The sequence below is a fragment of the Trematomus bernacchii genome, unplaced genomic scaffold (assembly GCF_902827165.1).
Source record: "Trematomus bernacchii unplaced genomic scaffold, fTreBer1.1, whole genome shotgun sequence".
Taxonomy (NCBI): domain Eukaryota; kingdom Metazoa; phylum Chordata; class Actinopteri; order Perciformes; family Nototheniidae; genus Trematomus; species Trematomus bernacchii.
Window position 1 is genome coordinate 11,353,777 of NW_022988043.1, and position 270,790 is coordinate 11,624,566.

The following is a 270,790-nucleotide window of genomic DNA, read 5'->3' on the forward strand; positions in this document are numbered from 1 at the left end:
TAGTTTGATTTGTCTAAAAGACAAGTTTTTACCCTTTTCAGTTTCTCAAGGCAAGTCTTGTCACCAAAAATACAACAAAATAAGTTCAGCCTTTTCCAGGAACCGCGCTGCGTCACCAGAGCTTGAAGTGGCTCATTAGGAATTGTAAAGGTGCTCTGGCCTACCATGACTTGCACACGAATCATGGCTGCACAAACAGAGGAGAGGGCGTATGATTCAGCTGCTGAATACGGATGATATCCAGGACAACCAAACCTATTGAATCAACTTAACTGAACACATAGCAGAGGGTCTGTGGCAAACTGCCTACAATGTATCTGAACACTATAGTGGGATACTGATTACAATTACCTCATCAGTCCTTGCAGTGCTTGTGTGAAAAATGTTCATACTGAATTTGAAGACAGTGTAGAGAGCCTTTAATAAGTGTTTGTGGTTGATGTTATGAAAGCCTCAAGTTTGACATTTTACGGGATACGCCTTAGTTCATTAGTGTGATTTAAGATTTGACGTGATGCATTTGAAAGAGTGGAGATACTGTAGCTATGATGTTCAACTCATCTTTATAAGTCACATTGGGCAAAGCATGGAAAGCAACACTGAAACACCATGACAGTGTTACACTGTAACTGTCTAAAGGAAAGGGAGAGGGTAAAGTGTGATCTTACTGTATGGTATAATCTGACCAAAAAACATAAATAAAGTTTGGGTGTACTAGTCTTGAAAGTATGACACAAAATCCAACAAATATAACAGCCTAACTGTGTTCAATAAGTGAACGGCTTAATTACACCCATCAGTGTTATTGGTTAAATTATTGCATGATGGTGAAAGTGGTTAAATAGGTGATTTTAAGAGGCTTAGTCCCAGCTGCTCCAGTAGAGCTGTGTGAGTGTGATAGCATTCCTGCCAAATACAGCATGACTTAGTGAATTGGTCAAAATCGTAGCAACTGAGGCACAAATATCCAGATTTTGTCTCCCTTTCCAGGCTCTCAAAATGCTGCATCCTATATTTCTCATAATGCAAGCGAAATCCAGTGTAATGCCCACATCCTTTAAATTCCACTACCCTGTTCACAATGCAGGCTTTCTGTTTCAAATCTGTTGCCAAGATGATGTCACAGAGGTCATTTTCTCTGACTTCCTCCAGAGCCACAGTAGACATCACACAACCGGCTGAGTCATACCTTCAATGAATACTCAACCTTGATTGGAATCAGTGGGGTTTCCCTTTACAGTATCTTGAGTAACTTACTCACTAAACAAATCAGCATAAGAGGGTATCATACTCTGTCTGAGTATTAAGAAACAACCACCAGCTAAGATTCTTTCCAAAATTGCATTTTGGAATGCAACCACTCATTGAAAATTAAATGTCTTTCAACTCTTTCCCCATCCTGCCCATTTCATTTAAAGGCTTCAACACATATGTTCCAATTAAAGGTCTTACATGATTGTTTTCCAGTGGAGGAACATGGTTTTGGTCATTCTTCCAGCTCGTAAAATACTTTTTATTGTCTGTATATAATTTCTCCATATTCTAAATACATATAAGTCCTTATTCAGCATTGAATGGTCAATAACTCTGCTCCATGTTGGGTTGTACATACAGAACTCATAGTGTTTAGAAGGATCAGAGATGAGACTCAAATGATGAACTGTAAATTGATGATGTTTATTTTTTCATTTGACATGTTAATTTAAATGTTGTTTGTCCTCTCGTGATGTGGCTTTGGACTGACGATTAAATGAGATTTCAATTAAAACTATTGGGCGTGGACTTATTTTGAATACTGGTTTTTTTCTGTTAATCTTGAGCAGTGAATGACTTAACTTTAAACCAGAGGACTTTCATTCGGTCTCCTTCCTGAACACAGCTGGATTTCTAGCCACAGGACGTGACCAAAGTGCCTTTCCCCAGACAGACTGTATTGCAGAGTTCACTTCACACCCTTTGACAATACTTGGGTCAAAGTTTGATCCGGCAGGTGAGAGGCAAAGCTCAGTCCTTATTTAGGAAGCGTGTCCGGCGCGTCACGGCTGGTCTGCGCAGCCACAACTCTGACAAGTGCAGCGGCTTCATTTAACCACCATACACATGGAATAAAGTCGACGATGGAGTTCATCTGGGGGAATTTCTTCTTCACTTTAGTAATCATTAGTAAGTATTGAACTTATTTGTGGACGTTGGTGGTGTTATTTGCTTTATTCTCTCACCTAAAGAGTAAATGAGCAACAATTCTTTCCACGAATAGCGAGCGTTTCAAATCGTTTTCATAAATTGAAGTCGTCAATGTTTAATAGTTGTTGGTCATAACTTTTAGTTTGATTGTTCATTTATTTGTTTCTTCTCATAAAACACATCTGAAGAACAGCAGGGAGTAGTTTCAGTGTGCAGTCCATTTGAGTGAATTATTCTGCCTGGAGGTGCTTTTGTTTTGAAATCATGCCACCCTGCTGCGTTTCTTCCTCTGCTACCAAATAAACTACACGATCCACAGTTAACCCACATGGATTAAATACAACCAGATTGCTGGTTATACTGTGCATCACGTGGCTTTTTGTGTAGAAACGAGGTCACAGTGTTGTTATATCTGCTCTGTAGTCTGTCGAACCTTTCAGACAGCAGCCACACATACTTTATTGTACTCTCCTATATCCACATTTTCCCTGTTTCTGAAATGAATTGAAATGTAGATATGTTCTGGGGTTTGCAGGACGCCGAAAGGAGGCACTTTGTTCTGCAGGTAAACAGGCGTGGTTGTGCAGTGAAGGTCTCTTGAGTCCAGAGCCCATGCACATTCCTCTGCCTGCTGACAGAGGGGCAGGCTGCAGGCAGATAGCTGAGCTCTGCCTGTATGGGCTTGTGGGTCTGATTCTGCAGGAAGACTCACTCGTACACAGGCAGTTTCCATGTCCCGGGGGGTTTAGAGGGCTGTGATTAAAGGTGGATTGTGTCGCAACACAGTGTTCCGGGACTTGCAATATCCATTAACGCAGTTATCCACACTTCATGTATAGTATGACCTTCATGTATTTAAACTTTTTTTAGTCGGTTGCCTTGCCTTCATGAGTCAAGCTGATGTGTTTTTTCAAACGTACATGATTCAACTAAAAACCACCCAAAGGAGGAAGTCAGATGCCCTCCCTCCCATAAACAACCTCATAACAATTTTGTTATCAAACATTATGCATGCATACAAAAATAAAATAATGATGGTATACTTGATAGGTATACAAGCAACAACTGCCTTGACAAGGTCCTTATTATCAGTAAAGACACCTTGCATGATGTTGATGTCATGCATCTTTCTCCCCCTCCAGCTGACAGAATATGGCGCTCACAGTCCTTCAACGTCGGCACTGCAGGTGCCAAGATTTTCAGTGGGCCAGCTGCGGAGGAGTTTGGCTACACGGTTCAACAAGCAACAAACTATGAAGGCAAATGGTATGGATCTGTGTTTTATCTTCGAGGTCCTACACTGCATCGCTTTTGTCCATGCTTACATCACACACTGTGACCTGTCTATGTGCTGTAGCTTTGGTGTGTGGTGTCCGGTTAATCATTCATTTGAAGTTATATCTTTGCAAAATCTTTGAAATAGCTATAAAGGTAAGGAAGATAATGATTTAAAGCAGAGAGGAGTTTTACTGTAGAGCAAACAAGGTGCTGATACTCACTCAGTGGGCCACTTTTGGAGATACACCTTGTCAGAACAAGCCTTTACACCAAACATGGCTGAATTCCCAGGTTCAACATGCTCCAAAGATTCTCAGGAGAAGTATCCATTTGGCGATGAAGGCCTGTTGCTGTAAAGTGTTGCATCTGATTATCAGCTGTCTTGGTGATCTGCATGTACACAACTGTCCACACTCTTGCATTACCATTCATTGTGTATACATACTGTTACCTAATCATTGGTTTGTTAGAACAGATGATTCAAATGAAATCTCAGTTGATTGTCTGCTCAACTGCATCTTGTTTTTAAATGAAGGGAATGTGCAAGGCTTTAGAGGTTGTGTTTTTGCAGCTCCTCTGCTTAACCCTGATAACCACAATTGGTTTTTAGACATGCTAGAGGAAATGACTTCTGTTGGTTGGCTGCTCATCATACTACCCTTGTCCAGACTGAAGCAGCTACTCGATGGATAATTGTACAGTTGTGTATTCCTAGATGAATGGGCGTAACAATCACCTGCCTAGTGCTAATGTCTCGTGTGAAACCAAAAGTCCTCTTTGATGTTTTTAACTTCAATAATGTAAGAAACATACGTATTTTAAGGCAATCCTTGATGTGTACTTAACCCTTAACCAAGTAGTTATGTTGGGTTTTTGTTGAGTTTCAATTAAAAAAGTTAAAAACGTGTTTAAATCCTGGAGACGATATCTTTCCTTTAACACGTAGTTACAACAAAGTTGAAAATGCAGTTTAGATGCGTGGGAAAGAGGAGGAGACAGGGTTCCAGCGCAATATCAGCATTTACTGTACCAAAAGCACCAATGTGCCAGACTACAGCCTCACAGTGGCGCTAGCATGGCGGCAGACTCTTAGTCATGTTCTTGAACACATTCTTTTGTACTAATAAATACATGTTGAATCTCCTAACACTACCCTGGGCATATCACTGCAAAATTGTAGAAACTGTAGTCTTAAATAATAATATGGTACTACATTTTGTCTGAGCTGCTACAAGGTGCATGTGTCACACAAAGAATCCTGCCATGTCTAAAGCTTCTTACATGTTGCGCCACTCAAATTGTAACATTTAGTTAAACAGTAACTGAGCTCCTCAGTGATGTCTGGAAGTTGTTCACTCTGAGTCACAGTCAGAGTCACTCCATGTCTGGAGGAGTGTCCTGGTTGCATAATCAGGGGGTGTCCAGTATCTGATAGTGGTCTCTGCTCCCTAACATAAAGAACCATTAAAGGCAATAGTGTCACATCCTGTGTGCTGTGCTCTTACTAACACATTAGGAGGATTTGTCCATCTTCCTGTGCCTTGTTTGACGCTTTGGAGAGTTTACTTGAAGTTGGTTATAAATTAAGGGTCAACCTAAGAGCAGTATTGGGACTTACATATTTCTAAAATAAGTGGTTCTGGATTTTGAGAAATATCTTATTTTTATATCTTAGCTTCTTGTATCAGAATCAGCATCTGGATGTTGTGATGTGGGGGTAACATTTTTGTAGTCTTGTAGAATCTTGTTTGCTGTTTCTTCAAACGTTAGAAGATCCACATCACTGACTTGTTGGCACTTTCCCAGAATACAAACACACAAAGTTACTCTCTTAGTGTACGACTGTTTTTGGATGTTTTGTACTGGTTCTCTCTTTAAATTGTCCGGCTGAGGGTCTGACCCCTGTTTGATTTGTAACTAATGAAATCAAATCACTTTTTTTTGCCACAACAATTTAACTTTAAGCTTAAAGATTGAAATTCTGTAACCATTTTACAGAATTAAATCATTTGGAGTCCTATTCAGCTCCTGTATGTGCAGCAGGTCATGCACTGTACACAAAAACATTTACTGTAATTTCATGTTTATGAGTTAGGAAGAGATGGATATTGTTGTTTTCTGCAGGCTCCTGGTTGGTGCCCCATGGAGTGGTTTGACTAACAGGAAGGGGGATGTTTACAAGTGTCCAGTCTCAGGGTCCAGAAACAGCTGTGACAAGCTCAATCTTCAAGGTAAGGTTTGGTGTTTTATTGTTTAACCTCTGACTTCTACACCAAACATTGTCCATGTACTTCAAATGCCGAAACAGAACTGAAGACATGTGCTGTCTTTAAAACATATCCCAAATATCTCCAGACATTAGGCTTCTGATGTTCTGAAAATTAATAAAAAATATAAGAATAATAGCAGTTTACAGCAAAGCAAGTATTCCATTAATACTTTGAGCTAAGGAAAATTGTAAGAATTCAAGTTTTATAAACATAATATTTTATTTACTGATTATTTGCCTTTGCCTCTCTGTCCACAGATTCTGTTAGTATTCCAGATGTTACAAGCGTCAACGACAACATGAGCCTGGGTTTGACTCTTACCCGGATGCCTGCTTCTGATGATTTGATGGTGTGTGTGTGTGTGTGTGGTGTGTGTGTGTGTGTGTGTGTGTGTGTGTGTGTGTGTGTGTGTGTGTGTGTGTGTGTGTGTGTGTGTGTGTGTGTGTGTGTTTTCATACTAAGGATACAAAAAGGAAGTTGTGCTATTTAGAGATTGGCAGGTCATTTTCTATCTTTGTGTTTAGTGATACAGTATATTTTTAGGTGGAAGCAAGTGTGTTGCGGATAGCAGCAGGAAGTAGTCTTACTAAATTAAGACAACAGACATTGCACATAAATCTTTATTTAACACCAACATAGTTTAATATAACATATAATTTGATGTTCAACTCAAACTCATTACGTCTCCTCTCATGTGATGCAGATGTGCGGTCCTCTTTGGGGACAGCAGTGTGGCAATCAGGTCTTCTACCCAGGAATATGTGCAAGAATGAACCCCCTGTTTCAACCTCAACCTGCCTTCTCTCCTGCCATCCAGAGTAAGATCTGTATTTTTTTTAATATGATGGCAGATATGTTGAGCTACTGTATGTATTGTATCTTTGTATCTTTGAGTTGGCTCACAAACAGCAACATGTTTAACAAAAGACATGGCCTGTTTTAAATGTATCAATACTATGTATCTGCTAGGTTCACATTTTTTACAACATAGCTTGGCAATACTCTGCCTTTTATCAGCTTCTCGAATCCTCAATGGACATTTTTTGAACAAACCTTCAAAACTGTTTTTTTTGCTTGCAGCTGTTAAACCACATAATAATGTAATTTTAACAAATGTAGAAAAAATGCAACTAAGAGGTAGCTGCGATATTATGCATGAAATGTAAACATACAGTGATCAGCAGTAAAGTGAAGGGCATGAACTTACAATTATTGACTTCTGCCTAAATGTATCATCATATTTCTCCTCGCACATTACTAGCATGTGGAGGGCCTATGGACATCGTGATTGTGTTGGATGGTTCCAACAGTATTTATCCTTGGGCTCCAATGACCGCGTTCCTCCAGAAATTAATACCTGCACTCGACATCGGGCCCAAAAAAACACAGGTAATGTCATGTTTTACTAGCCACAAGAGGAAATCTATGCAGAGAATAAGGCGGGGGTTCATGCTGTACATTATCACACTGTTGTTTCATTATGCCAGGTCAGTGTCATTCAGTATGGTGTCAATCCGAAGTTTGAACTCAAACTGAACCAGTATAAAACCAAAGATGAGGTGCTAGCTGCAACGTCCAAAATCACACAAATGTACGGCTCTTCCACCAACACCTTTCATGCGATCCAATATGCCAGGTTAGTGTTGCAGTGGAACCACCTTTTATGCATTTCTGTTTTTTTGATTTACTTAATTTATATGGTTGGTATATTTGCTTCAGTTTTTCTTATGATTTGTCTGTTGTTCTTTTTGTCTTGTCTGTTTATTTGTTGTATTATAACCTGATTAGGAACTAATGATTATTTGATTTACTGAAAAGTGTCCACTGTATCTGCTCTCTTCAGTCAGTGGGGTTTCAATAGTAAATACGGAGGGCGACCAGACGCTGCCAAGGTGATGGTAGTGGTCACTGACGGGGAGTCTCACGACTCGGCCTTCAGTGATACAGTCATCTCCGAATGTGAGGCACAAGGTATCACCCGCTTCGGTATTGCTGTAAGTGATGATCTGCAATTTAATACCAATGACATCCAACTACCTCCAATTCTATAGTTTATATTTTAGTTTAAAGTCTATATTATTATAGATGTGAACAATGCCTGCTGACTGCACATCATTGGATGACTTTGCAACAAATATTATGCCTTTTATCTGCATGTCTGATTAATTAGTAGTTATGATGTGCCAGTGTTAGTACCTGAATTTGTGGTGTTCCATTTGTTTCCATAGGTCCTGGGTTATTACATCCGAAACGACATCAACACAGACAACCTTATAAAAGAAATCAAATCCATTGCCAGTGTACCCACAGAGAAGTACTTCTTCAATGTGTCTGAAGAGGCGGCCCTCTCCACCATCGCTGGAGCATTGGGGAGCCGCATCTTCAACATAGAAGGTACATACAGTAATATACTTTATCTATGGTTGTTGTTTCACAGGCTGTATGTGTACTTGACAAATCATGCATCATCCGGGCATGTCACAACATACCTGTCACAGCTGAAGATCAAAAGTGAGATCAAAGGAAATGTCTTTTTTTTGCCTTTTTTTCCAATTTTTTATATGCATCTCGGTTTTAATTGTGTTGTTTGTCCGTACTTCTCATTCTGTCATTTTTCTGTCATTGTCATTTCTGTTTAATTTGGCACTATCATCCACTTTAGAGGATGACCTAAATAGAATTTGGTGGTCGTAAAGTAATAAAACGTTTTTGGCCATAATCTTACGCCCTATTATGACCGTTTTGCACACATTTCTAAAAGGATAAAAAATGAGGCTATGACATTTTGGAAATACATGGGTTTTAAACTGCAATGTGACTTTAGCTGAGGCAGTAACTGTGAGGCGGTAATAGCTGTCAATGCTGGTGTTTAAACAATGCTCTGTTCCAAAAAGGCACTGGAAAAGGGGGCGACAACTTTAAGATGGAAATGTCCCAGGTCGGATTCAGCGCTCACTATTCAAGTCGACAGGTAAAGAACACTGTATTGTACACCTCTAAACCTTTCTAATCAATTGTGACATGGCAAGTTCACACATCCACCACTATGTTGAACAATGTCATGGTTTTGTGGTTGTGGCAGTGTAAAACATGTTAAAGGAAGTCTAGTTTTAAAGTCAATAGGATATATGCTACATGGTAGTACCTGCTACGTACAATCACAGGTTTTTGGCGAAAGCAGTGTATTGATGGACACAAAGATAAATAAAACACATACGTTGTTTCCAGACTATGCTTTATTTTTTGTCTCTTGCCCTATAATTTGTCACACATCACATGCAGTGAGGCTGACACTACAGGGTAGACAACGGAAAACCACTGATGCATTGACAGAATATTTTTAGGTGTGGGTTCTGCTGTCAAAGCAATGAAAATATGTGACAATTACTAAATACAATAAAGTAAACCCTTTGTGTAACACCTATCAAAATAACATTGATAATGTCACCATGATTTGAAGTGACAATACAACTGGTCACAGAATCTGGCTGACCACAAAATACATTGTGAAAAACACATTGCTTTGCTTCACAGCAGCCCTCCTGCAGTACTGCGGGTTTCTCGCTAAAAGGAATGAGGAAGCTGCTTTTTTTCTCTTCAGCATTCTGTCAAGAATAAGCACATAATATTATAAGATGTCCTGATCTCACACTGTTCTGAATGCTATTGGTGGTTTTCACTGGGGTAACTCAGTAGAGTAACTCCCTTTGATATAGTTTAAAAGCTTTGATACTGAAAAAAATATGAATTTAAGCTGCTCAGTCTGTTATCCAGAAAAAATATATATAAATGCTTTGAACTCTAGTAGTATTTGTTTGGTAGCTGCTGACTGATCTTTGACCCGTGCTGTTTCAGGATGTGATGATGCTGGGAGCAGTGGGAGCCTACGCTTGGAGCGGCACTGTTGTCCATCAAAAAGGGTCAAAAGCTGACATTTTCCCTTTCTCAGCCTTTGAGGGAATACTTCAAGACAGAAACCACAGCTCACTACTGGGTAGGCATGAACCTTTTCCTCTGCATTCATCATATTTGATTCTGTAACTTAAAAACTTTGCATGAAGCAACACAGAAACCAGACTGGAGGATGGCTGTTTTCAAATGTGTTTGTTACATTACAGCACGGTGTAAAGCAAAACGATTTCTCAAGCTCAAAATGTCAGCTAGTAAAATGTGCTTTTTTGGGTTCCCAGGTTATTCTGTCACCACACTCAGCGATGTGTCTACAGAATACTTTGTGGCTGGTGCACCTCGCTCCAACCACTCTGGACAAGTTATCGTCTATACCGTCAATGCCCAGAAACTATCTGCTATAATAGATTCTGAAAGAGGGAAACAGGTACTGACATTTGAGGATGTGGTATTCACAATTTCCCCTAATACAAACATTTATACTTGTAGGAAATATTTATAGTCAGTTAACCGCTTGAACTCATCTCCTAGATTGGGTCATACTTTGGGAGTGTCCTGTGCCCCCTGGACGTGGACAGAGACGGGGTGACGGACCTCCTGCTGGTCGGAGCACCCATGTTCATGAGCGACCTGAAGAGAGAGGAAGGCAAGGTCTACATCTTCCAGGTCACCAAGGTACAAATACTCCACATGTCACTCAGTGGGTGTAAAAAGTCAAGAAGATATCTTCAAAGCTTGACTTCAACGATAGAATTGAAAAGACCTGCACCAAGAGGTCTCGCTCCACAGGCCTCATAGTTCCTGTGTTTGTGATCTGAAGGGTATACTGAAAGAGCAGGGATTCCTCAGTGGTCCCCCCCCAACAGAGAACGCTCGTTTTGGAATGGCCATCTCTGCCGTTCCTGATCTGGACCTCGACGGATACAATGATATTGTAGTCGGAGCTCCACTGGAAGACAAAGGAAAAGGTGTCATCTACATCTACAACGGGGAGAAGAAGACATTAAACAAACAGTACTCACAGGTACGGAGGACAATTGATATCTGACTGACAGAGGGACTTGTTTTGGAAGCTTTTTGTTTTAATTGGGGCTAAAAAGAAAGGTCTCCTATGATTAATGACAGTTAATTTATTAAACTTTGAAATAATTAGCAGGTATTGTTGATAATGTGTTTCAGAGAATCTTTGGCTCAAAACTGGATCCTCAGCTGCAGTATTTCGGACGGTCCCTCGATAGCTACAAAGATCTGAATGATGACACAATCCCTGACATCTCCATTGGAGCATATGGCAATGTGGTGCAGCTCTGGTATGTCTGGCAACCTGTAATAACATCTGTCTGTATGAAATAATTTACCACATTGTATTATAATCATCAAAGTCAGTAAATGAGTCCATTGTTTATAAAAATTGCTAATTTTAATGTACTCTTGGTTTTCAGGTCCAGAGGTGTGGCATCTGTCACGGCGGGAGCTTCTTTCAAACCTGATAAAATCAACATTTTCAACAAACCCTGTAACATTAATGGACGCAAGCTTACATGTTTCAACACCAACCTCTGTTTCAGTGCTGCATTCAGGCCTAAGAAACCTGTTGGACCCATTGGTAAATCTGATTACCTCTTGTGCTGCTCGGGAATAAGTAGATTCCTGTAATTTAAAGTAATACTTTTGGAGAATACACTTTGCTTTGTTTGCTTTCTTACCAAGAGTTGATGAGAAGATCACCACACTCATGTCTGTGTTGTAAATATGAAGCTACAGCTACAAGCCACTTAGCTTATTTTAGCTTAGCTTAGCTTAACTTAAAGCGGACCTATTATGCTATATTGGAAAAATATATTGTAGGGCCATACCTATACAAAACATGTCTGTGAAGTTTCTTGCTTAAAATACCAAACAGTTCACCCATTGTAGCCATCCCTCATACTGCTCAAACCCCTCTTTTGCAGCCCTGTTAGAGAAACGCGGATTTTGGGTCCTTAGCTTGAAAAAAAAAAAAAGAGGAGGCGGAGCTAATGCCTGATCAGAATTCTACCGGAGATAAAGTTAAATTCTGCTGTGATAAAACGCCATCCTGTTCTAAACCACATCAAGGATTATTTCTGAAACAGTATGGAGCTCAAATGCTTTTTCTCTTGCGGGTTTATCACAAGGTGAGTTCCTTTTTTTATTTCCCGACGCACCGGGGACACATATTTATGTATAAAAGACATCACAAAGTGCATTTTGCATGATCGGTCCCCTTTAACAAAAATACTAAAAACAGGTAAATCAGACATTCTGGCCCATTGAAGGTAACAAAATCCACAAGCAGAGATGTGGGACGGTATTGATTTTCTTAAGGCAAGAAAGCAAAAAAGCATTTTTGCCAAAATAACGCGATTTCCTGAAAGATTTTCAAATAATTAGGTTTGAGAATAAACACCTTCTACTCTTCTTTTTACAGATATATCCTACACTTTGACTCTGGACGCTGACTTGCAGGCTTCACGGGTGACGTCAAGAGGACTGTTCAGTAAAAACAATGAACGCTACCTCACAGAGAAGGCAAAAATATCATCTGTGCCCCTGTGTCTGGATTACCAGGTCTATGTTCAGGTAATGCCAAAATAAATTGGTTTTGCAGTCATCAAATAGCATCAATGAATGTGAGCACATTGTAGAGATATTACTTCATATCTCCTGACCTGTCCACACGTTGTTTCTCTAACAGGAGGCACCAGACTTTGTCAATTCCCTCAGTCTGAAAGTAGAAATCGAGCAGCAGAATGCAGATGTGAACCCTGTCCTCGATAGGTTTTCTTCAAGTGCATGGGAGTTCTTTGTAAGTGATACAGTGCATGAAATGTCTGAATGTGTGTTCATTTGTTTGCCTTTGGTCTTAAGGGGTTAACAGGAAACAATCAGGACTTTAAATAGAGTGTTATTTTGTACAGTCATTTAAAATTACATGGTGTGAAATGATTACATACTTTTCAAACGTAAGTGATTCACTAAGTCACGCAAGCTCTACGATTTACACAACTGGTGTTTTCCCAAACAAAAGGTTAAAGTTCATTCAATGCAGTACAAATATAATACAGTTTCATTCGTTTTGAAGATGCCTTAAGAGAATAATGAAGCAGCATCCTGGGCTGAATTTGCCGCTCTGTTATTGTTTCAGATCCCCTTCACAAAAGACTGCGGCTCTGATGACGTGTGTGTCAGCGATCTGGTGCTCAGTGTGAAAACAGACACAAAGGCGTCCAGGTAAGAATCATCAATGTTTGTGTGAAGATGTAACATGTCTAACTTGCTCAATGTGGGATTGTATCTTCAGGTTAAAGAATGAGTTTTTAATTTAAGGGTTTTTAGAGTTGTAATAATGATGTGTGTAACAGAACAAGCTCAGGCACGGAGATGTCTTTCTTCACTATGAGTCATTTGTAAAATAAGGGTAAGCGATCACCTCAAGGCTCTTAAGAATAATTATTTCTACCAGCTTCTTACTTTAATGCGACGGCCCTCTCAGTAAATAATGACAACTTTAATATTTCCGTTGAAGTTTAGATTTTTGTTTTAGTTAAAGTCTGTGATTATAATAATAGATTCTTAGGGTTTACATTTGTAAACAGCAGCCCTCTCATGCTGTACTGAAATGACCATCTGTTATTGTACCAACCCTAGAGCCCTGTTTTTTAATTGATCTGGTAGTATACACATTTATGTAACAAAGAAGAAAGACTTGCGTGTCTAAATCTATATTTAATGTTATGCCTTGGTAACGTCTAACAAACATTACACAATTTTCTATTACTCTCTTTTATGAGTCTGTCTCATTTTTAAATAGCTGCGTTAGTTCGAGTTTTCCAGTTTACAGAGCAACTGCATAGCCCATTAAATAACTGGGTCAGACTTGTGAGTTTGGGAAAAACTAACAACTTTTTGGTGATATGTGCTGAGTGATATGCAAAAGAACTAAAGTAAAACATTAAACCTATTCACAAACATTTGATTTGTGATTTTGAAGCTGTCATTTATTTTCATGTTTGTAAACTTGTGCTGTCTCCACTGTATTTATAGATGTCAATGAAAAAAGAAGAGAAAGACCAACACTCTTTGACACAAAATGAATAAATCACCTTAGGCTCACATATTTACACAACTCCCATCTTTTAATCAAGTTTAACTATCCTTACTTATTACTATTCCTATGGTCAAATACAATGCTCATTCTTTGAGTATGGTCCTTGTATCATGTAAATGCAGAGTACAGAAATCTGAGCACTTGTCTTGCAGCTCAGCTCCCGTTATGGTCAGCGCTAATAACCGAGAACTGTCATTTGAAGTGGTTGTGAAGAACAAAAAGGAGAACGCGTATAACACTCAGGTCTTGGCCACTTTCTCTGGGAACCTCTACTACTCCTCTGTCTTCCCTCCTGTGAGTAAAAGATGTCTTATTCACGTGCTTGAATAGACTTTTGTGGCAGATTTGTCAACATGATAATCACCAAATGGCACATGTACTAAGTAAGGCATCATCATCTAATTGTTTTTCCACTTAATCTAGCCTTTCATAATTGTTTTCAGCATTTAATGCATACTTAATTAAGAGAAAATGTGGATGAATTGTTTCTCTACTTTTCTGTATGTGCTGGTGAAGTTTTTGGAATAAAGTTAAGAGATTTTGAGTTGTGTATTGTAAGTTAAACAAAGCCTAACTGCAGTCATGTGCAATTCTGAACTGCACATTTACAGACGGATGGAGTCAAATGCGCTTCAACTCAAACCCAAACTGTCACCTGCCAAGTGGGATACCCAGCATTAAAAAAAGACGAAGAAGTAAGTTACAAGCAAAAAGACTTAAACATATGAAATATCTTCATCTGTTTTGACTATATACAAATGTCTTTCTTTGGCTAATTATGGTAAATAATGCAAAACATCACAATATTTCATTACAGATGAAATTTCAGCTGAATTTTGAATACAATCTTGACATGTTGCAAAACCAAGCCGAGGTGAAATTTGAGGCCAAGAGGTACACTTAATGAATTAGTAATCTAATGAAGAACTCTGACTCGTTACCTGATTTAAAGGTAATAATGTTCTATACCTATTTTTCCTTTACAGTGATGGTCAAGAGGAAAGACCAGCAGACAACAAGGTGGACATTTCACTTCCTGTTCGATATGATGCAGGGATTGGTTTATCAAGGTGATTTGAATTAAAATGGCAATTATTAACATATATTAACAGTTGATGATGGCAGATCTTTAAAGAGAATGTTTATATTTTGTCACAGGCAGTCAAATATCAATTTCTACGTGGCAGACACTGCAGTTCCCGTGGTAACAACGGTGACAAGTCTTTATGATATCGGCCCAGTGTTTAACTTCACAGTAAAGGTGCAATAAACTAATATGCCTCTTGATATATCTTTATCTAATTTTCTCATTTTATATTTTTCAACTATATTAATTAAAACAAATTATATTTAAAGGTTTCAACAAGTAGCTTCCCTGTCAGCCTCATGTATGTGACCATCGCTCTGCCAGTGTCCACTAAAGGTGGAAACCAGCTGCTCTACGTGACCAGCGTGGACACACAAACAGTGAGTACTCATACACCAAATACCAGCAACTTCCTAAATAGTTTGTAAAAAAAAATGTTTAACTTAACAATCTATAGTTTTCCATAGTGTATTGTATCTTAAAGGTCACCTATTATGCAAAATCCACTTTTTCCTGTCTTTTATACATAAACATGTGTCCCCTCTGTGTAAAGAGATTCTGAAAGTTTCAGGAGAAAAGATTCTCTCTCTTTTTGTCCTGATCCATTTATATAAAAACCTGTCTGAAAATCGGATTTTGGCCACTTTATGATGTCATAACGATTTTTTTGGGTTGTGTAACCATTAGCCAATAACCAACCAAGGTAACACCCCCCCACCTTATCACCTGAATCTCCTCCTAGAGCACCATTGTGTTTTTTTTAACCAAATATCTCTCAGAGGGGCGTGGGGAGTGGCTCCTTATTTTCATCTAAAGTAACAGACAGAGAATCAGCACTTTTGAAACAGGGCTGAAACAGAGGGGATTATGGGATGCTACAATGCACGATCTGTTTGGTATTTCAAGCCAAACACTTCAGAGACATGTTTTGTATATATCTGAGACCTATAATAAAGTAATGAAAAACTGCATAATAGGGGACCTTTAAATTAAAACATGACTTGTAAATGCTCTTGAATTGTACTGTATGATTTGGACTGTGTCATGCTTTGGGAGAATAAATGACCTAAGGCCTGTCCTCCTGCAGGGGGGGGCCGTCAGCTGCGACTCCAGCGGCCTGGTCGATCCTCTGAAGATCGGACTGAAGAACCACAAAGTGTCTTTCTCGGAAGAGAACCTCAGAGGCATGGAGAAACTGGTCAGTCTCTTATTTCTTTGAGCATTTGTATCTTTATGTACGTTTCATCTTTCTTAGAGAGACACAGGAGACATCCTCTACTGCAGTGTTTTCATTTGTATCATAGGGGAAAATAGTGATTCTTAAATCTAATTAGGAATGAGAAGTACCTTATGTGAACATGTTTCATGATACAATATTTTGTACATGTATGTGATTTTATCCTATTCTTGTTTAGTTGTTATTGAATGCATGGTTTCTATTTTTTTCACAAAAAGCCTAGATGCAGAAGAAACTTAAGTAATTTGAAATGTTGTGGTTGCACCACAATTTAGTGTTGTGTACTGATTTATATTTGTTGACATTGTTTCTTTTAATCAAAAGGACTGCAAGACTGCAAAATGCGAGTATATAAAGTGCATCCTCAAGGACACCGAAATAAATAGCGACTACTTTGTGAAAGTTAAAACAAGGATCTGGAGTGGCACATTTATTTCGGTAAATATGTTCAAAAATTAATTTCATACTACCGTTGGTTTTTCCTTCTTTTTTTTTTACCATGAATTCTCTAGTGTTATTATTAAATGAATACATTTTCAGTGCTCTTATTTGTATACATTTGTCCTGATAGGCCACCTATCAGGCGATTGAGTTGACCTCCAACTTTGATGTGGAGACCTCCAACCCTGACCTGCTCATCATCGGCCTCAAACAGCTACCAGTAAGATTTTGATTGATGCCTCATAAAAAGAAATAAGAAAAAGGAAAATATATATACTGTTTTGTTTCTTCGTTCGGCATGGTCTGTCGTGTTGTGCTTGCTGTTTTTTGTTAATAATGCCATATCTGAGTGAGACAGACGATGAGTTCTCCTCTCCTGCTGCAGGTGGTGCTGATGGTCAGTAAACCTGGAGAGAAAGGGGATGTTCCAGTGGGAGTGATAGCAGGAAGCGTCATTGGTGGACTGCTGCTGTTGGCTCTGGCCGTCGGACTGCTGTGGAAAGTAAGTGTCTGTGTCTAGTGTCTACCATTTGAAAAGAAACAATTACAATATAGGGAGCAACATCAGTAGAATATTGTAGCTTAGGCTTTTTTGATGATGATCTGTATACATGAGCATTTTACCCCTGTCAAGAACAAGAAGAATCTACCTGATCTGTGTTTCATGTGAATGAGCAGCTTTATTTAAAGATTGAAAATAAAACATGTGTTCATCACTCGTCTCCTGCAACAGATTTCAATATAACTGGATATATTCTTACCAAAAACATACGCTAGAATCTCTTTTTTATTGATTCCGTTATCTTTTTCGTATAAAATAAACTGTGCCTGAACTGAATCTGTTTACTTTCCAGTTTGGGTTTTTCAAAAGAAAGTACAAGCAGCTTCAGATGGAGGATGACGACACGCAGAGCCGCGCAAATGTGGATGAAGTGCTGTAACGTAAGACCTGCAGCGTCTCTCTGCTCACTGGAGCATTGTTCTCATACTGGTACTCGTCACTGGTGCTCATAAAGTGCTAATGGACTGAAGAGCAATCACTGTAAATTGTACATTTGAATTAAGTCGATAAAAGTGGGTGGATAAATGGGATTTGGACCATTTTACAGAGGATCGTTTTTTTTGTCTTTATTTTGTTGAGCTTTGTGGGCTATACATTAATCAGTTGCTGTCATGCACTGACTTGAATTCAATGTAAAAACTGTCTTTTTCCCCCAATATGACAGGATGCAATACTTTTTCTTCTTTAGATGACATTATGGATTTAGAGTTTAACACTGTAAAGGCATTTAAGATAGGCATTGCATTTTTATAACAACATGGTAACATGATAGAAATATTGCATTCTCAATTAGAAAAACCTTATCTTTAATAATGCTCATTTGCATTAATCTTTTTATTACACATGTGGTCTGTAGCTTATACTGCTTTGCGATCCAGCGTCACCTCAGCCACTCAGGGCTTTTATTGCATTTATTGACATTAGTATTTTCTATGTAAACAAGAAATGATACCTTTCGTGGACAGAGTAAAAGCTGTTACTCTGTGTGTATGTCACTGTATATACTGTAAGATAGAATTATGATCTTTCATATTGGGTTTTGTAAATGCAAAGTTTTTACTTGTGTTGTTTTTATCTTTATTGATGATATTTGTAATATTGATGATATTTTGTTGTTTTTTACCATTTGTTGCACATCTTGTCAGGTCTTTTTTTTAGTAGCATATTGTGTTATTGTAATCTGTTAAATGTTTATTGATTATTTAATGGTTAATGGAGTATGACCAGCAAATGTTTTTGTTAAACCATTAAATCCATTATCAAAATTGATGCAAGTACGTGTTTTCTGTTAACCAACAGATTGATAACTTTGGAGCGTAAAAAAAACCACAATGCCATAAATCAATGAAACACACTTTGTTTCTCGCTCAAATACTGTTCACTACCGAGAAATACTTCATGACTCTGAGATGGCGAATGGTACTAATCAAATATGTTCTGTGGTAAAGCCTGCACTTGACCTTGGTTTCTCACTGGGGATTGTGAGAGTTTAGGCTCAGTTAAAGCTGTATTAGCACAATGTTGCCACTAGATGGCAGTATGATATAGATGACGTGTTGGCACTGTTCAGTATTTTCTCTCTGTTCTGTTGATGAACACAATTCAATTAATACATCACATTTATGACCTATTTGGTATTGTGTTTCTCTTTTCTTGCATCTCTTCTCCTCTCCCCTCTCACCGGACCACCTTTAGAGGACTTGGCCCTGAAAGGACCTTACTTGGACCACTTCCCTTTAAGTTTTTCGCTCAATTTCAATTAGTTTCCTCTCAGAGTTTTGACTGTCGTGTGTTCCCACAGTCAGGTTTCTGTCCCTTGTCTGTGTAGGAATGTGTTTCTGAATGTTTCCCCTTTGAGCAAGCCAACTCCGGCACCCAGCAGAGTCTTAAGCATTTCTTCTGGCGAGGTGGAATATGCTATTTGTCTCTAATAACTAGCATCTTTTTTATGAAGACTGGACTTTAGCTTCCCTTGTTGGAGGGAATACATAGAATTTAGATGATTGAATTACTCTGTTTCACAATTACTCTTGCACTACGGGGTTGAGCAATAGCATTGGGAGTCCATGAGTACAGGGAGCTATGTGGAAATAATACTTTGTGCATCTCCTGAGGGTTTCCTGCAAGTTGATTGACAGTTGCAGCCAAACATCTGACCGCCATGCACAATGGGACGATTGCTCACAAATGACTGCAATATTGTAAACCTAAAGTGATGTCAAAGCAAATTATTGAATACCCCTTGGCTTTTTTTTTGCATTTTCTGAGAGATTTTTTCATCTATTTCATTCGATACCTAAAACTTGAAAGATTTTGTCAAGTCTGTCCGAAAGATATTGGAGTAGCTAACAGTATTACAGCCTGAACGTAGACTTTATTTTTTAAATGATGGGTTGGAGTACAACAACAAAGTAAATCCCCATGGCTTGTAGATATTCTGCTGTACTGATTTTAGTTTCAATCAGCACTAACAGTTTGCTGCGTTGGTCTGTTTGAACCACACTTAGCTGAGAGCCTGGGACAGGGAGCACTGTGTCCCTCTGCTGATGCCATTAATGGCTTCAGGAGGACAGCCAGCACTTTAAAGTTGATACAGCAGTGCAGAAATGTACTCGCATGTCAGGAAGTGTTTTGGAAGCTTCCACTCTTCAAAGGCTCTGATCTGGAGAATCACACACACCAGACGCTGAGTGATGTGCCACACATAACTCAACAAACATAAACATTTTCATACTTGTTAAAGGAAGCAATTGTCACAGATACTGACTTCTGGCTTTTGCATCAATTTTGATGTTTTCACAATTTCTAAATAACAAGTAGCATGACAACTACTACCTCATTAATGGTCCATTGATTTGACAGACACTAGTCAGATTTATTTCATTTAAACATGGCTTATTCTAGTTGATAAGGTAAAATAGCTTAATAATAGACCTCATTTAATGTGACATTAAGTGATAAACAATAGTGAAGATGTGCCCCTCAGTCTTAAAAACAGATCATTCTGAAATGTATGAATTTCTGAAATGTCGTGATGTTTTATTCACTCATATAATAATCATCAAAAGCTAAAGTAGAGAGATCACATAACTCCAGATACTTTGAAAGTAGCTTATTGTGACTGCATGTTATCACATATTCACACAAAAGAACTGGAAAGAACATGTGCTAATGGGGGGTACAATCGACCTTTTTCTTTTTCTTTTTAATGATTGCATCCTTGTTTTTGAGTCTTGAGACAGACTGCTGTTTCTGATTATGATTTAAAGCAGATTATGATGACGTCCCTTAAACTGAGGATTAACACATCTTCTCTTTATTTTTTATTTTTTTAGCACAGCATATGTATGTGTGGCAATACAACTAAATAAAACTGCAAAAACAGAGAATTAATCCTTCACTACAAATCAAACAACCTCTCTTTCTGTTGGATAAGAGAAGTTTGGTGGTCTTAATAAATAATGTGTAACCGGGGAAAAAGATTGCAACATGTATTAGACTCTATGTTTCTCTGTTGTTCTGTTGAAATACGAGTTTTGTTGTAACAAAACACATCGTTTCCTGTGTCTGTTACAGCTTCTAATCCTCTGTTTGTGTTAATAAAAGTGTGTAATATATTCAATAATAACACTAAATGTAGCCCAGTGCTGCCTGTAATGACATTGCACTGACAATAATGTGAATATTCAGATGGATACAACACAAACTTTAAACAACTATAATATGTGTTGATCTTATCACGTTTCAGTAGCCACACTTAAAGTTCTGGATTTATTTGGTTATTGTAAAGTTTTGATATTTTGAAGATTGAATAGTATTCGTTTTAATGAAAAAGAAAGGGATCACAGTGTCCTTTATCTGGCCAACAGATAATGAACTCCCTGGTGTCTGATTCACACAGCAGACACTTTGCTCTCTGCTGAGAGCTGTAACCAGAGTTCCGCTGAAGAGGTCGCGCAAGGACTTCTGACGGAGATCAGCCTGTGCGTCAGTGTGTGTGTGTTTGTGTGTGTGCGTGTGTGTGCGCGCGCGTGTGCGTGTGTGTGTGTGTGTGTGTGTGTGTGTGTGTGTGTGTGTGTGTGTGTGTGTGTTTCATTCAATGAAATGCAACACCCCGCTCCTCTGTCTGAAGCCTCTTCGGAAACAGGTTTGATTATATTTAAAAGCTTGACCCAGGAGAGAAACCCAAACAACTGTCTGTTCTAATATTAGCAGTGCGGCTGCGGACTACTATGAATGCTATTATTGTCTGGTCTCGGATATATTCCAAAAGGCAACTCTCATCAAAAGATTTACACTTTTGTCTGCAGTTGGTGGAAAAAATATCAGTTACCAACAAGTAGTAATCTTAATTTGAAGCACTGATGCCCAGAGAGGCATGTTGGCTGTGGGCATGTTTGATCATACAGTAATAAAGGCCTTTGATATATGAGTAACATTGACCTTCATTATTATTACTATTATTATGAATATGCTTATTATGAATATTATTATTATAAAATACGCATAAGGACACAAGCAATGCTTAAAAACGAGCTGTATACCTCAATGTGATATAATGTGATAAAAAAGAATACAACGATGAAACATTAATTACATTATTCTGCATCAAAACACGAGAAATATAAACTTACACATCAAATCTGATCTGCAGTTTTTGCTCTTGTTTGTCTGCAAAGCAGCAAAATTCAGAAGGGCGGTGTTTAATCACACATTCAGACATATCTTCATATTATTAGATTATTGTGGTAAGAGAAAGTTGCTTGTAACGATGTCACCTGACTGGGATTGAAGGAACTTTGGTAAGAAGAAAAAAAAATCTCCCCACCCCCACAGAAGAGGAGACCGCCCACCAGAGACAGTCAACCCGAGACCCCTTATAGATTTAAAAAGAGAGGCTGCATTCTCAGACTGACAGTTATTCAACACTGCCACCTTAAGCAGATTACTTTTGCGCTGCCTGTGTCAAATACGTAGTTCACTTTGCCTCTCCATCATGTTTAGGATGCTGAAACACCACTTTCACCCGGGCTTTTTTCTCTTGTTCATATGGCTTTGTCATCTCATGGAACATCAAAAAGTTCAAGGTAAGATCTCTTCATAAATTGTCCTTAATTATTTCCGTTTTATTAAAACTTGCTGTCAGGCACACTATGCGTCCGAGTGTCGGATACTTGCTGCAACTGAGAAACTTTTCAAAGTGAGTTTTCTTTTTCCACGCTGATAAAACTCTCTCTGCATCAGCGTCCATAAAACAGGTGCCATATGGGACACTTCAAAGTGACAATATGGCAAGTTTTGCAGCCCAGGCGCACGCACCACGCCGAGCTGGTGCAGCACCAGCTTTCTACAATACCTGAGCATATTGTAATACTTTTGTATGAGCGTTTAGTTTCTAACGATGGTGCAACAAACTTCAGACGATCCACTTTATGGACGTGCTAGTTCTGTTTCTTGCCAACATCCACGAATTGTGTGCAAAAATAGCTTTTTGCTGCATTTTCTATTATTTAGTTTAACAAAATAATAAAACTGCAGACTTTTGAATGTATCATTTCTTTTTATATCTTATAGTTCGAACAGATATAATAGAAATCTGTCTTCAATTTAAGGAAACACACCAGCCTATGAGCACTTCATGTCATGTGTGTCTGTTTCGGTTTAGACATCCTGCTGTTGTCTGGATCAAATTATATTTTTATACCAAGGAAATAGGGAAACAGTTCTGCTTTTTTATTTTTACATGTTTAAAATAAACCTTACAAAGGTGTGATAAAAAGCACACTTCTCTAATCATTTTATCATTATCTGGTGTGTGCATGTCTGGGATATTGTTCTGAAGCGTTGTAGACGGTGGTGTGTTAAGCTAAAGACCGTGCTTTCTGAAGGAGATTGGCTGCTATTTAACGCCGTCTAGACACTCCACTTTCTGTGTGATAAGGAGGCTGTAGGAATAAAGGACAACCCCCCCTCTAAAGATTATTCTTACTTTTTTGGTTTGTGGCTGCATTGTAAGGGCTGTCAGTCACAGATGGGATAGGCAAGTGTTAACAGTCTAGCAAAAAAAAAAAAAAAATCAGACAAAAATACTGCCGGGAGGGCGAAAGGGAGGGAGGGCGCGTCTCGGATAATACGGCTGCGTGTGTGTCTGGTGCGTCTGGGTCAGCGGTTTCAGACGTTCAGCATGCGACATTTCGAGCTTTTTTTGTGTCTCTGTTTGCAGCTGGGAACTGCTGGTTGCAGCAGGGGAAGAACGGGAGGTGCCAGGTGCTGTACATGCCCGGGATGAGCAGGGAGGAGTGCTGTCGGAGTGGAAGACTGGGGACGTCCTGGACCGAGGAGGATGTCCCCAACAGCACGCTCTTTAGGTGGATGATCTTCAATGGCGGAGCTCCCAATTGCATACCTTGCAAAGGTGGAGGTGCACCCATTTCCCTTCGTTTCCCATAATACACATCCCCAGTCATTTTGTTTAATAAATCCTTGACTGATTTCAGAATACCAAAGTGCGTAAACTATAAATGTAATCTTTACTCTATGCGAGTAGGATTACGCACAGGTCCAAAATCCCCACAACAAGCATCACCTAACAAATACTTTTTATTTTAGAAACCTGCGAGAATGTTGACTGTGGGCCAGGAAAGAGGTGCAAGATGAACAGAAGAAGCAAGCCGCGCTGCGTGTGTGCGCCAGACTGCTCCAACATCACATGGAAAGGACCCGTCTGCGGCTCCGACGGAAAGACCTACAAAGACGAATGCGCACTGCTGAAGGCAAAATGCAAAGGCCACCCCGATCTGGACGTGCAGTACCAGGGAAGGTGCAAGAGTAAGTAGGCCTAAATATTTAAATAAATAAATCATGTCCACTTCGATTCCACATTTGTTCAAGCTGCATGTGCCAAGAACCAGCGGTTTGTTCTTATTTTTCTTGTATGTCGTTTCATGTTTCACGAAATCTTCCAATTTCTTTGTCTCGACAGAAACGTGCCGTGACGTCTTGTGCCCCGGCAGTTCCACATGCGTCGTGGACCAGACAAATAACGCGTATTGTGTGACGTGTAATCGGATTTGCCCCGAGGTGACGTCGCCGGAGCAGTACCTGTGTGGAAACGACGGGATCGTCTATGCCAGCGCGTGTCACCTGAGACGAGCTACCTGTCTCCTCGGCAGGTCCATCGGAGTGGCTTATGAGGGAAAATGCATCAGTAAGTCTGCAACTAGAGCCGTGAGAGTGTGAAACTCTCCGAGAGTGCCGCACTGACTCTGAATATTGTTTAAGAGCATTTCTTCCTGGCCAGCTCTGCAGTTATTCACTGTTCAATTTTGCCAACATTCCACTGATGAGGGGGTCTCACAGAGAGAGAGAGAGTGTGTTTGGTAGTTGCTTGTGTTTGCTCAAGAAATGATATACATGTTATTATTTCCTGATGTTGGCAGCATTATCCCACATGGGAGAGGGGGAGGGAGAAGGAGAGCAAAGCAGGGGAGTGCTGGGGGCCATTGAGTCAGATCTCATCCAGAGAGCAGCCTATCATTTTTTAATGCAATCCAAAACGTGACCCTCCCCAAGACACCCACCCTATAACAGAATTAAGTTTTTATACATAGCATATCCAACAGGCAATCTGATCCTACTTGAAAGCATATTTGATAATCCATCTAATCAAACACTTCCCATGTGCTCACTTCTTCCTCTCTCCTTCTAGAGGCCAAGTCTTGTGAGGACATCCAGTGCAGCTCGGGGAAAAAGTGTCTGTGGGATGCTCGGATGAGCCGGGGACGCTGCTCGCTGTGTGATGAGACCTGTCCGGAGAGCAGGACGGAGGAGGCCGTGTGTGCCAGCGACAACACCACCTATCCCAGTGAATGTGCCATGAAGCAAGCTGCTTGTTCAATGGGGGGGCTGCTGGAAGTCAAGCACTCGGGATCTTGCAACTGTAAGTAAATAACAAGCAAAGTTTGAAAAAAAGAAAAGAAACAAAACACCCTCCCCCCTCTCCAAGCAAAAGACAATATTCCATGTTGCTTCACCAACAAAAAACTTCCCCTGAAAGTGCCCCCCATTCAAACTTTTCCCAAACTCTCACCCAGCCACACCACCAAGTACAGCTTAAGCAAGCAGAAAGGACTTGGGAATAGAAGAACTTGCATGACGTTGTCTTTGTCGCTGGCTTTTGTTCTTGTGTTCTTGTTTTTTTCTTTCAATTTTACCTTTTTCTCAAATATGCTGCGAAACTAAAAAACAGAGAGTTGAATGAAAAAGCATAACTATATATCAGCACTCTGTGTATGAGTCTTGAACAAGCTAACTCCATTAAACTAACAAGCAAATTATAAAGGAGACTAATTTTGTTTGCAGTGGAACAATCCTGATATTTAAAGTCTAGTTAACTTAATGGTCATGCTAGTGACCTGCAGGAGCAGGTTCACAGAAACCTCATGCAGTTTATTTTTTTAATCAGTTATGATTTTTTAATGCAAGTGGTCGTTTCTTTACAGCTTGTAAATTCCATGGTCACATTGCTAATTTGATGGTTTTTGTGTTTTGTATTATTATTTTTTCTTTTTGTTGCTTTTGGCTGTAATCAATCAATTCAAAATGCACTGCCTCTTGTGACATACACCACACTGCCAACATGTCAATAGGAACAGAGTACTAGTAAATCATATGATGTGCATAAGGTGATAGTAACATTGGTGCCATGTTAGTAATAATGACAATGGATATTTAACGTTGATATTCATGTAACTACTTATCTGTAGACCAGTGAGCCATTCATTCGCTCCCAAATCTGGAGGTAAACCACCAAATTGAACAATGGCATCAAGGGAGTATCACATTTACATTCCAAGTTGCTCCTTGTTAGTTTTATTTCTCCTGATAGAGTACCTTACTGTGATTTGCCTAAGGTATGCAATGGAATCCAAGGGACCAACTTTATGATCACCTCATGAGCTAAATGTGATACTTTACAGTGTGCAGGATAAGCATTGGTAGCTTGTAGAACCACACTCTCTTATTTCTCATCTCATCATAAGAAAAAAGTTAACATTTAACAGCTAACTTTTATTGTCCGTGCTGTTTCCAGTGAATGTGTTGTCTACCAGAATATGTATCAGAAATGACAAATCTATTTGGATTGATGAGGGACTGCCTGTTTGTTTGTTTTTTGTCACTCTTGCGCTCGCTTTTCTTTTTTTAAATCTACGTGTCCGATGTAAATCTCTTCTGTAAAAAGAAAAGAAAATACCTCAGAACTGTGTTGATGATCTCTGACCTGCTTGCTAAGGCCAGGCTGCGACACAGAGTCCTCCCTCCCTGTACGTTTGAGCCACAAAGTAATAATCTGTGCAAAGAAAACTAGCAAATCTGAGAACACAAGAGCACTTTTCTGTGTTATGTGTCTGCCTTTAGGAATCTGCCCAAAAGAGACCTGAGCCACTGCAACAAACAGGCCCAGTGCCCCCATCCCTGCAACCAGCCCCCCTTGTAACCCCCACCCCCCCATCTCCCATGCACACTTCTCTCCATCATCCCGTTTTATTCCCATGTTGCAGCCCTGACTTGCTATATTTTGTAAATGGAGTTGCATATTTGAGGATGCTAGAGTAATTGTTGAAGTCTTACAGACCCTTCCACAGAGATACACACACACAAACATTAACACTTACACACACAAACATCAACAAAAGGGAGGCTGTGTGCCAGGGGCTTTGCTGTGAGCTTTTTTTTAAGAACATACAGTGATATTCTGCACTGTTGTGGTCCATATTCATACAACAGCTACCATATATTCTCCCATATAGCCATTACAGAAGACCAGGAGGAAGATGAGGAAGATGAGGACTCAGACTACATGGCCTATGTCCATATATCTTCTATACTGGATGGATAGGCCCCCATCACTAGGGGAACAGTCCTAGGGCAATGAATCATGTCCATACTGTACATTATGTGTATGCTTATTTATTTTTTAAAGAAAAAGGAAGTATACATATAGTGCAGTCTGCTAGATGTTTATTTATACTTTTATGTGTTTTATAATTTATACATTTACAATGTCAGGCTTACTATCTACCATGATATATTGTGTTACCACTCATTTCCCCCTTTTGGTTGTTGTCCCTTTTACTTTTTTTTTATCATGAAGAAATATATTTGTCCAAAGAGAAGCAGTGTTATTTATTTGTCATGTTACCGTGTAAGTATAAGTCCTCTACAAGCTGTAAATTGCATTCCCTGAGCTGTAAAAATCTGCTTGTTTCTGTCAAATCTCTATCACAGATGTTTATGTCACACATACGTAAATGCATGTTTAGGCTGTGTGTTTATTTATTGGGAATATATCAATCATTTTATGTACAGAAGTGTTTCTGGTTTGTTTACAACTCATAATAACTGACCAAAGGGATTATCTCAATGGTTTTGCAAAAGAACATTGTAAGAGTTGCAACACAGTAGTGGAAATGGAAAGAAAAAAAGAGCCATTTGTTTTTATTTTTCCTATTTTTTTTGTCAATCTTCAGTTTTTGCCCTTTAGATTAGTTTCCACATGGAGAAGACAACTTTAGACATTATTCAGTAGCTTTTATTTTGTCTCACTACATTAGAGCAGAGGTAAGTTTTGGAAGATACTTGATAATTTTAGAAACAATGTGCCAATAACATTTATGTGCTGTCTTCTTGCCAATGTGCTCCATATTGCTCTTGCAGAGCTAAAATAGGACTAACATACTGCAGTACTCAACACTATATTATATCAGACTTCATCACTTGGTTTCTTTTTGTTGTTTTTTTCTGTTTTTGTTTTTTTTTCGTTCTCAGAATGCATTGTTATTTTCAAACATCACAAGAGAAATACAAAATTCTGTTATGAATATATAGTTTTGTATTTTTTATGTAAATGTCATATGTACATAAAAAGTTTGATGGTATTTGTACAGATATGAAGAGTGAAACAATAAAAGTTTTTTTTCCTTATACTTCTCCTGACTCTGCTGTATTATTGATTTGTGTAGCCTGTAGTTTAACATGTCAAAATGTCAATGCATGTTTTAGTTCCTAGAAGAAGTTCGACCTAAAAGACATTTTAAGACCTAAATACAGTAAAGGGTTTGGCAATGTGATTATATACTGTATACTATAACTGTAAACAATTATCTACCATAATGTATTTTACAAATCTTTTTTGTGATAAAATGGGCTACTCTGTGATTTGATTCATAAACAGTTCCTTAAATGATTTGCCAGAAACTTCACTGTACTATAATGACATGAATATATTCACATATAAAATAAAAATACCTAAGCCCTGATAAAAGATTTTATCCATAATGCTTCAATACAAACTACAATACAGTATGTTCAAATGATACAGTGTTTAAATGAACAAATAACTTTATATTTTGCACTGTAGAACGTTTACTGTAAATAATAGCCATACAAGATCTCCATAAACTGTATGCTTTTCAAAACTCCAAGTTACAACAGCAAATGGACGAGCTCTTTAAGCCAATTAAACGTTTTAAATCCACGGTTTGATCCAATGTTCATCCTGTCAAGCAATAAACGCAAGTAAATAACATACAGAGGGAAGTTATAGGTTTCTAGGAGTATGAAACAAGGGTTAATGTGATGAGTTTCTTTCCATTCACACCATCCTAATCGTTTTTTGCGGTATGAAACACACATCCGCAGCGTAAATAGACGCTGGATATGTCTGGACATGTCTCGCTGTATGTAACGTATCCATGAAAAGCAATTTTAGCCGCTGGCATCAGCTCTCCATCTCTTTTCCAGCAGCTGTCTCGGCCACGCGCTCCTCGCACAGTATGTCCCTCTGCCGTTTCCGTAAGTCATTGTTGACAACAATCATGGCGTCCTCAATGTCACGTCTCTGCTTGGGACGTGTATCTGTGCTAAATGCAGCTTATAAACTGGCCCTGAATCCCATCAGGTAATTTAATATTGTTTGTTTATAATGATTAAATTCGCGCGGGTTACTATGAGTAATTTAATCTGAAACATTTAACTCAAAATCGACTAAAGACAACGAAAGGAAGTCGTGTGTCTGGCAGGTCACAGGCATTCTAAGCTAGCAAACGTTAAAGCATAAATCCTTTCCATTAAGTATGTAACAGGTTATCGCCCTGCATTGGACACATTATATGAGTTTTTAACTACGTGCTTGCTCGCATATGTAGTATTTAAAGTAACTACTCTGTTAGCAATAGTCAATGATATCCTGTGTCCTTACAACACTCGGCTAGCCAGCTAATTAGCTGATGCTAAGTCTAGCTAGAAATCAGTTTAAGAGCTAACGTGATTAAAAGTCGCCCGCGGCTCCACACAACATGAGCTGCATTCCATGACTAATAATCGACCAGACAGAAACTTTATTTAATAACAAACCTCACTGGAGATGTCAGTATCACTGTCTGAATCACGACAGCTAACTTCAACTGAGTAGCTAACCTCTCCGTGCAGGGAGCTCACATGCTAACACAACTCGCATTAAAACAACACGACAGTCAGTCAACGCTTTTATAGACAGATATAAACAAATAGTAACAATGAGATTTTAATAAGGTTGAATACAACTGGAAATGTTTGTTTTTTCTTTTAAAGTATTGCTTGCTTTCGGTGTGCACTTTAAATATTTTGACAACTGCACAAATACCAATCCTGCAGCAAGTTGCGTTTAATGGTTTCATTTGTTATTTTACTTTATGCTTTATCCTGGACGTGTTTTTCCTTTCTGATAACAACTCATATTTTATAATTCTCTTATCCCACATACATTGCATAATAGTCAATATATTCAACCATCAATACCCAGAAACCAGATGCAGTAAATGAGTTGGTGACGACCTATACTCACTTAAGTAACTGCAGTAGTAGTAACTTGTTTTCAGTACAATTTGACTAATTTTACAAGCTGAATGAGTTAATCAGTTATTCAATGTGTTCGGGACTATCATATCCACATTGATTGTATTGCAGTCCACACATCACTCGTTACTCCAAAATAAGTATCCCAACTCTAAGCATGTGGCCTGGCAGACATCAGGTGGTATCATCTCAGATCTACCTCCATTTGAGAAAGTCTGTCACTCCCAAATGGTCATTTTTTTAAAAGTTCTTTTAAAAACGATTAATTTTTTCATTTTTTTAAGCTCCAAGTGGCTCTTTGTCAGGGACAGAGGTTCCACAAATAAACAAGATAATGCAGAGACATTTGCATACTCTGTTTACTAAAGCGTCATGCAGTGCATGTTGCAAGAAGACAATAATTGCTTTAAAGTTTTGTTTTCAGCTAAATTAAATAAAGTGAGACTTTCTAATCACACAATACACATAATGGCCCCATCAGCTGTTTTAATTGATCATTGACTTCATCTTGTACAAGATCCTTCAAACATCATTGAATAGTAAACGGCACGTTAAATTGAATTTCTTAACCATAAATACCAAGTAGTCTCCAGGTGAAAATTCAATTGTCAAATTCTAAATGAATGTCTTTGCCTCAATGTGAGTTCACAGATAACGGTGACTAGAAACAAATGCCTTTATTTAACAAGACAGTTTGTTGGCTATGAAAGATAGCCTTCCTAACTAAACAACTTTAGAAAAAGGCAGATGAATAGTTGAACAAATACTTGAACAAACAGATGCAAATGGTGACCATTTTGAGTTGAGTCGAGTATAAACTAATTCAACTTGAAGTATTTTCATACTTAATTGATCAGTCCAATCTTCTTTGACCCATGTTTAAAAGTTGATTTGTCAAATACTAGTAGTGACCAGCATTTCATTTATCATGCCATGAATCTGAAGCCAACACATTTTTGGCATGTTTGCACTCATATTCATATGTTTAAAAAAACTAAGTTTAACCTATTTTCTTTTTAAATTCACCCTTTTGATAAACCACTGTATAACATTTATATTTGATACATTATACATGTTTCTATTTTTGACACTAAATCAAGCCATGACTTAGGGAACAGAGTATATATTTAAAGAAAACGATATGTAGGACAGTAACTCCCTCAGAAACCATAGTGTAATTAGACACAATGCAGTCCATGCTTTTAGTTTTTTATATTTTAATTTGAACATGAGATAATGAACTTGGAATTCTAAGTGTAAGTGATTTACATTTTTTTTTAAAGGGAAAAAGAGGAGATTATCAGGGCATAATGTGGAATATGTGCGTTCCCTGGTGGAGCCTGATGGCACATTGCTGTTTTGCGACGGTACGCGGCCGCACATTGACAAAGAGCTACACAGTCCTCGCCTGACACTCGACACAGCCAGCATTAAGCACGTCCTGTCATTAGGACGAGAACAGGAGGCTGCCAGAGATTCACCAGACAGAACTAATAGGTGGCGGGGGGATTCCCTCCTTGTCGCTTCCTTTTCACTGTCCTCTCCCCACTGCTTCCTCCAAGATAGTCAGTGATTGCCCAGTGCAACTTGTTTGTGTAATTTCATTCTTTGTTACTTGTCTTCCTTTGGCAGTTTGTGCTTTGCGTGTAATGTTCATCTAATGGTTTTCAGGTCTACAAGCACATCAACATCCAGGCTGGCAGAGAAACCAGGACAAGACACGCAGCTTATTACCGTTGATGAGAAATTGGTAAGGATCCCTTCGTGGCCAGCGTGACACACAAATTGATGTTTGTCTGGTCTACTGTCGTCCAATTACCTTCCTGGAATATTGTTTAAAAAACTCTCCTCATCTGCTGCCAAAATGAGTTTGTATTGGACAGTAGGGCTTTGTAACGCTGTGATGGTAATGGCAAAATGATATCATTGGTAGTCCTGTGTGCGCTCGCAGCATTTTTCCTCTCTTCACTGTTTATTGAACAAGAGACTCCACTGAATAGTTTACTTAATCTGTTTTAGTTAATGTGACAATCTTTGATGCCAATGAAATTCAGATCAGCTTTCCAAAAAACAACATCATTTGGCGCATGGGATTTGTTTATTTGGTTGCCAAGACCACCAGTTAATATACAGTACATTTATTTACAGTCAGGTCCCAATGTAGAGGTCTTATAGAGGTTATTGTTTTCTAATAATATGAACACCCCATCTATATTATTAGGAATAAACTAGCCATTTAAATCACATCTCAGTTTATGTATTTTAACTTAAACTATGTGCAAATGTAAACTATGTACTCAAGAGACAGTGGTCAATGAAGAATAGAGGAACATATGAATGAGGCTGGGAATCTATGGTACCTACCAAAACAGTTCAAACAAATTGAAAATAATAAACACAAAATAACATGAGATAAAAACAGAGGCTTTATCCTACATTGAAAATACGTTACCCTCCCAATTATCAATACATTTAATTAGGCTGTCTGAAAAGAAAGGGTACCACACATTAAACAGACAGACTACAGAAAGCCAAAGAGAAGCTTTCTGTGTCCTTTGATTGGATGGAAGTTTACCATCTAATTCATAGTTTCAGTTCTTTTATCGAGCAACAATTCCAAGACTCACTGGTTTGCTTATATTCTACATTATCCTTGATTATAAACTGAATATTTTTGGTTTTGGACTGTTGATCAGACAAAACAAGCAACTTGAAGACATAATGTTGGGCTCTTTTTTTAATTATTATTGTTAAATGAATGACAAAATGAATGTCAGTTGCTGCAGCGAATACATGGCCAAGAAATCATATTTTTCCAAAACACTTAGAGGAGAAAATCACCCCCATGAACATGATGTTTATAAAAGTAACTGGAGAAGCAGACTGCTGCATGTTCTGTCCATTTACCCAGCAGTTGGAGAATACATCAGTGGCTTTGTTTCATGGTTTCCTGAGCCCTTTGTATTGTCAACTGGAATTACCTGGGCACACCGGGGTGCTCCAAAAGCACTCTGAGATTAGGTTTGAATTAAAAATGTGTAATTAAAGCTAGTTTACTGGTCACCAGGAGACTAAGTCAGTATTACTTTTTATATGAATTATGTGCGACGGCTCCTTTGAAGCTTCATATTTAATCAGACAATGAGCATGCATTGGAACTGGCCAAGGTGAGCAATGTGCAAAAATAAGGATCTTTTGAAGTGAATGCTTTCTCAATTAAAGAGATAGGAGATAACGGTGAAAGACGGAGTTTGGGGAGAATGTGGGAGTCTGTTGTGGACCTGTTTTTTTTGGGGGGGGGAGGTTGCTGTGTGTGGGCAGCGTCAGTGTGCTTTTGTTCCAGACCAAAGCTGACCATACTGGCAGACAAACCTTTGGCTGGGCGGAGTGTCTGTCTCTGTCCTCTCAGTAGGGGCCACTGAGAGGAACAGCAGAGGAGAGGAAAAAAAGGGCCTCTAAAAATGGGGAGGGGGTGAAAGAAAAGAAGCTTGCATGGAAAAAAAGTTTGTGAGACACCCTGAGACTCACGAAAAAGACAGTGGCCACTTCAGTGTTGTGGGCCACAGAGGTTCCTTTGTGGCGTGCTGTTGCTGGCGGGAAGTTCTCTAATGCTCACCCAGACAGGCCGAGCAGAGAGGCCCTCAGCTGTTTTACAGTACAGTGGTCTCCATCTCACATGGGAGAGGGCAATGAGAGCACTCTCCCTTTTGGGCATTCAGCATATGTCAGCACGCTAGTCATTCATCATGCGGTCAATAAGTGTGAATTGCGTTCTGGTTAGACCAATCAAACAAAGGTCTCGATCCACAGCGAGGTTATGCTGGGTTCGCACGCTGTCTCTCTCGAGCGGCCCGAGGAGAATGTGGTGTGCCGCTTGTTATATAGTGAACATTTCTGAATAACCTCATGTAGATGATGAGGTTGCATTTTGGCCTGGGTAAACGATATTTTGAATTCACTCCAAAAACTCTGTCTGAATGTTTGCGTGACACCCATTATCTTGTCCTTTAGTTCTCGTCTGTCCCAAAAAATGCAAACCTTGCAGGAACTTGCATCCCTACAGTTTTTGTTGGCCCTCTCTATTACAGGTACATTTAGGCTAGACTCTCCTGCAGGTCAAACATGTGAACTAATCCAGAAAACATGAGAACACTTGTACTGGAAGCTGCAGGAAAATAATAAGGACAACTGTTCAAATAACCTAATAAAGTGGCTTTAAACTGGACACCATGACTTCACTTTCTCAGCTCTAATCAGGGCTGTTTTCAGTAGTGGCCGGCAGCTGTTGAGCAATAACGCTCTAACCCTCTGTACCTGTCTGAGAGACAGACAAGAGAAACAAGCTAGTGAACATTGTGGAAAAATGTAAAAGCGAATGAGATATTGGCAGGATGACAAACAAGTTCATTAACACTCTGGATCAAATGAATAGTTCAAACAAAAGCTTGTCTTCAGAGTGTGGGGATTTGCTGCTATTGTTCTTTATAATAATAATAATAAAGTATATTTTAGTTCTGTGTGAAATTGATGTCACCATAGACTTTATTAAAATGTGATGGCTCTTTCATATCATTTTATTGACGAAACAAATCATTAATTATTAGGACCGTAAACAGCAGATTAAATGATGAAACAATGATTTCTTGCAGCCGTACTGCGGATCTCGGCTCGATTTTAAAACGGACTAAAGTTTGAGATCTTTTAAGAGCAAAACTTTGAATTCATTGTCGGCACTTCAGAAAGGAATATGAAAATGAAAATGAAAAGACCTGCGTGATGGCGCTGCAGTGCCCAGAACTGTTCCCTACGGAGCCCATACGGACCTGCTTTTGTGTGTAATCACTGTTTGATTAAGCATGCTGGGCAGCTCCGAGGGTCCGGCTGGCGGGCCACTGATACACGGCTTAACACGGAATGTCTGTGACCTGCTTCAATTAGAGACAGGCCTCGCTCCACTCTCTGGCCTTTTGCAGAAACAACTGCGGTTCTAACCTCAGCAGCTGCTTCGATATGTGATAATACAATATCTCCCACTCATGGCGGAGTGTCTGAGCGTCTACTCCTGCCTCAGCCAAGTGCACTCCCTCACTCCACATAAAGACAACACCATCATCTTAAAGCGCTTGTGAAGCCTTGTTATAGAGTTCTCTAAAGGCACTAGGGTTTTACGAGACAGAGGAGGACAGTTATTAGAGAGCGGGGATTCGAGGGGGAAGGGGGGAGGTGGTGGGGGAGAGGAAGAGAGTATTAAACTGGTAGGACCATTTGATGCTCGGCATGTTGACTTTGATAATCTGAAATCTTTGCTTTCTTGCGTATTTAGAGCCCAGTGCCTGATTTGGCAAGTAACATCACATCTGGACAAAAGATGTTTGATTGCGTTCACGTTGTTAGTTGTTTTTGAAAGACTTCAATTGGAACCTGATTGAAGGAGCCTGAGTCTGTCAGTCAAGATTTATCAAACAAATCCCTGATACTGAAGTCAGTTAAATGAGTCTGGTTAACACATCATCCTCTGTTAGAGCTATTCAATCGGATACGCCAGTTTGCTATGGGACACGTGAGAACCCAATTTCCTACAGAATTGAACGTGTTTTCAGAGTGTCAGCCTCAACCAAAACGACCTCAGACAGGTATTTGCTTTCACATTTGGCAATGGCAGGAGAATAAGCGTGTTGAACAAGGACGACGGATCCACAATAAAAATCCAGCTATCCCAACTATGAGGATATATTTAGCACAAGCAGTTTAAATCTGCAGTACAGGGGTGCATATTCTCTAAGCCTGTCTAGCCTCAGACACAGTGGAGCAGACCACATTCACCACCCCACCCCCCTCCCTCTCATCCTCCTCTCCCACCCTCCCTCCCTCCCTCCTTCGCACATAGACAACTTAAGTGTCTGTTTTGTCTGGTTGCCCTCTCATACGGCGCGCTTCGGCGAAAAATCTCTCGGCTCAAGTTTGGAGTAGTGGGTCAGAGGATGTTGGTCCTTGAAGAGTGCCAGACAAGAGGCTTTATTATGTATCATCCACTAAATAGTATTTCCTTCATTTACACTCTCTTCCATAGAGACTAAGCCTCTTAAGAGGACTCCGTCCTGTCAGCGCTGGGTAGTTTTAGGAAGTGCCGAGCTGCTAAGTGTTGTGTTTGCAGAGCGGATAAAAAAGCTTTGCTACTTCTGTTTGCCTACACTTCCATTTGTTCATGCTCTTTGTAAGCTAGCAGCTCTTTTTCTAAATGTACCAACTAGGTTTATGGTCTTACACTATCCTTACATTTCTATGGTAGTAAATGCAAAAATCTGACATTCATTTTTTATTTCACAGTATCTGTGCTAGAGTTTAAACAATAAGTCTATTATTTGATTTGTAATCATTTTATTGTCAGAAAACATGCTGTCGACTTTGATAATGGGTTAACGGTTTAAGTTGCTTTTTAAGATATTTTTAGTACAGCCTTGTATATTCTATCATTTTTAGTTTTGGACTATTGGTCAGATAAAACAAGACGTCACTTCGTCCTTTTATGTTATTTGCTGACATTTTAAAGACCGAACGATGAATCACCTTATTTGAAATAAATGAATGGATGGTGTCAAATGCCTGTCGGAGTTCCCAGCGCCTAAGGGGAAGGCTTCATTTTGCTTTCTTTGTGCGATTAACAGTCCAAAACCCAAATATTAAGTTCACAATGCTATACAATTTGATAAGCTGAACCCTGAGAATGTTTGGCATTGTGGCTTGATAATATATATATATATATATATATATATATATATATAATAAAGCATTTTACACATACAAAGACATTTGAACTGATGTATTTTAAGATGCCGTACAACCCACAAACCTTTGTGTCTGCATCCTTTATATTCCTAAATGCCCCCCCCCCCTCTCCGCTCCTCACCGGTATGTGTAATGTGAGATTTGAGATGACCCTCATGCCAGCTGCTTCTCGTTCTCCAGTGATGATCCACTTGTGAGGAAGCAACATAATATTTGTTGCTAATAGAGACGCCCCCTATGTCCAATCCGTAATTGGCACGCTTTCTCCACTTCAAAGACGTCTGAAGGTGGGAACCGGTGCAGGCTGATGAGTGAGGCTCTCGGTCTGGGTGTGGGCTGGACAGTGGGGGGTTAAGGGTGATGTGTTTGGGCTTTCACCACATGCTGACTCAACATGATTCAGCTCAGCTGACCTTGTGACCCCTACTGGCTGCAGAGAGGCAGTTTTGGCACACGGGTGTTCGTGCTAAGATAGGCGGCACACTGTACTTGTGTCAATAAGTCCGCCGTGACCCAAAACAAAGTGGCAATGACGCTACAAATGTTTTGTCTGAGCTGGCCATGCATAGACTTCCTCTATTTGTTTACGTGTTTGTCTGTTTGGTGACTGTACTAACAGGAACATACTAACCGTACCTCCGTTTGGATTTGTAAACCCTAACAGGTCTTAAAAATAGGACCACCAGTACCAATGTGTTTAGAAAATGTATACCCTGTACCTGGGCTGATCTTCTAGGATTAAAGGACTTATTAGGACTATTTATATCGATCAATCTGTAGATTATATTTCAACTAATTGATTATTTGGTTTGTCAATGAAAGTTCAGAAAACTGTGAAAGACATAGAATCCTCTATAGTGACATTTGTTTAATGTCTGTCCGACCAAGAGTCAAACGCCCAGAGATATTCAGTTTCCAGCGATATTAAAGAAACAAATCCTCACACTTGAGAAGCTGGACCCAGAGAATGTTTGGTGTTTTTTCTAACTCAATGTCCGCCTCACACAATCTGGCTTCTCCATTTTATTGGAGAATTAATCATAATTAAGCTAGGATCATTGCAAGAACAGATGTGAATTTCCTTTTTGTGGTTTATTTCAGATTTGAAATGATCCTTTTTTTCTAAATAGTCACCAAGGAAGTATCGGGTGATTGAGAGAGAAAGAGACGGGACTGTTCACTCCTCTAAGTGAATGTACTTGTGTGTGTTCAGAAGACAAGGTCCTTCCACTCACCTCATCTAAGGTTTGTCAAACCCCAAGACACCCCCCAGTATCCCAGTATGAACCGCTTTCCATCCTCCACATGCAATCGATATTTTCATTAAAATTGACTGGTTAAAAAACATCATGTGAATTCTTTAACCTTTTTTCTCAAACATAAATCCAAAAGTGATGTCTGGTTTTCATTTTTGAGGGATATCTTCTGACCACCTTTCACCTGCAGAACATATGGACACTCGCCTGCAGATCCTCTGAATCAGCCAAGATGTCAATCGTTTAGTTGGGACAGTGGAGGCTGGAAGACAGTTTGGCGAAGTGTAAAACGTAAACAGTTTTACCGGAAGCTTGCCGCCAGTGTTTTTGCTCATTGACAGTTTTTCCTGGTCTGAGAAAGAGCCAATCAGAGTTTATAGGGTTTAGAATTGAGACAGTTGTATGCATGTTATGAGGCGTGTCATAATACTCTTATCAGTCTACTGTAGAAGATTTTGGACATGACATTTATCATTTCTGCTCACCTCGATATCGCCCATTGTGCCTTAATGCAGGTTTCTTTGTATATGAACGTCGCCAACATTTCAGCAGAACAAATGGCGGCGTTTTCCCTGACGTTATAAGACCAGTGCAGTGCCGAAGACTTTCTTTCTTTAAGCCTTTAGGCTTAATAAACAAAAAAGAAAACAGGAATATGCCGAGACACAATGCTCTATATTACCAATTAAAAAAATGTGGACAGGACGCAGTGATGTAACTGCTAGCTTTGAATATCCGCAAAGTTACTTCACAGTATAGATGTGCTCCCGTGGGATTGGCAATTGGCAATTTCATATATAGGGAATATTGTGTAATTAGGAAAAGCTTCCTAACCATTGCAAACTAGCTCAGCATTATATTGACTGTTACAGACAGGATCCTATACGCCTGTGCCAATTACATTTATTTTTAAACTAAGGTACAAATCTTTGTTCACTGAGATTGTTTTTGTAAAACAATAAATAAAATGGACTCCTTTAAATGAAGGGAGTAATAACAAGATGGTCATGATGTTTCATTCACATTTATCTTAATAAACTTTGTAAAATAGTTTTTACTTTGTAAGCAACTCTTTGCCTACAAAGCTTTCTTTAAACTATGTTTAAACGTTTTACTTTTTGATATCTCGTTATTTCTTCAGTTGTCTCCACTCATCGAGGACTTTGAATGTTGTTTACAGGGAAGTCCTCCGTCCCAGGTCTCTGTTGGAGCATTAGGGGGACCAGCTCTCAGCATTCTGGTGGGCCAGCGGCCCCACAGCGACAAGCCCCTATGCTCTTTATTTGGCACGTAGCCTGGAGGTGTCAGAAATATCGACACGCTTTCACGTGACGGAGACTTTGCCAGCCTTTTTCCCCCCTTTCTTAAGCCCGGCATTCTGCCTGCCCAGCCAGGTATTGTAGGGCCCCGTGAAGGCCCTGTGAATAGTGTCAAACTTGATAGTTCTCATTTTGCTTCCTGTACATGGCAGAAGAAAAAGTGCCCACCGTGTGGGTTTTCCTTTTGTGATGGCCGTCTCTAGTCTTCCTGGGAACACACCACATTCCAGCCACAATCATTCCCTTTGTGAATCCGGGTATTGTGGGTGAGTCTGTTATGCCGATAACCCTGCTAGCTTTCAGTGTAATGCATGCAAATATCATAGAAGTCTAGACTCGTATTTTTGCAAACAATGCCAGATAATGAGCAGAGTGTTTTCAGTGATATGGCCGAGCTTTTGTTTTGACACATCCTCAGTCATTCATGAAAGACCTTTTGTGCTCATCCACGCCTAAGATGTGATTTAAGGTCTGCTACATCTGGACAAATTATTGCGCCAGTTTACCATACATGGGCCTCATGTGTCAGTTATGGTTTATGTAACGTATATACGCGTAACCATAGTCTGGCCTGCTAATCCCAAGGGCATCATTTCTAATGCGTCTCGGAGAGGGATTTTCATGCATCTATCCCCCAGAACACCCCAGACCACAGAGCTGCTAAATGTTTCTGCAAATTTGATTTACCTCGACTCAAAAGGTACTTTTTGTACATGAATTCTTTCCCCCTCAATTCACAACTCCAAGTGTGTTATGCTTCACTGTGTACAAAGTATTTGAATGGTTCTTGTCTTCACTCCAAAACTCTCAGGAAGTTCTTCTTACCTTACGAGTGCAGATCTTTTGAACATTGTAAATTAAAAGTAACGACTTATATCCTGCCGAATGCAATGTGTTAAAAACATTTTTGATCACCTGCTGCAGCCTGGAGAAAACCCTCTCCCACTGTCCTGTGTGTTATTGTGTCATGAACCCTCCACCGTTACCCCCTTTGGGTGAAGGGAACATGTTTTCCTCCTCTCTGTGACAAGAAGGAATTGTTAAGGTTAAGTAGATAGGGCAGCCGGAAATAATTACCTACCACTTGTGAAGTTTTTTCCCCCCTCCTCTTTGTTCATCTTTTCCCTTTCATTTTGAACAATCTTTTCAATGTGCAGATCTTGTTTATGATTAGGTTCAGCCTGGTCTTGCCTCTGAGCATGGCAAAAGATGTTTGGCTGAGACGAGCAGTAGTGTAGCCGTCGGATCTGTAATTTACTAGGCTTAAATACCTTTGGAAGCTCCTTTGCCAAAGGAAAGGAGGGCTTTTGTGTGAAGTTCATGCAAAACGACCTCCTTTCTACAAATCAACTGGCAGATGACAGACAATGATGAAAATTTGATTCTTTGAAGTTGTAATGGCCATTGAAATGTGCAAAATTCTTGTATTGAAAGGAGAGCGCCCTGGAAAGCCCTCAGTCTTGGGTGGCTGGCGCTGCGTGCTGGGAGGTTCGTCTGTGTTTTGTCGCTGACTTCCCATTGCTTGTTTGCTAATTCCCTGAAGAATTGGACCAGATCCTTGATAGGAGCTTGAAGGGGCTCCAGTTGCTCAGGAATATGCATTTAGTACGCCCAGAGGCCCCTCCTCCTGCTCTTGTTGCGCTGGCCTACTTTCTGATGGTCTGGAATAAATCACCTCAAGTATTAGGCATTCATTTCCGCCACTTCGGTGCCAAACAGCGTAAAGATGGCTGTTATTATATTTTTCTTTTGAATCCAGTATTTACCTTTTCACATATGTAAGCTATAGTATATACTCGTTTTTTATTTCAGTTATACGGACATTTACACACAATTAAAGTCTCACAAACACTATTGTGAATCACTGAACTGTTCCCTTAGCCCATTGAACACTCTTAGACATCTCTACAAGTAACATATAACACATTTTAAAACCAGAGCAAAAGGTTAAAGCACAGGAGAGATTTATATAGCAAAAGTTACCTATAAATAGCGTTCATTCCTTGGATCTTTCCTGTTTTATTATTTTTCTGACACGCGGGAGATGTTTTCAAGCTTCTTTTGACCCTGATTTTTAAAAAGGGTAAAATGAATCCCTACAGATTGATGAGAAGTACACAAATAGAAAACATAGGAGTACTTTTTATATAACAACTGAAATTGTTCCTAACACCATAATTCTGATGGTAAACACACATTGTCAGAACTTAGTTTTATTTAATAACACCTGCAAGCTTGCCTTCAGGTGACCTTTCTCAACCATCAGTTGCACATATATCCTTGCATGAACACCTGTTCCTAAAATAAATAAACATCATTCACAGAGTGTTTTTGTAGAAACGGTCACATGGAAGCTTTGTCTTCCTTTGGATGTTGTTTCGACTGCTTGTTTTGCATCTTAAAAAGGCTTGTACAGATTAATAAATCATGTACTCAAACTTATTTGTATTAGTAATAACTATTCATTATTTGTTCTTGACTGGCTAATAGATCACATAGTTTTCATTCAGTTGTTTGCCTGCATGTCAGCTGGTTGGTAACATGGGATTGCGATCAAATGACGTCACACTTATTTTTGTAGGAACTGATCTACGTATGGGGGTTAGGGTATCTACAGTGTTTATAGAAGGTTATAATTCTAATTCCTGGTGTTCTCCATTGTGACATCCGCTCTGACTCACAGCTGGATGTGCTTTTGTTTCTGTCCCTCAGGACATCACCACCCTGACAGGGGTCCCGGAGGAGCACATCAAAACACGGAAGGTTCACATCTTTGTTCCCGCCAAAACAGCCATGCAGTCGGGAAGCCACAACAAAACGTGGAAGCTGGACTTTGACACCAGGGAGCGCTGGGAGAACCCTATGATGGGCTGGTCCTCAAGGTAAGGATCTCAGAAAAATAAAGGGGTTTTACAATCTGCAGGACATAAGAAACCCCCTCACATCAATAATGTCCTATATGTGCCTCTGATCAGGTGACCTCTTGTGTCTGACATCTCGTTTTGCCTTTCAGTGCGGATCCCTTATCCAACATGATGCTCAGCTTCTCCTCCAAGGAACATGCCATCGCTTTCGCTGAGAAAAATGGTAAAACATTTAAGATGTGTCAAGATTAAATGTAACATTTAAACCTTTACATTTAAATCACACCTTTTGTATAAAACAACATTAATACAATGTCACGGCTAATCATGGAAAATCAGTTCAGTTTATAAATTGCATTACAGAGTTATGATACACACAAATATGCATAGATATCCCTTGGAGCTTTGCCAAAACGTAATCAGTGAAAGTCAAATAAACACGAGATAATATATCTTATTAGTCATATTAGTAGTACTATTAGGAGTGGTATTAAGTTACTGTTGTGAGTAGAGGGATTGTAAAGCTGTTAAAAGTGTTGTGCGTTGACTTCATCAGAGAGTGCAGGAGTAACTCGATTTAATGTGGATCAATGTGCACTTTGATTCAATCTGAAACTGTCCGTTACAGCATCTTGCATAAAGCAAAGCATCACTGCACTTATCAGGGGCCGTCATACCTTAAGGATAATGGCAATATAATTTGTTAAATAAAAAATGTCACAGCTTATTAAACCTTACAAACCTGGACTGTAATCAGGTGATAATTATAGCAGTAAAACAGCACCTTAAAATACCTCTGATGTCAACCTCTGGGCCTCAAAAGAAAAAAGTAATAAAACATAAAGTAGAAACTTTAGACGGACAAACAAGATGATCCTGAGTTAGTTTAGGTTAACCCACATGATGAGGTTTCCTGTCCGGTAACACAGGAAAGAAAGTTCACTTTGACTCAGAACCGAACCATCTGGGAGAGTTTGTTGAAACTGAGCAAAGGGAACTGGCGTACTCTGTTTATTGCACCATGAAAGTGATTAGTGCACTTCTGACTACACACAGCCTGTTGATGTCTACAAAACACCTCATTGTGTTTGGAATTCATCCAAAGGGAACATACGTGACGCTCGCGCCCCCATCACTTACTCTGATGTTGTTGCTTCAGGTTGGAGCTACGAAGTAACGGAGAAGAGGAGTGCAAAGCCCCGAGTGAAGTCCTACGGAGCCAACTTCTCCTGGGACAAGAGGACCCGGAGGTCCGGCAAGTAAACTGAAGACGCCCATCTGTTGTCGGCGTGACCCCCGAGTGTCCCGCAGCAGACCTGTATCATTCTTGTCAATAAAAGCCTAATTATATGTGTGTGAACCAAACATTGTGGTCTTTATCGCTTTATTCTTCAAACATTCACCTCATTACCGACTACCTAACGCAGTCTCCCCGATTAATGAAGTGTTTGTTCTGAGTCGAGTTGTGCAACAGCAGAACAAAGGGGAACATATTATTACAATTAGAACCTGTTTAAACACAGGGATAAATATAACTGGGGGCCAAAAGCAATGACATTTTTCCTGCGTGAGTGATTGTTTCCATCCCGATACCTGAATTGTTTCAGTGTTCGGAGAGATGCATAACTGGAATTTAAAGAGGGACTTGGAACAGTTTACTCTGGAAAAGAAAGCAAAAACTGTTTCTTTGCACATTAACATCTGGGCTTTGAAGTTAGCATCTTATATAACCATTACTAGCACTTTGATGAGACCAGTGACATCATGTGATTTAGATTTATCTGGTATCATTTGAGTGGAACAACAAATACTTCAATTATATTGCTTGTTATTTTTTTTGTAACTATCTGTTCATGGTTGGCCTAGAACATGTCATAAAATAGTAAAACAAAAAAAGGTTAATAAAATAACTCAAAATGTGTTGTTTACCAACAGAGCAAGCCATAAAAATAAAGTATACATAAAACATTCAAAAAACAAATCGTCACAAGTTAGGAGTAGGTTTGGTATTCAGCTTGGTAAATACGTTTTAAAATTATTTTTGAGATATTTCCCAATTAATTTTGAACTTGTATTGACCTCCACATTATACCATCAATTACTTTAAGCTGTATTGGTGTGATAGGATAGAAAGGTTAACCATTTTCCAATCAGAAACGCCAGATAATATATCTTCTAAATAAACATTACCGATTCACATTATTTGAAAAGCCTTTTTAAAATACTTGTATTAAACCTGCATTCAGTAAAAAATTTGATTTAGTTGAGTCTTGTTGAATATTTGCCTCAAACATGTTTCAATAATCAAATAAAAATATTAAACTAAGATTATCTCCCTATTGAGATAAAATTTAAATCTTTGACATTTAAAAATCCATATTGTGTGCTGCTCAGCTAGCCTCGCTCGGCAGTGCCAGCGCTTGTTGACGCTCTTTGTGTTCCGTAAACAGTGGCGTTACTCTGCGCCCAGTCCCAAACTGCGTGACTGCACTGATATTCACACAGCAATCATGGGCGCCTAATTGGTTTAGCCCTGCGTTAATTAACGCACTGCAATGCACATCTTTCACAGACTTGCGCTCGCTATTTATTTTTGTTCTGTCACTCGGCACATCAGACGCACCGATCTGATATGAGTGTAATGGTCCATCTGAAAGGCAGGGCATGAATGACAGCATGTGTTGCCATTCCCTTTGAAATCCCCTCGGAGAGAAGCAGCGGGGAAAAAACGCTCTTGGCACAACTTTGTATCATAAAAGTTGAAAGCATTCCGCCCGTCTTGGGCCATAAGCACCGTAATGTAGGCTATGTGAGATGAGAGCGGCGCGGTGGCATTGTTCAAACCATCAGGACTCGCAACCGTCAGCGAAACAAACATCGGCCTGAAGTAAACCCAATAGGCTACTACATTAATGGTTTGATAGCCATACAAACAAGTTGAGTTTAATCATGAGTTCAGTATCATCACACGTTAAGGGGTTTATGTGAATCACCCAACAATTGCATTATACAGATAGTTTTGATCTATTTTACCCGGAGGTTTAGATATCACTATGGGTGTGACGCTCACATTGAACAATCTTAAACTGTGACATCTTATTCCAAAATCAAAGTTATATTGGATCATCCACAGTGAAGTCCTTGCTATGAGAAGTTTTAGATACAAATAATAATATTTCAATTGAAAACTTCCACTAGTAGTAGTAGTTTCACGTGCGCAACGTCAAACAGAAAGGGCTACATGAATCCAGACGCTCAGGAGGATGACTGACATGAGACTCATTTGAGAGTATAATCAAATCCCAATACAATCAGATTACAGATTAAGGTTTCAACCGTGATACACCAAATCAGTCGTGTAAAGTACCTTGGTATCTTTACTCAAGTAGCCTACCTACTGTACTTAAAGGTAGGGTAGGTAATTCACTTCAGAAACACTTTTTGTTATATTCCATGGAATGCTCTGAGAGGTGGGGTAGGTAATGTTGGAGAAACCAGCTCAAGTGCGCTAGAATTTGAAAATACACAGCCGGAAAAAATCTGCCACTTCCTTACAGAGCCCCTCCTCCAACCCACACGAACGTGCACATGACCAATGAGGGCACAAGATAAATGTGTGCACAGATAGAAGGCTGACAGGCAGGTAGGCCATCCAGTTATTTTAGCTGGGCCGGCTAAAATGATTGGTCGTGCTTTTTACAGTATTACGGCTTCCACAGATGACATTTTTTTATGGATTTTTTGTCAAAGCACTTAAGATATTCATTGCTATCGGGATGTTAAGAGCATTCCATGGAATACAACAAAAAGTGTATCTCGAGCCGGTTTCTCAAACTTACCTACCCCACCTTTAACATCCCGATAGCAATGAATACATTAGCCGCGTTCACACCAAGTACTTTGCCGTATTTAGTGCCGGCACTCAGAGCCCCGGCACTTATACCCCAGGGCATTTAGTACAGATCGCGTTCATACCGGAGTACTTTTCCCTGAGGGAAGATTACGCAAATGAGCCGCTGACGTCACTTCGTCTTCTTCTGCTTTGGGTTTACTGGCAGGCAGCAAACAACTTCACGGCGTATACTGCCACCCGGAGTCCCCGGAGTTGGGGACTGGCTTTATTTTTACTCGGAAGGCTTCAGTAGAAGCTGCTGGGAGTCCCAGCAGCTTCTACTGAAGCCTTCCGAGTAAATCGCCAGAACGCCGACACCTCCTCATCTCCACCGCTCCCATGTTTTCTTTTGTGTTGCCATAAGTTAGTCTCTCTGCATTTGTGCGCTGGGCGAATGCTAATAATGCTAATGCGAGGATAATAAAATGGCGGCTCTACAAAACATTTCAGAGTTGTACGAGGCGTGGTTTGCAATTCGCCCAGCCAACCAGAACTGGGGCACTTTTTTCCCCCAGGATAGTACCACCTCTCAGCAGGCACTAAAAATGGGGGTAAAAGTTCCCGAGATTAAGTGCTCTTTTTGATGTGAACGCGACATAAAGGGTACTAACGGAACTAAACGAGAAAAGTACGGTGAAAAGTACTCCGGTGTGAACGCGGCTAATACATGCTTTGACAATAAATACATTAAAAAAAAAATCATCTGTGGAAGCCGTGGCGCTGTAAAAAGCACGACCAATTATTAATAATTGGATGGCCTACCTGCCTGTCAGCCTTCCATCTCATGCACAAACTTATCTCGTGCCCTGATTGGTCATGTGCACGTTCGTGTGTGTTGGAGGAGGGGCCCTGTAAGGAAGTCTGAAGGAAGGGGCAGATTTATTTCGGCTGCGTACTTTCAAATTCTAGCGCACTCGAGCTGGTTTCTCCATTCTTATCTACCCTACCTTTAAGTACAATATTGTAATAGGCCTACTTGTACTTTACTTGAGTATTTGCAATTTCTTTTAGTACTTCTACTCCATTACAAATATTTTGTACCTTTAGTTAATTTGCAGATTTGGATTAAAGATGTTAAATATAATCAATACTTAAAGGTGGGGTATGTCATTTTGGAGAAACCAGCTTGAGTGCGCTAGAATTTGAAACTACGCAGCCGAAAAAAATCTGCCTCTTCCTTCAGACTTCCTTACAGAGCCCCTCCTCCAACACACACGAACGCGCACATGACCAATGAGGCCACGAGATAAGTTTGTGCACGAGATGGAAGGCTGACAGGCAGGTAGGCCATCCAGTTATTTTAGCCGGGCCGGCTAAAATGATTGGTCGTGCTTTTTACAGCGCTACCTTCCACAAATGAAATTTTTTAATGTATTTATTGTCAAAGCATTTAATATATTCATTGCTATCGGGATGTTAAGAGCATTCCATGGAATATAACAAAAAGTGTTTCTGAAATAAATTACATACCCCACCTTTAAATAAGACATTAGTTACTACCCTGCAGTATACAAAGTCATTAAAACTAGCTGCACCTTTACCAGCTTTGATAACACTTTAATGCATCAATTATTAAACATATATTATATATTATTCTGAAATGGACCAATCTGAATAATTAGAACCTTTAATTTTGGTACTTTAAGTATATTTTGATGCTAATACTTTTGTACTTTTACTTGAGTGAAAGAAACAAACAATGACATGACTTCAACTTTTAATCAAGTACAATATCTGAGTACTTCTCCCACCTCTGCACAACATGTACTTTCCCTCCTCCAGCTAAATTGTCAACGCCATAACTAAAACCTATATTGTCAATTTCAGAGTCCCATTGGTGTTTGTGGGGTCAAAGTTCAACTTTTTGCCACACTTGTTAGAATCAATGCCACTTTGGCTTTTAAATTGGAAAAAATTGATTCAGCTCTGGGTGTGAAAGCACTGTAACCTGAACAGTGACTTGGAATAGAGATTTAAAAATATAAAAATACAAGATTAAACTAAATCCCATTAACTTTCACTGAATGCAGGTGGAAATTGTAAGTATCCTGCAAGATAATCAACGTGTTGAACAGGACAGAAGAGGACAGCATGTTAGATATATTTACACAAGGCCCATAGATTGTCTATTTGCTGAGTGAAAACTACACTGTAGTGACACTGTAATGACACATAGAATAGAATAGGGAGGGATGAAACCCTCTTTAACGGGCCGTCTCCACGGCAGCGTTAAAAAATCTTGAAACGCTTCTGCCCATTCACTTTGAATGGGGTGACGTCACTTTTTTTCGCTTTCGCCGAAATGCATTGTGGGCAGGCGAGCGGAGATTCTCAGGATTTTCAAGATCCAAAGTTGAACAATGTTCAACTTTTGAAGCTGAGGAGGAAGCGTCAGCCAATCAAATCCCGTGTACGCAAATCTGACAGTTCAAGCTCTAGCCAATCAAACGGCGTGTATGCTGGGAGCAGTGGCGGCCGGTGGTCTTTTTTTTTGGTGGGGCTCTTGACGTACCGTAAGTGACCTACCCGGGGGGTCCGGGGGGTTTCCCCCCGGAAATTGTTTTCGAGAAATGACCCCTTAAATGATGACTTCTGGTGATGTTAGAGGGGGGGGGAAAGGAGAAATCGAGGCTTAAAAATATGAGAAGACTGATCAATACCTCCATAATCTTCAGTGTGGAAAATATTATTTATCAACCTCAACATCTACTACTTTACCAGGAATTTGTGTTCTCAGAACTGGTCTGTTTTTTTCTTTCTTAAAACTGTTCATGTTTTATGAACCAACACCTTCACCAAGTAGCTTTACAGTGAACTGCATGTGAGATATAAAATTAATAGCATCTTTTCAGTAGCATTAATTATAAATATTTAAGTGGTTCAATACAAGTCACTACAGCATTTCAAACTGAACTGTGAATAAATGCAATTTAAAAAAAATAACCACAGCACAAAATGTCATAAATTGTGTTTTTTTCTTTGTTTCTCTGAGGATTATTTACAAACAGGCTTATTTACATATAGCAATAACTCAGAAATGAAAAAGCTACATCGTCTAACACGAACAACCAGTTAGCATAATGATAATATATGTGTTATGTACAATGTAACTGGCAAGGCTAGAGCAAGAAAGAACATAAAGTTTGCAAAAGGTTTAAATAACTTCAAGTATCTGTCTTCAGATTACGTGGAGGTTTTAGTCCGATGGGAAGCAGATTTTAAGCGACACCGAAGATAAACCAAAAATGTGGTGGAGCTGCAAACCGTGTAGTGTTGCTGGGACAGAACAGGAGCTATAACCGTTGGAAAATACATCACAGACAATGCAACAAACGTGGAGACAGAACAATCACTTCTGTGATAAATGCCCACTTATTAATAAACTTCTAACAACCATGGGAAACCTCCTCTCTACATATAAAGTGATATCCAAGCATGGGAAACAAAAGACAGCATTTACCTGTTTGCATCCAGCTAGCCAAGCCTTTCTTGTGTACCAGCTACTTGTGAAGCCTCGTGTATAAATGTTGTCTTTTTCACGAGATTGCTGCGATATATTCAAATCGGGTTGGTCCGGTGCAAGGTCTTTAAGCAACAATTTATCTGCCAAACTTCTCCTTTCGAAAGGATTGGAGATTAGCTCTTGAACAGAATTAGCCGGGGACCGAGGTCCGGAGACTCCACCTGCACACGAAGCCATCCTCATCAACTACTGCGTCAACCGGATACGAGTCACTGTCCAAACTACTCACAGACTGCACTGGGCGCTGACATTGGCGCCTGGTGACCGTCATCTTTGACGACGCTGATTGGCTGAAATTATATTTTCGCGGCATAGTTTACACGTTACAGATAGCAACAGTCAGCTGCTAGTGGCTGATGCTGCACTGGTTGAAGGCTCCTCTCTTAGCGCCCAGACGAGAGAAGGTGCATGGGCAAGGCCAGGCAGGAAACATGTGACTTATCAGTAACTTTAGACATCGTAACACAATTTTAAACGAGATTTTATTGTAGATTATACATTTTACTGATACCAATTATATAATATTTACCTTGTTCATTAAAAATAAAAATAAAAACATATATTTTTTTTTAAACATATTTTTTTTTTTTAATTTTAATTTTAATTATTATTATTTTTATTTTTTTTCAATATGGGAAGAGGTGGGGCGGCGCCCCTAGCGCCCCTATGGACCGGCCGCCACTGGCTGGGAGAGACATACCGCAGATCATTTCCTCATATTCCAAAACATGGAGGAGAAATTAGCGGTAGCGAATCAATCACCCGGTGCTTTATGACCAGACCTACCGGGATATAAACCGGAGGAGCCAGGCATGGAGGGAGGTGGCAGAGACAGTGGTATGTTTTCGCCTGTTTTGGGGAGTTTATATCCAGTTTACTTCGGGCTTTTTGGCTTCGTATGTCGCGGGCGGGAGATTCATGTGATTGGTTGATCGCAAAAAAATCCCCAAGCTTCAGATACGCCCACCTCCAAGATTTTTTTAACGCTGCCGTGGAGACGGCCCGTAATGGTCACACATGCAGAGCACACAGCACACACAGTGAAATTTGGCCTCTGCTTTTAACCCATCCTAGTACAAGGAGTCTAGTACTAGGAGCAGTGGGCAGCTATTGTACAGCGCCCGGGGAGCAATGGGAGTGGGGGGGAAGGGGGGTGTCCGGTGCCTTGCTCAAGGGCACCACGGCAGGGCAGGAGGTGAACTGGGACCTCTCCAAGTAGAAGTCCACACTCCATATTTAGGTCTGGTCGGGGACTTGAACCAGCGACCCTACGGCTCCCAGTCCAAGCCCCTACCGACTGAGCCACTGCCACATGCTCCTCATACTAATGTTTAATGGTGTTTTGAGTCACTAACAGTGTCATAGTTTATTTATGTTTTGTTAAGTAATAATTGGCCCCGCCAGTTGATATAATAAAAGCAGTGTGTATGCTGGAGCAAACCACAATCTGTGTTACACTTCATTCATCATCATACATCATGCAGTTACATGTTATAGTGCTGACAGGAAAATGTGGCTCACAGACGCTAAAGGTTTAAAAAGTATTCTCTTAAATGAAAAGAGTAAAAAACAGACATTGAGCAAAGGAATTCCAGTAAGACCTCTGTGTTTACAAATGGTTTTTTCAATTGGGGAAGAAGTTTTAATCTGCCATGAGTTGTTGTTTCAGTGCTAAAGAGAGTTCAGCCTCCAGTCATTAAATAAAATACTCTGTTGGAAAGCGCACAGAACATCATCGAGCCGTGCGTCCTGCTTTGACTCAGCAGCTGGACACAAGACCTGATGTGAACGTTTTAGTCTGAACGTATGGCTCTCAACAACACACACACCTTCACACACGCACACCGTGGCCCACCATGACCTGACCACTGCTGTCTGAGGCCACTCACACTGAACTCTCCAACCCAGCCATGAGGCACGCAACCCTGCTCGTCTGCAGCCAAATACTTGCTCCCTGTGTGTGTGTGTGTGTGTGTGTGTGTGTGTGTGTTTTCAGCACACAGTGGGACCCGCTTGTTTTGAAGGGCACAGTCTCAGATTGATGATGACTTCTAGTTATCCAAACAAAAGCTCATAGCAAGCAATGCTGAAAATAACCTGTTTACCTAAAGTGTACTGTTTATTATTCTTGCATCATTTATTACCCTCCGTACAGTGAGACAACAACAACAGTTAAGCAATGATATGTTATCAGATTTCATGTAAGGGTTTTATTATAAACCCTTACATTTTTTATATTCGTGTACTGAAGTTTCCTAAAAGTAATATCTCAGAAGGTTCTCTGAATTCATTCAATATGATGAGTTAAAGTACACATTTTCTTACTATCACGTGTTTTGCCACACTGTTAGCATCATGGTACCCTCTTACCTGAATATCTGTGTACCAGGCCTTCACCAGCAACACATCAAAGGACCAATTTATGGCTTTTTGGATGATTTTCAATGTGATGATGATGCTAATTTATATAGATAAGCCAAAGACAGACACTACTGTCTGATTATTTTAGGCCTAAGCAGTTTCTAAATAGATTTGACCAGAAACAAGACATTTCATATCGAAAAGTGCCAAACATTAAAGGGATTATCCTCAATAATAGGGACATCGTTTTTTAAAGAGATACGTTTTTTCTTTTCAAATAGTCTTTTGATGAAACAGCAAACATAATGTATGAACCTCTGCTGTGTTGGAGTGATGGTAGAAATATTAGAGGCATATTTCTCAAGTCCTTGGTAAAAATAACAAAATAATCTTCAAAGCTAAAAGTGAAATTAACATTTTATTAATATTAATATTTTTCTTGTGGCTCAAAAACCAATAAAAGACTAAAACCAACCATGTGTCAGTCCGTCTTTAGCGATTCCTGGTGTTGCTGTTTGTTTCTCATCATCAGTTATTCCTACTCAATACATACATCTTTAAGAAGTGGGTCACTGATGTACATTTCAGTTTTAAGAAAAATATCAGGAAACAGCACTGTAGTGTTTTTTTTTTATCAAATCAAATCAAGTTTTATTTATAAAGCACATTTATAAATGATTTTTGGTCGAGCCAAAGTGCTGTACAAACAATAAAAATACCCTACAGTAAAGACATTTTACAGCTAATACAACAGCACAGTTTGTTCAGAATATCAGTAAGAGAAAAATATTTATAAAATATTACTTAAAGGTGGGGTAGGTAAGTTTGAGAAACCGGCTCGAGATACACTTTTTGTTATATTCCATGGAATGCTCTTAACATCCCGATAGCAATGAATATCTGAAGTGCTTTGACAAAGAATCCATAAAAAAATGTCATCTATGGAAGCCGTAGTACTGTAAAAAGCACGACCAATCATTTTAGCCGGCCCGGCTAAAATAACTGGATGGCCTACCTGCCTGTCAGCCTTCCATCTGTGCACAAACTTATCTCGTGCCCTCATTGGTCATGTGCGCGTTTGTGTGTGTTGGAGGAGGGGCTCTGTAAGGAAGTGGCAGATTTTCTCCGGTTGTGTATTTTCAAATTCTAGCGCACTCGAGCTGGTTGCTCCAAAATTACCTACCCCACCTTTAACAGGAGTAAAAAGTGCATTTGTTTGGGATTATTTTCAGCTGCGGATGAATACACATTTGGTGCTCTAGTGAGTATGTACTGCAGCAGGAAAGTGAATGTGGATTTAAAATAAACAACAGTGTTTGCTTTGGTCATTGTAATGAAGGAACATGCACCAGTGTTGCTCATCTGAAATCTTTTTGGGACAACATCGTCTACAGCATTGAGGTTTATGATGTATTCAGCGTTGGCAACTTGAAACGAAACTTGTTGGTTGCATCAGGTCTTCTCATGAACTTTATCGACCGAGAGAGAAATATGAATTACCACCAGACTTATCCTTAAAAGCAGATGTAGTCCTACAGATTTAAGGTTCCAGCCATGTCTCACTAAACTCTGGCAGAAAGTATTTGAGGCATGCTGCTGGATTTCAGCGTGGCTCTCTTCAAAGGAACACTGTTAGAAGGCGCAACGTCCCCCTCTGCTTCTCAGGTCTCAGGCAGAAGAAAGGTTGGGGTTAGGAAGGCCCTCTCCTGGGACTGAAGGCATCCACAGCAAAACACACCCATGTTCCGCTAGTTATCAATCGCTGGATTCATCTTTTTTGTTTTCCCATTCACACTGCTATCAGGTTGGACGTGACACCCCATCCACCCATAGGTCAGGATAACCCCCACCACACACACACACACACACACACACACACACACACACACACACACACACACACACACACACACACACACACACACACACACACACACACACACACACACACACACACACACACACACACACACACACACACACACACACACACACACACACACACACACACACACACACACACACACACACACACACACACCATAGAGATGTCCTCCTGAAAGAGATCAAAGATGCTATTGGTCAGCAGAGAAGACAAAAGGGTTAGCCGTGGTGGAGCGCTCAGTTAGCGTGCTGATCCCTGGATGTCTATTTTAGCAGCCCTCTGACGTTTGAGATGAATTCCACTGCTGAATGTTAACATCTTGTTAATGGCTGGAACAGACCAGGGGAAATGTCTCCTCCACAGCCCTCGACAGACAGGTTAAATGTAGTTTTCTCTGGCATAAATCACTTTAAAGCAGAATTCTTAGTGTGATTTCTGCCTCACATGTCTTTGTGGAGGCCTTTGGGTCGATTAGGAATTGAACTTATGTCCACACTAATCTCCTTGTTGCCAAATTATAGGCAAGTTTTCCAAAGATGCCTGGAAAAGTAATTCATTTTGCCAGTGTTTGAAGTTGTCTGGCACATGGCGGGTGACGATGAATTGTCCCCCAAAGAGTTAATTGATGGAGAGGAGAAAACCTTCAGGGAGGGAAAAGTTCAGTTTTTTACCTCCCTGTCCTGTTTGAAGGAGATGTGAGTTGGCAGTGCAGGAGAGGCTTGAAGATTAATGTTGCAAAAGGGGGCTCTGACAGCCTCTCCGCTGGTTGCGGTTCTCTTGGGTGGCCCGATTGGTCTTGGATGTCACATTTGCTACTTAATCTTGTGTATGTGAACCACGCAGATTCAGAGGGGTGAGGGGGGATGGGGATGGGGGGGCTGTCCGCAGAGCAGCAACACGAGAGACAGAACTTTCTGAAACGAGAAAAAACAACAAAAGTATTACATTCATTTTGGAATTTTGAATGTTTGTTGTGTACGTTTTTTTCACATTCTTAACACATTTGAGTTTGTTATTGACTGTTTCAAGTATGAATCCATTATATGAGTTATCAAAATAACCTGCGAATATTTATGTAACTAAATTATTCCAAGAAAACGTTTGAATCTACTAAAACAAATCATCGAATCAACACATATTCAGATGCATAAAAGAAAAATACTCCTCAGGTAAATGTATGTTAGCATAATTAGCAACATGTACTTAAACTACTCATAATGTATTATAATGCCCCCTTGGGTTCATAAGAATTATTATGTATGATATTAGTGTATAAATATTACTGATACATTGCAATATTCTACTGTAGTTAGTGTAGGTGGAGCTAATTTACAGTTATTTTATTTATTTTAGTTACAGTACATTCAATAGTATTTTTATCCAATTGTATTGCAATATTAGGGTATTGTTGAGTAAATAGGTAAAAACAAATGCGCAAGACATCCAGAATATCTTTTGATGTGCAACAGTTGGGATAAGGTCATTAAGTATCAGTGTATAAAATATACTTTCTATAACTTCTGTATCTGGAGACATAATCTAAATGCGTTGGTGTCAGACAGCGTGGGATGAGATGATTTCTCTCAACCTTAAGGGGAAATTAAAGGCCCTTAACTCTTGTTTTCTCACTCAACAAGTGGGCAGGATTAAGATGGTAACCGGTAACATAAATGCCAGAAATTTAGATTTAGCAATAAATGTAATTCTGATGACATTTGGTGGCCAATGTTTATCAGATCTGATGAAACCCCACACAGTACTGATGATGCAGATTATTGAGGCTGATAAACACTTAATAAAAGGTACCTGAATATATTTTATTAACTTTGATTGGTGCATATGTACAGATTAATAGTTGTAATTTAAGATGATATTTAAGAATTAAATAAATATTCGGAATTTTAGGACATCAAAATGTATTCTGAACATATTTCTATGGGATTGGATTGAAGATTTTGGTAAAATAACACATTGAAAACCAACAAAGTGTATTTTTAGGCTTACATTAAACATTTACACAACATATTGCATTCTTCCAAGTTTCTCCTATTGGCTAATCACATACAGTAAGAGGATGTTTTGGCTCAGAAGGAGCACCATGTGAGACCAGAACACGGGACTGGAGACCATTCATATCTCTGAAATTGACCAAAAAACATTTAATAACCAAACGTGGAGAGTGTTCATTTTTATAAATGTGCTTTTTAGTGTGGGGTTTATTCTGCTCTTTGCATTGAGTTAAAATAAATGTTTCAGATTCATGAAATGTCTTATATCCTCAACCCTAACAAAAAGCAGCTATTCGAGATTTTTTGCACATTTACTCATTAAGAGTAGGCAGGGCCAGGTTTGCCAACATTAAATGTTGAGCACACTGCGTTACACGGTGACTGTAAACGTATAGAAAGACTCTAGCTGCCAATTGCAGCTGACCCCTCTAAGCCAATCTAAACTGGTCTCTGACTTGACCTTTCTGACATTTAACCCTAATCCTCAACACCTTAAACACTATTTCTGGCTTCAGCTCTAAGCTTATTCCCACTATCTAACCTGAGTGTGTGCTTTCAGCCTGCAGCGCTGAATCATCTCAGCCCCACGCTGAGCAGCTTCTCCTCTTTCTGCTGTTCACTCGGATGTTATTGGTGACCGACTTCCTGCCTGAGTCAGAGGGCGTTTCGTCATCGCTGTTAGGGCCACAATACATTTGGACTCAACCAAATATGGCACCCGGCAGTGATCATTTGCTCTCTGCCAAAACTTTGGTAAAACACAGGTGTTCTCTCTCTACGCAGCCACCGTGTTTACTAGATTGTTCCTGTGAAAGACTCACTTTTTCTCCTTTTTTTCTCTTTCACACGGAACGTTTGTATTTTGAGAGCTGCAAGCTGCCCACATAGTGTCGTCACTGGAGCTGCTCTCTCTGTTTGGATTCAATGAGCTAATCCACCTACGGTGTTTGGCTCCACGCCACGCAGCACACCAAAACACCTAACCATCTATAAAACGGCCACATTTATAGACAACAATTAAATATTAACTACATAATAGCGACTCAATAATTACCTGTGGCTTCTTACAAAGGATTGGTACGGGAGTTAACAGAAGGCGTAGGATAACTTTGATTAAAGAAGGTGAATCAGTCAATTTATCCACTTTTGTGAGAATACTTGGGGCACAACTCTGGTTTAATTTGAGCTCATGTCTGAAACAAGTTATTTGTGTTGATATTTGAAGCACTTCAGGAAAGCCTGGGCACCTTCTCGGGAGCAGCCAAACCACAGCTGTACTCTGCACATGTGGATCTGACTCTCCCGTAGAGAGGCAGTGCCTGACAGAGCCCTCCAATTTGTTTTTCCCTGTTTTTCTGAGCCGTGACAGTCAAATTCTACCAAGTCCACAAACAGGATGGTCAGAGCGTCACGCCTGTCCGTCTTCAAAGAGTTATGACAAGAGAGCATCACCAGTAAAAAAGTGAAAAGTCTGATAGCCATCAGTGGGATGGGGATTCTAGTAAACGGAGCGCTGAGTCTAGACCACTCGAGACGGGCATGTTAAGGTCACGCTCATAAAAGTCCCCTAGACACGGTGCTCACGAGGGCCTGGAGGGGACGGGGCAGGAATCACCTGCACAGATGGGGCAGGGGCCGCTGCACCGCGAGCTGCTACTGGAAGCCCCTCACCAGCCTGAGAGAGCAACAGGTTTATATGTGGCACGTCGTGAATCAGGCTCAGCGTCATATAACTCAGTAGACTACACTGGGCCGAGTGTGGTAGGTATGCAGGGCAGTTATCTTCAAAACATGGACTGCAACGTGACGATGGTGTCATCATACAAGGGGATTTAAAACAGAGTAGGAGGGAAATAAATCTGTAACTGGATTTGAACATCTTAAAAAGAAGATTTTTAAATAGCCTTCTTCTTAAAAATACAACAGATCCTTTAGTGGCCACCACTAATTGACCTCTTGGAGGAATGCAACGCCTTCTCCTTGACTGACATTTGCTTTTAGCGGCTCCTGTGGGATGGGGCGGTGGGCCGGTGGAAGGCGATAGCGGGGGAGATCCTCTGGAGATAAACCGCCGTGCCCCCTGTCCCTCAGACAACAAAGAAAGTGAGTGATGTTTGTCTGAAAACCAAGAGCCGCGATCCCCCTTGTTTTGATGTGAGGGCCACCTGGGATGCGGGTCTCCATCAGCACTCAGGCCGAGGAGAGAGGAAGAGAAACAGGACTCACACAGATCTCGTCCCCAGGACAAACAATGTGAGTGACAAGCCTGCTGGAATCCCACGGAAGTCACCCAACAGACGTGGCATTCAAACACACAGAAAAAACAAGAGGCGTTTTAGGTGGCCACAAAGGAGCGGAGGAGAATTGCACAGCATGGTTTCCTACATTTTTCCAGGGCAAAAGTTTAAGTCCTTCAAAATCCAAACCTTTAAGGATACCTACGAGGATCTTATAAATGTTATCTCATTTTCAATTCACAAAAAGTTACTTACGTTTTTCGATTTAATGCCAGTTTATACCACCACAATTCAAAGGACTAATATGAACTCTGGCTATGTAGTACACAGATATAGTAACTAGATGCCATTTGATGTAATAAACTACCAAACAGCAAATTAAGTAGTTTTTTACTTAAACGCTACAACATAAAATGCAGTGGTATAAAGTAACTCAGTACATTTACTCAAGTACTGTACTTTTTGAGGAACTTGCACTTTACTTGAGTATTTCTATTATTTGCTACATATATACTTTATGTACTTTGTAAATCATGTAATTTTAACCCACTACATGTATTCAATACCTTTAGTTACTTCACAGACTTAAATTAATATTGTAAAATATAATCAAATCAGACTTTAGTTCCACCTGGAGTAAATCCACAAGCTACCCTGTAGTATACAAAGTCATTCAAACTAGCTGCACCTTTTCCAGCTTTGATACAAACTTAAACTTAAATGCAGCAATAATTATACTCAAAACATATCATATATATTATTCTGCATAATGAGCACTTTTACTTTTGGTGCTTTTAGTATATTTTGATGCTAATACTTTTGTAATTTTGCGCGAGTAACATTTTGAATGCAGGACTTTTGTAACAGAGTATTCCTACACTATAGCACTTTTACTTTTAATCAAGTACAAGATCTGAGTACTTTTTCCACCTCTGATCAAATGTCACAGATAGAGTAATGCACCATTTAATGTAATCCAATAATATAACACTTATGTACTTTCAGTTGAGTAACATTTAAATGCAAGACTTTGACTTGTAATGGGGAATTTTATGTTGAGGTTTCCTACTTTTTCTTCAACCACTGCTTGGAGGTAGAAACATTCACTCGGTTTAGAACGTTTTTTGTAGAAGTCAGAGTGCAGCATTTTTATTTTTTACACCGGTGATCACCTGCGTTAAAGTTGAATAAATAGTGTTACAAGTTTTTATTGCTCAGATGTACAGTAGTACCAGAAAAAGAAATTGGCCTCAGTGAAACTTCCCATTGATTAAGATTTACCTGCTGGGGTTCAGTTATAGGGAGTTTTTCTTAAATCCACTGAGACCTGGTTAATAAATCTGAGGCGGTGAATAAAGTTTGGGAAGGCAGAGATCACAAGTTTCTGCAGCCCAAATCTGATCCAGAAATAGAAACATTTGGGAGGGTTTTAACATTCTTATGTCAAGACAAATCTAACGTTAAGTGATGATGAGAGCGTCTGAGCTACCATCCCAGACATGAGTGAATAAAGCTTTCCTTGTCCAAATAGGATTGATTGGAAAGAAATGACTGTGGCAGATGTCCAATATCCTCCATTCCCACTTCTGATTAAATTACAGACTAATTTAATTTACTAGTGATCTTTACATGAGATATAATGACCTGAAAAAGTATGCAGGGCAAGTGTCAGACAATGTGTGGATCCTATAGTATAATGAATGTGGCATGTTGCCTCAAAGTGCACTCACTCACTGCTTGGCATGGTGTAACTCGTTAAGATTCTATCAGGTTGAGCCGCTCATTAGTTTTACAACTCAACCAAAACCTGCCGGATCACATGCCCGACAGGAGGGATCCTCTGCAGGGACGTCAGAGCTGAAGAATCTCCTGCTGCACATCTGAAAACACAGAGCCGGTGAAAACAAAAAAACACCTGTGAGTGGTTGGCAAATCAAAGAATATCTTTACTAACAACACTGTTAACAACGCAATATTTAAAATGAATGTAAAGCAAAGAGTGAGACAGTTTTGCTTGCTTTAAGTGAGGAAAACAAGTGAATATCAGGCAAAGGTTTGAATATCATTTACATGTATTTCATTAGAGTTGATTGAGTTTTATGAGTGTTTTAAAAACGAATATTTCTACCCCTTAACAGTGGTGAAAGAAAAAGTAGGAATACCTCAACGTAAAATGTGTAAAGTAAAAGTCTTGCCTTTCAATGTTACTCAAGTTAAAATAAAAACGTTTTATATTATTGGATGAAATGTATGTATGCAACAATGTATGTGTTTTAAAAAATATTCAAATTTGAAACATCTGAATGTTGGCTTGAGCTGAAAGTCCATAACTGTTTTGCATCAACATAGTTTGGCCATTGAAATAACAGCTGTTCTTCCATCAATTAAAAATAAAATGACCACATGAGGTGAACACAAACCTCACATCTTGGGCTCAGACCTTCCGCACAAACAGAACTAGCAATTTGCAGATCAATTGGAGAAAATTAAAAGTATGTTGAGTGAGGCCAGTCAAATTGTCAAAAATGCTGCACATCTTGAGACTCTTATAAAATCATCATCTCAGATATCTGGAAATGATTATTTGGTCCAGGGAACATTTCCTCGCCAGCTTACATCATGTCGATGCATTTCCGTCATTTGTGTTTGTTTTTCAAAGGGGTGTGTGAGAGAGAGTCATGAGGACAGGAGTGTTGAAACGAAGAGGAAACACCTCTAATGAACCCAGGGGTCTCGGCTGATAACTGACGTACACACATGTAACCTAAATGAAAGCAGATCTTAGTGCTGTGTCACCGCTGGAGGAGGGGAGCCTTTTTTTTGTGTGTGTGTGGGAGAAGCCCCCTCGCTGTGAGGGTCCGGGAATGCGGGGTGTCCTGAGTGGAGCATCGGCTGTGGGAGGCAGAGCAGGGGTACGAGGCCCAGATGGATGTCAGGGCAACATCTGTTCCACCTCCTGGCAGCCCTTATCAGCAGAGACGCTGCCACACACACGGGACAGGAGAGGGGAGAAGACAGAAGACAGAGAGAAAGGGGCATTCTTCGCTGGGTTTAAGAAAACACGCATTCTGTTTATCTTGTAAACGAAAGTGAGGTTCCCCGTCGGGTCGCGCATTTGCATTTCACAAAGCTCACAGGGTTCATTTTGTTGTGTGTGACCACTATTGTTTATACTTCTGGTAGGTTGTGGTATTGTATGTGGCTCACTATTGCCCCTATAATGTATCTATCTATATATATATATATATCTATCTATCTATCTATACATATATCTATATCTATCAATAATCAACACCTTTACATGAATGACTCCCAACCAAAGGAGCCAATACAACATGAAAGTCGTTCCTATGACTCTTGTTTTCTGAATAATCTTCTTGTCAGTTTAAAAAGAATGCTATGACATCGACTGATTTGTATTCTGCACATTCAAACCCGCAGCGATGATTATTTAATACTAACACATCTGTACATCTATATTCAATTTGATCCTGTTGATGTTTTATTTCTGTTAAAGACATGTTTTGTTTTAAGCATGACACATGTTCTTTACCGTTTCAGGAGTCATGCTGAGGTGGTGCTGAAAAATATAAAAATATGAGGGTAATATTTTTTTAAAGCCCACATGGTTTCATTCAGTCTATTCCCCACACTGTAAGATCATGAATGTTGATATTCAGCCCATTTTCAGATGTAAACCCCTCCCGATAGAATATTTCCTGCGGTCTCACTGACTGTTCTCGGTGTAACCAGGTGCTTCATGCAAAGACATGATGTGAATGCATGGCTTTTTATGTCAGATAATCAAAACACAAATGCTCATTGTGGTAAGTTACATTTGATTTTGGGAGGCATTCGGGTTCATTCATTCTCATTCTTTACATCCAGAATCTTAAAGCAGCCCTCTGGCATTTCTGCATGTTTCACCTTTTTTGTTACAAATCACACCTTCACTTTATAGGACTGCCAACAATTAGGCTTGCCATAGTTTGTCAGATTTCTCAAAGTGTTTTTCCTCCCCTCCAGGCACCCGTTAATTACCATTCATGTTACTGAATTATGTAAATGTGCTTGCAGAGACTTGAAGGTTTCTTGAGTAACTGTATCCATCACAGTAAACATGTGCCTGCGTTATCGTTGCTTGGTAAAGTACAGATTGATTAATGAAGTCTTTACTGTGTTACAACCCGACAATGATAATATAACTTTGCAGCTTATTTTCTGTAAGCCACACTGAGGGTCTGCTGCCAACAAAGGTTAGAAAACGAACAGCCAGACAGGAGAAATTCAACAGGAAGCACAGGTAAAGGTTCAGTGTGGGAGGAGAGGACCAGCTGCATCTTTTTCAGGGGAATAAAACTGAGCGTAGAGATTGAGGAGGAGTGGACAAGAGAGAAATACCCTGTCTCTCTTTCTCTCTCCCAGGAGGGCTGCTTCGCTGAGGTCCTGGCCTCTATCCTTCCCCTGGGCATCCTGCATGCCCATGCTGAGGGATGGCGGCTGTGGCGTGACCAAAGGGAAGCAGAGCGAGTGAGAGAGAGATGGAGAGAACCTGAGAGAGATAAAGAGGACTCAAAAAACAGAGAGAAAGTGAGAGCGACAGGAAGAGAGAGGGGGGAGCGAGCGCAGCAGCCCATGGTGGGTCTCAGGGCTGCAGCAGCCTCCAGAGCCGGTGTGCAGCAGACTGAAGAGAAGCACGTCTGCCCCAGAGGCAGAGACTGGAAAACAGGATCAAAGAGTCGCCAGGGCAACCTGCATGACACACATTGTATTAAAGCCACACGGTTAATTTGAAAGAGAGGGAAGGACGGCAAAAGGAGAAGAAAAGGGGAGGCAGAGGTAGCACAGAGTAGAGTATATTTATTAGGAACTCCTGTCTCACTCGGTTAACTTTCCACTCAAAACTTTCTTCAGCTGCTCCACTTTGACTGCTTTTTTTTTTTTTCAACTTTGGCTCGACCTTAGCTGGCTCTTCTGCATTTCCCCGATTATCTCCCAGTGTCTCACATTTCCACAGGTCACCTTAAATCATGAATCAGAGACATTGTAAAGAAAATGTTTCCAGAAACACAGGCGAATATTCAGCTCATCATACATACTGATGCATCAAGTACAAATGTTATATTGTACCAATATTTACTTAATACAGACATAAGGTTAAAAAACAACTTTCACCAACAGATACACTGCTAGAAACATGGGCTACACAGCGGAGTAATAACACAACATACTAAATAACATTTTAATACTGTTTAACAAACCCTGAACCTGCCAACCATACCCCTGTTGTGGGGTTACACATTACAAATAAATACACTAGGGCCTTAAATATGACACAGATGAGAAATATCTAACATATATATACTACTACAACATTTAAACAATCAAACATGGTCAATAAAAAACTAAGACAATATTGGAATTTTTAAAACTTTAATTGCCATTTGAGACAAAAAGCATGATTGAAAAAAAAATAAAACAGACTGCAGTGAATATTTTAAAAACCTAAGTGTGAAGAGATGATAAGCAAGGTCCGACGACAGATTCATTTTGCATTCAAGCGATCAAATGCACCGAACCATCCAGATTGTAGAAATCTACCGAGCAGATCTCACGTCAGGTACAAAAAGTGATTCAACCTCTAAAAACCTGGCAAAATACTGAACAAAACAACAACAGAAGCACAAAGCACATGTAGAGTAGGTGTGGACGTTACCGCAGCACATGTTGGGTACAGACACACACCTATGGCACAATGAATACGACTCATATTAAGGTGTGGAGTCCACACGAGGGCAGGGGGCTGAACATGGCATGTGGGGATAGAAACCCCACCGAGGCAAGCAGTAATGGGGACAGGGTGCGGAGCAGGGGTGGGGGGTGGTGTTGGTTGATATGGTTTGGGATGAGGCGGGGCGGGGGTCCGCGATAAACAGCAGACAGGGAGGGGTCTTCACAGACAGTTGGAAGGCATTAGGGTGTCGGACAGGGACTTGTCAGAGGCAGCTGTTGCTGTGGCTGATTGATAGAGTTTGTATTCCACCCTGATGGGGACTGGAGTCGCTACACAGTGTTGAGAGGCATGTCAAATCAAAAAGGAAAAAAAATACAGTTGAAGTGTAGAAAAATTAAAACAAATATGATATTTTCTGAACACTGAAATGACACTAAATCCATCACATTCTCTACCGTGTGGCTACGTCCAGCCAGGTTAATCATCGTGGTTGTTTTTTATTATTTGGTCTTTGATTCGGCATAATTTATAAGCGTGGTATGATGTATAAAAAATCTGAACGTAGCTCTACAAGGTTAACATACAGAGCAATAAAATATATCCTAAGTTGCACAATTATAAAAAGCATTCAGACTTGTTTCCGCTTTCTTATAATAGTCTCCATAAAGTAACCTATAGCACTTACTGAGTCACATGATTAGTAGTACTTGTGTATGGCTGCACAGCAATATGCTCGTTTGCATGTACATATTACTCCATGAGATACACAGACTACACTATTCAGATTAGATATTCAGAGACGGTGCAGCACACCAATATGTAACTACCGTACATAACACAAGGCTCCGGACTCACAATCACACGACGACAGTCGTTGTCACCGAGTCTAACAGAGAAGCACACTTGACAGCCATACAGCACTTCTCAGTGGAAAGAACATCAACAAGCCCACCTAAACATCCTGTAAAGTAATTACGGATGTTAAACATATCTACAGACAACCTGGGCTCCACTCTGTGAGTGACAGTGTGTGTGTGTGTGTGTGTGTGTGTGTGTGTAAGTGTGTCCTATGATGACTGAAGGAATGCCATGTGTCCCACATGCCATTGGTTAAATCACAATGGCACAGACAGTAGTAAACAAGATTTCCATTGCTGGCAAAGTCCAATGATTTTTCTTGACAAACCGCTTTACATTGCGTGGGTTTAATGGCAGCTCTCCTCTGTCAGGCTGTGGTGGCTGACTTGTGCGTACACACTCTTCCGATTTGAAAAGTGAGAGCACAGTGAAGGGAGGATAACATACGTAACACATTTCAAAGAGAGAGGCCAACATCTGCTGTATTTGACTGTGTGTGCATGTTATCTGTGCATGAGTGTGTGTACATGGGCACCAGCAGGATGTTTTGTTACTTTGTTGTTAGCCGCTAATGTCCATAGCATTAGCAACTTTAGCATCATATCCTTGCCGGCTCTATGTCTTTGTCCTCCAACAGGCTAATGAACTGACCGAAGCTTTCCTTCACTGCTTCCAGGTTGTCGGTGGAGCTTCCCTCCAGGACCCAGCGCTTCCCTCTGGCCAGCGGCTCCAGCTCAAAGTACTTCTTCACCTGTCGGCAGAAACACAGTGTGGTCAGTCAAAACATTCAGTAGGAACTAGAGATCCTGTTTGATCACAAGGGCATCATCTTTTCAATATAAAACATTCTTAATTCAAGTTTGAATACATTTTATTTAGATTTTTACATGAACAGATAAAACACTAGTCTCAAACCATGTATCATTAAAGACCTACAGTTTGCAGGTCTTGTAATGCAAACAGCACCGGGTCATTTCAATAATTAGAACCCCTCCACACATGTAGGAGAAAGTCCTGCTGATTTTTTTCACTCCATGGTAAAGCATTGTGATGATTTTAGACTATGCTCAGGTTACGATCAAGCTAAGCAAGAGAGAAGACCAGAATGATCATTTAGTCATTTTATTTGGACCACAGTGTAAGGAAAGCTCCGGTTCAAATGTTGCATTACAGTATTCAGAGGCCACACTCCTTGTCCTCTGAGGCCCAGAACATAAGAAAAGAAAAATGAAAGCGCCCTGTGTATCCTCACATCAATAGGCTTTCCCTGCACAGTGGTTTCTGCGTATGAAACACATTAGGACACAGCCACGAAACTGCCCAAACACAGCTTTGCATCCAGGGTGCAACCAAAGTTGACAAACAAATACAGTAACATTAATAACAAAAAAAATCGTATTCTCTGGGAAAAATGTGGCTTGGCTGTGCTTTTGGTAACAGTTGATTATAAAGTTCCTATGTTGGCTTTGGCTGCTCATAACAGTGGGGGTGTGGTGAGTTTGGGAGGGAGAACCAGAACCAGCTGCTACGTAAAAACAAATATCAACTGAGGGAAACAATGTCTTAGACCTCCACTCGAGGTACAGCAGGTTGTTAGGGTTTCTGACATTTCCAAGCGGAGAGTAATGGAAGCAATTTAGTTTGCCCGATGAGGACGAAGTTCAGCCATCTCCTCCTGTTTGTCTGATAGCCACGGACACATGTGTACTGTCGGCAGCGCTAGGAAAGAAATGAAAAGCTACGAATGTCACTGATGCAGTAAAACCACATTTCCCCACCATGTATACTCATGCAGTCAGATTCATGTTCAGATTGGCAGATTTGGTCAAAAGAAATGTGTCTCTCATAATGATAAAGTAACAGAAATAATCTATGTTTGGCCATCACAGTTTATGGATATACTTTGTATTCAAAACTCTTTCAAAATGTGACAGAAGTGGAAGGGCATTTTCTTTGCTTGTCAAAATATGAAAGCCTTGAAAATAATCAGTACATATACTATAAAGTATGATTTTTTTCTTTGTTTTTATATTTGTAATAATCTGGTTTTCAATAATTAAAGCTGACAGGCTAGAAAGGGAACATTCACCAGTAATACCAATATCATAAATACATCCAAATCCAGTATGACTTTTCTCACAATCTGTTTAGGTTTCAAATAGCAGTTCTGCAAATTTCAAACAAAGATTGATTCATTAACAATTGTTTAAATCAACAGTGTTGTAGTAATCAGTATTCTGAATTGATATTCTTCCAATTCAAATACACGTGCCCCCCCCCGGAAACTGCAGCAATCACACACAGGTGCCCGTCACACAGGGAAATGACTTTTCAACTTCAAGTGAAATTGCTTTTGTCTAGACCGTGCTGTGCTGTCTAGCTGTGCCATGGTGTGTGGCATGAAGAGGATAGAGAGGAGGAGGAGGAGGAGGAGGAGGAGGAGGAGGAGGAGGAGGAGGAGGAGGAGGAGGGGGGGGAGGAGGAGGGGGGGGGGGTATTCTTTGTGTCTGCTCAAATCCAGCCAGCCATGCCAGTGATAGGGAGAGCGAGCACTGTCTCTGCCCCTGAGCCGAGTCTCTGTCCGGGTGTAATGTGAGTTTAATGACAGATTAAGTCACCTCAGTCGCGTTTGGCTCAGAGGCCTGGCTAGAAAGCCGAGCGGACCCAAACAGTGTTAACAAATCTGTCTGGGTAACTCGAGCTGCCCTGGTCCATGCTCTAGCCCCAGACCTAGACTGCAGACGATGCGGCTGGCTGCCTGTCTGGCTGGCTGGCTCACTTGTCCGCCTGTAGCCAAGGCCCTCTTCTGGATGACTCTGGCCCCTGCACAGGCAGACAGTCAAACGGCCAGCAGTGACCTCTGAGCAAGTGCAGACAGGCTCAAGCTTCTCTCACTTCCTCGCCTGGTGGGCCCAACAGAACACGCCCAGGGGCATCTCCAGTTGGGCAAATGTCTTCCACCCGTCGTAAGATTAGACAACTGCCACAAACCAGATGGCTTATTACGTTTCAGTGTAGTATAACAATTGTGCACGAGGAGTCCGAGACACCCAAGAATCACCCCTGTAATAATACTTAATTGGTATAAACACCTTCATACAGGCTGCATTTCATTGAAAGGGCAAATACAATCCAGAGATTTTACTCACACAACAGTCGGGCGGGGTAAGTCGCCAAAAAACGCTGCCTAAGTGTTACATGACTGAAGGAACCCCATGACCTGAGAGCCGGTGAACCTACCCTGGCAGTCCACGGTGAGGGCCCAAACCAGTTTCTCTGAGATTAAGTCCTCTAAGCACACTTATGCTTGCTTAAGGAATTGCGTGAGGCAGTGGGAAGGGTAAGCCACACAAGACATGGGTTGCCAGATGGCTCCGAGGATGACCACTGGGTCACCCAGTCTAGCTTCTTCTAGGTCGCCTTGTGCATGGGAGAAAGCTGCTTATACATGCATAAGAGTGTCGAAAAATCTTTAATCACCTGTGTCTGTATCAAATGCATTCCTGCTGCTGGAATCCAGTCACGATAGCCACCAGTGGGCTCTGTGCTGGAGAGCCATAACACTCAGGAGTTCTTTGGTTACAGGCAGCATGAGTTACAGCGCACAGAGGACAGAGCAATGACTGAAAACATGAATGGACTGGATTTTATATGTAATACTTATGACATTATAACTGTATAATTCTATTTTGAGAAATGCTAATTAACATGAAAAAAAAAAAAGTAAGTTTGTAAATGTTCTCTTATCTTCTTCCTAGCACACTGTACCATACCAAACTGGTAATATGCATATACCCATAGTGACACTAGATCACACCTTCCTTTCCAATAAGCCACAACTCTTCTTAAAAAAAGTCATATTACGGTAATATATATATTTATATACTTTTAACTGGCCGTCCGGATCGCCATCTATCTGATACAAACGTTTTAGTAGATTTAAGACAAATATATTACAGTTATTTTTCCAGAAATATGTATTATGATTGGATTTTCAACTGATTGATGATGGGAAAGAAATTGCTTTAACTGCTTTTGGAAATCAGTATCGAGGCTATTTGTGGAACAGGACCCAAAATAAAACACAGACTAAAACTTCCTCTTGACTGGATACAGTTTTTCCATCTTTTGACATATTGATGAAAAGAGACAATTCCTCCATTACTTTTTGGAAAATGAGTTTGGAGGAAATGTCACTTCATTAAAGATAAATCATTTTGAGCCTACAGGGAGTGGCTAATCTTAAACTCCAGCCCTGGCCAGCCTGCTTCATGCAGCTTAAGACAGAGGATGGGCATGCATGGCACGTGCATCCAGTCGCCCCCTGACCCATGAACGATTACTACAAGTGATGGTCACTGTTGGCATCATGTCAGGTCAAGAGGATATCCTGGCAGAATAAAAAGAGCTTTGGCCGCCGTCTGCTGCCAGCCGAGCCCTGCTCTGCTCTGGGCCCCGGATCAACTAAACACACCAGGGAGGCAGGGGCATAAGGAAAAGAAAAAAACAGTAACTACAGTGTAGATCTGGCAATGAACAACTTAAGTCACAGGCTCCTCCAACAGTGAAACATGAATATCTAGGACATAAAACTAATACAAAATTGTGCAAGAGAATGTTTTGAGATGTACAAAAATGTAAATAATAATATAATAGAAATAGTGCAAGAAGAGTCTATATACAAGTACAGTATATACAAATACCTGTCTTGTTAAACAACACATTTGCAAAAAGCTGTTTTAAAATAAGTACAATCATTTAACTGAAGTTACAGAGGAATTACTTTGTATTTCTTAACCCGCTTATATTACTTATATTCAAGCTTATAGTTGGAGCTGCTGCCATCCCAGCATGCACTGCGCAACAGGTTTGGTATCCAAACAGGGAAAGTAAAAAGACAAATCGAACTCAATTTCACATCTCTAGTATAGACTAGGGCTGCACGATATATCGCGTCGTGACGATAATCGCGATATGCGCATGCACGATATTCACATCGCAGGACGTGCAATTATTTTCTTTTTTTTTAGGACTTGCGATATTAAGTAGGCAAATTAACTCAAACACGTCATGTTACAATTATTTTGCTGCTTGCTACAAAAGGAAAACTTGCGCAGCTCTCATGTCAGGGGTACTTGAGTGAGTGACATGCAGGCTCTGCATGCACAGCAAACCACCAATCACAATCAAATGGACCCGGTGATTAAAGGCAGTTCGGCGCTGCTAACCGAGCTAGCTCAGCTTGTTGCTCTGATAACTTAAGATCCAGACGTCCGTGACTAAAATCCTTCATCCGGTTAAATATAGTTTAAAAAATACCAATTGTATAGCATTAAAGTTCAAGAAAGGATGGTTTGCGGGGAAAAAACTGTCTTTTCTTCAATTCCTGTATGTTTTCATATCGCAATATATATCGCAGGGGGGAAGAAATCGCAATGTCAGTTTTTTCCAATATCGTGCAGCCCTAGTATAGACAGTTCAATCCAGATTGGCTCTGCTTATCTATCAATGTGCCGAGCAGTCCAGCTTTTAGATGTACACAGTGCAGGATTGTATTTTATAGTGACCCTTAAGTATAACCTACAATGTCACGGACACTTACAGTACGCAGCATGCTGACATGTACCAGTAACTGGCAGGGATTTATCTTCCATGGAGCATTCTCATCATTGAATCCCTACCCTTTATGTTTCCTATAGTCATTTTTGCAATTGTGTTAGTGCCGAGACATTCAGGTTAAGTGCCCTTCTCAAGGGTGCTATAGCAGAGGTCCAAGGCAACAGTGTGCACGCAGTTAACATGCCATATTCAAGATCTTTGTGATAAAAAGTCCTGCTGTGGCTCAATGGTCCTGAAGTATGTACGTGATTCGGGAAATCTAAGTCAGTTCTACCATTCTTGCAGAGGTTAACAGCAATGCCAGATGTAACAGATGCAGGTTTGTTGGATACACTCCGACAGCAGATCAGTATCGTAAAAGAAAGTTAAATGACCTGCGCTGTCAACTCTCAATGTCTCATCTAGAGCTGAGGTTTTTTTTTTGTAAAGTCTGGCTCTTGCAGCTGCCTCAGGATCCAAAAGTCTGAGAAAATTTAATTATTATTAACTAAATTCAATAATATCAAATAATACTAATAATCTCTTCCTGTTTAAGAACAGGAAATGTTTACTTGAGACGATTTTGCCTTTCAGCCATGTTTGAAAAAGCCAAAACAGAAATAGAAGCTGATAAAGGGACTTACTCAAACCGATAGGTTATCCTTCAAAGACTGCTTTCCTGCAGGCAACTATCACAAGTCCTCTGTGGAGCAAGGGAAGCTTTACTCAATAAACTCATTGGAGAACCAATGATTTGAGCCTAGAGGTTTTCATTTGGATAAACTTTAGCAGGGGCCCTTTTTCAACAAAAATAACATCCTTTGTTCAAAGGCTTCTTCTGAGCATGTGTGCATAAAGTGACCTATGGGGAAGGCAGCTAAGACGAGCCAAACACATCTTTATATGTACTTAAAAATTAAGTATTTCAGAAGGGCTTATTTATGTTGTATAAGCTTTAAAATAAGTGTACCTCATAAAATAGAAGATATGGCCTCCAATGCCCTTGTTCTAAAATGTACCATGACCACATGTCTATCCTGCCTCACTGTCATGTGTCAAAACCTCACCACATGAGTAAGCCATATAACTGGAGAAGGAAGCATTAGGGGGTCTCTGAACGAGGGAAAGTGGCATACTCAAATATCCAAGACAATCAATTACACAATCCCTTGACATGTTGGCCCCTGTGAAAATATCAGTCACTTGGAAAGTGGCCCACACTGGCGACTGCATTGAAATGGGAGAGTAATGTGAGATCCACAAACCATATAATAGATATGCTTTTGTTTGCTTTTCCGGCTTACCTAAAGAGCCTTAAAGACAAGCGAATGCCCGGAGGTCCCCAAGAGAGAATCACTTGGGAAGCCTGTGAAAAAACAAACATTGCAGAGCAAACTGTTGGAGGTGTCAAATGAAGCAGCCCACTGGCCAGAAACTTAAAGCAGATTTAAGCGCCGTTTACACGAGGAGAAAACTGCTTGTATCTGCATAGTTTCGCGTGCGTATAGCCCTATTATTTACACGAGGCCGATAGAAACTGACCCCACAAACGATAACGGGTCCCAAGGTGGATAGATTTGCAAACGAAACGCTCTGGGGGGTCAACCGAGTCCGTGTAATCACCTCTATACGAATATTTCCTGAAAAAATAGCAAAAAAAAAAAAAAATAGCACCTCTCCTGCTCACTGCTGTAGCAACCATCAAAAATAGCTGTGTTAATTAAACGCACAAGGGGTTCTTGAATGAAATAATATTATAAAAGGCAAACCAGAATTGTTAACGCCCAATATACTCCTTAAACAAAATAAACAGAGTCAGATTTCATGCATTGATCCATTATATTGACAAAGGTGCATCTCACCCGGTGTTTGTAGAGAATATCTCTCTTTCTGAGCCGTCCTCTCGATGCAATATCCACAGAGACGTGCTTCTTGGTTTCTTTCAGTTAACTTCCCCGTTGCATTTATCCATATGCTGAGGAAATGACTATATCCCGCTGAATACCAGCAATCGCCACACACACTTCCTCCTGTCAGTAGCTACTGCTAGTGCTACTGCTACTGACCATGCTACAGATATTAGTGCAAAAATATACAGCTCCTCTACCACAACCATCAGCAACAACAGATTCGGTTTCTTTCAGTTTCAGTTTCAGTTTCAGGGCTTAAACAGAAGGGTAGCCATGGCAACATTGCTGCGGGGCTGCTCCAGGCTGCTCTTCTTCGCGGCTTTTGGTGTATTTTGGCGGAAGTTACAGCGCCACTTACAGTCCCAGCATATGTACTACAGCGTTTCCAGCGGCCTCGTTTAAACAGACACGTTAAATGAAACAAATGCATGTGAACGGAAGACTTTTTTGAATACGCATACTGTGCATAAACGCAAACGGTCCCGTGTGAGCGGGGCCTTAAGCAAAGGCTGCACTTTGGGCAATGGATTTGAATCAGAGGGGATTTCTGTCCCGCAACCAAGGTGGATAATGACCTGATCATCTATTAAGAGAAAGTCACACAGGTAAGGTATTTGACAATAGAACCTTTCTGTCCACTTTACATGTAGTGAGGACCTCCCTCTGAATTTGGTTGGGACAGCTAACAGGTGACCCAACACAGACGGAGAAGTATAAAGCCTCGTACTCCAAGTGTTCCTCCTCTGCAGACTGCTGCTGTCACACAGATACAACAATCACCATTGTCCCTATAACGAACCATCCCATCTCCGCAACAACTCATGGACATACCATGTATAGAACAAATCTACAGCAAGTCCACAGAAAAGGTTGCTCTCAAAGTCAATGCAAGATGTCTTGCATGTTACGTATGCTTGTTTGTGTTGTTGTTTTCTACTTGCTTTCTTCTTTTTTACTATCTCGTGGTTTCCATATTTTTGGAGGAGGCAGAAAGTGAAACAATCTGCTTAGACCAACAAGCCAATCATCAATAAGAAGTGGTGCACAGTTGGCACAGACCGAGACCTCCATGTTTATAATTGTGTAATTGCGGCCCTAGCCATATTAACATAATTGCGGTGGATATCTGGGTGTCCATGCAGAACCATGTAGCAGGGCTTGGAAAGCAAATGCTAGAAAATGGCATAAACAAGTAACACAACTTAAAGAACAGAGTGGGAGAGGCAGAAAGATATGGACTTTCACTTTAGTCCTTTCATTTGCTGTTGAAACCATCCAGGCCTAGCCAGCACGTAAAAGCGTTGAGGCGACCTTGGAACCGGGCCACAGTTGTAGAACTGTTGGACCAGGGGATTCTGCAGGCAACAAATTAAGACCTAAGTCCCCATGTCACAGTGTAAAAACTGAGCTGCGTTTAGATTTACTGTCCTGCTCCACTCAGGTGGGAGCGGGGGTCTCCCTGAGGCTCAGCTCAGTCCAGGTTCAAAGTGATTCACTTGCTGTGCACTTCCCTTCAAAGCCAACTGACCACTGCCAGATCAGAGCCATCCTCAGAGGCGCTGTAAATCTAAGCAGGACTGCGCAGAGGACATTCTTCCTGAATCTTTCAGGAGCACAGAGGCATTTTTTTCCCTTTTTCTTGCAGCAGATCAGATGACTTCCACAAACACTGGCCGCTGTTACCTGGGTAAATGACCCATGCCTCAAGTCTGCTAGTGGCAACAACAGATGCTGTGTGTGTTTGCAGAACCAACATTCAAACACACTTAAACACTGGGGATTAGAGCTGGGTGGTTTTTCAATAAAGTGTATCCCCTTCCAGCAGGACCATGTTCATGATTATCTCATTCATTACTAAATTCTGTTTTTGTATAAAGAATGCTGTGGAGGACATTATCAAAAATATTGTAAATGTTTTACACGTGTTAAGTTTTTATTGCTATTACCATTTACTCTGATTATTTCACTTGATAAATATATTGATATTGGCAAGCATCCTTATTAGAATTGTGATCTGGATCCTCAGAATGTATTACATAAAACAGGCTACCCTGATGCACATTTGCAAAAACAGGATAATTCGACTTAATAGCACTGTTAAGTTTCTGTTAAAACACAACATCTTAAAATACATTTATCTTGGGTTTAGGTCCCTGAAAGAGATCAAGGGCTGGAGTTCAGAATCCTGTTGATTTTACAGTCTAAGTATGAATGACATTTTCGTTTGTAGGAGTGCAGGTTAGGGGGAAAAAGGAAGGAAAACATCCGTCCTCTTGTGTATATTGGAAAGATAATCGGCAGGTTCAGTAGCTGGGACACTAGGGGTTGACCTGCAGGACACTAAGAAAACAATGTGAGCTTGGGATATACAGGGGGAGGTGGGGTAACCGTGTTTGCCTTGCGTTATTACAGATTTACAGTAACTCAATTTATTAAAGGCCAAGAGCTTGCTGACAAGTAACATCTGGTATGTGGGACTTCAACGGGTGAGCTGGCGTCCTGCCCATGCTCTCTGCTGCAGGGGCCACTGCACCAGCACCTTCCCTTGAGCCTCTCTGCTTCTTGTGAAGAGGGCCGCCTTGCTGTAGCAGCCCACACAGAGGGCCCTCAAAGCCCAGGAGGTCCGTTACAAGCCACCCCTCCTCCGGCAGGACCCCCCTAGTGGGTCCCTCCACCCTTTTCACTCTGGGGCCCCCCTTTTCACGCTCCAGTCCTGACAGTTGACCAGCTTTAAAGCTGCAGCAGGCCCCCGCTTTAGCACACGGCATTACTATCAAAGTCCTGCAAAAGATTTAAACCGTGCGTCAAGTTGGAGTCTGCACACTCACACCAAGTCGAGCTCTCCAATATAGACAAACACAGAAACACAGTCACATATGCCATGGGACCAAGCTATTCAAGGTTCGCTGGGTTTTTCTTACCTTTCTGGCCTTGCATACCTTTGATTATTCAGAATTATGACCACATCTTCACATTGTTTGAGTGTCTGTGCATCTGCGGGCCTCTGTGTTATGTTAATAAAGATAGGTTTCTTACCTTGGATCACAAAAAAGCAGAACATTGGAAAATAATAATAAAAAAAGAAATAAATTAATCAGAAACAACAAAATAAACCAAGGCTTACTTTTGCTCAATATCCTATACATCACTTTATCAAACTACACTTTGTTCAGTCCCGTATTCAGTGGGGTCTTAGTGTGTATGTTCAAAGTTACATTGACACCGGGCTGAGCATCGAAAGTGAGAGTTGATGTTCTTTAGTGTGTTCAATGTGTTCATTTGTATGCACTATTATTTCCTTCTGTCACAGAACTGCTTCAGGCTACTTTTAACTCCTACCAGGAAATCAGGATCATACAGCCAAAGATTTGACCCAGCCCAACAGTTGAGGATGAAAGCTGTCCCATGTGCTCCTTCTGTTCCAGTTAATTATCCTTAAACTCAATAACGACTATCAGGAGTAAAGTATTACAAAAGTAAGGCCTGCATGAAACTATTCCAGGAATCCCACATTTGTTTAGCATTGCTATGCAATCAAAGAAACCTTTAGGGAAAAATCATTAGTCATTTGGAGTTTTGTCAAAAGGGTTAGTTTCAATGGATGAAAACCTCCATGGAGGAGAACCCCCAGAGATTCCCAGCGTTTGATCCCTGTGAGTCAGCAATGGAACCTGGGGGTCACGTCACATGCTGAATAGGCTTTTCGGAAGTCTTGTCCTGGCTAGTGGCGGCCGGCCGTCCGACCCTGCTTGACCACCAGACAAAGGGAGGGCACTGACTACAATTGGGATGGGGGGGGATTCTTTTCTCCACCAATGGAAAGTCCGGTCCTGAATAGGGTCTGGCTGGCTGAATTGCGTTCCACACCGATTTTGAGAGTGAGGACCCACTGGGGTCAGGGTTCAGCAGCATTTGACGCGGGCTGTGGGAAAAAGCTAGCACGGTGCCCGCACAACCTGCCGACTGCCCTCTCACCCACGGTGCCCCTTAACCTCCCAGAGGGACGGACCACCAGCCCAGGGATGACAGGATGAGAAAGGCTTTATGGGTGGGAAATGGAAAGAAAGCTGAGATGAAGTTGGGCGGGAGGGCTGCACTAGTGGGATAGACAAAGATGTAAGAGAGATAAACCATCAAAGAAACGAGAAGTTTCTAAGTAGCTTCACATATTGCGCTCCGAAGGTCTAGCACACATTCTCTAGAGGGTAATCAATATGTGCTGCTTGACTGGTTTTCCAACCCTTGCCTCCCAAGGTGGGACGGATGAAGCGTTGGGTACCCGTCTGTGAGATCTCTCCTGACACTGAGGGGCTGCAGTCCTTCGTTGTGTAATCACTCACACAGCACACATGCAAAGAGAGGTTAATAGGCGCTATGGAAACGTTTGCTACAGTACCTCTAAGAGTGGATCACCATTTACAAACAGACAGATATATTTACTAGCTTAAACATCTGGACTCACAACTCTCACAACTTCATTTCTTCCACAAAATGTAAGAAGATAACCAGACATACGTTGAGCACTTTGTTCCACATGTTAGGAGTACACCGTGGAGAACATGTTCTGTTGTACTGCTTGTTAAGAAATATTTTTTTACAGAGATCTACAAAATGTGTTGATGCAGTGTTTCCCACAGAATTTGATTCTATTTGTGGGGGCACCGCATGGGAGATCATTTACGTGAGCTTATCCGCTTCACATTGGCAGGAAATTCTGTACTGAGGATACCAGTGGCGTCACACGTATTACCCCCAGGTTATAGAAATGATGAAAAACTGCAAACCTGACAGGATTTGTCGGGATGAGACAGCTTTCAAACATCTCTGCATTAAGTTACATTATTAAATCCTTGACTCCCACAATGAGAAGCAATAACAAGGTTAAGTGTAAGACAAGATTGAAAGGCACACTGGCATTTAAAGACAGCTTAATTCCAAGCGTTTAATGTTGTGTTGGAAAATGAAGCTGTCAATGATGTGTTTCACCAGGGAGCATGGAGTCATCTTACTGCACATGGCAGGGCCACTGGCTGGCTGGAGACACCTCTTTAAAAAGAGTCACGCGCTGCTTCACATGGAATGTCACACTTTGGGGTGCAACACAGTACACCTCATCAACTGACAGGAGGGAACAGAAAAACACCACAATGCATCTTCTGCATTTTGTGTAAATACCTTTTTTTTTTAAACGTTATAGTTCGATGTGGTAAGAAGAGAGTATCATCTTTACTAATAACGGTTGAGAAAAATGTATATAATGGCAAAAACAAAGTGATGTTTTACTCAGTGCTAATATACCATGAGAGCTTCCTCTGTAGCAATCCTACTAACTGTATCTTTGCACAAATACATCGTTTTGTTTGTGCACTGTGGAATAACACAAAGCACAATTATGACAGGCATGTGTAAATCAAAATCAGTAAGTAGCTACCGGCGTCCAAAACAGGAAGTTAAAAATGACTCCTAAAGCCAGACATCAAAAGAGTAGCAGCAGAGAGGTACGTTCACTCCGGCACTCGTACTAGTATTTTATCTGTGGAGTGTGCCCTCGTTTAAAAAGGCTCACACCTTGTAAAGAAAAAGAGGCACTGGACTGATTTGTCTTAGTTATATGTAAACAATAAAACACTGTGCTGAAAATAATTTACATACAGAAGAGGATACAAACACAAATAGAAATGGTTTTGCATATCAGCAATGAACCGTCGTTATACGAGTGAACGTTTCCTGGAATAGTAAAGTGAAAGAGCCCCTCTTTCACACCGATCACATGCCCAGGGTCATTTAGAGCTCGCCTTTCAGTACATTGCTACGTTGTTGTCAATGTTCTTTATGCAATGTGGCCATAGAGTCATTTTGCACTTGTCTAAAAATGAGGGACAGAGCTCAGCAAGGTCACCTGCGCCCTCATCCATGTTTCCACTGTAGCCAGCCACTCACAAGTCGGGGGCTGGGGAGGGGAGGTGGGGGGGGGTTGGTTGCTGACCGGCTTCAGTCTAGACGGCTCAATACGCAGTTGACTTTTTAAACCCGCTTGTCTGGAAAAAGAGCAGACGTGAGGTAAGAGGGGGGTGAGCTGCAGCAGAGAGGTGGTGCATTTTGGGTGCAACAGCCAGACTCTCTATGAGCAAGCAGAGAGACAGAGGAAGAGAGGAAGAGAGGAAGAGAGGAAGAGAGGAAGAGAGGAAGAGAGGAAGAGAGGAAGAGAAGAAGAGAGGAAGAGAGGAAGAGAGGATGAGAGGAAGAGAGGAAGAGAGGAAGAAATGAAGTGAGAAAGAGAGAAAGAGAGGAAGAGAGACAGTGAGAGAAAGGAACAGACAGAGAGAGAGACGCTATCAGAGTCGCTGGCTGTGGCTCCATTGTCAAGGTCAGTGAGCCACGGAGTAAAAAGTCACGCCACCTGACCCCCCCTCCCTCTCCGCCTGTCTGCTTTCCTGCTGTTCATCCGCTGTCCTCCCCCGCAGTACCACATCAGTCTCGTATGCACCATCAGCATACACAGAGAATATGAACTATAGTTACACCATCATCATACGAGAGGTGTTTTACAATCTCTTTTCTGATAATGAGATTACAGCAAAAGCAAACGTAGTCAAACGATCCACCCAGCTGCACATTATGTTGTTGAATGCTTCGTATTCTCTCATAAAAAAAATCTCTCTGCAGATGCTGTGTCTAAAACTATGCACCAGTAATATTTATGCGGCGGCAAGACCTTTAAGGTTTAGAGCACATTCATCTTCATTTGGCACGCTGAATAAAGGTTTGATGGGATATTAGCAGAATTCAAAAAGAATGTCGGTTTGAAAAGCTGACTGCACTCATTTTGCTGTTTTCATTAGACCCAATCTTTGGCAGTCTAGCTGATTAAAAAAAATATTTGACATTGCACAATGATCTCATCTTTACAAGACTGGCAATGAGCCCGTGTGGAGGTTTTCTTAATTATTATTCTGCAGAGAGAAGAAGAAAGATTGTCTCACTGCTACTCTTTGCAACATTACTTAACTCTCTTAAGGCAAAAGCAACCCAGTGCAGGAATCAGACATCTGCTGAATCACTTGACGAGGCTGCAGCAAACCGTTACCAATTGTCTGGTGGGTCTGAATACTACTGATGATTAAATCTGTAGAGGTTATAGCTCACACACTGCCCTCGAGATGATTAAGCACTGGCCGGAGCTTGTGAAAAAACAAAGGGCAAGCCAACACAACAGTGCCTTGCTGTGCAGCGTTAAGCATAGCATCACTTTTGACGTGAGTACCATTGTTTATAGAGTAGCCATCGTGCCCCCCTCCAGACTTTTTCATATCACCAGCCCTTCCTTTTGCTTAAAAAAAAGAAGAGCAGGCTGCAAAGCGAAGGGAGGGCAGAACACAGCCATCACGACGTTTGGTGATACAGGGGGTCAACAACAGCCATCTGACATTACATCATACACACTAGCACCACACACTCGTGACTAGATCACAAATGTACTGTTTAAAGGGTCCTGCTGATGTCATAGCATAGGTAGCCGTCACAGTCGTGTGAAAACAACAAATCTGATGATTTATATTTTTTTTTACGAGATGCTGTTTTGCTCATTGTTCACACCAAGTCATTCTGTTTCATTATTTCATTTGTTTGACCTGTAAGAAATGACTAATGAGGAACCTCCACTTTAAATAGAAAAAACATTTAAAGTGATCGTGACTGCAATCTACTAAGTTATCGATTCTAGACATCCTCCGACTGCATGACTGGTCTAATGCAGTAACAAACTTACATTTTCCACCATTTTAGAAATGCCTGTTATTGCTTTGGAGGTGTTTTGTTGTGTGTCTTATTTATTATTATTTGTTCTTCTGTACCCTTGCAAAAATAAATCATGATCTCAATTAAACTGATACAATGAAAGCTATGTTGAAATGATATACTAAAAGGTCAAACTGACTTGTATACTTGTTTATAGGAGTATTTGCAAAATATTTCATAAACTAAACCAGTATCTTTTTTCCCAATGGACTATTGATGTACAACTTTTCCATCCTGTAGCTTATTCGAAACGCGCTGGCAATCATCCGACATTTCTACTCAGTAATGACGCAAATGCAAGGTATTGTAAGGGGGATCTTAACAAGTTAGTTTGAGACATTTGGTAACAGAGTTGCTCACACTGTGTTGTTTCCTTCTGAAGGTTTACTGATTGGCCCTTACCTGTGCCTCATCTTCAACACAACCAATCAGAAGCCACTGGGGAGTTTGGAGGCACCCGCGTCACCGGCTACAATGACACACACACACCATGTGCCAGACGTTTGACGAAGGTTTCAGACACTGGGCGCCACATGAGTCATTGAGCACAGCCACCACCCAATGTGTGCCAAGACCTGCAAGTTCACCATGTGCAAACTGTGACAGAGGACAGTGGTTGACTAGCCACTTCCGTCTTGGCCTATTCCCAACAAACTTTGATGAAAAGTTATCTTCCTGCAATGTCAAGTGACTGCAGTGGACACTGAAAATAGACAAACTGTGCCAGCTAACAACATAGATGGAAAACCTTTAGGATGTCTTTGGGAGGAACAGCTAACACGGCAACATCAGCACATCGTGAATACTTACTGGATTCAACAACAGCCACCTCTTCTCACTCACCTTTTTACTTTTTTAAAGAGTTGGTAATTTTGTGTAAATTAACTTGTCTGGGCCTTCAGGCTGTGACATTTTTCAACTGTGCGTTTTCTAGTGTTTATACCTATTGAGGATAACAATCAAGACTCTTGGCTGATATAAGTACCATCCTGGTGGTTTTGAATTCACTTCTAATGATATTCATATGAGTCCGAACAAAGACTATAAAATCCAACAATTCCATGGAAGCCTAAATCATCTTGAAGGCTTTCATTTGAACAAATTACCTTTTTACATCATAATTGCTTTTGTGCCAATGATTGTTATGAACCCTTCACACATTATAATGACATTAATGCACTATATATTAAAAGATCAAAGACGGCAGGCAAGATTCAGCATGTGCAGATCTCCATAAGTTGAGCAGGGTAGGACACGCAGCGACGCATTTCTTACTTGGCAGTGTAACTACCTACGCGCTACAGAACTTATGAACTAATTAATGGCTTAGAGCAAGTGGTCTTCACATTCAAGTAGCCATCTGGATGTCTACCACCTGTCAAGAGTGAGTAAGAACAACATTATGTGGCTAGGGAAGACATGCGTCATATTTCATAAAGTCACAGCTGATTTAATTTAACTTTGTTTGTTACTACAATAGAAATCAACACTCTGATGCATCTCGATCGTTTTTTTTAGGCAGACAATGTTAATGTTCACATTTGTGACATCCTGCTGTTTATGACAATTATGGACAAAAGTTGAAATGGCTATGCTGAGAAACATTTTAAGGACTAAGGGGACAATTTGGGAACTCATTGCATTTGTAGGACTTTAATAAAAAATGTAAATGAATAAGCAAAAGTTGCCTACCACTCCACATTATTATATCTACTTACTCCTTTTCAGTTGGTGCAGTCTTTTCTGTATCTTTAGGTAAAATAGCTGATCATTGTGTTCAACAAAGCACAGTGTAAAGAGTATTCTTTTCAGAGCCCAAACTCTTTTAGCCCTCACACAAGCAGCGTGTTCGCAGAGCCAAGTCTGTGTTTTCTTTGAGCGAGGGGCAGAGGGGGGGACATGTGACAGGTCTGAGCTGTCCCACTGGCAGAGAGAAGCAGACTGCGTCCACTGAGGGAGTTCATTTTGAACAAAACACGAAAATGACGACGGAAACAGGAACAACAGAGATTATTATTAGATGTTTCTTGGTAATAGCACAGCATCTCACTACAAGCTGTTGGACCTGATGCACCCAGTTTGTTTCTTCAGATTCATGAATCATCACACCACTTATTAACTTTCAGTATAAACAGCTCTGTTTATCTCAGTCTTAAGTTCCCTAGTACTGTGGGGGTTCCCTGACCTACAGCAAGTCATCATCAACATAAAACTAAATAAATAAAGTATAATATCATCAAGACACAGATTTTAATTGTGTCCAGCAGTGCAATGACGACGATTGTAAAACTTATTATTAAAATGCTTGGTTTAGTTTGGTTTCTTACAGACACGGAAACAAATTGACTGGAAATAAAGAGGGATTTCTGTGCAGCTATCTGAGGTTGGGCATTTGTATATTACTAAAGCACTGAACTTTCATGCATGTCATTGCATACGTGAAGAGCATGGGTGGCTCTACCTAAATATTTAACTATATAATATAAATGTGGAAATTCCGGCATGATGGTGATCATAATTAGAACAAATTAATAACCATCTTTTTTTGTAACGTTCTTTTGGAGAACATATTCTAATCCTTTACTAAGGGAAAAGCACTCATACTAAACTGTATATACTCCACTACAAGGAAGATTCCTGCAACGAAAATGCATAGAAACCTATTGCAGAATGTATTGTTTTTAATAGTATTCAAAATAAAAATAAAATGATTAACAGGAAAAGCAACAAACCTTCACATTTGAGTTGCTGGAGCTATGAAATGTTTTTAGACAATAAAAGTATTTAGCAATATTGCTACTTGTACGTGTAATTAAATAAAAGATTGAATGGTTACATAACTAATATGTCAATATTTCATTGTGTGTAAAAATCTGAATTAGTAAAGCTACTATATGTTTGATAGTTGTAGTGTAATAAAATGTACAACATTTAACTTTGAGATGTAGTGGAGTAATGGCGCAGAAAAGAAATACTCAAGTAAAAGAAAAGTACCTCAGATTTGTATTTAAGTGCAGCCCTTGACTAAATGAACTTAAATATAGTCCATCACTGGAAATTGGATGATTACATAACATGCATGAGTGTTATAAAGTGCTACAAAAGCAAACAATGGCACAGCATCGTTGAGCGTCTCTGAGGAAAACCTTATTAATGTTTGAAAGTCAAGCGAGCCTCTACATGATGACAGAAATGTCTCCGGTTAATGGTGTTTGAATTCTTCTCTGTTAATGAACGAGTGAGTCAAACAAGTGTCTAAAGTAAAAGAGATTATTATACTATCACTTCATTGAGATTTCTGTTAGAATCACAAACTGTCACTGACTGTCTGAGCTTTGTTGGGAAGCTAAAAATCATTATCACCAATTCCTGGGCTATCGGAAACGAGTTTCAACAAACGTCCTGAATGTGTATTAAACACAGGAAAACAGGGAAGCTGACTGATATGTAGAAAAAAAGACTACATCATTACTTTGTTGCGAGTATTCGGCCATTGCTGTGGATACAAATCTTAGGGTATTTCTTTGTTATTGCTGTTCACCTCTATGAGTCAATTGATTAAATACACAACGCCTCTATTAAATGTCTCCTATCAGATTTATCATACATTCGTGAAGGAAATAAAAAGCCTCTGGGAGCATGGGTTATCAGTTTAATGTAACTGTATATAGTGTTTTGCAACATTTACAGTACGTAAAACCTACTCGGTAGCAGAGGTGAGAGCCTTGAGAAAGAGGTTGTCAAATTACCTCAGAGTGATTAAAGCTGTCACCGCAGGGGGTAAATTGGTACATTTTGGATGAAAGTCAAGAGAACATGAATTACTAAATCAAAGCGGATAAAGCATAGTTTGCTCAGCGAGCATTGTTGTAGTTGGGTCTGTTCCAGAAATTGGTAGTGGCTTGTTTAGTTGCACAAAGACCTTTTCATTTTCATTGTTTGGCTGCCTTTCCAATTCCTTTTTTCAATAAGACCCTGTGGGTCTGTCTGTTCAGACCGGTGGGACTGCGGCTGTACCACAGGGGAACCACCTGCATCTTGTGACTGACACAAACACTGAGGAACATAAAAGGGCTCAATGGGATGAGCTGCAGTGGTGAGAAGTTATTAATTACATGTATTCAAGAACTGTAATTAAAACTTTATTGAGGTACTTGTACTATACTTGAGTAGTTACATGTTGTACTAATTTATAATTATAATCAACATATAAAACATAAATGCAATGCAGTTAATGGAGCCACTCAACTGGATTTAGTTAAATGTGCTAAATTAGCTCCTATTGTCAAAATACTACTCACATTTTATTGCGTAAATAAACATTATTAGCACAATATATAATAATGTAACAATGACAAAACCCATATTGGCTGAATAGTGAATACTTTTAGTTCACTTTACATGCATTTCTTGATTATATAGAACTATTTTCGTAAGCAGGAGTTTTAAATGTAGATGCGTATTTTTAAATAGGTATTGCTACCTTTACTGAAGTCATAACCACAAAGCATCAATAGAAGTATTACGTGCCTCCACTGTATGTGTGAGCACACACTGTTTGGTGTGCATGTCAAGGAAACAATAATGGCCCTCAACACACACACATTACTTCAAAAGGCCTCGATTACAAGAGGTTATTACACATAAACGTTTCCGTTAAACATGCCATTGTGCGGATGTATACAGATTTCAGCTGTAATTGTGAGGGTTGGAAAGCCATCCTCTCCATTGTCAATGACTGGCAGTTTATCTCCACGGGTGAAAAACAGATTCTATCTTTCCACAGGCTAGGATTACCAAAGAAAAGAGAAAAACAATATCATAAATGTTGGATAGTGGAAAGCCCCTTCCAGACAACAGACACTAAAGGAGTAACTTAAATCAACACCAGCTTTTAACGCCTTGTATTTGAAAATAAAAGATTTCTGGCCATGTATTACGTCCGTAGAAAGCAGAGCTACCGCAGCTTTCTTCTGGAGGCTATGACACAGCTGCGTCTCAAACACACCAAATCAGTTGATTCACTTCCAGACGGTAAGTGCCCAATCTAATCAGCAGAGACACAGTGTTCTGAGAGGATGTCAGTGCGGAGGACGGGTCCTGCCGCAGGGCGCAGACATCAGGCAGACTCCCTGCCAGCTGACCCCACGTAGGGTCATTCTGGTCACATCACATCAGAGACCTTTAACATTTTACCATTAGCCTCCATTAGGTCTTAGCGGGCTTAGTCACATCCCTAGACATTTTGTTCATTCCCTCGCAGTCAACCTGAGGGGCAGTGACTAGACCTCAAAACTGACATAACACGCAACATGCCAGGAGAAGGCATGCAGGGATACAGATTCACTGACTCAAGTAATCTGCTTTTGAAGTGAAAATGAACCTATTTTGATTCTAATGTAAAAAAGTTACCACTTTTATGTGCCTTTTAAAATGACTCCACTCTGCCAACCAACACCAAAAAGAAGCCAGACTAGCAGCCCACAGTCCCTTCATGGTATAATGCAACATGGCACACCGGGGGAAATGCTTCAAATCGGTGCTCACGTATCCACACCGATACAAAACGATGAATAGGTGTTTTTGCAAATCTGGTACATGTCGGTGGTACAAACAATTATGTGCTATGGCCACAGTTTAAGAGTCAAAATTGACAACGATTACCACCACCCACTTAGGGACTGGAAAGAAATGTTCTGTGTGGGAAACGAGACGGATTTTCTTCTATATTTGCACTTAGCAACAGGACAAATTGCACACCAAACACATCATGAGGATTTTGGCTCTGATGTGGATTACAGTGGCTCAGCAATACTTTGATCATATTTTGGATGAGGGGGTGATTACTTAAAAAAATAAAGAAAAAGAGTTCACCTCAAAATGATCAATTTAAACACCAATGCAACTGCAACATTGTGGGAATGTGCACATCCTCAGCAAGTTGACTGTAGTTCCATGTGAGATATAAGCAGTATCTAAAAATCACCAAAAGGTTACTTTTAACGGGTTCAAAAGAAATTCTCATATTCAAAATGAGCCCTCGTGGGTCTTTGGGACTATTGATCCATTTGGCTTCAAATCTCTTACATTCAATTGACAAACTTATTATACTTACAATGTGTTACTCAGTTATCAGTCATGTTCAAAAGTATGTACCAGTTTCATCGTTTTTCATGATAAACCGACAAGATTTTGACTTTTGGAATAATTTGGTTTTTAAGTCCTAAATCTGCTCTTACAATTGAAAAAGAAAAGTCTGACATAGCTGGGTTATCTGAGGCTTATTTGTTTGAGTTACACGAAGATAATTGCACAGAAGAGTTGGAAAGTGGTTCAGGTGTAGACCCCCAGGCTCGACTAATCCTACTTGAAGTGCCCGTCCTATTAGACCGTGTAATCAGGAATGTGCAAAGCAGGTGTGTTAATCATGCGTATTAAACAAAAGCTGGTTTACTGCCGTCTGCTTTGGATACCTGATGTTAGTGATGTCATGACAGACATGAGATGGGAGGGAGGCAGGAGGAGGTAAGGCTACTGACGAGTACTTTCACAGACTGGCGAGTCCAGACAGAGAGGCAGAGCGAAAATAGCTCAAGGGGCAAACAAGGTAACCTTTTTCAAAAGACGCTTCAGGGGTTGTCTGCCAAGTCCCACACAATACTGTCTGCAGCAATGTCTGTGTTGCAGTTGTACTGCGTTGCAGTTGTACTGCATTGCAGAATAAAATATCTTTAAACGTCTGAGTGCATAATCAGATCCGATCTCCTGGAGCAGTCCAAAGCTGCTCGTCTGAATGCCAAAAATGCATCCCCACCTGATGTGTAACCTAATATGTTCCTTACAAAAATATACATTTTGCCCAGAGATTGTGACACTACTAGGACCCTTACAACCAGGATGACCAGTGAATCTATATTAACCTGACAATGTAACATTTAATATATCTCATCTTCCCAAACCCTCACTCTGACTCACTGTTTTATTAGAAATAGTTAAAATACAGAATATATTAATCTAATACTCACGCAACAATCGGTGGACTGTCCATAAGAAAAACGAATTGAATGTAATGCATGATAATAATTACAAATAGAAGTCCATATAAAGTGTGAAGCATTGCTTTGCAGCCTTAATACTGACCTATTACAGTAATTACACTTGTGTTACCCACTAATGTGTAAAGGTCTATCTCTTTAGGCAATGAAATACTACTATCAATCATTAGTTGAATGGTAGCATCACATGCGCTTATCAGTCATGTCTGAAGGAAACATCAAAGTAGTTCATGACTTTTTTTCATTATAGCAATCATTTCTTCCTTGTCTGCTACTTAAATTTGAATCATTACTACTGTCTATTTTATCTCATGCACAGTAGTTTTACGCCATTTATATCACCTGTAATGATATACATCACAGAGAGATCAAGGAAACGTGAAGCGTCATATCGTCCCACATGTCTGAGATCATAATGCACATATAGAGGAATGCAGACCCTACAGTCCCTGCTGGTGCCCTACATTAAGCCAAGCACATAAACATGTTGCACTGAGGTCATGGACATGTCTTGTGTTTGTGACATCATGCCACAGGAAAATCCATGACCACCAAGTATGGGGCTATAATCAGATTTCCGACATGGAAACTGTTGTTAAGAATAAGACCGAGAGGATACATTTACTTGAAAGCTGAGCATATCCATTCTAAGTCATCTCCATGAATCACAGGGAAGGCCCCTGTTGTTGAGAGGGGGTAAGGCAAGTCTGGACACACCCATGCCAGCCGGGACATCCCCATTAAGGGGCCACTTGGTTCTAAAAGTGGAGAGAGATGGGACACAGGGATCAAATGGCCAGTTGTTTACAAGGTGTTTGCCCACTAACACAGATACAAACTCATGGGACATGAAAGCAGATGATGCTTGGTCTCGGGAAAAACAGAGATGACATATAGTAATTAACTTAAGTGTTGATGGTGTTTTAGGTTTTCTAAGTTGTCTGAGACGTAATGTTAAACAAATTAAGTGGTTGCTGAATTCCCAGGAAGCTTTTAAAGAAATAACTCATAGACCTGTCTTTGATTGTTTAACCACGAAAGTACTAGCATTGAAATTGCCAAGGGTCATGCATTGGTTGAGGATGTGACGCGGGTCCAAAACACAAAATGAAAAAAAGCCCAGAAATGACTGAAGTGAATGATGTGTGGAAGCATGAGCGGTGGATTTAAGTGCTACAAAGTGACTGGCCATGGCCTTTCTTTGTGTGCTAAGGCCAGAGTGCATCCTCTATGAGTCCCCTGACGTGCTCAGGACTCATTCATGGGTAATGTACCAGACAGAGCAGATTACTCCCCTTTCTTCATTCTGTCCGCTCAGCCGAGGAAGCCCTCCCTGGTCATACCTCTTTGCCAACTTTCTCTGTTTCCCTGATTGTCAAGTTGGCAGATGCCACTACCTTGCCTAAAAAGTTGAAATCTGACAGTGAAAATCTAAAATCTAGCAAAAATGACATGAGCAACTTCTCATTCCCGAAAGGTCTGTATCATTATCAGACCCTACACTTTCAGGGGGACTATTTAATTTTGACCCGTGAGGTCCAGGTCTAGGTCACCTACTAAACAAAGATTGGTCCATCAATTCAACCCTTTGAATCATATCATAATGCTTAGAAATAACAGCATAGAAATCATTTTTGGTGAGTTTTCCCTTAACTTCTGCTCTACGTGAACAATCCGACGCCAAGGATTGTTTGAAGTGACAGTTAGAACCGGGTGTCTGAGACTGAGTGATTACGATCAGCGACTTGTGTTTCCTTCAAGTCCTTCAAGATCAGTCTATAGAATAGAATGGGAGGGATGAAACCCTCTTTTAATGGTCACACATGCAGAGCACACAGCACACAGTGACATTTGGCCTCTGCATTTAACCCATCCTAGTACCAGGAGTCTAGTACTAGGAGAAGTGGGCAGCTAAGGATTTCCACATTGGTTCTCCGCTGTGACCAGTGCTTAGACCCTATGCAGTGTTTACATACACTCACTCAACCATCTCACACGCATCGGTGATGGAAGAGTGTTGGGCAATGAGGCATTCAAGTCTAGTCCACGGCCGGTTTGTCTCTAATGAGCAGTGTCCAAACGCAAATAGCTGAACAAATATATTGACTACCCTCTTCTTGGCTTGTCTCAAGAAGAAAAGCTACCACCATAAGAATAGGAACAATTCAATTGATGTGGGTTAGGGTTACAATAACTTGTTGAATACAATTCTAGTGATTCAATCTGATTGAAAATATACAGTCAAAGTACGATGAAGGAATCTAATAATAAAAAGTGTCATGTCATTATTCCACATAAGGACGACTAATGCTAAACTTAAAACACATTTTATAAAAAAGTAACATAAGTAAAGTTATGAAATGCTCCTTTACTAGTTATTACCAAAACAAATGTTATTTTAGAAAATAAATATATTAAATCAAAAACATGTATTGGCCTAAATTAAGCTAAATTGATGGGCATTGCCGTTTTGTAGATTTAAGATATAGGTTTTTTTGTATTTGGTATTAATATTGGGACATACAGTATATATATGGATCACATATCAGAAAATATATTTAAAACTACGACTACATTTAGCCAGAATAAGTCTCCCTTTCTGTAACTTGCTGTGAAAAGAAGTTCTAGTAACAAGTCATAAAAGTGCCAACTTCTGCATTGCAAACAAACTAAAAACTTTTAAAGCAAAATGGTGCAATTACAGAGTTGAAAATGTGTGCTTCCAGGGTTAAACCATTGCTCTGAACTTCAATACTTGATAACATAATCTTGCAGAAGAATGCAAAATATTATATTGAGACTATACAAGCAAAATGAGCAAGAAAAACACTTTTTTTTAGCAATAAAGAAGCGTGAGAAACTTACAACCAGACAGCAACAAAGTCAAACTGACGGTGAAGCAAATGGTAACATTCTCTTGTCCGAGGTTAAAAATGTGTGGTTTTGCACTTTCATGAACATTTCAATCCTTGGTACATCTAATCATGTATCAACCTTGTATTTATAAAGCAAATAATATCACTGAAGCACTTTTTCTGTTAGTTAATGGAATCAGTAGACTCATCACATTTTTGATAGTGGCGTACACATAGGTCCACTATCACACAGGCGGCCCCTTCTCAGGACCCTTAACTGCGGTCTTAAACATTGGCACTGTTGTAAACTCCTGTAGACAGAGTGAAAGAAAGCAAAAGAAAGGGAAGAGCTGGCGATTGAGTGAGGTCCACAGGTTTGGCATCCAGTGGGGCTGGCAGAAACACAGCTAAAGATGGCTGAGTGCATTCCCAGCCTTGGCAAAACAAATGAAACTGTTGTTTGGGTTCAGAGGAACGGTCCCTCAGAAAGGACACCATGGGAGGGGGGTGTAGGGGGGGGGGGGGCGGGGGGCGGGGGGCAGGCCAGACAGGGACAGACGAGGACACTGGAGCAGGGTGGCAGGGTTGCATGGCTCACACCACCCACATTAGCTCCAACAAACAGCATCGAACTGTTCCCAGAGCGGAAAGTTTGTGGAGGAAAAAAAAGAAGGTCAAACGCAGCGGAAAGTCACATTTTGAATACAAAATATATTGTACTGTAAATGAGGCATACAACTTAAGTTGCATAGCAGAATGAAAGAAGTACAAATATGTTGATGAGGCACGCCATGGCAGGTTGCTTTCTCTGTGCATTTAATCAGCTTTCAGTCATCAAAGGTTTTTTCTGTTGATATTTTCTGAATGAAAGTGACTGTGTAACTTTGTTTTGCGTATCGGTTAATTAACGATGTGGTGAAGTTAAGACATTATTCAACCTTAAATTATCTGTTGGGGTATTAATGAAATCATAATTTTTCTTCTTTTGATTTAGCTTTCAAGCACCGTGTGAGAGTAATGCAGATCACAGGAAGCTGAGGAGGAGCGTCTCATGTGGCTCAGACAGCCCACGGGACACGTCTGTCATCTGGTACGATCAAGACACAAATTGAGCTAGAAACAGTGAAACTGCCCAATGCAGCACGCAATGTGCAGTGATGGTTAGGCTGCTAGATGTGTGTTGGAGGGAGCTAGGAAAAATATCATAATGCCGACTGACTTGACTGCATATAATAAGATAGTTGAGGAGGGAGAAAGACTGTTTAGGTTAGACTCACCTTCCCTTGTCAGCAGCTCTCCTCTCTGTTTTGATCTTTTGCTCCAAATTAGTAAGTGAAATAAACTCAGTAATAAAGTAGGAACTAAAAGTTCCTATAGGTTTTTCACATTAATTATTAAAAAGATTGAAAAAGGTAAAATCACGAAAGCTGCCGTTTTTGTTCTTTCCTTCTTTTTTAAATGTTTTTTCTCTGCTGCTAAATGTCTTGGCTAATGCAGTCTCCTGCACTTTGACACCTTCCTTCCTGTTCTAACTACTCTAAGCAGGGCAGGGTATCGTTTTAGAAACTGCGATACCCTGCCCAATACCAGTACCAGTACCCCTAAAGTGACTTTATATTCTACCCTTTTTACCCACTTTGTTCAATAGCCATTCTCTGCACTAAAGCTGAAATTTAAAACCCATCCCTGCTCATGTCTTTTCTTTGATATGAATGGTCACTAAGAAACGATCAGAATGTGGAAAGCCCACAGACAACACAACACATAAATAATGTGTGTAAACACACATGGTGTGGTTGGATTAATGATCATACAATAGCATATCCAGTCCCAAGGATGTGTGGCGTCCATGTGTACTGGCCAGATGAAAACAAAAAACACATGCAGGTAGACCACACTGAAAGTCTTTCTATATATAGAAACATTACTAATTTTTGCAATACAAAAACAAATGACACAGACCTACCCAGCTTATCCCTTTTGGAAATGAGGTGAGAACTGGTTAATGGCCTACAAACTCGGTAAGTAGCGATCTGTAGACAGTACTGTTCAGTAAACCCTTTAGCATGATACGGTATTTGCTTGAAGAATGTTTGAGATAATGCTGCGGCTTTAGCCATACCCAGGAACGATTGTGATGCTCGAGCCACCTGGGTAGACATCTTTCAGAGCCAGTACATGTGCCTTGTAGTGTGCCTGCTACAGGGTGGCCATGGCTGTTTACCAGCTGGGGCTGGCATCACAATGAAAGAAAGCTTCTTTTATTGAGAAAATTAAATTCATCAGAACTCCAAGTGATACAAGATAGGCCTGCATTTGACTAGTCAGGGTTAGAAAATATTACCAGACTACTTTAAAGAGGAGAACACGAAGAACAGATTTAGTGTTTATTATTAGCAACCCTCAATCCAACAATTGTTTAACAGCCTATTTTAAATGCAGGCTTTTAAAAGTAGGCTGGAGTCAATGTAACGCTCTGCATTTCACAATCTTCTCCTATGTATCTCCTGACACGCGATGCAGTGTACTGAAGAGCATGTCTTGTTCTTTTTGTATCACTTCAGTATGTTTTGAATAAAATGTATTGGGATTGTTTTGAAATCGGGTTGAATGCTATAATAGTTTCAAGAAACTGTTTTAAAAAAATGTATGATCTACATAAATATGAAATAATTTTGCAAATAGCTTTGAATACAGTTTAGGGGCCTTTTGAATGTCTTCAGAATATACTAATTCCTACAATAACAATAATTATGCTTTTGCAGACAGCTTCTTCTTTGACTGACAAGTACAAAGATACAAATCAAATCTCACTGACATACTTGTTGTGTGGCACGATAACAAGCTGACAGATGTGCACACTACTTTATGAATCCCACAAATGCTAAAGGGTGCAAAACCTGACACAAAAACACACTAGCCTTCATAGCTACAACAGGTAGTCATACACTGTTTGCATGGACAATGCTTGCCGATGCAGATGGGCACGTCCCACGCAAAACAACCTCGATCCCCACCTCGCTCTTGGCAGAGCATCCAGTACCAATTTCCACCTGGATGGTCTTCAACTATGTGCCAAGAGGATATCACAGCAGCTCCATATCCTCTGTGTGACAGTGTAATTCCCTCTGCCCTGCAGCCATGTCTGTAAAACTCAGACAGTTTACATGTTCATGTAGCTACATTGCACTGGGGAAGAGTGACTTGCCAAGTATTCTGTGCATTCATTTGATTTCTGGCACACACAGTTTAACCCCAATAATATGAGCTGTCACAGGTGCACCTAGAAAAGTGCACTCCGTAGGGTGCAGATCCCCACCAGGTGTGTCTGCAACACCCACTGCTCTAATGTTCAATGAATACAAGAATTGTGAACCAGAATTGCCCCCTGTCTAGACCCCAAGCCTGTCAGATGCATTCATCACTCATATGTCTAAATCAACACACTTTCTTTTGGATCTGTGCAGCTTTCCGCACATCTCACGAGCTAGACATGAAGACTTTAACTATGCTTCAAGTGTCTTTAGGTAAATGCGAGGTTGATGTCTAACAAGGGCGAAAGAGAAGATGTATATATATATAAAAATTGTGCATCTTAGGCTGAATGTGTGTATGGAATCTAGACTGGTCCTTTCTCTTTTGCTCAGTCCCTAGGTTTACGCCAGGTAGAGATGAAAAAGTCATAGGGGGATGAGTGTGTGTGATCTTTCTTTCAATTTAGCGTATGGAAACTAAAAAAACAACAATACTGACTGATTGCTAGGTCTTCTGCTATTTTAGATTGTAATATAGTGTATACTCTTTGCCATTCCAGTTGAGCTGAAACTACATCTTAGTGCAGAGCAGCAATAATGACTGCTGCATGTGGATAAATGGATATGGGGTACAGCGATGCATCAAGTACCAAACATTATTCAACTTATATGGAGAAAATTGTATTGTATTTCACACTTGATTACAGTACAAAGGAAAGTAGTAAAATATATTTCAATGTCTTAGATGCAACATTTAATTAAATCTTCTGAAACTAAAGCCAAAAACTTCAGATAACTGACAGTTGAGGTTTATTTAATCTGTGATGAAATGTAGTATGTTTTCAATCAAGTACAATGAGCCACACCAAAACCCTCTGGCTAAGGGCCAGTGTATTACAGTATACACCTACAGTATACCACCTACATTGCATTGCAGGAGTTGTTACATGAACAGACACAATTAACTACATACACTTTCAAGGGTAGACTGCTAAATTGTTCATTGACTGGGAAGAGCTCAGACATTAAAGAGTTAATTTACAGGTTCACAACATAAGCAACACCCAGACTTCATGAAGTAACTTAATGTTCGGGTTCTGGGCTGCCCCCTGTCGGGAAAGTCACAACTAATCTGTCCCAAGATATCTGTGTGGCTGGAGAAAACAGAAAGGTAATAAAGGTTTGAAAGGTAAGTTGTGTGTGTTCATGCGTGTGTTAAAGGTCCCCTATTATACTCTTTTTCATCAATATAGTATAGATCTCAGATATATACAAAACATGTCTCTGAAGTGTTTGGCTTGAAATACCAAACAGATCATGCATTGTAGCATCCCATAAACCCCTCTGTTTCAGCCCTGTTTCTAAAGCGCTGATTCTCTGTCTGTTACTTTAGATGAAAATAAGGAGCCACTCCCCACGCCCCTCTGAGAGATATTTGGTTAAAAACAACACAATGGTGCTCTAGGAGGAGATTCAGGTGATAAGGTGGGGGGGGGGGGGGGTTACCCTGGTTGGTGATTGGCTAATGGTTACACAAGCCAAAAAATCGTTATGACATCATAAAGTGGCCAAAATCTGATCTGCTCATTTTCAGACAGGTTTTTATATAAATGGATCGGGACAAAAAGAGAGACTCTTTTTTCCTTTTCTCTTGACACAGAGGAGACGCATATGTATGTATAAAGTAGGGCTGTCAAGTTAACGCGTTAATAACGCGTTAACGCAAAAAAAAATTAACGCCACTAATTATTTTAACGCGATTAACGCATGTGTATTTTTTGTCCTCGGCCGCCGTAGTTTCAGAGCGCATCGAGTTTAAAATACCATCGACAAGCTGATGCTGACAGCCCCGCTCCTACCGCCCGCTTGTGGCAGACCACACTTCCACGCTCACTGGCAGGCCCGGACTGGCCATCGGGAGGACCGGGAGGGAGTGTGTATGTGTGGCGCGACTCGCGCGAGCGAGGCACACCTTACGTGTTGTTGTTAGCATCTGGTGCTAGCTAGCTGCGCTAACGGATATAAGGAGCTGTTTCAATGACATTTCGCCGACAACTGCGCCGAGCACTTGACTTTATGCAGGTAGCCAGACAGTGGGACATTGTACGAAAAGTCAGCACACGCAACATGATTGCAGCGTCCAGGCAGCTCCCATTGGAGCATATATGCCTTGAGCTGCACACACACACACACACACACACACACACACACACACACACACACACACACACACACACACACACACACACACACACACACACACACACACACACACACACACACACACACACACACACACACACACACACACACACACACACACACACACACACACACACACCACACACACACACACACACACACACACACACACACACACACACACACACACACACACACACACACACACACACACACACACACACACACACACACACACACACACACACACACACACACACACACACACACACACACACACACACACACACACACAGTATGAGAGAGGTTCCAGGTTGAATTGAAGCGAATATTTGTAATGTTCAGGTTGTTGTGTTTAATATTCATGAGAATATTTGTCATTGTTCAAATGATAATAAACAAACATATAAAGCATATTTGTCCACTCATATGTTGATAAGAGTATTAAAAACTTGAAAGATATCCCTCTAAGGTACATTTAGAACAGATAAAAAATGTGCGATTAATTTGCGATTAATCGCGATTAACTATGGACAATCATGCGATTAATCGCGATTAAATATTTTAATCGACTGACAGCCCTAGTATAAAGACATGGAAAAGTGGATTTTGCATAATAGGTGACCTTTAAGCACTGTATCCAGTGGAGCCAGCATGCAATCAGTCAGAGTCAAAAACATCCCAGCTCACCTGATGTCAAGTGGGACCATATAGTTAGCAACTGAACAGTGTTCGTCATTAAGCATTAATTTGAGGCGTACTTTGTTAAGATGTTTCACAGGGAGTAGTGTGTGAATGCTTGCCGTTGATTTGGTAAATCTACTCTACCGTTGTTATGAAATCATTTAATATGCACCAATGTGATTGCATATGTCCATAATCAATCACAGTGACTTGACATGATTTACACTTTGTTTTTATGCAGTTTGTAACAATATAAAAGGTGTATGTCCTAAAATGTGCTTAAAACTCCACCATTTATTTTTATTTAACAGCCTCGAACTTAAACGTAGTGTTTTGAAAATGTACATGGGAGATATCCATATTGGCTTTTCTCTCCGAGTGTCTGTCGGACAGCATTTCCCAACCTGTCTACATTTATAAAAGTCACATGAGAATCTTTGTTCGGGCTTGTCTTATTCTTAAAAACAGACAATCATTAACAGTATGAAAAGGACTTCAGGAAGAAGGATAGTACATCCGTTAGAATGAGCGTCAGACAAACTAACAAACAGCTCAAGTAAACAAACAGAGGCATATGTTCATCTGTGTTTTAAACCGATTCTCCATCGTAGACAGCCAACACCAGACCCCCCCCCCCCCCCCCCCCCCCCCACACACACACACTTCACCCCAAGCTAAGGCTATCTGACAACTAAAGCTGCAAAAGTAAAATGACCTGGTGACTGTTAAAGCCCTTGAGAGAGTTTCTGTCTGGTTTCTGGGCTCATCTATCAACCCTGAGACTGGATTAGATACTGTATACTCCTCTGTGTTCCACAGACCAAAGCATAGGATTGGCTTCAAATGCAGACAACTCAGGGATTGACATGTTTTGATTTAGAAGAAGTGGTCTATGGCCTGGCCATGTTTACAGATGTTTGTGCACATATATATATTCCTGAGTAAATGTTAACGAATAAGAAGAACAACAAAGAAATGGAGAAGTAAGAGCATGTTAAGGGTTTTAAATATCACTATGAGTTTAAGATATAAACTGTAAGAATGTCATCTTTAATCTCCAGGGACTGATAAGACCCAGTTGGTGAATCTGTCAGTTTATGTTCCTTGTCCCCTTCCCTTTCTCTGTGTACAGGCTAGCCACACCGCTGTGGTCCTGCCCTCCTGGCCGGCAGGTCAACGGACGGACCGATTACCCGCAAGTCCTTGACACAAGACAAATCTGAGCGCTTTCATCTGTGCCGGTGGGTCGCCCCTCAAAGCCTTGTTACAGGATTGGCGCTCACCAATTAGCACAATTAGCTTTTGCCAAGCCGCCGGCAGCGTCACATGGCACAGGCTTTGCACTGATGGTACCTGACAAGCTGGCAGATCAGTCATGTCTGCCATCATAGGGTGTATGCTGGTTGCAGGATGGACAGCAAACCAAGGATGCATCTCTTGAAAAAAACAAAACCCCTACATACACATACATAAAAACAGGCTGTTGACAAAAGGAAAGCATATCAAAGTATGTATCACTCAGGAATAATACAAAATAAAACCAGCACTATGCTTGTCCTAATTTGAGTTTTATTTATTGACAAAGGTTGATCCAAAACTAAGATTCAAGTGTGTGGTCTAATATGATCGGAAAACATTCCAGTGATCGCAGTCACTTAATGGGGACTCTGTATTCTTTGTAGAGAACATTCCTTTGGCAAAGTACGATAAAAGAAAACCTTGAAGACTTGTCGGTCTTGTGATGGACTTGTTAAGTTCTTGTCTTGGTTTTTATAAAGCTACAAAGTCATATATCCCAAGCTGTCATTTGTCTTTTTAGGACATGGAAAGGGTTTGTTTGTGGGGCCCGATTCCCTTAATGTTTTATCCAGAATGCTCTGTTAAGGGGCTCCCATGTCAAAGTCTTTCTAGGAGATAAAAAACATTGGCAAATAAAGTGGCTTTATGGGGGGGATATCCAGCTCAGGCAAGGGTCCCCTGCCTTTTCTAAAACAAAGTGTGTACATGGGTACAGTATAGGAGGATAACATCTGGAGGTGGTTGTGCTATGAAGGAATGCAGACGCTAAAACACAAAGGCTTGGACAGAGTGCAGAGCATCATTATAGTAATGTGAATGTGTCTACTGTATGTGTGTACACTATGCATGGGAAACAATACACCAATGGCCAACACTTGCTGTATAAACTGACAGACCATTTCATATTAATAAGATTTTCTTTTTCTTTTTTAAAGACAAACTTGGTGACCTAACAAAATATTTGTATTACATATTATTATATGTGAGAACAACTAACAGGAAATTATTAGGGTCAACAAAAGAGCCATCATCCACAATGATGCCACACCTAACATGTGTAGAATATATGAAAAATGCTGGAACTGTCCATCAATTCCTCATCACTGATGTGACAGCTTGATAAGATTGTGTTCACAAGCACACCTACCAACCAGATTATAAAAAAACACAAGCTAGAGCCCGTGGCCTGGATACAATTGTTGTGCTGATAAGAGAGGCCCAGACGATGAGCAGGGAGATAAGCAGAAGGGGAGGTCTGGGGCGCTGACGTTCTGCTACAATACTGTTCTCATTTGCGGTTTTGTGTTTCCTCGGCCCGCTCGCTTTTCCTCAGCCTTGTCATTGAAATCTCTGAGCCTGGCTACACTAAGCATCTTAGGTAATACTGCTTGAGATCAGTATCTCCCCTCAAAACAAGAAGCCAGGAAGTGTTCCGTCTGTCATTATCACAATTCACCCAGTGCTGTGGTTTTCCTCTTCACATCAAATCCATTCTTTATAGTTTCCTTCCCAGGGATCTTGTGTAAGTTAGTTTTTTAAACCCTTCCAGCTGAGGACAGTAAAGGAGAGGGAGACCACAGAATCTGTGTATGTGTGTATCTACGTGTGGTACACTCGGAGTGCAGCTGAATTCCTGAGGGTGAGCAATGAATTGACCACATAACATTATGGCGTGTGTCGGGTGTGACAAAAGGAGGAAGTGAGATTATGGCAGAAAGGTTCGACTGTTTGATTTCATGCATGCATAAATGAGCACATCCGCACAGCTGTTCATGGATGGGCGTGTTAAAGCCACACTCCTTGGGCGCATCTGGAGGTCTTGAAGAGGAGACAAGTTAAAAGAGTGAGCTAATTATCTGGCCTGAGTACCAAAGACTCTCAAATGAAAACATTCCCATCTCGTTTTGTCTTCGCTCTTCCTGTCATGGTGTTTCTTTGCCTAACAAAACATGTAGCTGTTTGCAATCCACATGAAAGAATCAAAATGCAATCTGCACTAAGACACCTTATCATCAGTTGATAATCGCACTGGGAAGGAGCAGTTACAAAGAAAGAAAAACATAGTGAACTCAAACTGTTATTTATGTCAGCAAAACAAAAATCCAATGACAAAGGCTGAGCATTCACACATAAAGTATTATGCACAGAACTGGTTTCGAAACAACTCGGTGTATGTTATTCCCTGTAACCAAATCAAATGGACCACCTGTATCAGTCAGTTGCTCCAACCTTGGGTGTTTTGGGTAATGCTTTTTTAGAGTGATCTTAAGCAAAGTAGACTGCTTTGGATATAAGTCACAACAATGAAGTCATCCGATGTCTGGTAGAGAAAAGGGTGCGTTTTACATAAACTGTTCCAATAGCTTTTAATTCTCGAACCACATCCTTAGTTCTGATAGCTTTTTCTCTTAAAGAAAATATATATTAACATAGCACTGTTGTTCTTTGCATGGTGGACGGAGAAGGCATTATGGACTTCATTTACACTTCATGCATACAACCAAATACAAGACGCACCACACCACTGTAGCATTCATCTGATCCATGACAAGTTCAACCACTGAATACATGCACACTGTTCTAAACTAGTGGAGGACTAACCCCGATTTGCATGTGGCCCAGGAAAACAAACAAGCAGTGCAATCAGAGATAAGATCTGGACATCAGAGGCGCATACATAAGGACGTTAAAGTATAAATGAAAGTGTCTTTAACTGTTTTATCCAGATAAGAGAACATGTTAAAGACAAGTAAGGGTATATGAGACGATTGCTGCAAAAGCAATATTGCCAAAAAGTAAAATGCTTGACCAATTAAGTACAACTTTCAACAACAACAACAAAACGTATGGATCTATTAATCTATCTGTGATTTACGAACTTTTAGATCATTGAAAATAAGAGAGGCAATGGAACATCTTAACGTTTAAGGGCAAAAATGATTATGGTAATTTCCCATACAGACCATTGTCCATTATCACCATGAGGATATGGACAATGTTAATGGTTTAGTGAATGAAGCGGCTCAATTGCGGTGCAGATCTATGTTAAAGGGGCAGACTGGTTTTCTTGTCACAACATTCAGTTTGAGCCCTGAAGACAGAGAAAGCGTTATCCTCTTATTGTCATGGAGAGTAGTGCTTTGGAGACTTGAGGCCCAAAGGCTAGAGGAACGTTAGCCTTAAATCTGCTTTGGGGATAGATAGAAATTTGCATGATGGAAGGACATCCTCAGAGGAAGGATTTGTGCTCAGTCAATGGAGTTAGGATAGAAAATCACCTTTATACCAGCTTGATTATCAGGGACTTCACATATGAAATATATGGTTGTGCATTTAGGTATCAGGTTTATTTATTTATAAAGCACATTTAAAAGCGATTTTTGGTCGAGCCAAAGTGCTGTACATGTATTTTAGTACATTGTACATATTTAGGTTTGAACAGGAGTCCTACTTATACTACTACAGTTCCAAGTGGTTGTAATGAAGGGAAAGGGGGAAAAAAAGGAATGGAGGGATATTCGTCCTAACAATGTGATGCAGATCACTTTATAACAGGAACTGCTCAACCAAAACTCTGTAAAGAAAAGGCATGCTTGTGCGAGACAGCTAAACTTTGAGCGTGGGTGAGCTAGGCCTATTTAAACTTTGATGGTGGAATTTACAGATGTACAAGTATCTGTGGTTAAGCAGTCAAAAAAAATTAAAACCGCTTGTACAGAGTTTGCAAAGACTTGTGCATGTGCACACAGTCACGTAGTATATCGACACAGCTTCCAGCCTCATTACACCCCTGTATCTCCACTCAAGTGGAAAAACACCCCCGTCACTTTCCCCACAGCAGTTCCCAGTCATCATCCACCCCTTTCACCCTTCCTCAAAAAAAATCCTTGGAGAGGTCAACCGAAAGATTAAGACCCTTCAAATGGGGTCATGGAGATCAATGATCAAACAGAGAGCCAGGCCCAGCCCCCATACCCCCTCTCCTCCCACTTTATTTCAGGAAGCCTGATAATAGAGACAAAAAGACTGGCTAACTACTTCCCTTCACCATGACCCAACCAGCCACTTAATCTCTGGCGGTTGCCTCACCTGTCACTGACAGTTCCATCAATCATTGATTAAAACATCTGCATTGAATGGGTGTGAATCTGTACATCTGTAAGAGTAAATATATGTGTGAACTAAATTACAAAATGACTTTAGTCTAAGGATAGGGGACAACAATAAAATAACTGAACCTATTTAATGATATTTTAATCACAACTTAAATTCACTAGAGAAGCTCAGATACAAAAGCTAAATAAAAAATGAGACATCCAAAAGCACAACCAATCACACAATAGGTCTATTCATTATATTATCTGCACTATTCCACATGCTCACTTTTTTTTATAACTATTTTTCTTTTTGTATTGCTCTTGCTATCTGTATTGTTATTATGTTGCATTGTTGGAGAAGCCTGTGACATAAGATTTTCAACAACATAATTACTCTGTAGCTATGTCAGTTTGACAATAAAGAACCTTGAACCTACATTATAGGACTTGTCAAAAACGTGCAATCACACAAGTCACAGTGATCTGTTTTATTTCTCATGTTGTACTCTGTATTGCTCTCTGCATCCAGAAGAGGCAACATGCATAGGTCGAGTTAGACCTCTTGCATGGGAAAAACACTTTGTTGGTTGTGGGTTTTCCATCATTGTGTGAGCCACATTCCTGCGGACCACAGGAGAACAGAAACTGGCTGTGGAGAAACCCACTCAGCTGTGGGGCTGGTGAGGTTGTTCCCTCCAGAAAAAACACGCCTTCCAATGAATTATACGTTTCCACATTCTGGAGGAGTTTCGGGATTTTTAGATGTAAAAGCTAGAATACTTATAGGGAGTTCAAACATGTGGAAAGAGAGAAAGGAGGACTTGAAAAGAGATCAATGTATGACACAAGGTTTGAACGCATTGACTGCATCCATTACATACAGTTGTGAAGTAGAGGAGCTGTACCAACAAAGACAAAGATATATTTGATAGTTCTTCTCAGAGTCAAGTTACTGTTATAATATAGTCAGTATTTCCCCACAATGTTCTGAAAGGATATGCGTGTAAATGAAAGCATGGTTAGGGAAATTAATGAATAAAAAGGAACAGAGAGTGAGCATAAGAGAGGCCATGGACTCCAGTTTCTAGTACTTAATCATTGGAACATATTGATCGTTTTCTCCTTTAATAGCTAGAATCCCTGTACAGACTTTAAAGGATTGATTGATTGAAAAAAATATAAAAATGTTAATAAGAATGTCAGTGCAGAGTAGAGACAAACCGAGGAAGGGATGTGCACCACGATCCAGAATGAGTACAAATGACATTAAAGGTGGGGTAGGTAAGTTTGAGAAACCGGCTGGAGATCGCTAGAATCTGAAAATACACAACCGGAGAAAATCTGCCACTTCCTTATAGAGCCCCTCCTCCAACACACACGAACGCGCACATGACCAATGAGGGCACGAGATAAGTTTGTGCACAGATGGAAGGCTGACAGGCAGGTAGGCCATCCAGTTATTTTAGCCGGGCCGGCTCAAATGATTGGTCGTGCTTTTTACAGTATTACGGCTTCCACAGATGACATTTTTTTATGGATTTTTTGTCAAAGCACTTAAGATATTCATTGCTATCGGGATGTTAAGAGCATTCCATGGAATATAACACAAAGTGTATCTCGAGCCGGTTTCTCAAACTTACCTACCCCACCTTTAAGAAACAAACATGTAAATGAAGGGTTAAATCCAAGGTGACTGGCCAACAGTGACTTCTTCTATGCACTGCAGATGCAAAGTCTCACTTCACCACTCATCAGATGGCATTTCAGGATGTGTGTAATGCTTTCTTTCACTGTCTATCACCCCCTCCTCAGTGTGTGCCAGTGTGTCCCTCTGACACATTCAGACATACACACTATGTAAGTGTTACAACGTAGAATATAGATGCAGACACTTTTTGTGAATGTAATGGCCACAACACCTGGTGACCGTAGATTTAAACTCTATTAACCGTTATCAAAGTGTCATTTTATAAAGAAATTGATTGCATTATAATTATTACTGTTTAACACACATGTAATGAAACCTGACTAGTTACAGTAAAAGTCAACCTCAGAGACTTTCCCACGACTTACGTTTGTTTATGTTGGTATTGAGATGTTGTCGGCTTGACCTGGGAATGTGACAGCAGCGGTCAACAGCAGCAGAGAGAAAATATTCCATTTATAAGGAAAAATATTCTTTCTAGGATAAGCTGAAGGCAAAAAACATGACAAATATGAGACAAACAATGCGTCAATGTGCCCGCGTATGAGTGTGTTTGCCTGTCTGCCTCTATCAAAACATGGCAAATTGATGATTAATGATCTTTTGCATTCTGGTTGGTGAGGAGGTGAAAATCTATCCTGGTTTCCATTCTGTGTCTTGATTTAATGGACATTTTAGATGAGAGATGGGACAATGTTTAAAAATACAACTTAACAATGAACAAGTAATTCACTTTATCATTTGTGCTGGTGTGGGGCAGAAAACTTCCCAGTAGTGTGAGACGCATTGAGTGGCTGCTTGTTCTGTGCGGTGTAACTTTGTCACAATGCATAAGCAACATCAGATTTAGCTTTGGTACAGTGGAAACAGATGTGCTTCAATTCTTTCCAGGCTCTGTTGTCCTCACAATGGACTCAAGCATAACACGACTGTTCGGGATCGGATTGACTTGGGTTTTAGAGTGTGTGTGTGTGTGTGTGTGTGTGTGTGTGTGTGTGTGTGTGTGTGTGTGTGTGTGTGTGTGTGTGTGTGTGTGTGATTGATAGTGTGAAAGAGAAAGAAGAAAGAGACAGTATCCGGGGATGCTTTTCATGTTCAGTCTTAAGGCCCCTACACACCAGGCCGATATCGGCCGTCTTGCGTTGTTTGGCGACAACGGGTTCCTTGTCGCCCAAAGTCCCAATTTGGTGTGTCCCGAACCCTCGGCCGTGACACGCCTTATTTGGCCTTTCACGGTCGACACCCGGCCGATTCAACATGTTGAATCGGCCGGGTGTCGGACACAAGCTATCGGGCCAAGAAACCACTCTGATCAGCTGTTCAGCTAGCAAATGAGAAGCGAAACGGAAGTGAGGGACGTAAACAAACGATTTAAGGCACAGGACAGCAGCTAAACACCAGCAGGTGATACTTAAAGACATCAAACATAGCCCTTAAATGTCCTCTCTTACCTCCCACACATAGCAGGGACATCTCTGATATCGGCGGGCGCGTCCCCGGCTGTCCTCTGCTGAGAGCTCCGTGATTTGTTTGGTCAAGTCCGGTTTTTCATCTCATCGTAAATTTAGCAACAAGTGGCCATTATTACATTGCTGACTCAATAAACGACACACCCGCCAGAACACTGTGATCATCAGATGCAGGTCTATTAACTGTGATTTTATAGTATGTCTGCACTTTATGTGCTCATTTCATCATTCATGTATTTTTATATTCTAAAACATGTTTTCGATGGACGAGAGTGAAAATGGAACGCACACGCTATTTGTTTGTTTATATCAGTCTGTTCTTCTTCTCTGTCTTCCGGTTGTTGCCTATTTTGAATGACGAATACACACTACCGCCGCCTGCTGGTAAGGAGAGTTATTGCCACTCACGCATGCGCAGTTCGTACGTGCTCGGCTGAAGTCTTTGCGGTGATTTCCAGTGCGACACACGGCCAAGACGCAGGAGAACTCGTCGATGGAACTGTCGGAGGGGAGTCGTCATCACGCTTCTCAAGGTTAGATATAACAGCCCCCCCCCCCAACTTATTTTTGCTCTGCTTTTTTTCATTGTCTCCATATTTTCTGTACTGTTGCCCTGTTTTCACTAAAGTGAGTTCAACCCCTGCTCTCCCCCTTTTATTTCTCACCCTCTCCGTCAGTGACTCCAGGGCTCCATTGTTTTTTTGCACCCTTCATCAGTTTCATTCTGTCTTCTACCTCTTCCTCAGATAACACAAATGCCAATAGAGTCAAAAAGACCCCATGCGTCCACCTTCTAACATTGACAGCATTTTCTAAAACAAGAGCCCCTCGTGGACGCAGTCCATTAGGCCCATCCATCCAAACAGACCTGCTTTGTTGAGGTGTTATATCAACAGGGTGACCTCCCCTCCACTCCTCCCCAGCTTCCTTGGGCCCCCCAACGGCAGGAGATTGATGTCAACAAGGAATTTTGTCCCACATTTCCTCCTACCTCCTCCAGACCCACCCTGCTCCTGAAAAACACTTGGCCCAGCACAGAGGGCCCCAGTGAGGCCTTAACAGGCCCGCTGAGCTGTAAGACTCCACCGCCACCTCCTCTCACCCCTCGCTCTAGCAGTGCCAGAAACACCCTAAGTCACTAACATGACACCGTAAACAAGGAGTGCCCCAGAAAACTGCACAAGCTAATGCAAGTATGTGTGTGTGTTTAGGAAATGGGCCACCTTGTTCTGTCAACAGACTGGTTGCTGTGAGAAGGAGGTCAACACGGAGACGTCATCTGTGTACAGTGTCATCGCCAGCAGAGCTGCCAATAGAGTTCAGACCAACTCAATTTGGGCTTTTTCATGGGTGGTGCTTGTCAAACTTTCTCAAGAGACAAGAACCTGCAAAGCAGCTGCCGTCCTTTGAGGTTTGCCAAGTTCAGAAAGGCTGGGGGTCTGATATAAGACTTTGGAAAATGCAATACATGTTCCAATAAAACAGCAAGAGTTCATAATTGTATTCATCTGTGGGCTTAAACTAGTTTTGCTATCTAGATCACATACAGACACACTGGCACTGACTTCTATCCATGTAACATTATACACTATAATAACTGTCCAAGGGAATCTCCACTGTTATATACTGTTATAACAGCATCCTTTTAAATAGCATATTAGACGTTTAACAACATTTGCTGAAGAAAGCTTCAAAGCATGTCACTGGCAGCTGCACTTGAGGATTCAGAGAAGACTGAAATATCAAAACCATCTTTGTAAAAAAGAGTACAAATGAATATATTTTGCCACAGAACAATCCTGTTTAATTTATATATTTTTAAGAATGATCTTTATAACTCAATTATCCACTTTGTTAATTAGATTAAGCCCTTAACAACAACATTTAAATACACTTTGCTTTCAATGCCATACATATATTAAATATTACAGCGCCTGAGAGCTATGTTTGATTTTTATTTTTTTGGTAGAGGTTTTCTTTGTCGTTTTTTGCTGGTATCATTATTATAAATATATATTTCAGCATGTGGTCACATTTAAGGGCAGGTCAAATTCAATCTCAGGACACCTGTTTGAATTGAACTGTGTTCACATATACTGCAACAAAACAAAAACAGTTCTGGATGTGAGAGGGACCCAGTGAAACCAGTTCCATGCATCCCATATCCTATATACAAAATCTTAGATACGACTTCTTGTTTTAATTTAAAGTGACCCGTCTAATAATCATAGCTTGACATTCTAAAATCGTTTAACATTTCAAAGGGATTACTTGCGATGTAACCAGACTGATGTTTCCGGAGCAAATTGTTACAGCGGATTAAAGGCTACGACTAGCTAAAAAATTATTTATTTCGTTACCGATTACAGTAATCTTAAACAGGATTACAACCTTAATTCAGGAAAGAAAATGTGCTTTTTTAAATTACCTGCTTTTCCCGTATGTTGATATATTTTGTAACAATTTACCTTCAGATTTCTTACTTATACATGCAGAATATGAAAGGCCAAGATTATAAAGAGAGGATTGTTTCAACTTCTAAATGTAACATTGTTAAAATTATTTTATATTACTTCAATTTACCATTCTTCTCTGTTCAAACTTTGCTTTAAAAATACATACCTTTTCCCAAATGTACAAAATGTGTGCTGTTCCTGTCCTAACCTTGTGATGACCTAATGAGTGTAAAGCTTCTCTGAGGCAAAAGTTTCTGCAAAGTAGCTCCACTGGCCCAGAGCAATGTGCACTGACCCTTGCTGGAACTTTTTTTTACTAATGGAAATTCTAATAAATAATGAAAAGATAACGTACTGGAAATATATGGTGTTGTACATGAGACCTTTAAAGGAAACATGTGCATTTGAGGTTTGTCGGTCCTGCAAAAGAAATACATGCCTAAGGCCTGAGCCACTTTTCTGCTATTTTCATGCAAGCTAGGACAAGCTGAAACTGAAGGGTTCATGGTGATGCTTCATTCTCATTTTTAAGTTTTTTTAATTTAATATGCATCATGTCATTTATGCTCATTCAAAATACACTATTCCTGACCCCTAAGGAAAATCAGCTAAAGCAGCTATGCCAAAAAATCAGAGGTAATTCACAGTTCAAGCGCACATAGCCTAAATAAATGAGTGTTACTGTGCGAGATTACTGTGTTCGGAAGTGCAGCTGGACACCGTGTTCATAATCTGACACTTTTTCGAGTTCACTCTGAGGTCTGATGCCATGCTTCTAACAACCCAGAGGATGATACACTCTTGGAAATGGGAAGTGGCATTTCTTTAATTGTGCTTTTATCCTCAGCTGAGAAGACACACTGCACTTACACTGGATCACAAAGGCCAGGGCTATTGGTACTTTTAGTGTCACTTTCATTTAATATTAAGCAACTCTGCTCTACAGTGGAGCATTTTGACAAGCGTCATCAATAAGTTATATGAAGACATAAATATTCCCTAACTTCCTAAAACAAACCTTACAACAGTTAGGGGCCTTAAGAACAATGTACCTTACAAGTTGGTAGATCTGGCTTGATAACTATCATTAACAGCACATCCTTATATTTACAATTAAGAAGCTGGTTCAGTTATGATGTAAGTGAAGGCTACTATCAGCAGTTTGTGGCAACATAGTCATAAATGTACAACAAACTAATTAAACATAATTAAAAGCATAATAATGAAATAGATTGAAGGTAGTATTGCCATTTGGGAGATCATGCTGGAGAAATGATGGAAAACAAAAGCTTTGACCTGCTTTTTTACTATCTGCTATTAAACAAAAAAAACCTTAAAGAATTCACAGGGTGCTATATTGGGAAACTGGCACAGAAATGTAAATGTACAATCGCCACTCCATGGAAACATACAAAACCACTTTAGGCTAAACAGAGTCATTCTATGTTTCAGCAGCACTTTGCATTAATAAGTACCTAGAGGGGACTGAGTGATCTTTAATGTTAAGCTTATTTTATTTTTATAATACTATATCTTTCCAAGATGTAAAGTCCCATAAAAGAGATGAAAGCTGCTCTAAAGTGAAGTTGAAGTGAACACTTGGGAACCTTGGGAGAACTGAAAATAAACTCCAGGAAGAGACCCCTGTGGATGCTGAGCAAATGTTTGGTTAACATATAGAGGGTTTGCCCTCTTGCACTCTCCAGTGGTTGAGTGGTCTTACTATTTCGTACATTTTTACATTTTATTTCTTAAAATTGTGACACATGATATTACCTGAAGCCAGACTGTTTTTAATGACAACAAGCACAGGTTATTACTACGTTCATGAGCTTGACATACAGTATTGTATAGAGGAAACAATGTTGTTTAATCTCAGCAGAGATTACTTATGAGTCAGTGAACACTAAACTCCTTCAGTGACACAGCCATGACTCAAAAGGCACTCATTATGACCATGTCAATTAAAACACACAAATTACAAAGAATTTACACCAACTTAGTAAACCACTCCACATAAGAGTATCTCTTTTGTACCAACAACTGAGTTCAGTGCAACCAGTTCTGTGGTCTAGACTCCTGTAAAAGTATACTATTGACTGTCAATCAAATTATCAAAATAAACAAAATAATTAAATATTTCTGACACTAATGACAGTTGATTATAAGCAACAGCTTTTCAATCAACTTTATTAATCCCGCAAGGGGCAATTGGTTATGAGCAGCTTAGGTCATATACACAGGCAGGAACATACAGGAAGAAAGCACACAGATACACCCGGCAGCAGAGATGTGGATCATTCCAATTTACACGATAAATAGTTCATAGCGTCACAATAATAAATAAATAAATAAATAAATGAATAATCAAGTTAAAAGCCTTTCAAGAATTTAAAAGTTTGAGTGCAGAGGGGATGAATGATTTTGAAAAGCGATTTGTCTTAAGAGCAGGTAGAGCATATCTACGCCCTGATGGCAACAGATGACATTCATCTGCAAGAACATGACCTGTTAGCTTGTCTCTAAACAGGATGTATGAATAATAATAATAGAAGTAGACAGTATTAAACAATTGCCTCAGTACTGACATCACTAAACTCTGCCAACTTCATCAACTCACATTATGTAAGTCATTCATTACGAACAGAAATGACCCTCCCAATCGGCTGACAAAAGGCCTTTAGGCGACATGAGCCAATCTCATGTGTCACCATTGTTTGCAAACAGTTCAGAAATTCAATACTTGGAGAGACTGATGCAATGATGGGTCAAACATGGCAGAGGACACATCACGCTAAGGCCGCAGGGCGAGTGTGGGCCGCTCACAGACTGGATTAATTGGCTACGTCACACTTTAAGCGTGACTATAGCCGCTACTGCTTGAGTGCAACCAATCCATACTGATAGGTAAAACAGACTAGAGGGGAGGTTTCCCTCAATTGCATTTAGTTTGGGTCACAACAGAATCTGGTACAGAACGTCTAGAACAGCAACACTGGAGGTCTAGACCAAGAAACGAAGATGACCCTCTCTACAGGAACTCACCTTTGCAGATGGTCACTTGAACAAAAGGAAATACTACATCTGATTCCTGGGTACTGCATTGAAAACATATCAACTTTATTTTGGATTAGAGAGAGGATTAGAATGTCACAGTCAAAAAAGACGGCTAAAACTGGAGTGGAAATTTAAATAAGATGAATTTACTGAAATTAGAGCTATGCTGGATCCCGAAAGATCATTTTGAATGTTTACATTTATTTTATTGTTCTTGACTGTGGTCAAAGACACCCTAGAAGGTAAATGCATTTCTGCCACTTGTATCTATAACCTTATCCTTTCAGTCACTACATACAGAACTACATTTCAGCCATTCAAAAGGGGCGTTCACACCAAGTTCTTTTCCCACAATAGTTCATGAGAACTCTTTTAGTTCTGATGAACTAAAGCAGATCGCGTTCACACCGCAATGAGTTCCTGGGGGTGGATTAGGCAAATGAAGCCGCTGACGTCACTTCTTCTTCTTCTGCTTTGGGTTTACTGGCAGGCCACAAACAACTTCACGGCGGATACTGCCACCCGAAGTCCCCGGCCGGAAGTCCCCGGAGTTGGGGACTGGCTTGAGTAGAAGCTGCTGGGACTCCCAGCAGCTTCTACTGAAGCCTTTCGAGTAAATCGCCAGAACGTCGACACCTCCGCATCTCCACCGCTCCCATGTTTTCTTTTGTGTTGCCATAAGTTAGTCTCTCTGCATTTCTGCGCTGGGCGAATGCTAATGCTAATAATGCTAATGCGAGGATAATAAAATGGCGGCTTCACAAAATGTTTTGGGAGTTTTACGGGGCGTGGTTTGCATTCCTTCCAGCCAATCAGACATAGGAACCTTTTTCTCCCACGAAAGTCCCTGCTCTCTAGCAGGGACTGAAAAGGGGGTAAAAATGGTTCTGATGAACTAATTTAGTTCCTGGGGCTTTTTGGTGTGAACGCAAATATATCTGAGTTCTGATTAACTATTGTCGGAAAAGTACTCCGGTGTGAACGCGCCTAATGTCTCCTTTGTAGTACAGGAAGATGACCAGTGTACAGGAAGATGACCAGGGTACATCTCAGAAAAGCTCTTTTCTACTCCTGGTTCCTTTCCCTTGGGAGCTTTCTGGTTATGTGTAACCTCTGTGAAAAACATAAAGGTTATTAGTCCTACAATTTTGCCCTTTCCAGAAAGAGGCATGTGTGTCGTGTTCGGAAGTTGCTCAAGTGTTCCTTCCACACTGTCCAGTAATATCCCCAATCAAGGAAAACCAACAGGCCATCTTTGTGAACTTCCCAAACTGCTTCCAAGTTTGCTCGTGCGACAACAGAAGCTTCTAGACTCCAAATTCTAGTCTGCTGCTTCATAAATCTGTTGGGCAAACCAAGCCTCAAAGCTTCCCTCTTTAGCATGACAACCTACTTCAACAGTGGTAGCAGGTACTGACAAGATAAGCACCTGGCCCTTCGCCAGGGACACATTTGCGAAATTAAATGGAATAAGGTTACCTGGTTGGTCGTCCTCGCTGCAGGCTTGTCCTGGTGGTTGGCGAGGATGAGGAAGGGCAGTGTGCAGAGCTGCGGGTGCTGCAGGGCCGAGTGGAGCTCGTTCCGTGCTGCCTCGAGCTCCTCATCCGATGAAGCACTGTCCAATACGAAGACTACGCCCTGTGATCCTTGGTAGTAACGACTCCAATATTTCTTGATGTTGTCAGCTCCTGTAGACGGATATGACGCCATAAAATTATCATGGTACATACAATTTGTTAAGTTAAACATCCACAGTACTTGTTACACTTTATAAATAAAAAACACTTAGCTTTGAATTATTAAGTTCAAACTACATATTTTCCTGACAAATCAGGAAGCTCAGCAGCTCCTAAATTCCTTAAAGGGGACCCATCATGCAAAATGCACTTTTGTACGTCTTTTATACATGAATATGTGTCCCCGGTGTTCCAGGGAACTCACCAAGTGTCAGAAAACACAACCCTCTCTATTTTCCTCCATACCCAAATCTCTAAAAAAGGGGCTGCAACGGATCTGATAAAAACTGATCCAGATTTGAACACTGTCCTGACGTCAGGACAGTGGCGCTACGGCTATTGGGCCAACTCCACCAATCAGGAGGAGACAGCCACGGCCATTGCCGTTCGAAAGCGCTGGAGACGCTGTAGTACATATGCCAGGCCTGTAGATGGTGCTGTTATCACTGAATCTACCCTTGCAAAAACAGAGCAAAAAAATGTCAAATTGAGCAAAATGAGGCATGGCTAAAATGCATGATCTGTTTGGTATTTTGAAAAAAAATAAATATGCCTTATATAGGTATGGTCCTACACTATATAATTAAAATATAGCATGATAGGTCCACTTTAAGACACAGGAGTGGATAGTCGAGCTAAAGTCAATTCATAAACTCACTGGATTATTCAAAGGTCACAATGACATTAACTTGAAAATGAACACATGTGGCTCCTTCTTTGTGTGCTAACTTGTAGCAAGTGTGTTAATCAAAATGGTTTATTCACAGCAACTTTATTTGTTATGTAATGTAAGATATTAGAGGAGGCATCTATATCCTAACAAAATGTGTGAGTAGAGTCCCCAACACCTCCTCTGCTTCCACTACCGGCCCCTCCTCTCTCCTTACTGACAGTGTAGCCAATGCTTTTGTGAAGGAAATACATTTTCTTAGACATTATTTTGATCTTGAAGACAAAATAATGCACATTTTCCTCAATGTAATGATACCTGGTCAGGATCTGGCCAAATCCCATGTGCTTCATAGGATATGTAGACACTAACCCTAACCCCACAACAATTCCTCAACTAAAGCAACACATTTCCACGGGATAAGCAGACCTTGTTGGGGTCAGTTCCCTACTTAGGACCTTTCCTTAAACTATAGCAATTTTCTACCTGAGCTGCAACACTAAATATGGCTTAATGTCATCTTAAAAGTGTTCATCCTTTTACAATCACATCTCCAATCTTTTTCACTTAACCAACAGTGAGAGAGGTTAGTTTGTGCTTCTATAGAACATTTTTATCCTATTACTATTCAACCCGGGAAGATAAATTGTTCTTTGTAAGATTGGGAATGAATGCCAGATGACAGCTTCTTCTGTTGCCCTCTCTTCATTAATGCCGACAAAATCACTCACCACCACAAACCACGATGTGCTACTCACTTCCTCCGTGTTACTCATGCTGCTTTACCAGTGCATTTTGGAATCTATTGTAAATGAACACACGTTTACCACAGCTGCTGATCTTCTTTCATAAGGGAAATACACATTTTAAACCACAAACAGGAGGTGTCACTAGAGGTAGTATCGCAGATTATCATTAAACATGGGAAATAAAAAGGTTAATCATTTTAAAAAAGTGGGTTAAATGTGCTCTTTAAAAAAAAGTGAAGAATTATAAACAGTGTACTCTGTAGGTATAAGCATAGAGAACATTTAGAGTTAACTCATGAACCAGACGTGTGAATCAACACGTTTCTTTTTCATCTCAAATACACCTCGTATTATAGTAAATACGGCATTGTACTTTCAGATTTTAATCTTCTAAAATAAAAACAACAAACAATTATCTTGTCATCTGCTCGTACACTTCGATTACACTTCGATTACACTTCATTAAAGAGTGGAATGCTGTACTTTTTACAAGATGTTTTCCATTAAACCGTTGAAAAGTGTTTGTTCTACACACGCACCAAACTTCTCTGCACCACATACACACAACTACAGAGGCTCCTAAGCTCATTGCAAACACAAGTAAATGCAATTGCTTTTACAAGGTTTTTACTTTCTGTCGTTAAAACAATCCGTTTCCGTCCGGTGAGGTTACTTCCTTTGCAATCTTGTGAAATGTTGTTTTGTTATTGTTGCTCATAGTAATGTCGCGGCCAAGATGTGACGAACTGTGAGGCTGGCAAATGTTTAAACATCATCATCTCTCAGTGACATTTTACCTCCCTTCCCTCATGCTCTCCCTACCTCTTTCTTTCTCACCTCACACTGGAGTGGAAAGCTATCAGACAAAGTGGCACTTGGGCGATTGCCTAGGAAGTTTCCCTCATCTTTGCCTGGAAATGATGGGATATCCATCAAGTGTCATTGGATCTCATTGGCATCTTCTGCCACCTATTGGCCTGACAGGAGGATTTCCAAACATGACGTAATGATTCTCGGGGGATGCTGCTGGCAGCCCTACTACATAGCATTAAACAAATAAGTGCACCATGAGTAAGACTTCTTTTGCTTTGTTTTATCACTTCCTCACTACTTTTACAACCCTTAAACCCCAATGTATGTCATCTATATATAGTTTGTAATTGTTTAAAAGCTTACGTTTTACACTTTTGAATTTTCCCAAGACATAATTAGCCAAAGGTCAACTGCACAAGAGGTAAAAATAGCATGTCAGTGAAAGTCTTGTCTCTAAAGTCGTCTGGATGATTGATCGACCCATTCATTCAATATATGGGTTTAGACTGTGGGAGCAAGCAAAAACAATTGCCTATGTTTTAAAATGGACTTGAACAAATAATTGGAATGAACTTCTTGTACACAGTACGGTCCAATCGTCTGGCATGTTTGGTTGGGTGCACCTGATGGAAGAATCCACAATACTTTGAAGATTTACAATTATTAAATATTTTTCTTGCGTTCCCTAAACTTCTCGTGTCTTCGAACAAGTTACGACTTCCATTTCCCAGAATAGACATCAACATCCTTTCCATTGCCTGGACTGTTCAATGTGCAGAGAGCAACAAAGCAAGCTATCATGTGAGTAATGGCAAAAGAGCAACAATTTCCAGTCAGAACAAAATATCATAAAACATACAGTATATTGTGGCTACATTACATAATTGTCTTCTGAGGCGCCTTGGCCCAATAAATCTCTTTTTCTTTGCTTTTCCATTATGGATTTAATCCCCATTTGAGTGGTTAAATGTTGATGCAAAATGATGAGTCAGCAATGGGGTATTTGCTCTTCAGTTTTGAGGGAATAAGTCAAAAACTGAATGTTTAATAACATGGTGGTAATTGGTTATCTAATAAACTTCACGACAGCTCTCCAAAAATATCTAAGATAGATATGTAGAGGAAAAAATGTCCTTGTAAATGTGCACGTGTGAACACAGCAGACAATATATTTTAAACATCCATGACATAAGAATATATATATCAATGTTATGTTTCCGACATTTCTGATAATATTAATTCGTGGAAAAATCACTCGGATGATGTCAGTCTGTGATGTCAGAGAGTAACCCTCTCTGGGATCAGTTGGATGGAAACCGGATCTGAGGTAAACACCTCACCGAGGCGCAGCCATCCATTCCTCCCTCCCTCCCTCCCTCCCTCAACACCAAGCAAGACTTTTTCAACCCTCTGTAGCAAATGAAGACAAGCTGAAACAACGAGTGTAATGACTTATTTAATGTTCTGCATACAATATGGATGTTTAACATGTATGCATGGTTTGAGGTCCCTGAGACTGGAATCTTAATGATTGTGGTTATGCTGTGCTTCGTAGGCATTGGATGATTCATTGTGTATGCATAGCCAACTGCTACAGGCAACTGTAATGTGAAACACTGACCAGGGCTACCCCTCATTACTGATGCAGACAACTTTCCCTGGCCATTAAACATTTCTTGATATTCTTTTTCTCTTGTGTTGTCAGACAGCAAACCTTTAGAAAACTACATTAATTAAATTTCAATATTTCCTAGATCCAGCTTTAAACGTCTGAGAATTTACTGCTTTTTTATGAACTAGTTGATCATGCATAGGTCTTGGGCTGTTGCTCGAAGAAAAAAGAATGGGAAAAGTCTACTGGTTACACAAGCAAAAGCGACAACGATGCTTCAGTGACCATGTTACTTTTATGTCTACACTTAAAGTGTGACTACGAATGAATAAACAAAACTTTAAGACATCTGCCAGTAAAACATCAACAATGATTACATTGCAGAGATTCAAAACAGATGGTTTTCTGCAGACTTCTGAATTTAGATTTTCTTTATGTGATATATTTTCTTTTGTGTTGGATCACTGGTGTGTCCGATAACACAGATTCAGCTTTTGGTAGATCATAGTACAAACCTACCTCCCTGTTTTTCCATTCGGCCAAAAAAGGCTTTCGCCTAGTCTTTTTCGGTTCGTTGTTGCGTATCGATGCAGGTATGATTTCAGATTCACTGTTGGCTTTCTAAATTTGAACACTTTCTCATACATTCCTCCCATCGTTCATTCTTTTGCGAGCTATTACCTTGAACAAAACGCAAACATGTTGCCAATCAGGTCTTGAAAGTTGAAAAAGCGAGAGCAACCCTCTTTGAAGTCTCCATAACGAAAAACAGACATTGTTTTTCCTCTGAACAAAACAGCTACAATACGGTGATGGGAAGGAGCACATGGACTAAAGTTAGCTTACTTCATTGAGGAATGGGCTGGGGCTGCAGTGAGGTGGAAAACACTTCAGCTGTTGATACATCATCAACCTGCAGTGTGAGCAGTGTCGGTTTTTAGGAAACACGTGCTGTGTGCGGCTCAGACTGAAACACACATCAAATCGATCTGTACACATGATTGACAAATTTGGTTCACAAAAAAAAATTGTATGTTGATGTACTTTATGTGAACAATTTAGCTTCTGCTCTTTGCCACTCAGCCATTTTCCTAAACTGTGCAACTAGGATCCAGCTGTTTTTGGTCATAGAAACGTAATGCACCGGGTTGAAAGTCATAATTAATCATTCCGACCTTTCTATTTATTTTAATCTTTACCTAATCCACATACATGCTGCTGTGCCTGTATAATGACATCATATGCACATGTATATGTCCTCATTGTCATTGGACACTTCCCCTACTGAACCACTTTGTAACTGTATTTTTAAGATAGAAAACCTAATGCTCGAACGAATTTGATTATGTTAACTTCAAAAGTTGGTTAATCCAACTGATACTGGGCTCTTCCTTACAGTATCTATAAACGCACCATTTACCTACTATCAACAAAAGACCCAACATCAAGTAGGGTACAATTCTTGAAAGAGACCTCAAATGGAGATCAGTTACACATCTGACCTCAGAACTTCAAATCAGTCCAGTTTGCATCGACAGCATCTGCTTTAAACTCAATTGACAATCAACAAATGATCTCACTTTTGGTCAAATATTTTCCAATACTAAGTAGAAGCTTTCGTGTCAGACCCACAGTGTGGTCTTATTTGATAATAACAAGAAGCACATTGTGTCTGCGAGGACAATATGATGTTTCGCTCTGAGACGTGCTCACATACTCTCTTTGCCTGTTGGTGGTCACAGGCACCTGGTAAATGTTTTATTGGGATGTTTTTGCATTTTGCTTGTTTTCTGTGATGTTCTTTGTATGCATACATCATAAATGCATAATGTATAAATAAATAAATAAATAGATAAATTGGGCTCTACATATGTACCAAAAACAGTTTGAACTCTGTGTAAAGATGACATGTATACACACTGCATGCATAAAATGTTAATCAAAAGTTTCATAAGCCCGTCTGTACACAATTGTATACTGGAAAAATACTGGAATCTAAAAAATCTGTCTGCTTCAAATCGAAAGCCTCAGCAGCAACGGGTGATGATTATAAGGACTACTTTCCCATCAGCTGTCATTGCATGCACACTGTGAAATGGCCAGTCTAGACTTGACGTCATGTAACTGTTCAGACGTATACACACACACACATTTGCACACTCCTACACACACTTAATATATTCCTCCCCGTGTCCCCGGAGGTGCCCTTCCCACCTAATCCCCATACCTGGCCTCAGCTGGGTAGCAAATGACTTCAAGAATGAAAGATCGCAAGATGCAAAATTATCAATTTCAACCAACTGGAAATATTTTATTATACTTTATTCCAATAAGTATAAAAAGCTCTCGTATAACGATATTACTGCTTGCTGAATAAAAAAAAAAGAATGCCCATTTCTGCACGCTGATAAGCTTAGAATATAAATGCAGAATTATTAAGGGGTATTTATTTAATGTCTGATTACATTTAACTAATTAAGTACATTTGAAATGCAGGTGTCTTGGACAGAATCATATTAAAGTAAGTGGCTATGACTGAGCACATGATCATTTTCTATCTTCTTTTACAACACACATACCAACATTTCTCCACTAATGTCTACCATATTTCTAAACCAAGGTTGACATACTCCGAGTGCACCAATAATACGCAATTGTTGTTTTTTTGGAGCTCTGAGCTGACCGCTGTGACAGAGGACAGACTCTGTAGTGAGGGACCACACAGTTTGTCTTTAAGCGTGCACAGGTGTATGATTTATAAAAATAGTCTGACGTTCAGCTGTGGAAACCGGTTTATTTAGACGAAATATTTTCAGCATAAGCTTAGGCTGAACCTTGGGTTTAATTGACTTTCCCTTTCACCCTGCGACATTCCAGTTAGTGACACCTGCATGTTTAAAAAGAAATGCACATATGTGAAAACCCAGTTAGAAAACAAAGTTCCTAAAGAACAAATGTAACCATTTATAAAAGGTTTTTCCTAATCCTTTACTCAATGTATGTGAACTGTTTCCCCCTTAAGAAGAGGGAATGGTGGAGGAGGAAAACTAAAACCAGAGGTGAAGATCAGAAAGAGAATAAATTAAAAACAGCGAGCAGGGACCTCAATTACAAATACAAGAGTGACACAGATGTATAGGATGGTCTAAATCATGAGCGGAGCCATACATCACATAAGCTGCTTTCTGCCTCTGGTTTAAAGGACAGATTGCGCTTATGACAATCTGGACAAGTGCACTTGAGGCAGGGAGAGTTCAAAATGCATTACCAGGCTTAGCATCTATAAAAGTCACAGTCAACTACTCTTACATGGGTTCAAAACCTGCACATTTGAATAACAGGGTGGCTGAAAATGCCTTGCTGGGGTCACTATCTGCTGATCTCTCTGCGTGCCTTAACACTTTCTTTTCCCATGAGCCCCTTTCCCTGAAGACTCAAAACACTTTTGTTTAATATAGGTTGAGCAATAATCAGGCTCCCCCTGCGAAGCAAACAGCAAGGACCAAATAAGTGCATCTAGAATATGTGAAGACTTTGTTTTTTGTGTGCAACAATTGAATGTCTTTTATCGGCTGTACTTGCTTTACCAGAAGGAGCAAATGCTGGCAAATAGTTCATTCATAAGCATCTTTGCCTTAAATAGCCTCCGGCACTTAAAGTCACCTGCATAAGTAAGACTTGCTTTACATTTCTAACTGTAAAGGAAGAATACCTCATTGACATTGAATGGGCTTTCCGGCGGGAGAGGAAGGAAGTACATGGGAAGTGCTTCACTTGCCTTAGTTAGGTCAGAGCGAAGAGAACAAGCCACAAAGGTATTGTGATTAGGGGTGTGGTTAGGGCGCCGGCTGCTGGAGTGAGGGGAGTGGCTCGGCCAGAGGCCAGACAGCTGATCAGAATCAGGTTATCAGTCACTGAATAAAAGCATGTGGTAACCTGGTTCTGGTCTGTCTTGCAGTAGGCTGGATCCTGGAAGGACGCAAAAGGACCCGTGAAGAAGCCCGCACGGGCGACGTGTTTTGTGTTTGTTAAACAATAAACCCCTGTGTTACACCCAAACCCTGCTCCTTCCGTCCCTCTTTGAACCCTGTGTGAGCGGAGAGGCTCACAGGTATGTATATAGGTTTTTTGGGGTCAGGAGTACTGATTTCTGTGCGTCACATCTTGTGTCATCATTGATGCCGTGAAAAATAGCATATAACTATACCGGGCATGGTTGCTTGTTTTAAAGCCGAAAGGAAAGAAGAGAAATATTGTATACTGATAGAAATGGGAAGAGCTTAGAAAGTTACAAACCGACCCCGGAAAGGGGCTGGTTTAATCATAAAACGATCTAAAAGGCTCATTATGAGAACTGACTGGTGGAACATTTTGCAAGAGCACAAACTCTCCTGACTCATTTACGTCAGCAACATTTGGAACAGGAAGAGCCCACCTTTATTCAGGTCACAACAAACCACATTACGCATGTCAACATTTCATAGAAAATCTCAATCTGATACTGGGCTCAAAATATAAGGACAGTCAAAACATCAAGTTCTTGTTTTTACCAACGCATCCACAACGAATGGCCCCATAAATCACACTACAATTCTCCCACTGTGTGTATTTACAAGAAAAGGAGCAGGGGAGCAAGACTCCAAGGAGGGGGCAAAGAGAAAAAGAGAACAGATTTCATCCTTTTCTGTGGTGGCAGCCTATACTAACTTATCTAAATCAAATGTCACCCGTGGAACCAGTGTTTTCCCAACCACAATAACCTCCCAGCAGACTGGCTTTGAACCAATCCAGAACAACTCCCTTTGAAAACCCTCTAATGCGCTCTGTCCAAATTTGGTAGCACCCTCGTTGGTGGTCCCCCGGTGCCTCTCAGTGTGTGTGTTAATGTCTGTGTGTGTGTATGTTTTTCATCTTTTCAGGAGTTTAGGATGGGTGAGCCTTCAAAACACTCACTGCACCTATCATGTGCCTATAATGCACACAAAAACAAAACATTTTCTTGTTGTTTGTAAGAGAACGGACAGCCCTGATTTATCCCTGTTCGAGGACTCCCTTTAAGGACTGGAAGCCTCCCATTGCATTTGTTCTGTTTATGTATCTCCACCTCAAGTTCCCTCATCTGTGCTTATTAAACCGCTTCCTCGAGTGCTCTGCATTTCCAGGAATAAGAGGCAGCAGATTGTACAGCCACTTCCAAAAACACTTACTGGTCTGACGTCTGTACAAAAAGGTGTGATGCTACCGGGTTTAAAACAATCATGCTTCTGCATCCTTGGTGTACACAGTTTTCAGTGTAAACAGTTCAAATCGAGAGATAGGATTGGATGTCAGAAAAAGTGTTTCCTAACTGGTAGAAGATCTAAGGAAATGTCATGCTAGGTAACTATATTCCACCTAACACAGATTTACTCACAGACTCATGCTGTGACAGAAGTGAAAACATTTACAATTACATTTTGAAAGGCTAAAGCATGTCTTACCTCCAAGTTCTTTTACATTCAAGATGGCATTTGGAAATGGCACTGCCTTTATGCTGAAACCTGAGGGAGGAAAATAAAATCCATCATTGTAACGACATAAAGAACTTATGTGATATGTATGTGTGTATGTGTGTGTGAGTGTGTGTGCCAATTAAGTTTTAGGAATGCTGGTTGGATTGCATTTAAATAGTGAGAAAAATCAAATTGAACTTATTTAAAACAGAAAACATATGTAGCGTTCAGTTTCCCCAGGACATTTGGTGTACCTTTCCAAATCGCCAGCTGGTGAACACACAGAGTACTGACAACATATTTGTGTTGCAAAAAACGAACGAAAATAACACTTTGTGTGGTCCGGGTTAGAAAAGGGAAAAACAAAAAAAGCCAAACAGTGCTTTGTTCAACGTTGGAGTTAGAGGAAGATAGAGCTTATGTGTAAAGCGCTACTATGGTTTTGTGGTTGCATAGGGTGGGAAATAGTAAAGACACCCAATGAAGGAAGAGATTTAATGTTGCTCAATTCATGTCAACTGTCTTGGTGGGAATTCCTTTCCTGGAAACGTTCACAAACAGGAGGAGAGATGGGAAAGACATGTCATTAGGATTTTTCAAACATCTGAATTAACTGCTAAATGTGTTTTTTAAGCACATTACGACATTGCACAACCATGAAGTAAGTGGTGGGGGGAACCGCAGGAGACTTCCCCCTCATTGTTCATCATGATGGTCCCTCTGTAGATGTTGGCAGACACAGACAGTGCTGACAGCTAAATCTCGTTTCAGAGAAGAGAGCTAAAATAATTCTACTCTTAAGTAAGTAATGGACATATTTCATTTATTAAGGCGTATTGAGCAGCAGACAGGTGTTCCCCCGGCCACAGAGACACACGCACACACTAAGGGTTACAGGTAACACACTAGGGAATCACTTTATATTTAGCTTTTTCCTAGTCAAAGTGCAAAAGGACTAAATCTAAAACGGGACTTCTGCTCAGGCTCTAACCCGACTGCTGTCAAAGCCAGGGGAGGAGAAAGGAATGTCAGAGTCCTTGAGGGATTGCCTTGCGTTTATGGAAAGCAGAGTATTGACTACCAAGAAAATGATGTGCTAACCCTGAAGCCTGCTCATCTGGACATACGCAACAGCAGCCTCTTGACTGCAAGAGAGAAGTATTGGCCGGTGAGATACAGCAGAGCATTTCTGGCATGAGCACTGGGACTTTGGAAGACTTGCTGAAGACTTGCTTCCCCCTATTGGAGAGCTGTAATACCTTGATAGAAGTATCTATCTATGATTATAATCTAGAGGACAGCATGTTCTTGAAACATGAAAGCAGTTCAGAAGCATGAAAAGCTTTCAAGAGCACATCTGAGGGGAGTGTATGCTTCTATTTAAGTACACACATTTTACTATGAAAAAAGGTTCTCTTTCTTCCTGATCCGTGTTGCGTGTACAGACCTGTTGTGGGGACGATGCCGTCGCTGCCCTCACTACAGAGGCGTGAGAGCAGGCTGGTCTTTCCAGCACCTGTCAGGCCGATGCACACCACATCGTACTCCGGTCTTGGCGGCGGGGGTCCTTTACAGCACAGTGCCCGGAAACACTAAAACAAGACAAACAAAACAATTAATTCTTTAGAAAACAAAAACAAATGCATGTGGTGCCAATGGAGTGATTATCTGCACATGGAATCACAAAAAGTTAAACCCAAAAAGTGAATGTTTGTCGAAAAAACTCTTGGGTCTTTGCAAGAACACTCTCATGTGCGGTACAGCTTCACATGCTGAAGCACAAAACAACAAATGCTGTCACAATACAGCTCTGGTCTATGAAACATGTTAAGATCTTTAGATGAAGCTAAATGTAACAATATTTCAGAAAGACAAAAAAACGTTTTTTTTTTTTATTTAAAGGGACTGAGTACCAACTAATAATACAACCCCACATGGTGGTACTTTTATGATGTAATGTAATTATGTCATAAGTGATAAAAGTCTACATGAGAAAATGTGTGAATGGTAATGGGAGAGTTTCGATGCATGCATTTAAGCACTGGTGCAACATGTTTTTGTGTGCATGGTGGACCCCGCCTGACCGGACCCTTGTGGCAGACCTGTTACTCCATGAATCACGGCCTGGGACTGCTGTGAGACATTAGGGGGCAAATGCAGTGTGAACCGTGAATGAGATCTTTAAACTTGTGTGGAGAGATCAGTATCCGAAACTAAAAAGAGATCTCTTTTATTAGCAGGACAGGAACTAGTCTGGACAAGGCTACACACACACACACACACACACACACACACACACACACACACACACACACACACACACACACACACACACACACACACACACACACACACACACACACACACACACACACACACACACACACACACACACACACACACACACACACACACACACACACACACACACACACACACACACACACACACACACACACACACACACACACACACACACACACACACACACACACACACACACACACACACACACACACACACACACACACACACACACACACACACACACACACACACACACACACCTCTCTTGTCAGGGGACGACCCTGTTCAACCCACTGTTACTCTGTTCAATTAAAGAGTCTGGCAGGAAGGAAAACACATTCAAGTGTACACCAACTGCTACATCTGTGCGCACATTCTCCAGGTGTGCTTGTGCATGCCATTAAAACTTGGGGAGAAGCAAATATAAACAGATGAGAGGATAAACAAATATTCAGTGTCAATGTTCACGTATCTTTGGAAAATGTTCAAGATTTGTGTTTACTACAACAACTCCTGGAAATGTGGTTTTGGTTTTAACTGCAGCCCACTTGTAGCGTTTAGATTAATACATTGAAATAAAAAATACTTGTTTCCTCTGCCTAGCAGTGGTTGCTATGAGATGCCATTGCTTCTCTTTAATGGAGGGAAACCAAATGAGCAGCAAAGTGTTGCCGCCTCGATATTTCCGCACACTCCCAGACATCAGTGACCACCAGGGTCAGTTTTCAGAGCCGTGCCAAAACAGAGCTGCTGTTTGATGGAGATGTGGGGAATCTGCTTCAACAGAACCAGACGTTGGCTGAGCAACCCGACCCCCCCGACTTCTAGGTGAACCCCGCCAGTCTGCTCAAACAGGAAACATTCTCCTCTTCCAGAAAACCGGTAAGATCAGAAACATACGCGCGTCAGATGGAGGAACACATGTAAAAACGTGGTTTGATGAGGTCATTCTATCCTCATTTCTGCTCTCTTCTCCTTGTCGCCTCTACCCCCCACCAACCATCCCTAAAGCTACATGTAAAGATTTCTGCAGAGGGGGAAGTCTGTCCTTCAGCTGTCAATCGCACAAACAGTTGATCCTTAAGAGGAAGCAAGGGGATGAGATGAAGACATGGAAGATCTGTAATAGATTTGAGATAGATTATTGTCTGTCCCTTAAAATGTAATTATATTTAGACCGAGTGTTAACGAAATAAAAGTCAACGAAGAAGGTTAAGGCGGGTGAGAGCATACAAACTGGACATCTCCCAGCACCTCTCCCTTCACGTACAGTGTGGATTTTACAACAGCTACCTAAAGAGAATCCAGGGTCTGACCCCGGGGTCCCTGTGTACACAGTGTCCCTGTGAGAGAGGAGAGAAGGGAGCTCCCACCTCTGGCCCTTCTTGACAGCACAAGATTGACGAGGAGAGCTTGGTCAAAAGGCTCACAGGAGAAAAATAAATATGTCCAAAGGCCTTTGCCTACCTCGAGACGTGCCCCTCCCCTTACAACCACACAGTGTGCTGTGTCACTGAGAGCTCAGAGGAATCCATCCTGATGACTACCTCTGATGAATCTCTAAGGCATCCAGACAAACAGCTGAGATTAAAACTGGAAATTGAATTCAACATACACAGTCAACAGTTCCCTAAATGTTGTTTGACAGATTTACAGTATGTTCAGACAAGCTGGAAGCGAGTGAGATATATTATTCTCACACATACTGTTGCATAGAGCAACATGGAGGCTTATCAGCTGCACCCACGTTTATTAAGGCAACTTTTAAATGACTATGAGGCCTCCTTTGCTTTTAAAGAGAGGACAATCTTTAAGAAAAACAAATAAAACCTTACAGCTCCTTGCCAAACACTCTCCATAAAAAAGTCTGCCATTCCTAGACGTTATTGATCGGCTGCCTCTTATAGGAATGGAGATGTTTTAATTGTGCTTCCCTGTCGAGACATTACCTCACTGTTGTTGCAAAAACTGATTAGCTAGGCTTTATGTAAATGAAAACACTGCCGAATATAAATATCACTGAAGACATAGCCAGGCTGCATTTCTTCAGATGAATGTCCCCTTAAAAGATGCATGACAGAAAGAAGGAAAAAAAGCCCCCCATGTCTCCAGTTTGAAAAAGACATCAAGACATTTAATGGGTGACATAACTTGGCCTCCTGGCAGCAGACCAGAGTTTAAAGGGGACCTATCATGCAAAATGCACTTTTGTACGTCTTTTATACATGAATATGTGTCCCCGGTGTTCCAGGGAATTCAAGTGTCAGAAAACACAACCCTCTCTATTTTCCTCCATACCCAAATCTCTAAAAACGGGGCTGCAACGGATCTGATAAAAACTGATCCAGATTTGCACATTTCTCTGACGTCAGGACGGAGGAGCTCCGCCTATATGGCCAACTCTCCACCTATCAGGGGAATGAGAGGTTGCCGTGGCATGGTAACAGCATGGTAACATGACGCTCGTAACTCGGCCCCCTCCTTTGCAGGGGGGCATGGTCAGCTGCAGCGCATGCAAAGACATGGTGGAGGAGAGCAAAATAGAGCGAAATGAGGCATGGCTAAAATGCATGATCTGCTTGGTATTTTGAAAAAGAAAACGTATAAATATACCTTATATAGGTATGGCCCTACAATACATTATTCAAATATAGCATGATAGGTCCACTTTAAGCAGAAGAGCAGAAGCCGCTGGCCTAGAACCTGTGCAAGGATAGGTCAGGGCAGCTCCATAAGTCTTTAGACGCTTGCATAAATGATGGTGGGGTGAAAAAGAAACAACTGGTAGGAAAGGTAAATGAATACTGCAGTAGCTTTTTCTCCTGTGGTTTCATTTAAAAGGAAGCTCAAAGTCATACGACATGCTGCTAGCAACACCACCCTGCAACAACCTCAAGTGACCAAATGTTGATTTGCATACGTTTAGGACATGATATGGATATGTGAACACACATAAATGGAAAAAGGTCAATGTGCAGAGCTTCAAACAGGGATTCAGTTGGAGTTTAAAAAAAATGTTAGATACATGTTTTGTCAATGAGTCTGAAAGCATTATGTTTTAAATTGACGTAGTTGGACAGAACAGGAGCTACACTCTTTTTAGAGAACCACTTAGTATTTTTAGACGTAATAAATGTGTGTTAGAGGGAAGCCACTACCACCACAGCAAACTACTTGTGTTTCACTCTCGTAATCTCTGGCTACTGTTGAGGCACCACAGGATAGGAAAACAGGCAGTGGCATTACAGCATGTTCTAAATAAAAGTACCCCAACAAGCTTCCAGCTTCTATGGTGTGGTTTACTGTTTTCTGTTTCAGATGTAATATAGATACTAAACATTGGGGCGTCATAGATACATGATGAAGTATACAAATATTCCTGCGGAGCATTTTTTTTTTAAAATGCCTTATCGGCAAAAGGATATGCTGCATGCAGGTTAATTTAGATGTGTTTGCCTAGGGACACATTTAAAACCAATGATATGCACCAGTACTGTTTCTGAACAGTGTTTTAACATATACAGTAGGTGTTCAGCATTAACTAATGATAATGCTCCAATAACACTTATTCCAATCGCTTGCTCAGAAAAGGTTCGTTTTTTTAGATCATTAGGATCATTTCATAGTATTGTGCTTATCCAAATGTTTGCCAAAAAATCTCCAAATGTAACATGTTCCACCCTTTTTTATACACAATTGCTTTGGGGGATTGGTTTAATATACATTGATGACATTTCAGAGAAATACAGTAAGAAAGTGCCAATGGTTATCTCCATAGACTCTTTCACATGGTTGTCGCACTTTGAAGGAAACAATTATTTTTATATTGAGAAAATGTTTTTTTTAGTGAGCTTGACGATCATCATTATTGCTGTTGAAAGCTCAAACAGGAAGGCGGGCACATAAGCCACACAAATCTCTGTGGGTCTTCAGTGTGTGGAAATCAGATCATCATCTTGTTAAAAAACATTAACTTCGCAAGACTTTTTAAAGTAATACATGGTAGTTGTCTTGTTTATAGGAAGTGCCACCTGGACAGGGCTTTGGCCTCATCTTGACCACATTTAGAAATTTCCCAAAAAGAGATTGTTCATCTAATAACTAGGGCTAAAGTAAATCTGTTGCCAAGCTGTAGATATGCTAACTATAAAAGGTGCACTTTGGATAGCAGAAGCCTCAGACACACAAACCATGTGCACAACAACAACACAGAGGGGTCATGTCCTTGCTCAAAACGCCCGTGGCGCGGCACACTTCCTGGTGAAAGGTAGATTACACATCAACTGATATGCTTGATCTGTTTGCACTTATCTCAGCAATGGTGTTAATGAGTATAATAATGCCTGTTAAAAAGGAAGTATCACATTCACCTCCTGGCATTTCCTATGGCGGGGCACACCAAATAAGCAAACCCTGACTTCCTCCTTGGCTGCCAATATACACAAGCTGGTCATCTTGATTTCCCAACAGTAGGGTTAGCATAGGAAAGAAGAGAGGAAGAGGACAAAGGGGAAAGGACATGCCTCTGGGGGGAAAGGACATGCCTCTGGGAGTCAGAGCCACCGAAGACAGACAGACACGGGACATGGACAGGCAAGCAGGACGTTTTTATTTTTCCAGACCAAGTGTCGGGACAACACTTGTGTGCAGGGCTCACTCCTAACCTTTGAAAATGACAGTCCTTTATATGGGCGTCCCGACAGAGGAGCGGCGCTAACAGATATGTGTGTAATACACACCGGCCACAGTCATAACACAGGCCTGCAAACCAGGGGTAGAGCAGAGGGTGGGAGCTGAGAAGGGCACGGAGGAAGGCAGTCTGTCAGGGATGGGAGGCAGGGGAGAGGAGAGCAGGGAACAGGGGAGGGGTTGTGTGGGCAAAGGGGGGATGGAAGGGGCACATTCATTCATCCTCATTCATCTTCTCCCCCCTTCAGGTGTTGTTGTTATTTGCGGCTTTGAAGCTGGATGGGGGGTGCACGGTGGGACACAGTATGGTTCAGTACAGTGAGGGAAGGGGGTGTGTGGGGCGCACTGCACACCATTCTCGTTAAGGGCTGGGAGAGACATGCTAGGCACACACGGCTGCTCACTGGACCCTTCCCATGCTAGGTTGTTATCCCGCCAACCACAGATGGGGTTGGCCTAGATCCCCACCACACATCACCAAAACATCCACCAGGCTTTATTCTGCAGAATAACACAGCACAACGTTCAGACCAAGACGTGTGCTTGCTTCGGATGTTTTGATAACACCTCCTCCACCTGCCTTCTAACCACCTCTCGCCAGAGGATGCAGGCACGATGAGAGGAACATTATTGCAAGATAAAGTCAACAACATGCAGATTTGGCAGTGCGCACCGTAACTCGCTTTCAACTATGGCTGCGGGTGATAAAACACAAGATTTACTGCACTTCAAAATTGATGGCCAACTAAGGACACTGAACAGGTGCCATTAATTACCCCCCGCATCAGAAATAGATCCCCGTACAAACACAGACACCTAGACAAGACATACACTGAAAGAGTGCACTGGAACATTTGGGGGATACGCGTCACTCCCATTCCGTGCCTCGACAAAACACATCCAGTTGTGTGGAACAGGTTTGATGCCGTGAATGTTGAATATGTCCTCTGTTGGTTTTTACATCTTACAACACAATATCACAGAGACCAACCAGACTGAAATGACAGACATACAGCAATAATAAGATTGACCCTGTCTGCACCAGCTCGACATCACGCCCGGTGAAGTAGACCGTGTCTTACTTAAAACGACAAAACAACCCATTATGCCTGCGTGTCTGTGTGTGTACGGGGAGGCCCTGTTTTAAAGCTGATTTGCTTGTCACTGTTTAGCAGGCAACTCATCCCCGTATTCTGAAGAAACATCCTCACCCGGTCTCTCTCACTCTCTTTCTCCCCTATCAGCCCCACTACCCAATTCATTCATCCCGCTTCTGTCTGTCTGGCCCTCGTTTCAGAGCTCGAACACTATTGCCCTGACGCTAAGGTGTCTGGACAAGGAGACAAGCTGGAACACACATACACTCACTCACACACACACTACCACACAGACACACACACAAAAGCCAATGAGTGAAGTTAGAGCGCCCCCCAGCTTTCTGCGGGAACACACTGCATCCATTGCACTGCAAGGGAAGAAGCAATGCATTGCCGTTACTTAGTTACTGTAATCTCCTGATCTTATAGAAACAAAAAAAGAAAACATATTGTATGAATTAATTAAAATGTGCTAAATAACAGATAACATATTCTATTTCTGGTATACCAATGCTATTTATTTCTTGAGTGATCATTAACATAGCAGAGGATGGACATCTTGCCTGAACAGCAGAACATTTCCACAAGAAATCAGCTAGGTCACAGTGAACACAGTGTTCCAAAAACAAACTGCATAACAGCTGAGTACCAGCTGTTATTTTGGAACGGAGGTGCAAGGTGGAGTTTCATCTGAGGGACGGAGGTGATGTGACCAACTGACCGTCTGGAGCGTAAAGTCCACTTTTTAAGAGACAACCAAGACAGGTCTAGATCATGGGGCAAGATTTGTGAACAACAGACTGGAGCTTCCCCCCAGCTTCCCCCTTTTCCCCCTTTCAGTAAGCTGCTCCAGTGTCGGCCTTCTCCTATCGGGCCTGACATGGAAGCTTGTGACCCTGTGTGGTTGAGAAGGAGGCCAGATCAAAGGCAGAGGAGCAGCCTTGGAAAAACATTTGAGCTGAGAATGGACGGGATATCTGTCAGGAAGCCTTTCCCACTGGGCTCACTAGTGCTAGGGCCCAGGGATCGGGTTACCGCCCAAACAACACCAACATGAAAGAGGGGGCGACGCTAATCCGTATACATGGGGCTCTCTGTCTGTCCTCCACTCGCACTCCAACACCAATAATGTATCCGTTCTTCCTCTGCTCCTTTCCCTTTTAAAATCGACCACTCAATATCTGTGTCGCCCCAAACTATACCAACCTAACACGCCTTTACTCCCCCCCCACCGACTTCTATGCACCACGACCTCAACCTCATCCCCAACCCTTCACCCCAAAAACACTCAAGCTTCATCACAGAGGATTAACAGGAAACCCTGACACAACCCATTGTTAGGGAAGCAGAGGGGGCTTGGGTGGTTTTGCCACACCAAGTGGATATTTTTCCCCCCACTGGGGTTCTGAAATGTAAGGCAAAGGAGACTGGGGTATGGCCTTAGCCTTCATAAAAACGTATGGCGTGCTCACACAACCACGCTCACAATTTCTCCACCCAGCAACGTGGAGGAGGCCTGGTGGCGGGCGAGTTGTTCAAAAGCAATAACCAGGGCCAAGAAATGAAGGATGGCAAACAAAAGAGGATGGGACAGGGGAGGTTGCAGTTGTAGTAAAGGGAGTGGTCAGGGTGAGGATGGTGTATATGTGTATGGGTGTATTTGTGGGGCTGGGGGGTGGGGATTGGGCCCAGTGCTGTAAATCTTGACGTCACTGACAGGAAGACTGTTGCGGACCATTACCATAAATCTGACAAACGCTAATTTGATGGGAGGCTGTATCTGTCTGGTCAGGGACCAGTCTAGACGCTCCTATGGAGGGGTCCTACAGTGTGGCCCTGTTTGTTTCCAGCACCATCTGGATGTGGCAGTAAGTGCCCGCTGCTATGGTTCACATGCACGCACACATACAGTCCCACAAACACATACTGCACCATTCCTGAATCCATTGCAGAGGCTTTGACCTTAATACGCCTGAACAGTATCATGCATTTCTTTTTGTAATGCAATAGCAATTTGGTCCTGTGTCACAGGTTATCCATAATGTCTTTAGATGCTATGGTCAACCTTCCTGTACATTCAAACCACTATTAGCAGGTTTGTTCATTATTAAATACAATATTATTAGAATATAAATACAGTGGAGTGTACAGTGGCATGTAGTAGCACAAAACAACAGTTTCTAAAATCATTAAGACAAAATATTGAGGACGCTAGATTGTCCAAATTATTCATTCAAAGCTTTGGTTCTACAATATGCAGTTTAATGCAAATACAATTTTGGTTGATATCTTTTGTATGTATGTACATTGTATATGTGAGTTAGTCTGTATTAAATGAATAGGTGTGCAAACAACATTCTCTCTAAAGAAAGTGTACAAAAAAGTTGCACGACAAAATGCGTCTGCCTGACGAAAGTGCCTGGTTTGGGCCTACTGTACACACTCCAAATATTTCCTAGAAAGGAATTTTGTACAAAATGGCAAGTTGTCAAACAAAGCAAACGTTCACCCCGTACACTCTCCAAACTGTATCTAGGAGGATTTACAGAATGATACCGACTACCTCACTAACCTGCTTAAGAGACCACAGATAAACAATTTAGAAGAGAAGTGCAATACAAACATCTGTTGTTTATAGAACCCGTAGTAAATCTTGCCTGAATCCAAATATATTGTTGAACACACGTTGAGTTCATCTTACCTGATTTATTTTCAAATAAAATACATACACCTAATACTTAGTTGAACAAAAAGAGATTTTCTTGAGTCATTGCCTTTTTATTTAAAAAGGAAGATGTTTCCCTTCTCAATCTGAACCAGCCGGACCAGAGTTCACCTGAGGAGACCCTGGGACCGACCGAGGAGCTCTGAGGATCCAGCCAGCACTGCACAGCTCCATGTGTGTGCCATTCAAAGGGTCCAGAAGTGGTCTGCACAGTGCAGACTAGTGTTGAACAAAGTTGGCTTCAGCTTACTACTTACACTGGGTTTCTTACAAATGTTAGAATATCCTGTTTTCACAAACTCGCCATCATATTTAAAGTGTTAAAGCCTGACGAGGAAGAAGAGGAAGGATAAAGAAAGGGTAAGTCATGTGTATGTTGACAAAGTATGAAATCAGTCAAAAAGGAGCTCTCTGATATGATGCTAAAAGATGAAATGGGTTTAATAGGTTAGATATTGATAAAAGGAGTATTATCAAAGCAGTAGTCCCAGACACGCTGAGGGGACACATTTATCTGTCTGGAGCCTACCTTGAAGCCCTTGTGTGTTTCATGACATTTACTGGAAAAGTACATGACTTAGAGAATGAGGGGGACGGCATTAAGGGGCCCACCCTCAGGACTGTTTTCATGTTACCCTCTTTTGTAAGAGAAAGCAAGAGGCTGAGGTGGTGGCAAGGCAGCTGCATTCACAGACAGGAGACACCTTTGCTCCATGGGACTTCCAGGGGTAGATCAGGGGGCCACAGAATTGAGGGGTTGCGGGGGTACCACTGGGGGCCATTATGGTATATAAATCTTGTAACTGGGAAGGGTGATTAGCTCTGCGTCATTAGCATACGGCGGCGGCAAAACTTTGGTTTCCTGGGCACAGTGTAGGGCAAAAAGATGTTTTTCTGCACCCATGTAGAGGATCAAAGCTTGAGGGGCCCCCTTTTGAAGGCCCTGAAACCAGTGTGCAAGAACCAAGGGGGGTGGAGGGGCGCCCCATCTCATAGACATAAAAAGGGTGGGTGTATAGGGAGGGCACTTGTCCCACTTACATCAGTTATGGCACATATTCATAAAGCATCCATCTATCGACCATTAACTCAAATTTTGATCAAAACAAATCTTAGGGCCCCCATTCTCCCTCAAACAAGTGTGGGAAAGTTTCAGGCTTAAGGACATTTTCATTAAATACGAAAGACTCCCCATCAACTATTTCTAGGCCCCTTTGACACACAAAAAACCTGATGGGGACCAACCGAACAATCAATCTGTTTTTATACATTTAGCAGTAGAAGGGAATTAGGTTGATGAGTGGGAGGCAAACTGGAAAAGCCTTTTCAATTCAAATCGAGTCTCACAGGATATGGAAAATCTTTGATTATTTCATAGTGTGAGCTATTCTTCGAATCACATCATACAACACCAGGCCACAATGATCATTCATAACATCCCCAAAAAACTCGGGTTAAGAGGGAGAAGAGTAAAGCTTTTTCACACAATCTATGACAAAGTGTTGGCATGGATAGAGAATGTTCAGAGATGGTTGATAGGCCCCTGGAGGCTTTAAAGACCAACAAAATGGAAAATCAATTTAAAGATACCACAAACAGTGACGCTGTGAAGAGACCAGAGGGTCATTTTCAGGAAGAGAAGCGTCATCATGACCCTAGAGTGCAGTTAAACATTAAGGGAGCACCAAGTGGCTTCAGCAGCACAAAAGGAAATGATTCATACACATCAAAGACAGCTGGATTCTGAATAAGTGCTATGATGTTTGACAACTTCTTGTAACAGATGGCTTTTGTCTCCTTACAACCCCAAATATGCTGGGGCCTTAAAATCTTCCCCTAAGTAATTGTAACAAAGTGTGTGCTTCTCTTTTCTTATTGTGCATAGCGGTTCCATAATATATCACAGTTGCTATAAGACCTTGATATAAAGAGTGTAAACTCTATATGTGTGTAACTGCTACACCAAGTTCTCTCGGGTCAGGTTTTCTTGGAGGGAAGTTTGGTACCAAGACTCAGCTTTTGACTTAAGCCAGCGCAAGTTATTGTTGAATTATACCAAAACATTCTTCTGAATTGAGAAATGTACTACTTTAAATAGTTATCTTCACTGTGAGGATTACCTGTAAAATCCAGTTTAGCTAAAAAAACTAATATAAATATATCACCTAATTATTCTTTCAGGGAATTACCTATCATTTAAATGAAGTTGGGATTTGACTACTAACAGAAATACTTAGCACTGAATGAGCCTATTTACAAGGCTATATAAAGGGATCACAGCCATATGCTAAGTGGTCTGTCAGTGTTGAAGTGTGTTTTTCACAACAGAGGCACAGGCCACAGCCCTCTCAACCCACACACACACACACACACACACACACACACACCTCTAGTTAACACACTGTTGGCTTTCACTTGATTTCTGGCATTTTAATGGCCAAAAAGTGGCTGGTGCCACCCTTCTCTATAATAGACTTATACATGCAAACCTAATACAACAAGCTTCCCACAAACATACAATTCAAGGGTCCTTGCAGAAGTCCTTTTCGTTCTTAAATCCCATATACTATATATTATTTTTAAATGTTTACCATGGCAGATGAGCAATAATGCTCTTTTGGCAAATATTCTCCTTGGACTATGACAGGTATTGTTTTTAGATGTTTGCTTTGAAACCCTAAAAACTGTGCTTCTACCCTAGGTTGTATGTGCTTTTTGTTATTCATTGAACTGGAGTGACTTATCACAGGGAAGCTCTACCTGCTAAGCCTGGTATTAAAACCAAATCAAGCACACAAATAATAAGCTGTAACTCAGTCGGACATTCCCTCTGACTGTACACGAAACAATTACAAACAAAACGTTTGGCAATAGGCACTATTGCTGATATATCTTGGGACGCCATGTACACAAATGATGTGCAATGTTCTTTGGAGTAGACTACAGATCTAAAATCATTTCATCTGATACTATTGCAAAACTTGGATTGAGCAAATTCATTACCACAAAAAAGAAATAATAACAATTGAAGGATGAGAAGGATGAGACATGAAAGCCAAACTTCTGGTGGTGTTTGGGGTCTGGGAAATCGCAGGTGGTTCTGTGCCATAACCTCTTCCATGGCGCATGGGTCTCCGAGGCTTTGGGGGCGTTTCAGCGCGTTTGTCGGAAGTTAACCAGACACATTGTTTTAACCTTTGCTGGAGGAGCCTCTGTCTCATTCCCAGGGGCTGGCTGTGTAAAAGGGTCAATGACTTCAATAGGCCTTCATTAAGCACAGTTAGTGTCAACAGTTAATTATGCAAATTATGAGACCCCTAATGTGGTTTGTGGGTCCCTGGCCTCCGCCTTTCATTGTAGCCTCAAACACCACACACACACACACACACACACACACACACACACACACACACACACACACACACACACACACACACACACACACACACACACACACACACACACACACACACACACACACACACACACACACACACACACACACACACACACACACACACACACACACACACACACACACACACACACACACACACACACACACACACACACACACACACACACACACACACACACACACACACACACACACACACACACACACACACACACACACACACACACACACACACACACACACACACACACACACACACACACACACACACACACACACACACACACACACACTCCTACTCACTCATTTCTTGTCAGGAATCAGAAATGGCATTATGGTGCCGATATATAAATGGAGCCAATGAGGCCCCTGAGGTCTCCAGTGGCTTTTTCTTGCCATCAAAGAACCTCCGGAAGGTTCTTGCTGGGTGAAGCTGAAAGCCCACCAAGTTCTCCTCATCAAGACTGGGGAGTGGGGGGCATCAGTGCCCCCTCAAAAACAAAATGGGGAAAAAAAACCTGCATCAAAACAGTCAATTAGGCAGAAATGCATGACAGCCAAATTCGAGCATTGTTTCTGTGATGGTAATGACAGGCCTTTCGCTCCTCTGCCTCTTCCACACATCTGATGTCTGCGGCCCCCTGATTTTCAAAGGCTGGGAAGCCATCAGTAATTAATAATCACACGCTTTGGGCCCCTCAGTTGTGACTGGCGGATTCTTTGTAGGTCTATCCTCAAAGACCTCAAATCCACTTTCACCTAGCTACTCTCACCCCCTCGTCACTAGTTGGTGTTCATCTCCCTGGCAAATGCCTCAATCACTGCCTGCTGTTTGCTTCAGGTACATTGTTGATCCACCATTTGAGGGGGTCCTCTCCATTGTAGGGGGAATGTTATGGGCGGCAATTTTAACCAGCTCCCCCCCTAGCCCTCCATCTAAACCCGTTCACCTCCCACTAATTGTGGAGAGATAGGGTTGTTGGGGGTTTGGGTGCTGGCTAGATACAACTGCATCCGCTGTGAGTACAAACCAATCGTACACAACCCAAAGATCTGTTTACACACCACAGTTGCTTTTGGAACCTCTCTTGTTTATTATTTTTATTTTACTGAGCTTTTCTTCCTACAGAGCAAACTTCTCAAAAACAACAGTCTCCAAAAGCTTATGTAATAGTAAATCTAAACCAGATTGTGGCCTCCACTGGTCCAAACCCACCCAAGAGAAGCTCTGGAAACAGGGCTCCATACTCGCCATGGGATATGGGTGTCATATGTTCTTTTGATACAAGCAAACACATCTTGCCGCAAAACCCATAACCCAGCAGCAGCCGTTTATTCATAAATCTGCAAATGTTCTCACGAGTGATGAAGCCAGCATTTCATCTTGATCATCCAGTTACATGCTTAGAGCTATTTAAAAAAAAGAAGAAAGAAAGGTCAACAAGGCAATCTGATATACTGTACAGGTGTTATATTGTAAATACTCATTTGCAACTAGCTGTATGAGGACTAAGCACTGGCCCCGAGACAGAAAGGGTCCATTTGGTTCAGCTATCCCACCTAAATACAGTACATGCAACGCAGTCAGAAAGTATTAGAGCCATGATCGTGTCATTGTGTTAGCTCATTAGTCCGGCACAGTGCAGTCATAATAAAACAGCAAATATGAGGTGTTTTCTTTAAAGGTCTCCTATCATGCTAAATGTACTTATTTATGTCCTTTAAACATAAATATGTGTCCCCGGTGTTTAGGGGAACTCACAAAGTGTCAGAAAACAAAACTCTCTCTTTTCCTCAAATCTTTTTTTTGTTTTCAAAGCTATGGACCCAGAATCAGCACTTCTCTAACAGGGCTGAAAAAGAGGGGTATGAGGCATGGCTAGAACGCGTGATCTGCTTGGTATTTTGAGCATTACACTTCATAGACATGTTTTTTATGTATGTGTATATATCTGAGACCTATAATATATGCCTACAAATATTATAATAGGAGACCTTTAACTTAAGTGTATGAAATAAAACGTGTGGCCCTTGTATCCTACAAATGTATGACAACGCATCAGGAGAGTAACCAGGGAGGCGTATACAAAGGATCGGTTACAAAATATGAAATGGGAGGACTTTATGTTTTTGTTAACTCGTCACAATTATATTATGTACCCTAGACTTGGAGTACATTTAAAAAAAAGAATATTCATCCAGTGCCCGGAAACACCCTTAAATCAAAGCTGGAAGACAGCTAACGTGATAGTCATAGTTTCATTTCAAATCAATTGTGCTGGAGTACAGAGCTAACACCAAGAAGCATGTGTCATTGTTCTAATACTCAGAGTGTACATGCGTGTGAAAGATGGTGGAGATAGAAGGGGCTATTGGCTGAAACAGAGACACATGTGTATGTAGGCTTCCACTATACAAACTGTATAACTAAATCCCACAGGGAGCGTTTTACTAAAGCCAATGGACTCCACATGTCTCTCCTACTTCAAAGAGGACAAAAACGTGTCACATCATACAAGCCCATCCTCCGTCTTCTCGGGGCATAAATTCAATATAATAACAATTTAAAAGCTACCATTTTCATCTGCCTCGCACAACAGATGAGTCTTAATTTCCTACAAATAAAAATACTAAAGCATACCAGATGTGTAAACTCTGAAGTATTGGGAATTGACCAGAAGTAGATAAACAATATCATTTAGAACTTCTGGATGTAATCACATTGTCTCCGGGTCCATCTTCAATGTTTGCTCTGCATTATCCTGACACCTACTGGATGTGCAAACAATCCTCAATGTCTCAGTGAGTATTATGAGAGCAGCATGATGAAACCACACTCCAACAAAAGGCATTGCTGGTCCTATGACTACAATAATCTACATGTTCTTTTATACAGTAGTGGCAAATAGATTACACGAAAGATTTAACATAGTTGAAGCATTTGTATAAATATATAGGTTGCACATTATAACATGATTATTCAAACAATCATTGTGGTAAAAGACAACACCACGTGAGCAACAGCCTGCCTGATTCCAAAAAGAACTTGAGACGTTGACCACACACACACACACACACACACACACACACACACACACACACACACACACACACACACACACACACACACACACACACACACACACACACACACACACACACACACACACACACACACACACACACACACACACACACACACACACACACACACACACACACACACACACACACACACACACACACACACACACACACACACACACAGCTGTGCGTATGGCAGTATTGCGGAAAGGAGCTTTCATAAACGACTGCGCACAGAGGGAAACGTTTATTTAGTCAAAGACAGGAAAGAGCAGACGGAGGCCAACTGTGCCATGATCAATCACAGGCGTACCTGTGACATTGCACAGTGCAACCTGATTCAGAGGTTCAGAGGTAGCCTAAGCCCTTCCTGAGGCCTGCCTTTCTTTTAGAGAGAAAGAGAGAGCACCCAGTCGACCAATTATAGATGAATGTAAAGGACAACATGACAGTAGAGCTCTTGAGAAGCTTGAAACCTGGTTAACCTGCAAAAGGTAGGGAAGATTACGGGAGGCTGGATTGATTTCAGACTGTAGATCTTAAATCATTTTTAGGTGCTTTTGTGGCATGAAGATACAAAAATATATATAGTCTGATGCCTCTCTCTACTTTGAGAGAAAGTGATGATTGAACTGGAAGGGCACAATAAATTACCCAGAAGATTATGGTAAAAATAAAGTCAAATACTTCAAGTTTCCATGGTTTCAGAAGATGTTGGAAGTGTTTGGCCCCTTTCATTTTAGTCTTACAAGAGTACAAATGATTGCAGACACTAAGCTTTAAGTCATTGATCTTTCATCAGACGGAACCCCAGACAAAATGTCGCCCTTCTTTGATGTGGCTTTTTCCAGATATTAAATATAGCCTCAAATACCACAAGAAACTCACCACTCTCTGTGTGCCCTTTGCTGCCCAGAGGTTTTTATAAACATGATTTTAGGACCTTTCTTGTTAATGCCTCCAAAAACAAACCACAGTTGAGCTTTTGATGTATAATATGCATCAAAAGACAAAAGGAATGTCCCTTTACGGCGTTAAGTAACCTCAGCTGACAATAGCATTGACGCCTTGCATCCAACTGCCTAGATGTTCATAAAACACCAACAAGACATCCGATGGTCCTTACTTAAAAAAAGCTTATTTCAAGGCTGTGTATACTGTCAATAATAAAAGGTAGAATGCAGTTTATTAATATCACACTAATCAAAGAAGTAGTTGTTACAGGAGATGTCTTTATATCAAACATCTGTAGTTTAGCTGCAGCTGAGCTGATCAGTGACTACATGGCTCCACCCAGAGGACGCATGAGTGCATTTTATGGACTAAATCGAAAAAGTGATCCCTTCTTTGTTTACAAAACCTTTAAAGCTAACGGCATTAGAAACAACAACAAGCTTATCATAAAGGAAATGTATTCTAAGGGCTGTTGCACTGCCAATGTCGTCAACTCTAAAGCAAGTGCCTGTGGTAACCATAGGTACACATTATTTGATTAATAGAACAGAAAGTACTTTGATGACACATTTGATAATAAATGACTGCCATTAAGTTATGTGCTGTTCCTAGACTCTCAAACGTAATTGTTTTCAGTTTTTTGTCATTAAAGAAATTGAATATTTAAGTATTTTTCTATACCATTGATCGAAAGAACAACCACAGATGGAGGTCATCATATTTACTCTTAAAACTTGTGATGGCTAATGTGTGACTGTTTCTGGAATATTAGATCATCGATGAAAACAATCAGTAGTTGCAGCTCTGTAGTGGTAAGAAAACATCAAAAGCAAAAGAGCAGCATGCTCTGGGGCCTCATTTATAAAGCCTTGCGTAGGATTGGCGTGGGAAGGTTGCTTACGTAGGACAAAGCAAATAAATACGCACCAATACTTTCCGATTCATAAAAGACTGCGTACCGGTGTTATGCCGTATAGGTTGAAGCCTTGCCGTAGATTGAAGCCCTGTTCGCGGGGACGCGCAAAGGTGACGTCATCGCCTGTATTGAGCGTTCGCCTAGTTTTCTACGCTTTTTTCTCTCTTTTGAATAATATATTTCAGATTAAACAGCAAACGGCTGAATAAATAATGTGCATACAATTGCGAGGAGGCTCGTTTTAAGGACACAATCTTCGTATTGGAATAAACTTCAGTTTTTAAGTGTAGTCCCACTCTGTTATGTTCCTCCTTCCTACAGAACAGACAATGACAGGATAAGATGTCATTTGTCAGTATAGTCCTATTTCTTAAAACCTTCTCTGTTGTTTAAGTGTCTGATAACCACGAATAGTAAGCAATAATTTTCCTCTGTGGTTTCCTACTGAACACATTTTTGTATTGTAATGCCACTCATATTTTATTTTTTTATTTTAAAGCGACATTGAATGTTTTGAAAGGTCCCCTAAAATAAAGTGTATTATTGATCTTATATCTGCGCCTATATCACACTATTAATGTTCCTTAATAGACTAGGTTTTTCCTGGTGTCAATAGGGAAGATCTGCACTGTTCTCTACATAACATGTTCAGCAGAGCAGGTATTTCTCCTGCCAGATTTGGAACCTCCCCTATATCTTTGTCCAGCACAGTCACAACGTCACCAAAATCACACTGGTGTTTGCTGTTCCCCTCTACTTTGTGCTCACCAAAGCATTTTACTCTGGGCCCAGCAGGTAAAAAACTAAAGAGGGGCTTCCATATCCGGCAGAGAAGGTGTTGTGGCTGGCTGCCGGATTTGGAAGCCCCCCTATATCTTTGTCCAGGATAGTCACAACGTCACCAAAATCACACTGGTGTTGCCTGATCCCCTCTACTTTGTGCTCACAAAAGCATGTTACTCTGGGCCCAGCAGGTAAAAAACTAAAGAGGGGCTGTCTGAATGTGTCTGGTCACATTTAAAAAAGGAAGTCATCATTCTGGAAGACACGACTATGTTGAGACATCAAGTATTTGCACAGATAAAAGTCCTCCAAGTTGTCAGAAGACACTAATTTAATGTATGGCTGCCAATATAATTACAGATATTATGGTATAAAAGACATCTTTACCAGAAAAATGGTAGAGGTGACTCAACGGCAGTTTTCGAACAGTTTGAGGTGCATCTTTTGTCCTGTGGGACTTTCTGAGAGTACAATTCAGCTAATAGAGACTGAAAAACAAAGTCTTAAATTCCATTGAGGTGAGTTGTAAATATGTTCCCTCTGTGAACAGCAGCAGCACAGCATCCCATTTAATCTCCTCAATACTTTTATTGGCTTGTTTTTAAATAAATGTTTCTAATGTTTTAATGTTGGTTTCATTCTGTTAGTCTGGGTTTGCCTTGTGTCAATGTCTCTCTGTAAATCGCTGCGTTAATCACCATCCAGCATGAAAGCATTAGTCTCAAAAACTGCAGTGATTCATGGAAAGACGATGTTCCCTCTTGTAACTTTTCATTACTCTGTAATCTTTTGAGAATTGAAACATAAATGTGATGAATGTGGAGCCACGGTAGCTCACCTTTTAGGGCAGGTATTAAGGCTGAGCCCTTACAGAAGCAGCCAGAGGTTCAATCTGAACAGCGGCCCTTCGCTTCATACCATCTCCTGTCTTTCTAATCAAATCTGTAAAAGGCCAAGAGATAATCTTCAGAAGAGAAATGATGATAGAATCGGAGGATGAAACCCTCTTGATTTGTCACACATACATGCCAGAGTTCCCGTTAGAATATTTTTTTCCCGGTCAACATGTCCGTTAAAGTTTAAATCTTCCGGACAAAATGAGAAAAGTGCCGGTCAAAGGTCTTCTTATTTATTGAGCTTTTAAACAAATTGATATGATTTGATATTACACAAACTAATTCTAGTAGATTAACTACATTATTCAAAAGTGTACAGTAATTTATAACACGGGAATAATAAACGGAGTGCTCTCTCTCCCTCTCCTGACAGCCCGTCAGTATCATGCAGCTTGCGGATCCAGTAATGAGCAACCCAGTAAAACTAAACATATCTATAACTAGTTTAGGTAGTTTGAGAGGTAATTAAAATAGCTACGTGATATTCTAACCTGAAGTGTGTGTTTTGTTCCGCTCACCGCTGCAGATGATCATGCAGAGCTGGGTGTCGACTCGTCAGCAGCAGCTGATCTCTTGCTCCGGTCAGATTAGACTTCACTCGCGTTTATGTCCATATCGATCAGATCTAGCTGGTTCTAGCTAATGATATGACTACCTGCTTATTAAAAGACACCTAAACAATAAGCGTCCCTATGCAACCGGGTGAGGCCGCAAAGTATAGCGCAGCATTATGCATTTGTTTACATGCCCACCGGAACCCCGAGGCATTGCCAACAGATCAACGCACAATCAACCCATACAGGACACTCTTTCTCCACATTAAATGTTAGACATTAGAATTGACTATTCTTGTCTGTCACATAAGTGGCGCAACTGATGCGGTATTGTGCTAAAGGGAAATTATTTTGACCAGACATTTTGACCGGAGAGATTTAGATTTGCCGGTCTTCAGCATATTTTACCGGTCATAGTCCGGTAATTACCGGCTAACGGGAACTCTGATACATGCACAGCACACACAGTGACATTTGGTCTCTGATTTTAACCCATCCTAGTACTCGGAGCAGTGGGCAGCTATACAGCAATGCAGAGCAATGGGGAGTGGGGGTCAAGGAAACCACGGCAGGGCCTAGGAGGTGAACTGCGACCTCTTGAAGTAGCGGTCTACACTCCATGTTTTAAGTCTGCTATGGGACTTGAACCAGCGACCCTACGGCTCCCAGTCCAAGCCCCTACTGACTGAGCCAATGTCTGTCAGATAACACAACAAATCACAGAAAGATACATTATGTTGTAACTGGAGGAGTCTATGGAGTAAAAGATACATGAGATGACCTCAATGAGTTCAGCACTTTCCATTTGTATCTTTATGAACCCCAACAGTGTCTGTTCTAGAACAACAGAGGGCGCCATTACCCTTTCTCTAAATGATCAGCTCACACAAACAAACCCAGCAGTCTAGACACAATCCATTCCTCACTCCATCACACCGGTCCGAAGCATGTCTACAGCACGTGTGGGAATCAGTTCAGATCCTGGATGAAACCCGTTTGGATTCCATCCTTGATCTGATCCTACACCAACGGGAAGAAAGAGTTTTATCGTTCAAGCATAAACACACCAAAGATTAAAGGGTGATGATCAGGCAACGTGTTTGACCCTTGTACGGCTTCAGCAGGAAACAGAACAGTACATGTCCATGTCTGCCTCATTTGACTCCCAGCAGTCAAAAGAGGCAGAGAAGGAGGTGTTAAGGGTTCCACTGTGTTGTTGTGAAACAAAGCTAAAAGGAGAATGACTGCCATTTGTCTCACTTCATATTTGTAGCTTAAACTGTGCTTAATGTTGTAGTTTTTCATTGTATTTCCTTGAAGGTCTCTTGTTCTAAAAGATGCACAGATTACCACAAGAAAGCATAAATAACATAAATAACATTGGTTTAAGAAGGTGTAGTTTTAAAATGGTTTAAAATTGTACTGTCTTGTAGCCTACGTATTTGTTGTAGAAAACATAACCATTGTCGCATTTTCCTTCACATGTAACCGGTATAGCTGGATATTTGATTTATTTGTATGGATATTACTTACATTTGTAATGCCTTGCTTTGTAGTGTACATTTTTTTGATCATCCAATAAGAGAAGCCCACATTTTTTTATTTAAAAAGTTTTTTTACACATAATCCCTGCACAAACTTTGCTTAAATAAATACTGTCTAAATGTCACTTTGACCACAAACTTTCAGTTTTTGAAAAGCAATTCTAAAGACACATTTGTCATAAGACGAGTGACCAGAACTCATCCTTGTAGGAGTGAGCCTGCTGGGTATCGAGCAGGGTTCATTTTGAACACTAAGTTACATATAAAGAGAAGCAAATGATTAAATGTGGGAGTGTGCATCTGGGCACATCTTTACGAGCAACAACATCCCACATCCCGTCGTGTCGAACTTCCTCCTCATGAGGCCGATGATATCTTCAGTCATTGAGAAAATTGGTAAAGGAAACCCAGTTTTTGGGATTTCCGTGTGTGTCTCTCTGTTCTCTCCGATCAAAGAGGATTATGTGGGGGCGGGAACAGGCTTCTGCAGACACAACATTTGTGTGGTCTCGAAAAGTTGTATGATATCAGACCTAACAAATGTAAAAGCTCTTGCTCAACAATTGAGGGATTCACAGTTTCAAACAAAAAAACTACAAAAACTTTGTTCAAAAACTTTGAGACCTGATTTCATTGCTTGTGCTTTACAAGTAGAGATGCCTATTAGATTCTGCTGAAAAATAGAGCCATCAGAAATAGTAATTGGAGCATGATCTGCACCCATAGCGTTGTCATAATTAGTGATCCCCCAGAGACTGCATCCACCGCGGCGCTGACAGTCACGGTCTAACGTTAGGAGGGAGAGAGAGAGACTGTAGCTGAAGTCTCTATTCAATTGATTCTCATTGAGCAAACTAAGTTTATGTTTCTAGATATAAAGTTTCAATCGATTTCTTCTGTGCAGGGGTTACGCAGATTCATAAAGATTGAAGTTGTTTTAATTCATTACAAATGAATGTGATTGTTTGGTTTGGAGCTTTGTCAGATCTAGGCTAGGACCTAACCCTTTTCAAAGTTGGTCCCTAAAGCACTAAGTGATCAAATACACAATGCTTCTTACAGTAAGTGGAGTGAGTGAACTTGTGTAGAGTTTTAGAGATATTAGAAGTAATCCGAAGGAACATTTAGGGGTACATGGCCATTTTTCATGCTGAGGAAAAAACTAAAGTTTCTATCTGAATGTAACAATTGAATTATGTGTATAAATGTGTTTATTTTGAAGGTACCGTCAATGGATTACAAATCAGTGTGTAATGTCATTTAAAATGAGTGAAACTTTGGTCGGATGCATCCACAGTGACGGGCAAAACTAAACGCATTGAATCTGGAATCTGTAAATAAAGATTTGTTACCTAAAAGGGTTGCATAAAAAGCTTGACCCAAAACAATTGTGAGCTTTTACCCTAACCTGTAAATGTTTGTCTGAATGAATAGATGGCAGATAAATAGACAATATGAATATATAATATAAATGCATTATATTTGTAGCACACCAGCTGGAAAAAACACGTTTTTTAAAGTTAACCCAAAAGAGTTACTCAAGAAAATAATGCCCCACAAAATAAGCAACTACAGACCCTTTTGAAATCCATTTCACAAAAAGTTAATGGAAACATGGCGACTGAATCATATTAATACTCAAATACATGTATTTGTCCTAAACTGCTCTTGATGTTTTTGTAAAAATCTCCTCATGAAGACACAGAAACTGACCCCAAGCTATGGAAAAGTTCCAAAGATGCCAAAAGTTCTGACAACAGTGAATGTGTCTCATATGTGCCAGCTGCAAGTAAATAGATACAATAAGCGTGTTCACACCAAGTACTTTGCCGTATTTAGTGCCGGCACTCAGAGCCCCGGCACTTATACCCCAGGGCATTTAGTACAGATCGCGTTCACACCGGAGTACTTTTCCCTGAGGGAAGATTACGCAAATGAGCCGCTGACGTCACTTCGTCTTCTTCTGCTTTTGGTTTACTGGCAGGCCGCAAACAACTTCACGGCGTATACTGCCACCCGGAGTCCCCGGCCGGAAGTCCCCGGAGTTGGGGACTGTCTTCAGTAGAAGCTGCTGGGACTCCCAGCAGCTTCTACTGAAGCCTTCCGAGTAAATCGCCAGAACGCCGACACCTCCTCATCTCCACCGCTCCCATGTTTTATTTTGTGTTGCCATAAGTTAGTCTCTCTGCGTTTGTGCACTGGGCGAATGCTAATGCTAATAATGCTAATGCCAGGATAATAAAATGGCGGCTCTACAAAACATTTCAGAGTTGTACGGGCCGTGGTTTGCAATTCGCCCAGCCAATCAGAACTGGGGCACTTTTTTCCCCCAGGAAAGTACGATCTCTCAGCAGGCACTAAAAATGGGGGTAAAAGTTCCCGAGATTAAGTGCTCTTTTTGGTGTGAACGCGACATAAGGGGTACTAACGGAACTAAACGCGAAAAGTACGGTGAAAAGTACTCCGGTGTGAACGCGGCTAATGACCACAGATGAAAGGCTTGTATGAACCAATGGAATCATATTCAAATGAAACCTGCTGCCACGACTGAAACACAAACACAGATGCCAACAATTATTAGGTGAGCGCTCAAAAGGGTTTTTTCTCCTCACCCCTTGAAGAGAAATAACTGTGTTTTGGTTGTTTCAAAAGATATAGTTACTTGAAAAGCAGGTCATGCTAAAAAACAGCCACAGATGAAGATGAACAGAAGTAGGACAATCTGTATGATAATCATCACACAAAATCCATAAACATCAAATGAAGCGTAAACTTACTGTTGAACTCTAAAGTAATACAGGAGTTTAGAAAATGAAGGAGAGAAAGAGTACAGAAATATCAGTGGCTGTTTGATGAAAGTTTGAGCCGTCACTCAGATACTGTATTTTGTTTGTTTGTTTATTTATTTATTTAAAGGACAGTGCACATTGATCAACATTGCTGTAAATGTGCCAGTGTTAGCCAGCAGGCTAATTTTCAACTGTTGTCCTTTTGGCAAGATGTTATAATAACCATAACAAGACTAGAGAAATAAAAACATAATAAAAAAAAAAAATACACACAGTAACAGACAACAACAGTACAACAATAAATAGGAACAGACAAACATGCAAGCAGATGAAATACTATCATACTATGATACAGTTAAAAGTGTTCACATTTTTGATTGCTTAAAAGCCAGTTCTTAAGATAGTGGTATGATAGGAGGTGTTAGTCCTTATCTGTATTGTGTTCCAAAGTGTTGATGCCCTCACAGAGAAACACTGTTTACCAAAGGAACTGGACCTAAGAGGGACTGCAGTCCTTGTGGTTCTGCCGTTTGAATGTTTCTGCTGTATAAAAGTGCAGAGTGGTGGGGGTGCCTTGCCGTTTATAATCTTAAAAATGAGACATGCATCAGTGTGTTTTAAAAGATTTCCCCAGCTGAGCAGGTTATGTTTGTCCAGGATTTTGCAATGGTGGTATAGCTTAGGTTTTCTGTCCAAAACTTTGAGAGCTTGTTTGTGAAGTGATAGGATAGGCCTTAATGTTGTGCTATTCACCTGGGTCCAGCTGGTCATACAGTATGTTAGGTGGGGAATGATCATGGCAGTCATATAGACTTTTGCTACAGGTGTTGTCAAACACTTCCTTATATATCTAAAGTTTGCTAGATTGTATTTAGTTATTTGCATTACCTTTCTCACTTGTTTTTTGAAGGATGCAGTAGTGTCAAGGATAATGCCTAGATATTTAAAATGTGTAACTGTTTGAATGACCTCCCCAGACACATAGACCTTGGGTTCACAGTGTGATACAGTGTTGGTCTTACATACATACAGACTGTCTTCTTAACGTTTAGATATAGCTGTGAGTCAGTAAGCCATTGATGTACATGTACCATTGCATCACTTAGTTTGGCAGCAGCTTGGGCCTTGGTTTTTGCATGGACACAGGGCCGGCCCGTAGCACTGGCGTTATAGATGTTCGCCTAGGGCGCCAGATCTGGGGAGGCGCTGCGCTGGTAGAAAAACATTTTTGACCGTTGGTGCTTGGCTCATCCTAATTTTCGGCCTTGATGTAACAATATTCATAATTAAGTAAATGTAACACCCTTTTCACCCCGGTTACACTTTTCATTTGCCCTGTACGATGGGCGCTATAAGTGATGAAAATGGGGGATGTTGGCTTATCAGGCGCCCACAGCTCACAGCCAAAGTGCGAGTGAGCGTGGGAGCGAGCGAGGGAGAGAGGGAGGGCGCACCGGTACCGGCGCTGTTGTCATTAGAATCTGGTGCTAGCTGCTCTAACGGATATAAGAAGAAGATGTTTCTACAATAATGTGGAGGGAGAGTCCTCTCCTGTCAGACTGAGAGGCTGATAACTACAGCTCAGTGAGGTAAAGGACTCTGAGTGTTTAGATAGTTCACTTTAGTCTAAGTCAGGGCTCGAGCTTAAGGACGTCCCGTCGTCCCGGGGCCGAAAAAAATAGGGTCGGGGAGGATAAAAAATAATCTTGGGACGAATTTGGGACGAGAGTTAAAATAAAAATACCCTGATAACTCTACTACAGTACGAACGGCGATGAAAATGAAACTGACTGCACGTTTTGTGTAGCACACAGTTATTAAACCTCCTTGTCAACATAAACACACACGCACAAAACATTTAGCAAACCGCGAAACACACACACACACACACACACACACACACACACACACACACACACACACACACACACACACACACACACACACACACACACACACACACACACACACACACACACACACACACACACACACACACACACACACACACACACCACACACACACACACACACACACACACACCACACACACACACACACACACACACACACACACACACACACACACACACACACACACACACACACACACACACCACACACACATCACACACACACACACACACACACACACACACACACACACACACACACACACACACACACACACACACACCACACACACACACACACACACACACACACACACACACACACACACACACACACACACACACACACACACACACACACACACACACACACACACACACACACACACACAAACACACACACACACACACAAACTCCTGGCCCGCAAATTATGATGTACAATGACAATGGCATCCCGTGGAGGAATTCTGCAATTGTTTACGTTACATCACGAAAACGCACAGCAGAACCTAACCCTGGAGCGCCGGCCTCTTTATTTACTAACTCCTCTTCATCCCCTATGGGTAATAAGGCTGAGATGAGAACTCTCCATCGTATTTAGTCCTTAGCAATATGCTGCGTCTCTCCCCATGTAGGGATGGGTACCGAGCCCCGGTATTAAACGGGCCCCGGGCCGGAATTATTAAAGACAGTGGTAGCGTTAAACTCCGACGTTATCTGACTTTTTATCGGTAGTGGAGACATTTAAAACATATATGTCATGTATTATTGCTACATGAACATTATATCGCAGTTTTAGTTTCGCCAACTCCGTTTCTAATATGCAATAAGTCTACAAAATGCGTCTATGATGTATTTTCGATCTTATTTTCGATCTTTCCAATCCAGACGAGAGAGCTCTCTCCCCCGTCTGTGTGCGAGGGGGCGGGGCAGTTTGTAAAGGTCTCCTGACTGTGTTACAGACTGTCATCCTGGTTAGTGGTTACTCTGGGTTCTGTCTTCTGTCTTCAGGACAGAGTGTTGGATGTTTTTGATAATTGGATAGAACTTGATTGGATTCAATATTAGAGTAACTTTCTCGCTTGTGTGTTTTTTTTAAATATATTTGGCCTTTGTTTATGTGTTTGACTGATTTACTCAATTAAAAAGGTTGATGAATTATCATCTAATGATTTGTATGATGTTTTATTTATGTTAAAGGTCACTTTGAATGATTTTAACTAATGATAATGTAGAAAAACTAATATTTTAAATTCGGGACGGTCCACATTAATTTCGGGACGGCTTAGATTGTATTTCGGGACGGTTCCGGGAGGATGGTGAAAGAAGTTAGCCGAGAGCCCTGGTCTAAGTTATCTCAGTGGGTCTCAAACGTTTTGATCACAATTTATGTAAACATATTTACAAGGCACTCCTTTATAATTATTGGGATAAACAGGTTTGAAATCATTCCAATGTATACTATAGGACAGTAACAAAAAATATCGTTTAAAACTGGAGAGATACAAAAATGCATAAATAAATAAATGTTAACTAGGTAAAATAAGATATGATGAACAACAAAAATAAAATAAGTTACATTTATTTGTTATTGGCTATGGTAGGTGATTGGTTATGTTCACATACTTATTTGATTATTAAAATGTAAACCGATCTTTTTCATATGGGTGTTTTAGAGTTGTACCCCCTAGATCTAGTCTCTAGTAATTATGCTCAAAGTGCACCAGATTGAAGCATTTTACTTTAAAATGTTCAAAAAAATCTTCCCAGGGGTGCAGACCCCCGGACCCCCCTAGAGGATGTGACGTCCACCTCCTATTCTATTGTGTATTCCTTGGATACTCTATTGATCTTTATATTTTCTATTGTACGATTCTCTGGCTGGAGGCGGGGGCGCCAGCTAAAATCTCGCCTAGGGCTGCAAATTGTCTAGAGCCGGCCCTGCATGGACATAAATGACAGTGTCATCAGCATACATTTGCACCTCACATCCAGTGCACACTGGTGATGACTAGGGTTGCAAAGGGGCGGAATATTTCCGGTAAATTTCCATGGGAAGTTAAACTGGGGAATTTTGGAAATATTCCAAAATGGGAATAATGGGAATTATGGGAATTTATGGGAACTAACTTGGAATTGAGGGTAATGTAATCGAATTGTATCATATCCAAGCATAAATATAAACATTTTGTTTTGTCATAAGAAAACATCCATGCAAAATGATTCATTAAAAAACATGACATTTCAACAGATTTATTTCTAAGTAGAACAGAACAAGTTTTAATTATTTTATTGAACAATCATTTGTTTAATTGAAGAACAAAAACATGAATGTTGAGTTAAATATTACTTCTAGAAATCATCTGTGCATGTGTTGGAGGAATGCACAGTGCCTGTAGGGGGTGTGGTCTCAATAGCCATGCAGTAAGCAGTGTGCTATGTGCATGTGATTGAGGAATGGCATGGATATTCAAGTGTACTTGAATGGCATCTGTTTGTTTTAGTCAAGATTATGCTAAAATATACTTTCCCCAACTATATTTAAGTTCCCTATGAAGAGCCAACCTTCAATTTTGAAAATTCCCAGTTTATTCCCGTTTATTCCCTTAAATTCCTGTTAATTCCCATGGAAAGTTTCCATCTTCGAAAATTCCCGGAATTTTGCAACCCTACTGATGGCAAGTCATTTCTATAGAGGCTGAATAGAATTGGGGTACACCCAGTTCATTCCTCAGGGGTGGTGATGTCTCACCACTAACTCTATCTGACAGATAGGAGCTCATCCAGTCTATTGCACTGGGTGAGAAATTAAAATAAGACATTTTGTGAATGAGTACTTGATGATTGACTCTATCAAAAGCTTTCTTAAGATCTAAGAAGATTGCTCCAACAATGTCCAATAACCCTTTGTCCATTTTTGATTTGATATTTTCCACAAGGAAACAATTTGCGGTCTCAGTGGAATGATTGGCTCGGAAGCCAAATTGCATGGGGTATAGTGTGAAAGGACTACTGTTAAGATGTCCAGTCAATTGCTCAGCTACACATTTCTCAGAGATCATAGACATGACAGGTACAACACTAATGGGCCTATAGTAGTTTGCATCAGTTGTGTCCCCGGATTTGTGGACTGGCACAACAATGGCTGACTTCCAGTCTTTTGGGAATTTTCCCTCCCTAAAAGAGGTGTTAATTATTTGAGTAATTGTCCCTGTGAGAGTGGTAGCATGTTTCTTTAGAAACAGAGAATCCAGTGGATTCAGAAGTCTCTGTCGGGGAGAAGACTGGCTGTGTACTATCAATAGGTGATGAGTATATATGACCAATGTGGGGACTGTTTATAGTCAGCCTCACAGAATTAACAAAATGGTTATTAAAAATAGCCTCTACCAGCGGAAAGCTGGTCCCTTACATAAGGTTCCAATAGCCGCGTTCACACCGGAGTACTTTTCACCGTACTTTTCGCGTTTAGTTCCGTTAGTACCCCTTATCTTGCGTTCACACCAAAAAGAGCACTTAATCTCGGGAACTTTTACCCCCATTTTTAGTGCCTGCTGAGAGATGGTACTGGGGGAAAAAAGTGCCCCAGTTCTGATTGGCTGGGCGAATTGCAAACCACGCCCCGTACAACTCTGAAATGTTTTGTAGAGCCGCCATTTTATTATCCTGGCATTAGCATTATTAGCATTAGCATTCGCCCAGTGCACAAACGCAGAGAGACTAATTTATGGCAACACAAAATAAAACATGGGAGCGGTGGAGATGAGGAGGTGTCGGCGTTCTGGCGATTTACTCGGAAGGCTTCAGTAGAAGCTGCTGGGAGTCCCAGCAGCTTCTACTGAAGCCAGTCCCCAACTCCGGGGACTTCCGGCCGGGGACTCCGGGTGGCAGTATACGCCGTGAAGTTGTTTGCGGCCTGCCAGTAAACCAAAAGCAGAAGAAGACGAAGTGACGTCAGCGGCTCATTTGCGTAATCTTCCCTCAGGGAAAAGTACTCCGGTGTGAACACGATCTGTACTAAATGCCCTGGGGTAATAAGTGCCGGGGCACTGAGTGCCGGCACTAAATACGGCAAAGTACTTGGTGTGAACGCGCCTATTGTTATTGATCTCCAGCTGCTTGGTTATGTTATGCCCTTTCCCTGTTAGGTTCTGCAGACAGTCCCAGATTTGTTTATGATTTCCCTTAGATTCATGAATGAGATTAACAAAGAAGTTGGATTTAGCTGCCCTGATTTCCTTTGTTTATGTTTTGTGAACTCATTAAACAAAATATAAACAGTGAAAAACAACTATCTTGTAGAATGCCTGAGCTACCAAAGTCGCTGCTCAGTAATACAGGGATGCATTTTAGACGCAACCATTTTACAATTAAGGCTGCAACTATCCATTTTCTTAATTTCACATTATCACCATCAATATCATCTTCTTAATGGTGAAATCAACAAATCAAGGGGACTGAAGTACTGCATCATATTATTGATATGAACACAGGAAGTAAATAAATCATAGCATAAGAGTATTCATTGTTTTACAACATTTGAAAAAAAAGTTGAATTCAATAGAATAGTTTATGAAAAAGATCTGTAAAAACAGCTGCTGCTTTAATAAATATAGGTGCAGTGTGTATTTAGAAAGAATTGAATTTACTTTGTTAAGTGACTAACAATTACAGGCAGGCTAAAGTACAGAGGATAAAAAGAGAGTCCCTCTGGCTTGGACCGCTTGTGGAGTTTTCTGCCCACTCGTGTATTTCAATGTCTTGTGGATAAGCATATATTACAATATGTGCTTTAGGCCCCGAGCAGAGCTCAGTGTGAAGAGGGTCCTTGTTATGTGAACAAAGACTATTGTTACACAGAAGACGCTTTAAGGCGTCCCACAACACAAGCCTCCAGCCAGAGGTTTCAGATCCAAGGGCATTGTAAGAGAGGCCTCGGAAAATATAGGCCAGCAGAGGAGATGTATGCAATTTATAAACAGATAAACTAATGTGTGCCATAAAGTGTCAAACAAAGTTGCATTAAAACTGGAATTTTTTTGTTGAAACAAAACGTCTCCCACATACTAGGGCTGCACGATTTGGGGAAATAATCTAAAATGCGGTCATATCTCCGGCTAGGAAGGTCGTATCAACGTGCTCCCGTCTCTAGCGCCCGAGCCACGAGTGAAAGAACTAAACTTACATGAAACCTCCGTTGGGTTGCTTTAAAGTCAAGCGTCAGTTTAAGATTCACCCTGTAATAGATGTAAAGCATGTGATGGAGCATTACTAACCTGACTCAGATGGTTTGTTTCACCAAACCATCTAGGAAAGCTCCATTGGAAGCCATTTGGAAAAGGGCAGGCACTTTAAAAAATACTTGGCAGGTGATTGGATCAATCTGTCTATCACCTATCATGGGCCACTTCTGATTGGTTAACAATGGCTGGTACATGTGAAGCACAGCACTTCTGATTGGTGTGGATGACTGACACACAAAAAAATAAATAAAATACAAAACAAAATCGCAGGCTTTGCGATTTGATAATTGCATCATTTCAAATCGATTTAAAATGGATTAATCGTTCAGCCCTACCACATACCCATTATTATTGTGCAGTGTTTGACAGTAAGCCCTCGGTGGTACAATATTACACTTAAACAACTGTGATAAAAAATACCAGTGCATATAGTTTTAGCATGTCAACTAAAACAGTGCATTTCGATTCTGGATTTTCCAATGAGGGAGGAAAAAAACATATTTTTATATTCAAGAAATGCAATGTTGTGGAAAAACCATACCAGACACACATAATTACTCTAAGTATTGTTATTTGAGGGTAACTTTCTAAAGGGGATTGTTAAGCTAAAGGAAGTGGTTCTGCCTCTCTGAAAGTAACATAAGCTGGTATTCTTCCTGTATTTCTTTCAGTCTGGTAAACGTTCATTGTCTCACTTGCATGAAAGCAGAAATTATTTCTAGAAATTCCACATGTGCTGTCGATGACGAAGGGTCGTGTCTTTTCAAATCATCTGCCAACTGCTCCTATCGTCGCAGTCGCAATTTTTACAGGCTCCCACTACCTGTTAGCATCTGGCATCTGTTACCATCTAGCTCTCCTGCTTACAAACATTTAGCCATCCCTGCTTATACAAGTAGTAGTTTTAGTTGTCTGCGGTCTGCGGAGGCCTACTCCCACCTGTCGAGTACGGCTGTGCTGAGGAGGTTTTACCCCGGAGACGTCGCGAAGAGACGGAGCGGCTCCACCTGTTGCTGCCTGCTTTCCACCTGTCTGGTGTCTGCGATCTGCGATCTGCGATCTGCGGAGGCCTGCTCCCACCTGTAGAGTACGGCTGTGCTGAGGAGGTTTTACCCCGGAGACGGAGAGAAGAGACGGAGCGGCTCCACCTGTTGCTGCCTGCTTTCCACCTGTCTGGTGTCTGCGATCTGCGGAGGCCTGCTCCCACCTGTAGAGTACGGCTGTGCTGAGGAGGTTTTCTACCCCGGAGTCGTCGCGGAGAGACGGAGTGGCTCCACGCTTCGGGCTTGGCCTGCTTCCACCGGGCGTGTGCTGCTGTGCGGAGGAGGATTTTACCACGGCTGGGGCCTGCTTTCCACCTGTCCTGGTTCTGCTGTTGCGGAGGCCTGCTCCCACCTGTCGTGTGCTGCGGTGTCGTGTGCTGCTTGCTGAGGAGACCTTTTACCCCGGGGATACCACGGAGGGACCGGAGCGCTTCCACGCTGCTGCTTTCGCCTGTCCTTTGCTGCTGTGCTGATTTGCTCCAGGAACATCTCGGATACTGTGTGCTGGTCTGGGAAAATGGCCCATATCGGGATTCTGCTGTGCCTGTTAACTGTTTTGGACAATGAGAAGATCTCTAGTCATCCTGAGAAGTCTACTGGATTCAGGTCTGTTCTACCACCCGCAGTGGGCATCCCCTGCAAAGGTTCGGATGTGTTACACAAACAATTACCGGTTGCCTTGTCACAGACAATCTGCTCGACAAAATATGTTTGTCTTTTTTGTTTTCCTGCGATGATGGTTCTTCAGGACTGCTTCTTAAACTCTAATCACACTCTCGCAGACTTTTCCGGTGAGTAGATGACAATGTATGTGTGTTGATTAAGAGGAAAAGATGCCTGGTTTTTTTGTTGTTATTACTGTCAGGAAATGTTCAACCTAACCCTGGTCCTCCCAGTAGTAGTAGTCAGATCGCTACTCCTGCTGATTTTAAAGCTAGGTCTGGGTTGGGTTTCATCCACTTGAATGTGCGCAGTCTGTTAGGTAAACTAGATTTTGTCCGCATTTGGGCAAGCTCGACTGACGCTGACGTCATTGTGTTATCAGAAACATGGCTAAATAAATCTATTTTGGCCTCTGACATTGCCTTAAATGGTTATAATGTGTATCGCTCCGACCGGCCTAATAAAGGTGGTGGCGTTGCCATTTATGTTAAGAATAAGTTCAGTGTAATCACATTAGTTTCCAAATCTATCAGTAAGCAATTCGAAATTTTAGCCTTAAATATAGAAGTGGCAAAGGGGCAACAAGTCATGGTGGTGGGGTGTTACAGACCCCCCTCAGCTGTCAAGGACTGCTTGTCTTCACTAGCAAATCTTTTATTGCAACTTCACTACAAGGAAATAGTGCTACTTGGAGATTTTAACTGGGACTGGTTAACTGCAGTATCAGAGGATTTTAAAAACCTTTGGATCTCATTGAATGTTACTCAGATTGTTGACAGTCCTACTCGCCCTAACATTAAGTCCCCTAATAAATCCTCCTTAATTGATCTCATTCTAACTAATGTTCCCTATAAATACTCATCTGTGGGAGTATTTGCGAATGATGTGAGTGACCACTGTGTTGTAGCCACAATTAGGGACACTAAGGTCCAAAAGGTTAAACCTCGTATTATTATTAAGAGAGACATAAAACATTTTGTGGAGCAGGGTTTTGTTCATGATCTGTTTGATTTTGATTGGGGAACAATTGATCTGTGTGCTGATGTAGAAACTGCAAGGTCTTATTTTTATCTTGGTTTTATGGAGATCATTGATAGACATGCACCCCTGCCAGAGTTCCCGTTAGAATATTTTTTTGCCGGTCAACATGTCCGTTAAAGTTTAAATCTTCCGGACAAAATGAGAAAAGTGCCGGTCAAAGGTCTTCTTATTTATTGAGCTTTTAAACAAATTGATATGATTTGATATTACACAAACTAATTCTAGTAGATTAACTACATTATTCAAAAGTGTACAGTAATTTATAACACGGGAATAATAAACGGAGTGCTCTCTCTCCCTCTCCTGACAGCCCGTCAGTATCATGCAGCTTGCGGATCCAGTAATGAGCAACCCAGTAAAACTAAACATATCTATAACTAGTTTAGGTAGTTTGAGAGGTAATTAAAATAGCTACGTGATATTCTAACCTGAAGTGTGTGTTTTGTTCCGCTCACCGCTGCAGATGATCATGCAGAGCTGGGTGTCGACTCGTCAGCAGCAGCTGATCTCTTGCTCCGGTCAGATTAGACTTCACTCGCGTTTATGTCCATATCGATCAGATCTAGCTGGTTCTAGCTAATGATATGACTACCTGCTTATTAAAAGACACCTAAACAATAAGCGTCCCTATGCAACCGGGTGAGGCCGCAAAGTATAGCGCAGCATTATGCATTTGTTTACATGCCCACCGGAACCCCGAGGCATTGCCAACAGATCAACGCACAATCAACCCATACAGGACACTCTTTCTCCACATTAAATGTTAGACATTAGAATTGACTATTCTTGTCTGTCACATAAGTGGCGCAACTGATGCGGTATTGTGCTAAAGGGAAATTATTTTGACCAGACATTTTGACCGGAGAGATTTAGATTTGCCGGTCTTCAGCATATTTTACCGGTCATAGTCCGGTAATTACCGGCTAACGGGAACTCTGACCCCTGCGTACATTTAGAGTAAAGGGACGAGACAATCCTTGGTTTTCTGCTGAACTTTCTAGTCTCCTGCATGAGAGAAACAAGGCCTGGGCAAAGGCTAGGAAATCTGGCTCAGAGGTAGAATGGCTGCGTTTTAGGCAGCTAAGGAATAGCTTCACTTCACATGTCAAAAGTGCTAAGTCGAAGTACTATTTGTCAGTTACCACAGAAAACCTAAATAATCCTAGGAAATGTTGGAAAGCCATAAATTGATATCCACCGGTGAGATCCGAAATGAGCTACCTCCGTGTATTACCACAGCATCTGGCACTATATCGGACAGGGCCACCATGTTAAATTGCTTTAATAAGCATTTTGTGTCCTGTGGCTCTCTGTTTGATTCTGTCACTAACTCTGCTTCTGTGAACACCACAGTCTGTGACTCTGAAAAACGTGTTTTGGAAAACCCTTTCAGTTTTACTCCTTTTACTGTAAATGTTGTTCATGAAGCATTATCTAAGTTAGATCCTAAGAAACCGGCTGGCCGGGACAACGTAGAACCTTTCTTTTTAAAGATAGCTGCAGATTTTATTGCTCCACCTCTCACTACTCTTTTTAACCTCTCCCTCGGCACAAATGCAATTCCAAAAGTATGGAAGTCAGCTTATGTCTTGCCTTTGCTAAAAGGAGGGGAAGCAACTATTTTAAATAATTATAGGCCAATCTCGAAATTGTCAGTTCTGGCTAAGGTTCTTGAACGCCTAGTGAGTGAACAGGTAAAGGTGTTTTTATGTACAAATGACATCCTGTCTAAACATCAGTCAGGCTTCAGAAAGCAACATAGCACCATCACTGCGACAATGAAAATGGTGAATGACATTACGAGTATTTTAGATAAAAAGCAGAGTTGTGCAGCTCTATTTATTGATCTTTCTAAAGCGTTTGATACCGTCGATCATCGCATCTTAAAGCAGAGGCTACTCAGTATTGGCATATCCAGCCATGCAGTGGGGTGGTTTGTGAACTACCTCTCTGAAAGGTCCCAATGTGTTCAGTTTGATGGGCTGTCTTCTGAGTGGTTGAACATTGCTAATGGTGTTCCTCAAGGTTCTGTTTTAGGTCCACTTTTATTCTCCATATATCAACAGTTTAGGTCAAAATGTCGATGAAGCTACTTTACATTTTTATGCGGATGATACCGTGATGTACTGTGCAGGTCCCTCGATTAAGGAGGCGGTTGTTAAATTACAGGCTGTTTTTAACATTATTCAGACTCGGCTCTCTGAACTTAAGCTTCTTTTAAATGTTGATAAAACCAAGGTAATGCTTTTTCAAAAGCTAAAAAGACACCAGAGCCTGTTTTGGATATTGTTACTATGCAAGGACAAGTACTAGAAGTGGTTGCCTGTTATAAATACCTAGGTATCTGGCTTGATGATTGTCTTACTTTTAAACTTCATGTCAATAACCTGCTTAAAAAGCTGAGGGTTAGACTAGGTTTCTTTTTCAGAAACAAGTCCTGTTTCTCACTTGAGGCCAGGAAAAGGCTAGTCACTGTGACCTTTTTACCTGTGCTGGACTATGGTGACTTGTATATGAATGCACCTGCCCATTGCCTGAACGAGTTAGATGCCGCCTATCACAGCGCACTGAGATTTGTCACAAATTGTAAAGCACTTACACATCACTGTACCCTGTATGCCAAGGCAGGTTTGCCATCACTTACTGTACGGAGGCTCAGTCATTGGTACACGTTTATTTATAAAGCTTTGTTGGGTAAACTCCCGTATTATATCTGCTCTCTGATAACACAGAGAGTTGCAAGCAGCTATTGTCTGAGATCGCATGATGTAGTATTGTTAGATGTGCCAAGAGCAAGGACTGTCTTAGGTAAGACAGCTTTCATGTGCGCAGCTCCACTTGCTTGGAACAATCTTCAGCAAGAATTGAAACTGAGCAATCTCATTCCTCTGCATGTTTTTAAAGCTAAGCTAAATGAAATGCTCGTTGATACTATGGGTACTTGTAAATGTCTATAACTATGTAAATGTATCCTGTAAATATAATGTATGATGTCCTTTATTGTTTTATGTTTCATGTGGAACCTATATGCTGCAGGTCTCCCTTGAAAAAGAGATCTATGATCTCAATGGGACCATCTGGTTAAATAAAGGTTTGAAATTAAATGAAATGAAATGAAATGAATCGCTGCGATTTTACACAAATGTATGAAAAAAGTTCATGTGTACTGTCAAATTCAAAATAAATCAAAATTCTAAAAGAATTTGGAGTTATAGCTAGTTCATATTTAGGATCAAGTTTAAAAATGAGATTTTTAGCAGCCACTGAGCCTGGGGGCATCAAAATAAGTCAGACTTTTAAACCACATTCTTAAGATACACGCTATGTTGTGTTGTGATCAGTGGCGGCGCCAGGGTATGGCTGGGGTAGGCTACAGCCATACCAAGAAATGGCTTAGCCCCACCTTAGCCCCACCATGAAAAATGATGTTAAAGTAAGCAAAATAAAGTCCGCCAACTCGCGCGAAGTAAATTCCACAGACAGCAGTTAGTAAGATTGATTTCAGTAGCCACTTGTCTGGAAATACCGAAGACTAGAAACGGTTTTGAAAACTTTTGTCACGTAGTGATCATCTTCTCAATAAAACATCTTTGATAATGTCTTCTGGCCAATCAGAATTACGATAACGGCGTGGAGTTGTTCCAGGAAGTCCCGACGGAGAATACTTTTGCGGTAGTACACCTCTATATACATCGATACAACATTACGTGTTGATAGAAATCAACACGTAATGAAATAAGACCCCACGGTTTGATGATTGATAGGTGTGTGGGCTGTCTTTCATTTTGACACACAGAACAATGGGGGCTATCCACCCTTATCCACAATGTAAAGTAATTCACACAGCCTCTTCTCTCTGTGAGGAGCAGCAGGTTCAGCTTTCAGAACAAAGTAAGTAACAAAAAACTAAAATGGCATTCATTTTTTTAAATGTGTAGTAATAGATTTATTTTTCTTCTCAAGAGAGTACTAGAATGTGTATTTTATGTTAGTATTTCAAAAAATCTCCTGGGGGAGAATCCCCCCAGACCCCCCTGCAGGGGTTGGGTTTTCAGCATGTCAACTCTTTCACCTGTGGGGAAATTGCAGGATTGGCTCCAGGTCGCCCTTTTTATTTACCACAAGACAAATGTGCCTTTTTATAATTTCATACAGTTCAATTTGGATTGAGACTAAATAATCTAAACCTCACGCGTGGCGTTTCACTGTCGGGGGGGGGGGGGCGATATAGCGTGTATGTAATTACATTGCAAATACTGACTTGAGCCCCACCACTGTATGGGTTAGCCCTACCATAGATTACCCAACAAAAATACTCTGGCGCCGCCACTGGTTGTGATTAACAAGATTTATTTGTAACTCTTGAAGTTTACAAGCTGCACTGAAGATGCTCCTTCATTTAATTGTTTTGAAATAGATTCAGTGTTTCCCACAGAATTTGATTCTATTTGTGGGGGCACCGCCACAAATAAATCAATGTATGGGAAACACTGAGATTTTAGGATGCCTATTTGAACCTATACAGTCTATGATTTGAACACACCCTAATTGTCTTCATGTTTCTGTCCTGCTTCCATGCCTAGCTGCCGGCCTTATAAAGTGGGCTGCTCCTCAAGACAGAGCTGCTGCTTCACTGAATAAAACTACGCCTCCAATCTCTGAAATCAACTTCTTGACTAGCCAGCCATGCGGACCGTTAGATGTGAAAAACAAGATAAACCAGCCAAGGAAAATACATTTCCTCTTTGTGTCACACATACATTACTTTCCATACATCTTCCTGACAAAATGTGTAACATAAAGAAAGAAGAGGTTTATTTTTAGGTATGTATCTTTTCAACAGTTTTCGCACATCAAGCCATTCATAAAGTCCATAAAATGTACCTCCAGTGTTGGGCATGACCACTGCATAATACGTGAAATAGAAAGGATGTGGTCATGAATAAATCTGTTCCAGTTTCCTGGTATACAAACGGTACACAAAGGTCAAATGTGGCGCCGCCCTGCTCTGTCAGCCAATACATCTCCAACAGGAAGTTATTCTTTGTTGGTTCCTAAACAACTGGAGCCAAATTCCCTCCCAAAATGTCCTTGAGGCAATAAAACAGCCCGGTGAGGACTGGCAGCGGGGGTTTAGGAAACAGTACTCGGTAGTGGGTGGGTGAACCTTGCTGGTCTCTAAATCATCATCCCACCAGGCCCTGTGGTTATTTTGAGTGGTGGGATATTTGTGGCCGGGGATAGCGCACTGGCTGCTCCCATCCTGCCTTTCAAAAAGGGCGGAAGCAGGTTGGACATGTGTGCTTCTCACACGCTGTGAAAAGAGGGGTTTATTTACTGCAGGTACTTTTCATACTTGACATACTGTAATAGGTATCACAAAAACAATAACTCTTTTGATTAATAAGTACCATGGGATTGACATTTTTACCCATTTCCATTATTACATTAAATTCTGTGTTGTACTGAGTAAACAACAAATATGGTTGATCAGTTCTAACAAGACATAATCCCTAGAGTTCTGGGTTCAGGTTATGTTATGATCCGGTAGATAAAGTCTTAACAAGATGAATGGATTACACCCAACGACCGCGGCATCTAGAGATAAGGGAGCTAAAAATATGTCTTTGTGGAAACAGGATGACTTTTTTTATCCAACAACAATAACAACCTAGTTTCAAAGTTAGGTGCAAGGACTTCCTCAAACCTGGGTTGTCTTCCTAAAGGGGAGCTAAGAAGGTTTCTTTTTAAAATAACCATTAAAAAACATCTATTTGAAATGAGGAAGTCAGTGCACAAAACCGACATCTGCTATTGTAACACTATTGTACTATTGTATGTTACAATTGAAATAGAAAGTAAAGAAGAGTTGAACAGTTCACACCAGAAATGTAATGCGACAGCTCGAAGAGCATGATGGTTGATAATGTGTGTTTTCTACACTAACCAAGGGGTCTTTTTGAACTTTGAAGCCATTTGGCAAATCTAGCAGTTATCTATTCAATGCCAAGCCAGCCTAACAACAGAAGTTAAGGAGCTTTCTGTTACTAAGTTGCTATCTGGGTTGAAAGGTTTGAACTCTGAACAAAGAAGAAAATCACAAGACAGGATCCAGGTGATCAAGTGTGATTTTAAAACAAATGTGCTGAGGAAAAATAACTATTACATGAAACATTAATTTAATAATTCAACCAAAAACACTTTTGTTTCCACACAATGTGGCCTGGGGGTCGGAGCCACAAAATCAGTTCAACAAGTCCTGCAGCAGCATTCATCTTGTTTGAGGTTAGGTCGTGTGCAACTCGGTTTCTTTCCAAATTAAGCATGAAACAGCTTGGTTTAATGTGGCCTGGGGGTCGGAGCCACAAAATCAGTGGAGCAGCCGTTTTCCACACCATTAAAAACAAAATGAGGTGACCAAGAAGCGCCTAATACGATCACTTAGACCCTTAATGGTGGAGGCACCGTGCAACGACAGGCTCCAAAGAGCAGGAGCTATGGTACCACAGCACATGCTCATATCTTATACTAATGCCTCATGGCACCTGCTCGGAACTTCATCAACTACTAACTGCAGTCTTGCAATGTCGGGGAAACAAAAAATAATAATAAAATCACCAGACCTGATTGATTTATACTGTATTTTGTGATAGACATTTTTGAAAAGATCAGAGATTATAGAAGATAGACTTAAATACGACATGAAACCAACCAAGCCAGCACTTTCCCCCAACTGTTGCCTATTGAATGTTGTGACTTAGGTGGTAAATGTCTGGCAGGTATAGAATCGTTTAGCCTTAAAAGGCAGGGTATGGTGTTGGATGGGACAAGCACGGACTACACTTTACAGCAAGGCCTGCAGTTTGCACTGACGATGCTTATTTGTCCTCTGTTTGATAGGCATTACTGACACTATGGTTACAGACTGATTAAAAGTATCAGGCTCTAAAGTATTGGCAAAAGTTGAACATGCAGTCTCTTCTGTGAGAGGCTGCCTTCACACAGAACAATTAGCGGGAACAGTGAGAAAAACAGAGAGATTAACTCGAGTCATAACAAGTGTAGAGTGTTATTCAGAGACAGTTCAGAGCCAGAGACAATAGTTTGACCTGCAGAGCAAACTGTTAATGTGGTGTGAAATGATGATGGAGTAAGTTATAAGTGAGTATACAGAACAAGAAGATCTTTTCTTAAAAGGTTTCTGTGGCATTGCCATTTAAGCATCAACGGCAAAGTCATGATTTCATATTTAATTACTACATTTGTTGAACTCGGGGCTTGTTTCTTTATTGTAACACAGTTATAAATGTGTAAGGCAGACAGACAACAGTGCTGGGAATGGATCAAACCATTCCTCTCCCACAGACTCAGACATGTTGGGGTTTTATTTTGCACATCACTCTACAGGATATTGTGGTGACTCAGCAGGGAGTTGGATCTTAACGCCTGCGAGCCAATCCAAATAATCAGTCCTTTGAACCTCTCCATGGTAGCCTTTTTATTATATCGATCCCCATTTTAAGCACTCTGTTATCCCACAATATAACTTAGTGAGGGGCTGAAAACTAACAAAAAATGTCTAAGTGGGATTTGACTTTCTGTTCACATGCATGGAACGCACTCACTTCAAAGATTGTGTTAAAATATGTTATTTCACATTTTTCACAATTTTACATTCTCAATGCTGTACCCCGATGTCTTGTTCCTGCTTGTTGAGCTATGTAGACCTTTGTAACTTACGCTACAAAAGAATACAAGTTGAAATGATTATAAATGATGAATGCTACCTGCCTATTTGATATACTATTGTAAAGTACATTGTCACACAGCAGCATGGCTCGAGCAACGTCTGTCAGTATTGTATGAACATCCATCTTCCCCAGAGGATGAAGCCTTCTGACTCCTGAGCCAGCAGGAAATGAAAGCCTAGAAAAAACCCTCACTTGAGTTGAGACATCCGTCAGCTAGAATTCAATGCAAGCATTTCCAGTGGATATGATGGGTAACAATCCTAGAAGTAAACAGGTCCACTATAGTTTGCCAAACTGCCACTGAAAACAGCTATTATCAGCAATAGTCAGCATTATTACCAGCTTTCAAAGTCTTCAAAAGCTTGAGAAATGTCTTTCCACACACACATAAAAAGTGTTGAATACATCTGCCTACATGTAGAACAAAATGGCCACAAAAGACTGCTATAAATAATATAGATTATATAAACAGGTTTCTCTGTTGATGTTCATTGAGAAAGCTTCACCAGCTGGTCAGGGAATAACAGAGGACCTGACAATACGCAACATGAGTCATCCGCTGCAGTTAATATACAACTATTTAAAATAAACACGGTTAAAATAAATAATAATAAAGTCAACAACTTGGCTTCAAGTTTTTTTTTCTTACTAAAATAATGACAATTCAGTAAAATACACACTTAAATGTTGAGTTTACATTAAAGTTCATTATCACAAAACTACAGTGTTATTGTCCCCCTTTTCGGGTGTGCAATTAAGTAGGTGATTTGTTTCCACATCATTTAGAATCAGTCATATTTTTGTATATGAATTTGACACTGCTTAATTTTGTATTGTATAATAATTCTCATGTTACATTTTTGTATTATTGTTTTACACATTGGAAATTAATCTAATCAAATCATTGGTTTTTCATGGCAATAACAAAAAAACATAACTTCAACAACATTTCCACCACTGCCTCTGTGGCACCAGGATCCATTCATGCCTGCACCGTACTTAAGACAGCCTGAACTACAACCATGGACAAAGCCAGTCGCTAGAAACCGCAGGACACAAAAGGGACCGTAATCTATCTTTGAATAAAAGACAGTTCTCTAAGAATAGAAAGCTTGTTCTCCTTAGGTTTTATTTTACGTTGGACAGTACCGACATCCACCTGTTCCACCTTAATGTTACGTGAACACCCATTCGAATGAAATGGAGCGCACTCCTCATTCAGTGACCAAGCAACAGTGACTGCTTGGTCAATAGCTGTTTTAAAACACAACAAGGAAATATTAAACCCATCTGAAACTAGCAGTATTCAATCCAGCACACATACACACACACACACACACACACACACACATCCGAGCCATTCTCTAGCAAACATGGATGCATTTTCTTACCGTGTAAAGCCCAATCCTGCACAAGGCAAGAGAGAGCTGCATGTGCTCCGACATTGTGCCCAGCAACAAGCGTAACCCCCGGCAACAAACAAGCCGAGCCTCTGGAGTAAATGAATGGACGGAGGAGGATCAGGAGTAGCTGAGCATACCATTTTCAGGTCAACAACATGAGTTCAGCCCTTCAATGTCTCACTGTCAGCGGCCCATATTCTTTTAAAATCTGAGCTTTGCAGAGGGGTTTTGTAAGCGTTTGGATGAGCATAATTGAAGGTTGTGTTGTCTTTACTCCCCAGATTCATTCACAGAAAGATACAACACTATTGCCACCAGGCTCAGCCGACAGACACAGGCTTGAGATTAGTTTGTGGGGATCTTTCTCGCCACAGAGATTAAGGGCTCAGTGACAACTAGGGATCCAGAATGACTACAAATTGGATTAGTCACCATTACCCACCCACACACTTTGCCCATACTGTACGCAGAGCTTCATGAAGAATACAACACACTGCTTTCCTTGCATGGAGGAGGATGAAGGGATAGACCACTGGCGCTTACAGCGGTCGTGGGGATTTCATTAACTGTTGTGGGACGCTTTGTCAGAAGTCAGTGTGTTCAGAGAGAACTGTGAGTCATGTTCAAAAAGCTTGTTCTGGTCAGCTCGGCTGTCTAGTAATGGTTGCTGCAACCACCTGCTAGCATAGCGCAGTTATGATATACTCAACTGTAATGCAATATGGTAAGGTCACATTTCAATTGATGTTTCTGTATTCCCAAAAACATTCTGAGCAACTTTAAGGCTAATTAGCTTAGTAACAGTATCATGTATACTTCCTGGGTTAAAATCCAGCTTTTGTCATAAATCTCTTTCTCTCTTCTGGTCTAATCTCATCCAAAGAAGGGCATGTCATAGAAGGTACAGGTTGTAATAGATATCTTCGTTCGTAATGCAACACCATAACTAGACAGCATATAATAGCCTAGTTTTTCAGTAGTTGATTCAGTCTGACTGTACTGTAGGTCAACCGCAGTTTATGGATCCTATGAAACGCTCAATGATAAAGATATGATTACCAAACAACATTATGGTTTTATGGACCATCGCACACCTCTAATAATATGAATGCGGAATAATAAACCAAATACAACAAAGCCCTTCACCTATCCATGTCCTTGATTTTCTAGAGAGCGAAAGCAATGCGAGTGGTTATCGCCCGAGATAAAGAAAAGGAAATATGATAACAGTTCACTAATGCCTCTTTAGAGCAATGACCCATCAACTTATATGAATGCCAATATGAAATTAACCTAAAGTGCCTGAGCTTTATCATGATCATAAGATAGTGAAACAACCATAAGTATTCCCTTATCAGCAAGACTGATGTTGCTCAGGCCCTATCTGCTGACTCATGAGCACTCTTCACAGACGATGGGAATCACTGCATTCAGAAACCAGCAGACACAGAAACATGGCTGACACGCTGCCAGCAGGTTGAAATCAGGGACGGGGGTTCCGGAATGTTGTTGAGCTCACAAAGGTATTTCACATTATAGCTGGAGGCTATGCACTTTAAAAAAAAAAAACTGTAGCCAACACCAAACTAAAAGGTAAACCATTCACATCCATTCAAACTGAAACCTGAGTAAACCAGCTCTCACTGATGGAGTAAGTAAATTATTAACATCCATCTACATACTGTATAAAAACCACACGCTTTGTATAATATGTGTGCAACTGTTGGTGCTCTAATCTGCATGCAATAGGTCATTTTTGACAATTTGTCTTCTATACCAGTCAGGTGTAGAACGTGGTCAGATGGGGGACAAACTAGGCGGAAAAGTTATCCCATATAGGCTAACAAACAGTATTCATACGCTGCCAAAATCTCTTTCGGCTCTCCTTCCTCTGTGTTATCCCAGTGAGATGCCAGTCTGCTATTCCCTGCTGTGTGCCTTGCTCTGAAATACAGTACAACTGCTCTGAAATACAGTTGGCCCGCCAAGAACACATGCTAACACAATTTATTTTCATGAAGGTGTGATCTTAGTGCCGAGTGCAAACCGAATCCCACAAAGCTGCCCGGGGTTGATTCAGTTCAGAGACCTTGTTGATGTCATGCCCCTCTAACTCTCTCTCTTTTTCTGAGGAATGGTTGACTCCTTAACTGCCTACTATCAACTAAAGACAAGAAATAAAGAATTATAATGTTTTATTTTTAAATACTGCAGATTCCATGCTGTTTCCTTGAGCTAGTGGCAGCAAGTGTTTAACACATTCAGCATAAATAATCATAAGAGGAATCTCACATTTCAAATGATGGTTCTCCAATGAAAGTCATTATTTTTAGGTTAGTTAGTTATTTATGACTTGCTGCTACATGCCAATTTATACTGAATTTAAAAACACATGAAGAATGCAAACTCTGTAACTTGATGTAATTATCTAAATGATGTCCAGTGTTGGTATTCTGTGTAAGAGATAAATAGTTACTGCAAAATATATATGTATCCTGCCAAAATAAGAGCTGGCAAAAAGACCAATTAATATTGTGGTATAAATACTGATAACAGCTCTGGGAAGATGAAAGTGTCGTCAACCTAGGGCTGCTCAATTAAATCGTATTTGAATCGCAATTACGATTATGGCTTGCAACGATTACGAAAACAACGTAATCGAAATAAAACGATTATTTATTTATTATTATTATTACTTTTTTTTTTTTTTAAATTACATTTTTTTTTATTGGTTTTTCAGTTGAATTATACTTAAAGTTCAGGGTAATCAACTGTTAAAAACATACTGTTCAAAAAAAAATTCTCCAATAAATTGATGTTTTCAAAGTAAATGGATAATCGTTTTTAATAATCGTGATATCAATTATTGACCCAAATAATCGAGATTATGATTTTTGCCATAATCGAGCAGCCCTACGTCAACCATGTCCAATTCTTAGATTCTATTCACAATAACAAAGCAGAAAGCTAACATGTGGCAGCTAGCATCGGCAAAGCTTGCTGAAAACAGGTGTTTGGCCTTTTAGTCAGACACAAGTATTAATAGTAATGACAGCTGAATACCTAGCATCTTGGTTAAAAGCTGTGGTATACCTGATAGCTAACATGTTTCACTTTTTAGAAAGAGGGTCAAAGTGTACACAGAGTTATCCATCTCTACATAAATTGCAATTAGCCAGTTAGTAATGTGCATGTCTGTTTTGAAATGTATTAGCTATATATAGTGTTAGCAAACTGTGGCTAAGTCATATTACATCCAAAAAGTAAAATAAGTGTTGCTATTACCCTGCCTTTCTCATGTCTTGGTAATAGTTTCATGTAGTTAATGCAATGCTTTATGTTTACAACAGGGGATAGAATAGCAAGTGGGTGGGTGGTGTTGACAACATTTACATTTTGAATTGAAATGAACATATCTATTTCATAGTGAAATATGTCAAATGTTTAGCAACAAAGCATGCAAGTCAATCAGAAATATGGTAAATGCAACTGTTGAATTTAAATCAAGAGACAATGATTTAATTTAATAAATAAACTGTCTTTCTTACAACCCCTTTTTCTCCCTATATTTCCCTGAGCTGGAGTAGATGTGAGGGTCAGCCTGTTAGTGGATGAGGCTCTCGGGTATCTGTCAAATCATCAGTATATGGTTTAAGGTCAATGCAGGTGGTTGAGCTCACTGACTATTGGCATAATAAAACTCGCCTTTTCACTTTTGCCTTCAACTCCTAATCCACTAACCGCTTGCCCCTATTCCACTTAGCTTAGCACTTTTTACCTTTGTTGTTATTTGTCTTTACTTGCTTGTAAAGCGCATTGAGCACAGGAAAAGCGCTATATAAATAACATGTATTATTATAATATAAATTCCACATAAAAACATATCAGTTTTTCCACACCAAACTAAATAAAGGTTAATTTTGAAAGAATTTGTTTAGCATGTTTGGCTTCCTTAGGGCAGAGTTAAAAAAATGACCAGAATGTCAGTCAACCCGAGGGTTTAATCACTAATGTGCAGCGGAAATTAAAAGCCTGTAATCTTTTCAAACAAGGCATATGTTGTTGCAAGATCACGAAATAGCCTAGAGGCTGAGAATGTGCCTCCAGCGACTGATGAACAGAAATAATGCAATGGAATAGCCGTAATATAAATATGACCATGCAAGCGTAACAATGTGTTTAATAGGCAATTAAAGCCAAAGGAGATTAACGCTGTATGTTCTTGTATGTTTTTCAGAAATTAAGAATACAGAAAATAGTTTGGTTTTCTCACATAGAAGGTGTTAACGCTGTTAAACGTGTCCTCTCTAGTAAAGTTGGCCATAAGTCAGGGTCCAAAAGTTGGCAACACGGTGCACTTGTAATTTGGTAAGGCTCTGTCATGGCAACAAGCTAGCACCAAATTCCTCTGTCGGTGTTTTGTGAAGTCTTTTTCAACACTACACTCACCATGCAGGAGTACAGTTTTTCAAAATGCTCCAGGTCTCAGTGGGAAAATGAATCCACTTTTAAACAGATGTCTGCTACAGTCATAATTCAAACCACAGTTATGACCAAGCACTGTGCAATAATGATGTGCTTCCATTTCTGAATGTCCAAAATACTCTTTAAGGTCTAACCTTATAAAAACCTTACGTAAACGACATGCATATCGCTTTAGACTAGCTTCATTTTTCAAGGGTTTAGTGACAAATTCCATTGATTTATAGGAAAGAGAGAGACATAGTTTTGGCCTGGGTTTTATGCCAGGTCTCCAGTGTTGCACAGCAGGAAAGGAGGCCCTGCGCCTATTGAGTGCCTGACCTCAGAGGAGAGCCAAGCGCTCGGCTCCAACAGTCCACAGAGTTACAGCTGTGCTTTCCACAGAAAACTGTTTGACACAGAAAATCTTTAATCCTTGAGCCAGTAAGCTGGAAAAAATCACTTTTCCCTAGGTAATATGAGCGGTTATAGCATATAGCTCTTTGCCAAGACAAAAAGATCCGAGCTGAAATCAATTTCTATCATTTCACATTTCAGAGTGTGCTTACTTTGATAATGCCTGCTGGGTTCACCTTACCAGAACTTTCCATTGACATGCAACTGATATTACAAAATAACTAAATGATTTGCTTGGCTTTTGTCCGTTTGTCCGATTGCATCCCTTCTGATTTTACATGTCCTCTGAAATGGTATGTGATTTTATGTTGTCATGTTTTAAAATGTTTGTGTTGATGTTGCTATATATTCTGTAATATGATTTTATTTGTTGATTTAGTTGTCACATCAAGCTGAGGGACAAAAGTTGAATAAAATACCTTTTGGCTAACACTGGCACATTAAGAAACAGTGTTGTGATCAACATGCATTGACGCCGAGCTAAATTCCTTGCAAGATTATTAACTCCAAAGTCAGATGCTGCAAAAAAGCAAGCTATAAAATCGGTTTGCATTGACTATTGCATACAGGTTATACTGCCAGTTGTAGGATAGGACTGTGTCATCTCAACTCAAGACATGTCTCAATGAAGCAGAAGTTGAAAGTTCCTTTTAGGTCCCACATCTTGGAAGGCCCATTATAAACAAACTGATAACACTGGGTAGGCAAGTCTCTCTGCATTTCACACAGTCCCTCTGTCCCCTGAGATTACAGCACAATGTCTTGTGTACTCTTTTTTTCCTGTTGCTCTATATATGCAGGGAAAGCCTCCAGTTACAGCTTCCTCTCCATTGTTGCACTTTTGCAGCAGCACCCATCCCACCCCTACTAGGTGGGCACACTATGGACCCTAAACTATAATCTCCCAGGCTAAAGCTGGCACATTGAACTGGACTGTAATAATAATGTTGGTCCCAGGGAAATAATGTCTCCAACTAGTGACCCAATCACCTCTTGAAACAAGTATTCCAACACACAGAGCAGCTTTGTCCACAGTAGCAAGAGTTAGATAGGTGGAAAATAAAAGCTTCATAACGTTACAGTCATATGATAACTAAGCTAACAGGACCTCAGGGGTGTAGCTAGTTATCGTGTTTCACATGTAAACAGACCGGAGTCTGGGTCAACCAGTTAGACCTTGCTCACACAACACTGATATGCAAAAGCTACAGGCTAGACCTGACACATTAGCTTAAAACAGAAACAGCTACGACACCTAATATTTAAGATTCACACACCTGAGTGGCATCAGTGTGTGATTAGGGAGTCAAACTGGCAAGAACCATAACGTTAGAGGGTGTCTTTGGTTGGAAAACACAATACCACAACATTTAGATGCATTTACTTACCAGATAATCCATGTACTATGGCTGACCAGTCACAGCAGCACGAACTGGCTTTGTATTAATCCCGTTTTTGCTTCAATGAGTCCAAAATGTAATTGATTTGACCACACGTCGCTTTGTATTCCCCGCCTCACAGCCACAGCAAAATAAAAACCAACCTTTGGTGTGTTTAAAGCAAAGGTTTTCGCCGTCTTCTTCGATAATAACAAACGTTCCAAAACGGAAACGACTCGGTTTGTTTATAACGACGAGGGCCGCTTGGATCGTGTGCTTTTTCTGAACTAATAGCCCCTCGTCCACCGGCTAACTTCCAGTTTTTATCACACAATATCAGTTGAGTGTTTGGTTGAGGAAACTAGCGAAGCCTACAACGCGACGTCAGGCACGTCACTCTGCTCGCGCAGCGTGGTCACGTGACCAAACACATGGTGGCTATTTTCATTATGGGGAGGGACCGCTGCTAAAATGCTCTTTGTTTAAATCCACTTTTGTGCTTTTTAAATGTCTAAATAGCGGACATACAGTTTTATTTGGATTTTAGAAGTGCATTGTCGATCCAATTTGTTCACGGTCATTTGTATTATTTATAGTAATAAACAGTTGTAATAATAATAGTAAGATAAAGTCTCTCACACTGCCAAGATGAGGTACGGACTTTCTCTCGTCCCCTTATCACTATCAATGATGTAACACGGATGCACAGATCTACAGGGTTCCATCAGTAAACATTGCAGAGGTAGAACAGCTGCTGTCGTGTGATTTTAAAAGAAGGCAGATTTTGTGATAGATTGGGAGCATCTCTCATATACTGTGTGCATGTTATTTCCGAATACAGGCCTATAGGCTACGTTCATTCAGATACATAACTTGAGCACATAATACAGTAGCTTATGTATAATATAAGTAAATTATAATAACATTAAGTAACTTATAATAACAAGTAACTTAGACTGTATAGTACCTTTCACACATACAATACAATTCAAAGTGCATATCAAACTGTATTAAAAATCAAGGCAGTAGGCACATACTTTTAAATGTAATAAAACAGTAACATTAGATGAAAGCAAGGCTACTTCAAAGTATTATTACATTCTAAAAAAGTTTAGAAGAATATAAAAGGTTATTAAAAAAGATACAATCACAAATCACATACATATATATACTTCCACGTTTAATACTTTTACCTGGCTGCTATATTGCTAAACTGGTACTGGATGTGTATTTTGTAAATTGTGTAATTTATAGTTGTATCTTTTAATATGTGTATGCATGCTTCTTAAGTGATATTAAGCTATCTTTGGCTCTTTACTTGCTGTAACACATTTTAATTTCCCCTCTGTGGGACGAATAAAGGTACTCTGATTCTGATAGAATTACATGTCCAACATTTGAGATTGTATACCAAAATGTATTGCACCACTAGGTGGCTCTGTATTGAGTGCTTATTTTTTCCATTCTGAACAAGTAATCCAACACTTAACTCAGGACTCTGACCTTGTGCCTACAAATTCATGCAGTTGATGTTTTCCACATTTTCAAGTTTTTAGCGGCCCACATTGCATCCGTCTGTGACATAATACATTACACAATACATAATGAATGAAAGGGGGTTACACAGTAATATCACGGTTCAAAGTCGAAGGCAGGTTGTTTTGAGGCATGTAGGCCTGAACAGATGTTATAGACAGAAGACAGGGGATAAAGGAAAGGATAGGCGTTTGCCAGGTGAATACAAAACCATGTATTGGTTACTGTGTATCAAGAACTGTACACTGTATACTTCCAGTAAGTGCTTAAGAATATAAATGTATGACTAACTGACACCACTACAATTAAAAGTCAGTACAGAAAACCCTCGCTGGATTTGGAACACCAAATATGACAAAATGAACAGGATAAAATGTGATGTGAGCTGCATACTGAAGTAATTCCTATTGGTTTAGATTCCTATTTAATATTTAATGAGCTGTGCTAAAAGAAAATCTCCCTGAACATAGTGAACTGGATGTCTTCTGCAGAGGTATAAAGGCTGTTTAGAGACAAAAGAAGACATTTACTTTAATAGAATATTCAAACGTATAAATCAAATATAGTATTATTTATTCTTCAGGGTCAAAAGTGAGAGGAGAGACATCTGGTGGCCTTTATTAAAGACTCAGGCGGTTGATTTAAAAAGGTGGTTGACTTTATATTTATTTGTAAGAGACAGTTGTCCAAAGTGACTCATTTTCTCGCATACACATACACATCACAAGCTATTTCTTGCTCAAGGACAATTTGAAACATGGACAGAAGGAAGGAAGCCCCTAATATTAATGACCCATCTGCTCTTCCACCTGCCCTACAGGTGCCCCCAAGATTGTTTATGATTAAAAGGGCATATACCGGCATATCATAGTTTACAATCTTATTAATGCAATGTCAGTGGTTACTTTATGGTTAAGATAATACTGCAACTAGGTCAGATACAAACTTTATAGCGTTTGGCATTTTTAGAAACATTACATTTACATTTCCAGTTTAGATTTGAACCGAAGTCTTTATTTATTCTATTTCTTAATGTTATCAATATTGTTATTTTTACATATTTGGAAGAATTTACTATCCCCCATCTGAAAACAAATCTCAAAACAGACACAAGGGGGCAGTGTCTACCAGAGCAAATAGCACACCAACATTACAGGCCTTCTGTTGTCTTATACATCTTTCTTATAAGGAAATGGTCAGTCAATGTAACAGGTGTTTCGAGGTGTGCAAATATGACTCCTAAATAATAAATGCAAACGCTTTATGTTTCCGTTGGATTTTATTATAGCCTTTATTGGAAGAAAACAATGTTCAGTTTAGGCTTAGTTTCAGTGGGGTGCGAAAGCCAATGCAGTGCGTATAGTTTATGGAAGTTTTTATTGAAATCCAACTCTGAAGCTATTGGAGAAAGCTGTGTCCTAAATGCACCGTTAGATCAATCATATGAATGTCTAATCTATCCAATCTAAAGGATACAATTAAACATTATCAGCACAACAATGTGCTTTTATCACCTGTATCCTGACCAATGTCAGAGGTTCCTTCACTCTGGAATCGCATTTTATTGTTTTGAACGTTTGTTGACATGTCAATTCATGAAGCATATCCCATTTTTTTTTTTTTTTTAGATATTGGCTTTCAAAATCTTACTACCTAAGCTGCAGAATTTAGGCAAAAGTGTGGTTTTCTGCTGGTTTACATGCAACAGTTAAAGATTTGATCAAGAAATGTTACAATTGCAACTGCATTGCATCTCATTAATAAACCATTCCACCCAAAGCAAACTCTCCCATAATAAATGTTTAAATATTTAGAAGGCCAGGAGATGGCCACGTTTCCATCTTGTTGTGTTTTTATTGTGTTCCAATGCTATGTTTCTAAAAAAGATTTTCTGCAAAGAAATATTCTCTGATGGGATAATAAAGATCTAAGCTGACTGCATGCTTATAAAATAATAATATTTTTTGCTGAATTAAACCAAATCAAATCCAACACACACATATGTTTATTGATTGTGTGTCTTTTGTAGCTACATATTTTATTTTTGGAGGGCTTTGTTGAATCATTTAGGGACACTGGTGAAGACATGTCTAAGTCAGAATAGCTGCTTGCTTTAGACATAGAGATGTCTTCATTTATTTTACAGTGATTTTTGGTGATAGTATTTTTGATTACCTACCTAAATGCAGACATGCAGTAAGTGAGTGCTGCTGAGTCTTGAGCTAACAAGTCAGACTGATGTCGGTGTTTAGGTGACATTCCTTTCAGCTGATGAGAGATGACAAAGGTTGGGAAGATCCCGGGTTAGCCTAACATCCAACCTACAGTCTAAATTCCATTCAGAACTTGAATGGCTAAACCAGATGGGGCTTCTTGCTCTATGACTGGTAAAGCATATTACTCCAATTGCAGGGTGCTCTATTTAAAGCCCATGTTGTTTTTACATTTTTATAAAAGTAAATGTTTTCTAAAATAAGTTATGTCCGGCCGCTCTGTTGGTGATGAATACAATATGAAAACAAGATAAACCAAAAGATCAGAGCTGACTGCTTTGCCATACTTCAGTACACATTTCAGCCATAAAAGTGGGCATGGATCACTGGTTCCCAACTAGGCAGTAGCTAACACTGAGGACTCTTGAGGTCATTTCTTCTGTAGCTTTTTTTTTTATAGCAAACATGTGGGGTTTTAGCAGCCAAATGTGCAGTTATATTCCAAAGTTAGTGTGGATATCTGCAACCTACGTATTTGCTGGAAATGATGTGTTGTTTTTTGTTTTGATTTGTTGCTGCTTTCTTTGCTTCTATGCATGCATTTTATGGAAACTTTCTAAATAAAATGTTAGATTGTGTCTAATAATGATACAAAATATATATATGAAATTGTAAACCTACTAGTCAGCAAGAGTTTTAACTCAGATAAATGTGTAAGAGTAATAGTATTTATTAATGAATTTCAATTCCGAAATGATTGAGGCAATAGTATTTAAATGGACATTATAAGTATTTTTTGATAGGTATTAGGTTACACCAAAAAAACGTGTCATCCAGGGGTTGAATATATGAACATTTGTTCAATTAGCTAAGGGCTATATGGCACAATTTTGAGGAAGCTTACATATTACTTTGCTAGTTAATGCATATGTTGACGCTAATGCGTACAGTATTAATACTTTTACTTGCTTACTTTTACTACAGGGTTTATCATTTCTGCACTGTTTTTACGTAGTCTAACAGCCATGAACTCAGTATTTTTTTTTTATCATGGTATGCAATTGTTTGCATTAGCGTCAAATTGAGACATTACCTTTTCCCACTGTTATCTCCCAGCCCTCAAATAAACTCTTCACGAATTTGACAACCCATTCTCACACGCTTGTGAGGTTAGTATGCAATATTTTTGAGGGACATGACGTTTTCGTCTGGATGATGTACTTTATTGTAGCACATCAGGCGGTTGATTGGTGTTGTCTGTAGGATTGCAGCATCCTGTAGCTCCGCCCTCGATTATTCAGCCTGGTCGACGTGCGGTTGCTGCGCAGCGTGAAGGCAGAAGCGACCGAGCCGGAGCGGAGGGAGACTGGAGGAGCCCACACATGAATGTTGTTGTAGCGGAAAATACCTTTGCTGCACTTTCACACGCTGCAACCTCTGATTTGAAAAATAACCATAATTTCCTCTCGGGGCTGACCGAGAGGAAGGACCACGCAGAGAGGAATTAAAACAGGGTTTTTTTTCTCACGAAGGATAAGTTTGTACGTGGAGTTTGGAGAGTAGTTTCGGGTAGGCTGACTGAGCTAGTCTGGCTGCCCGCTGCGCCTCCCTCCTGCCCGGCCAGCCAGCCTTAAGTTAGCCTGCTGCCCGTCTCAACCTCCAGCTGTTAGTGAACATGGCGCTAAAAGCCAGGGTGCTATACGACTTCAGCTCTGAAAACCCCGGGGAGGTGTCGGTGAAGGAGAGCGAAATCCTCACTTTGTACAGCGAGCAGGATATTGACGGCTGGTTTGAGGGGGTGAACAGCAAAGGGGAGAGGGGTCTGTTCCCCGCGTCCTACGTGGAGATCCTAAGGACCGACACCGCATCCACGCTCAACAACAACAGCAGCTGCAGCACATCTGGGGACGCTAAGCCTGACTCGCGATATGCAAACATCCCCCCCGGAGGTTTCGACGGCTCTTACAAGCCTCAGAATAAAGTTGACAACTTTACAAAACCGTCTGCTCCTAGTATCGCCTCTTTCTCAGCCCCCACACAACCACCACCACCACAGCAGCAGCCCACTTACCAGCAGCCCAGCCACCAGCAGCCCAGCCAAGGCAGCGATGATGACTGGGATGATGACTGGGATGACAGCTCTACTGTTGCAGATGAGCCTGGGACTGTTGGTGGAGGGTATCATGGCTTTGAAGGTAATCGAGCATCCACTTATAGAGTGTCAACATCCTCAATGTCAAGAGGTAACGCACAGCAAGCTAAGAGCTCTGCCACGGTCAGTAGAAACCTCAACAGGTTTTCCACCTTTGTGAAGTCAGGAGGAGAGGCGTTTGTGCTTGGGGAGGCCGCAGGCTTTGTGAAAGATGGGGACAAAATCTGCGTTATAATGGGTCAGTATGGCCCCGAGTGGCAGGAGAACCCGTACCCATTCGCTTGTTCAATTGACGACCCAACTAAACAGACTAAGTTCAAGGGCATGAAGAGCTACATGTCCTACAAGCTGACCCCCACCCACACACAGAACCAGGTGAACAGGAGGTACAAGCACTTTGACTGGCTGTATGCTCGGCTGGTGGAGAAGTTTCCCGTCATCTCAGTGCCACACATCCCAGAGAAGCAGGCCACGGGGCGCTTCGAGGAGGACTTCATCTCCAAGAGGAGGAAAGGCCTCATATGGTGGATGAACCACATGATCAGCCACCCTGTCCTGGCCAGGTGTGATGTGTTCCAGCACTTCCTGACCTGCAACAGCACAGACGAGAAGGCCTGGAAGCTGGGGAAGAGGAAGGCTGAGAAGGACGAGATGGTTGGAGCCAACTTTTTCCTCACCATCAGCCCCCCTGCTGCTCCGCTTGACTTCCAGGAGGTCGAGAGCAAGATAGACGGATTCAAGACTTTCACCAAAAGGATGGACGACAGCGCCTTTCAGCTCAACGCCACGGCCAACGAGTTTGCCCGCAAGCAGATCACTGGCTTTAAGAAGGAGTATCAGAAAGTGGGGATGTCATTCAAGGTCCTCAGCCAAGCCTTTGAAATGGACCAGCAGGCTTACTCTTCAGGACTCAACCAGGCCATCTCCTTCACTGGAGATGCGTACGAATCCATCGGAGAGTATTTTGCCGAGCAGCCCAGCAAAGATCTCGACCCCATCATGGATTTGTTAGCTCTTTACCAAGGACACCTGGCAAACTACCCAGACATAATCCATGTCCAGAAAGGTAAAATCACACTGTCATACACATTTCATTCATTTCTCACACACATGTATCATTTTGCATTGGTTGCTTTCACAGGAGCCTCTAAAATCCAAAGATGTTCTTTTTTTTTTACGTCTTTTGATTTATATCATCACTACATTTCAATGTGTTGTTGCTTCTTCAACACTATTAAAAGCCTAGCACTATTGAACATTTAGGAAAAAAAACTTTTGTCATCTAATGGATTCGTCGTAGTCGATTGAAAATAATCAGAAAATGCAGTTTTCAACCCCTCAAATAAGGCTTTTCTCAGTTTGATATCATATTAAACTGAGTATGTTTGGGTTTTATACTTGCAACACAAATCATTCAAACACATCACACTGGACTTTAAGAATCTAGGATTGACACTTTTACATTTTTGTGAAATGTTATAGAACAAACTATACATTTATAATCATCACATTAGTGAATATTGAGAATAATTGTTAAATGTAAACTAAACTACACAGGAATATGTCAAAGGTACACATCATTCCAATCCTAAAACAACAACAGGAGACATTTCTTATTTATCCAATGAAATGTTTTCCAACCCCAGGGATTTAGTCAATTCCAGATTCCCCATGTATAAATGTAGACAGGAAACCACATGGTACTGCTGGTGTCATAAAGTAAATACAAAGGTATTGCTGGCCCTTAAAAGGTAAACACATGTTTAGTTTCAGCCAGTTTGTTGGACTTGTCAACAGCGGTCAGGTTATACTTCCCTACAGGTTATGTCACTTTGCAAAACAAATAGGCGATTTTTGCATTTGGGAATCCGTTGACATGCTTTGTTTATCCCACCTTGTGTTACATGCATAGTGTTTCATGTGAGTGCTCTGGAGGCGGAGAATGTCCTAACTGGCCTGCTGATCACAACACTGGCCCAAAAAGAATTGCAGCATAATCCCGTATAAATGATTGTCCGCATATTCTGTTGTTTTTGCGCAGAGTGTCAATGTTACACTAATCTCTCCTCCTACACGACCCCAGCCCAATGATTGTTCTCATTGTGTGGCAAAATGTCACTCTCATGAGAGGCAACACTGTTATGCAAGAGGCGCAGCATTGTAGCATTCGAAGCACCGCTGCTGTTCACCATATGTTTGTATGTGACACAATTGCTTCCTGCGTAAATGATAACCTGAAGCAACTCAATCCAAACTGCTTCTCCTCCATGTGGGTTATATTTGGCTGCCTGTTTTCTGAATATGTATATAGGAGGTCTCTTTTCAAACTGTATTACATTTCAAATCCAAACTAGTACTATGATGTGAACTAATCCATCTCGCTCCATCCTTTATGTTTATATCAGATCATGGTGGGAAGATGGTCTTTGTATGCACTATTCAGAATCCCCCTCCAGTATTTCGTTGACCAGGTATACATGGATGCTTGCCTTTTGACATCCTGGTCTATCATGGGTCCCCCTGCAAACACTGGGCCCATTCAGTCCACAATAGACACCACTGGGGAAACAGGACAGACATGTGTTTAGTCTGCACTGGGACACAAACTTCCCAGTCAGCTTAAATCAGGTTTGCCACGTCGTCCCCACACAGCCCAAATAAGGCCTCACAGCCATTCAGGTAGTCTGATGTGATAAGCCCGGCCTAATACCACAGATAAGAAACTCTCATTTGATATCACTCATGGAAGAAGTTGCTGTGGGCAGTGTTGAGAAAAGATGGCAGAGTGCAGTGAAACCTCACTGCAACAAAGCTGACAGGAGAGCCAGGGCACGCAGCAGATGAAAGGAGGCCTGTAACACATTGAGACCCAGACTCTGATCTCATCTTGTTTTTAGTGCACTGAGGCTGTTTAGCTTCTCTATTATACCGGTTGAGCTTGTTGTCTTTGTGATGCACACATTCCTTTCCCCCTTAATCATCAGGGAAGAGAAGAAGGCAATCATAATGTATTTATATATAGAGGAAGTGGAGGGATATACCGGTATCGATGACAACATATCTTTAAATAACTAAACACTGGCATTAATCTTATAATACTATGATGTTCCTGTTCCTCTTGAAATTGTTTCCGTATCTGTATGCTCTCGATTAATCTCCCTCCACTAATGAATCCTTTTTATTTATTTACATTTTTTTAATAGATATGGCAAAAATATTGTCATTGTGATTATTTGTTTTGCCCACAGCAGTCTTGTAGTGATTTGATTTTGCGACAGCCCTTGAAGTAAAGTTAAACACAACATTGGTTAAAAGCAAGCAGAGTCTTTGTGTAACCACTCACACTGTTCGGCCTTTTACTTGCGATATTATACCAGTATGTGCAAGATGCTAAAACATTTATGCCACATAGTGACAGTGATATATTGCAACAGTTAATGCGCCTGCGTTTCATTAAGGATTCCAAAGGTTCTCTCCTTCATGACAGCTGAATGGCTGCCTGTTACTCACATTGCCTTCGTGTTCCCAGGGAGCGTTACATGCAAATAAGTTGAACCTTTGCTAAGGTATTTGACATTCACGCTCTAAAGTCTACTCACCTCAAAGGTTTTGTTTAATCCTCCAGCACTTGGCAACTGTTATAATACTGCAGTGAAATATCTGTAATTAGTAAGAATAACACTGGAATCTCATTGTGTGAAGACAATACTGTAGCAATGGGAGCTTAAATATACACCAGCAGACATGTTCTGAGTTATGTCTGGCCATGTGTCTCCCTTTTCCCTTTTAGTCTTTTATATATTTATTAAAACACTTCCTTTTTCCACTCTGTGTGCGACTATCCCATCTGTCTTTTTGTGTTAATTTGCCTAAAGGTGTGAAGGAAACGTCCACAAGTGCATTTCCTCTCTTATGAGGGTTATTGCAGTCTCCATTTGAGAGTGAGGCTAGTCCGCATCCTTTGTGTTCACAGACCAGAGTATACTTTCCATAACAGAAGTGGTCACAGACTCAGCGAGCCAAGTAGGTCAGCTGGGACTCTATGGTGCTGTTTGCGTGCAGTGGTGGAGTAATAATCAAGATTTAAGGTCAATCTGAAAGACAAATGATATCAGCTTTAAAAGTGCAGGTTGATGCTAATACGCGTGGTGAGATCATACCCTATTTAAGATTGTATCTCTTTTGCATTTCTGCTCTCTTTAGGAGAAACCTATCAAAGCATGGCTTGTTAGTCTTATCAACAATGCCATTTTTAGCTCACTGTATCTGTCTCATTAGGAAGGGACCAGGGAAATGTGAGCTGTCCCACAGACGGACACTGTACACACCGTATTGATCGTCCTCTCTTCAGGGACACCATTAGCGTTGAGCTCGACTGGAAAAATGTTGGCTCATGATATCAATATCATATCGGGTGTAGCTTTCAGAAAATAATTGTGTTTCCCGCCCTTTATTTTTTGTATATTTCATTTTTGTCCTAATGTGTTACTGTTGCTTCGACACAGCTTCAGATAAGAACAAGGTTTTTCTGTTTCTTTGTATTATAGGTTGTTGAGAAAGAGGAAGGGTGGAGAATGTTTTTATAAATGCTCACCGTTTACAGTCCAAAGTTAAGGGTTGGCTCTGGCTGATTACCAAAGACACTATTTGTTTTTGTAAGAGAAGACGCTTATTTATAGGGCTGCCCCCTGTTTGTGGACAAATCTGTCTTTTTGGTCACAATGGACTAAACTTCTTTAGCCGAGTGGTCATTTTTATTTTTAAATGTTTAACTACATGAGCACATCTCTGGTAAAAACAAGATTTGAAGTGGTGCTTTTGGATCTTTTGTATAGATCCTTCGATTAAGTAACTACCCTAGCATCCTACAAAATCATATCTTCAGCATTATTGAAGCTTTAGAGGAATGGCTCAATGAAATGGTAAAACTTCTCTGTATACATGCAGTCTGAAAATGTTCCACCGGCTTTTGGAGATGTAAAATCTAATTTATTTTCATGTTTTTTGTCACAGCTAACATCGTCTATTTGTCAAGGGAATATTAAAATACAGCCAGTTATGCTGCTTAGTCAATGAGATAATATTGATCTTGCCTGCAGTGTTTCTTTAAGGAAACACTTTTAGTTGACTTTAGACCAGGGCAAATTATGAATTTAGTTCAAATTATGCAAACAATGTTTTTATTCAGTTGCGAAAAACACTCATGTCATGTCAAGTATCCATCAGGCTAAGGAAATAGACGGTTTCCAGGGAGGAGCACACATTGATGAACATTGATTGATTGATGTCCTTAATCACATTCACATACTGTAGCTTACAATGGTCTGTCCCTCTAATTGAATCAGTTTGCTATAAAGCAAAGACTGCATACAGAACACAACTCCAGTACTAGAGGAGAGTAAGCTTAAGCCTACCGTGATGAAATAAGATTAGGTTAATAAGTCATTTGGTGAAAAGCTTTTTGGCTTGACCCACTTTATCCCCATCTTTACTTTATTCATGTCTTCTCCTTGCCTTGTTAATTTGACCAATTGAGCACGTCACTGAGAGTTATACTTATAGTCTGATCTCATCACTGTTTTATCACCACATGAAGGGATCAAAGTATGCCAGGCGGGTTTGGGGAAAGCACCCATTTATAAAGAGGTCAGGTTTTCCTGCTGAGTCAGCATTATCAGCTGAAACTCCTGTGCAAACACTTTGGGTGTGTCTAGTTTATATTGGCCCAGGCTATTTAAATGCCCTCTGAGGCATGAATGGATGCACGAGGTGGCGGAGCGATGAGACGGGGACTGCCGCTGGTTGTTCAGGTCACAGGCCTGCAGGAGCGTTGTGTAATCAGGGATTACGTAAGAGCTGGAGAGCAGCCTCCAGTGAGACCAGCAGGCTCCATGCCACCTCCCTCTGTACATCCAAGGTTTTTTTTCAGAGGCGCTCATCAGGATGGATTTCTCTAGCAGGAACATGTATCTCATAAATGGACGTCCTCTTATTCACTCATTACAGCATGCGACAGAGAGTATGGCAGAAGCAGAAGCAGTGTTTGTGCAACAATACATCAGATGCAATACAACATGGCTCAATATCCTATGTGTTCACGTTTTGTTTTATTATCTATCTGAAGGTAACACTTACTACAAAGACATACACATAGGTGTGTTGTATCATAGACTCTCACTGTGACGCTTCTGCATACTTATGATAGGACATTTATGTATTTCAGGTTAAAGGACTAAACAAAAAGAAATAGGAAGAGTTCACCTTGGTCTCTGGGACATTTCAATGCTACTGTTTTTATGAGATTTCATAGACTAAACAGTCAAGTTATTGAGAGAATATCAAGAAGATGAATTAACTATAATGGAATTCCTCCATATATCTACTCGACAGTATCGTATTTGTGTTTCTGCAGCAGGTCTGCAAAGCTTACTTGCGGCAGCTGTGAAATGGATGTGGCTCTCTGTGTGTTACAGTCTGCTGACGCATCGTCTTCTAGGACTGAACTCCTGCCTTTCTCATAAAGTCTCCATGGCAACAATTATTCCTCTTTAGTCCATTAGTGAGCTTTTAAAACACAGGAAGCAAGAGACCTTTAAGGTACATGTAAACACCTTCGGGACTGGCATTTAAGTCTTTGGACAGCTGTGTTTGTTCCGCGTCTCTCTCTCTTTCTCCCTCCTGTCTCTGCTCCCGTTGCCTCTCTTTCCGTCAGGTTCTGCATTACAGGAATTTCCAAGATTTGGGATTAAGCTGCAGCTGAGGGATCTGCAGCCAAAAATCGAACTGCGCAGACATTGGAGGGGAAGGCGAAACATTTTCTTGGAGATTTTCTCAACATATTTATTTGTCTGCCATACGTGTTAATAGTTGTGAGTTGAAGTAAGGGAAGGCAGTCATAAGGTATGTCTGTTAGCTTTAAGGGTTGACGGAAGCCAAACGAGTGCAGGGTTAGGTCAGAAGGGCTTCTGTGGTCTCACACTTCAGGAAACAAGCAGGCTGAATCAGACTTACATCCGACTGCTGGTGACTCACATGATGACAAGAATATCCCATGATAGGCCAATACAGGAAGTACTGCTGCGTGCCTTCAGGGAACATGTGTCACCTTCACACTCTGTCATAATGTCAGGGATGACACTGTCTGTTTAAGCCACGCATGGAGTTACACTGGTCTTACTTCATTTCTTCTACGACGCCTTGAATGTTTACACCATTTATGTCACAGTAGCACAAAGTACATCAGTGTGGATTTCTGTGTTTCAAACTATTGAGTAAACAAACGTTTCTGGCACGGGACAAAACCAACCAAGTTTCCGATCAAGTTTCATGTGAAACATTCATCTGGAAGCTCATTTCTTGATTCATTGGTCGGTCTGTCAGAAAACGTCAGAAATTGTGTACAATTTTCCAATGAGGCTTTTGGCTTCACCACCTATTTCTACTTAAAATATCCCAAGGGCTGCATATTTACTTAAAAAGGGGGGGGGACATTTCACATTAGATTTTTCTGGCCTACAAATAGAGTAAAATAAATCAGAAAATCATGTTTGACGATTACAAATGCTTCGAAAAACACTAAGAACTGCATAGCACACATTAGCATTCATGTCACAGCCCAGAGAGGTTTCTTTCACTCCAGCTGTGGCATGTACACATTTTAAAGTAGCTAGATCCGACAGAAGGTCTTAACCTGTCAGTTTCTGTTTCTTTTCTGCTCAGACTCTACGGCTCATGACATTTCTTCCTTTGCTCGGTCAGAAAATGTCAGGAGTTTGATAAGTCAGCTGTCATCTGCTCCTGGTGTTTGACCCTGCCTTCTGCTCCCATCAACCCATCCGCCTGAAAAGTTGTCGGCTATTTTCTAGTTTAGGCACCAGTATGGCTGAAGGCTTATTTTTGCAGAAAGCAAAACTGCAGGCAGGGGTGCAGCCGTGACGGTTGATATGTGTGTGAGTGTGAGGTTGGTAAACCATCATGTCTCCATCCTCTTACGCCACAAGAGTCAGCCACAGTGACGACAGCGTCAGCTCATACTGGCAGAACGGAGAGGGGGGACTCTCGGTATGAGTGTGATATAGATTCATGTTTGCAAGGTATAGTTTTGTGTTAAATGCGTAGCAGAGGTGCCATCTGTCATGATTGAGTTAAAATCACTTGTTTTGATCAAAGCAATGTCCAACATGAATAACCGATAGCTAGTTCTTAGCACACCGACATGGTAACTAACTGCCAGCAACATCCCCTTAAATGATTGTTTGAAGTGACATAATGTAATAGATATGTTTAAGGCCCACTCAAATTCTCTTACTTTAGACACAGATGTGCCCTTGGTTCTCAGGAAGTTTGGAACACACTATTTAAGGCCGAATCCTTGAAGTTCTAGATGTACCGTCAAGCTGTGTTCTTACATTTTTAATAGCAAATAATAATGAGATTATTAATTAACCTTCCTGTGAAAGAGTGTTATAGTAAGATGACTGTTTGGCGAGTTAAATGCTAAAAGTAATACAGCTCATCTCTTAAGGAACATTGTTGCCTACTTAGTGGGCAGTTTTTCCCACACTGGTTTAAATAGTATGTGAGATTTCACCTTTATAAATAAATGTTGTGGGTGTTTTCGGTGTTTTAGATTTAGAACATCCCCTTTCATGAAACATGTCTAAAAAATGTCTAAAGACAATTGTTTGCCAATGGTGCCATAAAGGACTGATGATATAAACATCAATGTGTACTATTGTGTTCTCGATTGTCTTCTATTGTGTTTCTGGCAAATGTTTGTACGTTTTGTTTTTAAACATTAAAGTGCTTAACATGCTTTCTTTTCTAAAAACATGATAAGAATAGTGATCACAGAACAAAAAGATAAACCTTGATGTGTATGTCTACTCTCTTGTCCCCAACAGGAGCCCTGACGAAGGTGAAGGAGAGCCAGAAGCATGTGGAGGAAGGCAAGATGGACCGGGCGCAGGCAGAAGGCATCGACAACCGCTGCAACATCATCTCCGTCGCCACGCTGGCGGAGATCCAGCACTTCCACCAGATCCGCGTGCGCGACTTCAAGGCCCAGATGCAGCATTACCTGCAGCAGCAGATCGCCTTCTTCCAAAAAATCACAGGCAAGCTGGAGGAGGCTCTGCAGAAATATGACAACGCGTAAAATTATCGCTGGTTCCAGGCCGTCACTTTAGACCTCTGTGATCAATGACTCGGCAGCTCCTTCAGCCAGCCAACAGCAGCCAGTAGCACATACTGGTGAAGGCTGTTCACCCAGCAGGGAGGGACATTCAAGATGATGCACTCCGATAAAAAACATTTCAGCAAAAACCCAGGGTTCTGTGTGCGTTGGCCACATTTGAGCTCACCTGGATGTTCTTGTGTTAGAAGAAGACTGTCATTTAACGAAGAACGGCCATCTTGTAATAGACAGTGATAGTTTAAAGGAGATTCAATGATAGTGATGGTGCAACAATGGTCTGTATGTTGTTAGAGGAAAGCTCGTATCGGGTGCTGCGTACACTCCAAGTGCAACATTTCACACAAAGTGTTTTTTCGCCTTACAACATGTTGATGAGCGACTGCCACTGCAGGAGCGGCTGACACCTTGCCTTCTGGGAACACTCAGCCCTTCCTGGTATCTCTCTATTCTTGGACGAACTGAACACAATGTTTACGGTCTCGCTGTGCCTTCTGATTACATCACTCTGGTCATTTGTGTTACTTGTTCTTAACAAGCTTTATATACTGTATATGTAGAAATATATTCTATTTGTTTTTACAAAGCTACACATTTTGCAGTCTTTGAAAAAAAAAAGAAAAGATCACTGTGCTTTGAAAGAGGGCCGTGTCTTTTATGGGAGACAGTAATGTTCGATTGTGGGGTTTTTCCCCCCCAACAAGTGGACCCTGGGGTGATTTTCAACTCTCACAGTGCAGCAAAAACAGAGAGAGGTGAACCTGCTTTGACTAAAGGAACCCATGCCTCACACGGGGGCACAGCCTCCCACGGGGGCACAGCCTCCCACGGGGGCACAGCCTCACACGGGGGCACAGCAAGAAACCGCAGTATTTAAGGGAAGGGTTCAATGGACACTTGTCACGCCGGATATCTGATTCTGTGTCGACAAAATGTTGTTTTTCAGGGTTTGTTTTTGGTGTAGTGCTGAGGCTGTTAGAGGGTAGTGGGTTCCTCACCTTTTTAAAACACACACTTTTAGACGGATCATCTGCAGTTTTTAGCCTTCATGGTGTTTGCTGCATCATAAAGAGATTATCAAAATAAATTCCTCCTTCACAGTAACCTGTTTGTTGGTCCTGTGTTTTGTCCAGTATTTCAAATGTGTAACTGATCTTTTGTAGTTGTGAGTGAGCTTTAGACTAATACTCTGAATACAGTCAACAACTCAGGGAAACAGACAATAAAAGCTGATAATGCTGACAAGTTAATTAGCCTTTTAACGTTCCGTCAACCCATGTAACGTAGCAACTGTCCCACTTCATACTGGCAGAAGCCCAACGAAAGGGCTGTGGCTCTGCAGGTTTCCTCGGCTGCATCCCTGGAGGACTGGTGTGCCGTGTCAGTGTTTCATGCTAAGCTCACGCTCCGCTCGCAGATCTGCTGACTGTGCAAAGCCCAGCCAGCCATCTGGGACATCTGGCCTCTGTTAAAAGTGCCAGAGCGAATGACTGTGACCACGTAGACAATGAAAAAGGTCCGAAAATATTTGTCTCATTAGCTGTCATCTCCACCACCTATAAACAAGATAACCAAAGTGCAGACCATTGCTTAATGGAGATAACACGTTCACATCTTGTTTTATTTGCACGTCAACAGTTATCTCCAATGCTGATGCCTTGTTTACCAACTTGAGGAGAATCCACTCCGCAGCAGGGTGTTTTTGGCCCGATGAGAATCCAATTTGACAGATGTGATGTGGAGCAGAAGATAACAAAGAGACACAGCTTATATCACCTCTGGGTCTTAAGAGGCAGCCTCCCATTCCAGTAAATATGTGTCTATGTTAATATGTTCCTACCAGCAGATTATCCATCAAGACCCCCCCCCCCCCCCCCCCCCCTGCTCTGCCCTCTGCTGCCACTGCTTGAAATCTGACTTCCGAAACATTGGTAGAAAATGTTGCGAGCTGGATATTCCCTGAGGTTTCTTATCGATAGAGAATTTGGAAACGTATCAAAGCTGCATGCAGAAACCATTTTCAGTTGTTTTTTTAATTAACTAACAACATGTTTTGTCAAGCCACCTATCAAAAGTTTTCAGATGTTTCGCTGTATAAGTGAACACTTTGACCTGCTGGTGGTGCTCCAAACATCAGGGGATCACAGAAGTCGTCATAGTTCCTCTTTTTGGCTCTAAGAATAAATGTTCCAAATTCCATGGAAATGACGCTAAAGGAGAATTCTCTGGATCTCTAAGTTCCATCCTCACGCATGTCTTTTAAACAATGAATAGCGATGGCCAACAGGCCGACATTGCCATCTGTGGCGCTTCACCATAGCATGGCTAATAATATCCTGTCATGTGGGAACTAGGTCCGCTTGGAAACTCTCACCATCTCTTTTTTGTTTCCTTTATATTGTAATGTATATTCTGGTTTTCATTTTCTACATAAACTCAGTAATATGCACACCGCCTGTAGTTACCTCATCCCTCAGGCCTTCTGTCAATACTGCCAACGCCCGGGGAAATGGGTGCTCCTGTTTTTACATTCTTCCCAGTTATAAGCCTTGGCTGTTCTGAATTAGTAATACTGATAAATGTTTGCCATACACACTTCAGAATGATCTTTTACAAAACAATCAATATTAAACCCGCATAAGATAAGAGCAATGGTGTTTTTGTCTTAATTTGGTATCGTTTAACGTCATACAAAACACTGCAGTCTGCACTTTTTTTAAGTGAGGTCATTTTTTTTTTGTGTAAGGCTGTTATTCTAAGAAAAGCAGGGGCTTCTTACTCACCACAGTCTAGCATGCAGGAAGCAACCGCTCCTGATTCAGACTTGGATTGTTCTTGAGACAGAGCAGTGTCAGCAGCTGACCACATTCCAAACACAAACGTCAAGTGTTTGAAACCACAAAAGCATCGCCAGACTAACCTTTCAAATGCAGCGGGGGAGCATGATAACAAAGCATCAAACCGTTACATTGCCAAAGGTTGAAAACATGGAGGATAGAAGAGATCGAGTGGGATTTTCCCGGGAGTTTGTTATTGAAGCTGTGGTACCATTTCAGCTTTAAGTAACATCACATGTCCACAATAAGTGGTCATCACTTCTCCAACCAGACTTTTGACTTGAAGTGGCTTGGTGGAATTCACAGAATGTAACCCTGAAACATCCTGTACTCTTGTCATAAGTGTGGTACATTTAAGATTAACCCATTCCCAGCTGATCATCTACTACTCTCAATTGAGGAAAAAAGTTATAATTTGACAACATATGTACACCTCTATCATAGCTTAAAAGCAGTTTTAAAAAAAAAAGAAATCAACTTGAATTTTCACAAGATGTTTACATTACATTACATATCATTTAGCTGAAGCTTTTATCCAAAGCGACTTACAATAAGTGCAAAAACCATAAAAAAATCAAACTCGGAACAACAAGTAGTGCAGATATATTCACTTCAAGTTAAATCATACCATTGTAAATGCTGGTGAGTTAGTTACAAGGCCTAAAAAAATATATAAGTAAGTGTATACAACAGTTGAGAGAACTGTGTTTCCCCATCTAATGACCTGCACTAACGCCACATTTAACCACACTGCTTTCATAAGGTCTGAATCAGTGTCTCGAGATCCTTGTGTAGATTACACCTTATTCTTGTTGCACCCTCGCTGTGCAACACTCAGGTCTGATGTAAAAACTCAAACTTAAACTGGCCTTTTAGGGTTTTTCTGTTTGTAAAAGTGAAACATCTAGTTATCTTTCAGTCATCTTGGCATAGATCCTACCCTGCCACCTGTGCATTGGTTCACATCCCGTTACAAACACACCCGCAGCACATTACCTCCCTCTTTAGAACATTTGCACTCTGCTAACATCATTTCACACTTAACCTTATTTACCCTGACTTCCTCTCTTTGCTTCAGCTGATAAAAGCCTTCCAAATGCCACATTATAATGCCAGGAAATGCCCTGAGGCAAGATTTCATCCTTCATATGTGTTCTTTTCATATTAGTTACTAATTACTTTCATTGAATAGGGAAGTGTAAAACCAAACACAGGATTTCTGTTGAAAGGAAGTGGGTTGTTTTAGATTGCAGTGCCAAATTTCAAGTCAAGCAGCTACTATGAAAGCACAGAACATTATGTTTTTATAAGGTGTGTTGAAACAGCTGCTGTCTGCTACATCCCATTGTACTTTGCTGGTCACATGTAGATTCAGAGTTGTACATTTCAACTGTACTTCTTTCAACTTTAGCTTGCTGAAAATGCACACTTCGGGGTTTAGCATATGATTCCATATTAGTAGAATTACAGCATTTAGGTTACAATGTGAGTACCATCCACTTGCATGTATTCAATTGGCTATAAATCACCTAATTATGGTTTGGCAAAATGTAAGCGATGTTTTACTTTTTGCCGGACGACTCAAGTGTTAGCAAACACTGTTCTGCAGGGCTTGCTTCATTGAAATGAATGAGAGGGCTGCATTTTTTCATCATCCAAACACAAACTTAAAGTGTTAAATATATGCATGAGGGTGGTAAGTACAGACAACTGGAAATACATTGAACCAGTGTCACAATGTGCAAATATTAATAAACAAATGTATCAGTTTAAGTGTACATCTTGAAAAGGTGTTTAGCTCCAGGCTTAGTTTCTTGCTGTTGGGTATCATGCAGCAAATCTGAAATTATTATCTATACATTTTAACCCTTAATTATTATTTTTTAACATTGCTTGTACTATAGAATATCATGCAGGTCAATTGAGTGTAGTTGCTGAGTCAGATAAATGCATGCATTGCCGACCACAGACACATTCACAAGTGCTGTTTCTGCTCTGTCACTTTTTTTCTTCAAAAGTTCAAACTTCTGGAATGCGTAGGAGGCGTCTGCCTGGACTCAGCATATTCCTACTGGAGCGGTCTCTGGCTGGATCTGTCTTCTATTACAGCAGGGACCGTACAGGTCTTTGATTTTTGGTGTTTGGCACGTTATCATTCTGAGTAAGACATACAGAACCACTAGCAACAAAGCTAGCTTCATGTTTCTTTATGATTTCATTTCATTTCATTTCACACCTTTATTTATCCAGGTTGTATCCCATTGAGATCATTGATCTCTTTTTCAAGGGAGACCTGCTCAATGATAAAACAGAGGGTGCGTGTGTGTGTGTGTGTGTGTGTGTGTGTGTGTGTGTGTGTGTGTGTGTGTGTGTGTGTGTGTGTGTGTGTGTGTGTGTGTGTGTGTGTGTGTGTGTGTGTGTGTGTGTGTGTGTGTGTGTGTGTGTGTGTGTGTGTGTGTGTGTGTGTGTGTGTGTGTGTGTGTGTGTGTGTGTGTGTGTGTGTGTGTGTGAAGTCCCCCTGGCCACCTCCTGAGCCTTGTTCTAATTGGTTCCCCTGTGAATTTCCATTATAGTCTAACTTTTCTTAATCTTGTAAACGTTTCAACATTTAGAGCTAAAAATCTGTTTACCAGAATGGAACCATCTCACAATGTTAACATAATTAGTGTTACATTTCAATATGGCCAGTAGTATCCTGCTAACAAACAAATAAATAAACAAAACTAAAACATACCAGCAGTAACTAGCAGTTTGCATTTGACATTTTAAATCTTATATGGTCACTGTGTCCCCACATGGTGCAGGAAATTCCATCCTCATTCTGGTCTGTTACAGAGACCTGTGTTTGTGTAACTGTTGAAAGTTTGTTGCGTGTGGTTATCTGCAGACCGTTAATTGTTTTATGGTGACTGGCAGTATTAGGTTAAACGTGTTCCCATTTTTTTAAAACAAAGATTATATCAATGTTCTTCTTCTTTTGTTTAGCTTAGCACGGAACATTCCTGAAATGTTTCACAAACCGAACATTTGTATTGTTTAAAAGCAGTGTGGTAGGTGCAGTACGTACAAGTGTCAGTAGTGTGATGTAATGTACTTAAGTCTAACAAGCACTTCCAAAGGGGTCACATTACATTGCAGGAGTTTACTGCTCACCACTTTAAAGTCAGTGAATATCAGTCAGCGTGTTGAATAAAAGAATATTTCATTGTCATTTCTGTAATATTCCTATTCATAATTGTTTGTCTTATCACTTAAAACACAAGAGCTGCTAAAAACTTTTTTTTAAGTCCATAGTATAAATAGTTTCTCAACTTCAACCTCAACTTCTTGTGGTTTATTTCTGTTTACTTATGAAAATGTACTTCCTTCTCTAAATCTATGAGTAACACTTAGTTTGTATTTAGAGAAGAGCTGAGTCTTTGTTCTCCTTTCTCAGTTTAGTTATTATATGATAGATATGACTATGCTCAGTGACATTTCAAATACTTATTGGTTTTGCAAGAAAACATTATCAGACTCACATGTGGGCTTTGAGTTTGGAGCACCTTGCCGGAGTCGCTGCTGCTGTTTCAAATGTTTCCTGGTGTTTTGACACGTTTTGTGGCTGTGTTCCCCCCGCTTGAGTTTGACCAACCTCGTGGACTTGACCTTTAGCACCTTTATCAAGTGAGGGTCGTCTCAAAAGCTTAGACTTATTTCCCCTGAAATATATGGTGACAGTGAGGAGATATAGATCCTGTGCTGTGTTCCTTATTATGTATTTGTCTGGACTACTGTCTGTGAGGCAAACTGCCTCTTGGGTACACACACGTGTTTTTGTTAAATCTTGAATCCTGGTAGGCAGCTCACATGAGATCATCCACAGAGCTCAGTATAACAGCACCCTGCCCATTCTCAAAGGGCGAGGTCATTTGTTCTGAAAAAAGGCTCAGACATGCTACACCCTTCTAATAAAACATTATTTTAGGCTAAAATCAAATTGTCTATGTCTAATACTTTGTACACGGCTTAATGTAAAAAATACAGCATATGACAATTCTTGTAGGTGGCTCGGGTTTGAAATAGCAGAAGAAGAACACAAACTGCATCTTTTGGTTTATAATGGTACAGACATGATGAAATCAACATCCTGACACACCCATTGTTGGTGTAGCTGGAAACTACAAAATAAAAGTACAAACATTTACTAATCCCTTTTTTATTGCTTGCCAAAAATAGTTTTCATGAAGACTCGTGGGCAGCTCCAGCTCGTCTCAATTATGAATATAATTGCTCAATGACTTTCTTGTTATAGTAGCAGCTACTAAGAAGGTTTTCTTTCGATAAAGGACAAACAACATGTTTCCTATAAATGTATTGTTCATATTTGCAATGACATCTGTATTCTTATGTTTTTAGTGACCTCAATAACCTTTAAACTATTGCCAGCATCTACCTATACAGTCCTCTTTCAAATAATAATTGCCTGATTCTAACCCACAGATTGCTGTGGCATCTTGTGAATATGTTCATGCTCCCCAGAGGATGGACCTTTCTCATGTTATACTGAATTATTTCCTCTTACACCCCCCTGTGGACTGAATGAACTCTACTTACAATATATTGATCTAATGGGCTGGAGGTATGCATGCAGATTAATATTTGATCCCCGTGCAATTCAGAAAAAAATGTGTTATCCTCTTGGAAAATAACAGAATGTATTATTTGTTGTTTCAGTGTAGCTGATGTGGGATGTAATAAACATGACAACCTCTATGGACCAACAGCAGAGCTCTAAACATGAAGTCTAGTGTTGTTAGTATGTTTCTTGTTTTGAATGTATGGAAATGCATCATGGGAATTGTTGTATGTCTCTATTTGTTGAAGGGAAGAGAGGAGGACATGCTGTGTGTCCTGTACCTGGCAGAATGTTCAGGAATGTGGGAGCACTCGGCATTCTTTAGCTCCGGTTTTGTTTTTATAGCCCTCACACAGGAAGCTCACTCCGGTTGGGCCTCATTCATGTAGTCTGAAAAAAACGCTGACTGCACCCCCACCCACCCCCACCTCTCTGGCTGCTCTCCAAGACACACGCACACGCACACACACACACACACACACACACACACACACGCACACACACGCGCACACACACACACACACACGCACACGCACACGCACACGCACACGCACACGCACACGCACACGCACACGCACACGCACACACACACACACACACACACACAAACACACACTTTTTTTGTCTTTGTGGGCCAACGTGCATTCTCCCCTCCCCCTGCCCCATCAGAGAGTTTCATTTATAGCTCTAATTATAATAAACAAGCAGGAAAAACTAGGGAAGAGGCCGCTTATCCTGCTCACAGTTACTTTCTCACTGAGGTATGGAACAACTAACATGTCTGTCACTCATACACCCGGCTATGTACATTCCTTCTGGAAACATCTCTTTCGTTCTGTGATCAAAATTGAGAGATATTTAATTGATTTCGAAAAACCAGAATAACGAGTCACCTGTGCTGGGAAGACATGCTCAAGGTCATGCAAAAACTTTACCTAATAATGTTCATTATTAATGATACTTCTTTCTTAATTTGGAAACCAAAGACTTCCCTCCACTTTGAGTGCTTGTTCTTTTATGCCAGTTGAATTTTATATTTCCTTTTTTGTAGTTTTAAATATAACCAAAATGTTTCAAAATATATTTTCAACTTAATGTTCGCATTACACCATAGATATAGGGCCAGCATGTCTGTGTTCACACATTTTAACCTCAAAACTATCCTCTGAGATGAGCGATATATCATTTATTTCAAAGGATTGCCCTCGTTTCTCTGTTCCTTTGACTTCCTTGTCACCCTCTTTCATGCAACATGTAGTAAAACACATTCTAACTGTCTCTTCAAACACACCATCCCTGTGCTGACCGGCTAACCCTCCTCTCTGTGTGCTGCCACCCACAGACTGCAGTCACATGCTGCTGACAGAGAGGCTGCCTGTGGTCTGACCTCTCTGACGTTACAACACACACCTCTTACTGTACAGGTTATTGTTCACAAGCTCCCTGCAGGGCCGAACATGTGATGCATGACGTCGCTATCTCACTGGAGATAAATCTATCGAGTGCCTTTGACAGAGAGTTACCAAATCAGTGGACAACTGTGTGTAGGTACTGTGCGTCAGTGTGCCAGATGCTGTTAGATATTAGATTACACAGATGTGTCTTTATGATCCAGGTGTTGTTTATTAGGGAAAGTTAGGGGCTTCAGAATGAGGCAAGAAGCTACAAACTAAAACACAAAATTAGTCAAATGTTGCCTTTAGTTTGCAGCAAATGACTCCCCAAACAAGTCAAATTTACTGCAACAAATCAAGTTAATGAAGAACGGCGCCAATGTTGTATAAATGTGTCTGTTGATTGTGTATATATAGGATATACATATTTTATACATATTTTTATATATATTTGTATTTTTGTATTCAGGATTGTGGGAAACGGTATTTCGATCTCTGTCTGTACACACAAACTGAAAGATTGTCAATAAAGTTGACTCATTCATGTGTAATATTTTACTGTTTGACTTTGACTTGACTTTGACTTGAATGTTGGTAATAAAAAAAGACAATTAATATGGTTTGTATTCAAGTAAGCAGAAAGGCAGTTCTTTAAAGTCCAAGAAAGAAAATGGAAGTACAGATCCTCAGTGTACTTTATGCTGTAAATTGTTACCATTTACCAAAAACTGTACAAAATGTTACCAGATGAGAAAGATATCTAGCCAGCACAAATGCCTCAGCACTTGTTCATGCTTGTTAAATCCCAAGAGACTCTTCAATTAAATGATAAAATAAAGTGTTCCTGGTTCCATTTTACTTTGCTGATTTATATCTGTTTTAGATCAGTAATGTGCAGAGCAGCTGCAGAAAACTGAGAAAAGCCTCTGTATGAGTCAAGCCACTAATCCTTTCCCCAACAGACAAAAATACTTAGTTTATTAACAGATACGACACTGCCTGATGCACTCTGTGAAGAAAGACAATAAAGCAAATTGCAGCGTGCCGTCATCATTTGCACGACAGTGTTTTCTCCTAAAAGTCGACCACAGTGGCTTTCAACACCAGCACGCGACATTCCGAAACCCTTTGCAGTATTTTAGGCAGTTGATTGGCTTTTATGAATAAACTAAATGACACTTTAGGGATGATATGTTCACTATACTTTAAATGCACAGACATTGTAATTCTAGCAGTAGTTTATAAGATGAGAGAGAGAGAGAAAGAGAAAACCGTCTTTGTGAAATACAAGTGGCGGTCGAAGTGATTCAATTAAGCATCTGGGCTTGTCTCTGTGGAACTTATTAAACTAAATGAGCCAAGACTCCTTTGTTTCTGCTTGTCATGTCTTGCATGGTGCTATTGTTCTGTAGCCCTCTGCCCCACAATTACCCACCCTTAATGATCACTGTGAGATCTAATATCTGGGGGCAAGAACTCGAGTAATTATCTCTCTCTGACTCTCGGTTTCTCTCACAGTGTGTGGTTGTATCACTTGAATTGTTACTCTATTAAAAGCCCACTGCTGAGTGTGTAAAACTGCAAACATCTAGCGTCATGCTAATTTAAGACGGGACTTCTGAATGTCCGACATGTGACCACTTCCTTCCAGACGACCACATTTTGAAACTCCAAATACCATTATGTTAGCATTTCCTCTGTGCTAGATTCCTCTTTTTGGGGCTATACTTTGACTTTTGTTCATGGAAGTACAACAGAAGTTCACTTGTGCTTGTACAGGCTAAGTGCCAATCCTGCACCAGCAGTATTTTAGGGTTTCTTATATCAATGAACACGATTTGCAAATAATACCTTTTATGGTTATAAAGTCTTATTCTGTGAACTATATGTCAACATTAACGGATGGGATAAAACCTAATGACTTTGGTGACAAGGATTTTTTTAACACTAGCTCTGAATAAACTGTAAGTCATTTAATATAACATTGGAAATGTGTCCATTAAATGTGTTGTAATCTATTTCACATATTCCTCTGTCCTCCCTTCTTTACAGTCTGTGGTGTTTCACCAGATAAAAGACTATCAATCTGACATGGCGTGCAAAACAAGACATGAATCTCTGCAAATGATTTCATCATCATCGAGTATAAGTAGAACGTAGAAAATTGAAATACTTAAAGGTGAGGTAGGTAAGTTTGAGAAACCGGCTCGAGATACACTTTTTGTTATATTCCATGGAATGCTCTTAACATCCCTATAGCAATTAATATCTTAAGTGCTTTGACAAAAAATCCATAAAAAAATGTCATCTGTGGAAGCCGTAGTACTGTAAAAAGCACGACCAATCATTTTAGCCGGCCCGGCTAAAATAACTGGATGGCCTACCTGCCTGTCAGCCTTCCATCCGTGCACAAACTTATCTCGTGCCCTCATTGATCATGTGCACGTTCGTGTGTGTTGGAGGAGGGGCTCTGTAAGGAAGTGGCAGATTTTCTCCGGCTGTGTATTTTCAAATTCTAGCGCACTCGAGCTGGTTTCTCCAAAATTACCTACCCCACCTTTAAGTACAATATTTAAGTAAATGTACCTACTAGTAGAATTATTCTGCTATACGTGCACCCTTTTATAATCGGCAGTTTAATTAACATCACCATTCAAGTTCTGGCTACAGATGGACCTTAATGTTCATGTTTTTTATCGTCTTTGTTTAGCTTTGTCTATATTTGTATCCGTCTGTATATTTGTTCTTGGCACTGGCAAACAAACAGTTTGGCCAGTAAAGTTGTTTCCGATCTGAAAAATTGGGACAAAACATATCCTGTTAGTAGCTGGTGAAGACAGGAATGATGAACAATGTAACTGTTGTTTCAGTTAATCTAAATTTGTCAATCTGCACTCTCCTGAACAATTCAAATGTTATTCATCCTAAATTTTGCTGGAATTTCCTTTTAAATAAATAACAATTTGTGGTCAACAACAGTTTGCAGTGGAGTTCCTGTCAGTGGACTCAGTGGCTTGACATCATTGTGCCAAGTTTGCAACTCACTTGTGATGCCGTTGCTCACCCTTCCCATTAGCTCATTTACTGTCAACACGACCATTTAGCACACCAGCTTCCATTGTGTACGGATCCTGTGCTTGGTAAATGTTTTGGTTAAACTATTTACATTCTTCATGGTAACTGAAGCCTGTAACTAACACCTGGGCACATGTGACATACATCATTAGGGTTTGGGTTCAGGAAGACAAGCCATGGATTTCTCCGTGTGATTCCAGTAGTCATGTGGAGTGACTCACAGCAGCTTCAGCTACAGAAAAAGATCCATGTGCTTTTCCAAATCACATTACATTATTAACTTCTGGGTATTCACTCAGATTCTTAGCAATGAGTTGGAAAACACACAACACCTGACTGTGGATCATGTGACAAATTCCTGCAGATGTTTTTGTTTTCGGGTGTGAAAAGACTACAATTAAAGTAATTGCAGGAAACTAGAAGAAGTGATGATGACAATCTTTTTTGTTATTGGTCCTCTGGAGCAGCGTGTCTTTTGTTGCAACAGGAAAAGTATCATTGAGAGGAGGGGAACAGGTTGACATTACATTATTTACCAAAAACTCAGTACAAGAAAAAAGGGAACATTTGGACACTAATGAATCCTGTAATAGTCTGCACCGGTTTTAGACGCACACACAAACTATGATTATGCTACTGTACGGAAGCATAAACTGATTCCTCACAAAAATGTGATAGTGGTTTATTAAAAACATGGTATAAATAAATATGACACTTCTTATACACATCAGGTTACATCATTCAGATGAGACTGGAATACACTGGATAGACACTTCTCTTCAGTACAAAATGATTTCATAACATATTTCAGTAGTTTTCTCATCTCCCTTAGCTTGCCAGGACCTGTCAGAGCAGTACGTTTCATTTACAGCAGCTACATCATTACAGTGTAAAACCACCAAGGCTTAAAGTAGATTATGTCAAGGAACAGGCTTATCAGGTAAATCATTAGTATACATACCAGCACTATATTCAGTCAAAGAAAATCTCAGTGATTTGTAATTATTTTCACGAAAGGACTGTCAGTATTTAAAAAAAATGCACTTCTTGTGCCTGTCTGTTTAAGGATAAGCTGCTTGATGTCCTGAAAATTATGTGGAACCACCAAACTATTCAACAGTAGGTTGTTGTAGATATATTACATAATGAACTTAAAATAAAAATTGTAATCACTGAAGTGAAATCGGGTAAATTACAGTGTAGATTTGTGTCATCCTTAAGGTCAGGGCGTTGATTTTTTGTACACACTTATTTAAATAATATGCAATAATAAGTACGATAAAAAAAATGTAAAAAACGGAAAAACAGTGCTAATATTTTAAGCAGTGGGATTTGTTTACGCTATTAAAAACAGGTAATAGTAGTACCAAACAAACCATTTAAATGTCTCATTTCAGTATTCAGCCATTTGTGACAAAACTGTCTTTTATCATATTGAAACCCTGTAATGTTAAACAAAGATCTCAGTGATTGACAAAACATGCAACCCTCATTAAAGGTAACATGGAGTAAAGGACTTAAAGGTAGGGTAGATAAGTTTGAGAAACCGGCTCGAGATATACTTTTTGTTATATTCCATGGAATGCTCTTAACATCCCGATAGCAATGAATATCTTAAGTGCTTTGACAAAAAATCCATACAAAAATGTCATCTGTGGAAGCCGTAATACTGTAAAAAGCACGACCAATCATTTTAGCCGGCCCGGCTAAAATAACTGGATGGCCTACCTGCCTGTCAGCCTTCCATCTGTGCACAAACTTATCTCGTGCCCTCATTGGTCATGTGCGCGTTCGTGTGTGTTGGAGGAGGGGCTCTATAAGGAAGTGGCAGATTTTCTCCGGTTGTGTATTTTCAAATTCTAGCGATCTCGAGCCGGTTTCTCAAACTTACCTACCCCACCTTTAACTAAATACCTGAGTTAAAAAAGTTAATATACTATGATATATAATACACAACAACAATATAAAATCTGCACAATCAATTGAAATGCTTCGACTATACATCTTTGTGCCAGTGTCAGTCTTAGTAATTCACAGTTTCAAGCCGCTACTAGCACCACCTTCCACTCTGATGATCATAATAACCCATAATGGAAGAGACTTCATCGTGCATGAGGACCAGATAACAATGTGAGTGATTACCAAGCACAGGTTATAATTGACCACAATGATGATCACTTTTTAAATGTTCAATGCTGAACAAATTCTGTCCCTCCAACTCAATATACAGCAGTGGTTGTAAACCAGTGAGACTCAATAAAAGGGTATCTGTTTTATCCTTACTTAAAGCTGCACCAATCATTTTTGGGCCACTAGGGGGCAGAGCACCTCAAAACAAGCTAGCACAAGCTTGACATACAGTTGTATGGTCTTTTGTTTTAGTTCTTTTTTTTAAACCGTTATCAGAAAAAGTCCTAATTATGCATCTAGCCAAGAGTGCTTCATTATGGCCATATTGTGACCATTTGGATTAGCCCATATCAACTCTCAGACAAAACAATATTGGTCCTTACTTGCTAACCACAAGCTAAAAGAAGCTAAAAGGCTCCATGAAGCTGAACACTTGGAAATGTAAGGTTTGTTACTACAAGTAAAACCTTAAACAAGATGCCAATTTGTTTTGGTATGAATAGAAAAAAAGATTAATTAATGTAGCTTGAAGACAATTTATCGCCACCCTATTTGAGTACACAACCACTTTTGTTGTCAAAACAAGTAACAGTATTTTGCAAAGGATATAGTTTCCAGTCGGCTAGTAAAAGCTCATACCCAGTACTGATTCCTCTGCAGAGTGGGAGTGGTGGTTCTAATCATTTCGGAAGATGATGCAGGGGAACCGTTCTTCCAAGAACTTAAAAGTATGTTAGAATCAACAGTGTTATACGCTGAGCCCTGATTTGTCGTCAATAAGCGATCAAACAAGGGGCTATTTGGGCAGCTGGGGTTTAATGGAGTGACAGTCACTGTGGGAACTGTTGGGCTCCTCTGGGGTTGACCACGGTAGGACTGACTGCTTGGAACATCAGTGGAAGCGGTCTCTTTTGATGAGGAAGTTCTCCGATGCCTGTGGTGTCGAAGAAAGACAACCAAGACTACAAAGATGATTATAAGCAGCAGAAGGGCCAGCAGTGGTAAGATGACCAGGAGCGGACTGGAGGTCTTTTGAGGGTAGGACTCTACGCGTACAGGTGTGTTCCTAAAGGGGAAGTCCTCTGTTCCCTGCGTGGGCTTGCCAAGAGTCGTGCTAAATATGCTAGTTCTGTTGGAGTTTCCCCATCGGTTGCGTGCCTTGACCTTTTGCTGGTTTTTGCTTGTTTGCTGGGTGGAGAGGAAAGCTGTCAACAGGACGGGCGAAGCAGTCCCATTTCTGGAAGTGTGGATTGGAGTCCGAGGAACAGATGATGTGGTTGGAACGGGACTCTTTGTGGTTGGAAAAAGTGCCGCATCATATGGCACAACTGTAAAATGGAACTCGCCTTTAGCAGGTTGGACGTTATCAGCTTTCAGTACGAACACCAGTGAGTCATTTAGCTCTTGAACTCCCGTCATGTTGGCATTCAGCTGCAAGGCTAACATCTCCTGCATCACCTCCTGAAAGGTGAAGGACTCAGCCGGTACAGCTTTCTTGGACATTTTAGGTTTTGTCCAAACAACCTTCCCATACTTAGGATGGGAGATAATTTCAAATGTAGGGTCACTATTACTGATATTAGCCAGTTCAGAGGCATTAAGAAAGCCAGCGTTGAGTTTGACAGCAATACCATTTGGAATGCTAAAACCTTTGCCAACCTGGATTAAAGGTCTGACTGTTATGTTAAACACTTGATTGGTCACATTTGCCTCTGAAGTGAAGGCAGTGAATACAAAGCTGTCCTCTGCAGAGGAAAGGGAGATCATGTGGTAGGACAACCTTCCAGCCTGTAGATCCTCCTGTTCAAACGTTGTCACCTCTTGGTTGTCCTTCAAAAGCTTGCCAAAATGTGGAGGCTTTGTAATCTGGTAGTGTATGGTGAAGTTTCTCCCATTGGTCTCAGCAGCAAGGTTGTGTTGGGTCAGGGATACTGAGGTCTTGCCTTGCTCAAGTGTCAATCCAGTGTAGTTTACTAGAGAAATGGTGATTTCCGTCACTTCTAGGTTAAAGAGTTTATATATTGGTTTATGATGGCCATCCGTCACACTGAAGTAGAACACCCCTGACACTGAGCTTCCATCATGGATGAAATAGACACTTCCATTGTTGATTTGGGCTTGAGTGAAGGTCTCAACCGACTCATTCAAATGTCCTCCAAGAGCTAGGTAGCCATTGTTTGGCTTGCTAATCACAGAGAACTTTATATCACCGGGAGGATTGTCTAAGTCTTCAACTTTGAGGTTCTCAGGCCTGAGGGCTACCGTATCTCCTTGTACCACCTTCAGACTTGGAGCTTTGGTTTTTAGCAAAGGTGGCTGATCGTTCACAGGTGTGATTGTGAGGTTAAAATACTCCTCAACGATATCAATGTCATCTTGGGGACGTTGAGCAGTTTTCCCCTTAGGATTTAACCATGTACTGAATACAAAAGAATCATGAGTTGTCTCGGAGTTGTCGTGCTTGTAGGTAATGCCGTATTTGTTAACGATGAACTGGGAGAAGTTAGGTTTCTCTTTGGTGAGGTTTCGCTCTCCTACCACTATGACACCATGCTCAGGCAGAGAGGTCACCTGGAACCAGACCTCATGGGAGCTCCGCTGAGGTGTCGGCAGCTTGGACATCAGGTTAGAGGCATCCAGCTTGGATTCATCGATGATGACACTCTCCCCTTCTGTTACCTCAGCACCTAGCACCAAGCAAAACAAATAACACTTATCACCAAGGACAACAGTGTTACACGTTTTAAAGTCAAAACAAACACAAGAGCATAGTCAACATTTTTTTCTAGCCATTCTTCTCTAGGGATGGCAGATTAAAGGGCAGTTGATGGCTATTTTTGTAAACATTGTTTTTTCTATGCCTTTTTGGCCTTTTGTCCAAACAGTGTTTTAGTTCACTGAAAACAAAGCTTTTGTATATGCTGTTTCTAGTGTTGACATGTCGTTTTTGGCTTCAGAGTTTCAGAGTGTGCTCCAATATGTTCTTGGTGAGCTGATGGGTCCACCAATTTGTTCCAGACTGAAGTATTTCTGCTATTAAATCAAAAGGAAGACATTTGTGGTAGCTAGTAGATAAGCGGGCATCTCATGACTTTACCACTAGCGCCATTTCAAACTCAATATTTGTCATTTTCATTGAAATGTCTGATCAACTACTGGATGGATTAGCAGGAAAATAAGTATGCACCTTTAATATTACCACCAGTGTGAATTGTAATACCTTTGACAATCCAGTAACCTTTCATATATCATATGTTTCTTTTTGTGCTCAATACTTAAAAATAATATTATTCCTATCATCTTATCAGCTCTTGCTATACTGTTGTTCATACCTTTGTTTGCGAGCAAGACTGTGTTGTGTTCAGGTCCGGTATTCTCATAGGAAATGTCAATTTTGAAGGTCTGGCTGTCCAGAGTTGTAGGCGATGATGCCACAGAGAAGGTCATGGAGTCCATGGCTTCCCAGCCCACTGACTCGATGGGGGTTTGAATGAACACCACTTCCTTCCTGTCCACCTAGAGTAAAAGCCACCACAGATCTTTCAGAGAAACCACGATCCAAAATCAATTCACATCAACATATTTGCACAACATGCAGATTAGCCATCCTTAAAGTGAACTAATGGCTCGATCGACTGTCAGAACAGTTCAGTAGCCTAAATCACCTTTCTGAAAGATGTACAGTTTGTATATAGCCCATTATTAATTCAAATCTGATATGCTCAGCAGTAAATAAAGTGCACAGAGCTTCACAGCTTTAACTGTGTCAGAACAAAACCATCAGCAATAATTGATTGCATAAAAGCCTTACATGGTCCATTCAGCTAAAGAAGTGCAAAGTAAATGTATTGAATGAGGATGCAGACTATCTATTATTAATTCCATGAAAACCTCCAGTACTTCACTCACCATGTCTTGTGTGAAAGTGGAAATATCCACTGTTGAATTGTCAGGCTGCCTCGTCACCAGACGCCCAAGTTTAGGCTGCCGAATCAAACTGAATGTAATGATGCGGGTTGAGGTGTTGCTAATATCATTGGTCACTGCTTGTAAGTCCTCATTTGTGATTGGAGTTGAAGAGCCTGTGGAAGAGACGTGAAATTCAATTAAGAGTAATGCTGGTGAGTTGGCTTAGATAATTGATCATCAAACTATATCTGTCAAGAGAATTAGCTGTATTTGTCTGGTGTTCCGTTTAGCTGTCACCACACTGTTAAAATCTGTGGCTGCATCAAATGTTGCACGTTTTCCCCTCTGGAAGCGTTTCACATCTTTTTGACACCAAATGATGCAAAAAAATGCACTGGAATAGACCGATGGGAGCCCTTTGAAGTGTCAAATTAAAGCGGCACTGCAGACATCACAGGCTTTTACACAATGGTCCAACTGCAGTGCAGGCTGTTATATAAAATCCAAACAAGAAATTAAAAGTGGATCAGCTCCTTGAAGGCACGGAAATCTTCCACTTGGGGAAAAAGTAAAAAGAGTAATTTTCCGTGCATGATGACGGGGAGTGCTGCGAGCGTTTTTTCCTCTTAACATGAATTACATAAGATTTCCATAAGAAGATTGTGAGGATCCTAAAGAAGAGTGCAGATAAACGATGAAAGGCAATGATAGAGGGGAAAAGGGGCTCAGCACAGTGAATTCATTCATCACATATCGTGAGCACTCCCACCATCCATGACTGTCTCTCATGGGAAATGAACCTCTTAAAAAGGGAGAGGGAGAAACCGACTTTCTTGTCTGTTCACAATGAAAACCTGTCCTGCTCTTAATCGGCACATGATGTGTTTACTATATTATCAGATATTTTGTTCAGGATTTTTATGATGGTAGTACATAGAGATGTAAAATGTAGAAAGGCTCACAGGCATCTCATTAAAATGCCAAACACTATTAAAATACTTCTTCACAGGAAGTCCTGTAGTTTAGTCTTTGCGAGTCTAAAGCTGGTTACACACCAACCCGATTTTGGGAGTCAAAGGCCGTCGGAGGCAGTCGGGCATTCGCGGCGCCCTACTCAGGTTGGTGTGTCCCGCACCGTCGTCTCTTTACGGCACCTTTTCACACCTCCCGCGGCCGATTCAACATGTTGAATCGGCCGCGGGAGGTCAGAGAAAGTCGGCCCAAGCAATCACTCTGATTGGCTGTTCACACTACCGCTGCCTGCTGGTAAGGACAGTTATTGCCACTCGTCGACTGAAGTATTTGCGGTGTGTTCGTAGGCGGGTGGCGTAGGCGGGTGGCGTAGGCGGGTGGCGTAGGCGGGTGGCGTAGCCGACGCAGGCGACGTAGCTGACGTAAAAGTCGGGACGCCTTCGGTACACGTTCTTTGGTCTCAGGTGGGTGTGTAGCGGCCTTAAGTGAGCCACATTGGGAATTTGAGAGTGCCAAATAATGTGTGAAACATGCTACAAACACAGTGCTCAAACAACAGGCCACAAATATTCCCCAACTAAAGGTCATGTTTTTGAGGCATATGGGATAATATCTTTCAAATGATAATGATGAAAAGAGATTAGAAGGATAAAGCAATTTGGGAGTGTGATAATCCATATTAGAATATCATTAAGGCATCACAATACTCTTTTTCACATTTATTTTCTTCCTAAAATCTCTCTTTTCAACATTATTATTGTACTATTGTGTACCACAGTCCAGATGAAAGAAGATCTTAATGAATAAAAATGGTCAAACTTTCTTCTAGGATGGTTTTAGAAATTAAATTGTGCTACAAGAAATTAGCTGCTAAGTGCTTGGCAGACTTTTATTGGTGATTTGTTGTGGATGTAAGAAGGCTAAAAGGAAGAAAGACCTGCAGACAATACTGCTGAGAAGTGTACTGCTGTATCCAATTCAACACATATCAATCTCTTTCTCATGATTGTACTTGTACTTTCTTTTTTGGAAAATAAACTGAATTGATTACTGCACCATACACTTTTCAGAAACTTAAAATCATTTGTTAAACATAGATTTAAATTCTCGGCCGTACACTTTTGACACCAAATCTACACCCTTAGTTATCCCCAAATTTAAAAATGATCACTTCTACCATCTGTGCATGTCTCCATTTGGAAAAACACTTACAAATAAGAAGTTCTGGGTATTCAAAAAGACGTTGAAGGAAATGTGCTTGTATCAAGAAATCTTCCATGGTATTTCCAGGCAACACCACAATGACTTCCTGTCAGAAGGCTTTTAGGTAAACGCTGGTTTCTTAATAAGGCATATGTAACCATTTAGTGAGGAGTCTTTGCACAGAGAGTTAAAGATTGTGCAAGAAGAAAGCAAAACATTCATCTCACCTCCACTGTGTGAAAGTGTTTAACGTCACCCCTCACCCCATCAAAACCCTTCATTGTCAGTTAAAGCCCCCCCCCCTTCTGCCTCGCCTGGCACACAGCACCAACAGGGCTGCCTCAGACAGACAGTGGCACAGCTTTTCAAGTACCCACTCACCCTGTGGCGGGGGAGATCAGCAGAGCGTGCCAGTTGGCAGTTTGCTGCCTACACAATACCCTTCCCTTCTAATTCACAAACCAGACCACTGGAAATCTCGGGGAAATCGTGAAATGCGTTTATGGACACAGACAAAAGCCAGCATGCTAATAGTAGCAAAGTGTATATCAAAACATGAAGCAATGTCTGAGGATTCACCAGTCTGGTATTAGTGTAAAGTCAAAATTATTTAACTGAAGGGATTCTGAGCTAAGACTGGAGAACATACAAGCAGGGTAAATCCTACTAAATACAGCAAATGAGAGGAAAAGCGCACACACACATGCACAGACACACAAACGCATGCATACATACACACACAAATCTCCTGCTGAGCCGTAACAATGGAAGCAGAGAAGAGGAAATCAATACAGCAAAAAATTGCCTCTGAGAGAGGATGACTGAGAGACGGACGAAAATAAGTAGTTTCAGTTCATCATGAGAGCAGCCGATTAGTTTCAACATGAACAAATCTGGTGATCTCATATTGTGAGAATGGATAAAACACGGATACAAAAGTATAGGCAGAGCTTGATGAGTAGTTTAAAAAGCAAGTGTGGTTTGTACATGGGAAGAGGAACAATATCAAAGAGAAAGACTAGCACATTGTTAGATTTGTTTGAGAGTTTTTAAAACTATTGAACATTATCCTGAAATGATAGGCTCTACTCAGACCAGAGGGGGGGATGTACCTGGAAACACCTTGATTGGACGGTTGTTCTCTAAGCTGAGAACTAAGGATCTGGCAGTGATGCTGAAGATCTGCCTGGGAGTGAAGTTCACACCATCGTTCACTTGGAAGTTGAATCCTCCAGACATGGCACCTGGAAATGCAATGAAACAAAACAATGAAAAGCTGTTAAGAAGACTAAGAGGCAAAGTTGAAGGATGACTGTTGCAAGGAACAAACAACATCTTAGTTTTGTTATCAGCTACGTCTGGTTTCTGCAAAATGTGCAAAAAAAGAGCACTAAGTCAGCGTTCCTAATGTTAGTCTCAAGAAAAACTGCAATGCAAGCTAAACATGATTATTCTTAGTCAACAATGGAATAGATATGCTGAACTAAACATTTGTTAATAATATTTGTGTAGGTGTGTGTAAAAAATAAATGCATTCTTCAACCTATTGGTTAGGGTAAGTCTCTTACACACGATGTCATTGCTACATTTCCTGTTGGGATAAGTACAGAAAGAAAGAAGTGGATAGGAATCAGAACAGTAAGCAGAAACCTGATCTGAGACTGATAACATCAAACTGAGTTCCCAGACTATTTACCACAAACCAGTCTGTCTGTATTAGTGTTGCAAGAAATCAAAATACAATTGTTCTTGCAGATGACTATGCTTCAATGTGAGTTGTGAAATGTAAAACATATCACACTTTAAAGAATTGAAAACAGCATCTTCTAGTGGACGTAAAAGGTACAACAACAACATGATGTATTGAATCTAAAAAACAAAGATGAATAACTTTTGCCATGATTGTTTTAAACCCAAAGTGAGCAAGAAAAATAAAAAGACACTTGTTGTAATTAGAGCAAATCATTACATGAGCCAATATTAAATCTAGTACTTTTCTATTATCAATATATATCAGTATGGCTGATGCTCAATACCATGTTCCATTTTTCAACTTTCATTACATCAAAACCTCACATAAACTAAACTACAATATCAAATACATCTTATTGTTTCTTTTCAATACCATGTGTTTGAATCATTCATTTGCACCAAAGAATGACAATATGATATTAGTAAATTAACAAATACAGATCTACTGAATGGATCGCCCGTATTTGGCAAATGGGATTTTCCTCTTCGAGACTGTTGTCAGAAAAAACAACACACACAAAAACCTGTTTTTAATATAGATTTAGTAATTTCTAATTTGGGGAGAGACTCATTATATACGTGTACAGCTTCCTGACCCCTCCTGTAAAACCTCTTTCACTTCTGTTGTCAGTTTGTATGCTATCTGTAAATGTAAAATACAATTCCTGATTCAAAATGTGTCTTCTCCAGCCCTGTGTGGTGTTAATTCTTCAGTAGGTCATAGAAAACAGATTGTACCTTTGTGAACAAACAGCAGCTGCCCCTGGTCGATGTGAGCCTGGGTGAAGTTGAGCAGGGCCTTCATGGGGGCGCTCTTCAGGGCCAGGTGACCGTTGCTGGGGGGGATCACCATGAAGTGCAGCTCCTCGGGGGGGGAGTCCCGGTCCTGCGCTCTCAGATCCTCCGGCCTGATCTCCGTCACCGAGGACACCCAAACCTGGACACAAGATGGACAGGTACACAGGTGTCACCTTTAATCTCTGTGAAAATATAGACCTCCGGGGAAACATTTTTGTTTGACAGGATGTGGGGGCAAGATAACAACATCTGCCAGTTTGACATTTATTTTGATGGACGTTATGAAATACTGTCATATTTTTCCCAACATTGGGACAAAAGACCTGCATTATTTATGAGAGAACAGGATTATTACTCATGTACCACATTTATGTAACACCTACGTTCTGCTCAGATATAATGCCATTGAAAGGAAGCATGACAAATAGAAGGCCAACGTTAACAGCTATTATGACGTCCTCATTCATCACCACATACAATGAACCCAGGATGCTGTGGGTGTGAGTCCAGCTCCAAGGCTATTTCACATGTTTTTCTTTCTCCTTTTCTTGTCTCTTGTCATTTTCCAACTGTGCAGTCCAGCATTAAACCAAGCAGAACTGCCATAAAAATCATCTCCTGATGAGGCATCTAAAGACAGTGAGACAATAACAACCAATGGAAGAATATCACTCGAGTCCTGTTCAACAACATCATTCGAAATAAGGGCCATCTCAGGACTAAATATAGCGGTGCACACTGTAGAACACAGTTGGGTGTGCTGCAGTGTTGGTGAGGCACAGTTAAGGTCCTGCTTCCATGAAAATTCAAAGGTCTAGAGCTAACGCGAAGCAACAGAGGAGCTCATTGACACACAGAGCACAAAACGACTGAAGCGCGCAGACACTTGACAACAAAGCACGAGTCTCTATTCTCTGGGCCGGAAACTATGACATAACATGTCATTGTCCCTCACACAAGTTATGATTCCACTGTAATTACTGAGGAAATTCAAAGAAAATCATGAAAATATGGTAATCTGATTTCTCGATAGCTTTTGACTTGTCATAGTAGAAAAAGAACAGGTTATACTAATAACATTCACAATAGTGCCATTCTTTTCAGGTATCTTATTAAGACGTGACACAAGGCCACATAGTATTGTTGATCAATGCATGCTTCAAATCTATAATTACATACTGTAGTATGCATATATAGGCCTAAATTAGTGTTATTCATTTTGAATGTCATATTAGTTGGTATGAAAAGCACTTTTTATTATGTTTGGTCACTAAGGGTAATGGGAACCAGTTAACACTGAAAGAAAATAACACATTTAGCAGATACAAGGCAATATTATCTCTGATATTGAGTTATTTTTCTGGACACCTGGTGAATGTGATTCAATATCCTTTGAACTATGTGTTGGTCTCCGTTAAATCCTGAGTGAGATGGTGAATAGTGAGATTTTGTAGTTGTTGTGTTTTTGGCTCAAAACAGCTGCCTGCTGTCGCTGGAAATGATGTTGATAGGAAAGCCAAAACCGTAAAGTTGTGGGCTTAAAAACAAAAACAATGATGTTGTGTAGAGTTGAGGGGAACCTCAGGGATGTAAGTCTAAAGGCTGTCAATAAAATGGGGTATCTTTCACATCACCCATCTACATCTATTATAGCATCTTAAATACATGTTAATGTTTGGTCTCAAAAACCACACCGATTGGAGCTCAAGGACTGGATTATATTCCTATATACAGTATCATAAGACGGTCCTTTTTTCAATAGCGGGTGTCCTTTTTAGGCTGTTTTTCTGTTGTGTTTTGTCAGCCACAAGATATTAAGTGTATTATTTATAAACTGTGTTAGCACAGTAACATCTCTCTTCACACAGGAACTAACAAGCGTTTTACTTCGCACGTTTCCACTGCTGCTCTCTGAATGTTGGTTTATGTGATAAATGTCAGTGATCACAAAATGCAGAATTGGGCAATGCAGCGAGAGGAGTAGTGATGGCAACAAAAAATGCTACAAGAATGTAGAGCCTCTCACAAGTGTGAGAGAATCTGAGGACAGGTTTTACCTTTTAAAAACTCAAAATAGTGGGGGACAGTGGAGTTTAAATGGCCCTAAAATTATGCTAAAAGGACAAAATGAAAGACTCAGGTGTAACTAGAAGTGAGCTGGCCTCTCACTTGGCTGTAAGTGTTACTTACTGGAACAGAAGCACGGGGTACTTTTTTAATAAGCACCTGTAAACCACACACTCACCCACCACATGGGGACACCACACACATCACACCGCTCCCACAGCAAGAAGAGTTCCCACATGAGAAGACTTGTGAGTGTGTGTTCATCTACTCCTCCAATAATCCCCCTTTAACAGGAAGTCACAGCGGGATCCGTCTGGGGAACATCAGTGTGACTCACCAAATTCAAAGAAAAGACACATGAGATCAATTTGCACCAAAGGCCCCTTGGAGACAAGATCAATCCCTCAAACATGACAAGATGTCTGCTGCTTGTCATGCTCAGCAGGTAGCGTTAGTGATGGAGATGACAGTCAGGTTTCAGCAAAACAAACTTCACCACGCTTTCATCTTTGATCTTCTTTAACAGAATTCCTGTGTCTCTGTCACTGCATAGCCTCGAATGTTTTGATGTTTATGTGTTGAACTGTTAGATTGGTGGTTTTATCCAACCTGCTCAACATAAAATGAATACATCTCTAAATGAAATGATTTAAATAGACTGATTCCAATCACATGTTGCTTGGTCTGAAGCCTTCTCTTGATGTAAGGATGTCAATTAAGATGAATACCAAACTGAATTAAATGAACTTTAAAACCGGAACAGTTAAAAAAAAAAAATGTATATGCATCGAAGCAAACCACCACAGACCACAATAAGTCAAAGGTCATAAATGATTGTACCGCCACAACTACAAAACATTTGTAGTGGTTCATTCTGCATTACAAAAAGGATAACTTAAGTTCTTTCTTGGCATGACAACCTTTTGTCGTTTAACCCAGAAATGATTTGATTATGGTTGTGTCTGTAGTTTTAGTTTTTTTAAAGCAGATTTGTATTTGATCTCACATTTAAGCATGTGCAATCTTATATAACATGTAAAGAAAATCGCTGTCACATTACTTGTCACAAACTGTTTCAAAACTATAACTTTTGAAATATTATTTGGGAATTAATAAAAGGTGAGTGTAGGAAAAGCTCTCCATATCTTCCACAGTATAAATTCATCTTGAGCAGTGGCAGAGAGCCACCTTGTGGACAACATTAAGATAAAATCATTAAATTACATTTAATTGTAACCTGTCATCAATATGTGCAGACTTGTTTATCAGTGACCACCAAATATAATAAACAGCTCCTTTTCAAAAATATTCTTCAGGTTTCTAATTAATGACCTTTTTAATTCAACTGACTTCCTGAAGTTCTTCAGTGCTGGGAATTTTAGAAATCGCTATTCTGTGAGTCTGCAGGATCCCAGAGGAATTTGAGGCATTTAGGGCAAAGCTGCACAGACAATAGAGACCTATACTTTCCAGCAGACCTGTCTGCTCGGCAAATTCGACTAAACACATCAACTTCATCCTACTTTACTTTCCCAAATTACAGTGATTGTGAGTAGAAGAGCTTTCCACAAACAGCAGCAGGGTTACTTTGAATAAGCTCATATTGAAGAGTGATTTGAAATTGAGGAAACTGGTCTGAACTGGGGAGACGTGGTGACAATCCTTTCTATTTCCAGCCCATGCCACCATGCCACTCAACACTTAGGATGCCTGTGAAATTGACTAAATTCAAGCGACACATTTTTCTGCAGCAAGACCTTCTGTCATGTAATGCCTGTGAGTTATTTTCCTTTCATATAAACAATTTTGTATTCATAAGAAGCCTTTGAAACAATGTGCAATCAACGCATTATATGTAAAAAAGCCACTTCAAATTCACTGAAGCAGCATTGCCGGCAATCAAACCACTAATTAGGGCTAGAGTAGTGTTTCATTTGAAGACAAGCAACATTTGAACACCTTAGAGACAAAAACATGCTTTCCTAACAAAAACATTCAGCTCCAAATGTATGTAAAAGTCTGTTCTGTGCAGCCTGCCCCTCTGGACCCTCCTCCGCATAGCAGACATAGTTCCCCTAATCCAGCCAGCCAGCCATGGTAACGTGCAACACTGCCCACATGAGCATTGTCTCAAAGTGATGGTGCCAGATCTGCTAGAAGGTTTTGTTTCCAGAGTTTAAATATAGAGCAGCAGTGGCGACTCACCCTGAGGACCCTGTTGGCTGTTATAACAGGAGGCTCGTCGTTGACAGCTGAAACCTGGATATGCACCGTCTGGGCCGCACTCTGCTTCCTCAGGCCCGGGTCGTTGGCCATCACAGTGAAGTTGTCAGCTAAGGTTTCACTGCTGTCGTGAACGTAGTAAATGAATTCCTGTTCCACCTAGTTAAAGATAATTAAAATGATTAGGGAGCACACGAGAATAGAACTGCAAAACAAGTCAATAACACAATAATGATTAAAGACTCTCAAGCCAATAGTATTAGTCCATGTCAGCACATACATATAGGAACGAAAAAACAACTCAATGCATTTTACAATTTGACTAATTAATTAGGAGCACAAACCCGACAGGAGCAAGGCCGAGAGATAACCCGAGTAGTGCTATTTTATTCTCATTTTAATTTGGTTATTTAAATATGGATGATTTAGGTTACAGACATTATAGATATACCTGTAGTCATGAGCCTTGTTGCTTTAGTGCAACGTACTGCAATCATAATTAATACAACAATATTTATACATTAATGAAGCCTTCAAATGAAATGATATTTACATTTTTCGAGAAAACACCCTCTCCACTAAATTATTCTATGCCTGTAAAATGGCAACAAAAAAATGACTTCTGTGTGTTTTGTGTTGAGGGCATGAAAAATATACCACTACACAAAATAGGAGTGTCTCACCTGCCTCCTGGTGAAAGAGGTTATGGCCACACCGGTATGTCGAGAGTGCTCAATGTGACCGTGCTGCGGGGGCTCAGTCAAACTATACAGGAAGTTGTTTCCAGAAAAGTGTCTGTTGGTGACTTTGAGCACATCTTCAGTAAGAGCCTTGGAGGCGCCCTCGTTCAGCGTGAAATTGAAGACTTCAACTGGGATGAGGCGTGGGATGATGTCAATAGACATCCTAATGCCGTTGACATCAGTCACTCCGTTGGTAGCATCGAGGATGAAAGTGTCGTTCGTTTTGTTGGGCTCCGCCTGCATGTACTGGATGTTCCCACTGTTAATGTCCTCTTGCGTAAACGTCCTGACAGGGGACTGTTTGGTTCCGATGTAGCGCTCCTCTGCATCGGTAAAACGCCGGATAAAGCCATGAGATGGGGCTAGCTTGACTGTGAATACAATCTCAGATGGCAGGTTGTCTTCGTGAGTGACCTGCAGCATTAGAAAACATATTCCCAGGTTACAGTACATTGAAAATGTTCTGTGCGTCAGTAAGGTTTAATTTCTATTTTCCTCTAAATGTAACTTGGCATCATTGCAAAACAAAGACTGGTGAGCCTTATGTTTTGAGTTTTTAAGAAGCCCTGAAAACCAAAGCAGTACATACTGCTCTTTTATTGTAATATTAGTGAAATATGTTTTTTTTTAATTATAGTTTAGATCATGACAGAAACAATGTTTAATTATGACACCAAAACAACACCACAAGAAGGTTGTTATAATGTTTTATTTTTAGAATAAAATAAAACATTATAAATGAAACATTGTGCTCAGATCCTATGCACATTATTATTTGTATTTATATTAAATTATATCACGTCTTTAAAGAAGAGGTATAGTAACCACTGAACAAAAAGAACTTTAAAAAACGTAATTAAAAGGTCAAACTTGCCATGAGTAGAATAACTATGGTATTAGCTTTTACATTTGTTACATATTAATGCACCATATTATAAATTGATGATCAAAAGTCTCTTCATCTTCAATGGAACACTCACCTCTAGTTTGGCTTCGCTAATCTTCACTGGTTTCCCCTCTTCCACCAGTAGGATGTTGTGATGCAGCACAATGGGTGGCCTTTGATGACTTTCCAGGTACACTTTCACATTGATCCTCACTGCAAGTTCAAGACCTTTTGCCTTCACTGTTAAGTTGAAATACTCGGGAACATGTTTGCTGTCATTGTGCCGATAGGACATTATCCCATTCTTGAAGTCAGACAGTGAGAATAACTCCACTTCTGTCTCATTGCGATAAAGTCCTCCATACTTGGGGGCCTCATCCAACTTGAAGACGACCTCCTGGTCATCTCTGATATCCAAATTTGAAACAATACTAAAATTACTGGTGGAAAAGGTTACTGACTGGCCCTTCTGAACCATTAGGCCAGTATTGTTGCCAACTTTCAAGAAAGCGTCCTGTGCACTGATGTCTAAAAGACTCGATACAAAGTGTTTTCCATCGGAGACAAAGAGCACAAATCTGCCCATGTTTACACCTTTGTGAATAAACAACACTCGCTTGTCTTCCAAATCCTTCTGTCGGAACTGGAACAGCCGGTGAGAGGTGTCATTAACGAGCACTAGATCTCCCATCGGGATTCCACGTCGAGTGTAAATCAACTGGCCATCATCAAAGTCAGAGTCTGTATCATGATAACGCAAATCATCTATAGTGAGTAACTTCTGTCCATTCTTTACTACTAGGAACACTTTATCAATAACACGTACCGGCTTTTGGTCATTAACTAGCTGAATTGATATGTTAAACAATCCTTCTTTGGAACCAAATTCATCTTCTGTGATTGAGGATTTAAATTCTTGGCTGGTGGAGGCTATAAAAGTGAAATTATCTTGAGTTGATTCACTGTCATCATGGATGTACATTATCCGTTCCTCCAATATATCCTGATTACTGAAGGTTAAGATGTTGTCGTAGCTAGCATTGGAATTTGATCGAGTAATACGGGATAGCTTCCCATGTTTTGGGCTGCTTATTACTGTGTAGAACATATCCTTTGTACTCAAAGTCTCTGCAAACAGGGCATCTTTTGTAATAAGTTTACTTTCTCCCTCGATAAGTGAGAGACCATCATTTCTCATAAACACGCTGTTGACATCAGCTTTAATAGTAAACCGAAAGTCATAGTTTTGTGACTCAGCATGTTTGGAAACCAGCTGAAACTTGAACCTGTCACTTGTGTCTTCATAAGGCCTGTCAACCAGCTCGTAATGTACTTTTTGATCAGTTACATCTCTTTGGCTAAAGGTTGAGTTCTTGGTCAAGATAGTGGTGTCGAGCAGGAGCTTCCCTTTCTTCGGTGTGGTGAGAACCCGAAAATAGAGGTCATCCTCTGAGAGTACCACACCTTCCGCAGTGGCAAAAAGATTGTCTGAGTCCAGTGTCACTTTTCTAACTTTATCCATATCCATTATAACATTCCTCACCAGGTGGTACTTCACCCACTTCACAGTGATTGGAAAAAGTATTTCAGTGTTTGCCCTTGCAGCAACGTGAACTTTGCTCTTAAAGTAATCGGTCACGTTGGACGTCTGGACTTCTTGAAAAGTGCTAACATACCTTAGTCGCCCTTTTTCAAGAAGTCTTTGAGAAAATGAGTCAGTATGCCTCCATTCACCGCTTGAGTGAAGTCTCTGGAGTTCTCCATACTGAGGGGGTTCAATTATATCATATCGGATGTCAACTATTTGTTTTATAGCATTTGTTTGCACAGCCAGCTGTTTTAAACCAAGTATAGCTGACTCTCCTTGAATGATTTCAAGGCCTGTGTTGTTGGCAATCTTATACTCCAGTGCTACAGCCATGACCCTTAAAACCACAGTATTGCTAACTTTTTCCCCATCGCTAACTCTAAGGACTATTCTTGAGTTTCGAACTCCTGTGTGAACATAGAACACCTTCTCTTCCTCCAAGTCTAGATATGAGAATGAGGGCACTGACTTGCCCGGGTTGTTTTCAATTTCCAAATATCCTGCATCAGCATTCAGGTTTCCAAGCACAGAAAAGACAAGGTTGGTGTAATTGCTGTCAATGTCTGTGGCCCTCAGAACATCAGTGGTGAGGCGTTTCTTTGAGTTCTCCAACAGCACAAAGAGATTACCTTCAGGGAGACTCAATTCAGGTGCATCGTTGGTAGGTGTCATAGTAACATTGTAACGGTACAATTTGTTGCCCTTCAGATAATCAGGAACTTGCTTTCTACTACTCGAATAAATTGAAAACATGAAGAAATCATCTGGTTCCTCGGAGCCTCCATGGATATACATCACTCTTCCATGCCAAAGGTCCAACATACTAAATGTGTTCTCCTCTTGGTCCTGGTCGACATCAAGCCTTATCTGACCCCGAATTGGTTGCTCCCGAATTTGGAACACAATCTGAGACTGTCGAATGCCAAGCTTCTTGAAGTCTAAGAGCACCTTGATGTGTTTGGCCTCGAGGGATGCTCGACCACCTTCAGGGACCACAAGGTTTTTGAACTGCACAAAGTTTGAGCCATACTTTCTGTCCAAGCCCTTTGCGAGGGTGGAAGTTTGAAGTGACGGTCTTGGGGTTACCAAGTGAAAAAGAGATCCAGCAGCACTTGTTGGACTCACAGTGGTTGATGGTTCATGTTCTGTCTCTGGCTCACAACCAACTGAGATATCCTTGGTGACTACAGCATTGGAAAGACCCGTTTTCACTCTGTTGACTTCAATGTTCTTCAGACATCCTTTAAAGGAACCTCCTCTGACACGCTTACCAGACACAGAGACAAGCCCCACCTTTCTGGCCTCTGATCTGGTGCCGTCATCAATACCTCCAACGAAAAGAGAACCTTTAAGCTGAAGCCTCTTTGACTGGGAGCTAATGCTGCTTCTCACCATCTCTCCATCAACAGTAAGCTCGAGGCTTTCAGATCTGAAATGCAACTTCAAAGTATGCCATTTCCTGTCATAAATTGATGTAAGTGATCGAAGCTCGGTTTTGGTTCCACCTTTCCCAACAATGGCCACTGGCAAACCTTCCTGAATCTCCACAGCCAGGAAGTCCCCCTCTCTGGCTGAACTGTACAGGATAATTCCCTCTTTGGCTGAAGTGTGCACGACACACTCAAAAACTGCTTCCTGCTGGGTGTTCCAGGTTGGAAGAGAGATGTAAGCCCTGGAGCTGAAGAAACTGATAGGGTCCTCCTCTGTGGCAAAGAATTGGGGACTACAGCCTAAAGAAACCTCATGGACATTCTTGAATCCGGTATATGGCCTCAGTGATGACAACAAGTCATGTTTATTGAAGACCACCTCGTCCATGCAGCCTCGGAAGCCAATCTGGTCTCTGGGTAGGTACATTTTGTCCAGGCCTCCTGAGCCTCCGACAAAAAGCCCATCCGAAATGTCGAGATTATGATTGGAGGCTGGAATCTTAAGACCAGTTTGAGAGTTCTTGTCCACAGTCAGGGTTACGTTGTTCTGCACGTGGCGAACCTCCACGGAGTGCCAGGCCAGGTCGTTGAGCTGGGTGCCTTTCTCTGACTGTAACTGTAGCTCCCCTGATCCGAGGTCAAGCTTCAGCTAAGAGAAGAAGAACAAAAAAAAGGATTTTAATTCATTACATCGTATCAAAAGGTAAATCCACATACTGATCTAAAGAATAATCCATTTAAATTAACATTTATCATTTTAGAATACACATTCATTGCTATAATCCTCGCAACATGCATTTACGAATGGCATTGTTGACTAGTTGGTCCACATTGATTTAATCATTATTAGATGAATTGCTTTGGTTACCCCTTAACTTTTCTTCAAAGGTCATCTTGATGTTAACAATTAAGGTTTTGAACAAAATGTCCAGAGATCTTTTGGATGGATTGAAGTTCAATTCGGTCGACATTCAAAACTACTTCAGTTGAATTGTTAATACTTTGCTGATGCTTTAAATATTCATCAAGCATTATTATGATGACATACATTTCAACATCACTGTAATTTACAGTTTGCTACTGTGAAGTATGATAATAAAAATACATGTATGTTAAAAATAATATTTATATCATTAGATATAACCTATGACTTATAATAATTCAATATGAACTGTAGACACTGTGACACCTGGAAAAGGAGACACCGGTTGTTATTTCAGTGAGCTTTGTCTGTGATTTAAAACAGGAAGAGAACTATTATTTCTTTGCCTTCAGCTATGTGAGCATCATGTCACCATCTCCAACTAATGCTGCATTGAGATGACATGCTTGTCAAGACATGCTGGCTGTTGGGTCCCTGCTATTCAGGCAAGGGTTTCCAGGGAGAGGCGCTCAAGTCTGACTCACATGGAATGAGACCCCAAGCCCGAGGATAACATGTGCGATTGAACGTAAAATGATTTGGTGACCTGTGCTAGTTTAAGGAACAAGGAAGAGCAGTTCACTCCTCGTGCTCACTGAAGTACAACACTGCAACACAGTTGTCAGTGTGATTTATTCCCGGTAGCAAAACTCGAACAGAAATAGATGTTCTCAAGTTTGATGCACAAAGCTAGAATTCATATCTCAGGAAAGACTGAGTTTCCCATGTATGTGTTTGCATATTAAAAAGGTTTTCTTCAGTATGTTTGTCTATTCTTTATGTTGATTTGCAGAGCAGCTTACTGGATGCTTTAGAAACAGTCTCCAGGTGACAAATGTATTTCACTGATAAATGCTCCAAGCAGGGTTTGTCTTGTAGGCTAAAAATAGTGCACCCGACTTGGCAAACGTGTATTAAATGTCATGTTTATTTATTTGGATAAAGCGCAAGATTCCATTTTTTTTGTAATACTGACACACAGTTTCACTTGGATTTAACAAGCTTATTAATCTATGAAATAATTGCCTTGAGAAATAGTGAGAAACACTCAATTATTTAAAATTATTATCATTTCAGTGGCATCTCTTTTGAGTGAATAAAAAGCACTAAGCAGACTAATTTATGTCTCACATAAGGACAGTATTTTTTTTTTATCACCACTGTAAAGTGTCTTTGAGCACCTGAAAAAGCGCTTAGAAATTAAATGTATTATTATTATTATATTATTAAGTAAAGAATGGCCTCTTTACACTAATATTGTTTATAACGTTGTATAAAGAGCACTAGAAATAAAACCAGACAAAACGTGACATTTAAATGTGTCTCTTTGGGCTTTATGACATTTTTCCAAAAAGTGTTGACATTTCATGGACTAATTCATTCATAAAAATTAATCATTGTCAAAATAATCATTAGTTGCAGCCCTATATAACATTGTGTTAGTTATTTATAGCACCAGAAAGCAAGCATGTGCATAAATACAGAACTCAAGTAAATTATTCAAATGTTGGGAGGCAAATGTGTGTTGCACTGGGATCAAGGCATAAATCATATGGCTGACATAAAAAGTACAATAGCATAATGATCACACACAGATGTGCTGCTTTCATAATCTCCTAGTTTCCACTGTGACAAGTGACTGGTATGGAGCTAACATTCAGCTCGCACTATGCAGGCTTGTCTTCTTGTGTTACTTTGTGGAGTGACTGACACTGTCAACTGTGATGGAGCCATAGCTTACAGTCTTCAGTGTGTCTTTCTCGACGCGTGCATGTGGTCAAGCACAGATATCAGTGTGTGTTGTATTCCTTTACATATATGCGTGTGTGCATGTGGGTGCTCATGTATGCATGAACACATATGCTCATGTGCTCAGGCCATGGATGTACCCACCTGCAGGCGACCAGCATGGAGCTCTAGTAGAAAGTAGTCGTTCTGGCCGGCGGCGAGAAACAGCAGGCCGTTGGTACTGGAGGTTCGAAAGCGAATGCGAAGCGTGTTATGGTCGGACGACTCTGTTGCCTTGAGCTGTACAAAGCCGTCACCGTAGAAGGAAGCTGTAGAAAGAGACATCAGAGAGGGTTATAGAGGGTTATTTCAAAAACACAAACAGAGACAAGAGGGAGAACATATGTATCCAAATGTGGTGTTCACTCTCTTTTGCAGCCTGTTAAATCAAGGCTATACACTCCGAGTATGAAAGAGAACTGCAACAGAGAGTACAGTAGCAAGCTGAGGAAGTCAAGCATAGTGGTCCTAATAAAGGCAACATGTGACATTTAGATGTAAAAGTCAGCTAATTATCATTCTGGTTGTTCTTTAACACTGGAGCAGAGTCTGTGTACATGGAAAACACACACATATATAAACACAGGGCTTCATAACGCACACTCACTGCACAAATTATACCTCACCAGATTTAAAAGGATGCTTGTTAGATCCTCTGCTGAGCTGAGCCTTCCTGGTGGGCCTGCTTTGTTTATACCATGATGACTTACATGCATTCAAGTCCAACAAATGTGCAATTATGAAGCACTTACATGTAGAATAATCACCACCTTAAGGATGGAACAAAACTCCAGCCTGTGCATTGAGAGAAAATTGCAGGTTTCTGTCTCTGAACGTTTGTATTTTTAAGAGAAAGTCCACAAAGTGTCCGAAAACGTAGGAATCACATAACTGAATTTTAAGAGTATTTGACTTTAACGCCACAACAGGAGCAAACAAACTGAGGCAAAGGATGTGGAGGTGAGCTTGGAGGGAGTCGGACATGTTTGGGCCTGCCCTGCCCTGACAGGAACCTTCAAACTGAACATGAAAGGCTCTGACGTTTCCACATTGTCCGTGGCCTCATGTTCCAGAAACAACGTGGCTGACGGTCCCAGCTGTTTCTTCTACCTCACCTCCCAGCCATCTCACATCACCCTGTAATCTGGCCTAACACACTCGCTTTCTCATCCAAGCCTTCATGCCCAGGCACCACCAGTTCAGCTTTTTAATGAGCTCCAGAGCTCCCACGCATATTCAAAAGGTTAACAAACACCTTCGCCCGTGTGAACAAACATGTCTATTGCACATTTGATTGGTCTGTGAATCATGACCCAGGGCAGGACTGTAGTACTGCTAATGTGCCAAAGTGACTCACACCAAAGGCTATATAGAGTTAATGCGAGTTAATGCATTGTTGTTATTCCTGAAAAGAGTCAATGCACTAAATGGGTTCTTTGCAAATCCAATCCGTATTATTAACTGTGCAGTACAAATTAACTCAATTAAAGCAGTTAAGCATGAACATTTGCCCTTTAGCCACATCGATATACAGTCAGCCATCAACAGGGGCTGGTTGCAGAGGGATGAAAAACAAAATCAAAGTAACATGTTACTTAAAATACTTTTACTATCAAATATTTTAATTAACAGCAAAGAAAAATATACCTAATAGCAAAGAAAAGAGAATAAATGCTTAAGCCCAACATACATGTTATATATACAGTCTATGGTTACACCTCATCCCCTGGGTTTTCTCTTAGTAATTGCCTGAATTCAAATTCAGTCTTTGTGCATCACCCATATTTACAAAATATATTTCTGTTTTGGTATCTTTAAGATACCTTTCTTACCCATCTTTTTAATCTGCTTTTCTTTTCTAGACAGAAACACAGTCAGTTTTAACATTGAAGAGAACATTCCAAATCTTATCTGGGCAAATTAAGATCATTTATAACATAATTTTACAAGCAAATATCATGTTTTCTTATTCAAAATGTTATTTCAAGTCTATCTTTTCTCTGAATTGATTTTGCTTGAGAAGAGACTTGGTTGGTTAATTCATTATCAAAAATAGAAATGTTCTATTAATTGACTAATCGTGTAATCAACTGGCAGTTGTCAGGCCTTTAACCCTTTAACGTTATTATAAAAAAACAAAAACATGTGCCTGTATTTTCATCAAAAGTCAATCATTTATTTAACCCATTTAAATATATTTGTAGTCAGACAGCTTTCTTCCATTTTAAGAAGCTAGCATCTTTTCCGGTGAAATTCACATAGTTGACTCCATCTCATTTCCCCATACAGCCAGCTTTGGGTGTTGTTTGTGCCCACCAGAAAATAACACAGTTTAGTACCAATTCAAATACAGAGTAAGACCTCGGCAGAGAAATCAAATAAAGGCCACACAAGCTTGAAAATGTTTCCTCTAAAGATCTTAAGACCAATGTATTCGCATCAATAGATATTTATTTATAGATACAAAAATAGTAGTTTTCCGTGATTTTTGTTTACTTTTAATAAACTGCCCTCAACTGACCAGTCTAATGTATTGTGCCTTTAGCAACTGCTAAATACAGCTGGAAATAAACAAATTGATTTTCCACAGGCACACAGCATTACTCTGACCCCAAGACAGACGCACGGAATTGGTTGTCCTTTCTTATTTAAACGTCATGTTCATTCGTCTGACTGGATCTTTGAACTTAACAGGGAGGAAGCATTTTCGAAAAACTGCCCGAGAGGAATGCAATGACATTTTTCCCTTAAATTCACAAGGATGGACATGCATGCTCAATTGTATTTTGGTGTCATCTCTGTGATGTTAAAGTCACATAAATGAACGTCATGTTTGGTTAAAACAAAGCCCACGGTTTACTGGATTCTTTGAAAGCTGAATACAAATGGAAGACACATTTCAGATGTGGCATTTATGACATAGTCAAAGGCTATGGATATGTAATATGGATAAGTTTGGAGGGTATGTAAATGAAAGAGCACAGTACCCGAGAACAATTCCCACTCATGAACATAGCTGTGTACACCTGACTGTGGTTGTTCTGTAATATGCATGTCTGCAGGGGCGGTTTCTGTGGGTCAAGGACATTTTTTGGTGAGATTTCACAAACCTTTTTTTCAACAACAAAGCCAGTGACCTTTTAGCGAACACCCGCTTGCAGTTAATTTGAGGGGGGGAGACCAGTGCTTGTCACTGCCTGTGTGCTCAGTTTATACAACAGATCAGAGATGCAACTTGACTGAAGTGCCTCTCTGTTTTTTAGTTGACTGTCATGCCACTCAGTTGATGATGCATGGTCAAAGCATGCGACGTGGCTGTTTTCAGCAAAGGCTAGTTTCATAATACTAAGGGTATACACATATTCTGAAATCCATTGAAGTAAAACAAATGGCTATACTGTAGTTATTTTTCAATGAAGGATATGGTGAGAGTGAGTCACAATGAAATAACTCCTGATTATACCCAGGGGCCGAGCCTGGATGAACATTGAATTACATGACACAAGCATGGAATCACATCAACCAGAGAGGACAATGTACATCTGAAGCTGTGACTCATTAAAAACATATTTTTCCCTTTAGATCTCTCAAAGCAGCTGTCCATTGTTTTATTTATTTATTTAATTGTGCCATTATTGCCACAGTCCTATTGTTCTACAGGCATCATAGTCCCATTTCTGCTGCCTACTATAATAAGGTAAGAGCAGTGCATCATGCGAGAAATGACCTAAAGACATTTAATAGAGAAAATCAGTGATATTATCAGACCCATGCAGAGGCTGCTTAAAAGCTACAACTAAATTCTCTTTTGAGTCTTTGATGAACATTGCAGCCAAACATCAACCAGCCATACCCCATTCACAATTTATTCACTTCTGTTGAGGTTAACATTAAGGACCTGTGAACCACTACAGCAACTCAAAATCACGCACAGAAAACATTTAACAATCCTGTGTAAGGTGATACTACAGCCTACTTTTAGATGCATGCTCATGATGATACAGAAATAGTGCTGCAGCCTACTCATGAAGGAAATCCCATCCATCCAAACGAGGTAGGAGCTGTTTTTTTCAATTCGTTATGACCATTGAAGATGGTAGTTATCACCTTGGAAATCTTAAGTAGCTTTCAGGGTGAAACAATTTCCTCTGTAAACTACAAACAACACCTGGAAGAAATTCGTCTTTGGTAACTAATGTCATTTTATGGCGTCAGTATTAACAATTCGACATCAAAAGAGCCACCATTTTAGTTTATCTTTCATTTGTTTTCATTGAAAAAAAGTCGAAAAGTTGTTACCTCCCGACGCCAGCTCGAGCAGGAGCGACCACCAAAGCAGACCGCGGAGCCACAACTTCTTCTGGGTGTTTTTCACAACAGAGTCCATCTTTCTTCTCCCGGTGGAAACACGACTGTTACCGGACATGTACGGTTACATATTTACAGACCTGTTTTTCACTGGAACACGCTTCAGTACCTTTAAACACAATAGTTGTGTGTGTTGAATCTGTGCAGCAGCAGACCCTGCACTGAACTGAGACACCGACGTAGGTCCTCGCTAAACTCCGCCTTGTGTGTGTGCGTGTGTGTGTGCGTGTGTGTGTGCGTGTGTGTGTGCGTGTGCGTGCGTGTGTGTATGCCTGTGTGCGTGTGTGTGCTTGTTTTCAAAGAAGGCATGTTAATCTCAGTTTTCAAAATAAAAGCCACAAGAAGAAGGGGGGAAATGCTGCAGGCCATTTCAAACAAGCAACAAACACACTTTGGGAATGAGAATGTGTTAATAGACATTTCAAAGTATTTTTAATTAACCTGATTTATGATACTTGTTATTAAATGTGCCCACAGAATAAATCAAGTAATGCTATAAGGATCTGCAGGTAGGCTAAAAGGCACTTTAAAAAGGGCCCTTCATTATTTGACTTAAGATGCAAATTCAGGGGGTTTGCTATATTCTAAGTTTATAAATAGATAAATAAGTAAATTACTTTAGGCTTTGTTAAAGTGTTTTAATTGGAGCCAATCCACCTCTATATAAAGGTGTTTAAATTGAATATCTGTTTAGTTTACAGGCTTATTTGGGAGTGCAACAATCCTTTGAATGGAATTGAAGCTTAACCCCTAAATTGTGTTTATGGATAATGCTTTTTGTTAACTGTCATCATGTGTCCCCAAATAGTCTGAGCTCCATCATCTGCTATTGACCGGCACCTTTTAAGGTTCTCATACATTTTGGCTGAGTCACTTTACAAGTTGGGAAAGTTGAAGTGCTTTTACACTTTCTCATAAAGGAAGAACCGAACATGTCAGTCTGGTTGACTGGTTCCAACTGTTCTCATAAGCTCTGACTGTTTATTTATGTAACAGACTGATCCTAGTCCAGTTAGTTATTCTCAGTCAAGACGGATAAATTAAACAATCCAGATGGGATTCAAACCCACAACAACCATCAGACTTGAGAGCTGTTTCATTACCAGCTCAGCTTGCAGGACTCAGGTGGACGGTCTCACAAAGAGAAGAATTAGACTTCAACAGTGTGTATCAGGTTCAGTCAGAAGTCTGTAGATGTTGTTCCTTTGTAGATTGATGACGTTTCTGCAGCACCAACCTGAGGTACTGTGTGTGCAACAAATGTACCGTAGGCCTATGCTGGGTTTTATTTGACTTCTCTTACCAACTTAAACTTAAAAAAATCAAACATTGTTGTCTCAAAAGACGGTTGTTGAGGGTTAGTATACATTTCAAATGTCCAGCATCGACCAACTAACTCTTGTAAAAATATGTTTTTCCTATTTCTAGTAATACATAGCTGCATAATATAAATCAGGTCAAATGAAATGGAATCTATTGAAAAATCCAAGACTGGAAAACTGAAAAACTGCAGATTCTTTCACAAGGATATTCATATAAAATATTAAAACACATATTAAAAGCAACATAAATGTATAAATATATATAACTATTAACTATATGAACCAGTGAAATTCCCCTGGGCCAAGGGGATGAATAAAGGTGATATTAGTCCAAGTCATATTTGTCCGGTGTCATAATATCTGGTATGGAGTTGGTATCAATGGGTCACTTAACATGGAAGCTATTAAGAATTACAATTTTTAACAAACAAAAACATGATTGTTCAACAAAATATTAATTTAAAACAGTAGAGTAACTAAAATCCAATAAAAAGTGTGTCCTACTCACTCGATGTACATTCGATACAATGCTGCATTGGTTTGGACTCACTGGGTCCTGTGAAAATTAAGAACCGCTTCTGATTTTTTTGTTAAAGATTCATATAATATAGGAAAAACAATTGTGTTCTACTAGTCCAGTGTAGTAATACAAATTGGTGTTTATTTTAGTCACTGAGTCACATGACCTGGAAGAGGTTTCTTTAAAAACTGCATTTTTTACAAGGATATTCATAAAAAATCGATTAAGTGTTAATATAAATATAAAGAGTTGTGTCTTTTATGTCAAGTGTTTGATATTACATACATTAATGGTTTTGCACACCTAAACAGTTATTTTTAAAATAGGCATCATACACATTACAATCTCTTAAAAACATTTATGAATGTTGTAATTTCTAATTTATGCTCAGTTCATCCAGCGGCCATAGCCATCCATTTATGTTGTAAACATATATTTGAATGCTAATGTTTAGACTGCATGTATTTAAATGTGTTCATGTTGTGCACTTTCTTTAAATTGCCTGCTCAATATTTTAATGTAACTATATATATATTTTTTTTAACCAAATTATTACCATAATGACCCTTTATGTTTATTAGTCATATGCACAACATACTTTAAATACGAAACCTACAGTATATTATAAACATTTGATCAAATAAAAAAACTCACACTGTACTTCCATAAATATAGCAATTGTCTAATTTGCAATGTACACAACATCCTGTATTCAACTTTTGTCATCAAGTTTTGTAGATAATTAATAATGACAATAGGCAAAACATCCTTAGTAACTTAATGAGGGTTTAATGGGTCTGAAATCAATAAATAGTTATTCAAGAAAATATATTACATCAAGTTAAGAAATATTGAATGTAACAGAAAACATGCGAGGTAATGAATAAAATGTTCAAGGTAATGTTGCATTGTCACTCGGAATGAGTTGGCCTCTAAGCAGACTGTAACTGTACTTAGTGTAATAGTATGCATTATCATGCTGTGTTTTACATTATACTGTTATTGCTTCATGATTGATTTCATGTTATGTTTACATCATTCACTTTCCTGCAGTCTGGTTAATATCTCTTAAAGACAATATCATAAAGATGTTTTCAGAATGCAGGCCACTAAGAATGTAGTTAAAAATCATCCGATGCCACTCCTGGATTTAATAAATTACAATCTGATCATTGTTATGGAATCACAATCCAGTTCAAATCAAGGCTAAATATGATTATTTTGAGGTATAAGAGCAGATACTGTAAACAAAGTAAGTGTATGGCACAATCATTAAAATGTTAGTGATGAATAGCTGTTTTTGTAATGATCTGAAGGGTCGTCAGCACGTTCCCAAAAGTTTTCTGAACTCCTGTTTGATGCAGCTGTAGATGGGATGGTAGAAGCGCCTGTCGGACACCATGAGGTCCGTCACGATTTCAGTGTGGTCGATTTTAGGCAGCAGGTAGAGGGACACCTTTATGGACAGCGAGGTGAGGAGATCACAGAACTTTGTGGAAGATTCAACCGGAACGATGATGTCACTGGTCCCGTGGAGCAAAGCAAATGGAGGCACTCTGGCAGTAAGTAAAGCAAGAGCAGATTGTGGGTGGGAAATGTTGTATTCAAATGAATAACACATGCAATACATTTAAAGATCATTTTCATTTTTCAACTCAGTGGACATTTCTAAATGACAGCTAAAGACACGTCTTTTTAGATTAGCTTTTTATTAGCAACCCCCCACTTTAAATGTTCTTTTAGTCTTTATTATGTACCTAGCTTTATATTGTTTTATTTATTTTATAGGTCTTAATCTTTTTATTTGCAATTCTGTTGTACCTATATGTTCACTTTGTTTTATGGGGTTTTATATTATATTTTATATTGTTACATCGACTCAGTTGTCTTGTGTCTTATCTGTTAGAGAGAAACCATTATTTATTTTATTTTATTTGTATTATCATACATTTCACCTCCTTGTGTTTATTAACCTGTTCAAATGTTATATTTTGCTGCATGTACCTTTTAAAGTTCTTAACAAATAACTAATAATAATATTTTTGTCTGGATATTTGTCTGTTGATGTTGGACATGGAGCTGCTGTGACGCAAGTCAAATTTCAGACTTGATCTGACAAATAAAGTAATATCGTATCGTATCGTATCGTATCGTATAATCTGAGGGGAATTTCTTGTTGTTTGTTTTTCATTTGTGATGTGTCAATTTGTAAAGCACTATATAAATAAAGCTTTATTATTATTATTATTTTTTTTTTTTTTTTTTTTTCTTCTCTCACCTGTTTAGTTTGTCCTGGCTCAACATCTTCAGAGTGTGTGTTGGTGAGTAGTACGGGAAGTTCTCCACTCCATTCATGGATTTGTGCATGGTGGAGACATATTCCACTCCTCTCTTCTGCTCGTGCTCGTAATGATCCATGATGTTGAACACGCCGCTCAGACCTGTCAGGGTAATACGACAGATATACATACATAAAGTTCAGTTAACGTTAGCATAAAACATGGTTTCAACTGTGATTGATGCACGCAATAATCCTTACAAATCACTCCTCTTATTGCCAGTGTTAGGTCCCTCTGCTTGCTGGCCTCTATGAAAAGCTCCTCTCTTGCATCAATGAGAAACAGTGAGGTCAGTGTGCATAAATGTGCACCCGCTGAATGGCCAATTAATACTATGTTGTCCTATGAAAGAGAGAAAAACAAGACAATAATGGCATATTATTTACCGTGAAGACCGTGTGAATGTGCACTCTTCAAAAAAACATCGTCATCTTAATTATGTGCTCTTCTATTTTTTCTTTTAATGCCATAAATATTTTATTAAATTAGAAACAAATAAGATGTTTTGGATCAGTGCTACTAAAACTGAAGAGTTTATTATGATACAAGTTTAAACTCATTAAATTGCTAGGGGTCTCTCATTTGCCTTCCATTTTTTCTTCTGTGGATTTTTATAAATTTGACTTTTGAATTTGAGCAACCTCAATGATTTAACCGATCCTATTAAAATGTTCCTTCTTATAATAAATGGTCATTCTCATCTGAAAGTTTTCTCATATTTCTAAAGAATATTTAGAGACAGTATTTCTTACTTTGTCAAAGTTGAACTGGGGTCCACTCTCTTGGGCCCAAATCAAGCAGTCAGCAATATCTTGGACCATGCCTAAAACGTTCCCCTGGCGATCAGATGAAAACAGTTCAGATACTTCAGAAACATTCATAATGTTGTTACTTTTCTGCCGGTTGAGTTACTGAGGTACAATTCTTACCTATACTTCTCAGAGTTAGACAGAAGTTTTCTTCATATTCAAGACAATAACACACTATATTTGAGGTATACATCCAATAAAACTACTTTTCTAAAGCTCCTACCTTTGGATAGGTGCAGTAGTCAGGACATATGACAGTTGCACCCAGTTCTTCAGCCATCTGCCGGGCCAGCAAACAGTAAATGGATCGATCTCCAGAGCCCCATGCACCTCCGAAGATGTAAACCACCAGCGGTGCAGGCACTTCTTCAGACCTGTCCACATTGGGAGGGTGGTACAAGTCCAGCTTGTTGCTTCTGCGACCAAATGTGATGCCCTTTGTGTCCAGACAGAGAACACTGTGAGCTTTGACACTTTGATATATATTGAGTGAAGAAGGGAATGCTGATACAAACATAATGGTATGATAATCCAACTTTAGATATTTACTAAATTGTCTTCTTTCTAACTTATCGTCAACACACCTTTTCATAATGCTTACGGTTTTCGTCATTCTGGTACCATGACTTCCACCGAAAGTAAAGCCTCCCATACTGCAGATATTTGAGAGTTTCCAGCACAGCTCTGGTCAAACAGTATATTCTCCTGATGAAGAAGCCAAACATGAAAAAGGGTATGAAGGACTGACTCTTCAGTGAAACACAGGAACAGATCTGCAGTATTTAACAAGTTACCTTGGTTTGAGAGCTTCTATGTACTTCTGATACCCAGGCTTGTTGGGCCAGCCATAAAGCCACTGAGCAGCGAGGGAGATGGAGTACGGGAGGCCCACCAACAGGACACCCACCGACATCGGAAGCGACATGTGATTTTTTAACCCGGACCTTCATAAGTAAAAGATATATTAAAATGACACTCTTTCAAAAGAAGTATCACTCAATTTTCTTCCAAATGCTGTATTTGAGTAGCTCTTACATGTTGTTGTTCACTATGTGTCACCTACAAAAAAAGAGAGAAACTTCTCACAATAAATTGTCATCAACAAACACACATAACACAAAACAGTGTAAAAGTATTGACTTCCCTTAATTAATTAGTACAAATTAAAATAATTCTTTATAGATATAGTAGTATTCAATGTATTACATGTCTGATATATGTAATATAATGTAATGTAAAGCGCTTTGAGCACTTGGAAAAGTGCTTAAATAAATACCATGAATTATTATTATTATTATCATAGATAAGGTATATGTTGAAAATCCTCCTGCCAGCTTTTTTTGAGTAAGTTGTTAATAAGTGTATTGTTATTGATAGCTTTGTTTATGCTTACCATGCTAAAGCCACATTTGATTTGATGGAACCTTAGTGTTTTGCTCTTCCTGATTGACATTTTTGTGTTTATATTCTAGCCTTAAAATCATAATCTTTAACTGTGACGGTCAAGTCTTGTGAAATAAATAAATGGTTAAACGTCTCTCATCTCTGGACCTCATACTTTGACTGGTATGCCAAGGCAAAAGCACTTTAGGCAACTCTCCAACCAAGCTAAATACATTCTAGTTGTTACATTATAAGCTAATAATACATAGCTGTTCTCAGATTTCAGGTTGGTAGGGTATGTTAATGTGTGTTTAGCTTGTACGTTCATCAAGTAAAAGCTTCAATAGATGGGTTGACCTTTTGACCTTTTAGAAAAGCTGGATGCTTTTGGACCAAAATAGATTTATTACCATTTTCATTTTCAATTGCAAATGAATCTTTGTATTGCTGCTATCTTATTACAACGTAAGACACCTGTCATTCGCATTGTTACTGACTTGGAAACTCTTTTAGCAGCTTTAAGGATGGCTTATTAGAAACTAAATAGAGATACTGGTTACCATTCATTAAAAACCATATTATATAGATTTTCCCAACCTGGCAACCCAAGTGTTGTTTGTGTTAATAGGTTAATAGGTTATCTAAAGGGCATTATATAGAGGTGTATACATCACGACTCACGTCATAATATAATGTAAAAAACCTTGACTTGGAAAGTGGTACCCAGTTTTCTTAATTTGTGTACCAGGGCGCCCTGTAGTGGGCATTTATACGATAACCTGCTGCTTTTTAAAAGCTTCATCAATGCTGCTTCCACTCGGTTAAAAGAAAAAACATACAAATACAATGATCGGATCATTGTATTTGTATGTTTTTTCTCATCATTATTATGATAATAATAATTATTATGATCCTTAATCAAGCATGCTAACGCTACAATCACAAATGATATTAGCTAGCCAGCTAAGAAGTACAGTAAGGGTACAGTGGTGGAAAATAAAAAACATGTTGCGTTCACTTGCTTTGCACAATTTCGTTAGCTCTTTAATTTGACAGCGTACAAAAAAAATGAAAGGAATGCTATAGTTAAATTAGCTTAACTATCCGGTTAGTTTTCGAAAAAGGTTAAGATTAGATGTTTTTATAGCTTTACTTATTATTTCCTTCGTTAAACAAGGGAAAGGTCAGGAAAACACACCGGAAGCCAGTGTAAACCTACCACAATCACATGTAGCGCCTTGTGCCGCAGCCCATGTCCCGGATTGATGTGGTTTGGTATTAAATATCGTAACTCGGATGAAGCGTTGAAATAGATGATAACCTCAGTGGACCCCACTGTCCTCCAAAAACCGGTGTCGGCCTCATACAAAGATGAATACGGCACAGAAAGAGATTCAAATCCTCACTAGCTTCCGTTTTGGCAATGAGAACTACGAAGCTTCCGGTGTTTGTCAGATGAGTCTCTCTGCTAACATATAGATATTTATTCATAGACATAGTCAAACATATTTACTTCTTCTTGTTGGTACATGCACACGTGCCAACATTCATATTCAAATGTAGTTTTGTTTTACATTTTTAACGTGGAGGATGTGCTGAATGTCACTGTAGGAACACGCGGATTTCTATCTTGTGATACTCAACATCTCTGCTCTGATACCCCGGAAATAGTATTAATAACATAAGCCCCTTTTTGTAAATATCAGAAAACCTCTTATAGCTTCAGCCTACATGTCTAGCTGTAAGTTATTGGTGTGTGAAGGCCATTATCAATGTTTAAAGGTTCAAATGTAATTCATAACAGATTATTCTAGAGGAACACTAATGTGTCTAACATGATTTATTAAATTGCAAATGTAGACTATTGAAATGCTCCAGTTTAATAACTATATGCTGGCATGCAGTAGCAACTTCAACATTTCCATCAACACGCCAAGTCCGAAGGTGTTCCACACACACATATGGTTAATTATTTACACATGCAACTTCCTGCTTCATCAATGACAGGAACAATAATTATCTTGTAATTTTCCACATAGCTCTCAGGCCTAGTGCTTACGTCACAGTTTGTTAACTCATAATAACACAGGGTTAATATGTCAATATAATTGGAAATCTTCTTTTTGATCGGATGCATTGCAAAACCTAGTTACAATTTAGCTGGCTACAAATAGTTTTACTGTGGCTTTAGCTACTTGGTTTATACACTTTTTAAAGTTACTTCCTCAATGGTTATTTTGTTATATCATTGTTAACTTCTGTTTTCTACTTCTTACCCTTTTGTGGATTTAAAAAAGTATTTTATTTTAATGACATAAATCAAACATGAAAATGCACACTCTTAGACAGTGATTCCACTTTTCTTCTTATTTTGGTATAGTTTTTCATTTTCACAATTGGTTTAACCTATAATGTTATCAACTGTTTTTCACTGAGACAGTTTTTATAATTGCCTCAGTGCCAACAACTGCTGATTTAAACCTTTATAAGAAGTGTGTGTCATGCTGCTTAACAAATTGATCTGAAATGAAAATAAAAACGTTTGAACAAATGGAGATAATGTTCAGATTTCTCAGTCTTGTTAAAAAAACTCAAACACCTGGGACACAACACTACCAACATATACATTTATTAACATTAATGATGAGAGGCTAGTATTAATTAATTTAAACTGATCTGTGAACATCCTGTATTTGTGTCCGGTATGTAATCATTAAATAATCAAATGTAATAGATGTAAATATAATCCAAAGGATAACTCAATTAATTGCAATTACGAAAAGATTATCAACAAGATTAGTAGCACTGCCAAATAATTATAAATCAGCAGCACTGCCGGTGTATGCCCAGCAGAGGGAGCAAGCATTCTGTCGCTTGCTCTTATCATTTGTAGTTTAGAAGAAGAATTAGAGGATGTAACTCTCTTTATATTTGTCACACATGTAAATGAACACAGTACAGCACAAAAGGCGAAATTAGACCGCTGCATTTAACCCATCCTAGTTCTAGGAGCAGTGGGCAGCTATTGTACAGTGCCCGGGGAGCGGTGGTGGGATTCGGAGCAGTTCGGTGCCTTGCTCAAGGGCACCTCGGCAGTTACCAGGATGAGGTGAATTGGCAGCTACACTTGATAGGGATGTGAACTGACGACCCTTCATTTCAGAGACCAAGTCCCTACAGACAGAGCCACTGCCGCCCCATGTGTCATTAGTTTCAGAATGTCTCACCTGTAATTATTCAGCCAGATGGGATCTACAACCATTTAAAAGTGTCTACAGACAAGATAAACAGGGATTCAAAAACGTGCTTCACTCTGAACTTCATCTTAGAGTGTTTAAGGGCCGTATACATTGTTCTGTAGGTTTCAGCCCTTTACTGTACATCACAGTTTTATGTAATAAGTCATGCCCTTAATATAAAGATGTACTTTATTAATCCCAATTTGCGAAATGTTTGAAATAATGTCTTAAAAAAAAATGTGATTGCTGTTTTATGCTTTGAAAGGGGAATCATGGCACATCATGTTGTTTAGTTCTATTATAACTCTTCTGTTATCACAGAGGGTAGTGCAGTACTGGACAGAGGTTTCCCTGGCCATAACCACGGAAAACCTTGGATTCAACTTTTGAGATTCACGGAAAGTGCAGGGGCGCACGAGCACTGACCAGCACGAGGGTTATTGTTATGTTTGGCCCCACAGAGCGGAGCCTCCAACCCTCAGTGGGTGTGTGGTTGTGCCTCCATCTGCCACGGTGTGGGGAGGCCCAGGTGCTCTTTCAGAAGCCACAGTGGAAACAGAGTCGTTGAGTGAGTGCAAAGTCAGGCGTTCAGACGGCTGTGCAAGCGGAGTCAGCCCGTTTTAAACGCTGTGGTAAAACTTCACAGCACTTATCCGTACCCGTCTAAAAATTATATTATGCCTAAGGGAATCATTGTATGCATAGTGGTATTAAGATAACAATGTGCACAAGCCTGTATTCTGTGTAGGTGGAAAGGAGTCTTAGGGAGCTATCACGAAATACTGTGCCCTTTTTGGAAACAGTTTTAAATGTGGGAAACTATCAGAAAACATGTATTCAGCATCTTCCTTCAGTACGTCAGTAAAGTGGAGTGTAGCCTACAAATTCAAAAAATAATCGACAAGCTGTTATAATCATGTTTTTTGCTCTCTGAGGCGTTCAGATCAAATGAGAGATCAGTGATTCCTCGGATGCTGCAGGGAAGCACACTAACCCATCTCCCTGAACGTCCTTCAACAGGAAAGCCCAGCCTCAGGCCATCATGCAGAAAACAACTGTCCATTGACATGTGCTGGAGAATGAGGCTGATAGACTACCAGCTGCAGAGATGCTGCTCTCATCTCACTTTAGTGGATACTGAACTTCAAAAGATGTGTCTTAAAACTTTTCAATCAGTGTTTTATTTCTTTTTTTGCTAATTGAGTCCAATGTATTAATAGTAAGCGACAACACACAACTACTTTGCATCTACATATTCCCAAGGGCAAATGTACATAAAACGGGCCCCTGTTTCAGCATGGACTGCTAACAGCTTAAGACACTAAACACACAAGTGGGTATCATTGGTTGTTTTTTTGGATGACTTTTGTCTTTTTAATTTAACTAATTAAGCGGCCTGCCTCCAAAACAAGTGAGCCAGTCAGCCGTCGCCTCAATAGCCGGCATATTTTCACATCTAATTCAATACAGGTTTACTTTGACTAAACCAGAGTTGGTTATTGTTGAAAAACCTCACCAAGATGGGGTTAGTGAGGTTTATGTAGATTCTGTCCAGTTTGAATGACGTGTGAATTGTGATTGTACTGTATGGGCAAGGCCACTGCCACAGCCACAAAATGCAATAACTAAACAAACCATATAACGATAAGAAGTTAACTCATGTTTGTGTGACTTTCTGTATTAGGCTAGCAAAATAAAGATATCACTTATTTTATGGTGTTTAATTATGCCCCCATAACTAACAACTATAGATAAGAAATGAGAAAAACACATTTAGATTTTGGGACAGTAACACCTATAGCGGTGAGCTGCATTCTACTGAAACCACCTTTGTAGTGTGATATTTATTGTGAGTTAATTACATGTTTTCTTTATTGTTAGTAACTAAAAAAGAGAAAGTTGAATTTCAAGAATGTCAAGAAAATAATTGTCCCTGGGAATTAAGGTGTGAGCAGTTTATGAATTGCTTTTGCTGACGGGTTATTAGCAGTCAAACAGAGGAGTGTGTGAATCTAACAGGAAAGGCCGGTGCTTCTGGTTGTTGAAATAAGATCGTTCCTTCTCTCTTGCACATTAAGCCCAGGACCATTGTGCTTTTGTAGTCGGCTGCTATTCAAAACAACTACAATACAAAATAAAAAACAAAGGTCAATCACACATGCCATTTCTTGTAAAATGCAGAGAATTTATGTAATTTAATTAATTAATTAGATCATATTTTATAACTTTGTGAGAAAATACTTTCGTTATGAAACAAAGTGTACTTTACTTCCTGTGAGTCATTGTGGGTGTTTCATGTCAAACAGAAGCCTACTACTTTGTGTGTACATATTTGTTCACCCGAAGGGAAAAAAAGGAGAGGGAGTGGCAATAGGATTGTCAAGAGATGAGTCATATTGCACTGCAAAAAATATGAAAATGGACGGCTTGAAACAAATCAACTTTTTTATTGATACCAATGTGAACAACACAGCACACAGACATGTAGATGTTGCATTTATTATCCAAATGTATTTTTATAAAGCACTTGGGAAGAAGTGTGTGGGTCTGGTGCCATTCTCAAAGGCAAGGGCCACAACAGTGCCCAGGAGGCAAACTGGCACCTCTCAACGAACCGGTCCACACTTTGTCTGTTCGGGGACTTGAATCTGGTTCTGAGGCCAAGTACCGACTGAAGTGCTGCAGTGCAAACCACACTGCAAAAAATATATAGTTTCTCACTAAATCCTTAAATCTGAAAATATTTTTTGTGTGCAGTTAATTATATTTCAATTTATTCAAACACAAGGTGTATTGGTTCAACTTTGTGAAAATTGGTGCTTACTTCTTGATCAAAAATGTTAACTCAGGAGGGACAAAATATTGAATGCATGCAAGTGTTTTGGCGTACAGATGTCTGCTTGTGTCTGAACTCTATCTTTGCAGTTGTGCGTGTGTTTGCTGGTGTAAACGTGTATACACTGGCCTGTTTACTTCCCCCCACTGTGACCCAGTCCCCCTGAGCCCCTAATTGATGCATGGCTCCGAGCCAGGACCCAAACATGCTGCTTCTGTGTGTCCTCCCCACACTTTCCCTTGCATCCGCTGTGCTGCACAACCCCAACTCAGCCGGAGTCACAGAGGAATTCTGCTCTCGGTGGGCTCCGGACCTCAGGACACAGAGCCATCTTTTCACGGGGACTTTACAAACACACCAGGCCCAGAGAGAACCTCTCTTTGACAGGGGGGAACCATGGAAACTGGCAATGACCACAAGGCCTAGTTTCTAGGTATCCCCGTGCCCGGAATCACCCCCGAGTCCTGCAGACGCCAGAGGAGCAGCGAAGACAGAGGTGTTGGCGTTCAGAGGGCCTAGTGGTTTTTCATGGGGCCCTCTGATTGATTAGAGAGAAACAGAGCATCCATTCTTGTCAGATGCATCGGATGAATGCTAACAAGCCTGTGAGGATGCTCAAGAGTGCATTCTTTAGAAAAATAAGTGGAGAGGTTTGGCAAGATAAGCTAGTTGATGGGGAAACTGACTTAGCAAATTAATGATAACTAAGTGTGCATGTTTGTTTGTGTGTGTAAAGGTTGAGGGGGGTTTAGATGTACATCGCTGCAACAGTTTCGTCTTTATATAGTCCATGCTTTTTACAGAGAGCGAGAGTCAAGTTTCAGTGCGTCATGTGTCTTTCCAGCACTCACTGAGTACACAGAAGGTAAGAGCTTCCCTCCACTGTGCAGCCCTAAAAAAACTCTTGAATATTCCAAACCTGACATGACTGATCACCTTATAGAAAGTACAAAATATATACATGCATGTAGGGATATGTTACATAACAGCCATACACCACGCAGTCGTTTTTTTACATGAAAACACCTGCATGAGCGGACATGTCAACGTTTCTGATTCTAAACATATCTCATGAGTGAGGGCGAAATCTTGTCTTCACTGAGCCTGTGAGGGGAACAACACTCAACCATCAGTGCGTCATGTGATGGTTCACCTGCCTTGAAACCTTTCTTATTTTCTCTCACTATAATTGCTGTGATCGCGCGGCCTTCGAATGCTCGAGCTGCTTTAAATCAAATGTACAACCGCGTAAAAATAGACTGACACTGACAGTTCAGCTGTGTGTGTTACATATCCAAGTTCACGGCTGTGCGCCTTTCTCAAACTGCAACATGCCTCGCAGCTGCATTACATTGTGTTCTACCGAGTCCTCTGTACATGGAGACTCTGGAGTTTCTCTTTGTACTCGACGATGATGTTCACCGCTGATTTCAGGTCACATTTTGTTTACATCAAACTTTTTTGTAGCTGCACTGGAAATATCTTAGTGCTAGTTACATGAGATATGACAAATATATGAACATAAAGCTCAGTAGTCGCCTCATTGCCACAGGCCCCTGCCAGTCAGGTGAACTCAGAATCGACCAATGGTCTGTTGCCGAAAAACCTCCAACGTTTCACTTCAGCAAGCAGAAATCTGGGACAATACTTCCTTTTTCCTTGTGCTGCTCATTGTGTACAGTCCAATCGCAACTTGAGACACAAAAATGTAGTGGGAGTTGAGAGAAATTGTTGATGAGTTCACAATAAAATGTTAAGCGAATGGATCACGAGATGTATTCACGACAATGCCTTCCGCCTCTTTTGCCCTACGCACAGACAATGTCCCCTGCATTCAACCAAAGCCTGCTTGGAAATAAATACTACTCAGACTACATGGAAAAAACTGGACATTTCTGTTGCCAATATCTTGCCCTGTCGAGTACAGAATCTGTGTATGGAGTTCACCTGTCAGGTAAATTGTGTAATTTACAGCAAGCCCCAGAAATCCCAAGCTCAGTGTGTATCAAATGATTTTTAAATTGAAACATAATTTAGGAATTCATAGCAAAACATTTGTACATGAGTTAGTGGGTATTTAGATTATCACACTACAAATCAGAGGCTTGGTAGGATTAATTATTATGCAAACATTGTAAATAGTGTGCAGAAACTGGGAGGAACAAGTTAATGAACAAGAGTAAATAGTGGCCAGGCAGTTCATTTTGGCCCCAGGACCCCCCTTTGCTGGATAATCCGCTCATGCTTATCATAAATAGGGTCTGAGCTGTAGGCTGACAGCCCGAGAGAACTTTCTCTGTGGAGTTTACAACACTGCAGGCTAGGTTAGATGCTTGGTGTGAATGGCAGAAAGACTGTTTGTCTGTCATGTGTTAGCAACATGAAAGGTTGGTGCCCTTTCCAGTGAACACCTTGTCTCCTCTAGCTTTTTGATTTACAGTACTTTAAAGCCTTGAATCCAAGAAGAGTTATTATAGTAAAATAGGACAGCGGTAGCCTGGTATGTTTGAATTCAGCACCCTTTAGTTTGCTTTTCAGTTCTTTGCGTGCAGAGGGTCCCCTGCTAGGATTTAAGACATTCTTTCCACCGCCGGTACTGGTATCAAAAACTGTGAAACTGCAATACATAAACATTCTTTGTTCATATTGAGGTAAGCTTTGTTATTTTATAGATTTTTACACAAAAAAGTCAGTGTATGATTCCAGCATAAAGACTGGTGTTACTTTCACCAAACTATTCCGGCTTGGCCCTAAAACTGTCTCGTACTCAATTATTTCAAACTGGACATTAATCTTCGTTTGTCCAGCGCCTGGATTCCTTACTAAACCCCATGGGAACAAAGACCTCAGCGAAGTGTACAGGAGGAGCGATTTAATGACTCCAGCACCGTGTCTTTGATCTGCATCGTCATGGAGCGCTCACTGTAAAGGCTAACAATGAGAGACAGCACCAACGAGACCGAGCTCAGGCATGCTGACATTTACAGCAGGAACTTCTCCAGAGACAAGAGAGGAACTTCACGTTGTTTCAACATGTGTTTAGAGGAAATAATGTTCAATCAGAAACTATTTCTTCCCCTAATAAAAACTGCAACCAAAATGACTAGAGAATAACTTTAAATGATGCCATATGTCATGCATATTTCAGCAGAACAGGGAAAACCTTTTAATGTGCTTTCTGCTTTGCTTACTACGGAAGTAAACAGGGATAAGAAACAATGTAAGGAGTTCAATGTAAGAAAAGTCAAAGAATCATTACAGTTTCTAATGAGGGATACCTGAATGTGTGCAAAGTTTAATACAAATCCACTGAACAGCTGATGAGACATTTCACTCAAATCTAAACTGCATCTACATTTTGCCACTAAAGGAAGATGGGATCAGCAAAGTAAATACTACTCATCCCCACTTATGCTATTATTATAATAGCATAATATGCTATTATTATAATAGCATATTATGCTATTATTATAATAGCATAAGTAAGGGGGAGAGGCCTGACAAAGAGCAGGATAACAAGACAAATACAACAACATTCAGATATCATGAATAAGCAAATAGACAAGCCAATAAAACAATAACAGTAAAAAGAATGGTATGTTGGCACAATAAACTGGCAACAGATTAGTGTTTGTAAGCAGGGTTATTGCCTATGTGAGGTTGATGAATGACAGCTGGGGCTTGTTGTGGGAATTAGGAGGAGGTGCCTAAGTAGGTGTTGACATCAGGTGACAGAGAGACAAAAGTGAAGGTATTCTACAGGCATGACTTTTATTTAAGCATTAGTTTCTCAGAAACTGGGATGCGTGAAGCATTTAAAAAGTTCCCAGCAGGTTACAATGCTGCATCCAACTCATAATTACACATATGGCAACATGAGTCCCTTTAATAAATAGAACAGGTAAAACGTTGAAGATCAGTAAAAAGCAATATGAGAAATGCTGGATTTCATACTTACCAACCCAATCCTGCATAAGAACATTGCAATTATTTAATCCGGCAAGCACACTCTTTGTGGCTTTTACTAGAGTTTTATAATGGCTGTGGAATTTCTTCCAGTGAATGAAACACATGTACACAAGGCCACATATTGTGAGTATCATTTTACCTTGTCATAATCTCAGACCTAACGCAGTACACATTGTTCTTCCTCAAATTAAGCCTCCCGATGCTTTATACTGCAGTGGACTCATTGTACTGCTCAGGGACATGAGAATTATGTGAGCTTGTACTAAGATGTCATAGGATAAAGAACTGTATTCTTCCTACAGCGTATCAAAGTCTGAGAGTCTTTGTTTGCAATTACATGTGAAGAAATCCTCCCAATAACAGGTTTTTCAATAATTTGGTTTTGTTGGAAATAAGAGGAATATGGATTTTCAGGCTCAACAAGGAAGCTAGTTCCGGTTTCACTAGTAATCTGACAACAGTCATTCTACGCACAGTACGAGAAGTGAGGAGGAATACAAGTTAATCAGTTCCTGAAACACCCTATTCATAAACATTAGATAGTGTGCAGATAATTATCATTCGATATGTCTTTCCCAAGCAGCAGAGTTCGCCCTTGATATAACTTCCCCCCTGATAGTAAGAATGTATCAACACTTTAGTGAAATGAAATGAAAAGTACCAAAGTGTGTGATTTTGGTTTCTCTTCTTACCTAAGCAGCTGGGCACCTCAAGGTTAATGATATAAACATATAATACTAACTCAATCTCATTTAGACTTTACATTGTGTCCTGTTATCTGGGAGGGAAAACACCCAATGACGTGAGATCTATCTTACTGTGTCCATATTCAAAAATAAACTAAAACATTTTCTTGATTCACAGACTTACATTAGTTATTATATGGTACTGTATTGGTCGCCGCCTGGTTTGTGTTTTCTTTCTTTGTCAATATCATTTGAGGGTGGGTTGTTGTTGTTAGCATTATTTGTTCTTGTATTGAATTTAATATGTCCTCATGTCACTTGTATTCACTTCAATGTTAAGCACATTGTGTTAACATTGTGTGTCATGAAATGTTCCTTGCCTTTCTCTTGGTGGTGATATATAACCTCTCTTTGTTATGAAACCATTCTTTTCTTTAGTGGTTTTGCTAAATATTTGGGCTTTGCCTTTAAAATATATATATATATTTTAATTGAAACCCCTTATCACCGGTTTCAAGAGTCTATCGGTTAAGTACGACAATATGTAAATTCCCTTGATTCATAGTTAAAGTTTTGAGTCATTATTGAGTCAATAAATATGGAATACATTTTTCTGCCTTCATTTACTGCTAATCATCTTGTAACCCCCCAGGCCTGGAATGTTGTGTAAGAGATCGTTGTATGGAGATTATAGTCTTGTTATTTTATCTTTGCACATGCAATTGCAATGGTATGGCAAGAAGCTGCATGGAAACACAAATGACATTACGATGTTGGTATGCACATCAAATGCAAAAACAATCAGATAATACCAAATAGTGTGTCCCTATACAACACACTGACACTTGCCCACTCTTTTAAACCTGCTCCGGATGTGTGACATCTACAAGCCGGAATAGTAAATGTAAAATGAGATCTACTGTATGATTCCATTAATAGCATCACGATGAGGTGATGTCCTCGTTCATAGCCAACGGTGATTTCCAAAATGTGGTTTGAGTGTATCAAACTGCTCTTTTAGAAGTGGTGGTGCAATATGAGGTGCAATATAAATATTTGAATCAGTCAAGCCTTTCCAGAAGTAAAATTATTTCTATTTAAATAGAACTAGAAGAGATCTTTTTAGAAACACATGTGGATGCATATTTTAGGACCAAAACCTGTGTCAGATTGGGAATTGAAACTGAGAGCCGTCACACAGCAGGGTGTCACTGCTGGTGTTAAATGTCGGTACAGTCAAGAAAGAAAAAAAAGCATATCACATACCAACTGAGTACATGCTGGGGCGCAATGGGTTGGACAGACAAGAGAGCTCATGGCTAAAAGAATTGAGACAAAATAAGTTTCCATTTATTTTCAAAAGGTCACAAGAGGAAGACTGTATTCAGTTTAATTTCACATCCCTTTTGTAAACCACACACAACAGGAGGAAAATTCCAGTGAAGGTGATTCAGTGACATACATGATCTGTTAACATGGAACATTACAGAACAAAGGACATTTCCTTTTTATGACGACATTATGTTATGTCTTTCTTTCCAAAGCTTGGCTGTGTCCCAATTCCAACTGTACTCAAAACAATTCACAGCATGGAGGCTGAGCTAAAAAGACAATTTCACCCATGCAAAAACTAAACAGGTAATTTTAGAGTGGACAATATACAATTTATTTTAAAATAGTTTTTACTTTTTACCAGATCATACTCTCTCGCTGTAAATACCTGTATTCACTCTCTGTCTGAAAACGATACGTTAAGCTCCTGTTTTTTCACTACCCCAAAACGCAAAGGTTGCAAAGGTTGATTTCAAATAGCTGGTGGAGATACTCAGATAGGAGGCTGTATATTCTAATGAACTTGCATGTGACATAGGAAGGAGAGTAAATGTAAATTACTTGTTAAATCACATGTGTTCTGATCCAGGCAGTCCTCAGAAAAACTGAATTTGTCGGTGAGCACTGTAGGCACTCAAGATAACCAATTGTATGTACATAACCACTGAAAATTCGATTGTTAATAATAAGTCCCCTGTCTATGTAATCTCTTCAGAGGAGTGTGAGGCTATACCTTCAAAAGAAAATGTAATTATATTTTATTAAATGGTTTTCCCAATTCTGATGGCAAGCCTATTCACCATAGACTGTATGATATTCACAGCTCTTGAGTTACAAGGAGTATGACAGGCGTACAATATGCTGAACCTGCAGACATTTTCTAAATGAAACCAAGACCAATGTCAACATAACCAGCCAATGCTAGAGCCTTAACATAACCATGAAAACGATTGATATCGCTGTAGCCAGTTGCAGATATGGCAAGATTGGATATTTTGACTTTAAAAGAAATGAAACTCATGGTAAGTAAACATTTTAGAGATACTGATGTGTTTAGACTCTGCTCCATGGACATCTTCCTCTCTTAACTGTGTTGCACATTTTTCACCAGTAGGCTACATGTTTGCAAAGATCTAATCTGGAAGATTTAAAATAAACCTTTGTCGGTGTGCAGAGCCTTTTACGTCAATGTTTGTTGTGGGGTGGAGACAGTGCCACTTCAAAGACATTTGAATGATGGCCAGCGGCCTTTGTATTTGTTACGTCATCTTTCGTTGGTAAAGGAACGGTAAAGGACCTCAGTGTTTACTCCGCCTCAGTCCATCACCTGATCCTGCTCCTGTGCTCACCTGCCACTCGCTCCACACATCAAGCCACGCCTGTGCCGCTAAGCTTGTGTGTGTGTGTGTGTGTGTGTGTGTGTGTGTGTGTGTGTGTGTGTGTGTGTGTGTGTGTGTGTGTGTGTGTGTGTGTGTGTGTGTGTGTGTGTGTGTGTGTGTGTGTGTGTGTGTGTGTGTGTGTGTGAATGAATGAATGAATGAATGAATAAGCACACATTAAATTAAGCTAAACTATAAAATACATATATACAAAATTAGATTTTGCTGACTTGCAAGTGGTGTTTTAAATTGTGTTCATGCTGAATTTGTCAAGCAACGCACATTGTAAAACATAAGAAATTGTACAGTACACTTAACATTTCAAGGGACACATCGGCAAATAAAAGGCTAACTACTATCTATCCTCTGGCTATTTTTAAAACAATGCAGAACATCACATTTTATTAGCTTCCAAAATAATTTATTATACACATAAATAGGCCACAAAAATAGGAAGGGACCTATTAGATTACCTGAAATGGGTGCAAATACGGGGAAGCTATCTGAATTTCATTTTAGTATGTAACACAATATATCTAGAACCTTTCTTTGTACGTTGCCTCAGGCCACACTTTTATGGCATATTTGCCTTTGCAAATGTATGTTAATTATATACACAATGAAATGGTTTCTCTTCGACTGTAGGGAAATCAGTATGTCATTCTGATAACATGACATAATTTGTTTTATAATGCACACTTAACAATTCTTACACAAAGTAGTTTTCAACATGAAGAAGAGACTTCTACCACTAGACAACAAAATGTGTCTAGATATGCAAAGACATAACAATTTTGATTGGGTTAAAATATTTTCTCTTCGTCTAGACTCTAGACTGTCAGAACTGTCTGCAGAAAATGTTGTTCGTGAATGTGGTTGCAGGCAGAGTCTACATGTTGAAGACATTCAAAACATCAATCTGCTTTATGTGGCTACAATTTCAGTACGTTTTAACAATGGGAACTACACCAATATTGTCTTTCCTGAACAAAAGGTCAGGTCAAATGCAGTGATTTTACAGGATATGGAATAAAAAAAGACAACGAAGAAGACTAAATCTTTGAAAGAACACTTAAAATATTAAAATATGTAATCCTTAGTGTGTAACAACTTCAGAACTGTCCCACTCACACAAAATGTCTTTGTCTTTAGGACTTCTAACTGCTGACGACAGAGCATTAGTAAGAGCCTAAAAGGTGCTTAAACATAAGTAAAACACAGGAAAGTCCAACAAAACATTCCTAATCTAATCAGGAATGATCAGGCTAGGATCAGGTATGTACTAGTCACCTCAAAGGGATATGATTCCCAGTGCACAAACACAAAACACCTGTTACTGGAGACTCCCTGACACCCCATTGGTGAGAGGTGGTGTGATGTGAATGAGCTGACTGGGATGTTAATCTGTGTGGCATGTGTGTGTGTGTGTGTGTGTGTGTGTGTGTGTGTGTGTGTGTGTGTGTGTGTGTGTGTGTGTGTGTGTGTGTGTGTGTGTGTGTGTGTGTGTGTGTGTGTGTGTGATAGGAGCTTTGCGTGGTAAATTACGTGGCAAACAGACGGTGGTGTGATATCAAGTCTATCTTTTCTCAGATGGCTGAACACACACACACTCGTTGTGATAACCTCGGTGTTGGGAACCCTTGTCCGCAGCCAAACTTTTTGTCACAGAGAACAAAGGTGTTAAGTGCCTCTGAACAATTTGATCTGATGAGCACATTCCTTGCCGCTGCTGATATCGCCTTCATTATATAATCGAGGATAAAATGTGCTTTTGGCAATACACAGTGGAAAATTGATTTAGGATGCATTTGTGAAGAGAGATGGAAAACCAGGCACGACATTCAGTGTCTTATACCCAGAGGCTACCAGGTCAATGCTTTGTAAAAATCAGCATAGTGTGAATGAGATTGATAGGAGTTCTGGGATATTGAGGATATTGTGTGAAAAATGCATACCTGATCATTTAAAAAGCACTATGTTGGAGCACAGCTTCTGTATTTGATATGTGACCAACTGCAGTTCATCACATATCAAATACTCCTTTGTTTGAGCTATAATTTCCACGTCTTAACTTTTCCTTTCTTTTTGTAAAATAATAACTTTTATAATATTTTACACGTGTTGATCTACTGTATGAGGCACTGTCCAGGGTGCTGCTATTGTGCCAATGATATCACACAAGCTTTAAAACATGGCTTGTGGTCACAGTTCAGAAAGCTGATAATGTACTAGGATAAGTGCTGTTTCTAAGAAATACAGAAATGACAAATGTGGTTGACAGGAAAACTGTTGACAGTGACTACATATGAGGTGTCCTGTATGACGTATACCTGTCTGCCTAAGTATTTTAAGTATAAGTATTTTCCATGACCGTGTGGTATATTTAGCCTACAGTACAGCCACTTTTTCACCAGTGTGCTGAGAGGGATATGTCCTGTTATAGTTGAATCATAAGGGTGACATTAGGGACTGAAGTCCATTTTACTGTTTTTGTTTCTTTTTGGTCAGTTATAGTCAGGTGCAGGGTCTGGCAGCAGAATATTTTTAAGGGGTATTTATCCTGAACCATGACCTTTTTTGGTCTAATGGGAGAAAAAAAAGATCCAAAACAAGAAATGAACGTTACATTGTCTGCCATAAAACGGCAATGACCTAGGTTTTATTCCAGCCTTGGGATCATGATGCGTGTCTCTTTCTCTACCCCATAACAGCACGGTCCTTGCTTAAATAGAGGTGAAATGTCAATATACTGTAATGTCATTCAAAATGAGATTATGCTCTTCCAAAAAGTCAGCAGGACTTTGAATTTTAGCCTGACCTTGCATCACTTTTGTCACTGCCATGTGTTCATACTGTGTCTGAACATGACGTTTTTTAGGGAAATAGATGTCAGAGCCACTCTACAGTAATTCTGCAACCCAGACCTGGATGGACAGATGGATTTAAAGTGGATTTAAAGACCAAAGGACAGCTCCTGTGATCCAACAGCATTAACAATGTTAAGTCTTTTGTGAAGCAGACACATAAAGGTTGTGTTTGCTATGTAATTATTGTGAAATGCTCCTCCTGCTCATTGTTAAACTGAGGCCAACAGTTGGTGAAAGTGCAAGTCATAGTAATTAGGTAGGTTCTTACTGTTGACCTGGTTGCATGTGATTGTGCATGAAGCAATAAGCAGTAATTACACACTTAATATAATACGTCTCTGCCCTCTAATTACATTTAAACTAACCCAAGTTAATATGGTTTCACCCAAATGTCTGTGACTTGTGTGTTGGTGAGAGCATGTCTGAAAGCTTTGAACGTTTTGAAAGGTTTACTTTTTGTCAAAACTAAATGTGGTCAGAAATATGAGATAGAAGTTCTGTCAATAAAAATAAAAAGCCAACTCTAATTAACTTTGTATCATTTGCATCCACTATAAAAAAACCTAATTGTCTAATTGGTCAAGTATTTCTGATTTTTTGTTTTACCGAACACAGCTATTGGATTACATTTCAGTAGTGGAAAAGTGTTATTTTATTTGAACCAACAAAAAAAAAAAAAGGTTTTCGCAAGCTGAAGAATATGATTTCTAAAAGTTGACTGGATTCAATACAAATCTGTTACGTCCCTCAAATATCCATTGTTTTATGTTTTAGAAATCTAGACTGGTTCCAAGCTCCTGATGCAACAGAGGACTATACTGTATGAGTGTGTCTGAAGCTAAACAGCAACAATGGGCTGTGAAATATGTCTTCCTTAAAAACTTAACTGGATGGAAAATAAATAATCCTTAGATGGGGAAATCTCTGTTACGGTTTTGTATTTATGTTTTCATTTTCCACCTTTTGTTTTGAAATGTTTTCCTCCTTGTGTCTTCTCTGTTCCTTCTTCCTGTGTTTGCCTTCCTGTCATTAGTTCCCCTGGTGTGTCTGATTGTCTGATTGTGTTCACCTGTTGCCCTTGTGTTTCTGCCTCCCTTACCCCAGCTGTGTCTTGTCTTGTGATTACCCCTCCCTGTATTTAGTCTTGTCTCTTCCTGTGTTCCCCTGTCGGTTCATTGTTGGTTTTTCCTGTCTTCCTCCATGTCAGTCGCGGTTGTCTCTCCTGTCTCCCTCCATGTGGGTCACGGTCAGTTTTTTGTACAACCCATTTGTTTCATGCCTTGTTTTGATCAGCTTTTAAAATAAAGCTCGCCTTTTGTTACGAGACCTGTTACCTTTTTGATAGTCTGCATTTGGGTCCTACCCTTCCACGCCATCCTAACAATCTCTGTATTTAGTAAACAGAACAAGTAATGACGAAAATGCATCAAGGTTAGATTCAGAGTTCCCGTTAGAATATTTTTTTGCCGGTCAACATGTCCGTTAAAGTTGAAATCTTCCGGACAAAATTAGATAAGTGCCGGTTAAAGGTCTTCTTTGTTATTTATTGAGCTTTAAAACAAATTGATATGATTCGACATTAAACAAACTAATTATAGTAGATTAACTACATTATTCAAAAGTGTACAGTAATTTACAAAAACGCGGGAATAATAAACGGAGCGCTCTCTCCTTCTCCTGACAGCCCGTCAGTATCATGCAGCTCGCGGATCCAGTAATGAGTGACCCGACAGTAAAACTAAACATATCTATAACTAGTTTAGGTAGTTTGAGAGGTAATTAAAATAGCTACGTGTGATTTTCTAACCTGAAGTGTGTTTTGCTCTGCTCGCCGCTGCAGGGGATCATGCAGAGCTGCGTGTCGACTCGTCAGCAGCAGCCGATCTCTCTCTCCTGTCAGATTAGACTTTACTCGCATTTATGTCCATATCGATCAGATCTAGCTAGTTCTAGCTAATGATATGACTACCTGCTTGTTAAAAGACACCTAAACAATAAGCGTCGCTATGCAACCGGATGAGGCCACAAAGTATAGCGCAGCATTATGCATTTGTTTACATGCCCACCGGAACCCCGAGGCATTACCAACAGATCAACGCACAATCAACCCATACAGGACATCTCTTTCTCCACATTAAGTGTTAGACATTAGAATTGACAATTTTTGTCTGTCACATACTCTTTTGTCTGTCACATACTATTCTTGTCTGTCACATAAGTGGCGCAACTGATGCGGTATTGCGCTAAGGGAAAATTATTTTGACCGGACATTTTGACCGGAGAGATTTAGATTTGCCGGACTTCAGCATATTTTACCGGTCATTGTCCGGTAATTACCGGCTAACGGGAACTCTGGTTAGATTAACTTGTTCTTTATTATCAGAAAAATTAAACATTTATGTTGTGATGTCCTTTTTGTTTTCTGTTGTTTTTATGTGTAACCAATGTACCGCAGGTCTCCCTTGAAAAAGAGATCGTTGATCTCAATGGGATTTTTCACCTGGTTAAATAAAGGCTACAAACAAACAAACATTAACAAGAACATTTCGTACTAAAACTTCTCTCAGCCATTCATTGATTAAATCCAACCAACCGAATAGTCATGTTTTGAGTTCTACCTCAGACGCTGATGTGTGGCTAAGAAAGCTTGCTTACAGCTCATTCAGTGCACAGAGACTCTGCAGGTCATTGCTATGCCTAATAAAACTTATGGTATGACTGAATTAAACACAGTTTGTGCTTTTTTTATTTGTTTAAGCACCATCTGCTAGGTGAGGTGTGCCCTGGATGGTGTGAAGTGTGTCGGTTCATTGTTGGTTTTTCCTGTCTTCCTCCATGTCAGTCACGGTTGTCTCTCCTGTCTCCCTCCATGTGGGTCACGGTCAGTTTTTTGTACAACCCATTTGTTTCATGCCTTGTTTTGATCAGCTTTTAAAATAAAGCTCGCTTTTTGTTACGAGACCTGTTACCTTTTTGATAGTCTGCATTTGGGTCCTACCCTTCCACGCCATCCTAACAGAATGAACCGACCAGCTTTGGACTCAGCAGACTCGGATCGTTTTGCTCTACAGGCAGAATGTCTTGGGTACTCTCTGGAGTACATTTTTTATACCTGGAATGGCGCCTCTTCTAGACGTGGTAGAGAGGCTGCGTTGAAGGAGGCACGTCAGGAGGTTGCTCGCCAGCCCTGGCTTAGGAGCATGTTGCCTGAGTGGCTACAACTTTTCACAAGTAGTCCTGAGGACTTGTCCGAAGCCTCTAACCCTTTCCTGGGGTATGACCAGGCCTGGGGAGGCCCACAGATCCTCCAAAGAATCTCTAGGAGACGCAAGACCAAGATTCCAGCCCGTGCTCCAGTGGTTCCAGCTCCATTCTCTGGCCCTTTGTTGGGATCCCGCCTGGCGTTTGGAGGTCCACGGAGCCTCCAGGGGGCCTCGGAGAAACGCAAGGTCGGGAGGCCGGCTCGTGGTCCAGTACCGGCCCACACAGCCATGGATCCGTGCACCAGTACCGGCCCACACAGCCATGCTTCCGTGCTCCATTACCTGGCTCACACAGCCAGGGTCCAGGCTTCTGTTCCGTGCCCAGCAGCCATAGTCACTGCTCCAGAACCGGACCTTACAGTCATGTTTCCGTGTTCCAGTGCCGGTCCACACAGTCATGGTACCGTGCTCCAGTACCATCCCACACAGCCATGGTTCCGTGTTCCGGTTCCGTGCCCAGCAGCCATGGTGCCTGCTCTAGTACCGGCCCACACAGCCATGGTTCCGGCTCCAGAACCGGCCCATACAGCCATGGTTCCAGCCCCAGTTCTGGCCCCAGCAGCCATGGTTCCGGCCCCAGTTCTGGCCCCAGCGGCCATGGTTCCGGTCCCAGCAGCCATGGTTCCGGCCCCTGTTCCGGTCCCAGCAGCCATGGTCCCGACTTCAGTTTCGGCTCCAGTACTGGCTCCCCGGCCGACGCCAGCCCCCCGTGTCCTGTCGGTGGTCCGGCCGACTCCAGCACCCCGTCTCCTGTCGGTGGTCCGGCCGACTCCAGCACCCCGTCTCCTGTCGGTGGTCCGGCCGACTCCAGCACCTCGTCTCCTGTCGGTGGTCCGGCCGACTCCGGCACCTCGTGTCCTGTCGGTGGTCCGGCCGACTCTGGCACCTCGTGTCCTGTCGGTGGTCCGGCCGACTCCGGCCCCCCGTGTTTTGTCAGTGGTTCGGCCCACTCCAGCCCCTCGTGTTCTGTCGGTGGTCCGGCCGACTCCAGCACCCCGTGTCCTGTTGGCTCTATGGCCGACGCCTACCCCATGTCCTGTGATGTTGGAGGTCCCGCCGACTACTCTTCTGCCGGGGGTCCTGCCAACCCTATGTCCTGTGCTGTTGGAGGTCCCGCCGACTACTCTCCTGCCGGGGGTCTTGCCAACTCCATGTCCTGTCCCGTTGGGGGTCCCGCCGACTACTCTTCTGCCGGGGGTCCTGCCAACCCTATGTCCTGTGCCGTTGGAGGTCCCGCCGACTACTCTTCTGCCGGGGGTCCTGCCAACCCTATGTCCTGTGCCGTTGGAGGTCCCGCCGACTACTCTTCTGCCGGGGGTCTTGCCAATCCTATGTCCTGTCCCGTTGGGGGTCCCGCCGACTACTCTTCTGCCGGGGGTCTTGCCAATCCTATGTCCTGTCCCGTTGGGGGTCCCGCCGACTACTCTTCTGCCGGGGGTCCTGCCAACCCTATGTCCTGTGCTGTTGGAGGTCCCACCGACTACTCTCCTGCCGGGAGTCTTGCCAACTCCATGTCCTGTCCCATTGGGGGTCCCGCCGACTACTCTTCTGCCGGGGGTCTTGCCAATCCTATGTCCTGTCCCGTTGGGGGTCCCGCCGACTACTCTTCTGCCGGGGGTCCTGCCAACCCTATGTCCTGTGCCGTTGGAGGTCCCGCCGACTACTCTTCTGCCGGGGGTCCTGCCAACCCTATGTCCTGTGCCGTTGGAGGTCCCGCCGACTACTCTTCTGCCGGGGGTCTTGCCAATCCTATGTCCTGTCCCGTTGGGGGTCCCGCCGACTACTCTTCTGCCGGGGGTCCTGCCAACTCTGTGTCCTGTCCTGTTGGAGGTCCCGCCGACACCTGTTCCACCGGGGGTCCTGCCAACTCTGTGTCCTGTTCCGTTGGAGGTCCAGTCGACACCAGCCCTTGCTCCATCCGGGGTCCCATTGACACCAGTCCATGTCATGTCCAGGATCCCGTCTACGCCTGTTCCGTCGGCTCCGGTTCCTGTCTGGCCGACAACGGGTCCTGCCCGGCCTCCGGAGCTGTCCCGTCAGCGCCTTCCTGCCCGTCCTCCGGAGTTGTCCCGTCAGCACCTTCCCGCCCGGCCTCCGGAGCTGTCCCGTCGACGCCTTCTTGTTCGCCCTCGAGCCCGGCCCCCTGAGTGCCGGGGCCTTCGCCCTCGAGCTCGGCCCCCTGATTTCCCCAGCCGTGGCCTTCGCCCTCGAGCCCGGCCTCCTGACGCTTTCAGCCGCTGCCTTTGCTCTCATGCCCGGCCCCCTGAGTTCGCCCGCTGTGGTCTTCGCCCTTTTTTGAACTCTGCCTTGCCCCCGGGCCGTCCGCCCGAGACCCCCTCCTTGATCTCTGCCTTGCCCCCGGGCCGTCCGCCCGAGACCCCTTCCGGGTCCTCCGCTGTGCCCCTGGGCTGTCAGCCCAAACCCGTCCTCCAGACCCCCTCCACCCACCCTGCTGGAATTTTTTGGACTTTTGGGGGTTTTCTTGGGACGTCTGGAATCCGTCCCTTGAGGGGGGGGTTCTGTTACGGTTTTGTATTTATGTTTTCATTTTCCACCTTTTTGTTTTGAAATGTTTTCCTCCTTGTGTCTTATCTGTTCCTTCTTCCTGTGTTTGCCTTCCTGTCATTAGTTCCCCTGGTGTGTCTGATTGTGTTCACCTGTTGCCCTTGTGTTTCTGCCTCTCTTACCCCAGCTGTGTCTTGTCTTGTGATTACCCCTCCCTGTATTTAGTCTTGTCTCTTCCTGTGTTCCCCTGTCGGTTCATTGTTGGTTTTTCCTGTCTTCCTCCATGTCAGTCGCGGTTGTCTCTCCTGTCTCCCTCCATGTGGGTCACGGTCAGTTTTTTGTACAACCCATTTGTTTCATGCCTTGTTTTGATCAGCTTTTAAAATAAAGCTCGCCTTTTGTTACGAGACCTGTTACCTTTTTGATAGTCTGCATTTGGGTCCTACCCTTCCACGCCATCCTAACAATCTCTGTATTTAGTAAACAGAACAAGTAATGACGAAAATGCATCAAGGTTAGATTAACTTGTTCTTTATTATCAGAAAAATTAAACATTTATGTTGTGATGTCCTTTTTGTTTTCTGTTGTTTTTATGTGTAACCAATGTACCGCAGGTCTCCCTTGAAAAAGAGATCGTTGATCTCAATGGGATTTTTCACCTGGTTAAATAAAGGCTACAAACAAACAAACATTAACAAGAACATTTCGTACTAAAACTTCTCTCAGCCATTCATTGATTAAATCCAACCAACCGAATAGTCATGTTTTGAGTTCTACCTCAGACGCTGATGTGTGGCTAAGAAAGCTTGCTTACAGCTCATTCAGTGCACAGAGACTCTGCAGGTCATTGCTATGCCTAATAAAACTTATGGTATGACTGAATTAAACACAGTTTGTGCTTTTTTTATTTGTTTAAGCACCATCTGCTAGGTGAGGTGTGCCCTGGATGGTATGAAGTGTGTACTGTTTCAGTACAGCTGCAGGCCCATGTGTTCTGCAGCTGTCCTGCAACAGCCCTGCAGCTCAGTCAGTACCTCTGTTGGCCTCAGACACTTTTCACCCTCCTCTCATCTTCAAACATGTCTAAGTCACTAGGTGTACATATAGTAGGTGTTACTTTGCAGGAATATGTGTACCTGCCTACACTCTGTGCAAAGGTCCATCTCTGTACACTGATTCTGTCTAGTCTGACTCATCGCTCTTCAAGCAAGACTGGGCCTCTTGTTTATTCTGGGAAAAAGCCCAGAATCTTTTTAGACAAAATAAGACATCATTCCCAGATGTATAAATTAATAACTGACATAACATGTGAAACACAGCACAGACTGAACATAAATGAAGCCACAAGCATCAAATGAAGAAAAGGGCAAATCACCAGTTTGCTTTGACTTTTACATAAAAACACAGACTTTGGATTACACCATTTCTGATGAAGTTATGAGGCTACAGAATAAACACTGTTCTCAGGTAAAATCTGGTCCAACCACCCATCTGAGATGCTCAGTTCTGACATTTAACAGCAATGTATGAGATCAGATGAGATCATGACTGTCGGGAAATAAATAAATCTTCTCTCTGTGAGTGTTGGCATGCTTCCAAACCGCCCTGAGAACTGTAAGCCAAAGGTGTCGTTTCAGTTTATAAGAGTCCTGCCTTCCAGCAGTGAAGACTGGAAGGCCTCTTTTTGGAGGCTACTTGTATTTTAAAGACACAGTTACCTTCTGTGTTGTAGCATACAGTATATCATGTTAAGGAGACATGGTTTTGTAGAAGCATTATTCTTTTCAGGGTGTCCAGACTTACAAACTAGCACATCATTTAATATCAAGGTTTGGGTTTTCCAGTGATCATCTTTAAAGCTAAGTATCTTACCAAGATATATATTTTTTATTAGGATTTTATTAAATAATATTTGATGTATTTGTAATTATTATCATATTAAATTAACAATTTAAAGTCCTTTTTTCAACAACAACTAAAAACACATTCAATGAATTAATTGGCCATATAGTAATTTGACCGAAAAAATACAGTTCAAATCTTGAGATATGTGAATGATGATTTCAATCATCCTTTTTTAGTTGGCAGTCAAAAACTTTAGTTTGTCTAGAAACAGAACTGCTAATGTTGCTTTGTCTAGATGTATTTGGCAATTGTGCACTAACACGATCGCATTGTTCACATAATGATTACATCACAACTCAGCCATATCATTTCTCAAGGAATACATTCACATTATCATTTTTCTCAGGAAATATCAAAAACGGGTTTGGGTGGGAAATAACTCATCACAGCCACTTTCCCACCAGGAGCTCGATTTGGATTTTACACAAAGTCCCTTTGTTTGGCCAAGTGCCACACATTCAATGGCTAACATTGAGAGCCAGCTCAGGGTCATGGTCCGGGGATTAGGGTCAGTTTAAAGGCTTCAAGGGGGAGAGTGAGGAAGGGGTCAGGGTTAATGTTAGAATTGGCATGGGGGTATATGGCTCTACTACACAGAGTAGGAATGTGTACATGCCTACAAATGAATTTATTCTGAATGCTGATTTTATGGTCACCAGAAGGTTCTCCAAGAGATTACTTTCCTTGCCATGGCTGATTACGCTGACACACTGCCTGTCACATTTGTAAGCCTGAATTGTGCGACTGAAAAGGAAGTTATTTGTTAAACGTTAATAATGTGATGCTTTTATCGGCTAAAACTTTTTTTATTTAAAGGTGGGGTAGGTACGTTTGAGAAACCGGCTCGAGATACACTTTTTGTTATATTCCATGGAATGCTCTTAACATCCCGATAGCAATGAATATCTTAAGTGCTTTGACAAAAAATCCATAAAAAAATGTCATCTGTGGAAGCCGTAATACTGTAAAAAGTACGACCAATCATTTTAGCCGGCCCGGCTAAAATAACTGGATGGCCTACCTGCCTGTCAGCCTTCCATCTGTGCACAAACTTATCTCGTGCCCTCATTGGTCATGTGCGCGTTCGTGTGTGTTGGAGGAGGGGCTCTGTAAGGAAGTGGCAGATTTTCTCCGGCTGTGTATTTTCAAATTCTAGCGCACTCGAGCTGGTTTCTCCAAAATTACCTACCCCACCTTTAAGGAATAAAACGTGCTTATCTTATAAATACGAGCTGGATTATATACTTTACAAGCAAAACCTTTCAAGGATTTTTCTATGAAATAAAAGAACAAATATGGATTTACAGTGAAAAGAGATTAAGCTGTACAACAGAGTGACTGACAGCAAAGATTGATCCCTGCACATCTTATTATGACTGCTGCAGGATTTAAAAGGTATGTCGTTGCTATCTGCCACGCCAGCACAGGCACCACAAAATCTCAATGTCATTGAACTGAAGTAACCCTCTTTTAAGGTGAGGCCATACCTCTCAGCCAATCACAATGGACCAAGAATCAGGCACACTCTCCTGAACCAATCACACGTTTGTGCTCAACCCCCCCTCTCTCTTTCAGTTTCCCCGGCTTCTTTTCATCCTTTCTGTAATACTATTTCATGAGCAACCACAAGCCCCCCAGAGACGGAAGTAGCTAGCGTTTGTTTGGTGTGTGCCAGTCCGTTTTTTTCCCTCCCAAAGCTCTAGTCCTTGTATCTCTTGAGCTTGTCTGCCACGCCATTGTGTGCCACTCATTCATTCACAAAATACACAATACACTGGGGAAATCCCTCAACCTCCATGGCGTTTTTTTGCGGTGTTTGCAGTGAACAGGACTGTATCCAGTTCATGGGCACCTTTGAACCTTTACTCTTTGGAGGGGTTGTAGATAGGGTGGGGGCTGCGTGTGAGCGAGAGTGTATTTAGGTGTGCGCACAGATGTCCCACAGCGAGTGTAATTTGAGGTAGGTACACCGTCATCTGCCTTAAGGGGTTGCATAATCTCTGTCAAGAGACACGGCTGTTTCTGTTTCTTACTCAACACAGATTCCCACAGAATACCATAACATACAGTAATACCCAGGTGGTCCGTTCCCATATATCAGGAGGATGGGAAGGTGAGAGGTTAGATCTTTCTGATAACAACTCATTGTTTTATCTGGAAGAATAAGAAGTAACACAAACCGGATCCTGGAGGATATGCTTTAATCTGATACATAAGGAAAAACAAATTGCGATGGGAACGATAAATGGAAAACATTTCAGAGGACATCGATACAAGTCAAGTCATGTTCAGTTTACTAGATCGAAATTTCAAACCACATTTTTGCCCGTAAGCGTTTAACAGTCTGCATGATATACAACATCCTCTGCCACCCTCTTCCTCTGTCAAGGAAAGAGTACAACAGAAGGGATAAACCTTAGGATGAGCAGCAATGGAGGGATCAGGACAGACATGTTGTAACTACAGAGTAGACAGAGGAATTAGTACAATTACAGTTTGGGAATAGAATAGAATAAATATATAAAGAAACAGAACTTCAACATAACATTTAATTGAAGTGTAGGTGGCTGAAACTAGTCCACCATATGCAAAACTAATCCAAGGTCAAAAGTGAATTTATTAGCTAAAAGCACTTTTTCACTAGTTCTTCGGTCTCCTTTATAGTCGACAGTATGACACAATCCTCTTTTAGTTACAGTATGAATCTCCATCCCTCAATTATGCGCAATATTCTAAACTAGCGCATTACGCTGTTTAAATGGGAGGATTTCCTGCTATAGTAGCTTTAAAAACGTTTTCTCTTGTGTGGAGTTCTTCTTAATACATACATATGCTAATGTCTTCGCAAATAGAGAAATATCTGTCTATTTTAGGTGCTTAATGCTCCCTTGTTGTCTGAACATATAGTGTTTTACTGAACAAAATGATGAAAATACAGTAGTTTTAGGCTGAAAAACCACACATCAAAAGAGTGAAAAGACATATCACACCGACTCATGCTTATTTGAACCATCATTATTAAAACATTTTATTAGTGAAGCTTTAACTTAGAACTGTGGTGTACTATTTTTTCTGGAATGAGTAACCACAGATAATAATGTTTAATTGCCCCATAAAATGTTGCTGTTTAATATTTTTGCCATCCCATGCTTTGTGCGCCAAAATTACTCACCCGGTTAGTCTGCTCTTAGGAAGGCGTGACTCAAGTTTGAAATGCTGATTCATTCCAAACACAAGTAAATGGGTCGATTTACAGGGTGGAACTTATTTGCATATAGACAGTATGCTCCGCACTAACACAGACAAGTAATACAACCATAAACACAAAGTTAGTGCTGCATGGTGATCAAATCAATAGACAGGGAGTATCTAAACTCAATCTATTTACCTGTTTAAAAAATGATGCAATACATATAATAATGTGAATCCTACAGCTCTATAATGTCAACAAAAGACGTGACTGTCTGCTGCCTGCATGTTAGCAATACACGTTTCCAGTTTATCTCGATCTAGCATTCCTCTATGTTCCCCTGTTTCTCATAAAGATGGAATCCAGTCCAAATAGTACAAGAAACATCTGCTTCCAATCTTTAGTCTTTTTTTTGTGAAGTGCTTTTTATTTTTGAAAATGAAATGCAGATCAAAGACAATTGTTAAACATGTTGACTTCATTCTGTCCTCCTAATGATAGTTTATTTTTGCTTGATTTTCTGTAGGAATACATTTCAATAAAACAGACAAATGTTGCTCCTGTAAAAAAAAGATAAGTTCCTGTTTGCAAACAGGATGGTTCTGCCGTTAGTCGTTCCCAGAGGTTTAGAACAGAAGTATAAGTATGAGTAGAACTCATCAAGTATTATTGGGATTTAATGAAAGCAATGCATACTTTTAAGGTTCTGTAATTTACTAATATTCTTCTACAAAGTCTACCAGAAATATCTATGTAATGTGAAATCTCCAGCATTCTTGATAGAGAATGGTCTAAATCTAAAATAAATCCAAAGAAATCATTCAATCAAGCTTTTTTTTATTACCTATTTATTTAATATATGATTTTGAGAAAGCCTTCTGAGACCAGACAGATCTGATGTATGTCATGTAATGTCTCTTGACATTTTTTAAATCTGCAGTGAATGCTCGAGTAAGGTTCGAGTTTAAGTGCATGAGCCTGTTTTTCAGGTTTCAGGCTCGAAAATGACATGCCCAAAACAAATGACTACAACTTAACTTCTAAAAGGGTTATATGAATAATTTCTTTTATCAAAGCAAGGTTACATCTGTGAGTTGGATGTAGAAGTGTCAGAATCAATATATTTATTTATTTATTTTATTTTATATTTTTCTCAGTCAGAGTAAATTCAGATGGAACATAGCAAAAAAAGGTAAATTCTTACCTCCGCCTAAAGAAAAAACATTACTTATAGTGAAAACCACCCTTGAATGATGGAATGGTAGACTAAAAGCTTTAGGAATCCAAAGTATAACATATAATAAGTACCCTGTATCAAGATTGAGGCAAAACAAGTGAGATTTGACCTTTTTAGAGAGGTTTAGAAAAAAAAAGGTCCAGGCGGAATAAGCTTTAGGCACATTTGGGTACATCTGGTTACATCAGTGCCATTTGACCTTTTTCAGGTACCAGACTATAAAAATGGTGTATTACATTGAATTATCACCATAGGTATTCATTCCATCCAAATAAAAAAATTAAAAATTAAAAGATTAAATACAAAAAATAATACAAAAGAAATAATATATTTTTTTTTAATTTAATTTGTGAAAAAAAAAGGACCCGCCGACGGGGTCTTTGGGGTTTAACGGCTCATTGCCATTTGTAGCATTTTTCTTTTATCCAAATACCAACTTCTGATCATCAGCCAAGCCCAAGCACTTTCTGGCATTTCCATTCTGGTTTTTTATGCAAACAATGAAAATGTGAATAAATGCAGGAGAATGGAAGCAAACTCATAATAGTCTCTATTTGTAATTATAATAAGCATTACTGTAGTGCTTTAAACAAAAAATGACCACTCAAACTACCACCTGCAAAACTAAGTGTCACCAAATAATTAATCCTTTTCATTTCATTTTCATTTAATCGTTTATTTGAATAGGGACAATGCACATTAATGAACACTTCAGACAAATAATGCTTCAAGTGTAAATATGCCGGATTTTAGCTTTGAGCTCATTTCCATCCGTAGTCCCTGACATACAGCATAAACATCAAGTTTAAAAGTGTGATGAGTGGATGCCCTCTTTGCACTCACAGCAGCCCCTCCCCGCTGCCATCCTCAACGAAAAAAAGTGTCTTTGAAGAACAGTATTGGTATTAAAAGATTAACAGTAAATCCTCATTCCTAACCAGTCTCTGATGAAAAGTGAAGTTCCCTTTGAGGTGGGATCTGTCTGCTGCTGCACAGAGTTTGATCTACTGTACAAATGACAGTTCTCAAATCATATGAATCAAAGCATGTGACTTCAAAGCATAATACCTTCATATGGACTTTATGGATTTGGCCTGGCAGCAGCCCAATGCGTTTTTTCAAGTTGAATTACATAAAAGACCAACGTCCTTTGGCAGGCGGTTGTTTGTAGAGCGTGGTAAGTAATCGTTAACTTGGGCATGTTTACAAAACAAGCAGAGAACTACATGCAGATTATAATAACTCTCACAACAGTACGTGTTTAGGTTTATGCTATCGTGATAAAGCTGCTTATTGCGTTACGCAGGCAAAAAAGGTGCTGTAATCATGACGCAAGCAGAACACGCCAGCGTTTTAGTGTCCTATACAGTCCTATAAGTCACTGGCCTATATGGCGTGTTATTCGTTCCGCAAACTGACAGTATCAGATTGTGTCTTGATTGTGAAAGACAAACAGTTAGAAGGCTGATAGTTTCAATATATACACACACCCACAGGAGCTAGTCAGGTCAATGCATATCATCTCTGCAAAAACGTACTGCTACATTTCACCTTCTCCAAATCTGCAAAAAAAACATAGTTAAGCCAATTGGAAATCCACAAAATGTTATTTAAAAACACCAACTAAGTCAAATAAAGTAAAAAAGCCTGTAAACCAAAGCTTAAACCAGAATTGTCCATGTTCTCCTGTATAATTTTGCAACACAGCACCCCATCTGATAACCTGCTTTCTCATGCCCAGACTTTGTTTGCAACCGTCAAGCTGGTTTCAATTTTAAGATAAATTAAGCCAAATCAACGTGCCTGCCTTAACGGACAGAGTTTTCGGACCTATCCTTTTGCAACATGTGGGAATTACATAAATCCTATTCACAGCAGATTATACTTTTTTTCACTTTATTTCAGCTAGACGGGCATTTCTTTGCATTCCTCACTTTCCGTCTGGCTTGTTCCCATGAGAAAGTCTCAGCCTATGCTTCTGAAATGGTAAAAAGAGCAACAGAAGAAATGCTGTGACCTTCAGAGAAGCAGTGTGTGTGTGTGTGTGTGTGTGTGTGGTGTGTGTGTGTGTGTGTGTGTGTGTGTGTGTGTGTGTGTGTGTGTGTGTGTGTGTGTGTGTGTGTGTGTGTGTGTGTGTGTGTGTGTGTGTGTGTGTGTGTGTGTGTGTGTGTGTGTGTGTGTGTGTGTGTGTGTGTGTGTGTGCATGCCTTTGAGTCTGATATTGTCCCATTAACAGTGATGTTCTCTGTGATAGTGTGGGAGAGTTGTGGATGTTTTATGCAGAGTAAGGAGAAGGAAGCAGGTCTGTGCTTGTGTTTGAGTTATTGAACTTTTGTCAAATACATTGAAGAAATTTGACTAAAAACATATTTGGAAAGTGTCCAAATTTGACGGCGGTAAAAATGGGATGGCACTAGCTCGCTCTGAAGGCACTTGGCTTTGGCCATGAGGCTCAAGTCCCGGAAACCAGAGTCTAGGAGCCAGTTAAACTCCTGGGCAAAAAAAGATTAAAATACTTAAATGGGTTTCATGCAGAACCTGAATTTGACTGTTCAGTGTTGTAAACTTGTGATGATTACAAATGGTTTCACATCCTTCTTTTAGGAGCTGTTCGAGGGATATATCACTTGGTTTTATAATCATTTTAGGATTAGGTTTAAATTGAGGGGGGAACTTATAAACTCTCACGGCCTTCCTAGCCATCACACAATCTCCTGTATCTGTATCTTAAATCTCTCTAAATGTTGTAAAAAATAAAAAAGGGTATGATGCTCCATACTTTCCATCCTCGAAGGTGTTCATGCACCTGGTTGTACAAACTAAAATTGAGTTAAATGAAGAATCAAAAATCAAAAATCCAATGAAGGTAAAAGAAATGTATGGATAGGGCACCCTGAATAGCAACATTTCAGTGTCTTAATATTTGTTGTCGTTGATGCAAATAATTATCTCCCAAAAATGTAGAATCATTTGTTGCCACTATCTGATATTTCAACAGATACTAGCAGTCATTGAGCATGTTTCAGGTTTTCCTCTTCTACATAGTTCCTGTTGGGATGATGTAATAGTCACTATATTTACCTGAGCACAGGAACATGTTCAGTGTTCACTGTTGTGGAATGGAGGCGTCAGAGAACATGTTGCTATGTAGTATATATACGTTCTTATCTTGGGCTAGACCTGCTATGACTCAATTTGACACCATGCAGAAGTTCTGTTTACAGTTTGGTTTCCTGAGCTTCTGAGTAACCTGAATTACAGAAGGAAGTGTGTAGCACCTGCTCATCTTTGACCCTGTGAGGAGGAATTCTGGCAGACGGATTGTAAAAGGCGTTAAAGCCGGAAATGCATTTGTTAAACTCTTCATACTCAACAGTAACACAATAACAATGACACAATGACACAATCATAATGAAACTTATAACTTACAGGAATCATCTTTTAGGAATAAACGTTAGACCTTTATCTCTGACAGTAAGATGAACACTGTCAATTTGGTGCAACAGCTGGAGCTGCGATATGATTTCCTCTTTAATCTTACTCAGGTAGATAACACAAATAAGACTTTTTCCTGAATTGTATAACCACACATTAAAAAAAGCTGGGAAAAAAGCACAAACTATTCCACCATAATCATGTTGATGAAAGCTTCAACAGAGCTTTGCATGGGAAAGCTATCAGGTTTTGGATTTCGCTTCAAATGAAAATTCTCTGTTTACCATGGCATTGTATAATTGACTTTTGAAATTTGTAAGCAAAAATTCAAGGCAAATATGTAACATCCGGACACAGCCAATAATTCTCCTCTAAAGAAATCCCACGGGAACAAATTCCTGACAACTGATGTTCACAGCTGACTGGGTCAGATGGGTTTTCCAGATGGCCAGCTCTTCCACCATTGGCTCGCCAGTCTCTCCAGTTGTGCTTCTGTTAGCGCTGATAGGGGCTGGGGTCGTGGTTGGATGTGGTATGATAGAGTAACTCCCTGTTGGGGGGTGAGGAAGGATAGCAGGAAGTGGGCCGCTCATCCAGGCAGAGGTCCAGCAGTGTGGGAGCTTTATGTCAGGACAGCGACCTGCAGCCTGACCCCGGCCCTGTTCTTCCATTTCTTCTTCTGTTTGAGAGAAATGGTCATTATTTTTATTATTTATTATTTTGTATTACTATATTATTTAAATAAGAAAGATAACATTCAAATCAGTACAAAATCAGAGGACATGAATGAACTTTTTAGAAATAACTAGCTAAATAAATATGTTGTTGTTATTACAATTGTCTGTCCATTGTGAAAGCAGGTACTACAATAGTCAGTCAACTCCTTAGGCCAATCACTTTTTCAATTCTTCCATGAAACCTGTAAATTATTTCAAGTAAGAATTGATTTGGTTATTCCCCCCAAAAATGTTTTTGTTCCAATTGGCGGTTAAACTTTCCCCAGCACAAACTCAGCTACTAGTTTAACTTTTGGTCTGTTAACTGTGCTAACTACCAGGAACCCAATAAAAAAACATTTAGGTATATTTAAAAATATTTAAATACTGACAAACTTTAACTTTTCAAAGTTTCCTAATATAAGTCATGCAGTACAATTCACTGACGGGTTATCCATTTCTTTTAGCACTTCAAATACTTTTAGACTGTGTTGGCTTACAGGTTGAGTTATAACGTTCTTTTTTGTTATTTATTGTTCTTGTTTTTATGTCAACTGCTTATGGGCCTGTATTGCCATATTGCTTTTTGATTTGCTTAAACATTCAGAAAAAGCCAGTTTGTTAAAAAATCACCCGCAAGCAAAATGTCAGTTTTGAAGATATTTTTCTGGTTGTTCTGCGTACAAAATCAGACACAGTGTGAAGCCGTGCTTCATTATTTTGAATTCAAATCCAATTGATACCCGAAAACATTATTCGAATAATAAATATAATGGTTTTATTGACTCTATCATCCTTCGCTATACAAAAATGTAACTTCTTATTATAGGAACTCTTTTCTGGAAGTCGTAAAAGATGACTTGACGTCTTGAAAAACAGCTGACAGCGTGACGCACCTCTCAGCCCGTCACAACATCCCATAGCACGGCACTCACTGGACAGAAGAGGTTAACAAAAAGGAAACGTATGTGACACCATAACAGTGGGATCAAGTTGTGCACCAATAGCATGCTGAAGGGACTTGTGGAAAATTGCCCACCCTTACATACATAGAACAAGGTGACAGTGTAATTATAGCCGCCTGTAAACAAACATGGCGTGCATGGTCAAAACATAAACATAACCTTGAAACATGTGATGTCTGATTGGATATTCATTTTGGTTGACTATTTATGATTGGTTAATAATAATACTCAAACAGCAGTTCTGTTGCATGTGAACTCTGTTCTGTACTTTGCTTTTGACATAATGACATCATTGTAAAAGGGCACGACGATAAATATGACACGGAGATATTTAGAACAACAATTTAGAACAGGTACATCCAAATGTAAACCTTAAGCTTGTCATCAACTTCAGGCTATTTTCAAATGTTAAAGGAGATTAAATGTTAACTTGCTGGCACTAGGGGATAGGTCAATCTAACACTTTGGTCCAAATTGATATATCTAAACAGCTGGATCACATGCAATTTGGTAAATACATTCATAGTTCCCAGGAGATGGATTTTGAGTGAAATGTTCCTGACAACTATTGGATGGATAGCCATGACATTTGGTACCAACATTCATGTCCCTTTTTGACTGAATTGTACAAAATGTGGTTATTCATAGACGTTTTATCTACCACCATCACCTGGATTCAATGTTAGCAAGTTTGGTTAGGAATCAAATAACCTCAAAATCCCATCAGCTTCAGCTCTACATTATATTTGCAATTGTTTGGATGCTAAGACGCTAAACTAGAGGATTAACATGTGCCTAAGAGTAAGGTTTCACTGAAAAATAAATGGTTGAAGGTTATCCAACCCAAATCAAATGGATTACCATTGTTCAGAAATGGCTCTTGAAGGCCAAATGAAAACAGAATGTGAGATGATGGTGAGCAAATATATGTTTAAATATCTCAAAAATAGTGTTGCAATTGTTTTACACCAAAATGTATAAAAGAGCTCTAGAGAAAAGTTCAAACTGCCAGCCTTCTCGCTTCTGCATTGCCAATCGTGGAAGTGGAAGTTAATGTTTAGCACGGACTCAAAATGCTGAGATCATGGCTGTCGGGTCTAACTGTTGTTCTTTCTGTTTTCAGTGGAGTGACGAATACGAAAATATAATCATTGCCCTTTTATCTCTTGAATAATCATAAGGAAATGAAAAGCCGCTATTTCCCTCTGCCAATGTGCCATTAACATTTCAAGGCAAACTTAACCTGTGTAACCCTCCACAGGTCCAGCTTTTTATCAGCGTTATATATGAAACAAAAATGTTCATATTAATTATCCAATGGAGTTGTCCGATCATATTTAAAATAATATATTCCCTGAAAAAATGTCAGGTTCACCTTCAACCCTTTCGCCTCTCAAATTCCTAAAGGATTTAGAGAGCGTCTTTCTTGGAAACACAGAGAAGTCCATGTGACCTCCTTGCTTTCAACTCTCGCCAAACACTTACGGGCACGTCACAATAACTCAGCTGGCGACGTATGAGTACAGTACAGCTCGACAGCCGGCTCAGCTGAAAGCTTTTTCCACTGTGACTGCTGTGATGTCATGAAACATTTGAGAAACATCCTTTGTTGTTTTAGTCTCTCTGTGCGTGCATGGACAGCAGGGACTTGGTGAGGTGACCTTCCCCGCCTCCCCCACATTGCTGTTGAACCTAAGGGTATAGGGTCGGGACTGCGGTGTGCTTGAGCCAACATCCCAACATGCGTGCACCACTACCATTTAATCTGCTAGGCACGTGGCACCGGGGTAACCGGCAACACAGAGCCGCTCATGGCCTGCTGCACTAAGACATCTGGCAGCAATGATTGAGACATTGCATAAAGGACCTTGAAACAGAAACATTTAGATGTGCAACCTCATTCAAGTTTATTTCCCTTCTTCTCACGGCATGAACCCACTGTTGGGTTGAAAAGGTTTGTTATAAATCTCTTTCGATCATGTGATTAAACTTCTGTGGCGTTGTGGTTACTGCTAACAAAACCCCCTAGATCTTTGTCTGCCAGGTATCAGTTTTCATTTGTAGTTGGTGGAGTTTCCATGAATCTTGTAATTCGTCATAACCAGAGACATAAAGCAAAAACATTGGGATGATTTATAGTGAAGATGGGCTGCCAAGTTATCATCAAATGAATGAAAGATATTAACAACTAAAGCAGCCTGTTGTGTCTCGTCAAATGTGTTAGTTATGTTTATGTATTATGTCGGTCATTTTCATGTTTTTTCACGTCTGGTTATGTCTGTTTATTTAGATCCTTCATCTCTAGTCAGTCTCTGTGTTTATTGTCATGTCTCGTTTTCCATTTCCTGTTTTATTTTGTACTTACCTCTTGTCTTTCATTTCAGGCCCTGTTTCTTCCTCCCGCTGTGTGTTTTTCCCGCCATCATCATGTGTCTGCCCCGCCCCTGATTGTTTTCACCTGTTCCCACTCACCTCATGTTTAAGTAGTCCTGTCTCTCCCCTGTCCTGTGTCAGTTTGTCTTGTTTATTTCCCCGAATGGTCGTGCCAAGCCTCAGCTCAGAAAGGATCGCTTTCACTCATGTTTTGTTGTTTTGTTAATTTTATGCATAGTTTTTCCTCCTTGTGAGTGCTTTTTGTTAATTCCAGTACCTACTCTGTTAAAAGGAATTTCCTGATCTTTGAAATTAAAGATACTTTTTTTACATTTAAGACTTTGTCTCTGGGTCGTGCATTTGGGTCCATCAGTTTGTGTCGAGGTCCTGACACAGCCAACACAAAACAGCCGCGTTTAAGAGTTTGTTTGGCGGCACACATTTGAAACATTCCTGTGTGTCTATCAATGGAAGTTCATCATGGTATCTGAAATCAATGCATTTATTGTCGTGTTACACTAAGCTCTACCAGCAACAGAAACTTTAAATGTAGATTTAGTTTGGGTTGATGTACAAGAATACCTGTCAATCAAGAATATGATTGGGTTCCAAACAGAATCTGAATTTTAGTTGGAGTTTGGGTTCAGACTTTTGTTCTTATTTGAATCTTGGATTATATTTTTTAACAAATTATCCACCAAAGCCAACTTCCAAGAAGCTGGTTCAAATCATTTCTTGATAGCGGCTAATTGAAATCCAGGACAGCCTCAATCAGGAAAAAGGATTGATGTACTAACACCTGTCCAGGCCAGTGGCGTAGCTGTGGACTCCAGGGTTTAACTCCGAAGCATGTTTTCCAGAAATTGTGTGAGGTAAACTGTAAATTGACAACGTTGTTTTGTACAGTTTAACCAAATGAAATGTAAACCTGAATTATTGAGCTTTCAGCTTGCTGTCGGTTTATTCCCCAGATATGGGCCTTATTCACTGAACTATCATTTTTGTGCTTTTTTAATTGAGATGGTATCTGATGATAGCTTCATATTTAGCAACTAGACATAAAAGTGACATGCAAATAATCGTGTTTACCTCAAACAAACATGTAAAAGGACAGTAAATCCATAACATGTAGTAGAACATGGACACAAGGCTAAATAAACACCAGAAACAGACAGTGGGTTTGTGTGAACACCAGACCAACACCAGTTCCAGGAACAACTGTGTCAAAGTCCTCAAGGAGTGAACTGTCGGAAAGAGATAAAGAAGTACATTTTAATCAAATATCCATAATTTCACTAGTTTTCCGCTGACAACCCGAAATCATTTGACCAGAGTTCCATTTTAAAATAATGTGATACTTAGCAAACCCCATCTGACTTTGAGAGGTCCTTCAAGATCGTAAAGAAAATAGTAAATGAACCTTCAATCAAAATATTCTTGTCAAATAACCATTTAAAGCGTTCAAAACCCTTATATTTACTGCTACTACTCCCCTAATATTGACACACAGGTTACAGTTCAGGAAATGAGCTTGACTGGGCAACCATGCGCTGCCCTAAAGATGTCATGTTGGTCATAAGTAGTAGGCAGATGGCATCAGGGTGGTTAAGATGCTCCATGACTACACAACTCAAGTGAGTCACCAAACCAACACTGGGTGGTATGTTTATTAGGGTGGAGGCACGAAAGCTCCAGTAACAGACAGACTTGTGGGGTTACTGCAGGTTTTCTTGGAGGGAAACTGCTGTAATGAGATTCACAAGAGATCTACAACCAGAATACACGGGAAACAATGAAGGCTTGCCTTGTTTTAGCTGACAAAACAACTCATCGCTGACACTCACACTGACACCGGATGTTAAGTGTAGAGTATCTTGAAGACAAATCTCCCCTTACTAATCTTCCAGGTATTTCAGTTTTGCATGACAGGGCAGAGGATGGTGGGACACAACATATGAGTTTCAATGATCCAGTTTTTCTGGCATGAAGTTCATGCCAATTTGTCATAACAGCTCAGGAATATTCTTACATGATATATCCCCACTCACAATCAACCATGTGTTATAAAGCGAGACATTGTATGTTGAAATATGATAGATAAGTATATTGCTAGATCATGTGTCTTAGGGAAGAAAGCTTTAAATGTGCAGCTCCACTAACTTGGAACAGTCTGCAAAAAGAATGGAAAATTACAGATCTGGTACCACTACATGTTTTTAAAGCTCGGTTGGATGCTACACAATCAGATGCTGTTGGTACCTGTACATGTGGATAGATATGTAAATTGTAATCCCTGTAATTTTTGCTGTATGATGTCCTTTTGTTCTGTTGTTTACGTTTGTATGTCTTCATGTGGAACCTACTGCTGCAGGTCTCCCTTGAAAAAGAGATCAATGATCTCAATGGGATTTCATCTGGATAAATAAA

At 40.5% G+C, this 270,790-nt stretch overlaps 7 protein-coding genes across 9 annotated transcripts; 4 read left to right on the top strand and 3 right to left on the bottom strand.

The window, feature by feature from the left end:
- Positions 1–2,059: 2,059 nt before the first annotated feature.
- Positions 2,060–18,713, top strand: itga2.2 (integrin, alpha 2 (CD49B, alpha 2 subunit of VLA-2 receptor), tandem duplicate 2). The gene is made up of 30 exons (XM_034118375.1): positions 2,060–2,163; positions 3,327–3,450; positions 5,587–5,693; positions 5,990–6,081; positions 6,436–6,550; positions 6,994–7,121; positions 7,220–7,368; positions 7,576–7,726; positions 7,961–8,126; positions 8,627–8,703; positions 9,588–9,726; positions 9,923–10,068; positions 10,173–10,316; positions 10,462–10,665; positions 10,821–10,951; positions 11,084–11,247; positions 12,091–12,242; positions 12,358–12,468; positions 12,808–12,893; positions 13,923–14,064; positions 14,382–14,465; positions 14,588–14,664; positions 14,757–14,840; positions 14,929–15,031; positions 15,127–15,237; positions 15,945–16,055; positions 16,419–16,532; positions 16,666–16,755; positions 16,921–17,037; positions 17,390–18,713. The coding sequence occupies exons 1-30, from the start codon at positions 2,118–2,120 to the stop codon at positions 17,474–17,476; spliced, it is 3,552 nt and encodes a 1,183-aa protein (XP_033974266.1). The 5' UTR covers positions 2,060–2,117; the 3' UTR covers positions 17,477–18,713.
- A 3,276-nt stretch (positions 18,714–21,989) lies between these two features.
- Positions 21,990–28,085, top strand: fsta (follistatin a). Of its 2 annotated transcripts, none has more exons than XM_034118622.1 (6): positions 21,990–22,184; positions 23,321–23,518; positions 23,707–23,925; positions 24,080–24,304; positions 24,806–25,036; positions 26,907–28,085. In XM_034118622.1, the coding sequence occupies exons 1-6, from the start codon at positions 22,094–22,096 to the stop codon at positions 26,993–26,995; spliced, it is 1,053 nt and encodes a 350-aa protein (XP_033974513.1). In that variant the 5' UTR covers positions 21,990–22,093; the 3' UTR covers positions 26,996–28,085. The 2 variants fall into 2 exon arrangements, with proteins under 2 accessions (XP_033974513.1, XP_033974514.1); XM_034118623.1 differs by having other exon boundaries at positions 21,991–22,184; positions 23,321–23,512.
- Positions 28,086–28,894: 809 nt separating this feature from the next.
- Positions 28,895–43,581, top strand: ndufs4 (NADH:ubiquinone oxidoreductase subunit S4). The gene is made up of 5 exons (XM_034118766.1): positions 28,895–29,056; positions 31,663–31,741; positions 42,065–42,234; positions 42,366–42,439; positions 43,376–43,581. The coding sequence occupies exons 1-5, from the start codon at positions 28,932–28,934 to the stop codon at positions 43,477–43,479; spliced, it is 552 nt and encodes a 183-aa protein (XP_033974657.1). The 5' UTR covers positions 28,895–28,931; the 3' UTR covers positions 43,480–43,581.
- Positions 43,582–63,539: 19,958 nt separating this feature from the next.
- arl15a (ADP-ribosylation factor-like 15a) lies at positions 63,540–172,678 on the bottom strand. 2 transcript variants are annotated; one of them, XM_034117813.1, is made up of 5 exons: positions 172,306–172,678; positions 122,673–122,817; positions 121,214–121,273; positions 111,633–111,841; positions 63,540–65,466 (listed from the first exon to the last, which is right to left on the bottom strand). In XM_034117813.1, exons 1-5 carry the CDS (start codon positions 172,315–172,317, stop codon positions 65,314–65,316), a joined length of 579 nt encoding a protein of 192 aa, XP_033973704.1. In that variant the 5' UTR covers positions 172,318–172,678; the 3' UTR covers positions 63,540–65,313. The 2 variants fall into 2 exon arrangements, with proteins under 2 accessions (XP_033973704.1, XP_033973703.1); XM_034117812.1 differs by lacking the exon at positions 172,306–172,678 and adding an exon at positions 166,028–166,083.
- A 4,687-nt stretch (positions 172,679–177,365) lies between these two features.
- Positions 177,366–188,494, top strand: snx18a (sorting nexin 18a). Its single transcript, XM_034117811.1, has 2 exons — positions 177,366–179,263; positions 187,101–188,494. The coding sequence occupies exons 1-2, from the start codon at positions 177,721–177,723 to the stop codon at positions 187,352–187,354; spliced, it is 1,797 nt and encodes a 598-aa protein (XP_033973702.1). The 5' UTR covers positions 177,366–177,720; the 3' UTR covers positions 187,355–188,494.
- Positions 188,495–201,148: 12,654 nt separating this feature from the next.
- Positions 201,149–226,240, bottom strand: cspg4b (chondroitin sulfate proteoglycan 4b). Its single transcript, XM_034118698.1, has 10 exons — positions 226,025–226,240; positions 221,831–221,994; positions 216,092–219,664; positions 215,052–215,525; positions 214,351–214,527; positions 210,019–210,217; positions 208,641–208,772; positions 205,354–205,526; positions 204,777–204,960; positions 201,149–204,131 (listed from the first exon to the last, which is right to left on the bottom strand). The coding sequence occupies exons 1-10, from the start codon at positions 226,149–226,151 to the stop codon at positions 202,078–202,080; spliced, it is 7,257 nt and encodes a 2,418-aa protein (XP_033974589.1). The 5' UTR covers positions 226,152–226,240; the 3' UTR covers positions 201,149–202,077.
- Positions 226,241–228,603: 2,363 nt separating this feature from the next.
- si:dkey-193c22.1 (uncharacterized protein LOC567837 homolog) lies at positions 228,604–233,834 on the bottom strand. Its single transcript, XM_034117496.1, has 9 exons — positions 233,686–233,834; positions 232,119–232,142; positions 231,878–232,027; positions 231,668–231,788; positions 231,307–231,519; positions 231,027–231,110; positions 230,475–230,616; positions 230,214–230,376; positions 228,604–229,491 (listed from the first exon to the last, which is right to left on the bottom strand). Coding segments are annotated over exons 2-9 (1,110 nt in total). The 5' UTR covers positions 232,121–232,142; positions 233,686–233,834; the 3' UTR covers positions 228,604–229,256.
- Between the last annotated feature and the right edge of the window lie 36,956 nt (positions 233,835–270,790).

Excerpts from the sequence above, each read along its gene's own strand:
- si:dkey-193c22.1 (XM_034117496.1), bottom strand. Across the intron at positions 231,520-231,667 it reads ACCGTAAGCATTATGAAAAG|GGCATCACATTTGGTCGCAG; the intron begins GTGTGTTGACGA and ends CTGGACACAAAG. Across the intron at positions 231,111-231,306 it reads ACTACTGCACCTATCCAAAG|GGGAACGTTTTAGGCATGGT; the intron begins GTAGGAGCTTTA and ends TCTGATCGCCAG.
- ndufs4 (XM_034118766.1), top strand. The coding sequence starts at position 28,932 with ATGTCCCTCTGCCGTTTCCGTAAGTCATTGTTGACAACAATCATGGCG. Across the intron at positions 42,235-42,365 it reads ATGATGGGCTGGTCCTCAAG|TGCGGATCCCTTATCCAACA; the intron begins GTAAGGATCTCA and ends TTTGCCTTTCAG. Across the intron at positions 42,440-43,375 it reads CGCTTTCGCTGAGAAAAATG|GTTGGAGCTACGAAGTAACG; the intron begins GTAAAACATTTA and ends TTGTTGCTTCAG.
- fsta (XM_034118622.1), top strand. The coding sequence starts at position 22,094 with ATGTTTAGGATGCTGAAACACCACTTTCACCCGGGCTTTTTTCTCTTG. Across the intron at positions 23,519-23,706 it reads CATACCTTGCAAAGGTGGAG|AAACCTGCGAGAATGTTGAC; the intron begins GTGCACCCATTT and ends TTTTTATTTTAG. Across the intron at positions 25,037-26,906 it reads GCACTCGGGATCTTGCAACT|CCATTACAGAAGACCAGGAG; the intron begins GTAAGTAAATAA and ends TCTCCCATATAG.
- arl15a (XM_034117812.1), bottom strand. The coding sequence starts at position 166,081 with ATGTCGGAGCACATGCAGCTCTCTCTTGCCTTGTGCAGGATTGGGCTT. Across the intron at positions 122,818-166,027 it reads GCAGGATTGGGCTTTACACG|TGTTTCCGGGCACTGTGCTG; the intron begins GTAAGAAAATGC and ends GTCTTGTTTTAG. Across the intron at positions 65,467-111,632 it reads CAGCGAGGACGACCAACCAG|GTGAAGAAGTACTTTGAGCT; the intron begins GTAACCTTATTC and ends TTCTGCCGACAG.
- snx18a (XM_034117811.1), top strand. The coding sequence starts at position 177,721 with ATGGCGCTAAAAGCCAGGGTGCTATACGACTTCAGCTCTGAAAACCCC. Across the intron at positions 179,264-187,100 it reads CATAATCCATGTCCAGAAAG|GAGCCCTGACGAAGGTGAAG; the intron begins GTAAAATCACAC and ends TGTCCCCAACAG.
- itga2.2 (XM_034118375.1), top strand. The coding sequence starts at position 2,118 with ATGGAGTTCATCTGGGGGAATTTCTTCTTCACTTTAGTAATCATTA. Across the intron at positions 2,164-3,326 it reads CTTCACTTTAGTAATCATTA|CTGACAGAATATGGCGCTCA; the intron begins GTAAGTATTGAA and ends CTCCCCCTCCAG. Across the intron at positions 8,127-8,626 it reads CCGCATCTTCAACATAGAAG|GCACTGGAAAAGGGGGCGAC; the intron begins GTACATACAGTA and ends TGTTCCAAAAAG.
- cspg4b (XM_034118698.1), bottom strand. The coding sequence starts at position 226,151 with ATGTCCGGTAACAGTCGTGTTTCCACCGGGAGAAGAAAGATGGACTCT. Across the intron at positions 210,218-214,350 it reads CAGCCAACAGGGTCCTCAGG|GTTTGGGTGTCCTCGGTGAC; the intron begins GTGAGTCGCCAC and ends TCTTGTGTCCAG. Across the intron at positions 204,132-204,776 it reads AGTCTTGCTCGCAAACAAAG|GTGCTGAGGTAACAGAAGGG; the intron begins GTATGAACAACA and ends GCTTGGTGCTAG.